This window comes from Pleurodeles waltl, chromosome 7 (genome assembly GCF_031143425.1).
Source record: "Pleurodeles waltl isolate 20211129_DDA chromosome 7, aPleWal1.hap1.20221129, whole genome shotgun sequence".
NCBI classification, from domain to species: domain Eukaryota; kingdom Metazoa; phylum Chordata; class Amphibia; order Caudata; family Salamandridae; genus Pleurodeles; species Pleurodeles waltl.
In genome coordinates this window covers 781338516-781626873 of record NC_090446.1, presented here as the reverse complement: position 1 = coordinate 781626873, position 288358 = coordinate 781338516, and positions in this window count along the sequence as shown.

Genomic DNA, 288358 nt, shown 5'->3' with positions numbered 1-288358 from the left:
TAAAAAAACACTGAATGGTGGGAGAGGTTATTATTTTGGGGTCCCCACTAACCTAGTGTGGAGACCCAAAGATGACAGAAAGAGCACGTTGTGCTGAACGATTTGGTGGTGGTCCCTTTGTCCTAGGACCACCACAGGCTGAGTTAGGCTAAAATGATGGGAAAAAGAATGCTTGCAAAGCATTATGAGTTTCCCGATTGCAGTGAATATTGTAGTATTGGTTCTCCTGCTGTGCTGGGAGAGCCACTTTTGCTTTGGGGATTTCTGTTTAATGTAGAGCATTCACCAATTTCATGTGTTTTAAGGGAAGAGGCACAAGAAATGACTGTTAACAATGTGACCAGCGCTTCAATACAGCTCATCAAGTTCACGGTGTTGTGCCTGTTCGTGCTGTGAGTTCCATGGCCATATGACTATGAAAAACCATTTGCACTACCATGCATCCTGATTAGGAAGGACAGGAAAAATAGAGTAAAAAATGTTTTTTCAGTGAGGTTTACAGAATTTGGCATTGGATCCCTAACTGTGGCAGAGATTAGCGCAGTGGAACTCTTTTAAGAAACAATGATCCTATTACATTGCATGGCGAAAATAGTGATATCACAAATTATAAAATATCAACACCACAGCACATCTAAGGAATTAAATTATTTTGTCATACGTGTATAATTGCTGTGAGCACTCAGTCTTATAAAAAGGAGTAATCTGGCAGAATAGTTAATTGGTCCAGGAGTGTAAGGTATTTATGCAATTCCTCCATAATGTTCAAGCCTTTCCTTAGTCACATTTATCAATCCATTTGCATTCCTGTTTCTGTATGTTCTGTAACATGTCTTCTCCTCTCGGTGATGGAGTGACTTTTTCAATTACTTGCCATCGGAGTTCCGCTGTTTTATAATGGTATTCCAGAAAGTGTTGGACCAAGGACACCATCTCTATCTTGCATCTAATGCGGCTCCTATGTTAACTAATTCTTGTGTGAACTTGCTGAGCTGTCAGGCCAACATAAATAAGATCACAAGGGACACCAAATACATTAGATAACAACGCTAGACGCACAATTGGTATGATGTTGTAAAGTGACATGGATATTCCCATGCACAAACAGTTTTGTGTTTTATGTATGTTTGCTGTTAGCACAGTTTCTACATTTGTAGTGACCTACAATTGGTTCTAGACCCATAAGAGAGGGAAGTGTGTGGTTTGAGCTAGGAATCCTGGTGTCTGCACATACTAAGTGATCTTTAATATTCTTTCCTTTCTTGGAGGAGGAAAGGGGAAACTCATGGAAGGATCCATATTCCTAAGGCTAGACCAATGTTTCTTAAGGATTTTAACAATTGTATTTGTTTGTGGACAAAATGTAGTTACACAAACAATTGTATCCAAAGGTTTTTTTTCTTTGGGTTGTAAGGTTATTTCTCTGGGATTGTGCCATGCCCTTTTAATTTAATTTCTAGTCAGCCATTCAGGGTAGCCCCTCTCTCGCAATTTGCACTAAGGATCGACCCTTCCCTAAAATAGTCAGTTTTCAAAGTGCAGTTCTGTTGGAGATGAAAGAATTGGCCAAAGGGCAACCCATCCTTGAGAGCCCAGGGATGGAGACTGTGGTACTGTAATAGTGTATTACATTTGGTGGCTTTTCAGAAGAGAGTGACAATAAGATGATTGTCGTCATTCTGGATTAGGAGATTGAGAAAGGGTATCCTCTGTTGATCAAAATTACACATAAATGTGAGATATAGCTGTTAAGATATTTAGTAAAAAAGCTTGATTGTATCGCCTATACCCTTCCAGACTAGGAAGATGTCATCAATGTAACGTTTCCAGCAACAAATGATGCTGAGAAAAGGATTCTGGTCAGTGTTTATAAACATCTTCTCCAAATGGCCGACATAAAGATTTGCCAGGTTTGGAGCAAAATTTACCCCCATAGAGGTCCCAGAACATTGTTCATAATAATCTTGTCCAAATCCAAAATAGTTTTTAAATAGGAGACGAGAAAGGTTGCTCTTATTCCGTCTAATCTTGAATCCTACCCGGAAATGACGCCTTATCCATGCGCGTTAGGTACTTAACCCCATCATATGTCATAGCCCTCTGAAATTTCAAGCCTGCAGCTGTAGCCACTAAGTTTAGGTACTATAGTATGCTCTCCTGTTCATACTGCCTCGTAAATCTTTTCATATACTAATATTGTATTTTCTTTTTATATCCCCATGTTGTGCTGCAAATAATCAAGGCCAGTTGGCCAATGGACATTTGATGGTTTCCCCATTAGGCCTAGGTTAGTTTTGGATGATTCATCATTTATCCTGGCCAGGTGGGCAGTCTGTAAACAATGTTATTGCCAAGGAGGATATTGATGTAGTAGAACATTTAGGCCCATATTTATACTTTTTGACGCTAAACTGCGCTAACGCAGTTTAGCGTCAAAAAATTTAGCGCCGTCTAACGCCATTCTGAAGCGCCATGCGGGCGCCGTATTTATGGAATGGCGTTAGCCGGCGCAAGCAGACCGGCGCTGCCTGGTGTGCGTGGAAAAAAACCACGTAGACCAGGCAGCGCCGGCGTTGGGAAAAAATGACGTTAGGGCGTCTTAAAATGGGGCAAGTCAGGTTGAGGCAAAAAAATCGCCTCAACCCGATTTGCGCCATTTTTTTACGACGCCCAGACGCCATTTCATGACTCCTGTCTTAGTAAAGACAGGAGTCATGCCCCCTTGCCCAATGGCCATGCCCAGGGGACTTATGTCCCCTGGGCATGGTCATTGGGCATTGTGGCATGTAGGGGGGCACAAATAAGGCCCCCCTATGCCACCCCAAAAAAATAAAAAAATATAAAAAATTATACTTACCGGAACTTACCTGAATGTCCCTGGGGTGGGTCCCTCCATCCTTGGGTGTCCTCCTGGGGTGGGCAGGGGTGGCAGGGGGGGGTCCCTGGGGGCAGGGGAGGGCACCTGTGGGCTCATTTTGAGCCCACTTGTCCCTTAACGCCATCCCTGACCCAGGCGTTAAAAAGCGGCGCAAATGCGCCGTTTTTGGCCACGCCCACTCCCGGGCGTCATTTTTGCCCGGGAGTATAAATACCACGTAAAGGCCTGGGAGTCATTTTTTAAGACGGGAACGCCTCCCTTGCATATCATTAACGCAAGGAAGGGGTTCACGCTAAAAAATGACGCACACTCCGGGCACTTTGGCGCCCGAAGCGTCTAACGCCATAGTATAAATATGGCGTTAGTTGGCGTTAGTTTAGCGTCGAATTTGCGTCGAAAAAAACGACGCAAATTCGGCGCAACCAGAGTATAAATACGGCCCTTAGTACTGTCCTTCATGTCATAGTGATCATAAATACATGACAGGTTATGCATTGTGTTAATCAAAGTGCTAATAGATTGATTGTAAAGTGATGCACTGAGAACCCATGTTAGTGTGCATTTACCTTAGATTTGTCACTGAAACCTAGATGATATCAAAATGGTGCAATTTGCATCAGTGCGTGCAGCCTTTGGTCTGATTAGGATTTGTGAACCTGATGCAAAATTGGTGTGACTTTAAATCAGCTTTTAGGTTGCTACCCACACACCCTTTGGATTATGAGCTGTTGGGTATTTAATTAGACGACCAATATTTAGGACAAAGTGTTGACTATGGGGTGTGCCATTGCCTTCAAACATCTTGAGTCCTTTAGCTATTTTTTGTAATACTGTTTCTCTTTTAAAACTGTACTATGCATTATTTGACTGATTTTATTTGTATCAGGCAACACCAGGCAGAGACATATGATAGCTTTGAGAGAGTTTGAGATGAGGACAAAAATTGTGGGTGAATTGTTGGCCTCCAAACAACAGAAGATCCAAGTTCCAGGTGTACATTCCAAGCCACTGGAGTTGACACTTTCACTGAGGAGGCATGCTTACCTGGCTGACAAGTTTGACAAAATCACAGCTTTTCTGGAAGAAGCAGTTTTGGTTAAGAAATTGGAATTGCGGAAGGTCAACAACTTTTAGGCCATCTTAATTTTGCATGCAGAGTTGTGAGAGCAGGTAGATGTGTACAAAAGTATACAAAACATGAACAAAAAATGATTGATGGAATGTCTTGACCCTGCTCCAATGGAAACAGTCCAGACGGAACTGCCAAGACAGGTCCTCTCTGAACCAGAACACAAGTAACCCAGGACTGGTTTCCCCCTTATTATGAGCTCATCAGCTAAGCATAGCTTGGTTCTAGTGACACAGTATGCACAGGACCCACATCTGGGCACACCTGTGACACTTAGGGTGACATACAAAAATATACAAAAAGTGATGGGTGGAATGCTTGAATTACTCTCAGCCACTGGCAATTACTCTGGGCCACATCTCAAACCACTGTTATTTTTTTGCACACCATGCCAACTGAGTTCAGCCCCAGCTGTATGCAAATCAGTCTTGATTCTGCTCCAGTGGCAACAGTCCAGATCAAACTGCCAAGCCAAGTCCTTCCTGAAGTAGAACACAAGCAATCCAGGTCCGGTTTCACCTTGTCATTGGTTCCTTTTAGCACCTATTTTTGGCATCCTTATTTAAGCCCTAGGCCCATAGCCTGTGCTCTTTTACCTACACATTTTATTAATTGTATTAAATTTTAGCACAGCTCGCTTTTCTGCAAGATTGTTTTAATATCCTCATCTGTAAAGCATTGCTGTTCATTTTATCAGTTCTTTGCATGGCAATTCTTTCTGTGCCCCGCTCAAGGCTGTCATGTATATTCATAATAGCTTACCCAGTATTGCAGCTGCAAGAGTTATGGAGTCAAACCTCAAGCCCTAGACATATCATGACATCAGGCCCCTTCTTGGAACACAACTCGTTTGTTATATAAACACTGCATAGGCCAAAGTAGAGTAGAGGGCATTCCAGCCATGGTCATTTGGGAATGTAGATCCATCTACTGACAGTTCTGTTGACCCTGGGCTTGTCTTTGCAGCCAACCGGGAGGATTGCAGCATACAACAGGCAGACCCTTGCCCACCTTCCAGGTATGCGGTTGGGACTCCTTCCATAGACTGGGATGGACAGAAGGGCTAACACTAGTATGCTCTCATGTTAGACATTAGGGTGTAGGAAGGTCTTAGAACTCATGATCATGTCAGGATGTTGGAACTGTTTATGTGTTTTACTCTAATGGTCTCAATCATTACTGTATTATGTTTCATCTTTCTAATAATTACAGCTCATGCTTTTTATCATACAATACAGCCGCTTCAATAAATACATTGAAACTTATCCTGCATTTCTTTGTCTGCCTTCGCATGTGTGAGACTTTGTGCAACTGAGAGAAAGGGGTATGATCTGTTCCACCACGACTTACCTGAGAAGTCAGTGTGTCATGTTTCTAGGCTGCCACAAATCACCTCTACTTTCTAGGTTTGGGTGAGGTGCTGCTAGCAAGCCGACTATGTCAGGTTGACAGCTTCCAGGTGGTGTAGAACTGACAGACACCCAGAGGCAGTGGTGCTGCAGCCCTAAGACTTAGCAGTCTTATTCCCATGGTAAGAGTCCTACCACAGCCTTTATTATAGGCTCATCAGCCAGGTATGGCTTGCTTCCAGTGACAGTGTGCCTGGGGCCCATGTCTGGGCAAACCTGTCCCACTTAGGGTGACATACAAAAGTATGCAAAAAGGGATTGATGAAATGCTTGAATTAATCTAAGTCACTGGTAAGTACTTGGACCGCATTCCAATCCATTGTTAGTGTGTGCTCTATGTCACCTCAGTTTGGACCCAACTATATGCTATCAGTCTTGACCCTCCTCCAGTAGGAATATTCCAGCCCGAACTGCCAAGCCAAGTCTTCCCTGAACCAGAACACAAGTAACTGAGGACTGGTTTCACCTTTGTTATTGGCTCATCGGCTAGTTATAACTTGGTTCCAGTGACACATTGTGCACAGGACCCACGTGCGGGCATACCAGTCCCACTTAGGGTGACATACAAAAGTATACAAAAAGTGATTAATGGAGTGCTTGAAAGAATTTCATCCCCTGGTAATTACTCGGGTTGCTTCCCAATCCATCGTGATTTTGCACACTGTGCCACATCAACAATGAATTGGAATGGAGCCCGAGCAATTGCCACTGGCTAAGATTAATTCAGACATTCCATCCATCACCTTGTTGTTTCTGCATTGGACACCCTAAGTGCTCCGGGTATGCCTGACGGAGGTCCCGGGCTCACTGTGCCACTGGAACCAAGCTATACGTGGGTTAAGAGCCGTAAATAGTGCAAAACCGGTCCTAGGTTGCTTGTGTTCTCTTTCTGGGAGGACTTGGCCTGGTACTTCAGGTTTTACTGTTATAGCGAGCAGAGGCAAAACTGATTTACATAAGGCTAGGCCAATCTGAGGATGAATGGTGGGTGAAAAATAATAGATTGGGATGCAGCCCCAAGTGATTGCCAGTGGCTAAGATTAATTCAATCATTCCATCCATCACTTTTTTATTTTTAGATCTTTCTGTAGGTGGCTAGGTTTTTCAATGTTAGATGACGGCCCCTCTACATCACAGAGTACCAATTTCTGCTTCCCTTAGAGGTGATTTGAACACGTGGCTGATTTTTCAACAGAATTTCAATGATGTGACTATGTGATCCTTAGAGGATAAATTTCTATGGCAGGTGTGAACATTTTGAAACTCTGCAGGTGCAGATGGTTTTAGAATTTTTTGGGATGACAGTGGTGTTCAGTGTGCTGGCCACAAACTTGGCGAGAACAGTGGTGCAGCATTGCTTTCCTATAATTTTTTCTATTATTGCTGGCATTATCCTTGTGGTGACAAGAACCTGCAAATAGGAAGGCTGTCTTCAATATGGATAATCAAACAGTTGTGTCAGGTGTAAATGCCAAGGGCATTTTCCTATTGCATTTATTACAGAGGTTCATGCTAGGCTGCTTGATGTTCAACATTGTGTTTAAGGCAAAGCATGTGCCAGATGTGAAAAAATAAAATTGTGGATGTTTTGTCCTATTAACAGTGGCAGAGACTCCACCGACTGGCACCAGAAGTGAATGCACAGAAGACGCTGATTCCCTTAGAGGTCTGGAGCCTAGAAGGCCAGGAGTCATAGAGCACAATGAAAATTCTTTAGTAGTCTTGACAAAAAGAGCCTAAAGCACTGATAGTCAAACTACTGCCGGCGGGCCACATGCAGCCCTCTTGACCTTTACATGTGTCCCCCAGGTCAACAGCAGCAAAGATGTTAAATACGTAGGTAAGCACTTATTTAAAGATTAATTGGTGTTAAAGAAGGGAAGTAACTAGGGAGCCACTGCTCACAAAACCATCCCTTTTCACATAAACAAATCCACATGGAGGGTATGCACACAATAGCCCCAAAGTTAATTATTTATGTATCTGTAGATTACGATTAATTTGGTGTTCTTTTCAAGATCCATTACAAGATCGGAGCCATAGTGTAATGTCCAAATTCCTTTATTGGAAATCTTCATAGAAAACAACTCAGCCCAGCCGGACTTCATCTGGGCTCAAAATGAACATATAACAATACACTTAAAAACATATATAAAAACATATTTTTGGCACGTAGACATAGCCACCTACTATTGCACTGATCATTATTATATTTAGCACAACATCTCCCACTACTACACTATTACACTGATCATTATTGCATTTAGCACCATAGCCTCCAATACCATGTCCCATTTTTTGAACATGAGAAATTTCCCAAATGGTATTCATTTTGCTCATTATCCGTAAGTCAACATAATAACATTCTTTCTCTTTATTACCGTTCCAAAAATATTGCTATGCCAATAAACTCATATTATAGGTATCAAAAGTTTGCACTCACTTTCTATTACTCTATGAATTCCTCTGTTCATTTTCCTACAAGCTCATTAAATTTCCCCAGGTAAGATTTGTCAATGCTTATAGGTAAGTGTCTCTACCAAGTGGGTCCTAAAAAGAGTAAAGCAACCCCATCACTAATCCATCCACATTATGTAAAAGTACTGATGAACCAACCCCATCACATCAAACATTTTCTGTCCATATAGCCACAGCTACACCATTGTCCCCAGAGCAAACAGTTACAATAAACCAAACATCACATCCTCATTAACCCAATGTCATCACAGTTCTAATCCCACAAGCATATTAAATCTTACAACATGAACCAACCAATCAAATTTTCCCCAAAGGCTCAACCATATCCTAATTCACATTTTCCAAACAAAAAACATAAACATAACCAAAACTTAATTTGTAGCACCAATGATGCCTCATATTGTATCAACACCAACTTGTAGCTGTGACTCCATGCTACCACGGCATACTGGCTCTGAACAGGTTTGTCCTAATCCCTTTCTAGGTGCAACCTCTCATTTAAGGAAACTATTGTCCAATCAAAATACTCCATAGCTCAAAACCACAAATCAGCTTCCCTTTCTACAACACACTGTGTTTTTCATATCCTGTGATGTGATAGTGCAATCCAACAACCAATTATATCTTTTCCACAGATAGCCTTGATTCACTCTTTTATTCCCCATTTGATAGGAGCAAGCCTTTAGACTATCTCAGCATCCATACTCAGGTATTATCCAATCAGACAAGTCAGATGCAATCTCATTCCAGGTGTGAGTCGTTATTGGAGGAAACCATTGTCCAATCAAAACACTCTACAGCTCAAAACCACCAATCAGCTTCACTTTCTACAACAGGCGCTGTTTTTCATAACCGGTGATGATATAGGGAAATCCAAACAACCAATTATTTAACTCCACATACCTTGATTCACTCTATTATTCCTCATTTGATTGGAGCAAACCTTTAGCCAATCCTGGTATTCATACTCCGGTATTATCCAATCCGACAAGTTAGTCACAATCACATCCCATGCGCAAGTCCTCATTGGAGGAAACCACTGTCCAATCAAAATACTCCGTATCTCAAAATCACCAATCATCTTCACTTTCTACAACAGGTAATGTTTTTCATAACTTGTGATGTGATAGAGCATTCCAAACAACCAATTATTTCATTCCACATATAGCCTTGATTCACTCTATTACTTCCCATTTGATAAGAGCAAACCTTTAGCCAACACTGGTGTCCATAATCAGGTATTATCCAATCCAACAAGTTTGTCACTATCTCATCCCAGGCGAGAGTCCTCATTGGAGGAGACCATTAGCCAACCATACTACTGTATGTCCCCAAACTACCAATCTAATTTTCTTTCTGTGATTGGCAGTAATACTGTAGCCTATGATTTAATAGGGCAAACAAAAGAACACCATTTATTGTCCTCCTCAATGAGAGAAGAAGACCGCCAATACGGGTGCTTAAAATAAAAAATAACCCAAGCCACACCAGACCACCATTAATCGCACTCAATGCATAATACTAATTCCCTCCATAGGTCTCCATGTAATTGGAGCAAACAGGCTGTCAATCCTGGTGTCCAAAATCAGAAAATACCCAATCAGGTGGGTGTATTCCATTCCCATCCCAGATACCAATTCAGGAGACCATTAACTGATCTGATTGCTGTATGTCTGAAAACTACCAATACCTATCTACATCGACAAAAAATCCCATTGTCTCTTGTCTGTTAATTGGCTTGCTGTTTGATTATTTCAATGAAACCTTCGTTTTTCTTTGCAAGATGTGTTGCTGGGCCTTGGAGATCATTATTCACTATTTAGATAATTGAGCATTCTTTTGTTCACTGGGTGGAAAATCAAAGAAAAAAAAGAGACTTTTGTAGTTGGTATGGATTTCGTACTGATTATTTTGAAGAGATGTTTTGGGGTAAGAGTTGGATGAGGTGGTTTGCTTTATAAACTGATGTAGTTTTGTAGCTGTCTGGATATTTTGCTGCTGCCTTTAGGGGTCAACTATTTGGTTCAAATTTCAGGTTCGGGCCTCTTGAAATTGATGGACCAAGACTTGGTGACCATTGTGAGGTTGTGGTTGGGAACACAAGTCATCTGAATACCGCTTGTTCCTAGGAGAGTGTGGAGAGGTGCAAGGAAATAGAACACGGTAGAGAAGGCTAGGGGGAAAGTCAATAAGGACCAGGCTTTTTTGCAAAGCTGAAGGTATTTTTGTGCTACAGCATGAGAATATCGTGGAGGATGATTTTTCATTGTTTTGGGAGGATGGTGTTCATTTTTCATTTCTAGGATATGAAAACTTCAAGAGAACTGCTAGCTAAAAAACTGACAGTTTGTTTGCGCAACTATAATATCTCTGGCTTGGTATGACTGCTAGGGTGACAGTCATGATTTTTTTGTGTTAGTATGATTTGGAAAGAGGGACCAGGAAAACATCCTGGTAAGGAGTTTCCAGGTTAGCATGAGGACTGAAGGCTTGGGAGCTACTGGGGGGGTGTTGTAGGATGGAGCACTTCAAGTCAACATTTGGGGCAGGTTAGAAAGATAGTGGTTGGGAGGGTGTTTGAGAGGTGTAGATGTTGGGGTTGTTTGGAGATGTTTTCTCATGTTTGGGGGAAGACTAAGATTAGAAGGGATAGGTTATTTTAATGCATTAGTCAAGTGGGTTGGCAGGAATATCCAGAAGATGGAACAATCCTAAAAACCCTACGGGAGGAAAGGAAACTTCTAAAAAGGGACATTTGGCTCTTTATAAAGTCAAAGCAGGAAATGCTTGGCCAAAACTACATTATGCATTGGCATCTGCAAATTCTAGACGCTTCTGGAAATTTGTCAACAACATTGAAAAAGGCCCCAGGGCCGCCAACAATGCAAATATATATGAGGAGTCATGGGTGGGATACTAGAAATCCCACTTCAAGAAATTATCTTATGCAGATGCTGGTCCAGCTCAATGGGAGAGGGAGGCCGGTGGGTCTGAGGTCCAGGAGTCCATTATGTTTACTGCACTCGAAATAACCAAAATAATAGAAAAATCATGAGTAGACTGCACACCTGGCCCTAATGGATTACCTCAGGCCCTGTTAAAGCAATTCACAACAAGATGGGCTTCTTTTTTTTTTACTGTAATGTTTAATTATATCTTGGCAACAGGTACTGTTCCGGGCAGCTGGAAGGGCTCAATAATCCATCCTATTTATAAGGGAGGGAAGCCCTCCCTACCATATAACTATCATCTAATCGCCCTTTTGGATGTGGACCTCAAATACTTTTCATAGGAATTTTGCAGCACTTAGAACGGTGGGCCTTGGACAATGGCAGGCCCCCTCATTAATCAAACAGGTTTTAGTAAGAAGCAGGGCACCTTAACCAACCTTATGCCATTGAGTTTGATAGTTAATAGAGCAAAGGCTACAGGGACACCTCTCTATATGTGTTTTGTAGACGTTAAAGCCGTATTTGTCTGTGTTCCTAAAGACAAAATGGGGGCAAAATTACAGCAGTGGGGGCTTTCTGGCAAACCTATTGAATGCCGTTATTATGCTCTATTCTAACACCTATCTCCAGTTTTAGATAATCAGTCAGCCCACCGCCCGACCCTTGGCGGCCACTAAATATCTAACCTACTTTATACAGATAATCTGTTGTTGTTTTGCAACTCTAGAGTAGGCTTACAGAAACTTCTGAATAGTTAAGGAGGATATGTGCTGGGCAATGAGCTGGAAATAAATCACGGTAAAACTAAAATAATCCCCCTCAACCGCAAACTCACTTTACATCGTAAATGGCATCTGAACGGGCAGTATATTGAAGAAGTGGCAACATACACATATCTGGGGGTCAGGATTGACTCAAAAGGTACATTTGCAGGCCTTAGAGAAGTAATCAGGGAGAAGGTACAAGCTCTAATTTGTGCTTTTGGAAATCTAGCAAAGTCAATCCTTGGGCGCCCTCTTAAGCCGATGACCATGGTTATGACAGCTAAATTACTCCTGACACTTTCTAATGGGACAGAAAAAATTAGGGGGCGGAGGAGGCCGTGGTAGATAAGTTACTAGTTAAATTGTATAAACTAGTCTTTTGGTTACCTAGATCGGCCTCTCCGGCCCAAGTTAGACTAGAATTTTCCTTAGGAAAGCAATCACTGGCCAGGCCGGCAGCATTTATCAAGGGTTGCTATAAATTACGTCTTGCCACTAAAGGGATCCTAGCCAATTTAGTCTGCCAGGAAATCAATCTTGAGAGGGGTAACAGTAGCTTCAAGGAGCACTGGTGGGTTGGTGAAAGTGTATGCAGCTGTTGAGGTATTTTGGTCCTGTGCTCTGTAGTGCTTCGTATGTGTACGTGGGAAGTTTGAATTGGCTGCACTTGTAAATGGGAAGCCAGTTAAGCTTCTTGAGATGCGGTGTGATGTGGGTGTGGTGTGGGAGGTCGAGTATGTATCTTGCGGCTGCATTCTGGATGGTCTAGAGTCTGTGTAGGAGTTGTTTGGAGATTCTGCCGTAATCCTGCCTGCTGGTGATGAGGGCTTGTGTGATGGTATGACTAGTGTTCTGAGGCAAACATTCAAAGATCTTTTGCAGCATGCCTAGGATGTAGAAGCAGGAGGTGCACACTGCGTTGACTTGAGCTGTCATGTGAGCTTGTCATCTAGGATGATCCCTAGATTTCTCGTGTGGTCTATGGGTGTGGGTATGGGTCGTAGCTCGGATGGTCACCAGGTGGAACCCCATGGAGGAGGTCTTGTTGCTGAAGACCAGTACTTTCATCTTTTCAGAGTTGAACTTCAGACTGTTTGTTTAAATCCAGTCTGCCAGCATAATCATGCAGTTTGAGAAGTTGGTACTGGTGGTGTTTGTCTTGTCCATCAGGGAGAGGATGAGTTGGGTGTAATCGGTGTAGCAGATGACACTGAAGTGTTGTGATTGGATGAAGTCGGTGTGTGGTGTCATGCATATGTTGAAAAGAGAGGGGCTGAGGGTTGTTCCCTGTGAGACACCACATCTCATTTTCTTGGTCTCTGAAGTGAAGGGTGGCAGCCTGACCCTTTGGGTTCTTCCCATGATGAAAAAACAGATCCATTTGCGAGCGGATCTTTGTATGCCAGTCTTGTGGAGCTTTCTGAGGGTGTTGTGGGAGACAGTGTTGAAGGCTGCAGAGAGGTTGCTCAGGATGAGGGCCACTTTTCTTCGCTGTCCAGGATGTTTCAAATGTTGTCGGTGGCTGCAATGAGTGCTGGTTTGGTGTTGTGGTTCTTTCTGAATCCTGTTTGTTGTCTACAAGATGGTGAAATTCGAGGTAGGGTCATGAGTTGCTCGTTAATGGCCTTCCACTCACTTTGGCTAGGTAGGGGAGCAGGCAGATGGTTTGGAAGTAGCTCAGTTGATTCAGGTCAGCTGTGAGCTTCTTGAGGAGGGCATTGATTTCTGCAATTTTCTATTCATCGGGGAAAGTGAAGGACGTGATGGAGGTGTTGATGATATTGCTCACAGTGGTGCTGATTGGTTATGTTCCCCGGTTGTAGGGGTGGGGGGGTCATGGGTCCATTGGGGCCCCTCAGTGGATGGTCCCCATGATTGCTTCATTTTCATTTCTGGTGAGGATTGTCCTTCAGTCAGGTGGCCTTCTTGGTTGGTGATGGATAGGTTAGCAATGACGTCTCTGGAGTTTGGTTGGTATGCGAAGTTGCTGTAGATGTTTGCAAATTTGCTGTGGAAGAAGTTGGATAGGTTTTCACAGAATTATTGGGAGGCAGCAATGTAGTTGACAGTGACTGTGGGCATGGTGAAATCCTTAATGATCCAGAAGATCTCCTTGCAGCTGTTGGAGCTTCCTTCAATGCGGTCCACAACATGTGTTTTCCTAGTGTCTGTAATTTGCTGGTGATAGCGTCTGAGTGCAGCATTGTAGGTAGTTCTGTCGGTGGTGTTGTGGCTGGCTTTCCATTACCTTTCTAGATGTAATGCAATCAGTAGTTTCTTTTGAGGCGGAGTGTGGAGGTGTTGGTTCTTCATTGTTACTCTCTTTGTCTTTGCTAGCCCATATATGTTTGATAGCCTCCTCGTAAGGCCTTAAGTGCATGTAACATTATAGCTACTGTAGACACAAAATGCAGACAATTGTGTGACAAAACCCCAGGTATAACAAAAGATTTAATATATCAATGTACCAACTTCCAATTACTATAATGTCTTCCCATTTTACAATGTTTTCTAAAGCAATAACATTCTCATTTTCACCTTATGTACAGCATGGGCATTCATTAAATTGTAGATCTTGAGATGCCTGAACATTCAGGACCTGTTTTTACCTTGTCTGTTAGCAGCATATCAGCTCAATTTAAAGTGGGATGCTCCTCCTACATTTGAAGTTTCATGGGTTGTAGTAGAGCAGTGGTGAGCTCCAGTGTGGCATTAGAATTACAATAATGCTCATGTCTTGTTCTACCATGAGCAACTTTAGGTGTGTATACTGCTCCATCAAGGCAAGGTTCACCTTTTGTACCTGGGTAATCACTGGGATTAACTCTCACATGCACATGCTACAGTGCAGGGGAAAGTAGTAGCGAATACCTGTTCCCTGTTGACATGGGTGAGCCCTTCATTGTCCTCCCATTTTTCAAATCTTTGCTGAACCCTGATAACCACAAATGTCCTTGGAATGTAAATGAAAAACAATCATGGGTTGATGGTTCAGGGGTTTCCCATGTCACCTTGGCATACAGTTACAGTAGATCGCTGGGCCCACTCACAGAGACTTCTTGCGGTTCATCCATAGCATGCTTGTAATAACATCACAGGTGAAAAGTCACACACTTGATTTTAGATACACACATGAATAGGTTCAGCAACAGTGTGTGCATGTCACGCTCAAACTCCTCCTTTGCCTCCATGAAGAAAGTGGTTGCATGATACTCTGTTCAAGATTAAATTGAGCTGCCAACCTAGGAACACCCTGCAGTTCAGATGCAAGTTCATCCAACATGAAGGATCTTCATATACAGTTTCAGTACCACCTCAGCTCTCAATTCTTCCGAATCCCTTGGCTGAAGTGGAGGCCACATAGAAGATCATCAGGGCCAAAAAAAAGAGAAGGCATCATGATCATGAGGCTCAAAAGATGACTAGTGTATTCCAGTAAAACCAAAGGCAGATCAAGTGTGGCAAATGATTCACTTCTAATGGTCTGTGCACCAAGAAGCTGCTGGGCAAACCTGAACACCAGGAAGAAAATAAAGTTCAGCAGGCCTACAGGCCTTTATAGCCACTCATCGACTCCTTGGTGAAGGTGATAAACCCTACATGAATCCATTCCTCAGGCATTCAAGAATGAGTGATGGTTTATAGGACACCAGGGAACAACTTTGAAAGGAACAACACTGGACAACTTGTGTCCAATGAGATAAGTAGCTACCTAAGGTAGAAGACTTCCCTGAGGACTACATACTAACTACTGCAGCCCTGCCCTTTAATATCCAACCTCTCAGGTGCAATCTGCTGCGCTATAACTGCAGGAGTAGGAGAATCTGAAAGGGAAAATGATCCAGTGGCTGGCATGCTTTCCCTCCTAAATATTCTTAAGGACCTACAGGAGCAGCAGTTTAATGTGGGAAATGCAGACAGGAGAGTCTACAGCAATTTGAATGATATAGCATCCACCTCCCTTGGTGTCCCTGTACTGGAAAGACAGCACTGGGAGGAAACAATCACCTTGAAGTCAAATAGAGCCATCCACAAAAGACCCTATTGTTGGCAGAGCAACTGAAAAATTTGAGTTGTTAGACAGAAAATCACCAAGGAGTGAAACACTGAATGCTCAACTCAGCCTTCTAGCTGAATGTTGATTTTCACAGCGATATAAAGCACCTTAAACATTAAGTTGGCTTCTCCCCCAGAATAAATTACATAGCCTGTTTTGCCAAGTGGTCAGCCCGTGGGTCCCTGATTGCCCGTCTGATGACTGATTGGCCCAACATCAGGGGAGCACATGAGAGAAGGGCCTCCCAACTGACCGTTAATCCTCTCTAGCTGAAGGATTGGCGAGTCTCAGAAGGAAGCCACTGATCCTGTGCCAATCTGTCCTTCAGGATAGGCCCACCTGAGAAACCTTGTATCCGTGTACCAGACCAGAGACAAATGGGCAGATGAACCAGCGAAAGAATTAATCATTGACTATCAAGCCATGACAGACACAACTACCACTCTGACTCAAATGAGTGGTAGGTTCTAAGACTAACCATGAAGGTTTTTTTAAGCCCTTGGAGTTTACACAATTTTGATAAATTATTCTTTCATTCTCAGTTGCTTCCAACATATTCTTCCGTTCTGATGATGACCCTGGTTTAAATAATTTTTCTGTGGGATCGAAACGTCGATAACTATTACAGTGGACTGTTTTTTTAATTGATTAAGGATACCAACACTCCTACACTGAGTGTTGTCCAAACATTTATTTATTTTTGTCAGTCACTTGTATATACTTGCATTTTGAATAGCACTTGCGCACTTTATATTCACCTTGTCACTTGCACTGCGCCATTACACTACTTGGAACACCCTAGTTGTTAATAAGTTGTTGAACTGAATGTAAGAATTTCTATAAAGTGATAATTTTGAAAAATGCTGAATACATTCTGTAAATCTCAGATAAAACCTATATATACATTGAAGGTTCTTTTACATATTGCTGCAGAAGTTAAGGGCTGCTCTTCCCCCATAGAGACCGTTAGTGTTTTACCCAATGGAACTTCAGCACTTTCTTTCCATATAGTGTAATACGTGACCCTACATCAGTGTTGCCATCAATTATGTCATAGGTGAGGCCACTTAACGTGTCCTGTGCTGTCATCAGTTCTACCTGTGATGGCATGCATGGGCTACTGAACAGTACCTTAGAGCAGTGGTTCCCAACCTGTGGTCCGGGGACCCCTGGGGGTCTGCAAAGCCTTCTCAGGGGTCCGCGAGAGCCTAGAAAATTAAAAAATATTAACAAATATTGACAAATTAGGTCCCCAGCTTCCAGTAATGACTCAGGTGGGGGTCCCCGGATTCCAATGATGATTCAGTGGGGGTCCCTGGGTTCCATTAATGTTAAAGTGGGGGTCCACAGAAATAAAAAGGTTGGGAACCATTGCCTTAGAGGTTACACGAGGGTGGCAAGAATATTCATAACAAGAAAAAATGAGTGTTACTGGTTTTGGTTTTTATTGTAACCATAATGCTCCTTCATATGAAGTTTGTTTTTTACGTATTTTTTTAGTTTGTTATAACACATATTACTGCGTGATCTCATTAAAGAACCATATTGTTCAGTGAATATTAAAAAAATTGAAATCCGCTTGTATTGATGAGCTATTCACCCAGAGCCTCCACTACATTATTCAAGCCCTCAACATTTATTCACAGACGATGTTGTTGACGGCATCACATAGCAAACACAAGGCCAATAACTTAATCAGGACTTCTTACAGGGCATCATGGACTCAGGGAATGAGTTTAAATATGGCCGAAATATGGCCTTCAGCCATAATCAGCGCCTGCAATAGAGAGTAATTTATGGCATACAAAACACGATCTGCAGAGCGGCCCTGTGGTAGCTTGACTGCCTGAAGGGCAGAGTATTGCCTTTGTCCGTTTTTAGTGTCTGCTGCCCAAACGAACATTGGGCCCACACGGCCCTAGGCTGTGGTTATATTTCGTGTGGTGTGAACATACGGATCAGTGCACATGCCCTGAGTACGGTGCTTAATTTGTAAATAAAAAGGTGCCGGTGCCCAAAGCCCTCCTCTTAAAGACGTGGCTGCTGAAATTAAATGTGTGAACAACGGATAGGGAGGCAACGTAATCCCGAAGCCATCTCGGACCTCTTCCATCCATTTAAAGCCACTCCCGCCCCTTCAGATCACACCTGCAACTTTCTGCTTTCTCTCATTGTGACGTTTTTTCGATTTTCTCTTCCTCCGTCTTTCCCAAACGTGTCTTTTGCTCGCAGCAAATGCTTGAGGCAGAAGACTAAGCGCCGGCCCTCAAGCATAAGTGCCGGTGCACAGCACCGGAAAAAAACAAGCACAAATTAAGCACTGCCTGAGTAGCTATAGCACATGGTGCTGCAGCAATGCTAATCGAGTATTTGGCGCAGGGCATTGCATTTGCCTATGCTTAGTTTCCGGTGACCATGTTTCCCAATAATTTATTTTGGTTCATGAACTTCAATAAACAGTTTGATCACCCTCAATGTGAAAGGAAGAACACAAATTGTGCTGATCACTGGTCCCGAATGGTGAAAAGGAAGAACAGTTTCAATTATTTTTTCCACCGAGACGTAATGAGACCTTGTCCTCCCTGTGAGTATGGTGTACCATCTACTTTCAATATACTCGACAAAATGTTTCACGACGTTGTCCACATTCACCTCAGAAGTAGCTGTTGCAGCAAAATATTTAGCTCTGGTCAGTAAATACTGTGGCCAGCTCAAATCTAAATGTCAGTATTCTAGCAGGTCCCGCAAATCTAAAGTTTTTTAACACGCCCTGTTTTATTTATTTGTTTTGAAAGGATTTTTAACAAATCCAAAATAATTGTGATCTGAAGCACTGATTCTCTAGCCCCCTGTCCAAGATTGTATTGATTTTTACATTTTGAAAGGATTTTTGAATCTGAATGTTATGTCTCATTTAATCCCCTAAACCCAGTATAGGATGTAATTCACGCACTTAGTAAGTACACTAGCAGTAGGGCTTTGGCATTCATCGGGTGCTGTACATTAAGCCTCCTATCAGGACACACTCGATGTACCCAGTGCTTAATTTGTTAATAAGAAGGTGCCGGTTCCTAAAGCCCTCCTCTTAAACACGCGGATGCTGCAATTAAATGTGCGAACACGGAATACTGAGGTAGGGTAACCCTGAAACCATCTCGGGCCTCTTCAATCCATTTAAAGCCATTCTCTGTCCCTTCAGCTCACTCTTGAAGCTTCCTGCATTCTCCCTTAGTGACGCTTTTTCGTTGTTCTCTTCCTCCGTCTTTCCCATATGTGTCTTTTAGTTGCAGCAAATGGAGGCAGAAGAATAAGCCCCGGCCCTGAAAAATAAGTGCCGGTGCTCAGCACCGGAAATAACAAGCACAAATTAAGCACTGGCTGTACCACAGGTGAAATGTGTAAGAGGCTGGTGGCAGGAAGACTGCCGTAGCTTTTGATGTCTAGAGACGGTCGCCGTGGAGATAAAGCTCAGAAGTAGGGGCTAATGGGACGCCTGCATTGCGGTTATGAGGGATATCAGTTCACGGTGGTGTCAATTTAGAATCTTCTATTAGTGTTAGAAACGTAACATTAAAAACAGGGACACAATTATCCCACTATAGGTTAACACTCAAAATCATTACACTCCTCGCTCAGAATACTCATAGTTTTTCGGAAATTAAGTTGGGAAATCGTTTTAATGTTCAAAACGCACGCAACGAAGACTGTCATTGATTCCTCGCCGCGAATTTTATTTTTAAATTTATTGAATCGAAGCAGCCTTGTTAGTTTCGTGGTGTTTTTTTTTTAGACTTATTTGCATCTACATGATGGACAGCTTGAACACATTTTATTGCAAAACTTAATACATATTTAATAGTTAGGCACAGTTTTAAGAAGATGTATTTCTAGCTATTTATTCATTTTTAGCTCCTAATAATTCCGCTATCCTCTCTAGAAGCCTGTAAAGTAAAAACATGTTTTTTGCATTCTCTTATTTGATTATGGTTTCCAAAGGCGAGCCATAGACTTTTACTCCATAACAGATTTTAATAAGCTGTAAGGGAAAAAAATATCATGTTGAAGGACAAATCTCATGTTGCTGAGCAACAGCACACCTTTATGTCAAGGATGCGAGGTTCTAGTTATTAACAAGTAGTGAGTGAAAGGAAGGGTTAGGAGGGAGGTGGTATTGGTGTATGTGTTACAGTCCTCATTAAAATGGCTGTACGTTGTGATCTGGAAAGCACACGGTTACAACAGTGCGGTAGAAACCCCTAGACAACAAACAGCAATTGTTTAGCATTGGAGGGGGAAGCATTCAGAGGAATGAACTGCAAAGAAATACAGACAACGGTCACACAACTCTAAGTGTTTCATGCTTTGACTACAGCAGAGTATTATTGGCAAGTTCCTGTTAAGCTCAGAAAAATACCATGATATTAAAGCTCTCCAAAGAATGATGTGAACAACTCTTTTGCAAGGATGATTTTATTCAGGGTATCACGGGTTACTGCTATCAAAGAATGCTATAATTGGCATTTCTCATTGAGAGGCTCAGTTACCATCTTTATTAGCGTTCTTTCTACACATTTGTGAATTCTATTCCTTTCTCATATGCAGCATGTTCAGGGTTTCCAATGCAAGCAGGGCCATCTCAAAGATTTGTATGGTGGCCTTCTCAAGGCTTATTATGGGGCCTCCTGTTTGGATCAACTTGAATTTGTTACTCATTTTCAGCTAATTCGAGTTCTCGTGATGCTAATCAATACTGAAATATGCATTAAACTTTCTTTAAGAAAAAAGGGGACAAGCCAAAAGATCAAGGCGCTCCCCATCTGCGAGCCCAATAGTACCACAGGAAAGCTTGTAAAGTATTTAGAAAGCCATTTCTTTGCCCTTCGATCTAGATTTTTTGTATTTCGCAAAAACAATAATAAACAATGAGTTCAGTGTTTAATCGGCTTTTTCCTCCTACTGTTGGAACGATTTGGCTGTTTAGTGAACTAGTGCAAAAAATTAATATAAGACACATGCACATAGCGCTTATTATTGTAGTTTTTTGGCCAAATATTCATAATCACAAATAAAACCTCTTTCCTAATTGCCATTCTTGCGCAACAGTGAAAATTAAGCCACCACTCAAGATTTTCACCGTTCCATCTGATGAAATGCGATTATTTTCTCCTCACTTCTCTTCCACTTCCGCGTCCCCCCATCGTCGTCCTTTGTGTACATCTCTTTGGGTAACCAGTGACCTCAAACCCTGCTGAGTAAGAGAAATGGGATGAGGGGCGGTCAGGAGAACATGAACAGTGCAGCGTGAGAGGTGAAGAAGAGAGGTAAGGGATGTGTGGATAGAACTATGGTAGAGAGCTACGCGAGATGGTGAGAGATGCAAGATAAAAAGAGAAAGGCGAGGTAGCCAGACAAATATACAATCATGGTAGAAAGGGGACAAAGAAGGTGGAGAAACAGAAGTAGAGAGATGGGTGAGGTGTAGAGTGAGTTAGAGAGAACTAGAAACATAGAGGAGGGAAAGGAGAGAGAGGGATAGTTAACAGTGAGAGGTGATATGAAATCATGGATAAGGCAGAACAACTAGGGAGGTAGAGAGAGGTAGGAAGGTGAGTTAGAGAGAGAAGCTAGATAGAGAGTGGTGAGGTAGGGAGAGATAAATGAACAGTAGTGTAGAAAGACTGGCACGGAAACTGCCCTTATCGCTTGCACAGACGACATCAGGAGCAGGCTCGACAAAGGTGAAACCGTTGCCCTGATCCTCCTTGACCTTTCCGCAGCCTTCAACACCATCTGTCACCACACCCTTCGCACATGCCTCTATGACGCGGGAATCTGCCACAGAGCCCTGGATTGGTTCACATCCTTCCTCTCTGGAAGAACCCAAAGAGTCCGCCTCCCCCGTTCCTGTCTAAAGCCACCAAGACCATCTGCAGAGTCCCCCAGGCATCCTCACGCAGCCCCACCCTCTTCAATGTCTACATGGCACCGCTTGCCAACATCGTCCGATCCCACGGCCTCAACATCGTCTCCTATGGAATGGATGGAAGCAAGCCGCCTCAAACTGAACTCGGCGAAGACCGAGATCATCATCTTCGGGTCCAACAGATCAGCATGGGATGACTCCTGGTGGCCTGCCACTCTGAGGTCTGCCCCAATACCAACCACCCACGCTCGCAACCTCGGCTTCATACTGGACTCATCGCTCTCTATGACCCAGCAAGTCAACGCCATCTCATCCTCATGCTTTAACACCCTTCGCATGCTCCGCAAGACCTTCAGATGGATCCCCGTTGAAACCAGAAGAACGGTCACCCAGGCCCTCGTCAGCAGCAGACTGGACTACGGCAACGCCCTCTATGCGGGAACAACGGCCAAGCTCCAGAAGAAACTCCAGCACATCCAGAACACCTCAGCACGACTCATCCTCAACCTCCCTCGCCACAAACACATCCCAGCCCACCTCAGAGACCTCCACTGGCTCCCCGTCAACAAAAGGATCGTCTTCAAAATCCTGATCCACACTCACAAAGCTCTCCACGACGCCGGATCTGCCTACCTCAACGAGCGTCTCAACTTCCACATCCCGACACGCCAGCTCCGCTCCTCCAACCTCGCCCTCGCTACCGTCCCCCGCATCCACTGGACCACAACTGGCAGCATATCCTTCTCCCACCTTGCTGCCAAAACCAGCAAACTCCCTCCCTGTCAACCTACGTCTGACCCAGGACCTCCTCACCTTCAGGAAGCACCTCAAGACCTGGCTCTTCGAGCAGTAACGTCCCCCTTCCCCCCCCAGTGCCTTGAGACCCTTCGGTTGAGTAGCGCGCTTAACAAATTACTGATTGATTGATAGTGAGGAAGAGACAAGAGGTGCGGTAAGGAGGCAGGGGTGAGTTAGAGAATGAGGGATGACAGAGAGAGGACAAAAGGGTGGTGTAGAGTGATGAAGAGAGAGAGATAACAAAGGAGAGGTTGAAATAAATTATAGAACAAGTTGCAGAGAGAAAAAGGAGGTCATGTCTTGATTCTATTTTCTGGCCACTAAGTATTCCTCAAAGGGGCCCTGTTCAATCTAGTCTGTACACCAGTGCATGTCAGCATTCTTTCTTGAACCGTGCATTAGTAGCTCCACCACACACTCCAGTCTAGGTTTCTACACCACAATCCTGATGCATCATGACCCTTCATGGGCCCTCTGTCACCATACCCTCCCTAGATCACTTCCTGGTGGTAGAACTTTATTCTGTATTTTTGCTTCTGAATTCTATGGTCATTCTGACTTTTTTTTATAAATGTATTATGGACTTTACTCTTTCTTGTCTCAAGAGGGCTTTCTGTTTTCTTCTTGTGCCTTCTGGTTTACTGGTGGTCCCCTTTCCAAGTCTCAGTTCAGTCCCTTCATTGGTGGTACCCTGATTCAAAGCACCTGGTTTATTCCTTGCACAGGGCTCTCTCCATGCCCTGTGCTCCTCCCTGAGCTTCAAGCTATTTCAGTCCTGTGTGCTGAGGGTGTAGCAGCTTTCAGCAGTCCTTACTGATGAGGTTGCTTGTGCTCGGACACATCCCTGCTGCTTTGCTTTCAGGCTTGCTCTTTGAGTTTTTGAGCTTAGGGTTCCCTTATTTCTTGTTCCCATTTTCCTGTTTTTGCTGCTAGTCTTATCTGTTCCTTGTATTCTGCCTCTCTGTTCCTGTGATTCCTTGTTTCTAGTTCAGTCTGCACAGTTCCTGATCTGTCTTTGTTATATGCAGCCTCCTTGCCTTGTGTTCCGAGTTCTCTCTGCGTACTTCCGTTCTACCCTTGTTAGTGTGCAGGTTTCCTAAAACTGGCACATATCCCAGTTTCATGCATGATGAACAGCTCCAGACCAGGTTTTTTGTCTTTGAATTCTAGTTCAAGTTCAAGTTCAAGTAGAATTCAAAGTTAAACCCTGGACTGGAACAGCTAGTCATGCATGAACCTGGGAAACCAGGCAGGGCTGATTTCCCAGACCTGTTCCAGTGTTCATACTTCCGAGTCCTTACTTCAAATCTAGTCATGTTCCTGCTCCATTATTCCAGTCCTACTTTTCCCTGAGACCAGTTCTGCATTCAGTGTTTCCTGCTCTATTCTCTTTAGTCATTCTTTATGTCAGTGTTGAAACCTTGATCAGTGTTACCCAGGGTGCCACTTAGATTCTGAGGTTAGGTCCCTCTAACACAGAAACTGACCCACCTTTCTTGTTCCATAAGAGCTGCTGAGTATCTCCCAAGCCTCTGTGAGATTAACTGACTCTTGCCTTATTGTAAGACCTTTACTTCACAGAGATGTTACTTTTCAAGAAGTATTCAAAACTATCATTTACCATACTTTGTTTACTGTTTTCCAGCTTTGTAGCATCATGTTGCTATTTTGAATTAGCATTATCTTCCTAGCTTTTCTTTTTACAGCCTCACCCAGATGATGTCCAGATTTCTGTTCAGCGTCTGTACGCACCTGTTGTCCTTCTCTTTCCCAACTTTAAGGTATTGTGAATACTAAACACCTCCTTTATAATCCCCTCGTCTCTGAAAAGAGCAAGCAACACCTTTTAGTTAACCTAGAACTGATCTCAGTAGAATCCCTAACAGGTAAAGACAGTGAAAGCAGGATAGATAAGGATCGTATTTGCACCACATAAACTTGATGCAAACTCAGAACTTTGCTCTATCCAGTAGGATGAACCTTTATCTTGAACTGAGGCTAAAAACACAAAGTCAGTAACATTTCAATGACAGTGGGGCAGATTTTGCCCCACAGTAATGACAAAGTTGGGTAAGTTGCAAACCATCAAGGTTTACTAGCAAATCAGCCAAGTTACAATCTCAAATCGAATTAACTAAGTATAGGCCAATAATCACCTGAATACAGCATGTATGAACATAATTTAGCAATTTCAATTTAGCAAAATGGCAATTTGGCTGTTATTAAAGACAGCATATGCAAAATAAGAAAAAATGAAGGGGCATATTTATACGTGGTTTGCGCCGTTTAAGCGTCAGTTATTTTGATGCTAAAATGGCGCAAACTTAACTCCATATTTATATTTTGAATCTAGACCCATCTAGTGTCAAAATATTGGAGCTTGCTTCATTTTCTGGATGCACGAACCCACCTTGGGTCAATGAGATGCAAGGTAGGCATGCCCGCCCAGAAAATGACACTAATGCCTTTAGCGCCATATTTATTCCCCCATGCAAAAATAACACACGGGTGGGAGGCAGACCCAAATAATGATGCTAAGCCTGCTTAACGTCATAATTTAACACCTGGGTCAGACCAGGTGTTAGGGTACCTGTGGACTCATTTCCATGGCCAAATTCCATGGAATGGGCCCACAGATGCCCACCCCAAGCCCCAGGAACACGCCCACCCACACCAGAGGGACGCCATTGGATGGGGGATCCCATCCTGGGTAAGTATTTTTTTTTTTTTTCCCTGTGTTACATTGGACGCCCTGTCTGGCACTGGGTGTTATGAAACAACAGGGGGGGGCATAAGTGGGAGATTCGGAGGAAAAACTCCTGGTCCTGTGTGTATGGCTCCCAATAGTTAATAAATCAAAATAATATACACACAGTTCCAAAACACAAGGGGGTTTCTTTCTGACTAATGGTTCTGTATTAGATGGAAATCAATTTATTCGAAGCAAAAAGCCCTCACTCACCTTCCGGTGACATGCTTCATCATAGGGCTATGCTCCTCGTCAGGCCGGCGCTGCAATGCCTGACGGGCCCCACAGGGGGGCTCTTTGACGGAGATCTTTTGATGATATTGAACAACCGGTCAAAAAGTATAAGAAGGATTGGTATAGGGGTAGTTAAAAATGCCTAGAGGTAAAAAAATACTATTTACTATGATACTAATACCTCTGACATGAATAAAAACGACATATGGGGATATAGTAAAGTAAGGCCTATACTCCCCAAATGACAAAAAATTAATGTAATCACTAAATCTCACAATGGAGAATAGTGTAGGTAAACACAGGATCCCCTGTGTTACTCTATCTAATAGGTCAACATGTTTCTCGCTGTTTAGTCAATAAGTGATCTAGTGCGATTCGTCAGGACTTTGACACGTACCTAATCCTTTAAGCAATTAGGGACCCATAATAGGGAAATCAGAAACCTAAAAAATATAGAAGAAAGAAACAATCGTCAAATAATTTCTTTGTCATCAAAAGTGATGTGTACACAATGTCCTAAGTTACTAACCCGTACACTCGTGAGAAGTCCCATAGGTGCCATGTGACAAAGGTACAACAGTGAAATCAAACGAAAAATAAGAAAAGGACCAACATGGCGATGGTACCACAATGCTTACCCTCCAAATATTAAAGGTAGGGCCTCATCGGGGAAAACATCAGGCTTGAGAAATCCACTATGGTCTAAATGCATACACAGAGAGAAAGCCTTCAATAACAACAACAAAATAATTTGGTTGATTGTTTCACTGTATAAAAAATGTTTGAAGACCTAAATGTAATATTACAGCTATGGTGCAGTATCAATACAAAAACTCATATCCATAATAGCAAGGTATTTTTTGGGGGAAAGTCCTCCTAGGATAACAAGGTGTAACATGGCTGATTGAAAAAGGTAAGTGAGACTGATAGTGGAGCTCACAGGGAAATACAGTACCAAACATTTGAGGTAGAACCCACAGGCCAGGATAGGGAATAAATAAATGGGAGGTAGATAAAGTCTGACCTGCTCATGGACACAACTGAGAGCAGTGTCAAAATAAATCATTAGTGTGCTGAAAGGCGCTGCACAAAATCACACGCGCTGCAAATGAAAATGAAGAAAAGGAAAACCAGGCCAGCACCGCAAAGCGAATAGTTGCCGGCATCGGTTCATGCTATAAAGTGAAACAGGCAACATGCGGCCGAAATGCTGTCAGATTTATAGACCTCGGAAGGGTGGGCTGCGCAGAGGTAATATGCGGCCGGACTGCTGACAGATTAATAAACCTCGGAGGGGTGGGCTGCGCAGAGGTAATGGCGCAGACTGTGGTTAATGGCGGCCGTAATAAAAAAAAAGCAGCCGAAATGAAGAAAAGGAAGTTGTGCTTTGGGAGAGGTGGGCGCGTGGAATTACCGATGCGTCTCACCTCTCGAAAGCGGTCCGACTTAATGGGCCGTAATAGCCCTGTTGACGACCGCGCGCGTATAGAAGAAAACTAACGCGCTACCCAAAAGAATATGTATATCGGTAACACTGAGAAAGCACACTTTGCTGTTGACGCGGGCGTGAGAACAATGACCCGTGCCAGCTATACGAATCAAAAGAAAAACAAAACAAAACAAGAGAGGTCCATAATACCCCTAATGTGGCACTTACTTCTGTGTAGAGTCGCCAAATCTGGTAAACCTACATGCACTGAGGGACCCCGGAACTATGGGAGATAGTCAGTAGGGGGAGTTTTAAAGCTAAAGGGAGAGGAAACAGAGATAGGACTATAATAAATATAGAAAAAGGACAAAAAGGCAAATTCAGCCATATATAAGGGAAATTCGAGCTACCACACAAGAGTTAATGCACTAAGGTAATTTAAACTGCAAAAAGGAGAAATTCCCATTAGATGTACTATGTATAAATAAATTCATAATGGGAGATTGGTGTCAGAACAAGGATAGTCTTAAGACTAGAGTATGACAGAAGGAATACCGGGAATATGCAAAAGGGCATGCTGACCAGGTCAGCGAGACCTAATTATTTGTGGAATCTCATCATTAAGTCCCGATATATGGGTCTTCAACCTGAAAACCCACCGTTGTTCCTTCTCAAAGAGTCTGGTTGTGCAATCTTTATTGTCTCTAATGGTTTCCAAAATAACCCATCTAATGTCACCGGGAGTGTGGTGTTTCTCAATGTAGTGATTAGTCAGTTTCGTAGAGGATCTCTTACATCTGATGGTACTGCGGTGCTCATTGATTCGTATTTTTACCATTCTGGTTGTCATACCTATGTATTTCAAGTCACACGGGCATGTAATCATGTATATGCAGTCCTTTGTGCGGCAATTGGTATGTGATCTCAATTGCCATTTCTTGGGTTCACCCAGGTCCAACTCTTGAGTGCTGCTAGTCATAGGGCAGACATTACACTGACCAGGTCTAGGGTGGTGTCCTGTAAATTTCAGCCATCGTTGTACACCTATGTTGTCAGGCTGACTAAGTCTTTAATGTTATGGGTTCTTTTAAAAGCAAATAGTGGGCGTTCTAATGTTTCACCTGCACTAGTAAGAATAGGCCAATACCTCTGAACAATACCTTTAATCTGGTTACTCAGAGGAGTGAATGTGGTCACGCATGTCAGTCTGGATTGGGGTGTGCGGATATTGTTGGTCAAAAGGGTCTCCCTGGGGATATTGCTAGCTCTCTTCTTCGCCCGTTTGATATTCACTGCTGGGTAATTGCGTTCACTTAATTTGCCACACAAGGTGTTAGCTTGGGTATAGAAGTCACTCGTGTCCGAGCAGTTACGTTGTATCCTAAGGAACTGTCCAAAAGGAAGATTATCTCGCAGTGTTCTAGGATGTTGGCTGTTGTAAAGTAAAAGGCTGTTCCTATCAGTAGGTTTATGGAACACAGAGGAATGGAGGTATCCATCTTTTAGTGTAATTCATAGGTCAAGAAAGGATGTCTCTCTGTCAGAGATGTTAGAACTGAAGCGGAGATGAGTATCTAAAGTATTGACCCACTGTGTAAATGCTCTCGCTCGTTCTGCATTACCCTTCCAGATCACTAGAATGTCGTCTATATAACGACGCCACAATCTGATGTTAGAAAAAAATGGTTGTTCAGGAGTAAGTATATGGCGCTGTTCAAAAGTAAACATATACAAGCAGGCAAGACTGGGCGCAAAGGTACTCCCCATGGAAGTACCCTGTATCTGGTTGAAGAGGCGTTCTTCAAATTGAAAGAAGTTCTCTTTGAGGGCTAAGCTTGCACATTGCATGATAAAACTGACAGGAGTATTATGGGCCCAAGTATCCGCCAGGTGTAGATCCTCTACTGCAGCAAGAGTTGCTTCCTGCGGTATATTAGTGTACAGGGACTCCACATCTAAACATATTAGTATGTCTGTGGTACCTGCATTGTTTATATCTTCCAGTAAAATCAGAGTGTCCTTAGTGTCTTTCAGGAATGTAGATGTTGTCTGGACAATAGGTTGTAGAAAAAAATCGCAAAATTTGGATAAGGGCTCCAAAAGAGACCCGATCCCGGACACTATTGGGCGGCCAGGGGGAGGCGTACCTCTGTAGATTTTAGGGAGACAGTAGAAGTAAGGGATCCTGGGGTTCTTTGCATCCAGGAACTCAGCTTCTTGCTGGGTAATCCAGCCAGCAGATTCCGCTTCCATTATCATCCCACGAATCATGCGTTGTAGACGTGGGGTAGGATTGGTCGATATATGTTTGTAATAAGCTTCATCGCTAAGCAATCTGAGACATTCCTGTTTGTAATCAGTTGTATCCATGACCACAATTGCACCTCCTTTGTCTGCAGGTTTTATGGTGATGTCCGGATTGCGTGATAAAGAATGGATAGCTGTACGTTCCAATTTAGAGATATTTTGAAAAGTCCGGGGAAGTTCCAGGAGTTGAATTTCATGACGGACCGCCTTCTCAAAAGTAAGTGCTTCTATTGGTACCGAGGTGGAGGGAGGCATAAAGGTAGATGGATTTCTTAAGTTGGTATCACCCCTTGAATCCAACAGTGGATGGTCTTTGAAGAAGAAATGTAATCTAATCTTCCGAAACAAGGCTGACATCTCGCAATTTAGTCTGAATTGATCCTCCTTAGGAGTGGGTACAAACCCTAAGCCTTTCTCTAGGACTGCCGTCTCTGGTGGGGTGAGAGTAATACTGGAAAGGTTGACGACTAGGGTTTCTTTTGTGTCGTTACACTGCGGCTTCTGGTGACCATCTGAGGTTCTTCCTGTGCCCAATGAACGTTTCTGCCTCTCCTTCGGTTTCTGCCTCTGCCCCGGCCTCTTCATAAAAAAGGATTGAAATTGTACTGTGGCTGTGGTTGAAAGAAAGGCATAGGCATCGGTTGCCAAGGTGGAACCTGCTGGTATGGGAATGGAGAGTTAAAATGGGTGGGTGGAACGTAGCGGTTCTGGTTCGTCCTCTGTCCCTCATCACTGCTCCAATCGTCTGAGCTAGAGCTGTAATGCGATGTGCGCGATCTTCGTTGTGGAACATCGGAATCATCTGAGGTCTCAGGAGCTCCCTCGTGTTGGTAATCATCTTTTGTATAGGGGTAAACATTCTCTCTGCTGAAGCGTTTAATGTCTTTCTGTAGTTTATTGATTTTTTGTCGTGTAAGATATTCCTTAGTCTCACTAAGTTCCAAATTAATCTTGGCCAAGCGAGATTTAAACTGGGAAAGTTGGACCGTGGCTTTCATTGCCGCCTCGGTGATGGAGATCTGAATGGTGATTGAATCAGCCAAACGTTTGGAAGTATTGATAATCAAGACCAGCCAGTCTCGAGTACATTTCCATGAAATGTGTGACCAATCTAATCGGAATTGTAAGTCTTGTAGAAAAATCCTCGGGACATTAGTAACAATCAGACCATTCGGTGAAATATTGGCCCTAAGGTATTCTGTCATGATTGTGCCGTGGAGAACGGTCTTAATGAGTTCCTTCTTTAAAGCAGACAACTTTGTCCAATCTTCCTTGGTGCCACTGGAAGGGCCACTATTCTCATCCCCTAGAATGGATGGGGTCTGTAGGATAGCCTGTACCATGTTTTCATCAAAGCTCAGACCTTGTAGGTCTGACATGTTCACCACCAGATATAATCTATCGGAGTGCACTAGAAACGCCCCGTAGCTCAAAGGCTACACTAAATCATCAAACAACAACAACAGGGAGGGGCATAAGTGGGAGATTCGGAGGAAAAACTCCTGGTCCTGTGTGTATTAACTGGGTGTTATGGCCTTGTCCACGGGACACTGGTCCCCTGGGCTGGCCATTGGGGTGGTGGGCAAGACTCCTGTCTTTACTAAGACAGAAGTAATTTTTGGGTGGTAGCGGTCAGAAAATGACGCTCGGCTGGTTAGCAGCATATTTATTGCTGCTAACCAGCCTAGCGTCATTTCTGACCCACTAACGCCTTTTCCCCTCTGCCCATCTCCCCCGCTAGCCTGTCCTATGCGCCACCGTGCACCATTTCATAAATATGGCGCTATGGATTTTGCCAATCCATAAATATGGGCCTGAGTCTTTCAGACACAGCAGGTATCATCAAATAAAAATCGAAAGAAGAGTCAAACAAAGGTTCTGACTAGAATGGGAAGGAATGTGGTTACTCTTGAGAATGACTCTACGAACGAAAAAATAAGGAACATTGGGTCTCAAGAGAGGAAAAGGGGCATCCACCAGTAAAAGTGCACAGTGCAGGTCTTCTAACTAACTAATTAGCTTCACACAATTAAAACATGAAGTTTCATCCAAGCAATACATTCTACAGGTTCTCACAGAGTGGGAACCAATCAAAAAACATTGTTTCAGTTTTAGTTGGAGTTGGCCCCCTTCTTAATAATAATACAGTTCTAGCTTCTTCCCTCATCTCGGCTTTCACTATATCACACAAACGAGAATTCGTCTCCTCTGTCTCCCATCCTGTGCAGGTGCTGTGAAACATTGTTAAATTAATCACTTCTGGTGCCTGAAACAAAAAAAGAAAATTATGCACAGCAAGCAGAAATACACCGTTTATTAGCCCTACTCCTGTCAATGTTAGGGTGCCTGTACCTTTTTTTTATAGTTAAACAAACCCTATAAATCACTTGTGCTAAACTAAGTGGAAGTAACATCTGAATATTTGTAAGTAATGAGTATGCATGTTACAAGTTACATTTCATTAAGTCCAAATATATATTGGTGACACTGCATCACCCAAAAAGATAAAGAGGTAGTCACAGGTAACAAAAAAGGAGTAAAGGCATGAGAAAGTGACGTAGAGGGAACACAGGTAGAAGGAGTAGGGATGTGGAGAGGTTAGGTGGCGAATACATGGTTGGGTAAATTGAAAGGTTTGATAGTGAAAGACAGGTGAAGTATTGATAGAGATGTAAAGTACGGAGAGAAATGACAGACACATGAAGTAGCGAGATAAGGTTGAGAAAGGACTGATAAAGGGAATCAGCGCAATGGAGTATAGAGATGGAGAGAAAGACAAATGAAGCAAAGAGAGGAATGAGATTGAAAGAAAGGTCAACTACATGCCAGAAAGATATGGGGAGGTGTCATAGAGAAAGACAGAGAAGAGCAAGAAAGGGGCAAGGCAGCGAGGACATTGAGGTAGTGAGATCTGGTCTAGATGTGGAGGGTGGCCATTTTACACAATTCTCTACAAGTGCACTAACCAAGTGAACTGCCTTACTAGTATCTTAATATGAGGCAGGCTGGATCTCTGCAGCAGATGCCGTACCCCAGTGAGTAATTTTTTCTGTAGCTAAAGGGGTAAAATAGCTGAGCAGGTTGATATTCCGAGTGCAGTAGTCTGCAAATATTCTAAATGTTACAGGTTCCAATCTGCTTTTGTCTAACTCGAGCTATTATCCTTCTAAGATCAATAAACATCTTGCTAAAATGGGTGATGATACCTGCATGTACTGTAGTACTGTTTGCAAGAATGGCAGGCAGAGAGCGAAGCAAATCAAATGTTATTATTATTGATCTAGACCTATATTGAGGTCAACAACAACATACAAAAGAGCAAACTAATATATTTTTTCATGACTAGTTATTTAAAAGCACAAAATTCAAAGACTTTTTAAAGTACATGTAAAAACCCCTTACAAAAACAAATATATGAGAAATCTGGGGAGAGAAAGTGTGAGAGATAAAGTGCAACAGGTCTTCATGTGTCAATACATAAAAATTGACTGTTAGAGGATATATGAAACGTTTCCTGATATCACTTAAAACTGGGCGGAGAAGCAGGAGATGCAATACCTGGAAGAGGTCCTGGTGACACAGATTACGTTAATTACATGTCTCAAATACCAGAACTACGACTTTTGATTTAACATTCAAGGTGTTAAGAAGGAGAGCCCCACGCCCTAGAAAGGGAATTATTTTCTGGAACATTTCATAGAATGGATATGGTTGTGAAGACCAAAAGCAATTCTCTGTAACATATTTTCTAATTAATGTCAAGTGGAGCAGTGCCTTATATCACGGTCCAAACATAGGGCCTGACTTAGAGTTCGGCAAACGGGTCACTCTGTCAGAAACATGACGGATATCCCATCTGCCATATTACGATGCCCATAGGATAAAGTGGAATCATAATACGGCGGACGGGATATCCGTCACCAGTTTTAATAGGTCCTTGCTACAATTAAGAATTTCTGGACCAATATCAAGAACCAGATTAAATGTCATTATCTTGGCTGAATCCTTATCAAAATAGGACACTAACAAAGCCCTCAGTGAGTCATCCAGTGCCTTTAATACTCTGTAGCCACACTAAATGACATTAGCTAGGGCACCCACAAATGTACTAGAGAGACCAAACTCTAATCTCAGAGACTGCACAAGAAATGCAGCACTCAAACTTAGTAAGTGTCATGCAATTTTACCTTCACATAGATTTAAAAAAGACCAGCAGTATGTTGGAATATATTTTAGTACATAAGGAGTTAAAGGAATCTTTGATTCATAGATGGTTAACCAGTGACTAATTCATGCAGAACCTGACAATGGGCTAGGGCCTTTGTCCCTAGACTAATACAGTGCAACGTATGAGAGACGTTGTCCGAAAAAGGTTCTACCTCGATAGACATAACAATCCACAGGCACTATTTTCTCCTGGCAGTATGCCAGCCAAATGAGTGACTTTTTTACCACTCCTAAAATGTACCACCTTTGTTTTGATTTCATTTTTAGGAAGTGATTATTTGCATATGACTACAATTCTTGTAGATTTCTTTGTAACCCCAATGGGATCAGGTCAAATAAAATAATGTAATCTGTATACGTAAAATTACTAACGGATAAGACCCTAGTCCAGGGGGAAAGCTGTTAACATGGGAGCATTTATGTAAAAAATCAGACATATAATTAGAAAATAGCAGTGTGGCTAGCAAACATCCTATTCAGAGTGTGGATCAATCGAGACAAACCTTTTTTACCCCACAGTAGGACTTTACACAATGTTAAAGACTGGAGGGCAATAGTTACCATAAGAAGGTTAAATGGAAACCCCAATGACAATGTTTGCGGTAGACTTGGTTTGTCTATACAATCAAATGGCAAAAGTTGGTAAAAGCAGCATAAGCTAACTGTTGTTTACTTCCCACATAAATATCAAGTGCAAAATTTAGTACAGCTGTATTTTCCAGCACCAATCGATTGTCTATAAAGCCTCACTAAACCACTGGGAAAATATTCACTTCCTCTGCCCAGGTTACCAGATGTTTTCAACACTCCATGAGCGAAGATCTTCTCTATGGCATCAACTAAGGCAATTTGCCTATCGTTCCTGAGCATGGATTTGTTGCCATTTTCAGGTCGAGCCTATGCAGCGCATATGCACGGTCTCTCGACATGCTGTAATCTTCTTCTCTGCCGTTCACCACGCCCATCACATGCTCATCACTTTCATTCATTCCTTGGCCTGCCTTTTACCATTTGGTTTGTTAGGTAATTGCTTTAGATGTGTCCCGCCTTCAGGCTGTTTTGTTCCCGCCCTGGGGACTGATCCTGTCACATGAATAATTGCATGATCGGCCATATACCTTAGTGTTGGTGCACTACTTTTTTCTTTTGCCTGTCTGCTTTGTGCTCATGGCAGTATTTTGTTTCTTCCTCTGGCATCTCGATGTTTCTTTGCGGTGTCTGCACCCAACAAAGACTGAAAGCTGGAGGGGGATTCTCTTTTCTCTTTTATTTATACATATAGTGCAAACTCGATTGGAAGATTGGAGCGCTTTACATGAGCACTGGTTAAATATGCAGCCCCATTCTTAAATTCTTCCTAAGTTTAGCAGTTAAAAAATATACAAACTGGCACCTTTTAAATAGAAAAAACACAAGGGAAACGCTCAACGCATCTCTCCCCAGCAGAGCGGGAGAGACAATGCTAAAAAATTCACTGCACTCGGGAAACGCACCCCATAATGCTTTGCGGGGCATTCCTTTTACAACACATTTTTGCCCATAACTCAGCCTGTTGTGATCCTAGGACAATGGGACCACCACGAAAACGTTCAGCACAACGTGCTCTTTCTGTCCAGCACATCTTCTGGGTCCTCACACTAGGTTAAGGGGACCCCTGAATCATAACCTCTCCCACCATTCAATGTATTTCTAAGCTCACTCATGGCTGAAGCTTTTGTTCACAGCTGAGAGTAGTCTGTGTTCTAAGGGCCTTGTTTGTAATAATATTCTAGCAGACCTGCTAGGTTTGAAAATGTGAAATGTACTATGTCCTCTAAGGGCTGAATGTATGGTTACACTGCAATGCTCTCAGCCCTTCTCTTTTTATGTGGTTATGCCCTCTAGGGACTGACTATATGGTTGCATGACCATATTTCTTCCAAATACAGTTTATAGTGTGGTGGCCTCTAGGGGATGTTCTTTCCATTACAATCTAATGCCAACTGTCTGAAGAAATGCACAAACACAGTTGATTTCTGATAAAGGTTTAATGTGCTGCATGGCTAAATACTTATAAGCAGTGCTTAATTTGTGCCAGTGGTTTCTGGTGTGAGGCACAGGCAGTTATTTTTGAGGGCCTGCATTTACTTAGAGCAAAAGACACATATGGGAAACATGGGGGAAGAGAAAAATGAAAAGCGCACAAAGGGAGAAAGCTGCAAGAATGAGCTGAAGGGGCAGAGAGTGGCTGTAAATAGATTAAAAAGGTCCGATTTGGCTTCAGGATTACGCTGCCTCGGTTTTCTGTGTTTGCACATTTAATTGCAGCTGCCACATGTTTCAAAGGAGAGCTTGGGCACCAGCATATTTTTATTTACAAATTAACCACTGCTTCTAAGGTCCCAAAAGCGAGACCTATTTGCTATGCCAATGCTTGTAGTGTAAGATTACAAATATAGTACATTTCCATGAGTTTGGTATCTGAACGAGGAGTAGCAAGAGCAAATAAAGGCCTCAAAAATCTTCCCCATTACTCTGGGTACTGTTTGAGAACAGTAATCAGTATCTCATCTGGGCCCATGGCAGCAGATGCCCTTGCTTGTTTCATATGGCCCACAACTTGCTTGTAACTGGAAGATTTATTCTAATAATTGCCAGTAGAGCTAACTTGAAAAGGGCAGACATGATTCTCCTTATAGAGATTTTGAGAAATGCAGAACCCAATCCTGAGCCGCGATTAGAATAGCCACAGGTTTCATTCTTAAGCCACAGTTTTTTGATCCAGTGTGCCAAAAGGATTGCACATTATTCTCTTGTGCAGCACTATGTAAGGCATACTATTTTGTATCCCACAACATATTCCTCCTGGCTGCCCTTAGCCAGTTACCTTTTTTCCTTAGTGATCTCACCTATTCTGGCAAAAATGAAACGGATCTAACCTATTCTGGCAAAAATGAAATGTATTTTTTCCATGTCAAGTTATTTATTTCCCTTGATAAAATGGCGACTTGTTCTTCCTGCCCAGGCTTCTTATGAGCAGGTTTTTACTCAAGATTATTTCTTCATATGCTGCATCAAAGTCAGACATAACTGATTCAAAAGAGGAAATAGTGTCTGTAACTTGTGAATCCTATGGGACTAAATTGAAACAGGTAATTAGGTTATTAAAAAGCAATATATTAGCAATATATTTCAAGGGTTCCAATCCAACTTTGCTTTAACTTGGAGAATATCTGTTATTCCCTCTCCACTTTTTAATGACCAGTCAATGGCGTACCTGATGGGAAGAGCTAAACCCATTTACAGGAGAACAAGATCACTGTGGGACAGCATTACTGTGGTTAAATCAAAAACGTGGTCAAATAACAAAAAGGATATTGTTAAATAGTCTATGGTGGAGGAACGCTTGGGTTCATGGAGGGTAGCTTCAGCTAGGATGTTGGGAGCCACCCTACCATTCAAAATTACAGCTCCTAGAGGTTTTAGTTCTCTCGATAAAACATTTCCTTGGTTGTCTGCTCTATGTGCCTTTGAAAACTGAACATAAATCAGAGAGAGCAGTGCGTTTGACAGAGAAGTAGAGTGTGGCAGGGCAAAGAAAATTGCGTTGAGAGAAACTTGAGGTAGACATAGGTGAGGTACAAGGAGATAACAGAGAGATGGTAGGTACAAAGAGGTTGGTAGAGAGAAAACTCAGGAAGCTTTTGTGTATTAATCAACAATGTGCATTATTAATAGTGTGCCAACCAAGTAATTTACATTTAAATTCACAGGTGCAGACTGATCTGATGCTATTGTCTTTGAAACTATGTTGATATGAGCTATTAAATAGTATTTTCCTTGCTTATTCTTGACGCTTATTTTCCTGGCTTATGCTAACTAGGCCTCAGCTAGGCATCAACGCCATCTTGTTCAGAATGAATATCTTATTCACTGTTTATTATTCATAGTAAAGCAAGTCATGTTTGTTTATTACTGAATAACACTGTTCTAAAAAAAGACTGTTCCACTTACACACAGCATTACATTTATTCACAATGGTTCACTGTTGTTTTTGTAATTAGTTTGTTCTGACACCTCCGGCTGACATTAGTTCAAAGGAGGCTTACTCATTATTCAAGTAGTTGGTTAGCGCTTAGGTGGTAGGGAAGTATGACAATTTTAAATTCAGTATTCCGATTTGTTAAAACTGAATTTCTTTCCTCACACCATATTTCTGCACTTTTCATACAATTCTGTAGGGACATTAGTTATATAAACCCTCAAATTTGGGAGTGAGAGAGTAATCTTTCCTATGCTACTGGGGATACTGTCTGATTTCTTACTGGTTTTGCTTCCAATTTAAAACTTTATCTATTTGTGAGTTTGCCTATTATCTGCATTGTCCTATTATTGATACCATTTATGGCAATTAATTTATGTGTATTTTATTGAGCTTTGCTGCATCAGCACTTTATCTCTGCATTGTATCTATTGAATTTTTGTAAAAAGTCTTCATACATTTTTCAGTTCTGCTCTTGAACTCACGTATTGAGTCAGCACCGCGTTATTTAACGGACATTTTGATATGCTTATTTTGTACCTTACCTTAAGGCACATTGACTCATGAAATTGCGGTTAACACTGTCCCCGATCCACCCAAACTGTGAGAATGTTTCGATGAATAAGATTTTAGGGGTACAGCGTGCCCACACATTTTTGGTAGCAGAGACTATTTTCACAAGATAAGGGGCGGCTTCAGTGATTGTGTGTAGAGCAGAATGATTCATGAGATTAAGTGAGTTCAGTGAGCTAGTGATGCACTGTGGAATGTGTAGTTGGGAGTGTGGTTTTGTGTTGAGTAATGGGCTGTTACGCTGCATGTGAGATTTTTTGTTATTCGCTATTGATTCTTGGTTCAAATGGTGGTTTGATTACTGTGATGTTGATGTATTATATTTATGATTTGTGTTGGAAAGGCTTTGCTTTTATTAGTAGTTATTTGTTGTTTGGGTAATTCAATTTGTTGTGAACTAAGATCTCGAGTAATTATTGTTGAAACTTGTCAGCTTCCTTACAGGTAGGGGTTTATTTGAGAGTAAGTTTTCTTTCAGGTTTTCTGTGTTTAATTTGTGTTAGTGTTCTTTGCTGTTTGGTGCACGGGAGTAAGTAGACTAATCAGAGATGGATTGCCGCTGGACGGGAGTCTGCTTTAGTGCAAATCTGTGTTTGACAAGTGCTGTGAGGGTACTAGTCTTGTTTTTATTGATTGTAAGATTCTCATAATCTAACTTGCTGGTTCTTTTCTGTTTAGGTTGACCATACAAGATTTTGGACCTGATTTAGTTCTTGGAGGTCTTACTGCCAAGCTGCATTGGCGGCGGGACTGAAAAGACCTTCACGTCAGTGGTCTCCTGCTCACTGTATTACGATGCATTGCTGCTAAACCAAAGACTGCCACGAAGGAGTGTACTCCGTCGTGCCAGCTGCATCCCGCAGCGGACGTGGCGAACTCCGATGCAGATGAGTAGCGCTCCTTCGCCATCTTGATGGCACCATCCTGCCAAACCCATTTAGATCACACAGGTCTGCTGGCGGTGTGTCGGCGGCCGGCCCATGATGGCGGGCGACGTTTGTATAGTACTGTGGCTGTGGCCATTGGCTGGATGTTAGTAGCCCACATGTATTGCAAATTGGACAGTTGTGAACACCTGCAAAACACACTATAAAATACACTTCATTTCAGACCATGATTCTTTGCCGTTCCACTGCAGAGGACCAGACAGACAGCCAAATCCGCAACATAGGAGACAGGTTTTTTGATTCTGTTTACCTCGCCCTCTGTGTCTTTTTTTTAAATCTAATTTTTTTACAGTACTCTTCATTTTTCTGAGCTCTAGATTTGTTTAGATATATTTCACAATGGCAGGGAGACGAAATCCCCATTTCGTAGAGGGAGAATTGTCTGTCATGGTGGATGAAATCATTAGAGTAGAGCCACTATTGTTTGGAGTACAAAATAATACCATTTTCTAGAAAAGGCAAATGTGAACCAGAATAGTTGATGGGGGGAATACAGTAGCTAACAACCTGTGCACACAAGATGAGATTAGGAAGTGGTGGAACGACCTACGGGAGAAGGTTCATTTACTGGCCTCCAAACGTCACCTGGAGGCCCAGAGGACTGGTGTTGGTTTTACTCTCCCCCTATTACAACTCTTTCACTGTGACGAGAAGGCCTTCGAAATCCTGAAGCTGAAGGCTTGACTGGAATCGTAGGCGGAATGCAGACTGTTAAGTCAGACCTATAAATGTCTCCATAATCACCAATTGAGTCCAGCCCATAACGTAGACTTTTAGAATGCTGCAACAACCTTAGCAACACAGATATAGCTAATTTTAACTAAACTAAATCTGTTGTGCCATACAAATTGCCAGCAGCATGGGTGTAGCTCTCCTTCTAACATAATGCAATATGGATAGTCAGATTGTGTGTAGTTTCTCGTGCATCATCCTTTGCACGGACTCTGATAATTACTGTCTATCAATGTATGTTGTTGTGCTTCCAAAACAGGTCCAAAATGACATCCATTTTCACAAGAGAGTATGGTGTTCCTAGGTTGTATTTTTTCCTAGTCACATCATATCGGTATGTGTGTACCAACTGCAAACATATTTTCATCTCTAAGATAGTCTTTAAACGTGATATGTGTTACTTATTTTTCAAACAAATTTTGTCCATGGTTTGAACAGATGGCTACAACGCAACTAGCATGATGCTCTGTTATTGGATCTGAAAAGCAATAGTGGAATGTAATGTTGTTACACCGTCCTTTACTTCCATATGTACACACATTTAAAAAACGAGTGCATTTGTCAGTCACCATGTCATGTTATGGAAGAAAATATCACTTTTTGTGTATCCCAACCATGTTCACACCTGCTTATAGCTACATTAAATTGATGAACATACTTACATTATTCATTGTCAGTTAAATCCACGATTTCCAAAAATGTGTTCTGGCAAGCTGAACAGAATTAGAAGCCACACACAAGTGAAATGTCACTGTCCATATGATAACCAATTACAGTATCATGTGCAATTTGAACCACTTTGTATCCAATGTTTTGAAGCCTGTTAAACCTTGGCATGTTCCAGTACTCCAGTCAACTCACCACTGTGTTGGGTTCAATGTCCTTAGCACAAGCACAGTTCACTACATAACCCAATGTAGGGAAACTCTGATCCATTAACATATTTGCTTTGAACTTTCCTGCACTGACCATTCTTAACAAATTACAATAGCAGACAGATATGTATCCTAGGGCACAAGTTGTACTGCCATTGGAGCTTAAAATTTGTAAAGGTAAACTTACGTTCAGGTGAAAAAGTGGGCAATAACATCTTGACGTGTGTAAATTCCTTCTTCTTTACCACTGTCATCTTCATAGGACATTTCAACATCCTCACCCGGGGGCTCATCACGTCTCCCTCCTCTGCAATTATAGGAATGTCTCTCCTCAGGGCGATGTAATGGAGAATGCAGCAGGCAACCATGATTTGGCACCTAGTCCTCAGGAGCCTGGAAGCCTGTTCCACTGGCCTCCATGTTCTTCCATGGGCCTCATTGAAGCAGAATTCCACTGGCATTGTTGGATTCCTTAGCAATGCCAATAATCACAGTTGTTTAGGATATGCTGCATCTCCTACACGGAAGCAACAGATCAACAGATTGCTCACATATCAAACCATTGTCCCTTCCTAAACTAGGATTCAGGCAAAAGATTAACAAGTTATGTTGTACTTAATAACAAGCCAGCCCCACTCTGGTTCAAATTGTGACATCTGCATGGGTATATTGATGTTCCGTAGTATGAATTAATCATGTGTTGACCTAGGGAAGAGGACACACACTCCTGAGATGTTTATGTCTGGTATGCAGACAACTTGCACATTGATGGAATGGAAGTTCTTCTGATTGCAATAGACCTGTTCTCTGTTGTGTGCATGCATCAAGGCAAAATGCATGCCATCTATTTCTCAAACCACATGTAGTATTCCACCCAAAGCATAAAATTCTGTGGATGTGGATACTGGACGTAGCTGTTGATGTTATTTTATCAGGCAAGCAAGGACTTCTTGTAGCACACCACTGAATATTGGCTGGGACATGTTTCCAGATACTGCCACAGTGTATTGAAAGGTGCCAGTGGCTACAAAATGCAGTACTTCCATGAGTTTTACTATTGGTGTTATGGCTGTTGGATTCCTATTGTGAGGCAGGAGATCAGGCTCCAACTGCTGACGCAAAACCAGGATAATTTTCCTGTTTAGATGATATTGCTTGATGACGTCTCTTTCCTCTATGGTGGCAAGGTCTGGAAAGGGTCGGTACACCTGAGGCTTTTGCATCCTTCCCATGCCTGGGTTCAGACATATGTATGTATGGAATAGAAGAGATCTGGTGAAATGGTCACTCCATACTTTTAATGTCAATACACATCTGACTTCTAGGTAACAGTAGAAATGTCATGAGTAATGCATGCACACACGACATCAAATATTTGGTCCAGTAAAATCTTTATAAAATCATATTTAGGATTTTTTGGTCATCATGTGCAAATAATGCATTTTAACTGTATTATTTGCACCTATTGTTTTAAACAATTTATACAAAGAAAAACGTCAACGGAGGAAGTACTTCCCCTGTTTCAGTATTGTTGTCAAACATAGTCCGGGTCAACATTTTATCGTGTCATATTGTGCCAAGGAAAGTGTTGTTTGTATTTGACTTTTAGAAATGCACTAGCGTCCATTTTGAGTGCTGGTGACACAAAAACAATTGTAAAATGTGCAGCTTCCCACCTTGCTGTTAGGACCTTGGCACGGATTGCGTCTGCTGTGTACTTGTACGCTGCATTATGAAAAACACACATTTGCTTCCTAACACTGCAGCCATCAAGCTCTCCTCGTTTTCTGCTGCTGTTACTGACCTCTGGGAGCCAGGATGCCAGGCAATGCATGTGACAGGGCCTCTGCCTTCTCCCTTGAGGAGCTTGAGCTCCTGGCCAGGGAGGTTCTGTCTTTTTACAGCCAACTCTATGGGACCCCAGAGGAACAGGTACGTCTGGTTGTGGAATGTCTGACTGAGTAACTTCTTCGTTTATGATTCACAGGCTTTTCGGTTCTTTTTTGGTAATGTTGGTGGGGCTGTGCTTGGAGTTGACAGAATGATGTAGCTGGGACAGATTTTTGTGACCAATGTCTGAAGTGTCAGTGTATGGCAGTAGAAGTTGGAATGTGTGTCCATGTAACACACAAATCCTATTTCATCACACAAACTGACAGCAGCTGATTACCAGTGTCCGGTAGACAGTGTACCTGTAGTAAGACGGACAACATACAGCCAATTTTGAAAATGACAGTGATGTTGAGTGAAAAATGTAGAGGGTCTGGAGATACTGTACTGTCACGTGGGAATCCAGCACATATTGTGTATCAGTTTGCTCTGTACTGTTTAAACCTCTCATTGAGCCACATATAGGTAGACTTATTTTAGGTGTAAAAAGTTCAAATGACACTGACTCACCATCATCCATCCCAGTCTGTCCGATTAGAAATCACACTTGTTCAAACAACCCAAAAATTCCTGCTCTCATTGACACATAGCAGCCCTCATATCTTTCCCTCAGCCACTGTATGTGATGCAGACCACAGGTTCAGACTTTTGGGAGTTTAGGCAGGAAGCCAATGTAGCTGTGAGCATGATTATGTGCAGGGAGTGTACAGATGGTTTGACCTTTAGTAGCTCACAATGACTGTGAGTGATCAGAGTGGCTCTCACAACAGGATGGTTGCATAGTTTTGGCCAAGATGATTTTGTAGGCCTGATTAGGTAACATAAGAAACTAGTAGGTATTGAGGGTGCACATGAGATCACTTAAATCAGTATTTCCACTCTATCTATGACAGTTGTATGGAAAAAAAATCTAGTAACTGTTCTGTAAATGTATGTATGAATTTATAAAATGAATATTGCAGCAGTACTGGCCAACAGTGACACTGAATTGTCTTTTCCTGTTCTCTTGTGTCATCTATACAGGTCAAAGCCCATCAGAAGAGGGAAATCTGGAAGGTCATCGCCATGAAGCTGAGGTCCAGAAGCGGCGTAACCTGCACTATGGGAAGAAGTGGAAGGACCTCAATTGGGCTACAAGAAAATCAGCTGAGAGCCAAGTCCAGCAGTCCTCCTAGCGATCCAGGTGGGTGCGCTGCACCCTGACTCCCCTAATGCCTCGCATTCTTGCGGTGGCTTACCCTGAGCTTGATGGGCAGTAGAGGGCCCAACAGCAGCAACAAAGGGGTAAGTCATTGTCTATAGAAATTGTTGTGATTTAACCTCTTTACTTTCCAGCTATGTAGTATGCCATTAACTTTGAGGAAGAAACACATCCTAAGCCTATAATGATTTCTGAAAATGTAAGCTGATCAGACTGTGTCTGATGCTGTGTGTGGTGTATTGCTTTGTGCTGTAGGATGCCACTAGATTCCTCCTCTTAGGGCAATTACTGTTGTGGGCAGACACATGGCTGCATTTAAACTAAGGGATTGCCAGCATTGTCACAATGACATGGTTTACAGTTTCACAAAACATGTCCCATGTCATGATTGGGTTAGGTGTGATGGCACGTCACAGATGTGTGTAGTGAATGTAGGGTTCATTACTGGTGACTGTGGCAAACTGCACAGTTATGAAGCAGCCTATATATCAGACTAGACATTGTGAAGTTGGTGATATGACAATGTGAAAATGTAAGTTTTAATATTCTTTGTACAGTAGCATCATTCCTTATCTGACACGTTTGAAAGCAGTTTCTCCAGCAAACTTATGATACTTCATGTGGGCAGTAACTGGTGGACCTGAGTCCTTAGTCCTCCACAAATGGGCATGTAAGCCAGTCGTGATTGCCAACGTGAATTTCTATGCCAAACTGTATTGTAGGGGGCGTGGCCAAGCAACATGGTCTGTGGGACGCGATCCTCGTAAGCTCCCGCTACCGGCGAAATACTTAAGGGATCCTGGGGTACCCAAGACAGCGGGGACCCTCCTCCTGCAGTGGGACGACGTGAGGAGAGTTCGGGTACAGCGCGGTCCCTCTTTTTGGCACCCACGGTACCGGTGCCAAGGCGGTGAATGCGCGCCTCTCTTAGCCAGCGTGGGAGATGGCGGCTGGGCCCGTGGAGCTCGATTCCGAGTTGCGAGCGGCCGCATTGGCGGCACAGCCTTTTCGGGGGGCTCACGGTGTCGTGGGCCCCCATTCTGTGAGGAGGGTCTTCTGGGCCGCGAGGCAGGCGGTGGCATTATTGAGGGCTCTGGTGGAGACGGCTGGGCCCTGGAGGGCTGCGTGAGGGCCTGAAGTGCGTGGAAGTTGTGAGTGGAGGCCTCCTCTGGACTGTGCGGGGACTGGCTGCTGGGCCTGTTGCCGGGTGCGGCCCTGGGGGTCAGGTGGCTCCCCCTGCACTGCTGACTCATGTGGGCCCGCTGGATACGCAGCCCCTGGCCCCTGGTGAAGGTCGCCGAGGTTTGGATATGGGTGGCGGTGTCCTGTGGGGGTGCAGAGGGTGCCAGCTGGAACCCAGGGAGTCGCACTAGGGCCTGCTGGATTGCAGTCGCTGGTTGGCGCACACTGGAGCGGGTGTGTGCGGTGATGGCCCCTCGACCGACATTTTTTTTTTTTACATTTTTGATCCTTTTGGCTCCTACCTGTGAATGCCTTGAGAGAGGTCCTCTACTAATGGGGATATCTGCGGCCTCTGCACTGGCCACTAGGTGAAATAGTGGCGGATAGTGGGGCCTTATGGTGTGGAGAGCAGCAGACACTGTTTTTGTGGCACTCTGTGTTCAAGACCTTATTGGCGTCTCCCTGCTAGGACTGGGTAATAGCCCGGGTGTAGGAAGTTGGCTCTGTATATACTATTTCAAAGTAAGAAATAGTGTGCACAGTGTCCAAGGGTTCCCCTTAGAGGTAAGATAGTGGCAAAATTAGATAATTCTAATGCTCTATTTTGTGGTAGTGTGGTCGAGCAGTAGGCTTATCAGAGGGTAGTGTTAAGCATTTGTTGTACACATACAGGCAATAAATGAGGAACACACACTCAAAGACTTAACTCCAGGCCAATAGTTTTTATATAGGAAAATATATTTTCTTAATTTATGTTTAGAACCACAAGTTCAAGATTTGAAGTAAATATATAAATGCAAGGTACTCCACACAGGTAAGTTAGGAACTTTGAATTAGAGCAATGACATATACAGTTTTTGTTAAAATGGCAATAAGCTATTTTAAAGGTGGACACAGTGCAAAAATCAACAGTTCCTGGGGGAGGTAAGTAATGGTTAGTTTGTGAGGTAAGTAAGAGACTTACAAGCCTCAGTTCCTGGGCATAGGCAGCCCACCATTGGGGGTTCAAGGCAACCCCAAAGTTACCACACCAGCAGCAGATGCATAGGTCAAAGAGGTGCCCAAAACACATAGGCACCTATAGAGAACTCCAGTTCAAGTCTGCTAGCAGGTAAGTACCTGTGTCCTCGGGGGCCAGACTAGGGGGGTTTTGGAGAGCGCTGGGGAGGACACAAGTAGGCACACAAAACACACCGTCAGTGGCACAGGGGCGGCCGGGTGCAGTGTGCAAAGCAGGCGTCAGGTTTGAGATAGGTTTCAATGGAGGTACCGGGGGGTCACTCTAGCGGTGCAGGCAGGCACAGGGGGGGCTTCTCGGGACAGCCACCACCAGGGCTAGGCAGACGGTCGCCTGGGGTCACTCCTGAACTGAGGTTTGGTTCCTTCAGGTCCTGGGGGCTGCGGATGCAGTGCTTGGTCCAGGCGTCGGGTCCCTTGTTACAGGCAGTCACTGTCAGGGGAAGTCTCTGGATTCTCTCTGCAGTCGCCGGGGAGTCCTCCCAGTGGTGTTGGTTCTCTGGATCTCGAGCCGGGGGCGTCGGGTGCAGAGTGTCAAGTCTCACGCTTCCGGCGGAAAGAGTGAGTTCTTTGAAAGTTGCTTCTTTGTTGCAAAGATGTAGCTGTTTTTGAGCAGAGCCGCTGCTCACGGGAGTTTCTTGGTCCTCGGGGTCAGGGCAGTCCTCTGAGGCTTCAGAGGTCGCTGGTCTCTGTTGGATGCGTCGCTGGTTGCAGGTTGTCGACTCTGGATACAGGCCGGTAGGGCTGGGGCCAAAGCAGTGTCGTCGTCCGTTGTCTCTGCAGGCTTGTAGGTCAGCAGTCCTTCTTTGGAGTTCAGGTTGCAGGAATCTGATTTCTTGGGTCCTGGGTGTGTTTAGGTCTGGGAGGGCAGTAGCCAATGGCTACTGTCCTGGAGGGTGGCTGCACCCTTTTTGTGCCTCCTCCCTGAGGGGAGGGGGGCACATCCCTAATCCTATCGGGGGAATCCTCCAAAACTAAGATGGAGGATTTCTAAAGGCAGGGGTCATCTCAGCTCAGGGCACCCTAGGGGCTGTCCTGACTGGTGGGTGACTCCTACTTGTTTTCCTAATTATCTCCTCCAGCCTTGCTGCCAAAAGTGGGGGCAGAGGCCGGAGGGGCGGGCAGCTCCACTAGCTGGGATGCCATGGGGCGCTGTAACAAAGGGGGTGAGCCTTTGAGGCTCACCACCAGGTGTTACAGTTTCTGCAGGGGGAGGTGGGAAGCACCTCCATCTAGTGCAGGCTTTGTTCCTGGCCACAGAGTGACAAAGGCACTCCCCCCATGTGGCCAGCAACTCATCTGGTTGTGGAAGGCTGGCAGAAACTGGTCAGCCCCACACTGGAAGTCGGATTGGTATTCAGGGGGCACCTCTAAGATGCCCTCTGGGTGCATGTTACAATAAATTGCACACTGGCATCAGTGTGCATTTATTGTGCTGAGAAGCTTGATACCAAACTTCCCAAATTTCAGTGTAGCCATTATGGAACTGTGGAGTTTGTGTTTGACAAACTCCCAGACCATATACTCTTATGGCTACCCTGCACTTACAATGTCTAAGGTTTTGCTTAGACACTATAGGGGCATAGTGCTCATGCACATATGCCCTCACCTGTGGTATAGTGCACCCTGCCTTAGGGCTGTAAGGCCTGCTAGAGGGGTGACTTACCTATGCCACAGGCAGTGTGCAGTTGGATAGCACTCTGAGGGGAGTGCCATATCGACTTAGTCATTTTCTCACCACCAGCACGCACAAGCTGTGAGGCAGTGTGCATGTGCTGAGTGAGGGGTCCCAGGGTGGCATAAGACATGCAGCAGCCCTTAGATACCTTCCCTGGCATCAGGGCCCTTGGTAGCAGGGGTACTAGTTACAAGGGACTTATCTGAGTGCCAGGGCTGTGCCAATTGTGGAAGCAAAGGTACAGTTTAGGGAAAGAACAGTGGTGCTGGGGCCTGGTTAGCAGGGTCCCAGCACACTTTCAATTAAAACTTAGCATCAGTAAAGGCAAAAAGTCAGGGGGTAACCATGCCAAGGAGGCATTTCCTTACACCTGGTCTGGGTGTGGGACGGGATAGGACAGCATAAGCGGACAGATACATCACAGGGTAACACCATGGAGCAGTATACTACCCTGGTGCCCCTTCCGCAGCAACCGGCCAGATCGGAGGTGAGTGGAGACGATATAAGGGTGCCAATGAATCCTGAGGAACCTTCACGCGCGGAGCTGCTTGCGGCCATACAGGGCTCTAGGTTGGCACTGGAGGGTAAGATAGAGACTGTGGCAGTGAAGGTCAATCTGCTTCGGGTGGACCTCCGGAAGGTGACGGACAAGGTCAAGGTGGTGGAGGGAACTATTGTGGAGCTACGAACAGAGGTGGGGGCCCTGCAGAAACAAATGGTGCAGGCCAACTCCACGGTTGGAAGGCTGGAGATGAGGATGAAGGACGCAGAGCGGAGGTCCCGGTAGAACAATGTCACTCTGCTGGCTTTCCGGAGCGTGCAGAGGGGCCGCTGCAGAATCTTTTGTTGAGAGCTGGATCAGAGATGTACTGCAGCCGAACTGGGCTATCCAAGGTTTTTGTAATGGAGCCCGTGCATAGGGCCCTTGTTGCACCCCCCCAGCCTGGCGCGCCGCCCGAGGCTATTATTGCCCATTTTCTGAACTATAAGGATCGCGACTGTGTGTTGCGGGCCGCACGTGAGTCTGATAAGATATCCATTTATCCTGATTACACAAACAAGGTGCAGAGTTCTCATAAGAGATTCATGGAGGTCAAGGCAAAACTTCGTGCTATAAACATTAGCTATATGCTTCTGTATCCGGCACGCTTAAAGGTTCTCTCAGGCGGGAGATCACACTTCTTCAATTGTCCGGAAGAGGTGTGGTGATGGCTAGAGATGTGGGACAAGGTGGCTCCGGGGAGCAAGGAGGGAACTGGAGGTGTCGCTCTTCGAGCCTCTGGAGCAGAGAGTCCGGATTGGAGGTCACGTGAAGCTGGTCATCTGGCGGATGCTGGGACTGGTGGGTCAGTTGTAGACTCTAATCACAAAGTTGAGATACAACAGGACGGAACAATGGCGGTGGTGTCTACTGGTCTGGCTGGGGGTCTGGACGTGGAGCGGGGGCGAGGAGCTGGAGGGGATCCTGCACAAGTCTGACTATGATCTTCATGATTCAGGGTGCCATTGTGCCTCTTTGTTGCAGGTTTGGTGATAACGAAGACAGTATTTCTCTGGTGGGGAGCAGCTGCGCTAATTTGGCTCAGGCCCTGACCTTGTCTCACTTAAGGATTAGACTGCATTGGCCCTTGGGGGGTGCCGCTGACACTTAGTGAATTAAGACTTGGGGGGCACTCGGTTAATCTGTGGATTGATGCTGGGGGGGTGGTCACTCCACATTTGTGGTAGGACTTTTGATATGGTAAGTTGGGGTTTAGGCTGTTGTCCTGGCAGCATTTATGGAATGGACTTACAGTATGGTCTGTTATGGTTGTTTTACTGTGTATCCGGGGTATGGGTGGGGGTTTGGGGGGTTTGATTGGCCAAGTTCGTCAATGTTTGAAGTTTATTCAACAGTGCAGGTATACAGGCGAGATGTGCCATATGTTTTTTCCTTGTCTTACCAAAGGGGGTGGAACACCGGGGGGAGATGTTCAGTTGAGAGGGAGGACAATAATGTATCACTATGGGTCGTCAAATTAACATGTTGACATGGAATGTCAGGGGGTTGACGAGCTACACCAAGGCCCTCATTACGACCTTGGCGGTCGGTGGTAAAGTGGCGGTAAGACCGCAAACAGGCCGGCGGAAAAAAAAATGGAATTATGACCGCGGCGGTCATCCGCCACTTCACCATTCCGACCGCCATGGCGGTGAGAACCGCTGGGCTGGAGAGTGCTGTCTCCAGCCCGGCGGTCGTCACTAGTCCCCCGACGGTGTCAGGACCCTGCATACCGCCATGGATCTCAGGTGGTTGGGAACCGCCATGAGATCCATGGCAGTAGGCACTATCAGTGCCAGGGAATTCCTTCCCTGGCACTGATAGGGGTCTCCCCCACCCCGCTACCCCCCACGAATCTTCCCCAACACCCCCCACCCCACTGCCACCCCCAAAGGTGGCACAACCCCCCCACCCCCACCCCGACCCCGAACATGCACATATACACACCCCTACACGCACACAACCCCAACATGTACATATACACACCCCTACACGCACACACCCCCAACATGCACATTTACAGACCCCTACATGCACACATACACCCCGCCAACACATACCCGCACACATACAAACAGACATGCACACCGTCCGACCCGCACACATTTCCCATACACACAGCACCCCCGCACGCATACACTCACTCACTCATCCCCTCTACACTCTCACACGCACACCCCCATGCACGCACACAACACCCCCCCACCCCCTTCCCTAACGGACGATCAACTTACCTTGTCCGTTGATCCTCCGGGAGGGGACGGGACCCATGGGGGCAGCTCCGCCACCAGAACACCGTCACCAGAACACTGCCACACCGAATCATGGGACATGATTCAGTGGGCAGTGTTCTGTTGACGTGTCGGTGGAGGTTGAGCAACCTCCACTTTCCCGCCGTCCGCCAGTATGGCTGCTGGCGGCTTTCCGTACAAAAAAGGACGGTGGCCTGCCAGCGGTCATAATACGCGGCGGTCTTCAGCACGGCGGTACCTCGCCGATCTTACGAAAAGACCGCTGAGGTCGTAATGACCCCCCAAATGTTATAGGGTACACTCATTTCTCAGGAGGCATAAGATTGATATTGCCTGTCTTCAGGAAACACATATGTGCACGAGGTGTGTCTGTGTGGGTGGCTCCGAGGGTTCCATTCACCCATGTACAGTGAAGTAGATGTCGAGGGCCGATATGTTCTGGTAGAGCACATGTTCGATGGCTCACCCATCGTTATCCTCAATACATATGCACCTAACACGGATGATCACTCACTTCTTCTACACCAGAATACCTGAGACAGTGTGGAATGGCCTTTGGTCTGGGCGGGGGATTACAATTGTGTGTTGCATGGGTATCTGGACCGCCTTCGCCAAAGCTGGGAACTAAGCCCCTGATGGTGAAATCTCTTACGGAAGTGATGACACATTTAGGGCTATGGTATAGTTGGAGGGAGCTGCACCCTGAGGGCAGGGAATACACTTGCCACTCCAAAACACTTAATACTCATAATCGATTGGACAGGTTTCTGCTGGATGGTCTCAGTGGCTGGCAAGTGCTGGATGTTACGCATATGGGCAGGTTCTTGTCCAATCATGCACCAGTGCGGTTACAGTTACAATGGGGTGCAGCGGCCACCTGTTCACCGCGTAGTTGGCGTATGCCTGCGGACTTATTTACTGATGCGGGGTGTCGTGAAAGGGTGGGTGAGGCCATAAAACAGTATATGGAATTGAATTGGAACACAACACTGTCTAGGGACCTGGAGTGGGAGGCTATGAAGGCAGCCATAAGGGGGGAGTGTTTAGGCATGGTGTGTGGGGTACGCAGACAATTGGAGCGGGATCTTACAGAACTGGAGGTGAAATTGGGGGATATGCAGCATGAGTTACCAGATGCGAGAATGGGAGGAGCTCAGGTTATACAAGGAGTTTAATAGTTGTTGGGATATGCTAAGCCGGATCACACTTAGAGGGTATAGGCCGCGACTGCATCAGGAGGGAGATAAATCTGGCAAGCTTCTGGCGTGGATTCTGAAAGAGGAGGTGGAGGCCCCTCCTATTTTGCATATTAGGAATGCTGATGGCGAGGCGCTCACGAGGCGCACAGACGTTCTACGTGAATTGGCTGCGCATCTCCAAAGGGTGTTGAGGAGGGTGTGGGGGGGGGTTTCTGCAGCAGATGCGGCTTCCACGCTTGGGTCCGGAGAGTAAGGATGCTCTTGAGACTGCAATTACTGTAGAGGAGGTGAGTGAAGCAGTGGCTGCAATGACTAAGCCCAAATCCCCTGGTAGTGATGGTTTTCATGTTGAGTTGTATCAAACGTTTTCCCTGTTGGTTCGGGAGAAGCTCCTGGAGGTCTTTGAGGAAGCTCGAGTGCGTGGTATGTTGCCAGACACCATGCGTCAGGGTATTGTATGTTTGATGCTTAAGCACAGGGAGTGGGACCTAGGTGACCTCCCCTCGTATCGCCCGCTCGCCATGTTAAACAGCGATGTCAAGATACTCTGTAAGATTTTAGCCACCCGGCTCCGTGGGGTGATCCATGGTTTAGTGCACGAGGACCAATGTGGGTTTATCCCTGGTCGTAGTACTTCCTATGATTTGCGTCGATTGGCACATATTCTGCACAAGACCAAAAATGTGGAGACTAAATTGGCGCTAGTGTCTCTCGACTTGGAAAAAGCCTTTGACACAGATGAGTGGGGTTACCTTTTAGAGGTCTTGCAGGGCATGGGGTTTGGCCCTGGTTTCTGTGCTTGGGTGCGGTTGCTGTATACTGCTCCTACTGCACAAGTGCGGTGGGGAGAGAGAGCTCTCGAACACCTGGGAGATAGGCAGGGGCACACAGCAGGGATGCCCGCACTCGCCTATTTTGTTTGCTCTGGCGGTGGAGCCTCTAGCGATATGGCTTCGAGAGGAGCTGGTACAGTGGGGGATTCAGGTGGGAAGGTCCACACATGTAACTTCCCTGTATGCCGATGATGCACTGGTTTAGGTACAGGATCCCCGTGTTGCAGAGGTTGGATGTTTTTGGGGCAGTCTCTGGTCTCAAGATCAACAGGAAGAAGTTGCTCCTGTTCCCATTGGGGTCGCTTAGTGGGGTTGCACAGGCTGAACTACCTAAAGCGAGACTTCGTTGGGAGGTTGAGTGTCTCCGGTACTTGGATATATGGGTCACTAACTCTATGGCTTCGCATGATAAGCACAATGTTGAGCGAGTAGTTGCGGGCCTGGAATGCTCGGTCCCCTTTTGGAACAGGTTACCTCTCACTGTGATGGGTAGGGCTGCGTGGCAAAGATGGTGTTCTTGCCACGGTGTTTATACCTGGTCCAGAACTCCTTGTATCCGTTGGCTGCCCGGCTCTTTCGTCGTTTGGACAGTCTGCTGATTTCTCTGGTGTGGGCTGGTCGACGAAGCAGGATGGCACTGCCAGTATTGCAGAGGGATCTTGAGGGAGATGGGTTGGCAATTCCTATAACTATTACACTTGCAATATGCTGCAGAGTGGATGACGGATACTGATAATTGGGAGAAGAGGTTGTATGCTGGAACGTGCGATGGGTGGTCATTGGTGCATATATTGTGGTCAGGGGGTAGATCTGAACCTGCTGCGCCCTACCTGATCAAGATCACTGCTGGGATTTGGGAGCAGGTAGTTAAACATGTACTCAGACGAGCCCCTTTTGATAGGGAGCTGAAGATATGGGACTTGGCCCCATTTCGGGATATGGAGAGGTTAATGTCTGTAAAGGCCTGGAGCCTGGGAGGATGTGTGGTGGCTGGGGATCTTTATCCCAATGGAAAGTTTCTATCATTTACTGACGCTCAGGATTTGTTTGATCTGGGCCTTGGTCAATTTTTGCAATATGCAAAAATCGAGAGTGTGGCAAGTGAGATCTGTAGTGGTTTTCCGGTCGCCCCTGGGGCATCCTTGGTGCTGAACGGTCTGATTAACTGGGGTGAGGGAACGCATTTGATTACTCGGTTTTATAAAGCCCTGCAGGAGGATCAACCAGGTGTGATAAGTGTGGGACGCAGGGCATGGGAGTCTGACCTGGGGAACCCATAGCGGATGCTGACTGGGATTTGGCTTTATCTTTGGTGCGTACGGTGTCGTGTAATCGCAGGTTTAAGTTGTTGCATTTCAACTTTGTACACAGAATGTATCTCACACCCCGTCGACTAAATAGGAACGACCCGAACCGTAGAGCATGCTTCCCTAGGTGTGGTGTGTTTGGTGCTTCCTTCCTACACCTGGCCTGGACTTGCAGGGCAGTATATGACTTATGGCAGGAAGTGGTAGCAGCGATTGAGGAGGCCACGGGATTGGGGTTAGAGGCAACACCGATGATCTGTATCTTGGGAGTAGTGTGGTAGCCTTGTGGTCGGGGCATTCCATATAAACTGGCACAGCTAGCGCTGGTACTAGCCAAGCGTAGAGTAGCAATTGGTTGGATGAGTGCCCGGAACCCGATAATCTCCAGCTGGCTATGGGATTTACTGGAGTGGGGGCCGGCCGAAGAGCAGCATATGCGCTTGACACAAAGAGATAAGAGGGCACTCGCTGCTGTATCGGCTTGGGGAACATTGTTGGAATGGTTTACTGGTAGGGAGGACATAAGCTCAATAAGCAGCGAGGAGGATGAGGGGGTGGTGACACTCATCGCGCCCTCTGAATACGTGGCGCCCAACTATGATTTCAATACGCTCCTATATTCATAAGTTGTTTAATGCATGGTCTAATAATGCTCTTGGTTAGGAAGGGGGGATAAAGGATAAGGTCTGTACAGTGGTTGTGACTCTCTCTTGACTTGAACTCTGGTGTACCTGGACCTCTGGTACTCTTATATAATGATGATGTCTTTTCTTGCTGTAACCTGCACTGTACTGGATGTTCTTGTTGGTTTCAACTTTTTAAAACTTAATAAAAACTGTTAAAAAAAAAACTGTATTGTAAGCAACACACAGGAATGTGTCCACATTGGTGAGAGAGTTGTGCTTCCCACAGACAACATTTTGGTGTCCTTATTCCTGCCCACAGGAGAAATTGATGATGGAGAGCAATGTGATACTGGAAGGCACATTTGCATGTGGAAGGTAACACCACATAGATGTTGTGGTATCCCATTTTGGGCACACAATTTCTATCCAGAACTCTAACCCTTTGGGAGAAGGGAAACAAGTTTAGCTCTGTACAGCAGTGGTTCAGAGATATAACCAGGCCTGTGTGTTTACCCATGCTGCTGGAACCCTTTGCTATGGAGTGAACTACAAGTGTATATGTGAAAAAGGCATACATGATACGGAAGCTAAGAAGAGGGATAACTGAACTTTTTGCAAATGTTGTGTAATTCACATTGATATCCAAATGTATTCTAACAAATACACTATACCTGTTGCATCTTTTTATTCAGCATCAATTGGCAAGGCAAAGGTGACAACGGCCACATCAGCGGGCATTAATTAAAAACATTTAAAGAACAATCTAAATATTTATGAATATATACTTAGCAATACATTTCTATTCAAACCATTCAAATAATATATCATGCATTTAAAATAAAACCTAAAATAGCCTTTAACATAGAAGGACATAACCATTACCTAAATTAACATTACCATTAACTACAAACATTTAACTACATTTACCTAGATTAACATCACCATTACCATTAAATACAAACATTTAAACAACAACCTAAATATTAATGAATACATATATGTGTATATATATATATATATATATATATATATATATATATATATATATATATAACCTAAATTAAATAATAAAACCTAATAATAAAATAATAATAAAATAAATATACATGACAATAAAATAAAATAATAATAAGAAAAAAAAAAAAATAGTATTTACCATCACTGCAAGCCAAGGAAACTCTGCCTGATTCTTAACAACTACCTAACCAAAAAAACAGAAACGTATTTTTGGTAATAAACCTAAAAATGAAAATACTAATATACTCTCAAACTTCTACCTCTTACATACATTTACTAAAAGTCAAAACTACGATTTGAAAAATTTGATAAACAGCCAGTAAAAATTATTACCACAAACCAACAAATCAATATAAGAATGTAAGTATAGGTAAAATAATCAAAAATTGTAGACTCGCACAAATAGTGAGTATAAATAAACCTAACAACCTCAGCCTCTACAAAGTACCACCAAAGTAACATTTAAAATCAAACTAACATTTCCAAAGGAAATGAAGGCACCTGCTCCAAATTAGAATACCCCCAACAGAAAAGCTGCAAAACAGTGTAAAACATATTAACACAACATGCATGCAAGTATACAAAATAGAAGCAATTGCATGATTTGACACGCAAATACCAAATGTACAAATTCTAAAATATTGTATATATTTATACTATTACACTACTTCGACATACAGTGACAGAGGCAGCAAAGCACATCACTTCTCAGAAAGGAAAGCAGTTGCTAAATCAAGAGGGCTACACTTACAGCCAAGAAAGTCATCTACAGAAACTAGAAACTGGAAATGTACCAAATATCATTCTAAGTCATGCCATGAGAGTGCAACTACAAAAGACGATGTTGTAATTCATGTATGAGAGCGCAACCACCTCGCAAATGTAACAGAATTAGAAGTAAGGAAGAGAGGCAAGCACAAGTTCCCAGGATCACACACCAAAATCCTTAATCATATACTGCCTAGAGTCCCCAGATACAGCACAGACCAACTACTACAAATTCCCAATTTTAAATGTTTAACTGAACAAACTAAAACGGCCACTAGCGATACTCCTCCTGCCCCTAGAAGATATCAAGGCATAAAAAAACCTGAACAATTAACAATAACATGTAATGAAGAACCTTTCGTTTTATATGATAACCTAAATAATGGGAAATTAATCCTAATATTATCCACAGTAAATAACATACTTAAACTTAACCAGTGTCAAACGTGGATGATAGTTGGGACCTTCAAAATGTATCCCAAATTATTCACTCAGATATGCACCATACATGGTGAATATCGAAATACAAATATCCCTTTTATGTATGCCCTACTATAAAACATGCAAAGCAGCACTTACTACAACCTCTTAAACCACATTAAACATACAACAAATAACTACAACCCCAAAAATAAAGTTAAAGACTTTTGAGTAAGGCATGATTCAGACCATTTTAAAAATATACCCCCAGACAACCATACAAGGCTGTTACTATAATTTCAACCAAAGTATATGGAAAAAATGATAGCATGAGCCTACATACCTGTCACAGAGGTAGCCAACCACTAAAACTTACTACCAACAAAATGAAAACAAACTAAGGACCGTTGAGGTGATGTCTGAATCCCTGACCGCTGACTAGGTGGTCTGCCAGCAGAATTACAATGTTGGCAGTCCTATTGATGAAAGACCGCCTATGTCGCACCATCACCACCAGTCTTTCACTCCAGCATCAATGGCGGTCATAGACTACAGCGGCTGACAGCTGGAGTCTAGCCCCTGTTCCTTCAAGCAGTATTATGATGTTGCCTACTGCCAAGCCAACTTTGGCGGGAAGACCTCAGTACTCGACCTGGCTGAAACACAAGATATAAGGTAAGACCTCATCTTATATCCAGTTTTAACACCTCTTTCCATCACAGAGCCCCTCGTCAATGTCCTCCCTTTGATGCAGACACTTTCCCACAAAGAAAATACACACCGTTGGTGTCAATTCCTGAGGTAGGCCACTCGTATATTTCTTCACTGTTACAATGGCTGTGGACCTGTGTTATTGGAAAAGGTATGTTTTCCATAAGTGTAATACATATGTGTGCATTTTCATGCTTGCTTTGTGTATATACACACATATTTATTAGCACTGTGGAACAAAAAGAACAAAACGTGAGGTTCCTAGCACGACGACCCATCTCTGTCATGACTGCCAGCACAACAGAAACATCGTAATACGGTGGGCAGAAGACCACAGGCTCAGCAGTCTTGTTGGGACCCCCACCGTGGTGGTACGGTGGTAAGACCGCCAAACTCGTAATCAGGCATTAAGGACCTGATTTAGATCTCGGCAGAAGAGTTACTCCATCGCAAGGGTAACGGATATCCCATCTGTTAAAATCTAAATATCACTGTTTTCTATGGTATTTAGATTTTGGTAGATGGAATATCCATCATTGTTGCAACGGAGTAACCCCTCTGCTGAGATCTAAAACGGGGCCTAAGTCCCCAAATGGATTATGTCAAAGACATTTGGGTTGGAAGACTGCATCGCTCCGGACACAGAAACCAATGCAATTTCCAAATACTATGGTAAAATGTCTATGGCAGCACTTTGGAACAGGAAGCTAAAACAAACAATGCAGTGGAAGGAATGAACAGTGCCTTCCAGGAATGAATACGCAGAATCCAAACTACACTCTAGAAATTTATAGAAGCATTACAAAAAGAGCAAAGCTACCAACAACTACAAGTTGAGCAATCTGTTAGCCAAATTGCCCCAAAACCTAGAAAACACACCAAAGAAATGTATGAAATGCTATCATGTAAAAATCTCCATTAATAACAAAAGAATAGATTACTTAAAAGTAACAACCAAAAGCATACTGTAAAGTAAATAACACCATACCAAACTCCTAAAACACTATCACAAAATGCACACCAACATAGCAAATAATTTTTATATAAACAATAAAAAAAATATTCTATTACATCAGTCAAAAAATATTTCAATATAATAAAATTAATAAAATTAATGAAGACTGAGATAATAAATTAGTATATAACTAACTTACAAAAAATGTCAACATCACCAAGAACCTAAAACAACAACACAGTCCATCACATGAAATAATTACAACACATAAAACACACAATTGTAAATAACAATCATATAATATTTTCACAACCAATATAATATATTTCCCACCCAAAATAAATGAAATAAATAAAACGTACTGTTCTGTAGGTGCAGATCTTCCTCTGTATCTACTTAATAAAGAATAATAATCCACCAAAGATGTGGAAAGTATTGGGCCTAATTACGATGATGTTAGTAAGGGAACTGCCGTGGCTTTTCAGCGGTCTTCCCTCCTGCTTCCTGTTGGTCCATCCGCTGCATTATGAAGTGAGCGGGAAGACTGCCTCAAGACCACCACCACTGCCAACATTTGTGCTCCCACTGCGGCAGCTTGAGAGGTATAGGATGGCCATGGAGGCAGTGCTGCCATTTTTCCCACCAGCCTGATTATGTACTCCCTTTTTGCTCACCTTTATTTGGCGGAGACACAAACAAGTGTGAGTTGGTGGAAAGGCAGTATATGTGACTCAAATTGTGTTCAGGGTGAGTGTGCCCTTGTGTACCGTCACTGGTGCATGAGTCAAGCCATCCCATACCTTATGTTCGTGTGTGCACTGTACCACACAGGCACTCTTAGACCCACAACACATATAGCCAACTGGCTGGAAGCATGCTGTGGGCATGTCCGACAGTCAACAGTGTGGCCAGCAATGAAATCTGGCTTCTTTCCTGCAGCACTCGTACTGCTGTCAGTACTCCGCCGCAGTGATCTGCCCCATGCGGAACTTGATATTGGGCAGGCAAAGAGGCCACCTGCTTAGCGGCAAACTCTTACCCGCATCCGAAGCAGTCTGACTGTTTCACTGCCAAACTGTCTGCACCTCCCTCGTGTCTTAGAGGCCCTGCGGTGACAGGGGCCATGGGTGAGCCTGCGGTCTGACTTAAATGCACATTCTGCACTCCCCCCTCGTCTCGGACCTGACTGCCATCCTTGCACTGCACCTTTACCACATGAAGAGACTGCAGTGACTTTTACAAGTGTGGATGGCGTGCTACGGCAGCACAACAACGTGGGGCCCACTGTCTAATACATAACCTAAACTGCCCGCTCCTGGCTACTTATGCCTGTGTATGCACATGCCTGGCAGGGGCCTAGTCTACCTGTAGTTACTGCGCTTGTGGCACCCTCTGCAATTTGACCAACCATTCCACATTTCAGTGCATGGGGACTTTCTTTGTTAGCGCCTACACAACAGATGCCCATGTACACCCTTCAGGCCGTGCCATATGGGTACAACACCTGTAGCTTGAATTGCTGAACGTTGAGGGCTCTTGACTTTCTGGATAGTGGTGATCTACCACTGAGCTGTACCCGCCTGATCTGCTTGATTGGTGAACTTTAATGCAGAGGGCCCCCCTGAGCTGCATTTATTACAATGCTGCCCTCATCCCGTGGACTGTCCCCCATTGGCAATGGTGCATGGTGATTCTAAGCAAAGGATATTGCCATTCAAAAAACACAAGCAGACATCTGCACAGGAACCTCCCTTGACAATGGAGGAGGGGGCCACTGGTGGCAATCAGAGAGACCAAATGGGGAATGCCTCCACCATCATGGCTGAACTCTGTGTGGGCTTTAGGGCCATAGATGCCCATTTCAATACCATTGCCAGTCCAGAATGCATGGGAGAATGCCTGGATTGACAGGACACTAGACTGGAGAATGCGGAGGAGCGAATTCCGAAGCTCAACGACCACACCGCCAAAATGAACAAAAGATTGGAAAGGTTAGAGGCCTGAATGCGGTCAGTTGCGATTAAGAATAAGGATGTTGAAGCAAGAGAACAGCGCAATAATATACATATAATGGGCATTGCTGAGACAACAGCCACTGGCCAAATTGACCCCTTAAAGATATTTGTTGGAGCAATGCTTGGGTCAAAGTCGCTTTGGCAGATCTAGACCGAGAGGACATTTCTTGCTCCATCAGGCTATGCTTCAGAGTTTCCGCACCTGGCGGCACACAAGGTACATTCCTTCAGCAAATGTGCAAGGGCATGCCGCTATGGAGAGAGTGATAGGCCGGGCCGAACTTTAGCACACCTGCTCTGTCCATCTAGTTCAACCTCATATATACCTGAAAGACAATAATCTGAAGGGTCTACTGCCATTACTACTGATGAGGTGCAGACGAGCTCCTTCAGTACTACACAAAGTTATATTCCACCCAAATGGATGGCTGCTTCCCTGACCTGGTGCAGTACCTCAATGAAGTTGCCATGTTTTGGCTCAGTGGTGCACCATAGCAGTTTCTTAGTGAGCCTTTCCCCATCGAAGTGACTATATTGGCTAGTGATTCTTTAGATGGCTCTAAGGTGCTCAGATTTGATGGCTTTACCAGGACATTTTACAAAACATAAAAGAATGTATTAGCACCCCTACTCTTAGACATGTACGCTGAAGCTCATGAGCACGGCAAGCTACCCCTATACTGCGAGATGTGGTACTCACTCTGCTACCAAAGATGGGTAAAGACCCCTGATTGTGTGGGTCATACCACCTGCTATCATTGGTGAATTTTGATAATAAAACCCTGGCCAGACTCCTGGCCAACCGCTTGTCTCTTTTAATTGACCAGATTATCTCTCCCACTCAGTCCGGCTCCGCCCCCCACTGTTCTACATCTCTAAACCTATGAACTGTGTACGCAGTCCTGGATAGGGTGGCACCCACCACCCCTGCTCCTGTGGCCCTCCTAGATGCTCAGAAGGCCTTCGATTCCCCAGAATGGCCCTTCTTAGAAGTGACCCTTAGAAGCAGCTTGCCATGAGGTTACACCTACCTCAGCATGCTTCTCTAATCCCATCCAGCTGTTCGGATTAAGATAATGGTACCTTAACTCCTGTGTTCTCCATTGCTAGGGGCACCCAACAGAGATACCTCCTGTCACCTGTACTTTTTAGTATTGCAATAGATCCCTTGTCTGACGTCTGCAGGAGAGACATTTACACAGGGGACTGCAGTTTAGATCTGTCCCATTGTTAATATTCTTCTACGCAGACAATATACTGCTCTTTCTGAGATATTCATCAGACAACTTGTTACCAGTCCTATGGGAGATAACTGTTTTTAGGTAACGTTTCTGGGTTGCATATGAATTGGGTTAAGTTGGAATTGTTTCCCCTTACTGAGGTGACAACTCCCATTTGTCCTTTGGTGTAGTGACTAGTTTAAGTGTCCACCGGAATAGGGAACATGTTATCAGATTAAATTAAGATCCCGCCATTGATAAATTGAACCCACAGATTGACCGTTGGGTATGTCTCCCCCTCTCTATAGCTGCCCGCATTACCATTATTAAGATGGTGGTCCTGCCACGCTTCTTGATCCTATTTATGAATATACCAATCCCATTGACCGACTAATTTTTCGTGACCCTCAGGAGTTCACTGATGCCGCTGGTATGGGCAGGAAGATGCCCCCACATACACTGGGATATCTTGACGCTCACATGCAAATGTGGTGAGTTCAGGGTTCCTCACGCTCATCTCTACTATCTGGCAGAACAGCGCCACTACCCATACCATTGGTACCATGTAGACATCCCACCTGAGAAAGACTTAGCTGCCCTCACCCCACTGCGTGAGTTGCTCCAGAATGGTCAGCCTGTGGATTCAAAAGACAAACAAACACTCTCTATGACTCATGGGCCTGGCACTAATTGGCTCATCCATTAGCATGCACCCTGCTGTATGCTCCTGCGATCACCTTGGTAGATTACCCATGGGTTCTGATTACCTGGGAGAAGTTAAGTACTTAAGTCTTCACACTTTTGGGGACCTTTTCCCTGATGGCCATGTGTTTTCTCAGACAGAGGACAAATGATTCCTCTGTACTATGTCGCCTGCAGAATGCGCTACGAGGCCCAGTACTGTCAGGAGATTACCCATTAAATCAAACTTCCACAGGAGCAGATGCCTTTTACCCAACTCCCTCCAACAGATGCATGCTCAGGCTTTACTGATTATCTGAACTCTGCATCTGCTAGGGGGAAAAGGGAATGGGAATAGAAAAAGAGAGACTGCCTCCAGATCCAGTTCCAATTCTATCGTTCTCGTAACCTGGATCTTTTGAGAGACTAACCTCTCTCTAAGAGAACAATGTTAACTTAATATCTTCTTTTCTCCAGGAGTCAGAGGTATCCAATGTTTTCTGGAGAACAGTTCAAAAGGTTCACAAATATACAATCTACTAATGTCTTTTGCAGGACCGAAAACTCCTTCTCAAGGTTCAGTTTTCTCAATCACAGTCTCTAGGAATTAGTCTGAGCACTGAGGTTTGTCTCTAAGACTGGCAAGTCTGCAAGGCGAAGAGTTTCTGAATATATATGTACATATATATATATTGGCAAGTCTGGAAATAATACAAAAGGATTCCTTACTGCAGTTGCTTGAAGTTCTGTTAAGCCAAAACAAATTCTCCTCAGAAAGCCAATAGCCAGTTTTTGGAAATAAGGAAGAAATTCAGCTTCTCCAGAAGGGAAAAAGTAGCTGGTGTGCACACCGTAACAAGAAAAATAATTAATTACTCAAAACCGGAAGAATACTCTATGAAACGAAGCGCCTCAGGAACACTGCTCATTCTCCTCAGGATGACAGTTGAAGTGCATAGCTCCCAGAGAGAAACAGATGGAGAGAAGCTTCAGCACGAGACTAAGGTAGAAACACTAGAGCTCTGACCTCACAAAGATTTGCGGCTACCATCTTGAGTGGCAGTTAAACCTGAAGAACTAGTTATAAGAACAGCCTCCGCAAGAGCCACTGAGAAGAAGGACGCCGCTGCAACCAACGTGGGTACAAGGAAAAGGGGAATGGTTTTTGCTGAGGGAAGAACTTAATAACACTGGCAATAGTTTTCCTGACAAGTCCCCTTGTATCTGTTGGCAACAAAGGAGTTCCTGCCATTTGCACTGATCATTACAAAAAACGAGGGAGCTGGGGTGATATCCAAACTATCACACATACCTTGTCCTCCTCCCGATTAACGATCAAAGGGTGCAAGGGGCGTGAGAGGTGGATGTGGGATACCTGCTATCCGATAAGGTGTGGCATGCCTGTTGCACTCAGACATGCTTAGTCTCCCTCAAGCACTGCCATAAATTAATACGTTAACAATTTCTGCATAGAACCTATGAGACACCTGCTGCCATTGCCAAGCTAGACCTCACACAATTCTCTAACTGCCCCAGATGTGGAGTAGTTACTGCAGATCTTGCTCATATGACCTGGGATGCTATATCGGCTTACTGGTGAGATCTTTTCCGCCATCTTACCTTGATACTAGACATCCCCTTCATGCCTTACCCTTTAATGGCATTGCTGGGCCATGTTGAAGACATCTCTAAACCCATGAGACGATTTGCAGCTATTGCTTTACAATTGGCCAAGCGGGAGATAGTTCCACACTGGAGCTCCAAATCAGTACCCACAACAAAAGCCGGGCTGAGCTGTCTTATATATTGTGATACTACTAGTGAACTGTATGCTTCTTTACAACCATCCACGTCCCGGCCGAAGGACATATGGCAACTGTTGAGAGACTATCTTCTGACCATAGATGATCCGAAACTCAACACATCTATTTGAATCGCTATTACTGTCCTATCCACACGAGAGACCCATATACTACTGTTTCCTGGTTTTTGATGTCTGATATCTCGAAAGATATGCAACTTCATGCATGTTTTAATCCTGATACATGTCTCTCCCGACGCGATAGTATGTTAATGTCTATGTATGGTTTGAATAAATGATATAAAAAGAATTTTAAAAAACAAATCATACATTTGAATTAAAAATATACACTGTTTTGAAATGTCCTCACCGTTGTCCCGGAAAAACCGAATATCCCACCACAAAGAAAAATTATAAAACCATTATCAATTTACTTTAACACAACTAAAATTAAAACTTTCAACAATTTTATAATCAATAGATTACCTTACTCAAACATTAACAAACATATACAATTAAACACACTACAATAAATGACATACAAATAAACTTTTATAAAAGATATTGCATACATTTTCTACATTTATATTTTTGCAACAATATTTTAGCTCAATATTCCTATTGACAATATTTCTGTAATCCTGATATTCTTGACACAAAATTTTTGTTCACAATATTTGTTTGACGTTTTGTCCAAATTCTGTTGGCAGATTAAAAGTATTGAGAAATGAGATGGTGCAGACTCAAGGTGGAGGTAGAGGGAAAGTGAATAGTTCTGGTGTGAATGTGAATATAAATGTTCTGAAGAAGAGCACTGATTGTCACATCTGCAATAAAAATGGACACTGGAAACACAAGTGTAGACAGAAACCACATCGAATCCAGAATGATGTTGTTCCCCAGATGCAGTGAAGTACGAATCCTTTACAATTAGTGAACTATGCCCCAGCCCATTTGACTCCTATGCAGAATGTGCAAAACCCTTACGAATACACCCTTGGCTCAGGTGATGCACAAAATATGTGTTAACAATATGCCATATAATCCAGGGAACCAACAGACATTGATTCTGAGCAACGATTTTCCTCAGCATTCACCAGAGACATATTCACAATGATAGTGCCTGAGAGGGGAGGAATGCACTCTTGGTGCAGCCCTAGAGGTAGACCAGTGTGGTCCATATGCAGATGATGAGCTGGATGCCATCTTGTATCATTTCTGATTGATACATGTGTTACCCTCTCTACAGTTCATTCTGTGGAGGTTGCAAACCCTTCTCTCTCGAGAAAAGAGATCCAAATTGTAGGCATTAGCAACAGACTATTAACCCCTTAGCTGCTGGGCCTTTCCCCCCCCAGTGCTGAGCCCTTTTTTGGCTATTTGGGGTAGTTCGCGCTTAGGGCTTCATAACTTTTTGTCCACATAAGCTAACCACGCCAAATATGCGTCCTTTTTTTCCAACATCCTAGGGATTCTAATGGTACCCAGAGTTGGTGGTTTCCCCTGGAGGAGACCAAGAAAATAGCCAAAATACAGTGAAAATTTAGTTTTTTCCAAAAAAATGGGAAAAAAGGGTTGCCGAAGAAGGCTTGTGGTTTTTTCCCTGAAAATGCCATCAACAAAGGGTTTCTGGTGCTGAAATCACTATCTTCCCACCTTTCAGGAACGGGCAGACTTGAATCAGAAAACCAAATTTTTCAACACAAATTTGGCATTTTACTGGGACATACCCCATTTCTACTATATTTGGTGCTTTCAGCCTCCTTCCAGTTAGTGACAGGAATGGGTGTGAAACCAATGCTGGATCCCGGAATGCTAAACATTTCTGAAAACTAGACAAAATTCTGAATTCAGCAAGGGGTCATTTGTGTAGATCCTACAAGGTTTTCCTACAGAAAATAACAGCTGAAATAAAAAAATATTGAAATTGAGCTGAAAACAACAGCCATTTTTCTTTATGTTTTACTCTGTAACTTTTTCCTGCGATGTCAGATTTCTGAAAGCAATATACCGTTTTGTCTGCTGGACTTTTCTGGTTGCGGGGATATAAAGGGCTTGTAGGTTCATCAAGAACCCTAGGTACCCAGAGCCAATAAATGAGCTGCACCCTGCAGTTGGTTTTCATTCTATACTGGGTATACAGCAATTCATTTGCTGAAATATGAAGAGTGAAAAAGAGGTATCAAGAAAACCTTTGCATTTCCAAAATGGGATCAAGATAAGGTTTTGAGGAGCAGTGGTTATTTGCACATCGCTGAATTCCGAGGTGCCCATACTAGCATGTGAATTGCAGGGCATTTCTCAAATAGACGTCTTTTTTACACACTCTCTTATATTTGGAAGGAAAAAATGTAGAGAAAGATAAGGGGCAATGACACTTGTTTTGCTATTCTGTGTTCCCCCAAGTCTCCCGATAAAAATGATACCTCACTTGTGTGGGTAGGCCTAGTGCCCGCGACAGGAAATGCCCCAAAACACAACATGGACACATCCTATTTTTTTTATAGAAAACACAGCTGTTTTTTCCAAAGTGCCTACCTGTAGATTTTGGCCTCTAGCTCAGCCGGCACATAGGGAAACCTACCAAACCTGTGCATTTCTGAAAACTAGAGACCTAGGGGAATCCAAGGAGGGGTGACTTGCGGGGCTCGGACCAGGTTCTGTTACCCAGAATCCTTTGCAAACCTCAAAAAGTGGCTAAAAAAACAAGTTTTCCTCACATTTCGGTGACAGAAAGTTCTGGAATCTGAGAGGAGCCACAAATTTCCTTCCACCTGGCGTTCCCCCAAGTCTCCCGATAAAAATGATACCTCACTTGTGTGGGTAGGCCTAGCGCCCGCGACAGGAAACGCCCCAAAGCGCAACGTGGACACATCCAAATTTTTGGAAGAAAACAGAGGTGTTTTTTGAGAAGTGCCTACCTGTAGATTTTGGCCTCTAGCTCAGCCGGCACCTAGGGAAACCTACCAAACCTGTGCATTTCTGAAAACTAGAGACCTAGGGCAATCCAAGGAGGGGTGACTCGCGGGGCTCGGACCAGGTTCTGTTACCCAGAATCCTTTGCAAACCTCAAAAAGTGGTTAAAAAAACAAGTTTTCCTCACATTTCGGTGACAGAAAGTTCTGGAATCTGAGAGGAGCCACAAATGTCCTTCCACCCGGCGTTCCCCCAAGTCTCCCGATAAAAATGATACCTCACTTGTGTGGGTAGGCCTAGCACCCGCGACAGGAAACGCCCCAAAACGCAACGTGGACACATCAAAATTTTTGGAAGAAAACAGAGGTGTTTTTTGAGAAGTGCCTACCTGTAGATTTTGGCCTCTAGCTCAGCCGGCACCTAGGGAAACCTACCAAACCTGTGCATTTCTGAAAACTAGAGACCTAGGGCAATCCAAGGAGGGGTGACTCGCCGGGCTCGGACCAGGTTCTGTTACCCAGAATCCTTTGCAAACCTCAAAAAGTGGCTAAAAAAACAAGTTTTCCTCACATTTCGGTGACAGAAAGTTCTGGAATCTGAGAGGAGCCACAAATTTCCTTCCACCCGGCGTTCCCCCAAGTCTCCCGATAAAAATGATACCTCACTTGTGTGGGTAGGCCTAGCGCCCGCGACAGGAAACGCCCCAAAGCGCAACGTGAACACATCAACATTTTTGGAAGAAAACAGAGGTGTTTTTTGAGAAGTGCCTACCTGTAGATTTTGGCCTCTAGCTCAGCCGGCACATAGGGAAACCTACCAAACCTGTGCATTTCTGAAAACTAGAGACCTAGGGGAATCCAAGGAGGGGTGACTTGCCGAGCTCGGACCAGGTTCTGTTACCCAGAATCCTTTGCAAACCTCAAAAAGTGGCCAAAAAAACAAGTTTTCCTCACATTTCGGTGACAGAAAGTTCTGGAATCTGAGAGGAGCGACAAATTTCCTTCCACCCGGCGTTCCCCTAAGTCTCCCGATAAAAATGATACCTCACTTGTGTGGGTAGGCCTAGCGCCCGCGACAGGAAATGCCCCAAAACAGAACGTGGACACATCAAATTTTTTCATAGAAAACAGTGCCTACCTGTGGATTTTGGCCTCTAGCTCAGCCGGCACCTGGGGAAACCTAGCAAACCAGCACATTTTTGAAAACTAGAAACCCAGGGGAATCCAAGATGAGGTGACTTGTGGGGCTCGGACCAGGTTCTGTTACCCAGAATCCTTTGCAAACCTCAAAATGTGGCTAAAATACCACGTTTTCCACACATTTCGGTGACAGAAAGTTCTGGAATCTGAGGGGAGCCACAAATTTCCTTCCACCCAGCGTTCCCCCAAGTCTCCCGATAAATATGATACCTCACTTGTGTGGTTAGGCCTGGTGCCTGCGACAGGAATAGATCACACAACGGTCAATGTTGGTCCTTACGTGAGGCAGCTGTTGACCCTGGGGTGATCCATTCCTGACACAGGCACTAGGTGTAGGCACTCACGTGGGGTAGTGTTTTTATCAGGACAGGTGAGGAGTCACTGGGTGGTAGGAATGTTGTGGATCCCAGCATATTCCTGTAGTTTGTGTGACAGAAATGCGAGAAAAATAGAGTTTTTTTTCAACATTTCAGCTTTGCAGGGTATTCTGGGTAAGAAAACTTTGGGGAATCCACACAAGTCACACCTCTGTGGACTCCCCCGAATGTCTAGTTTCCAGAAATGTTTGGGTTTAGTGTGTTTCTCTATATGGCCGCCAAATCCAGGACCAAAAACACAGGTGCCTGCCTTACAAAACCAGTTTGTTTTGCCATAGACAATTTTGATGTCTCCACAATATGATTTGGGTGGTGGAATTTGGGGCTGAACTAAATTGGTGAGCTCCCAAGAGAGCACTCTCTCTCTGCTTGCCGCCGCATTCACCTGCTCTCTGGGTTGGCCTAACCCACTATTACCCAGTTGCACGAACAGCTTGCGAAGGGACAGCAGGACTGTCCTCATCACCTCCCTCATAATGTACTGGAAGAGGAGTTTTCGAATGGGACTCCTCTGACTGAAAAATCACTCCCAGAGTCTGCGCCATTGTCCTATCCCTCAGATGCTGTCTCAGTATCTGATGTCTCAGTCTCTGATCCTATGTCAGAGCGGTCCTCTATAACCCGAGTGCAGGCAGCAGTCATCCATCAAGATGCCATCTCTGCTATTGGCTAAACTGTTGCTCTAAAACACTAGCCTACGTAGACAGTCACAAAATCGATGGTGTGTGTGAGATACGTGCAACAGTAGAGGCCACCTTACCTGCGCTTCTTCCCTCAATCAGCACGTACTTTCAAGACACTCAAAAAACACCTTGTCACATACCATTCGTCACAGTCTTTAGCACCTCCTGCGCCCAGTCCAACAATCATTATTGGTGCTCCCACTCCCTCCTCCTCGGATTTCCTCATTACCACCCAGCAAAAGTGCCCTTCATCTCTCCATAGACTTTACTAATGTACTCAGCTATTTACATAAAATACAGATGTGCTCTTTGCAGTAGGCATATAAACCTTCTGCGCTTCTTTATGGCACTAAAACTGCCACTAGACAAGTCGGACCCTTTTCCCCCCAGGGAAACCACACACATATTGACAAAAGTGATGTATATATGACAGCCAACCACCTGAAACTCATCTCAAGCAAAACCGAAATAATCCTCTATGGCCCTCACCAAAAAAACCTGGGACCCCCCATGGTGGCCCACCACGCTAGGCCCTGCACCCACCCCCGCCAACTACGCACGCAACCTCAGCATCATCCTAGACTCCTCCCTCTCTATGACCCAACAAATCAACGCTCTTACCTCCTCATGCTTCAACAAACTCCGTATACTGAAAAACATTCAAATGGATCCCCACAGAGACCAGAAAAACTGTCACTCACGCACTCATCAGCAGCAGGCTTGATTACAGAAACGCCCTCTACGCCGGCACCACTCTAAAACTCAAGTGCAAACTACACGCATCCAGAACTCAGCAGCACGACTCATCCTCGACCTCCACCGACACGAACACATCTCTCCACACCTCAAATCCCTCCACTGGCTCCCCATTGACAAAAGGATCACCTTCAAGATCCTCATCCTCACACACAAATCACTCCACAACACAGGCCCTGCCTACCTCAACGAGAGTCACCTTCCACACCCCCACACGAAACGTCCGTTCAGCTGACCTCTCTCTCGCCTCTGACCCCCGCATCAAACACACCACCACCGGGGGCAGATCCTTCTCCTACATTGCACCCAAAACATGGAACGCACTCACAACCCACATTCGCAAGACCCAAAACCTACTTCTTTTCAGGAAGGGCCTCAAAACCTGGCTTTTTGAACAGTGAACCTCCTAGCCCCTTTCCCTCCCCCCCGTCCCCCCCCCAGCGCCTTGAGACCCTCACAGGTGAGTAGCGCGCTTTATAAATCTCTTTGATACAGATCTACCTATATATATATATATATATAAATATATATCTACATAGATATATCTATAGATATATCCATGTACCTAGATATATCTATCTACATAGATATATATATATAGATATATACATATATTTTTTTTTAGTTGTTGTATGGTTTCCTTGGGGGCCAAAATGGCCCCCAGGGAAACCCTACAACATCTAAAAAAAAAATTGCCCCCACAGGGGGTCACCCTGCCCACGGGCGACCCCCTGTCATTTCATTTTTTTAAAAAAAAAATTTTTTTTGAAAAAAAAAAAAATCCCCTGGGGGGGGGTGCGATCGCACCCCCCCCCCAGGGGGCACCTACCTTTTTTTTTTTTAAAGAAAATTATGCCGGGGGGGGGGGCGGCCTGTTTTCCGGGAGGGGGCCGCCCCCCCAAAAGTGAAATCCCTGGTGTCTAGTGGGGTTTTCTGGCCCCCGATCGGGGGAGCCAGGAAACCTGAAAGTGTTTCCTGGCCCCCGATCGCAGCACAGCTGCGACCGGGGGCCAGGAAACACTTTCAGGAAGGCCTCGTAAGAAAGGGGAGTGTCTCCCCTTTCTTACGAGGCCTTCCCGAACGTGTAAAAGGCCGTTTTCCCCATGAAAGCAGGAAGCGGCCGCAAGGCTGCTTCCTGCTTTCATGGGGAAAACACCTTTGCAACGTCAGCGCGCCTCGCGGTGTGCTGACGTCACAAAGGGGCGGGTGGGGGGCGGGGGGAGACACGGTAGCTTCCGTGTCTCCCGGGGGGGAAAAAAAAATTAAAAAAAAATCCTCGGGTGCGACGCACCCGAGGATTTATTAATGCCCTTCCTGGTGTCGGCCACTGGTCGTGACCCGCACCAGGGAGGGTGTGTGGGCGTCGGCCAGTGGCCGACGCCCGCACTTAAGAGGTTAATCCAGATAATAATAGGGTCAATAGAAAGCAGTCACTGGTTTATTTTTGGTGATTAGAGTCCTGTTACCTTACTTGGCAGAGACTTGCTTTGCACATTGGGTGGTATCACAATTGAAACTCAGTTGAAGATTCAGTTTTTAATATTAAATCACAAGACTCGAAGGTTCAGCTGTTTCCAGCTCTTACAAAAGATGACTTACCTCTAGAAATATTTAAGACATACTATCAATGAAAAGGTATGATATTTCATAGGAAAAGAAATAGGACTGATAGAAAGTACAGAGCCAATTAGACCACAGGTTAAACCGAATCCCATTTACCCCAGATTTCAGCAATATAAACTTTCAAGAGAAAAAGAAGAAATGATAGAACAGCTACATTTACAGGAGGTGCTTGGTCGTCCTTGCAATTCCCCTGTAATGGGCATTAAAACTGAGTGGGAAATGGAGGATGGTGCAGGACATTAGGAAATGTATTCAAATTGTAGTGCATGTTTTCTGGTGGTACCATATCCTGCTGTAATATTGTTTCAGATTCCTTCAGATGCAGAATGGCATACAGTCACTGACTTATGCTAAGTGATCTTTTCCATTCCTCCGCATGAGGATAATCAATATCTTTTTGCTTTTTGGGTCCAAAATAAACACCTAGTTTGGTGTTGAATTCCATAAAGGGTATATTGAAAGACCCTCAATTTGTAGTCAGATCCTAAAGAATGATTTAGAAAGTTTGCACCTACCTTGTAACTCAGTCTTAGTCCAATATATTGATGACCTATTGGTGGCATCAAGGACAAAATAAGACTGCAAACTAGATACACTTGCACTCCTGAATCATTTTACTGACAATGGTCACAAGGACTCACCTACAAAGGTGCAAGGCTGTAAAAGAGAAGTGATTTGTCTTGGTCATTACATTAAGAAAGGGGCAAGCAAAGTCTCAAAGGAAAGCAGTTCTGCAATCCTAAAGATGATTCATTCAACCACCCAGAGGGAAGAAGTGAGGATGTCCTGGGAATAGTTGGGTACTGTCGTCAGTGAAGTCCAAATGTTTCCTTGACTGTGAAGACCTTAATAAGACTTAACCTTAGTGATATTAAGGGTCCGGTGCCATTTGATGACGAATGCATGATGGCCTTCTGAAAATTAAGGGAAAATCTTTGTAGTGCACCTCTGAATGCCCCTTTATGAGATGGAATTCTATCTTTTCTGCCATGAGAAGAGTGGAAGTGCATTTTGAATGCTATCTCAAAAACACGGAGGTATAACAAGATCTGTTGCTTAATTTTCTGCTACATTATATCCAGAAGCTATAGTTCTTCCTAGTAGGCAAAAGGTAGATAAAGCTGTTGAATGAATTGTTATGGATCATACACTTATAGGCCTTCATTACAACCCTGGTGGTAAATCCTGCATACCGCCGTGGAGAAGACCGCCAACATACCGCTGCGCCTGCGGAATTCCGCTACAGGTATTACGACCCACAGCTTGGAATCTGCCACAATACAGACATCCAAACAAGTCTTGATAAACTGGTGATACTAAAACCCACACCGTCACGCCAACAAGAATACGCCCACACTATCACAACCCACAAATCATCTCGGCGGTCTTTCAACCGCTGTAAACCATTGGCGGTACACACCGCCGCGCTCAAAATACACACACATATACAAAACACCACCACATTGGACAATTTGAAATACACACACCTGATACACATACACACACCACACCCACAGACCCAATCCAATATAAAACACACACCTACATCACCCACAAACCCTTGCTACCAGAAATTGAAAGCAGGCCAGAGAGATACACTACCTCAAACAACAGCAGCATCCACAGACACACAACACCACCACTTACACAACACCCACGCACCTCAAACAACACACACAAACACATCCCCTCCCACATCACAACAGACACCACCTCACACATCACCCACACCACATCATGGAACCTCAACGACACCCCAGGTTCTCTGACGAGGAGCTCAGGGTCATGGTTGAGGAAATCGTCCGGGTAGAGCCACAGCTATTCGGATCACAGGTGCAGCACACCTCCATTGCAAGGAAGATGTGCTATGGCGCAGAATTGTCAACAGTGTCAATGCAGTGGGACAGCATCCAAGAACACGGTATGACATCAGGAAGAGGTGGAACGACCTACGGGGGAAGGTGTGTTCCGTGGTCTCCAGACACCAGATTGCTGTACAGAGGACTGGCGGTGGACCCCCACCTCCTCCCCCACAACTAACAACATGGGAGGAACAGGTCTTGGCAATACTGCATCCTGAGGGCCTTGCAGGAGTAGAAAGAGGACAGGACTCTGGTAAGGCAAATCTTTACTACCTTATCCCCCCACCTGCATGCCATCACATACTCCCACTCTAACCCTCACACCCATCACCCCAACAACCCACAGATACCCCACCAACACAACCCACACATCCCAAAACCAAGCCCTGCATGTAACACTAATGCATGGACACTCATCACCAAAGCATGTCCACTACAGATACCCACACAGACCCCAAACCAACTATCACACAAGGACCAAACCAAGAATGCAAGCACTGGAGTAGAGGGTCACTCACCCATTGCACACAATGGCACACACAGATGCAATAATTATGCTTTTACACCCCTACAGGACCCCTCCCCAACGGCACCGGACAGGAGGTGCCAGATATATCCAGTCCCCCCACAGAAGAGACCCACAGTGATGACAGCAGCTCTGCTCAACTGGATCAAGATAACAAGCCCGGCCCATCTGGGACCTCGGGACAGTCGGTTCCCCTGACACTGTCACAAGCCACCACAGAGCCACCCCCCTCAGGAAACACAGCACAGCACCCACCCAGCAGGCCCATCCCTCTGTCCCCAGGACACGTCAATCAGCAGTGCGTCTATCACTACAGGGAACCCAGGCAACCCCACTAACACAGGACGATCAGGGACCTGGGGGCAGTGGCAGTGGGCACACGGTTCAGGGGACAGAGGCAAAGGACAACAGGGAAGCTGGGAGGACTACTGTGCGACATGGGGAGGACAGGCCCAGGGAACCCACTCTCCACGAGGCCCTCGCCAACATCATGGGAGCTTACTATCATTCCCAGGAGATGGTGGCAACGGTACTGACCAACTTTCAGGAGACCCAGCAGCTGCAGGAGGAACACTACATTGGGGTCAGGGAGGACTTGAAGTCCATTAACAACACCCTGGTCACCATTGCAGCGCCGGTCTGACGAGGAGCTGTACCAATGATGAAGCATGACATCCTTTGGATGTGTGAGGTTAATTGCTCCTACAATTGAGGACCCTCTTGTGTGTTTTCATTTCATTTTTTCCTCCTGGAACAGTGTATCACAATACTTTTTATGGGGTGCTGCAAGACCTTGTCAACACCAGGAGGGACACAGTGGCACAACAAGGGGCCCCTGACACTAGCCTGGACAATGAACAGCCCTCCACCTTCACCGGTGCTAGTGGACAGGAGGCACCGCCACAGGAACACGACACCAGCACCCCACCCCCTGCAGATGGAGAACCACCCCGCAAACGGTCCCAGAGATCCAGGAACAAGACAAAGAACATTGCCAAGACCCCCGCCAGGAAATGAGACCCCCCTGAATGTCACCCTTCTGTCCCACTATGTCACCCTGTCCATCCTTAAACTGCCATTGCTCCACTTCCTATGCCCCTTTGGACAATGCACCTGTGAAACAAATAGACTGGACTCTGCCATGGACATTCCTCCACCATCCCCCCAGCCCATTTTACAACACCCTCCACTTAGTAGCACAGAAATAAACACACTTCAATCACAAAACAATCTGGATTCAGTCTTTGCTTTCACAAATGTGTAATTGCAATAACCATGGAATATAGCAGTGTCAATTTACTTGTGCACATACCAATGTAACACAGCTGTAGGCCATGAGGAAACATAGCGGAGGGCACAAAGTGGGACCCACATCTGTGAAATGGAAAGGCAAAGTGACAAGTCAGGGTCTATACACTGAGTGAAAATGACAGACATATGCTAGCTCCAACAATAGCATGAGATGTGGGAGGCAGTGACATCTTCTTACCTGTGTCTCACTGGAAGTATTGCATGATTATGTTGTTTTGGTTGTCGATATCCTCTTCTTCTGCCTCCTCTTCTTCACTGTCCACAGGCTCCACAGCTGCCACAAGACCACCATCTGGCCCATCCTCATGCAGAAAAGGCACCTGCTGTCGCAAAGCCAGGTTGTGCAGCATACAGCAGGCCACGATGATCTGGCACACCTTCTTCGGTGAATAGTATAGGGAACCACCTGTCATATGGAGGCACCGGAATCCGGCCTTCAGGAGGCCGAAGGTGCGTTTGATCACCCTCCTAGTCCGCCCCTGTGCCTCATTGTAGCGTTCCTCTGCCCTTGTCCTGGGATTCCTCACTGGGGTCAGTAGCCATGACAGGTTGGGGTACCCAGAGTCACCTGCAAATATCGAGGGACAACTGTTAGACATCCTCCAACCCTTAGGGACAACCCCATACACAGACACCTATTCACACTGTATTGGGTCCTTGGCCTCACCTATTAGCCACACGTGGTGCCTCTGGAGTTGCCCCATCACATGAGGGATGGTGCTATTCCTCAAAATGTAATCATCATGCACTGAGCCAGGAAACTTTCACATGGGAGATGTACTGGTCTGCCAAACACACCATTTGCACATTCATCGAATGGTAGCTCTTCTGGTTTCTGTACACCTGTTCACTCCTGCGTGGGGGTACTAATGCCACATGTGTCCCATCAATGGCACCAATGATGTGGGGGATATGTCCCAGGGCATAGAAGTCAACTTTCACTGTGGGCAAATCCTCCACCTGAGGGAACACGATGTAGCTGCGCATATGTTTCAGCAGGGCAGACAACACTCTGGACAACTCGTTAGAGAACATTGGCTGGGACATCCCTGAGGAAATGGCCATTGTTGTTTGAAAGGAAACACTTGCCAGGAAATGGAGTACTGACAGGACCTGCACTAGAGGGGGTATCCCTGTGGCATGGCGGATAGCTGACATCAGGTCTGGCTCCAGCTGGGCACACAGTTCCTGGATTGTTGCACGAACAAGTCTGTATGTGACCAGGATGTGTCTCTCTTCCATTGTCGACAGGTCCACCAGAGGTCTGTACACCGGAGGATTCTGCCATCTCATCACCTGCCCCAGCAGACGTGCCCTATGGAGGAGAACAGCGAGCAGAGAGTCAGCCAACACTGAGGTATCACAAAATGTTATTTGCTGTAAATTTATTAATCCGCAATGTGCCTGTAACTGTGTGTATTCCAGGCCTAGATAGGTGTGACGCAGTTATTATTAATGCCATGTGGCTCCCTGAAATGGCGGCTGCCTGACCTGTAAGGTGGGACAAGGGTATATGAGGTAACTGCACTGGCGTTGTACACCGTCGCCGTGGGCGGTCGAAGACTGCGGCGCAATTTAGCATTGGTTAACATTGGGCCCTATGGGTCCGAGGAGCCAATGACGATGTACGCCGGCGGTGATGGTACGCACCGCCTCAGACGTGACTGCCATTTTCTGTCTGTTCCCTCACTTGATACCTGACCTTCAACAGGAGAGGACCTACACTGCAAGTGCTGCTGTGACCTGTGTCTGGAAGCGACGATGGCTACAGTGTCTGGGGAATGGGCCCCTGCCTTCACTTTGGAGGAGTTGGAGAAACTAGTGAATGGGGTCCTCCCCCAGTACACGCAACTGTACGGTCCTCCAGACAAACAGGTGAGTACACTGTGAGCAAGCTGAATGGGCAATGCCTGCTTTGAGTGGTGTGGCTGCAAGAAACAGGGGGCGGGGCTGAGGCCTACATGTGCGGATGGTGAGGGTATGTGCGTCATGGCATGGGTGGGAACTGGTGGGCAATGAGTATGACGGTCTGGACGGGTGAGTAATGTCCTTTCTCCCTGTACCATTCCTCTAGGTCAGCGCCCACCAGACGAAGGTTATTTGGCGTGCCATCGCCAAGGACGTCCGGACCCTGGGGGTCTACCACAGACGGAGCACCCACTGCCGTAAAAGATGGGAGGACCTTCGCCGCTGGAGCAAGAAGACGGCGGAGGCCCAGCTGGGGATGGCCTCCCAACGTGGAAGAGGTGCCCGTCGCACCCCTGATATTCCGGATCCTGGCGGTGGCCTATCCGGAGTTGGATGGGCGCTTGAGGGCATCACAGCAGCCACAAGGGGGTGAGTACACTCTCATTCAGCTGACTCTGCGCGCATTACGAGGTGTCTGGGTGGGGGAAGTGGGCAGTGGGTTCCCCTAGGCCAGGGCGATCTTGGTAGGCAAGGTCCCTTGTGAGGCAGGCTATGTGGCACCCCAACCCCACTAGTGGTAAGAACCATCTACACCTAGTCAGGCTCCTGTGACTTCCAGGTGTAAAGCAGTTGGTCTTAGACCTCGTACCCCATGGGCATGTGAAAAATCTAGGAACTGTTAGTGCATGGCGTAGTGCAGAGGGCTTCTCCCTGTGTGTTGTGACCGCCAACGGTAGTGGTGTTGCATGCACTGAACATATCTTTCTTCTGTCTCCCCCCCCTTTTTGTGGTCTCCCTGTTCTTGTGTGCAATAGCATCATCAGGCGGAGGAGCATTGGCACCGGAGCAGGAGGGAGCTGCAACCCACTCGGCCCTAGAGGGTGAAGCTACAGAGTCTGAAGCCACCAGTGAGACGAAGGGCAAGGGGAGCTCTACGGCGGGGACAGGAGCAGAGACCAGCGGCAGCGACCCCTCCTCTGATGGGAGCTCCCTTGCGGTGGCGGGCCCCTCTGTGCCCACCGCATCAAGAGGTACAGCCGCCACCACCCCTACCAGCACCGCCCTCCCAGCAGCCCCTCAGCGTCTGTCCTGTGCCCGCTCACCCAGGAGGGTGGGCATCTCCTTTGCCCCAGGCACCTCAGGCCCTGCCCCAGTCAGCCCTGCTGCCCTCAGTGAGGAGGCTATTGACCTCCTGAGACCCTTCACTGTTGGGCAGTCTACCATTCTGAATGCCATCCAGGGAGTTGAGAGGCATTTGCAACTAACAAATGCATACCTGGAGGGCATTCATTCTGGCCAGACAGCCCAACAGAGAGCATTTCAGGTTCTGGCTTCAGCACTGATGGCAGCCATTGTCCCTGTGTCTAGCCTCCCCCTCCAACCTCCTCCACCCAGACCCAATCCCCTGTACCTCAGCCTATCCCAAGCACACCATCAGACCAGCATGCGCACACATCAACACACAAGAGTGGCTCAGGCAAAAATAAGCACCTCACATCCCACAGGCACTCACACAAGTACCACACCCATGCAGACATACCAACATCCACTTCCTCTACTGTGTGCCCCTCCTCCACATCTCCCTCCTCCCTCCCAGTCTAGTCTCCACTCACACTTGCATGCACTACATCCTCAGCCAATACCTCCATCACCAGCACGCCCATCAACACACACCGCTCACGTGCAATCACCACCCCCACTACCATTCACACATCCCCAGTGTCCTCTCCCAGTGTGTCTGTGAGCATTCCTCCCAAAGTACACAAACGCAGGCACACACCCACCCAACCGCCATCCACCTCACAACAGGCTCCAGCCCATGCACCTTCACCCACATTCAGCAGACGTACACCTCCTACAACCACTACCTCTTCCTCCATTCCGAAACCCCCTCCATCTACCCGTCCCAGTGTGTCTAAAAAACTTTTCCTGGCTAACACTGACCTCTTCCCTACACCTCCCCCCCTGTCCTTCCCCTAGGGCCACGCTTTCCAGGTCCCAGCCCAGCACCTCAGCCACCACATCCCCAGGCACAGTGGTGCCAGCAACTGCAGGGTCATGGAGTACACCAACCATCAGGGCTGCCAGTGCGCCATGTAGCGAGGGCAAGGACATTCTGCCACCTGCCAAGGTGAAAAAGGTGCCCACATCCCGGAGAGAGAAGCCGAAACCACCAGCCACCAAAGGCTCAGCGAAAACGAAAGGGGATAGTGGCAAGACAACTGCACCACCATCAAAGGCGGGGAAGGGCCAAAAACAGAAGGGCAGGTCAGGAGAGGGCATGGTAGCACCGACTGAGGGACCAGTGTCACACCTTCTGTCCACATCCACGCCAACCTGTACGGCGGCGAACACCGCCACCTGCACCTCCTCTGGCACGTCTACAGCTGCTGCGACAGTCCCCAGCCTCTTCCCCGGTGGGCAGCCATCCGAGGCTGCACGAGACATCCTGATTTCTCCCTCAGCAGGTGCTGACACAGACCCCGCTGCGAGCACCGCCACTACAGACCCCGCCGCCAGCACCGCCACCACAGACACCGCCGCAAGCACCGCCAGCGGCCCCGCGACATCCTCGGACAGTGGCACCACCGCTGACATGCCTACCATCCCCAGTGGTCAGTCGTCCGAGGCTGGAGGAGAGTTCCAGGACCCTGGGCAGATTCCATGAAGCATTACTGTCATCACTGTTGGCACCTGCAGGTGGAAGGCGAAGCCGCGGCAGTGTGGGGTATGCTGCTGCCTCCATGGCGTATCATGCTACCTGTACCTCACCAATGTCGTGCCACGCACACCCAGGTGAGTGAATTGTACCGGCCACACTGCACGTGGAACACTCTGGGCACAAAGCCCCCTCCAGAACCAGTGGAGAAATACATCCACTACCTCTGTCCTTGGCAGGATGAAGCACTCTGGGCACAAAGCCCCCTCCAGAGCCAGTGGAGAAAAGCTTCCACTACCTCAGTCCTTGGCAGGATTAAGCACTCTGGGCACAAAGCCCCCTCCAGAACCTGTGGAGAAAAGCATCCACTACCCCAGTCCTTGGCAGGATGAAACACTCTGGGCACAAAGCCCCCTCCAGAACCAGTGGAGAAAAGCATCCACTACCCAGTCCTTGGCAGGATGAAGCACTCTGGCCACAAAGCCCCCTCCAGAACCAGTGGAGATTGACATCCACTTGAGAGACTGTGGCGTTGCACTCCCCAGGATAAAGCAGTGGGCAAACCACCCACTGGAGAGACTTGAGAGACTGTGGATTTGCACTCCCCAGGATAAAGCAGTGGGCAAACCACCCACTTGAGAGACTTGAGAGAGTGTGGCTTTGCACTCCCCAGGAGACCTCAATGGGCATGGAGCCCCCTCGTGCAGCAGTGGTGTTGTGCGTTCATCAGGCTGAGGTGCCCCCCCCTCCCTCTGAGGTGCCTGTATATTTTTGATCTGATGCCCCAACAGTGTTCTCTCCGTTTCCAGTCAGGTATCATGTGTGGGCCTTGCCCATGCATTTTGGGCCCAGTGGTCCATGGACAATGATTAGTACACTATTCGGACTTGTGTAGTTGGTGTACATATTTGTATATACTGGATTTTGAACTTTGATAATGAGATTTCACATGATTACATTTGTTCAAATCATTTCCTTTTGTCCTTGCGTTCTTCCAGGGGGTGGGAGGAGTGTATATGTAATGTTGCAGCATGTATTTGTGTGTATAGTGTTGTGGGTGAGGGTGGGGGTGGGGGTGTTGCGTGTGTGTGTCTCTCTCTTTCCCTCCCCCCTCCCCTGTGTTGTAGGTGCAGTACTCACAGTGGTCATCGCCGCCGTCTTTGGTGCTCCTGATAGAAGAGAAGGAAGACCATCATCGGCAGTATGTGCAATTCGGGCTTCATGGCGTCCTGGTTCCTCGTGGGGTGTGGAGAGGTCAGTGTTTTCCCTTCTGTGTACTGTTTCTGCCGTGCTTTTGATTGCGTTGGTTCCGCCCCGGAAAAGGTGGCGGATTGGTGTGTCATAATAGTGTGGGCGGTACATTGTCTTCCGCCTGTCTGTTGGCGGTTACCGCCGCAGTGTTTGTTTGTACCGCCGTGGCGGTCGGAGTGTTAAAGTGGCTGTCTGTGTTGGCGGTTTCCGCCATGGTCATGATTCCATTTTTTGTAATGAGGGCCATAGTGTTTGTCTCTCACTCAGTTTGACTTTTATTGACTTGCACCAGAACACTGCATTTAACAAACTGCTGTCTCACCAAAAATGGACAGATATTATTAGTGACTGAAAACTTAAAAGGTGTAATACCTTAAATCTGAAAGCACTGCTGCCAAGTTCAGACAATGAGGAAGATGGTGAGTACCCTGACCTCAACTGTTAATGTGACAGAACTCTGTACCATCAAAGATGTTCATTTTTCAATGGTTGATCTGACTTTGTTTACAGATGATTCTTGTCTTAAACACCATCAAGGAGCATTAAAAGCTGATTATGTAGTATGTTCCATCATACTTGTCTGACATAACTTCAGTACAAGTGGTATAGCTGATTGCTTTGACAAGGGCTTGCGGCCTATCAGAAGAATTAAGCATGGTAATTTATACAGCCAGGCAATATAAATTTGAAGTGGTACACGATTTTGGGCAGCTATGATTACAGAGGGGCTTTATGATATCCTTAGGCACTACCATCAGGACTGGTTCCCATATTCTTCAACTTTTGGAAGCAGTACAACAATCTAGAGAAATAGCAGTGGTCAATTTGTACACATCATAAAGCTGGAGATGACATAGACATGATGGACAACAATTATGCTAATAAAGTAACTGAATATTTTGCCCTTGAAAATACAACTATGAGATTAAATGAGCAAACCACAGAGCAAGAAACAGAACAATTATGAAACCAATGTGAGAACTGCTGAAAATGCAAAGTATGTCAATTGTTTTTTTATTGAATCCAGTACAAACCACATTAAGTGACGTGAGGGACCTCCAGGAGCATGTACCAGAGCACAATAGGAAGACATGGGAATATACTGATTGTAAGAGATTTTTTAATGATTTGTGGGTTACTTAAGATCATCAGTATGTACTCCCGGACTCCATGTTACATTCAATGGCACAGTATTCGCATAGCCTTACACACATCGGCCCTCATCATGACATTGGCGGTAAATCCCGCTTACCGCCGCAGTCACGGCTGCCAACATACCGCTGCAGAGGTGAACATTAGTTTGACAAATTATGACACTCACACAGCAATTCGACAGAATACTGCCACATACACAATTCCCCAGCCCAAAGGTCAGTGCTAAAGTGGTGATACAAATACCCATACTCGTTTGAGTCCGCCACCTTCCCAGAGAGCTGGAAACACGCCGAGATCAACGCCCTCCTCAAAAAACCCAAGGCGGCCCCAAAGGACCTCAAGAACTTCCAGCCTATCTCCCTGCTCCCCTTCCCGGCAAAAGTATTTGAGAAGGCTGTCAACAGGCAACTAACCTGCTTCCTCGAGGAGAACCGCACCCTGGACCCTTCCCAATCCGGATTCCACAGCAATCACAGCACCGACACCGCCCTCATTACCACCACTGACATCAGAACCATACTGGACAGCAGCAAAACCGCGGCCCTCATCCTCCTGAACCCCTCGGCCGTGTTCGACACCGTCTGCCACCACACCCTACACTCATGCCTCAGAAATGCTGGAATCCGCGACAGAGCCCTGGACTGGGTCACCTCTTTTCTCAACGGCAGAACCCAGAGAGTCCTCCTCTCCCCATTTCGCTCGAAGGCCACCAAAATCATCTGTGGCGTACCCCAGGGTTCGTCCTTCAGCCCGACCCTCTGCAACGTCTACTTGGCCCCGCTCGCTAACATCGCCTGATCCCACAACCTCAACATCATCTCATACGCCGACGACACCCAGCTGATCCTCTCCTTCACCAAGGACTCCGCCAAGACCTACCTCCATGAAGGAATGAAGGCCATCGCCGAATGAATGAAGGGCAGCTGCCTCAAACTTAATTCCGACAAGACGAAAGTCCTCATCTTCGGCTCCACCCCCTCCGCATGGGATGACTCCTGGTGGCCTGCCACTCTCTAAACCACTCTGACTCCCACTGACCACGCACGCAACCTAGAATTCATCTTGGACCCCTCAGTATCCATGACCCAGCAAGTCAACGCCATCTCCTCCTCCTGCTTCTACACCCTCTGCATGCTCCAAAAGATCTACAAATAGATACCCACTGAAACCAGAAGAACAGTCACCCAAGCCCTCGTAAACAGCAAGCAGGACTATGGCAATGCCCTCTATGAAGGAACCATGGCCAAACTCCAGAAGAGGCTGCAACGCATCCAGAACACCTCCGCACGCCTCATCCTGGACATCCCCGCCACTGCCACATCACAGCCCACCTGAAAAACCTGCACTGGCTCCTAGTCAACAAGAGAATCACCTTCAAACTCCTCACCCACGCTCACAAAGCACTGCACAACACCAGACCAGAATACCTCAACAGACGACTCTCCGTCTACACCCCGACCTGGCATCTCTGCTCCACCGATCTCGCCCTCTCAACCGTCCCACGCATCCGCAGAACTACAACTGGCGGTAGATCATTCTCACACCTCGCCGCCAATGTGAAACACTCTTCCCACGCACCTGCGCCAGACCGAAGACCTCCTTACCTTCGGGAATCTTCCCAAGTCCTGGCTGTTCGAGCAGTAGCAGCACCACCTCCCCATTTCTCCCCCCTCCCCTCCTCAGTGCCTTGAGACCCTCACGGGTGAGTAGTGCGCATCACAAATTCCTGATTGATTGAATGCCGTGGAACAGCATCCAGGAACAAGGGACGACATCAGGAAGAGGTGGAACGACCTACGGGGGAAGGTACGTTCCATGGCAGCAAGGCACTAGCTCACAATCCAGAGGACTGGTAGTGGACCCCACTTCCTCCCCCATAGCTGACAGCATGGGAGGAACAAATCTTGGCAATCCTGCATCCTGAGGGACTCACTGGAGTTGCCGGAGGACTGGACACTGGTGAGTCAACAATAACTACTTATCACCCTGCATACCAGCATGCAATCTCACCCCCTCACCCTAACTCCCATCACTCAACTCCATCCCACACACTGCACCTACACATATGAAAAAGCATGCACAGCATAGGGGAACTAATAATCCCACAATACATCACCATACACAAACAAAGGTGGCAGGGCAACAGCAACGAGGGGAAGCTAGGGATGTACAATATGTCACAGACATGAAGCATAATACATCACTTACATCCCCACAGGTGCCCCAGCCAATCTCAGCGGAGAGGAGGTGCCACAACAAACCAGTCCCCTAACAGAAGATGCCCCCAGAGATGACAGTATCTCTGGGCTTCTGGATCTGGATGAACTACCTGGCCATCAGGGACCACTGGTCAGTCGGTCACCCTAGCCCACTCCCAGTCAACCACAGAGCCTTCCCCATCATTATCCAACACAACAGCACCTACCCAGAGTCCCCACACCTCAGTCCCCAGGACACGTCAGTCAGCAGTGTGCCCACCTGTACAGGGACCCCAGTTCACACCTCGCCCCCAAGACAATCAGGGATCTGGGCCCAGTGGCAGTGGGCACACTGTTCAGGGAACACCGGCACAGGGCAACAGGGACACTGAGAGGAACGCTGTGCGCCAGGGGGAGGACAGGCCCAGGTAACCGACTCTCCAGGAGCCACTCACCAAGATCCTGGGGGCCTACCAACAATCCCAGAACACGATGGGCCAGATCCTTAACAACATGCAGGAGAACAAGTTGATGCAGGAGGCACACCATCAAGAGATCAGGGACGACTTGCAGGCTCTCAACAACACCATGATCTCCATAGCAGGGGTGCTGGCAGACATGGCCAACATCATGAGGGAATCAACAGCACATCAGCGGGCCCTTACCACTAGCCAGTCTATTGACCAGCCTTTCACTTCTGCTGCAGCTAGTGGGCAGGAGGCCCCGCCACAGGACCCACAGGCCACCAGCACCACTCCCCCTGCAGAAGGTGAATCACTCCACAAATGTTCCCTGCGACCCAGAAAGAAGCCAGTGACACTTGCCAAGACTAAGACCACTGCCATGAAATGAGACTCTCCTGATTGTCCCCATTGTTTCTCACCCTGTCACCTTGTTCACTTTGAACTGCCTTAGCTCCCCTTCCTACAGCCCCTTGGACACTGGACCTGTGCTACAAACAGACTGGAACAATACCCTGGACTTTCCTCTACCATCACCCCATTCCATTGCACTTTTCAGTCAATTATTTGCACTACAATAAACACCCTTGAACACAACTTGAGTGACACTGTTTTATGTTTTGAAATGTGAATTTATGGAAATAGTCACATTTAGTGCAAATGATCTGAACACTGTGATAGCATACAAATATTGGCCTGCAGCTGCCTCACTAAACAACCTGGACACTGTTGTCATATCACCAACATCTGTAAAATGACAAGCCATAGGTGACAGTAAGTTGAGATGAAAAGGAAGTGAATGCCTTCATGGTACAACCACACAGATACATCAATAGTCAGAGTCATGGCAGTTCCACTGTCTGACCTGTGTGTCATTGGAACTATTGACGTATAACTGATGTTCTGTTGTTCACATCCTCATCCTCTGCCTCCTCATCCTCACTGTCCTCAGGGTCCACTGCTGCCACAGAGTCATCTCCAGTCTCCTTCTCCTGCAGAAAAGGCACAGGTCATCTGAGGGCCAGGTTGTGCAACATGCACCATGCCACTACTATCTGGCAGACCTTCTCTGGTGAGTAGCAGAGGGATCCACCTGTCAGATGCAGGCATCTGAACCTGGCCTTCAGGAGGCCGAAGGTCCTTTTGATAATTCTCCTGGTTCGCCCATTCTAATGGTTCTCAGCCCCTGTCCTGGCATTCCTCACAGGGGTCAGCAGCCATGATAGGTTTGGGTGGCCAGAGTCACCTGAAAGTATTGAGGGACAAAAATTAGCCTTACACAATGCTTTGGGGAGAACGCTTGAAGGCATACACTGACATACAGTGGGTGGGGACTCTGGCTCACCTATTAGCCACACCCTGTGCCTCTGTAGTTGGGCCATCAAATTTGGGATGCTGCTATTCCTCAGAACGAAGGCATCATGCACCGACCCAGGATATTTGGCAGTAACATGGGAGATGTACTGGTCCGCCAGGCACACCATTTGCACATTGATTGAGTGGAAACTCTTCATATTCCTGATCACCAGTTCATTCTGGCGGGTGGGGGAGGACAAACACAATGGGGGTTATTACAACTTTGGAGGAGGTGTTAATCCATCCCAAAAGTGACGGTAAAGTGACGGATATACCACTTGCCGTATTACGAGTTCCATAGGATATAATGGACTCGTAATTCGGCTGGTGGTATATCCGTCACTTTACCGTCACTTTTGGGACGGATTAACACCACCTCCAAAGTTGTAATAACCCCCAATATGTGTACCGTCAATCGCCCCAATGCCATTGCATAGAATCCCGCTTGCACAGTTGCCAAATCTTTCACCTGGGGGAAAGAAATGTAGCTGCACATGTGTTTCACCAAGGCAGACAATACCTCTGCCAGCACGATTGAGAACAATGGCTATGACATTCCTGCTGCCAAGCCCACTGTCACTTGGAAACAACCAGTTGCCAGGAAATGGAGCACTGATAGAACCTGCACAAGAGGGGGGGATCCCAGTGGGATGATGGATAGCTGATATCAGGTCAGGCTCCATTTGGGCACACAGCTCTGTGATTGTGGCCCTGTCCAGTTTATAGGTGAGTATTATGTGCCTGTCATCCAGTGTAGCCAAGTCCACAAGGGATCTGTACACAGGGGTTTGTCTCCTCCTCCTATTCATTCTCAGTGGTAGGTATCTGAAGGGACACAAAAGTGAGTAGGCTGTCACAATTTGAACAATGGAACCACCACCTCAGTGTGCATACAGCATTAATGTGATGGGACATTCGGAAAGGCAATGTATGTGCAATTTTCAGCAATGTTGCAGATATGGAAGATCTGAATGTGGTCAACCACCATGAAATGACGACCGCCTGTCCTGTATCTAGCAACAGGTGGAAGTGAGGTAACTCCGCCGACGTTGGGCATCATGGCGAAAGGCGGTCTTGCACCGCCGTGCAATTCATTGGCTAATATGGGGGTCTATGGTGTACAGTGGCCAATGGGGATCAGCAGCAGCGGTGAAGGTGTACACCGTTGTGGACGTGACCACCATTTTCTGTCTATAACCTCACTTGATCCCTGACTTTCCACAGGACAAGACCTACACTGCGTGTGCTGCTGTGACCTGTGTCTGGAACCTACCATGGCCCGTGTGACAGGGGAAATGGCCCCTGCCTTCATTTCGATGGAGTTGTAGCGCTTGGTGGATGGGGTCCTGCCCCAGTATGGACAGCTGTATGGGCTTCCAGACCAACAGGTGAGTATAACTTGGGCACGATGCATGAGGGAGGGTTGCATGGAGATGTGTGTGTCAACACCAGGACAGTGCGCGCTCTACGGGCATCTAGAATGCAAAAACCCAACACTCGCAAGATAAAGTAATTTATGCATTGTGATGATATGTTATTGTTTAACCTTTTGCATTGCAGAATTCCATCCAAAAGATTCATTTTTAAGGTGCTTATAAATACTGTACATTTACAATGTATTGCTGCAGACATTCAGAGTGTGTTAGGGTGTGGTCCCTTTCCAGGGCCTTCTGGAGACTTTCCCTGCAACATGCCTGGGCGTGGTTCTAGGCTGGGCCAAGACTCTATAAAAGAGAGTCAGCCCAACTTCCAGCGCTCACTATTCAGAGGTCCCGGTGCAGAGCAGCAGCTTCTTCCTGAGCTCCTGTCCCGGCGGCCTATTTGGATTTTCCAGTCTTCTGCACTCATCTCTCATTGGTGATCACTGTTTCCAGGCGGTAAGAAGGTGTTTGGACATTTCCCAACACGGTAATCGAGAATCTTCATATTCTTGATTTTAATTCTTAAATGGATAACAGATTACTTGTGCGCTGCCATTTTTTGACATTTGTATGGTGGTTTGCAAATAGGGAGGACGCGCAATTTATTCCATAAAGATTTGACTTCGTTATTACATTATTGTTCATTGCGCGCTGATATTTCTTGACATTTACATGATGTTTTACGAGTTGGCAAGACGTGCAACTCGTTTCATGAGCATTTAACTTTGTTGTTCATTGCGCGCTACCTTTTCTTGACATTTACATGGTGGCATTCGAATTGGCGAAACGCGCGATTCACTTCTCGTGTGTAATTCATGCTGTTCATTGTGCGCTACCATTTTCTGGCATTTACATGGTGGCATTCAAATCGGCAACACGCGCGATTCTTTCCTTGAGTGTTTTTTCATGTTATTCATTGTGCGCTACCATTTCTTGGCTTTTGTATGGTGGCATTTGAATCGGCAAGACGCGCAATTCTTTCATTGTGTATAAATAATGTAAGTTACTGTGCGCTACCATTCTAAGACATTTTCTTGGTAGCATTTCAAGTTGACACGTCGCGTGATTTATTCCTTGAATCTACGTTGTGTGATTTCATGGTGCACAAACCTTTATGGTGTTTAATACTCATATAAAAATCTGCAATGTGCGCAATTTACTTCCCAATGTTTTTTCTGAGATGAACACAACAATACCAGAGTTCTAGATGTAATGCTGTGTGTTCCTGATATGTATTCCTAAAAGGAGATACATAGGGTTGTTTAGAAATTGCTCAGAGTGTTTCCTGATTCTCATGCTAAAGAAAGTACTTGAATCTGAAAGTCCTATTTAACTTTTCCTGTTTCCTCCTCAGGTATTCGGTCATCTAAAGCCTAGTCAGTTTTAGGATTATTCTAGGGTTGTTCATGTTTTTTCGGAAAAGACGAAGCTTAGAGTTGTAGCATGGTACTGATTTCATGAGATGTAATTTTGATGTTGTGTTTTAACCTTTTGCTTCCTACAGGTCTCCTTCCCAGTTGTTCACGTCCTAATCCCCTTTTCCCCACTTGGACTCTCTTAGGCTCTGTGATAAATCTAATCAGAGTATTGGAGCTGTCTTGTGGTGGAAGTGTTGGGAACGTGCACGGACCCCGAGGATCTGGTGACTCTGACAGAATAGTGAGCCCACGAATTATTATCCTCCTGGTTTGTGTATGTTCTCAGCATGGCCACACTGGATGAGCTAGTCAAGGCTATCACCCAGCTCCAGTCAGAGGTGGTATCATCAAAGGATTTGACAAATAGTCTAGCTGAGAGGGTGAGTCAGTTACAGAATAAGGTTGAGAAGAAAGAACAAAGTCCCGCAGGTGTGTCTTGGCCAGGTACTTCTTCTCAGACTTCTGGAGGTAGTCCGACTAACATTTCCCTCAATGTTCCTTCAGCCATTCCTTTAGCTCCCCCAGAACGCTTCTCAGGTGATCCCTTGAAAGCGCAATCTTTTCTGGTTCAAGTGGAACTTCACTTCACCTGCAGACCACATACTTTCCCCGATGCCCAGTCTAAAGTAGCTTTCTTGTTGTCATATCTGTCTGGAGATGCAGCTACCTGGGCTATTCCTCTTGTGCGTAAAAATAGTCCCCTGTTGTACAACTGGAAAAATTTTGTTCGTGAATTTGAGAGAGTTTTCGATCGTAGAACTGTAACACAGTCAGCAGATCGTGAATTATTAGACTTACGCCAAGGGAATCAGGACTTAGTGTCATATTTAGCCAACTTTAATCGGCTGGTCGCTGAGACATCCTGGCCTGAAGAAAAACAAGCGGCCTTGTTTTACAGTGGACTCAAAGAGGAGCTAAAAGACATCTTAGCGCAAATCGACCCACAACCTGCAAACTGTCAAGATTTTATAAACCTTGTCTTGAGGCTTGATCATCGTTTAAATGAACGAAAAGGAACGCGTAAAAAGACTGAAAAAAATTCTTGCCATGCTCATGATAACAAAGACTCAAGAACTCAGAGAGAAAGAACGCCGGAACCGATGGAAATTGGAACCATCAGGAGACCTTTGACCAAAGACGAAAAGGACCTACGCAGAAAAAATGGGCAATGTCTCTATTGTGGGCGGAAAGGTCATTTCGCCAAAGATTGTCCAATCAAAACAAAGAGCAAGCGAGGCCCAGTTCAGAAAGTTGCAACCAATGCATCAGTCGAGTCGGAAAATCTAAAGCACCCAAGTTGAAGAGAAGGGTTGCTCTTGGGTGTCACCGTGGATCCTTCAAAATCCAAACATCTAAAATTGGGAATAAGAGTTCAGGTCAAGAAAAAGACCCATTTTAAGAAGGCTCTAGTCGACTCTGAGGCTACTGGAAACTTTGTTGACGCCCAATTGGTTCGTGAATGGGGGATCTCATGTATTGAAAAGAAGACTCCAGAAACCATCCAGGCAGTTGATGGAAAACTCTTGACTGGAGGTCCGATAACTCTTCAGACTGTCCCCTTGACAATAATTTGTGAAGGTAAAAATCAAAGAAAGAAACATAAAGAGGAACTCATCCTTGACGTGATCCATGCTCCCCAGTATGGGATCATCCTTGGCTTGCCATGGTTAACTCATCACAATCCAGAGATTAATTGGGCTGAACGAAAGATCGTGTTCTCATCAGTGCTATGTAAAGAACATTGTCTCCAAAGGACTCAAGAATCGGAAGTTCGCCATTCTTACATAGCTACCGCCGCAGAGAAAGAAGTTCAGTTGCCCAAACAGTATTCGTCTTATGAAGATGTATTTGATGAGAAGGAAGCAGAGAACTTACCTCCTCATAGATCTTATGACTGTCAAATTGATCTAGTCCCAGGGGGAATACTTCCCAACTGTCGTGTGTATGCCCTGTCAGAACATGAAAATCAACATTTACGAAAATACTTGGATCAATTCTTAGAGAATGGTTTCATCCGCCCCTCTAAGTCTCCCACAGCTTTTCCTTTGTTTTTTGTTCCAAAAGCGAACGGAGAGCTTCGAACTTGTATCGACTATAGGGGCTTGAATAAAATCACCATCAAGAACAAATATCCTTTGCCTCTAATTCCGGTCTTACTGGAACAAGTAAAGAAAGCAAAAATCTACACGAAGCTTGATCTTCGAGGTGCTTACCATTTGGTCAGAATGAGAGAGGGTGACGAATGGAAAACGGCATTCAAAACAAGATATGGCTTTTTGAATACACCGTCATGCCTTTTGGTCCGTGCAATGCTCCAGCAGCATTTCAATTTTTCTTAAATTACGTTCTTAGAGAGTACCTCGATATCTTTGCCATAGTTTACATTGATGACATTTTGATCTACTCAGACAATGAGAATGAACATGTTCAACATGTCAAGAAAATTTTGGCAGCCCTTTGTAAACACCATTTATATTGCCAGCTAACCAAGTGTGATTTTCATGTTACCACAGTTGAGTTTTTACGGGTTATCCTTACCCCTCAAGGTATGGTGATGGCAGAAAGGAAAGTAAAAGCCGTATCTGAATGGCCCATCCCAAAGACTGTTCGTGATGTACAAAGTTTCCTGGGCTTTGCAAATTTTTACCGGAGGTTCATCAATCATTTCTCCCAGACAGTGGCTCCAATTACTAAGTTATTAAGAAAGAAAGAAAAATTTGTATGGTCCCCAGAAGCAGACCAAGCCTTTTCAACTTTGAAAGAAGCTTTCTCCACTGCCCCAGTCTTGACTCATCCAGATGCGGATCGACCTTTCATAGTGGAAGCTGATGCTTCAGATGTGGCGATAGGAGCAGTCTTGTCACAATGAAACAAAGACACTGGTCAGCTTCATCCTGTAGCTTACATGTCTCGGAAGTTGAATGAAGCCGAACAGAACTATGTCATTGCTGAAAAAGAGCTTCTGGCGATTTGTGACGCCTTTAAAGAATGGAGACATCATTTGTTGGGAGCTAAATATACTGTCACAGTATATACTGATCATCGCAATCTTCAATTCATGAGTTCTGCCAGACTTTTGACTCCTCGGCAATTACGCTTGATGCTGTTTTTTGCTGAGTTTGATTTTGTGGTAACCTTCCGGCCTGGTAAAGATAATCGCAAAGCTGACGCCTTGTCCCGCCAAGAGTCTACCACATTGCCTGCAGTTCAAACCTCCAGAGCTATCATTGCTCCTGACAAGGTCCTATGTATCATAAAAACAGAAGATTTATTTGAAGACATCCGCAATTCATTCACTGTTGAAAAATGGCAGGCGTGGGCCCAAGCAGATCCGAAAAGATCAATCAAGCAAGGATTACCCTTTTACGATGCTCGTTTGTTCGTGCCCACTACCAAACTTCGCAAGATAGTGTTTCATTGGTTGCATGTTATACCTACAGCAGGTCACCCTGGTACTCCTAAAACTATTGAATTAATCCAACGCTATTTTTGGTGGCCTACCTTAATAAAGGATGTAAAAACAATGGTAAACAACTGCGAAGTCTGTGCTCGCACTAAAACAAGTCATTCAAAACCGAAAGGGTTGTTACACCCACTCCCAACCCCAAGTCGTCCGTGGGAACACAGCTCTTTAGACTTTATTACAGGTCTGCCAGTGGTTCAACAGCATTCAGTAATTCTGGTGGTAGTAGATAGTCTCACGAAATATGGACATTTCATTGCCTGTAAGAAATTACCCACCTCTAGTGAACTGGCAACTATCTTACTGAATAGAGTGGTTCGTTATCATGGACTGCCAAAAGTGATCCTCTCCGATCGGGGATCCCAATTTGCCTCCAACTTCTGGAAGACATGGTGTAAAACACTCCAAGTGACATCTACCCTATCTACTAGCCACCATCCTCAAACAGATGGTCAAACGGAGAGACTAAATCAGACTTTGAAGCAATACCTACGTGCTTACGCTGAAAAAGCACTTAATTCATGGACATCAATGCTCTGGTTAGCTGAGTTAGCCTACAACAACTCCTTCCACACTTCTACTGGCGTTCCACCCTTCTTTGGTTTGTTTGGCTATCATCCTGACACCTTGCCCATCACACTTCCTCAAGAAAGCTCTCTCACTCCAGCTGTGTCAGAAATCATTCAACATTTGCATCAAACTCAGAAATCGATTCAACAACATTTAGAAAAAGCCAAACAAAAATACAAAAAGCATTATGACAAGAAACATTGTGAGGGACCGCAGTATCAACCTGGTGGCAAAGTGTGGCTTTCCACAAAACATATAGACTTCAAGACGAAGCACATGTTCAACCCCAAATTTATAGGTCCTTACACTGTTCTTCAGCAAATCAATCCTGTGACCTATAAACTACAATTGCCAAAATCATTACGGATTCATCCAGTGTTCCATACTTCCCTCTTAAAAAAGACAGTCCAAAAGGTCCTCCCTCATCCAGCTCCTGTTCTAGTACAGGGGGAAGAAGAATATGAAGTCAAGAAAGTGTTGGACTCTAAACTGAAAGGGCGTAACCTATGGTACTTAATCTCATGGAAAGGTTATGGCCCTGAAAGTAATTCATGGGTTTCCGCATCTGATGTTCATGCTCCAGTACTTGTGAGACGCTTTCATCGTCTCAATCCAGATAAACCAGGCCCTAGAGCGCGCCTGGGAGAGGGGAGTACTGTCAACACCAGGACAGTGCGAGCTCTACGGGCATCTAGAATGCAAAAACCCAACACTCGCAAGATAAAGTAATTTATGCATTGTGATGATATGTTATTGTTTAACCTTTTGCATTGCAGAATTCCATCCAAAAGATTCATTTTTAAGGTGCTTATAAATACTGTACATTTACAATGTATTGCTGCAGACATTCAGAGTGTGTTAGGGTGTGGTCCCTTTCCAGGGCCTTCTGGAGACTTTCCCTGCAACATGCCTGGGCGTGGTTCTAGGCTGGGCCAAGACTCTATAAAAGAGAGTCAGCCCAACTTCCAGCGCTCACTATTCAGAGATCCCGGTGCAGAGCAGCAGCTTCTTCCTGAGCTCCTATCCCGGCGGCCTATTTGGATTTTCCAGTCTTCTGCACTCATCTCTCATTGGTGATCACTGTTTCCAGGCGGTAAGACGGTGTTTGGACATTTCCCAACACCGTAATCGAGAATCTTCATATTCTTGATTTTAATTCTTAAATGAATAACAGATTACTTGTGCGCTGCCATTTTTTTACATTTGTATGGTGGTTTGCAAATAGGGAGGACGCGCAATTTATTCCATAAAGATTTGACTTCGTTATTACATTATTGTTCATTGCGCGCTGATATTTCTTGACATTTACATGATGTTTTACGAGTTGGCAAGACGTGCAACTCGTTTCATGAGCATTTAACTTTGTTGTTCATTGCGCGCTACCTTTTCTTGACATTTACATGGTGGCATTCGAATCGGCGAAACGCGCAATTCACTTCTTGTGTGTAATTCATGCTGTTCATTGTGCGCTACCATTTTCTGGCATTTACATGGTGGCATTCAAATCGGCAACACGCGCGTTTCTTTCCTTGAGTGTTTTTTCATGTTATTCATTGTGCGCTACCATTTCTTGGCTTTTGTATGGTGGCATTTGAATCGGCAAGACGCGCAATTCTTTCCTCGTGTATAAATAATGTAAGTTACTGTGCACTACCATTCTAAGTCATTTTCTTGGTAGCATTTCAAGTTGACACGTCGCGTGATTTATTCCTTGAATCTACGTTGTGTGATTTCATGGTGCACAAACCTTTATGGTGTTTAATGCTCATATAAAAATCTGCAATGTGCGCAATTTACTTCCCAATGTTTTTTTTTAGATGAACACAAGAATACCAGAGTTCTAGATGTAATGCTGTATGTTCCTGATATGTATTCCTAAAAGGAGATACATAGGGTTGTTTAGAAATTGCTCAGAGTGTTTCCTGATTCTCATGCTAAAGAAAGCACTTGAATCTGAAAGTCCTATTTAACTTTTCCTGTTTCCTCCTCAGGTATTCGGTCATCTAAAGCCTAGTCAGTTTTAGGATTATTCTAGGGTTGTTCATGTTTTTTCGGAAAAGACAAAGCTTAGAGTTGTAGCATGGTACTGATTTCATGAGATGTAATTTTGATGTTGTGTTTTAACCTTTTGCTTCCTACAGGTCTCCTTCCCAGCTGTTCCCATCCTAATCCCCTTTTCCCCACTTGGACTCTCTTAGACTCTGTGATAAATCTAATTAGAGTATTGGAGCTGTCTTGTGGTGGAAGTGTTGGGAACGTGCACGGACCCCTAGGATCTGGTGACTCTGACAGTGTGCAGGCATCGTGTCATTTTTGGGGGAATGTCTGGTGGTAGTGTACATGGTGTACGGCGGGTGATGTGTGTGCCAATGGATTTGGAAACAGGATTTGTGGGCCATATGTGTGACAGGCTGAATTGTATGTGTAATGCTGTCCTCCTGTCTGTATTACCTCTGCAGGTCAGCGCCCATCAAACGAAGGGATTGTGGCGTTCCATTGCCAAGGACGTGCAACCCTGAGGGTCTACAGTAGGCAGAGCACCCACTGCAGGAAACGGTGGGAGAACCTGAGACGCTGGGCATGGAAGACCGCGGGCCGAGTTGGGGATGGCCTCCCAAAGAGGAAGGGGTGCCCATTAGAACCGAACACCCTGATGGCCCGAATACTGGCAGTGGCCTACCCAGAGCTGGATTGGCGCTTGAGGGCATCACCGCAGCCACAAGGGGGTGGGCATTACTACAATAATTGGTAGGCGGCATGGTTACTGGGTGGTGAGTGTGAGTTAGTGGGTGCCCCTTAATGCCAGGACAGACATTGCAGTTTATCCAGCTCAAGGGTAATGGGTGTATGGCAAATGCAGGTAACCAAGTTTGTTTGCATTCCATGTCAGTCAGGGCTTTGTGGGTCCCAGGAGGGGTGCAGTTGGCGGTGTTTGTCCCTCATCTTGCTGTGGCATCTAGCCAATTCAATGCCAGTGCAATGCATAGTGCTCAAGCCTGATCCCCGTGTGTGACGGTGCTGTGGATGCCAACTGCGGTGTTGGTGCTGCAATTGACCTAGTGTTCCCTTTCTCTCCCTCCCGTACCTTTCTCCTTCTGTCATTGTGTCCATGTGTGCATTAGCATCATCTGGCGGAGGAGCAGGGGCACCGGCGACAGAGGGAGTTGCATCCCACAGGACCCAGGAGGCAGAGTCCACCGACACAAAGGGAACCAGTGGGACAGAGGGCGAGGGGAGCACCATGGCAGAGATAGAAGGTGACAACACAGACTCTGAATACCCCTCCGATGGGAGCTCCCTGGTGGTGGCGGACACCTCTGTGACCACCCCAGCTGCAGGTACAGCCACCACCCCCGCACCAGCATCGCCCTCCCAGTTGCCCCTCAGCGAGTTGCCCGTGTCCACTCACCCAGGAGGATGGGCACCTTCTTCATCCGAGGCACCTCAGGCCCTGCCCCAGTGAGCCCTGCTGCCCTGAGTGAGGAGGCTATTGACCTCCTGAGATCCATCTCTGTAGGACAGTGAACCATTGTGAATGCCATCCAGGGGCTGGCATCCCAGATGCCGCAATGTAATGTGTTCCTGGAGGGCATCCACATAGAACTGGCGGCCCAACAGAGATCGATTCAGGCCCTGGCCTGCTCTCTGATGGCAGCCATTGTCAATGTTCCTACGTCCCCCCTCCAACTACCACTTCCCAGTCCTAGTCTCCTCAACCCCAACCCATCCCATGCACACATACAGATGAGCATGCACACAGGACATCACACAAGAGTGGCACAGTCAAACACAGGCACCACACCTCAGTCCATAAGCATTCACACACACAACAGACAGTTGCACACACATCCACATCCACTGCCTCCACTGTCTCCCCCTCCTCCTCCTTCACCTCCCTCAGAGTCACGTCCACACTCACACCTGCATGCACTGCTTCAACAGCCACCACCAGCATCACCACACCAAGCAGCACACACACCTCACTAGCAGGCACCTCCACAACATCCATCCATGCGTCCCCTGTGTCCTCTCCCACCTTGTCTGCCCCCCTCCTAAAGGACACAAAGGCAGTCACTCAGACACCCAACCACCATCCACCTAACATCAGCAACCTGCCCATGCACCTGCACCCAAGTTCAGCAGACGTACTCCTCCAACAACCACTCCCTCAACCTCCACTCCCATCCCTCCTCCCTCATCCCGCCCGCCGTCCCTAGAAGCTTTTCCTTGCCCAACTTTACCTCTTCCCTCCCCCTCTCCCTTCCGTCCTTCCCGTAAGAGCAGGATCCCAACAACCCAGCCCAGCACCTCAGCCAAAAAGTCCACAGGAACAGTGGAGGCACCTCCTAGTCGTGGAGGCAAGACAGTGAAGGATCCCACTCCACCAGCCAGGAAAGGGAAGGATCCCACTCCACCAGCCAGGAGGGGAAAGCTTCCTACTCAACCACCAATGACAGCAGCAGGTCCCACTCAACCACCAATGACAGAAGAGGTTCCCACTCAACCACCAATGACAGAAAAGGTTCCCACTCAACCACCAATGACAGCAGCGGGTCCTACTCAACCACCATTGACAGTAGAGGTTCCCACTCAACCACCAATGACAGTACTCGTTCCCACTCAACCACCAATGACAGTAATGGTTCCCACTCAACCACCAATGAAAGACAAGAAGCCCTCACCTCCAGCTGAGACACAGGAGCACTCACCTCCAGCTGAGGCTGCCCAGGAGACACCTCCCCAAGCAGAGACAATGCAGCCCTCTCCTCTAGCAGAGGCTGCCCAGGAGACACATCCCCCAGCAGAGACAATGCAGCCCTCTCCTCCAGCAGAGGCTGCCCACGTGACACCTCCCCCAGCAGGGACAATGCAGCCCTCACCTACAGCAGAGGCTGCCCAGGAGGCACATCCCCCAGCAGAGACAATGCAGCCCTCACCTCCAGCAGAGGCTGCCCACAAGCCACCTCCACCAACAGAGACAATGCAGCCCTCACCTCCAGCAGAGGCTGCCCAGGAGACACATCCCCCAGCAGAGACAATGCAGCCCTCACCTCCACCAGAGGCTGCCCAGGTGACACATCCCCCAGCAGAGACAATGCAGCCCTCACCTCCAGCAGAGGGCATGTAGGCCACCCTCCAGGGACTGTTGTACTAGGAGCCCCCTCAAGAAGCAGTGGGCAAGTTCCCCACCTCAGAGACTGTGACCTTGCACTCCCCAACATTGGGAAATGGGCATGGAACCCCCTCCAGAAGCGGTAGGCAAGTTTCCCACCTCAGAGACTATCACCTTGCTCTCCCCAGCTTTGAGAAATGGGCATGGAGCCCCCTCCAGAAGCAGTGAGCAAGTTCTCCATCTCAGAGACTGTGACCTGGCACTCCCCAGCATTGGGAAATGGACAGGGAGCCCCATCCAGAAGCAGTGGGCAAGTTCCCAACTTCAGCTGAGGTGCCCCCCCACACCTCTTCCCAATGAGGTGCCTGTCCACTTCCTAGATGTTGCCCCTGCACAGTTTTGTGCACAGTTAATCAGGATCAAGTTGGGGCTTGGAATGTGCCCTGTGGCTATGTGGGCCTTATGTACTTTGGACTGGGCATTGGCCCTTTCTGGACAATTGTTCATGTATCTTTGTTCTAAAATTGGTTCATATGGTGGCTGTTGCCATGCAATAACAATTTCAGTACTGCTGACCTCTAGTCCTTGTATTATTATGCCGTATGTCCTGTGCCATTGGTTTACGTCTGTAGCTGGTTGTGTGTATGGTGTGTGTGTGTCTGGTGTGTGTCGTGCGTGTGTGTGTCACTCTCATTTTCCTCCCTCACTCCCTTGTGTGCTAGGCAGCTGTACTCACCGTTGTCTTCTTTGCCGTTGGTGTTCCAGGTAGAGCATGGCGTAGAAGAGCATCAGGAAGACTTGAAGTTCCAGTGCCATGGCGGCGTTGATCTTCTCTGTGTCTCTGTTGGTGAGTCTTTGGTCTTCTGTGATGTGTTTCCTCCAGGCTTTTGATGGCGTTGGTACCGCCCTGGAAACCGTGGTATTTTGCAGTATCATGATATGGTGGGCGGTACCTTGTCTTCCGCCTGGCTGTTGATGGCTACCGCCATGGTGCGTGGTGTTAATGCCCTTGCAGATAGTGTGGTACATTGGCTGTCGATTGCCAACTTGTTCTCTAAAAGGGTGAGTCCTATCCAACCGGGAGAAGTAACAGTATGACAGTGGCCAAACTCTTGGTGAGGGAGTTAATACCAGGATTTGGCCTGCCAACTTCTATTGAGAAAGATTAAGAAACTCATTTTAAAAATGATATCCTAACGTAATTATGTACTGCAATCCAAATTGAAAAAAAATTCCATTGTAGTTATCATCCACAATCATTAGGATTGGATGGCTGGTACCACCACAAGCCAGCTAAGGTGAATGCTTCCACAAATCTTAAGAGGTCTAATGCTTTTCTTCCTGTTCTTATGAGTATTTGAAGCAGTGCAAAAGAATGGTCTCTTGCCCACATGACGTTTTGATGGGAAGAGCACTGAGGGTAGTGTACATACCGTGAGCAACACTTGTATCAATAAGTGATGATATTGTAGTGGATTACTGCATGGGTATAGCTGATATGGTATAATCTGTCTCTCATCAGGTGAATTTTACAACAGCACCAACAAAAGAAACAGTGTCATCCACTACAACCAGGTGATTGAATTTTGATCAAGAAGATGTTCGGGCCCAGATGGAAGGGGCCACATCAAGTCATGCTAGTGACTAACACTGCTGGAAAGGGCGCTGGAATCCTGCAGTGGATCCAGGCAGCTCTCCTAAGAAAAGTGAAGACAGCAGATGAAGAAGTGGTGAAAAACAACTACTATTTCACAGACTCAAGCTCAAGTTTGCAGTGTGGATCCAGTGGAGGAAGATGGCAAAGTGAATCCTGAAACTGGTGAAGATGGTGATGTTGTTGATAGTGAAGATCCTGGAGAAGGTACCAGTAGACAATTTCAATTTGAGAATGAGAGTACAGATCTGTTGCAAAGTCAAGAACATCAGTCAGTCATTTGTAGACTGCATTGCTATCACCCCTGGGGGTATGTGAGCTCTCGGGGGCAATGTCTATGTTGAAGAGCCAGGTCTTGAGTCTCTTCCTGAAGTCTGCCAGTGAGAGTGAAGTTCGGAGGGAAGGAGTCATTCCAGGCATTGGCGGCAATGTAGGAAAAAGAGCGGCCGCTGCTGCATCTGCTTTGGCTTCTGGGTGTATGTGCGAGGGCCAGAGATGAAGAGCACAGGTGTCTGGTGGGTAGGTGGAAGTATAGACAGTGGTTGGCATAGTCAGGTCCTTGACCATGTAGGACTTTGTAGGTGTGAATGAGGAGCGTGAAATAACACCTATTCTGGACGAGAAGCCAGTGGATCTTTCTGAGTTGGTGGGTGATGTGGGGGAGCCTGGGAAGGTCCAGAATGAGTCTGGCAGTAGAGTTCTCTATTGTCTGGAGTCTCTTTGGGAGCTGGAAGGACATGCCGCAAAGAGAGTGTTACCATAGTCAACATGGATGGTGACGAGGGCCTGGGTGACAAATTTCCTGATGTTGGCTGGGATCCATCTGAAGATTATGTGGAGCATGCAGAGGGTGTGGAAGCAGGAGGAGGCAACTGCATTGATCTGCTGTTTCATGGTCAGCTCACTGTTGAGGAGAATGTCAGGGTTGCAAACGTTTCCCAAAGATCAGGACTTCCTTCTTGTCGGAGTTGAGCTTCAGGCAGTTAGTTTTCATCCAGTCGGCTACGGTGATCATGGTATTGCGGAAGTTGATCCTGGTGGTGGAGGGGTCTTCACTAAGCGAGAGGATCAGTTGAGTATCGTCTGCGGAGGAGATTATGTTGAGTTTGTAGGATCTAATGATGTAGGCCAGGGGGGTCATGTAGGTATTGAACAGAGTGGGACTTAGGAATGATGGGTTTTTTGGTAGCACGAGGGGATGTGGTGCAGCAGTTGTTGTTGTGGCACACAGGATTCATGATTCTGAACTCCTTGATAGAATAGTGGTGGGTGGCTGGAGGCCCAGGGTTCCTTGCACTGAGCGCAGTCCAGGGAAGAGGAGCACAGATATGCACAGAAGGGCTTGCCTTTGGTGCACTGGTGGTGCATCCACTGCATGTACCCACTGTGCGGCCACACTGTGGCCTCTGTTAAGTAGGTCCTGGGGTGAGGGCGGTCACCGGGTGACGGGAGGTGGGAAACGGCAGGAGGAGGGAAATGGGTAAGAGAGGAGAAGGAGCAGAAAAGGCAAGCAGGGCAAAAATTAGCAAAAATGGTGGTTGAGTGGGAACCGTTACTGTCATAGGTGGTTGACTGGGAACCATTGTTGTCATTAGTGGTTGAGTGGGAACCTCTTCTGTCATTGGGGGTTGAGTGGGACCCGCTGCAGACATTGGTGGTTGAGTTGGAACCTTTTCAGTCATTGGTGGTTGAGTGGGAACCTTACCCCTCCTGGCTGGTGGAGTGGGGTCCTTCCCTTTCCTGGCTGGTAGTGCAAATAATTGACTAAAAAGTGCAATGAAATGGGGTGATGGTAGAGGAAAGTCCAGGGTATTGTTCCAGTCCGTTTGTAGCACAGGTCCAGTGTCCAGGGGACGGTAGGAAGGGGTGCAAAGGCAGTTCAAAGTGAACAAGGCGTCAGGTTGGGACACAAGGGGGACATTCAGGAGAGTCTCATTTCCTGGCATTGGCCTTGGTCTTGGAAATTGTCTCTGGCTTCTGTCTGGGTTGCAGGGAACGTTTGTGGGGTGATTCACCTTCTGCAGTGGGAAGGGTGCTGATGGCCTGTGGGTCCTGTGGCGGGGCCTCCTGCCCACTAGCTGCAGGAGAAGTGGAGGGCTGGTCAATAGACTGGCTAGTGGTAGGGGCCAGCTGGTGTGCTGGCGATTCCCTCATGATATTGGCCATGTCTGCCAGCACCCCTGCTATGGAGCTCATGGTGGTGTTGAGAGCCTGCAAGTCATCCATTATCTGATGGTGTTCCTCCTGCAGCCGCTTGTTCTCTTGCATGTTGTTAAGGATCTGGCCCATCGTGTCCTGGGATTGTTGGTAAGCCCCAAGGATCTTGGTGAGTGCCTCTTGGAGAGTCGGTTCCCTGGGTCTGTCCTCCCCCTGGCGCACAACGGTCGTCCCAGTGTGCCTGTTGCCCTGTGCCGGTGTCCCCTGAACAGTGTGCCCACTGTCACTGGGCCCAGGTCCCTGATTGTCTTGGGGGTGAGGTGTGGACTGGGATCCTGTACAGGTGGGCACACTGCTGATTGACGTGTACTGGTGACAGAAGTGTGGGGATGCTGGATGGGTGCTGTGGTGTTAGATACTGATGGTGGAGGCTCTGTGGTTGACTGGGAGTGCGATGGGGTGACACAGTAACCAGTGGCCCCTGATGGGCCAGGTACTTCATCCAGATCCAGAAGTCCAGAGTTACTGTCATCACTGGGGGCATCTTCTGTTGGGGGACTGGTTTGTTGTGGCACCTCCTTTCCGCTGAGATTGGCTGGGGCACTTGTGGGGATATAAGCGATGTATTATACTTCATGTCTGTGACATATTGTACATTCCTAGCTTCCCCTCTATCGTTGCTGTTGCCCTGTCACCTTTGTTTGTGTATGGTGATGTATTGTGGGATTCTTAGTTCCCCTATGCTGTGCATGCTTTTGTGATAGGTGTCCATGCAGGGCAGGGAGAGCTGCCCATGCATTGGTATAGGATGCAGGGGCTGGCATTGAGGTTAATCAAATGTGTAGGTGCAGTGTGTGGGATGGAGTTGAGTGATGGGAGTGCGGGTGAGGGGGTGAGATGGATTGCAGGTATGGGGGGTGATAAGTAGTAGATGTTGACTCACCAGTGTCGAGTCCTCCGGCAACTCCAGTGGGTCCGTCAGGATGCAGGGTTGCCAAGACTTGCTCCTCCCATGCTGTGAGCTGTGGGGGAGGAGGTGGGGTCCACCGCTAGTCCTCTGGATGGCAAGCTAGTGCCTTGCTGCCATGGAACATATCTTCCCCCGTAGGTCGTTCCACGTCTTCCTGATGTCGTCCCTTGTTCTTGGATGCGGTCTCACGGCGTTCATCCTGTCCACGATTCTCTGGCATAACTCCATCTTCCTAGCAATGGATATTTGCTGTACCTGTGCTCCAAAAAGCTGTGGCTCTACCCTGACTATTTCCTCCACCATGACCCGCAACTCCTTATCTGTGAAATGGGGGTGCCTTTGTGGGGACATGGTTGCTGTGTGGTGTGTGCAAGTGTGTTGGTGTTGGGTACTGTGGTTGGGTGTATGAAGTGGTGTGCGCGAGAGATGTATGGGTGTGTGTGGTGTGTGTGTTTAGTTATTGCAGTGGTCTTGGTGTCAGTCTCGTGGCAATAATTTGTATTCATAAATGGTTGTGGTAATGTGGGTGTGTTTTGTGGTGGTGTGGGGTGTGTGTATTAGTGTCAGGTGTGTGTTTTTGGTATTGGCCAATGTTGTGTAGTTTAGCATTTGGATGTCCATTTTGAGCGCACCGGTGTGTACCGCCAATGGTTTACCGCTATTGAATGTCTGCTGTGGTGATTCGTGGGTCATGATGTGGTGGGCGTTGTTTTGTTGGTGTAACGGTATGGGTGTTCGTACCTTCACTCTAGCACTGACCTTTGAGCTGGCAGATTTGTGTATGTGGCAGTATTCTGTCGGATTGGTGTGTGTGTGTCATAATTTGGCGAATGGATGTTCACCTCCGTGGAGGTATGTTGGCGGCCATCACCAGGGCTGTAACAGGATTTACTGCCTATGTCATGATAAGGGCCATAGAGTCTTTAATCTGTGAACTGAATGAACTGAAAAAAAGAACTGAAGTTTAATGATTTTTGATTATTGTAAAAAAAAAGAAGAAAAAATTGTATTATTGGAAAAAACTTTAGACAACTGTTTTTAGGGACTTGAATTATTTTAATTTGGGCTTTTGATTGCAATAGAAATGGCATATACCAGATGCTGTAGAATTGTTAGCCGGATTTCACTAAGAGTGATATTAACAGCTTTAATTGGCCTAGTGCTGGACCTAGTTTCTCTGGCTGATATGATTCCTCACAAGGTGAGCTATGGAATTAATGAAGCTGAATATAACACACTGACACACAGGGGCTGAATAGTGAGTAACTGAAAATTATGTTTATGCAAATAAGTTGAAATAAAATGAAATAAAATTAAATAGAATCAGATTTGGGATTGCTTTCTTTATTCCTTTCTCACTTCATCTACTGGTGAAGAATTAACATATTTTCAACTACAAATATCTTAGAACTTGTCACGCAGTGTATCTGTTAGTATATTTGATAAACAAGATGTATTTTGTTGCTGTACTTATTGGATTTCAACACCTTGCTGTAAGACCTTTCTGTTTCTGGAGATCCTTTATATTCAGTAACCTATATCAAGTATTTGAATCCAGTTACACAAATCCAGCAGGCACAATCCATGTGATATTGTAGGAGGCTGGCCTGGCTTGAAGTGGGTACCAGAGGTACTTACACCTTGGGCCAGGTCCAGTTATCCCTTATTAGTGTAGAAGAGGTGTTTCTAGCAGCTGAGGCTCATAGAAGGTAGCTATGACAAAGCAGCATAGGCTGAACTAGGAGACATGTAAAGCTCCTACTATACCACTGGTGTCATATGCACAATATCATAAGAAAACAAAATACTCAGAAGTACTAAAAATAAAGGTACTTTATTTTTCTGACAATATGCCAAAAGTATCTCAGTGAGTACACTCAGTATGAGGATAAGTTATATACACAAGATATATGTACACAAAACAAAATTATGCAGGTAATAGCAAGAAAAGTAATGCAAGCAGTGTAAAATTACAGTAGATAGCAATAGGAGCACATAGGTATAGGGGCAACACAAACCATATACTCCAAAAGTGGAATGCGAACCACGAATGGACCCCAAACGTATGTGAGCTTGGAGAGGGTCGCTGGAACTGTAAGAAAACAGTGAGGGTTAGAAAAATAGCCCACCCCAAGACCCTGAAAGCTAGGTGTAAAGTGCACTTATTACCCCCAGAGAGCACAGAAGTCGTGATACGGGGATTCTGCAGGAAGAACAAACACCAGCAATGCAACAACAGTGGATTTCCGGACCTGAGTACCTGTAAGACAAGGGGACCAAGTCCAATAGTCGCGACAGTGTCGAGAGTGGGCAGGAGCCCAGGAAATGCCAGCTGAGGGTGCAAGGAAGCTGCCACCTGTTGGAAGAAGCTTGAAGTTCTGCAAGAAAGAAGAGGACTAGGAACTTCCCCTAAGGAGGATGGATGTCCCACGTCGCGATGAAGCTTGCAGAGGTATTCCCACACAGAAAGACCGCAAACAAGCCTTGCTAGCTGCAAGGGTTGCGGTATAGGTTTTTGGGTGCTGCTGTGGCCCAGGAGGCACCAGGATATCACCACTTGGAGGAGGAGACAGAGAGGGCGCCCAGCAACTCAAGGAGCCCTCACAGAAGCAGGCAGCACCCGCAGAAGTACCTGAACAGGCACTTGGAAGAAGAGTGAACTTGAGTCCACCCGAAGTAACAAAAGGGAGTCCCACGATGCCGGAGGACAACTCAGAAGGTTGTGCACTGCAGGAAGGAGTGTCGGGGACCCAGGCTTGGCTGTGCACGAAGGACTTTCTGGAAGAGTGCACAGGAGCCGGAGCAGCTGCAAATCACGCGGTATCCAGCAATGCAGTCTAGCGTGGGGAGGCAAGGACTTACCTCTACTAAACTTGGACTGAAGAGTCACTGGACTGTGGGAGTCACTTGGACAGAGTTGCTGAGTTCCAGGGACCACGCTCGTCATGCTGAGAGGGGACCCAGAGGACCAGTGATGCAGTCTTTTGGTGCCTGTGGTTGCGGGGGAAGATTCCGTCGACCCATGGGATATTTCTTCAGAGCTCCTGGAGCAGGGAGGAGGCAGGCTACCCCCAGAGCATGCACCACCTGGAAACAGTTGAGAAAGCCGGCAGGATGAGGCGATACAAGGTTGCTAGTAGTCGTCTTGCTTCTTTGTTGCGGTTTTGCAGGCGTCCTGAGCAGTCAGCGGTCGATCCTTTGGTAGAAGGAGAAGAGGGAGATGCAGAGGAACTCTGATGAGCTCTTGCATTCGTTATCTGGTGAGATCCCCAAAGCAAAGACCCTAAATAGCCAGAAAAGGTGGTTTGGCTACCTAGGAAGGAGGATTGGCTACCAAGAGAGGTAAGAGCCTATCAGAAGGAGCCTCTGATGTCACCTGCTGGCACTGGCCACTCAGAGCAGTCCAGTGTGCCACAGACACCTCTGTTTCCAAGATGGCAGAGGTCTGGGACACACTGGAGGAGCTCTGGGCACCTCCCCTGGGAGGTGCAGGTAAGGGGACTGGTCACTCCCCTTTCCTTTGTCTAGTTTCGCGCCAGAGCAGGGCTGGGGGATCCCTGAACCGGTGTAGACTGGCTTATGCAGAGATGGGCACCATCTGTGCCCATCAAAGCATTTCCAGAGGCTGGGGGAGGCTACTCCTTCCCAGCCCTCACACCTATTTCCAAAGGGAGAGGGTGTTACACCCTCTCTCAGAGGAAGTCCTTTGTTCTGCCTTCCTTGGCCAGGGCTGCCTGGACCCCAGGAGGGCAGAAACCTGTCTGAGGGGTTGGCAGCAGCTGCAGTGGAGACCCCGGAAAGGCAGTTTGGCAGTACCCGGGTACTATGCTAGAGACCCGGGGGATCATGGAATTGTCCCCCCAATGCCAGATATGCATTGGGGTGACAATTCCATGATCTTAGACATGTTACATGGCCATGTTCGGAGTTACCACTGTGACGCTGTACATAGATAGTGACCTATGTACAGTGCACGCATGTAATGGTGTCCCCGCACTCACAAAGTCTGGGGAATTTGCCCTGAATGATGTGGGGGCACCTTGGCTAGTGCCAGGGTGCCCACACTAAGTAACTTTGCACCCAACCTTCACCAGGTGAAGGTTAGACATATAGGTGACTTATAAGTTACTTAAGTGCAGTGGTAAATGGCTGTGAAATAAAGTGGACGTTATTTCACGCAGGCTGCAATGGCAGGCCTGTGTAAGAATTGTCAGAGCTCCCTATGGGTGGCAAAAGAAATGCTGCAGCCCATAGGGATCTCCTGGAACCCCAATACCCTGGGTACCTCAGTGCCATATACTAGGGAATTATATGGGTGTACCAGTATGCCAATGTGAATTGGTAAATTTAGTCACTTGCCTGTTAGTGACAAATTTGGAAAGCAGAGAGAGCATAACCACTGAGGTTCTGGTTAGCAGAGCCTCAGTGAGACAGTTAGGCATCACACAGGGAACACATACAGGGCACATACTTAGTAGCACTGGGGCCGTGCCTGGCAGGGTCCCAGTGACACATAGACTAAAACAACATATATACAGTGAAATATGGGGGTAACATGCCAGGCAAGATGATACTTTCCTACACAACCCCCCCCCCCAAACGAAGGACAATAAGACTAGCCATGACCTGATGAGTCTTCATTGTCTAGATGGAAATATCTGGAGAGTCCATCTGCATTGGAGTGGGTACTCCCAGGTCTATGTTCCACTGTATAGTCCATTCCCTGTAGAGATATGGACCACCTCAACAATTTAGGGTTTTCACCTTTCATTTGTTTTAGCCAAAGTAGAGGTTTGTGGTCTGTCTGAACAATAAAGTGAGTGCCAAACAGGTATGGCCTCTACTTCTTCAGTGCCCAGACCACAGCAAAGGCCTCCCTCTCTATCGCAGACCAACGCTTTTCTCTAGGGGTCAACCTTCTGCTGATAAAAGCAACTGGTTGATCCTGGCCCTCAGAATTCAGTTGTGATAAGACTGCCCCTACCCCTAATTCAGATGCATCAGTTTGAACAATGAATTTCTTGGAGTAACATGTGCTTTTTAGGACAGGTGCAGAGCACATGGCCTGTTTGAGCTCCTCAAAAGCTTACTGACAGCTAGCTGTCCATAATATCTTTTTAGGCATCTTATTACTTGTGAGATCATTATGAGGGGCTGCTATGGAGCCATAGTTTTTAATGAATCTTCTGTAATACCCAGTGAGGCCTAGAAAGGCTCTCACCTGGGTCTGAGTTGTAGGGGGAATCCAATCCATGATTGTCTGGAATTTCCCCTGAAGTGGTGCAATCTGTTCTCCACCTACCAGGTGTCCCAGATAAACCACTTTTCCCTGCCCTATCTGGCACTTTGAGGCCTTGATAGTGAGGCCTGCCTTTTGCAGGGCCTCCAAAACTTTCCAAAGGTGGACCAGGTGCTCATCCCAGGTGGGGCTAAAGCCAGCTATATCATCAAGATATGCTGCACTAAAAGCCTCCAACCCTTGCAGGATTGTGTTCACCAACCTCTGAAAAGTGTCAGGTGCATTCTTCAAACCAAAGGGCATCACTGTAAATTGGTAGTGCCCTCCTATAGTTGAAAATGCAGTTTTAGGTTTAGCATCCTCAGCCAATTTGATCTGCCAATACCCTGCAGTCAAATCAAAGGTGCTTAGATACTTGGCAGATGCCAGTGTATCTATGAGCTCATCTGCCCTGGGTATAGGGTGAGCATCAGTTTTTGTTACCTGATTGAGACCTCTGTAGTCTACACAAAACCTCATCTCCCTTTTTCCATCTTTTGAGTGAGGCTTTGGTACAAGCACCACAGGACTCACCCATGGGCTTTCAGAAGGTTCAACCACTCCTAGATCAAGCATTTTCTGAACCTCTTGTTTTATGCAGTCCCTGACATGGTCAGGCTGCCTATAGATTTTACTTTTGACAGGCAAGCTGTCTCCAGTATCAACTGTGTGTTCACACCAAGATGTGGTGCCTGGCACAGTTAAAAAGAGTTCAGAAAATTGTCCAAGGAGATTTATGCAGTTGTCTTTCTGTTCTGCAGTCAGACAATCTGCCAAAACTACTCCCTCCACTAAAGCATCATTTTCAGTGGTGGAAAAGAGATCAGGGAGAGGGTCACTCTCTTCTTCCTGTCCCTCATCTGTTGCCATGAGCAGGGTGAGATCAGCCCTGTCATAGTAGGGTTTTAGGCGGTTGAAATGAATCACCCTAAGGGGACTCCTGGCAGTGCCCAGGTCTACCAAATAGGTGACCTCGCCCTTTTTCTCAACAATTAGATGGGGTCCACTCCATTTGTCCTGGAGTGCTCTTGGGGCCACAGGCTCCAATACCCACACCTTCTGTCCTGGTTGGTACTGGATCAGAACAGCCTTCTGGTCATGCCATTGCTTCTGGAGCTCTTGGCTGGCCTGAAGGTTTTTACTGGCCTTTTTCATGTACTCTGGATCTTAGGCCAAGTACATAGTCCACTATGTCCTGTTTGGGAGCTTTTAAAGGTTGTTCCCAACCCTCCTTCACAAGTGTTAGTGGACCTCTTACAGGGTGTCCAAAGAGGAGTTCAAAGGGGCTGAAGCCCACTCCTTTCTGGGGTACCTCCCTGTAAGCAAAAAGGAGGGAAGGTAACAGGACATCCCATCTCCTCCTGAGTTTTTCAGGGAGTCCCATTATCATACCTTTGAGAGATTTATTAAACCTCTCTACCAGTCCATTAGTCTGTGGATGATAAAGAGTGATGAATTGGTAGGTTACACCACATTCTTCCACATAGCTTTCAAGTATGCAGACATAAAGTTGCTACCCCTGTCTGATACAACCTCTTTTGGGAAACCCACCCAGAAAAGATTCCCAGGAGGGCCTTTGCCACTGCAGGAGATGTAGTGGTCCTTAGAGGAATTGCTTCAGGATATCTTGTGGCATGGTCCACAACCACCAAGATAAACCTATTGCCTGAAGCAGTAGGAGGGTCAAGGGGGCCAACTATGTCAACCCCTACCCTTTCAAAGGGGACCCCAACCACAGGTAGTGGAATAAGGGGAGCCTTTTGTGTGCCACCAGTCTTGCCACTGGCTTGGCAGGTCACACAAGACTTACAAAATTCTTTGGTGTCCTCTGACATCCTAGGCCAGTGAAACAGGGGGACAAGCCTTTCCCATGTTTTGTTCTAGCCCAAATGCCCAGCCAAAGGAATGTCATGTGCAAGAGTTAGGAGGAACTCTCTGTACTGCAGGGGAATGACCAATCTCCTGGCTGCACCAGGTTTTGGGTCCCATGCCTATGTGTACAAGAGGTTGTCCTCCCAGTAAACTCTATGTGAGTCACTGACATCCCAATTTTGCTGTTTGACAGCTTGCTGTCTGAGACCCTCTAATGTGGGACAGGTTTGCTGTGCCACACTCAGCTCTTCCCTGGCAGGCCCCCCTCCACCCAAAAGCTCAGCAGTGTCTGCTGCCAGCTCATCTGGTGAAGGTTCTGCACAGGGAGGAAATTCTTCTTCCTCAGAAGGAGAATCATCTGTAGAGGGAGGGATAGTGGGTAGGGTTTACCCTTGCTACCCCTAGCTTTAGGGAGCACTTGGTCCATTGTTCCAGGATCCAAGTTACCCTGTCCTTTTTGCTTTTTGGCCCGAGCCCTTGTCAAAGCAAAAATATGCCCAGGAATGCCCAGCATTGCTGCATGAGCCTCCAACTCCACTTCTGCCCAAGCTGATGTGTCTAAATCGTTCCCTAGTAGACAGTCTACTGGTAAATCTGAGGCAACCACAACTTTCTTTGGACCAGTAACCCCCCCCCAGTTGAGATTCACAACAGCCATGGGGTGGCTAAGAGTGTTGTTATGAGCGCCTGTCACTTGGTACTGCTGACCAAGTAGGTGTTGTTCAGGGTGCACCAGTTTCTCTCTTACCATGGTAACACTGGCACCTGTGTCCCTGTAGGCCTGAACCTCAACACCATTTATTAGGGGAAGTTGCTTGTACATATCCACATTAAGGGGACAAGCAGCCAAGGTGGCCAAATCAATGGCACCTTCAGAGACTAACACAGCCTCTGTGGTCTCCCTAACAAGACCAACCCCAACTAAGTTACCAAAAGTGAGCTCAGCTACTCCCTTGGATTGGCTATTAGTAGGTTTGCTCCCACCACCACTGCTATTACTAGGGGCACTAGAATTTGCAGTAGAGGTTGCGGTTGTGGGAGGTTTGGTGTTTTTCTTTGGACAACTGGCATCAGTTGTCCAATGGCCTTTGACTTTACACAAATAACGCCAAGGCTTTTTAGGTTGATTATTGGAAGAGGATTTGGACCCACCACCCCCACCAGAGGATTTGTGTGGGCCTGATGAAGACTCAGTTTTACTTTGGTCCCCACCCTTGTCAGAAGACTTACCATCCTTCTTCTTGCCATCCTTGTCACCCCCTGTATGAACTTTTCTGTTCACTCTTGTTCTGACCCATTTGTCTGCCTTCTTTCCCAATTCTTGGGGAGAGGTCAGATCTGAGTCCACTAGATATTGGTGTAACAAGTCAGACACACAGTTATTCAGAATATGCTCTCTCAGAATAAGATTATGCAGGCTTTCATAGTCAGAAACGTTACTGCCATGTAACCACCCCTCCAAGGCCTTCACTGAACAGTCAACAAAGTCTATCCAGTCTTGTGAGGACTCTTTTCTGGTGTCTCTGAACTTAATCCTGTATTGTTCAGTGGTTAAGCCAAATCCATCCAAGAGTGCATCCTTCAAAACTGCAAAATTGTTAGCATCACTTTCTCTAACAGTAAGGAGCCTATCTCTACCTTTTCCATTGAAAGATAGCCACAATATAGCAGCCCACTGCTTTGAGGGACCCCCGTACCATACAGGCCCTCTCAAGTGCAGCAAACCACTTGTTGATGTCATCCCCCTCCTTGTAAGGGGGGACTATCTTGTGCAGATTCCTGGAATCATGCTCTCTAACAGGATTACTATCAGGAATACTGCTGCTGCCACCATGGGGTCCTAACCCCAACCTCTGTCTCTCCTTCTCCAGGTCTAGGGATTCCCTATCTAAGGCCAGCTGTTGCTGTTTAAGCTTCAGTCTGGTCTCTTCAACCCTCAACTTTTTGAGTTCCCTTTCTAACATGTTGTCTTCAGGGTGGGTGGGTTGGGAATGCTTGGACACAGAAGATAAATTGGAAACAACAGAGGGGGATCTGTCCCTAACTGTCTGACCTCTAACAACTTGGCCTCCAGGAATAAAGACTCCCCTACTATGATGGGAACCTCCATTACTACCAACATTACTAGGTGTTCTGCTAGGGGGCAGATCTGGTACAGAACCCTCCCCACCTCCCTCAAGGAGATCCCCTGAGTCAGAATGGGAACCTTCTATTAACCTCTCATTTGAAGTGCCTGCTTGGAACTCATCATTCACAATAAGCATGTTAAATAGAAACTCTTTTGTAGGGTTCTTTCCTATCACTAAACCTCTTTCTAAGCTGAGACTCCTTAGGCTCCTGTAATTCAAATTGTCATAAGTAGTATTGACCATTTTAAGAGTAGAGTCTTCTACAGAAATGATGGTAAAAGGTTTAGAATTAGTGAGAAGGAAGAAAAAGTTTCAGAACTTTTTTAAGAACAGAGAAAAAACTTTTTCTAACTTTTTAGAAAACTTTTTAGAAGTTTTAGAATACTTTTCAGCACTTTGTAAAAAGTTTGAGAGAAGAAAAGCAAAACTTTTTGGTTAGGTGTACATACACTGAACTGTTTTATATATTATTCTCTTATGAAAAGTACACAATGACAAAGTGGTAAGTAGTTACAAGTACTTATCCCACCGCTGCACAACCAATGTAGGAGGCTGGCCTGGCTTGTAGTGGGTACCAGAGGTACTTACACCTTGTGCCAGGTCCAGTTATCCCTTATTAGTATAGAAGAGGTGTTTCTAGCAGCTAAGGCTGATAGAAGTTAGCTATGGCAAAGCAGCTTAGGCTGAACTAGGAGACATGTAAAGCTCCTACTATACCACTGGTGCCATATGCACAATATCATAAGAAAACACAATACACAGAAGTACTAAAAATAAAGGTACTTTATTTTTATGACAATATGCCAAAAGTATCTCAGTGAGTACCCTCAGTATGAGGATAAGTTATATACACAAGATATATGTACACAAACCAAAATTATGCAGGTAATAGCAAGAAAAGTAATGCAGTGTAAAATTACAGTAGATTGCAATAGGAGCACATAGGTCTAGGGGCAACACAAACCATATACTCCAAAAGTGGAATGCGAACCACGAATGGACCCCAAACCTATGTGAGCGTGTAGAGAGTCACGGGAACTGTAAGAAAACAGTGAGGGTTAGAAAAATAGCCCACCCCAAGACCCTGAAACGTAGGTGTAAAGTGCACCTACTACCCCCAGAGAGCACAGAAGTCGTGATAGGGGGATTCTGCAGGAAGAACAAACACCAGCAATGCAACAACAGTGGATTTCCGGACCTGAGTACCTGTAAGACAAGGGGACCAAGTCCAATAGTCGCGACAGTGTCGAGAGTGGGCAGGAGCCCAGGAAATGCCAGCTGAGGGTGCAAGGAAGCTGCCACCTGTTGGAAGAAGCTTGAAGTTCTGCAAGAAAGAAGAGGACTAGGAACTTCCCCCTAAGGAGGATGGATGTCCCACGTCGCGATGAAGCTTGCAGAGGTATTCCCACACAGAAAGACCGCAAACAAGCCTTGCTAGCTGCAAGGGTCGCGGTAGAGGTTTTTGGGTGCTGCTGTGGCCCAGGAGGGACCACGATGTCACCACTTGGAGGAGGAGACAGAGGGGGCACCCAGCAACTCATAGAGCCCTCACAGAAGCAGGCAGCACCTGCAGAAGTACCTGAACAGGCACTTGGAAGAAGAGTCAACCGGAGTCCACCCGGAGTAACAAAAGGGAGTCCCACTACGCCGGAGGACAACTCAGAAGGTTGTGCACTGCAGGAAGGAGTGTCGGGGACCCAGGCTTGGCTGTGCATGAAGGAAATCCTGGAAGATTGCACAGGAGCCGGAGCAGCTGCAAATCACGCGGTACCCAGCAATGCAGTCTAGCGTGGGGAGGCAAGGACTTACCTCTACCAAACTTGGACTTAAGAGTCACTGGACTGTGGGAATCACTTGGACAGAGTTGCTAAGTTCCAGGGACCACACTCGTCATGCTGAGAGGGGACCCAGAGGACCAGTGATGCAGTCTTTTGGTGCCTGCGGTTGCAGGGGGAAGATTCCGTCGACCCACGGGAGATTTCTTCAGAGCTCCTGGTGCAGGGAGGAGGCAGGCTACCCCCAGAGCATGCACCACCTGGAAACAGTCGAGAAAGCCTGCAGGATGAGGCGATACAAGGTTGCTAGTAGTCGTCTTGTTACTTTGTTGCGGTTTTGCAGGTGTCCTGAGAAGTCAGCGGTCGATCCTTTGGTAGAAGGTGAAGAGGGAGATGCAGAGGAACTCTGATGAGCTCTTGCATTCGTTATCTGGTGAGATCCCCAAAGCAGAGACCCTAAATAGCCAGAAAAGGAGGTTTGGCTACCTAGGAAGGAGGATTGGCTACCAAGAGAGGTAAGAGCCTATCAGAAGGAGCCTCTGACGTCACCTGCTGGCACTGGCCACTCAGAACAGTCCAGTGTGCCACAGACACCTCTGTTTCCAAGATGGCAGAGGACTGGGACACACTGGAGGAGGTCTGGGCACCTCCCCTGGGAGGTGCAGGTCAGGGGAGTGGTCACTCCCCTTTCCTTTGTCCAGTTTCATGCCAGAGCAGGGCTGGGGGATCCCTGAACCGGTGTAGACTGGCTTATGCAGAGATGGGCACCATCTGTGCCCATCAAAGCATTTCCAGATGCTGGGGGAGGCTACTCCTCCCCAGCCCTCACACCTATTTCCACCTATTTCCAAAGGGAGATGGTGTTACACCCTCTCTCATCGGAAGTCCTTTGTTCTGCCTGCAGTTTGGCAGTACCCGCGTACTATGCTAGAGACCCGGGGGATCATGGAATTGTCCCCCCAATGCCAGAATTGCATTGGGGTGACAATTCCATGATCTTAGACATGTTACATGGCCATGTTTGGAGTTACCATTGTGACGCTGGACATAGGTAGTGACCTATGTACAGTGCACGTGTGTAATGGTGTCCCCGCACTCACAAAGTCCGGGGAATTTTCCCTGAACGATGTGGGGGCACCTTGGCTAGTGCCAGGATGCCCAAACACTAAGTAACTTTGCACCCAATCTTCACCAGGTCAAGGTTAGACATATAGGTGACTTATAAGTTACTTAAGTGCAGTGGTAAATGGCTGTGAAATAACGTGGACGTTAATTCACGCAGGCTGCAATGGCAGGCCTGTGTAAGAATTGTCAGAGCTCCCTATGGGTGGCAAAAGAAATGCTGCAGCCAATATGGATCTCGTGGAACCCCAATACATTGGGTACCTCAGTACCATATACTCGGGAATTATATGGGTGTACCAGTATGCCAATGTGAATTGGTAAATTTAGTCACTAGCCTGTTAGTGACAAATTTGGAAAGCAGAGAGAGCAAAACCACTGAGGTTCTGGTTAGCAGAGCCTCAGTGAGACAGTTAGGCTTCACACAGGGAACACATATTCAGGGTACATACTTATGAGCACTGGGGCCCTGCCTGGCAGGGTCCCAGTGACACATAGACTAAAACAACATATATACAGTGAAATATGGGGGTAACATGCCAGGCAAGATGGTACCTTCCTACAGATATCCCACAATCGTTATGAGCTTTATGCTTGAGACCTACTTCATTAATATTCATGAGGTAGGTCAGATTGCGACCTGCTACGATTTGGAATTTTAAGAATCAACCTAATACTTTATTATGATATTTATACCAATGTTAATTATTATTGTTTTTATTATTGGGAAGGAGGAAAGGGAGAATAGGGAATACTTACTCAAAATGAGAAGGCTATTGGGAAATTGAAGGAGGGGTTTAGTAAGGTACATACTAATCTAAACGCACATGCACCAAAAAGTAAGGAAGTTATTCAGAGTTTGGCTGACCCAACTACAAATGAACCCTGTCAGCCCAACTGAGATTCTCCCTTCTCTATTTTGGCAACCCCTCCCTCTGGATATGTGGCCTGAGTCTTTGACAATCTGCCCCATTCCCTCTGCTAAGACCTGCACTTTGGGAGCAATTTTTGTTCCTAAACACTCTTTTGAGGCTCATATTAACAATCTTACAGCTACTTTCAAATGAAATCCCTGAGTAAAATGTTGCATGCCCTACATAGTTCTGGCAGGAAAATTGGTACATTTCCTCATCACTAACAACTCTCTGTTTATTGACCTGTCTTCCCACTCCTTTGATTGCCTGCAGCTGATCTGAAAATGCAGCAGCTAGTAATATTTCAGGCCTTCACAAATAATCCAGCATTTTTCGCCTTCTTCTCTCCCTCCACTGGCTCCCAGTACCCAAATATTGATTTTTTGTAGGCTTTGTGCTTTTATAATGAAACTATTTATGGCTCACTGCCCAATAACTGCATGTCATCTTCTCTTTCAATTCTTCTCTAAGAATTCTCAGTAAGGCCCTCATTTTAATTTCGGTGGTAAAAACCACCTACCGCCTTGGCGACGGCCACCAAAAGAATGTCGATGCGGCTACCAGCTATCTGCCATATTATGACCACAGCCGGATTTCCACCACAAGAATGGTGGAAATCCGGTTGTGGCCATGCCTACAGATGGCGGTAAGGTGGCGCTGCTGTTTCCAGCAGCGCCACACCAGTAGACCGCCGCCAGCTGTATTATTACCAATAATACTGCCTGCCGGTGTTCTGCTGGTGGGCGCTGCTGGTGGTAGCAGCGCCCTGTCCCGTCTCCTGCCGGAAGACCCCCTGGACACAGATAAATTGGGTCTCCGACAGGGGTGTTGTGTGTGTGTGGGGGTGTGTGAATGTTTGTGTGTGTGTGGTTGCAGGTGTGTGTTGCATGTTGAATGTGTGTGTGCATGTATGGAGGTATGAGTGCGTGTATGTTGTGTTATGTGAATGCTTGCCTGCGTGTATTTTTGGAAGTGTGTGCAGATTTGTGTGTGAATGGATGTATGCATGCATGTAAGCATGTGGGAATGTGTGTATGGGTGTGTGTGAAGGGGGATGTGAATGTAGGGGGGTGGGGTGGTGGTTTTGAGAGGTAGGTGGGGGTGGGAGGGAGGGGTAACTGGAGAGGAAGGGGGGACCCCTATCAGTGACAGGGAAGGGATTCCCTGTCACTGATATGGCTTACCACCATGGTTTTCGTGGCGTTATGAACGCCACAGTAACCATGGCGGTAGGCGGGATCATAATCCCGCAGGCGGAACAATGGCAGCCGCTGGGCTGGAGATGGATATCTCCAGCCCGGCGGCTGTTACTGCCGTGGCCGTCGGGGTGGTACATTGGTGGGTTGACTTCAGCCAACCCACCAATGTCATAACATGGTGGTAAGTACCGCCAGTCTGTTGGTGGTACTACCGCCACATTAACACCGAACGTTGGGGTCGTAATGACCCCCTAAGTGTTTTAGAATGTGCTTAACCAGCTGGTCTTTTTTGGTCTTGACTGCTCAGGTCTTGAATACCTCCCACAAATCCATCTATTCATGTGGACCCCAATCTTTCTAGCTTTAGCAGAGCACCTAAAACTCACCAATTATAGGATAGCTATTTCTTGTGTCTAAGGCCATGCACAGTGGGAGGTGGCGACAGGCCCTGTCTCTCTGGGTGTGGGAATAGGTGTGAGAGGGTGTCCCTGGGTGTGAGAGTCGGTGTGAGAGTGTCTGATTGCACTCCAGTAGATGAAAGGTGCATTCACCACCAAAAAGGATTTCAGATAATTTTTCAATACGGAATCGCGAATTAAACACACTTGCTTTGCCAAACCCAGGAGTTAGGATAATTTGTCCTTTCCAGAAGTGGAGCTTCAACTGGGGCACCTGCTGCATTTATATTTGTAAGTGCTTCCTGGTAAGGTTTAATTTCTTTGAAATTATCATCATGGCCAGAACAGAAGCTCACCTACTCCTTAATCCAACAAGAGTCCACAGTTTACACAAAATGTCTGTCCAACTGGGACACTTTCTGCTCATTAGTTAGTAAGTGCTATCTTGTTGGGTAAATGTGCAATGTGGGGGAGAAGTACCTCCCTCCTCTGGCCGATTTTGGCCCCAGGGACCCCATCTCCCGAGGCCCACTGCAAATTCATTGGGGGGGGCCATGGCCCACCTCTCCAGTCCGATCTTGGGCCACCGGGGCCACCATCCCCTGGGGTCTGGCCTTCATAAATGGAGGATGGATGCTGCATTGGCCGCCCTCCCTGGCTAATTTGGCCCTGGGGACCCCATCCCTCAGAACCTGGCCTTATACATTTTTTATATATTTTTATTTTGTAAACTTTTTATATTTTGCGGCATTCCTCCCTGGCCAATCTTGGCCCTGGGAACCCCATCACTCAGGGCCCAGCAATCTTTCCTGGGTGCCCCGCAGGCAGGGAGCTGCTAAACATGCAGCTTCCTGTCTGTGAGAGCAATTGTTTCCTCTTTAATATTTCAAAAACTACTGAACGGATTTACTCCAAATAACAAAACCAAGAGAACCAAGAGCTAGCTTTCTGCCAAATTTGGTGTGAAATTCATCCTGTGGTTCGGCCTCTATTCCTGTTCAAATTCCCTATGCAAATTAATATGGAGAAAAGACGTTTTTGGACCACCCTCTTTTTCTCGGCCCCTGCTTGACGGATCACCTCAAAACCTTCCAGACAGCAGATGATGTAAGCGTTGTATTATTTTGGAAAAACTCGTAATTGGCCCCTAGGCCCTAACTATAACTACCTAGTGGTGACTGCCACAAGGTAATATACATAGCTTTTATATATATATATATATATATATATATATATATATATATATATATATATATATATATACATGTATATATATATATATATATAACACACAGTACAAACGCACAATCAGGACGTCAAAGTATCAAAAGAGTGGCAGGTTTAATTGCCAAACACAATGCGTTTTGGCCGTAGCCTTGATCATGTGCACCTGTCCTCCTTTTGCTACTTTGACGTCCTGAGTGTGCGTTTGTACTGTGTATTTTTTCGGATTGATTACCGGTCTGCTCTGCCATATATATCTAAATATTCATTCCCCAGTCTCCTGTCACTTGAGGCAGAAGGACTCGGACGGAGGGGTTGGGAAGCCCCTGTAAATATAGCAATCAATAAGGATCTCATTCCCATTTCATAGAAGAACCACCACATACTCTCCAAAATGCAGAAAATAGATGGGTTAATCCATGCTTCAGCACCAAGCCTTTGTCACAAGTCAGTTGCTTGAGCTGCCACATACAACTTAATTACCTTCATCCAGGAGTAAAAGTTCCAACATGAATGAAGGACTAGTGTGTCACAGTGAAACCTTTAATTAATACAGCGACCATCTTAGAATACAAAATGCATTTGTGCAGCAAGAACAATGCATATTAAATAAAATGATACAGTGAAAAGTCAAATATAGCCGTGGGACAAAATGAACATTAGTGTGTGTAATACTTGCCCCAGCAGTGATTATGCACTGTTGTGAAAAGATCTTGTGGCACCAGAAAATCAGTAATTTCAAATGATTTTCAGTATTGCATTATCAGTTTACATAGTTTGATTGCTATGTTTGACTTTTCACTGTATCATGTTATCTAACATGCATTTTAATTTTGTTGTAACAGCCATCAGCCAATCATTTACTACCTTGTGATCTGCATGTACTGCGGTATGTTGCAAAGTTACAGTGGCACAATATACATTTGTAATTTATTTTGAAGTATTATAACTCTCGCACATTCATACGCAGTGTAGTGAACTCGAAAGCCACACTACTTTAACTATGATTTTCACATTTTCCATGCACTGCTTATAGTCTTTCATATTACATCACTTATACCATCTGAAATTTTAGCATTCAAAACAACACTTGACATTGCAAATCACATAATTTGCCAGAATACAGTGGTACAGTGGCAAGTTATAGTTCATATAGTGTGGCTACTGAGTTCACTACATTTCAATGTAGATGGGGTCCAGGTGTTCCTCCAGGAAGAACATTAGCTAGTTGAAGCCCAGAGAATTTCTCTTTCACTCATAACCTTATTTTATTGTCTGCCTTCTCCCCAAGTGCATTGAGAGTGTTTTTCCCTACCTGCCACCAGGTTGCCTTCTGTGCACCACTGTTTTACTACATATTTCACTGCAAAAGATGTCTCTTTATCAGTAAACTTCATTTTTCTCTTCAGAGTTGTTGCCTGCCTCCTGGCAGCAGATTGGAGTATGGTGTGTGGTGACTGCACAGTCAAAAAGAGAAAAAGGCAATAGCTCAAGGTGTGTGTGTGGTTTTTTAGGGTCGAGCCTGCGTTGCATGCGCTCACGCATGCGTATCGCAGCAAGAAGTTTTAGTTATTAGAAAAGGGCTTGGAGCCCTGTCGATGTCACGTCAGTGTGTTTGATTGGTTCGTGGGCTTGCCGAGTAAAATCTGCTTGCTTTCATTAGTGGAAGGCATGCACACGTCATGCCTTTTCCGGTGGTTAGCCCTCCTCGAGCGCAGCGACCAAGTACAGAAAACATGCGAGGCTCGCTGTTTTCTGCCAGATCGTGGACTACTTTTTCTCTATTTTCCTAGCGCGATTTCGCTTGGCAGAAGTCGAGCGCTTTACACAGTTAATTTCACTTTTTCAGGTTACGTACATAAAAGCACTTTTGCCGATAGATGAAAACTCGGGTTAGGAGTTTACAACGCGATCACCTCTAACATGAGCAAACGCGAGACCCGTTGCATTGCAAATGCTTGTTTTATATGTTTTAAATGAATAGGTGGCAGGTTTGTATGATTCGGGTCACGTGTATAGTATTTCCTTATTTCCTTTCATTCAGAGGTCACCATCTCTGTGGCTGAGATTCTGCCTCACATGCTGAGATCTTCGCCCCAATGGGAGATATGCCCACCAAATAGGCGGAATATAGCATACAGTCATACAGTTACCAGTAGTAACCTTACAGTCATAATTTATATTGTAGGATGCTCCATTCCCTGAAGAGAGGGGGTGGAAACAGGTAAGTCTACACTTGGCAGTAGATCTACACTTGAAATTGGTGAGAAGCAAAATCTACACTCAGAAATGATCAATTGCAAAAAAGTGTAGATTTACACCTAGGAGTAGTAATAAATATACATATGAGTAAATCTGCACATTTTTATGAATCAGCCCTCCAAGTACCTCTTAAATTGCTCAGAGAAGGGCTGGTGATAGCAGAGCACCGCATCTCCTTTGCATAGGTTTTGAATGTTGTATTTTGATGCTGTTGTCCCTGCCTCCAACCGCAGCACAGGAATGCATGAGTAATAGGTAATAACAAGAAGTGTGTCTGATTTGAGGTCCCTCAACCATTTTTTTTCCTCACAGTCCCCTGCGCCCAGCCGCAATGCAAAGAGAAAGCATGTAGTTATGGCAGATCTTCCTTAATGTACTGTCCCATATGTACACTCATTTTTATCCAAACAGGGCACTTGAGGAGAAGCTTAACCTGTGCCCATAGTACAAAAATATTAATATAAGCAGCACTGTAGAAAAGCATCACATGAGGATTATGGTATAACTATGTTAGCTGCACAGTTTCTATACTTGTAAGTCAGTGGAGCATTCCTTTTTGTGTCGCAGTTCAGACTTAAAATAACATGCAGTTGTTAATTTGGTGCAAAACTGTGACAAGCAGAGAAAATGCTTTTACCACTGCAGACATGCTCGTGGGTCTGCTCTTGTGCTTTCCCACATCCGAGCAGCAATTAAAGACGGGCCTTCTGTGAGAAAGTTTGGATTACAACCCAGACCACCAGGATTTAGAGTTGAGAACGGCACTAAAACCACATTTAGAAGTGTAATCTTTCAGACTTGATGGCAAAAAAAGTTCTAAGCACATAACATGAACGTATGTCAGGAACAATCACTGTTCAAATAGCCAAAAATCTTCTTTGGTGGCTGCATATTGGTAGAGTGCTACCTGGCCTCTACTATTAAGTGTATCCACTTTTCACATTGAGGGTTGGGCGCGGTCCGAGGAAATAAATAAATGGACAGTTGGTCGCTCGGGCCAAGCTGACAAGTATATAGGGGGTGCTGTCTTATGTGTACTGCATGCAACCTTGATAGGCCTGATTTGTGCTGCCATGAAGTTACTGCAAGTGCTACATTTGTGACGAGAGTCAGCACAACCCTGCCCAACTGTCCTCACACTGCAAAGCGTATCAGTGACGCTGCTTGTGTGGGTACCTGGTATTTCCTGGGCTGCCCGCCTGCACTTCGTGGGGCCTTACAGAGGAGTGTGAGTGAGCCTGCCTGTTGCTCCGGCCAGGACCCTGACCCCATCCGGTCCAGTGCACTCATCTCCCATGTGGTGCCCCACCTTGCCTGCCACGTGTGCCTTGTCAGCACTCGCAGGGACTGCCGCATTCCCAGCATGCTGCACCTGCCTGACTGTGGCTGGAAGAGACCTGACTGTGGCTCTGTGGCCCGAAGCCGGACATGACTGTTCTTAGCACGTCGCTGCCTGCGATCTATGCTGTCTCACTCTGGCCCCTTCTTCACCTCAGTACTGCCTGACATCCTACACTACCCTGCCCTACGTCTGCCTCCTGCTAGGCCCAACGCAGTCCACTGCCCATCACGTGGCCCTCCTCAGCCTGCTCTGCCCTGTGGATATCGGAGGGACCATCGCAGCTCATCTCTTCAAGCTGCTGGCTAGTGGACAGTGACGAAGGGAACACATTTTGTGGTTTGAGTGGCACATGCTTGTATACATGACTGTCACCCGCAGCAGAGACTGAATACCTGTGTCTGGTATATGGAGAGAGACTCACAAACCCTTACAGTGAGTCAAAGCTGAACAAAAAAAAAGGGGAAAATGAGATAGTGAACTCAAACAAAGTCAATAATATTATGCGCTTGAGGAGAAATAAAAACATCATGAGTGCACAGCAGCAACCGAACCAATCCCACCATGCTCCTGCGCCATATGCACATGCTTCCCTCACACCACCGCCACCATTTAGCCAACTGTTGGACCCTGCCACGACGGCGCCAAGATGGTACTCATGAATTGGTCACTTGCAGCACAATTTCCGAGTCAAGTGGGAGACAGATGGCAGAGTAAAAAGATCATTGCTAATGCACTTTGGAGGTGATGAGCTGTATGAACTTTTCGAAACCCTACTGAACACAGGATGATGCTGATTATGACACAGCCATAGCAGCCTTTAACAGGCACTTTGATCCAGAGCTCAACCAGGACTACAAGCGTTTTAAGCTGCACCAGGCCAAACAGACACTGAATCAGTTGACATGTTTTATGCTAGGCTGAGGAAGCTAGCAAGCACATTTTCTGACATCAACAAACACAAAGAAATGTGAGCGCAAATTATTCAATTCTGCAAGTCGACGATGCTGCAACGGCTCATTTTCCAGCAACCATGCATATCGCTGGATGACATATTGATCCTTGCTTGTTCTCATGAACTACTGAATAGCTGCACAGAGGATATGGGGGTGGCTCTGTGCAAATCTGTGACAATACCTTGATCCCAAAAGGCATAAGGCATAAAGGAAAAATGAGTTGACATGGTGCAGAGAGGTCAAGGCTGACACAGTCGGCTGGGGGCCCCAGACAAATGAGTGGGAGTTGTGGAAACTGTCCTTGAGAACAAGACCCCAGGTGTATGCCGCACCATGGGATAGACATGTTCGTGGTGTGGGAAGGCCAACCAGTTCGTGAAGGTGTGTGGCAGTGGAAAGCAATGGGCGCGTACACACACCTATGGCAGTACGGAACCACTGCCTCTCAGAGGAATCATTGAGGTTGACATCAAATATGACGGTTGTTCAATGCAAGCGAAATTCCATGTCACAGAAGGGGGAAAGGGCATGCTGCTCAGCTGTCACTTATGGAGTTGGTCATTTTTTGCGAAACAAGTACACAACTCTCATGCTGATGCCATGCTTGCTTATTTCCCACAACTGTTCAGTGGCCTAGGAAAGTTAAAAGGCATGCAAGTCCAGCTGCATATTGATGACTCTGTTAACCCTACAGCGCTGAGACAAAGGCGAGTGCCTTTTCACCTGCGGCAACAAGTGGAGCATGAGCTACAGGTGCTGGAAAAACAGGGAGTCATTGAGAAGGTGACTGGTCCCAGGCTTTGGGCATCACAGCTTGTCATCGCACCAAAGCATCCCTGGGGCATACATTTGTATGTAGATTTGAGGCTCCTGAATCAAGCCATTCGACGGGAAAGACATATTACACCGACTATGCATGATATTGTAGTGGATCTCAAGGGGGCCAAGTGGTATTCTAAACTGTCCTTAACTGAGGCTACCACCAACTCAAGCTCACCGCGCAGAGTCGCTATATCATGACATTTTCAAAACATGTGGGCCTCCAACGCTACAGGTGTTCCAGAGAAATGGAGCCCTGAAGCAGAAAGGCCTTCGAGCAATCAAAGAAGTCCTCCTGGACAAAGCCACTGTGGCCTATTTCCACCCTCAATGGAAGACAGGGCTGGTGGTTGACGCCAGCCCCGTGGGGCTAAAGGTGGTGCTCCTACAGGAGAGAGCAGATCAAGAATGGATACCAGTGGCATACACCAGCCAAGCGCTCTCAGTAACCAAGACCCATTATGCCCAGATAGAACAGGAGGCACTTGTCATTAGGTATCATGACCTGAACTCTTCTTACCGCTGTAATCTCCCAGTCTCTAGGCACCACCAGGTTTCTTGCTTGTTCTGGATTGACCAAGGTAGAGGCAAACCTTTCCAGTAGCTACAGTGCTGCTGATAATAGAAAACCAAGCAGGCCGTAATCTCCAGAAGGAGTCCCAGAGGAAAAAATCCAAACTTGGGAAAAACCTCAGATCACAGAACTCCTGAAAAAGATAAAAAAAAAAGAAAAAGGAAGGCCCAAAAAGTCTGGAACAAAAACTGCAGACAGGGAAGAGCAGGTGAAGTCCAAAATCACAGATACAGGATCTAGGAGGACACCCGGAACGGAAGTGTTTGCAATGCAAGGAACAGAAGACCAACTGTGCTTATATACTGACAAACAGGAAGTGACATGCAGGAAGTAATGAAGACACTATCTTGGGTTGGGAAAAGCCCCATTAAAGTAAATGGAAAAATAGCTGTAATATAAACAGTAGGGAGCAAGGCATACAAGAAAGGAAACACAGACACCTGGGAAAGAGAAAATATGGCCAAGAAGAAACAAAAAAGAAAAAGAGAAAAAAAGAAGAAAAGATGAAAAACAGTAAAAAACAGGTAAGAAAAACTAGGGGTGTAAAAGGTGGGCGCAGCGTGAAACAGAGCCTAAAGGGAAAGTTTCAGGTTGCGCTGCAGCCCAAAAAACAGGTCGCGACCTGAAAAGCGGCCACTGGCAGAAACGTCCGTCCGAGACGCGGACCACCGATCTGACCGCAGCCCACAAGTGGGCCGCCGCCGGTCTTAGCAGCGTCACATTAGGTGGGCCTGTCAACATTTCCACCTCTACCTCTACGCTCATGAGTTCATGGTAGTGACTGATCACAAACCCCCCATCCCCCTTTTTGCTGGTACCACTTGCCTTGCTCCACTGAGGATGAGAGGTGGGACACACAGTTAAGCCCTATGCGTTTCACGTCATTTACCATCCAGGGGCCAACAACCTGGCTGACTATTTGTCAAGGCACCCATTTGAGAATGAGCACAAGTGCCTACTGGATGAGGAAGAGGGGACAGAAGGTTTTATACAGATGATTGTGCAAGATGCATGCTCTGACATCAGAGAAGCAATAAAAAATGATGGAAGTATAACCAAAGCAAAGGAGTTTTTAGCGCAACAACAATGGCAGCATTTCCCGATGGTTTGAGATCCCCGACACAGAAACAGGCAGCAAGACAGCTGATATGGCGGGTGAGGATCGAACTAAGTGTGAACTAAGTGTGAGCCTGGATAGTTTGCTGCTGAGAGGCCACCAAATTGTTATGCCATGGAGTTTGTGGGATAAAGTAATTGACCTTGCACACTAAGGGAACCAAAGGACTGTCAAGACAAAATCACAGTTGTGAAGCAAGGTATGGTTCCCTGGAATGGATGCAGTGATGGATGAGAAGGTGAGGAGGTGCCATCTGTGTGCCATAACCAGTGGGGATCCATTGCCTGCCCCAGTGCTGACAGAAAAACCGAGCCTTTAACCTTGATTCAAACTCAGCATAGAGCACTTCCAAGATGGACACCTCACTGTTGTAATAATCAGCTCCCATGTGAGGTTTCCAGTGGTAGAGCTTATACCATCCACTGCATTTTTCCATGTCAAACTTGTATTAAAGAATGCATTTTCCATGTTAAGCTTGCCCGAAGAGATCAGATTGGACATTGGGCCCCCATTCAAGGGCCAAGAATTAAAAAAATATTTAGCATTGATTGTCATCCATCATCGCAAATTCACTCCTCATTGGCCTCAAGCCAATGGAGACATCATAAGGTTCATGCGAACCTTGAATAGGGCTTTGAGGATTGGGGTGGACCAAGGAGAGGATGCATAGTGGTGTTTGCACAAATTCCTTGGGGCATACCAGCACACCCCGCATAGTACTATCAACTGATCACCTGCCACTTTACCATTCAGAAAGCCCCCGAGAGACTGTATCTCTACAGACCCAGATTGGCAGCCTACCACTTTGACATGTAAGCCACCCAGTGGAGGAGACAGGTCACCAATGACAAGGTGAGCTGAAGCCGGCAGTCACAGAGTCCTGATTTTCAGGTTGGAACCAGAGTCATCATGAAGGATCGGCAGCAAACTTGGAAGTTCTGGACCCCCTACGAGACGGAAGTGTGGGAAATTGTTAAGATCGATGGAACCATGGTCACGGTCCAGCGAGGAAGTCTCACGGCTGTAGGAAGCATATTATGGTTACAGAAGGTGGCAGGGACCGAAGGTCCATTCAGAATTGAACTGGAGGAAGACAGTGTGGCAGCAGGCGAATACCCTGCAACACCCTCACCTCAAGAACAAAGCAGTCCTGTGACATCTGAACAATACAGGAGGGATGCAGTTTGGACGGTTTCTCATCCCATACCAACAGAGAACAACCAGTCTCCATGGCTGGGGAGATCCAAGGAGGCAACCCGCGCGGCACAGGAGTGAAAACTTGTCCTGAAACACAAAATATTGCCTGTGACCCAATCCCACTCCCAGACAAAGGCTGGAAGACTTTGGGTCTCATTACGACCCTGGCAGACGGAGGTAATTTGGGGAAAGGTACTGCCAACAGGCTGGCGGTACCTTGTCCCAAATTATGACATTGGCGGTTTGGCTCAAGCCAAACCACGAATGTACCACTCCGTCTGCCAGAGTGGTAACAGCCTCCGGGCTGGAGACATCGGTCTCCAGCCAGGCGGCCGACACAATCCAACCCTCGGGATTATGACCCTGCCTACCACCATGGTTTTCGTGGCAAATCTATCACCACGAAAACCATGGCGGTAGGCACTGTCAGTGTCAGAGAATTCCTTTCCTGGCACTGATAGGGGTCTTCCCTGCCCCCTCCCCAGAGTCATCCCTCACCCCCACCCTCCCCCTCCCTCACCCAACCCCCCATCATCCATACACCCACACGCCCACACATATATACTCATACAGACACGCATACCCACATCCACCCATACATACACACATACATACCCACACCCCGCAACACACACTAACATACATTGTAGCACACACGCATTCACAACACACAACATACATGTACACTCACATTCATTCATGCATGCATTCCACGCGACTCACACCCGAATGCATGCATACAAAAACAGACACCCCCCATACACAACACCCCCACACACGCACACAACACCCCCCACCCCCTCTCCTGGTTGGAGAACCTGACTTACCTGTTTGCAGGGGGTCCTCCAACTTACCTGTTTGCAGGGGGTCCTCTGGCAGGAGATGGGATGCTACGCTGCTGTCAGCAGCAGCGTCTGCCAGAAAAACACCGCCAGGCCGTATCTTGGCTCATGATACGGTAGACGGTGTTTTGCTGGCATGGCACTGCTGCTGGCAGCAGCGCCACCTTACCACCGTCCGCCACCATGACCGTCGACGGAATACCGGCAGCCTTCTGGTGGTATTCTGTGTACGGTCATAATGCAGTTGGCGGCTGGTAGCCACGGCGACGGTGTGTTGGCGCCCGTCGCTGTGGCGGTAGGCGACATTTACCGCCAATGTCATAATGAGGCCCTTTATGTACTCTTAACAGAATATCTGGACTTATGTTTGCCGTTACTAAAAGAAAGGAGGGGTGCACAGAGACACCGTGCCTCTACTATTAAATGTATCCACTTTTCTTTCCGAGGGCCGGGGAGTTTGTGGCTCTGGGCCATTGCCGACAAGTATAGAGAAAGTGCTGTGTTACGTGTACTGCATGCAACATTGATAGGCCTGGTTTGTGCTGCCACGAAGTTACTGCAAGTGCTACAATATCGAATTATATGTTTCATTTTTGTATTTTCAGAAATAACCTACCGTTTGAGTTTGCTTTCGATTTGATATTTGCGTGAAACCAACCTTTATTGACTCGAGTTGTACGTAGCTCATTACCATTGTGCCAGAATGCATACCTACAGCAACAGGTTCCTCGTGCAATGATTAGAGGCTTGCCTTGGAAGTTAATGCGCTCTGGCCTTTAATGAGATTTATCCAAGCAGATTTTCATATTCTATGGGCTTACTGCACAAAGATTGCCATTTATCATAGTTTTCAAATTTAATTGGGCCTGTAGGGAATATTCCAGCATAGCATATGCCATCTGCAGCAAATACTACTTTTTGAGATTAATATTCCTTGACAGCTATTTGCAATATTTTATCCTTAAACGCAGAGATACTGCTCAGCAACGCAGTCTTCTCAGAGACAAACTGCAGCTTTTTGAAAAGGTGAATCTCATCAGGCAATCCCTCATGTTGTACTGCTGGCATTGTGCTTCAATCAGAGATTTAAGTCCCTGACCTAAGTGGCAAGGTCACGGTCGGAGTGCTGGTAATATCTGAGTCTAGAGGAGAGGGGACTTTTAGTGTACCAGTGAGGGAAAAGCAGGATGGCGCGGATTGTTTGTGCCTCCAACAAACGTGTCTAGTGGTCTTTTTAACTGCATGATGTTAAAAGGCCCAAAATAGCAAATGTTATTTTCCTTTATTTTGAATGTAATATATTTGTTTCGCATTTGTAATAGAAACATGCCGTTTAATGGTGGCACACCTAACTAAACAGAATATTTGTCCAAGAGTATCAGGAACCATCCAAAGAAGAGGCGGGATACAGCATGTGGGAGGTGTTTTGTTGTATAACTTTTCTATCATGCTGCATTTAGGCCACGGAGAAAAGGTCAACTCTGCGTGGTTGTTTCTCCTTGTTAAATCTGTAACCATGCTGCCCTATGGTGTGGCAGCGTGAGTGATGGTTGGTACTTCGCCAAGCTGCAATGAGTAGCAGAAGAGACATGACTCACCCTCGTTGACCCTTCATGACATCATCACAAGTTCGACCTCTTTTTCCAGTCTTCACTCCTAAAGAAGGCAAACAGGGCTATTAGACCCCCGTTTACTTTCTCCTTCTGCCACTGCCTTCCTGACCTGCAGTCACAGCTCTCGCCGTGGGGTAAAGTTAGATAAAAATTAAATAAAAATATATATTAAAAAAAAAACACTTACCATGCTCAGCGCTGCGCCACTCTCCCTCGTCGCTCTAGGCAGGCACAGGCTCCCACCCTGCCCTGCGCCAATCCTGACGCTGGTCAGAGCAGCGTCAGGATTGGCTGGGAGCGCCCTGGCTGGGCGCTCCCAGGCAGACTGGGAGCATGTGCAGGCTGGAGAGAGCCCTGTGTGCATGTGTGTTTGGCCTGCCCAACACAGCGGTCCAAAGACACATGCGCTGTGCACTCCCCCTCAGTGAATGTCACCTCCATGGCCAGCATCTTTCAAAGAAAAGAATAATAACGTAGTTTATTATCCTTTTCTTTGAAAGGTTTTGCAGCTGCCGCTGATGGCGGGGGCAACGCTGCTCTGCCCAAATGGAGGAGCCGCCCCTGCTGACCTATGAGACCAGTGGTAGCAAGAGCAGTGCCAGTGTCAACAGGAAGTTGTTCCAGGTGTTATCAAAGATTTCTTAACTTCCTCTTGACTTGTATGTAACGCGTTCCATGGGCATCCAATTGAACAGTTCTGAAATCCAATCTTCAATTTTTGCTCTTTTTGGTGCTTGCTAGTGCTGCACTACCATCCCTTTTTCTACTGACTGAGGCTTCTGGAGCCATAGGGTGTTTCCATAAACATTTTCTGCATCTGTTATTCAATTAAATATAATCAGCAGCTGATTCTGCTCTTTGTTGTTGAACGACAAAGTGTGATCTATACGGGTTCACTGTACATACATTTTGATTTGCAAAATTTGAAGTTATTCTTTTTGACTTAGGGCCCGATTACGAGTCTGGCGGTCCGAAGACGGCCAGACTCGCAGTGGAGGTTGGACTGCCGCGGCAGTGGCGGCCCGACTGCCATATTACAAGATTGGTGGCCCGTGCCACCAAACGACCGCCGTCTCCACCAGGTTCTCTGATCCCGATGGGATGACAGAGGTTGTAGTTGTAATCAGCCTTTTCATGGCGGTTCAACTGCTAAACTCGTAATCAGGCCCTTAGTAATTCATTAAATGTCCTTGGGAACATGAAAGAGAGAACAACGTGGTGATTATATAATGCTTGAATCACTAAGCTCTACTAGAACTTTTCAATCGTGTGAGCTGCTTTAAAGGGCCAATAATGGCTGGTATAAACATGCTTCAACATTCCAAAGCTTCTCTTTCTGTTTCTTCATGGTTAATCCAGAACATTACACACTCCTTGGGTGGAATGTTCCAATACCATTATAGCCCTCATGACAAGAGCTATACCCAATTGCTAAAGGCACTCTCCCTCATTATAGACCTTTTCCTGTGGCTCAGACATACACTGCCTCTAACAACTGGTGTAGCCCTCAGCTGCAGCTATAATGCTGTAATGGTACCTCTTGACAAGGTTCTCTGTTGCCCAAACATTCACTTAACTGAACACAATGTAATATAATAACGGAAGGCAAGCAGATGAGTTCTCTAAATGCACCTGACATTTGGGATAACTGGTATGTACTGGATAGATTGACATTTAAAAATGCAGGGCCTGATTTACAAACCGCACTTTTGAATAAGTTTACACTTTTGAGGGTTTACTACTTTTCAGTATTCAGAAACTGTGCCTTTCAATTAACTTACACTCTTGTAGTAAGTCCAGCTCTACAAATGGCCAACCACTGATTCTGCAGCACCATCCTATAGAAAATAATGGAGTTAGGGACTTAAAATAAAACCCATTGGAAATAATGTTACAATAAATGAAAATATTTACAATAGTTAAACATTTAAATGCATGTATGTGTTAAACCCATAAAAATAGTATATTTCTAAACATTTTTAAATAGTTAAAATATTATAACTATAAATAGATGTTAACAAAATATAAAAAATAGTATGTTTGATAACATTTATTTATTTATTTCCTATGAGGTTTTATTTTAAGTCCCTACCTACATTTATTTTGAAGAGAGGGTGTTGCAGTACTAGTTGTTGGCCATTTATAGTGCTGCACTTATACAATTTAAAGTTACTACAAAGGTGTAAGTTACTGCTGAAGTGTAGTTAGTGAATACTGAAAAGTAGTAAACTTACTGAAAAGTATAAACTTACTCAAAAGTGTAAGTTACTTTTGTGAATCAGTCTGTCAGTTTTGACAGAAATACTACAACAGTTATAACCCTAATGATTCTTGCTTGGCTATAATTTGAAATAGATAATGCAGCCAGTTCTTGATTACAAAAGTGGGATTTACTAAGAAATTTACATTTGCAATGTGCATTAAGCAATTACCCCACAAACACATTATGGACAAAGCATTAGTGAACACTAAAGGAATTACAAACAGGTACAATGTGAAGTTTGGTGTGAAGGAATAACATTGGCACATGGGGCAGTGGGTGGTTGTTAAGAAACCTTGGTCTTTCTTTATAAATTCAGTATTTTTTCCACAGCTATCAAGATAAATGAAGTAAAAAAGCATGTAGTTGTTCTAGAACATTGGCATATCTGAAATATGAACAGGTTGTCCAGATGCCCCAAAATCCATATGGAAAACAAGGAATCCTTCACTCCTACCAGCGCATACTTAGAAAGGTTTAACACAGATTTTAAGAATGCCAGGGCTCTGAAAATTGCTTTTTGGTACATAGACTATAGAGTTTACAGAAATGTATCTGTATCTTACAATGTAATAGCTTTTAATGATGTAATATACTTTCTCCTCAATGGATTTTTAACATTGCAACCCTGCTTATTCCTCCCATGTGTTCCGTGAGGGAGGGAGAAATGTTGTATTTTGACTTTACCATTTTCCTTTGTTCCTCCCTACCTTTCTTCTCCAGCTTTCCTTCTTTCATTTTGGGATGTTCTCTTGAAGGCTGTTTACAGTTTTAATGACAGAAGTTAATGTTTTCAGTTGACTCTGTCAGCTGTGAGGGAAACTCAGTGACACCTTAACAAACCCCGTCATTTACCTGCACGTCTTCGTTCTTCTTCAATTCCCCTGCCTAGTGGACCCTTCCAGCAGGAGCACAAGGTGAGAAAACTGCAGTGGTAAATGCAACCTCGAATAGACACAGAGTTCCTCTATTTCTTTTATCAATACCAATAGAGACAAGGAGCTTTATACCTTTCTGTGTAACACATGATCAAGCTACAGGGTGGAGAAGTGTGGCTCAATGGTTAGAGCGGCAGACCCTGAAGCAGAGATCTGGCTCAAGACCAGGGTTCAAGTCCCGCTTCGGCAGGTCTTGGGCTCAATTCCCCTTGACCAGATAATTCTCACCTCGGTGCCTAATCTAATTCATGGGTCCCACTCTGCAACTCTGGGCAATAGCTTGCTTAATCTCCACAACGGCCCCAACAGTGCTTGGATGCCTGGCTTCACCCTGGGGGTGCTCAGGAGTGGGCGCCTCACAGGGAAAAGCCAGGAGGGGTTCCATAGCGGTATGAGTACAGCGCCTTGAGACCCTAACGGGTGAGTAGTGCGCTATACAAGTGCTAATTTACATTTTTACAGGGAAGCCCATGGATATATAACAATGGAATAGATATAAAAACTGTAACCTGGCTGAACAATACCACCAAGGAAGGCACACAAAGTCCAGTCTTTGCCCTCTTACTCTGGCAGAAGCAGCAACAGCAGGATAGCTCCACAAAGCACAGTCACAGGCAGGGCAGCTCTTCTTCCTCAGCTCTTTAGCTCTTCTCCAGGTAGAGGTTCCTCTTGGTTTCCAGAAGTGTTCTAAAATCTGTGGTTTTGGGTGCCCTTCTTAAACCCATTTTCTCCTTTGAAGTAGGCCTACTTCAAAGCAAAGTCTCTCTTGAATGTGAAATCCTACCTTGCCCAGGCCAGGCCCCAGACACTCACCAGGGGGTTGGAGACTGCATTGTGTGAGGGCAGGCACAGCCCTTTCAGATGTGAGTGACCACTCCTCCCCTTCCTCCTAGCACAGATGGCTCATCAGGAAATGCAGGCTACACCCCAGCTCCCTTTGTGTCACTGTCTAGTGTGAGGTGCAACCAGCCCAACTGTCAAACTGGCCCAGACAGGGAATCCACAAACAGGCAGAGTCACAGAAATGGTATAAGCAAGAAAATGCTCACTTTCTAAAAGTGGCATTTTCAAACACACAATCTTAAAATCAACTTTACTAAAAGATGTATTTTTAAATTGTGAGCTCAGCGACCTCAAACTTCACATGTCTATCTGCTCCCAAAGGGAATCTACACTTTAATCAGATTTAAAGGTAGCCCCCATGTTAACCTATGAGCGGGACAGGCCTTGCAACATTGAAAAACGAATTTAGCAATATTTCACTGTCAGGACATATAAAACACATTACTATAAGCCCTACCTTAACTATACTCTGCACCCTGCCCTTGGGGCTTCCTAGGGCCTACCTTAGGGGTGCCTTACATGTAAGAAAAGGGAAGGTTTAGGCCTGGCAAGTGGGTACAGTTTAAAACTGCACACACAGACACTGCAGTGGCAGGTCTGAGACCTGATTAAAGAGCTACTTAGGTGGGTGGCACAACCAGTGCTGCAGGCCCACTAGTAGCATTTGATTTATAGGGACCTAGTAGCAAATCAAATATTCCAATCATGGATAAGCCAATTACATACACATTTTGTAAAGGAGCACTTGCACATTAGCACTGGTTGGCAGTGGTAAAGTGCCCAGAGTAACAAAAACAGCAAAATCAGGGCCCAGCACACATCAACAACCTGGGAAACAGAGGCAAAAAGTTAAGAGAGACCACGCCTAGGATGAAAAGCCTAATATGGAAAGAGCTCAGACAGACAGCCTCTTTTACACACCGGCCGCCATGGCGGAATCGATAGGCACCACGGCGGTAGCCACCTACAGCCAGGCGGAAGTCAATGTTCCGCCCACCGTATTTAGACAACCCATCTGCCACCTTTTCCGGGGCGGTACCAACGAAATGAAAAGCCTGGTGGAAAACCTGCACAGAAGGGAAACGACTCACCTTTGGAGACTCAGGGAAGAACCACGCCGCCATGGAGCCTGAACTGCATATATTCCCAATGCCGTTCTACGTCCTGCTCCACCACGAACACCACTGACGGCAAAGATGACCACGGTGAGTACAGCTGCCTAGCACACAGGGGAGGAGAAAAAAGAGAGTGACACACACACGCAACACACAACACCCCCACCCCCAACACCATACACACAAGCGGATGCAGTAACATAACATATACACCCCATACCCCTCAGGAATAATTCAAGGACAACACAAATAGATAAAAGTGAGTGTAATAAGATAAATAAAGTAGTAATACGTGCATCCAATCTAAAAGTATATACATATTTACAAATCAAGGGACAATGCCCAGTCCTCAATGTTCGTGGGCCACAGGGCCACATCACAAAGTCTAAAGCCACACTTGTCTCCTGCACCAACACGGAGAGAACACTGCAGGGATCTGGGGAGGCTGGGGTAGGTGGGTGTCTTACACACTGGTGCTGGAGGGGGAATCGTGTCTTGTGATCTACATCCTGGGGAGGCTGGGGTGAGTGGATGGCTTCTCCACTGGTTCTGGAGGGGGCATCGTGCCCTGTAATCTACATCCAAGGGAGGATGGGGTGAGTGGATGTCTTCTCCAATGGTTCTGGAGGGGGGATTGTACCCTGTGATGCAGGTCTTGGGGAGTGCAAGGTCACAGTCTCTCAGGTGGATGTCAATCCCACAGGATTTGCAGGGGCAGCCCGCACAACAGCCCACGGACGCAGGACTACACACTGTCTGCTAGCGGTGATGGCTGCTCAGTGGTGGTGATGTTGCCACTGGTTGTGGGGAAGCTCCTCCCCATCTCCTGCAGCCTCGGACGGCTTCACACTGGTGCTGCTGCTGCTGGTGGTCGTTGTGGGGGGAAGCTCCTGCCCATCTCCTGCAACCTTGGACGGCTGCCCACTGCAGGTGGCGGTGCTGGTGCTGCTGCTGGCGGTGGTTTTGGGGGGAAGCTCCAGCCCATCCCCTGCAGCCTTGGACGGCTGCCCAATGCGGGTGGTGGTGCTGCTGGTGGTTGTGGGGGGAAACTTCTGCCCATCCCCTGCAGCCTTGGATGGCTGCACCACCATGGTTGGTGGTGGGGGCTACAACTGAGTCCCAGCACCAGGCCCCTTGTCCTTTCTGCCTGTGGGTGTGAGCCCCTTGCCCTTCCTGGGAGCAGCTGGAGATTGCTCCTTGCTCCGCTTGGCAGCAGCTGGGGATGGTTCCTTGCTCCTCTTGGCATCAGCTAGAGATGGCTCCTTGCTTCTCTTGGCAGCAGCTGGGGGTGGCACCTTTACCTTCACGGTAGCAGCTGGGGGTTGCACCTTTACCTTCCTGGCAGCACTTGGAGCAGACACTCTTTCCGTGGGGCTGCCTGGTGCCCAGGATCCCTTGCCACCATGAGTTGCTGTGGACACAACTGGGCCCGTGGGCTGGGTGGCTGAGGTACTTGCCTGGGTTTTACACACCCTGACCAGACGTGAAGGACGGGGGGAATAAGGGTAGGGAAGAGGTCAATGGTGGAAAGGAAAAGCTTCTAAGAGACATTGGGGTGGGAAGAGGGAGATGGTCTGGGAGTGGAGGATAAGGGAGTGGTTGTAGGAGGTGTCTGTCTGCTGTGTTTGGATGCAGGTGCATGGGCTGGATGCTGTGGTGAGGTGGATGGCTGTTGGGTGTCTGAGTGCTTGCGTTTGTGTACTTTGGGAGGAGCGGGCACAGACACAGTGGGAGAGGACAGAGGGGATCTGTGCATGGAGGTTGGGGTGGTGACTGCTAGTGAGGCGTGTGTTCTGATAGGTATGCTGGTGATGGGGTAGTGGATGAGGATGTAGTGCATGCAGGTGTTAATGTAGATATAACTGGGAGGGAGGTGGAGGACGAGGAGGAGGGGGACACAGTGGAGACAGTGGATGATGGTATGTCTGCATCTGGATGGTGTTTGTGTGGTGCCTGTGGGATGAAGTGTGGTGCTTGTGTTTGCCTGTGCCACTCTTGTGTGTTGTCTTGTGTGCATGCTCGTCTGCCTGTGTGCTTGGGATAGGTTGGGGTTGAGGGGAATGGGATTGATTAGAGGAAGTTGGAGGGGGGAGGGTGGAAACAGGGACAATGGCTGCCATCTGACAGGAGGCCAGAGCCTGGATTGATCTCTGTTGGGCTGCCAAGTCTGTGTGAATGCCCTCCAGAAATGCATTGGACTGTTGCATTTGGGCTGCCAGCCCCTGGATGGCATTCACAATGGTTGACTGCCCAACAGAGATGGATCGCAGGAGGTCAATAGCCTCCTCACTCAGGGCAGCAGAGCTAACTGGGGCTGGGCCTGAGGTGCCTGGGGTGAAGGAGATGCCACCCTCATGGCTGAGCGGGCACGTGCTACTCGCTGAGGGGCTGCTGGGAGGGCGGTGCTGGTACGGGGGTGGCAGCTGTACCTGTAGACGGGGTGGGCACAGAGGTGTCCGCCACCACCAGGGAGCTTCCATCAGAGGAGGTATCCGTGTCCGAACTGTCCCCTCCAGTCTCCACCGTAGTGCTCCCCTTGCCCTCCATCCCACTGGTGCCCTCACCGTCAGTGGACTCTGCCTCTTGGGTCCTATGTATGGCACTACAAGTAACAATGCTAGTCACCAGGGCATGTAGAGGGACACATACTGCCCAATGCAGCATACCTGGGAACCACACACCCCTGCCCAGTAGTGGATGCCTACTAGCTAGGTTGGAGGAATATCACATCAGAACCCTGCCCAACATGGGGCCTACACTGCAATGTCAGCCCTGGCCTAGGGGCACCCACAGGCACACATCCCCCACCCGGATGCCACCCCACCAGATTTAAGTAGTACTGATGGTCACTGAACTCACCCACTTGTTGCTGCTGTGATGCCCACAAGTGCCCATCCAGCTCCAGATAGGCTGTCGCCAGCATCCGGGCCATCAGGGGGGTCAGGATTCAATGGGCACCCCTTCCTCGTTGGGAGGCCATCCCCAGCTGGGCCTCCGCCGTCTTCCTTGCCCAGCGTCTCAGGTCCTCCCACCGTTTCCGACAGTGGGTGCTCCGTCTGCCGTAGACCCCAGGTCCTGCATGTCCTTGGTGATGGCACGCCATATACCCTTCTTCTGATGGGTGCTTACCTGCAGAGGAAATATACACAGGGAAAGGTATTAGTGAGACCGTCCTGCCTGTTACACTCATGGCCCATCATAGTCCTCCCATCCCCTTATGCACAGACATGGCTCAGCATACATGCTGCACACTTGAAATGGCCCATCCACAACCCCTTTTACCCCATGCCCCACGCATCGTGCTCACAGTGTACTCACCTGTTGGTCTGGAGGCCCATACTGGGGTAGGACCCCGTCCGCCAGTCACTCCACCGAGGTGAAGGCAGGGGCCCTTTCCCCAGTCACACGGGCCATGGTAGATTCCAGACACAGGTCACAGCAGCACATGCAGTGTAGGTCCTCTCCTGTTGAAGGTCAGGTATCAAGTGAGTGAACAGATAGAAAATGGCGGTCACGACCGCAGCGATGCATACCATCATCGCCGGCGTACATCACCATTGGCCACCGTAACCCATAGGGCCCAACTATAACCAATGAGGAGTTGCACAGCAGTTCCAGACCGCCTCCCACAACGGCGCATAACGTCAGCGGAACTACCTCACTTACACATGTCCCTCCATACGGGACAGGTAGACGCCATTTCAAGGGGGGTAGACCATGGATCCAAACTGTGTCACAGATCACAATTATACATTCAAGACATATGCCACTAATACATTAATAAATCACATCATGCATTGAACTGTAGAGGATACAATGTACAGATTATGACCGACTCCTCACTCTTTTGCTCCATTTCTTGGCAACTGGTTCTTTCCAAGTGACAGTGTGCTTTTCAGCTTCCCAATTGTGATGGCCCAACTCCAGAGGCACATGGTGTGGCAAATAAGTGAGCCCTGGTTCCCACCCAGTGGCTGTTGGTGTATAGTTATGGTGTGGGCCATATGGCATAGTGTGTGGTTAACGGTTGTCCCTCGAAATTTGCAGGTGACTCTGGTTACCCCATCCTCTCATGGCTACTGACCCCTGTGAGGAATTCCAGGACAAGAGCAGAGGAACGTTATCATGAGGCACATGGGCGAACAAGAAGGATAATAGAATAAACCTTCTGCCTTCTGAAGGCCAAGTTTCAGTGCCTCCATCTAACAGGTGGATCCCTGTGCTACTCACCCAAGAAGGTCTGCCAGATAATCGTGGCATGCTGTATGTTGCACAACCTTGCCATATGCCTTTTCTGCAGGAGAAGAAGGCTGGAGATGGCTGTGTGGCAGCAGTGGATCCTGTGGACAGTGAAGATGAGGACAACAGAACTGCAGTGATACGTCAATACTTCCACTGACACACAGGTAAGACAGAGTAAGTTCACATTTCATTGACAGTTTATTGTTTGACATTGTCACTGGCAGGCTGTGAATTCCCACTTCTATGCCCAGTCACTCTACCCTTTGGCAACACTTTTTGCAGATATTGGTGCCCCACTATTGCTCCTGGTGTGTTCACTGCAGCCAACTACAGGTCTTTAATATGTAAACATTACGGTACAGTTGAATTGCAATGTTTAAACCTTGTTATTAAATGAATACATGCTTAAATCATTTGACATACTCCATACTTGTATTTTTTCAAATGGTGTTTATTTAAGTGCTACTAAGAAAAGGGGGTAGTGCAATGGGCTGAGGTGATGATGGAGGAAAGTCCGGGATAGAATCCAGTCTATTCGTAGCACAGGTGCATTGTCCAGGGGGGCATAGCAAGGGGAGCAATGGCATTTGAAGGTGGACAGGGAGACAAGGTGGGACACAAGGGTGACATTCAGGAGAGTCCTATTTCCTGGCAGGGGGCTTGGCAATAGTCTCTAGCTTCTGCCTGGATCGCAGGGAACATTTGTGGGGTGTTTCTCCTTCTGCAGGGGGAGGGGTGCTGGTGGCCTGTTGGTTCTGTGGTGGGGCCTCCTGTCCACTACCGGCAGCGGAGGTGGAGGGCTGTTCAGATGTTTGGCTAGTGGCAGGAGCCCGCTGGTGTGACACTGCCTCCCTCATAATGGTGGCCATGTCTGCCAGCACCCCTGCAATGGAGACCAGGGTGGTGTTAATGGCCTTCAAGTCCTCCCTGATCCCCTGGTACTGTCCCTCCAGCAGCCGCATGTTCTCCTGCAACTTGTCCATGATCTGGCCCAGCGTATCCTGGGAATGTTGGTATGCTTCCAGGATTGCGGTGAGTGTCTCCTGGAGAGTCGGTTCCCTGGGCCTGTCCTCCCCCTGGCGCACAGCAGTCCTCTCAGCTTCCGTGTTGTCCTGTGCCCCTGAACTGTGTGCCCACTGCCACTGACCCCAGGTCTTGGGTATGGGGGCTGCCCTGAGGTCCCTGTAGTGGTGGACACACTGCTGATTGATGTGTCCTGGGGACAGAGATATGGGCACGTTGAGTGGGTGCTGTGGTGGCGTTTCCTGAGGGGGAGGCTCTGTGGTGGTGTGGGACTGTGCCTGGGTAACCGACTGCCCGGAGGTCCCTGATGGGCCAGGTTGGTCATCCAGATCCAGGCAAGCCGAGTCACTGTCATCACTGTGGGCCTCTTCTGTGGGGGAACTGGATGTTGCTGGCACCTCTTCTTCGGTGACATTGGCTGGGATACCTGTGGGGATCTTTTTGCAGTGTTTTTTTTTCTGTGTGTGACATATTGTGCATGGGTGGGTTGCCCTCTACATTGTTATTGCCCTGGCAGCTTTTCCTTGTGTGAGTTGTTATGTGGTGGGCTAGGTGATTCTCCAGTGTGCATGCTTTAGTGATAGGTGTCCATGCAGGCCTGTGAGTGGTGTCCATGCATTGGTGGTGCATTCTGGGCTTGGCATTGGGATGAGAGGGTTATGATGGTGGGGTGTGTGGGAGGTGGTGGAGTGATGTGAGTGAGGGTGGGGGTATGTGATGGCATGCAGGTATGGGGGTAGTAGTAGTATAGAGTTGACTTACCAGAGTCCAGTCCTCCTCCTACTCCTGCCAGGCCCTCAGGATGCATGATTGCCAAGACTTGCTCCTCCCATGTTATTAGTTCCGGGGAGGAGGAAAGGGTCCACCGCCAGTCCTCTGTACTTGCAGCTGGTGTCTTGCAGCAATGAAACGTACCTTCCCCCATAGGTCGTTCCACCTCTTCCTGATGTCAACCCTGGTTCTTTGGTACTGTCCCACGGCGTTGATCCTGTCCACGTTCCTCCGCCATAGCTCCATCTTCCTAGCAATGGATATTTGCTGCACCCGTGCTCCAAATAGCTGTGGCTCTACCCGGATGATTTCCTCCACCATGACCCTTAGCTCCTCCTCAGAGAATCTGGGGTGTCGTGGTGCCATGGGTGTAGTGTTAGTGGTGTGTGTTAGGGTGTGTAGGGTGATGTGTTGGGGTGTGTGTTGTGAGGTGCGTGGGTGGTGTATAGGTGATGGTGGTATGTGGTTCTAGTTGTGTGTGTGCTCTTACTGTCTCTCTCAGTTGGCAATTAATTGTAGTCGTAAAGGGTTGTGGGTAATGTGGGTGTGTGTTTTATAGTGGTGTGGGTGTGTGGGTGTGGTGTATGTATGGGTGTCAGGTGTATGTAGTTTGAATTGTCCAATATGGTGCTGTTTTGTTTGAGTGTGTGTATTTTGAGCGCAGCAATATGTACCGCCAACGGTTTACCACCATTGAATATCCGCCATGGTGATTCGTGGGTCATAATGTGATGGGCGTTGTTCTGTTGGCGTAACGGTGTGGGTTTTGATACTGCCAGTTTATCACTGACCTTTGGTGTGGCGGAGTTGTGTCTGTGGCTGTATAGTGACGGATTGGTGTGTGTGTGTCATAATATGGTGAACGGATATCCGCGGCGGTGGCAGTATGTTGGCGGCAGTCAGCATGGCGGTATGTAGGATTTACTGCCAATGTCATAATGAGGGCCAGAGTCGTTTTCATCAACCCAGAGGCCCAGCATTCTGTTGAATATCCCTACTGTCCCCAGCGACAGATTATACCCTGTTTATGCATTTCAAATATATAAGAGGATATCCTTTGCTTACCGTTATATTGCATGGATGTCTCTAGCAAATTTGATACCATATAAACTTGACTGTCCCCTGACACAGGTTATAAGCACTTACATTACTAAGGTGGATAGTAAGGGTGACAAGGGGAAGTGCTGACTTATCCCCATTGCAGCCAGCCAAGGCTGTGATATGATTCATCCAATGTGGATGCACACCCTGGGGTTACTATACAGTATACCCAGTTTATTATCTCTTTTTCCATTCCCATCACTCTCAACATACTAAATAAGTACTTTCATCCAAGTGTATGAAAAGCTTTTCCAAAGTCCAGTGATACCTCTGTAGATAGTATCTCATAGCATAGTTACTTGTTAAGTTTACTGTTAGACTTGGCATCCTTGGCGTGGTCTCCCCTAACTTTTTGCCTCTGTTTCCCAAGTTGTTGATGTGTGCTGGACTCTGTTTTTGCTGTTTTTGTTACTTTGGGCACTTTACCACTGCTATCCAGTGCTAAAGTGCAAGTGCTCCTGTATAAAATGTGTATGTAATTGGCTTTCCATGATTGGCATATTTGCTTTACTGGTAAGTCCCTAGTACAGTGCACTAGAGGTGCCAAGGGCCTGTAAATCAAATGCTACTAGTGGGCCTGCAGCACTCATTGTGCCACCCATATTAGTAGCCCTGTAAACATGGCTCAGACCTGCCACTGCAGTGTCTGTGTGTGCAGATTTTAACTGCCAATTCGACTAGGCAAGTGTACCCACTCGCCAGGCCTAAACCTTTCATTTTCTTAGATGTAAGACACCCCTAAGGTAAGCCCTAGGTATCCCCATGGGCAGGGTGCAGTGTATGTTTAAGGTAGGACATATACTAATGTGTTTTATATGCCCTGACAGAGAAATACTGCCAAATTAGTTTTTCACTGTTGCAAGGCCTATCTCTCTCATAGGTTAAAATGGGGGCTACCTTTAAAAATGATTAAAGCGTAAACTCCCTTTGGGAGCAGATAGACATCTGGAGTTTGGGGTCTCTGAGCTCACAATTTAAAAATACATCTTTTAGTAAAGTTGGTTTTAAGATTGTGTGTTTGAAAATGCCACTTTTAGAAAGTGGGCATTTTCTTGCTTGAACCATTCTATGCCTGTTTGTGGATTCCCTGTTTGGGTCAGTTTGACAGTTGGGCTGTTTGCACCTCTCTCTAGACAGTGACACAAAGGCAGCTAGGGTACAGCCTGCATATCCTAATGAGCCACCTGTGCTAGGGGGGAGGGGAGCAGTGGTCACTTATACCTGAAAGGGCTGTGCCTGCCCTCACACAATGCAGTCTCTACCCCCTTGGTGTGTGTCTGAGGCCTGGCTTGGGCAAGGCAGGATTTCACAAACAAGACAGACTTTCCTTTGAAGTAGGCTTACTTCAAAGGCCAAAATGGATATAAGAAGGGCACCCAAAACTACAGACTTTAGATCACTTCTGGAAATCAAGAGGAACCTCTGCCTAGAGAAGAGCTGAAGAGCTGAGAATTGCTGCCCTGCCTGTGACTGTGCTTTGTGGAGCTATCCTGCAGTTGCTGCCTGTGCAAGGGGACAAAGACTGTACTTTGTTGTGCATTCAGGCTTGTGAAGAAATCTCCAAAGGCTTGTCCTGAGCTTGCCTCCTGTTGTTGAAGTCTCAGGGCCATCACAGACTTCTCCTGCCAGCACCTGGACTCTTGGCAGAGACTCCTGTCCTGCCAAGTGGTGCCCTATCCAGTTCCTGGGGCCTTGGAAGGTGAAGGTGGCAGACCAAGACTGAAAATCCAAGCACAGACCGCTGTGCGGGGAAAATATTGATGCACCTTCCGAGACACAGCTGAAAAATGATGCACTGCCAGCTTTGCAGCAGAAATCGGCGCTCCACGGGCAATGCGGCTGGAAGATTGACGCACGTAGCTGGAGAAAGGACGCGCAACACCCGCTGACGGAGGTTGATAACGTTGCAATGCATATTGCGCTGTTTTGCTGATACCGTGCGGCACAATTTTCGACTCAAACCTTGCTGGGCGTGGAAAAATTATGCAGTACCTGCCCGGACCCGAGTGCTTGCCCGGATCGACGCATCGTTCTTCTGCGGAGAGGAAAACAACACACGCCGACCCCACCGAAGGAGGAGGAACTCTCACGGTCTCGCTTGCTGGTGAGAAATCGATGCATCATTAACCTTTTCCAACGCACACTCGCCCGTGTGTGTTATTTTGATGCTACCCAGGTACTTTTCAACGCTAACAATGCTTTTACTGTTTACAAAAGGATTTAAGACTCTTTTGCTTTTAAAAGTAATAACTTGACTTCTGTATGTTGGATTTTTGTTGTTTTGGTCTTGTATTGTTTAGATAAATATTTTCTATTTTTCTAAACCAGTGTTGTGTCATTTTGTAGTGTTTTCACTGAGGTACTGTATGTGTTGGTACACATACTTTACACCTAGACTCTGAAGTTAAGCCTGCCTGCTTTTGCCAAGCTACCAAGAGGGTGAGCGGGGGTTAACTGAGGGTGATTCTCCTTTACCCTGACAAGAGTGGGGGTCCTTGCTTGGACAGGGCGAAACCTGACTGCCAACCAAAGACCCCATTTCTAACAATGGTGATCAGTGGTTGGGATTGGACTTGTATTTGTACTTGACATACAGTGATTAAGTGTACACTACTGTTTTCAGTGCAGACCCCCACGTGACCACATAATACTTGTCTTGTGATTTTTGCTTTTTCCCTTTTTTGGATTTTTCCTTACTTCCATTTTGAGGTAATCTTTGATTGACTTTTGAACTTCACTGAGAACTTGTTTTGTGCTTTTGGAACTTTGCACTTCTGTTGACTTTTTCACCATGTCTCAGTCTGGAGATGCATCAGCTGGAGCTGCTTTTGATTTAAGGAAACTGGAGTGTTACACAGTGGCCCAATTGAAACAGTTCTGTAAGGATCTTGCCTGCTCCATTAAGACTGCCACCAGGAAGAAGGAGCTGCAAAAGGTACTGAGGGCCTGGGTGGCAGCCAAGCAGGTTGAGGGGCACACAGAAGATGAGGATGAGGGTTAGGAGGAGGAGTAGGTGGAGGAGAAGGAGGTGCAGAGTACTCACAATGGTATTGTGGGTGGACCTGTTCTCTCTGGGGGGAGAATCTCGAGGGCAGGTCGCAGTGCCTCATCTAAGGGTCTGACTCCTGAAGAGTTACAGGACAGACAGGCAGGGAGGGCTCAACAGTTGGAGTTGGAGAAAATGAGGATGGCCATAGAGGAGAAAAAGTTATTGTTGGCTCATCAGCTCAGCTTGATGGAGCTGGATCAGAGGAGCCAGTCTAGTAGGGCTGGGGGCAGCAACATCACAGTGCAGCCTGAGAGGAGGGTGCATATTCCTAAGGACCTTGTGAAGGATTACAAGAGGGAGGATGACATACTGCTGTGGTTTAAGGGGTATTAGTCTGCTCTCCAAATGAATCTGGTCTTTGAAGCTCATTGGGGGCGGATCTGTGGAAGCACTTTGAGGTAGAGGGAAGAGATACTCTGACATCCTTAGGGGATCCCCATGGACTCACTTACCCTATCATGAAGGACGCCCTGGTCACTAGGTATGGTCTCACCCCTGATCAGTACAAGGACAGGTTTAGGTCCTATGACACAAGGAATCCCATAAATGGTTGGAATGTGTTGATTCATTCTGTAGGCCACTGGATGGCTGGGTGAAGGGCAGTAAGGTGACAACGTATGAGGGGCTTTACAATCTGATTGCTTGGGAGCAATTGTACAGTTTGTTTTCCAGAGCTGCGCCAGCACCTGATTGACAGCAAGCTGACATACCCCAGGAAGCTTGCGCAGGAAGTGGACCACTGGGAGAGCACCAGGGTCTAAATGAGGTATGGGGGAGACCACGCCAAGGGTGGGCAGGGTCCCTCTCAGAAGAAAGGGGGGGGGTTAAGGGTAAACAGGGGGAGTTATCTAAAGGGCCCCAATCTGATTCCCTGGGTAAGGTTTCCCAGCCCCCCAGTGAGAAAAGCCATGGTCCTCCAAAGAGAATCCTGTGGCAGGGGCCCCCACGTAAGTGCTATATATGTGACCAGGTGGGTCATGTGAGGGGGGACCCAAATGCCCCAAGAGTACACTGGCACCCACTGGTGCGCAGTCCCATGGTTTGGCCAGTGTAGCGCTTGGGGAGGAGTTGGTTCCAGGGGGTGGGAGCCAGCTAAGATGACCCTTGTATCACTATGGGGCAGTGAGATGGTCCAGAGAACCCTAGTGCCTGAGAACACTAAAATGTTCAGGCAGTGGGTGACCATTAATGGACAGAGGGTGGAGGCTCTGAGAGATACAGGAGCCAGTGTGACTACAGTGAGGAGTCACTTGGTGTCTGAAGAGCAGATAGATACCCGGGTACTTCACCAAGTAGTTGTGGTAGACAACACAGAGCGCCTGTGCAGAGTGGCGCAGGTTCCCTTTGAATGGGGGGGGGTCTCAGGTTCCTTGAAGGTAGCTGTGAGTACAACCATGCCTGTAGATTGTTTGCTTGGCAATGACCTGGAGGATTCCCCTTGGAAGGAGGTGGAACACAGGTCACACTTGGAGGTGCTGGGTCTGCCTGGGTGGGTATGCATATCCACCAGGTAGTCAATGGCAGCCCGTCAGGGTGATCAGGAGACCCTGGAGCCTGAAAGAGTGGCCCAGGTGTCTGCCAGAAGGAGGAAGGGCAAGGGGCGCGGGAAACCAGTCCTAGAAGTTTCCACGGTCCAGAAGGAGGCTGAACCTGAGGGGGAGGCCCTGGAGCCTACAGGGGAACAGGTGGCTGAACTGGGTGAGGTCCCTGAGTTGTCAAAGTGGCAGCAGGAAGGGGGGGCCACCAGGGAAGCATTCAACCTGGTCAGAAAGTGTGGGTGATGGCACCAGTGGAGCCTACGGTGCTCCAAGACAAGTGGACTGGGCCATCATTTGAGGTAGTGAAGAGCAAGAGTGAAGTCAACTACCTGGCAAACTTGCAGACTCCCAGGAACCTTTTGAGGGTCCTGCACGTTAACCGGCTCAAGCCACACTTTGAGCAGACAGAGTTGTCCATTCTCCTAGCGAGAGATGACGGGAAGGGGAGGAGAGTGAGCCTCTTCCTGACCTCCTGACTGCGGGAGAGAAAGATGGGCCTGTGGAGGGAGTTAACCTTCCCCCCCTCCGTTACTGCAGAGCTGCAGAGGGACTGTCGCCAGGTGTTGGGATAGTTCGCCTCAATGTTCTCCTTGATCCCAGGGGTCACACACTTGTGCACATATGATGTAGACACTGGGGACAGAACACCCATTAAACAAAAAGTTTACAGGGTGACTGACAAGGTCAGGGCTAGCATCGAGGATGAGGTATCCAAGATGTTAACCATAGTGGTTATTGAGCATTCCAGCAGTCCTTGGGGCAGCCCTGTGGTTTTGGTCACAAAGGCCGCTGCTCCTGGTGCCACCCCAAAACTCCAGTTCTGCGTGGACTACCAGGGTCTCAATCCGGTCACTAAAACTGACGCCCACCCCATTCCCTGAGCTAATGAGCTCATAGATCAGTTGGGAGCTGCCAAATACCTCAGCACGTTTGATTTAACGTCTGGGTATTGGCAGATTGCCTTGACTGAGGGTGCCAAGGAGAGGTCTGCATTTTCTACCTCAGATGGGCACTTTCGGTTTAAAGTGATGCCATTTGGGGTGAAAAATGCCCCTGCCACCTTCCAAAGGTTGGTCAACCAGGTGTTGGCTGGGCTGGATGAGTTCAGTGCCGCCTACCTGGATGACATTGCTGTCTTCAGTTCCCCATGGGAGGAACATTTGCAACACCTCTGCAAAGTGTTGGAGGCCCTGCAAAAGGCAGGCCTCACTATTAAGACAAGCAAGTGCCAAAAAGGGTAGGGTTCTGTGGTGTACTTGGGACACCAGTTGGGGAGTGGCCAGGTGGCACCCCTAAAGCCAAAGATTTACACTATTCTGGTTTGGGAGCCTCCCAAGACCCAGACTGAAGTGAGAGCCTTTTTAGGTCTCACAGGATACTATAGGAGGTTTGTCAAAGGTTATGGCACAATTGTTGCTCCCCTGACTCAGTTGACCTCCAAAAAGCAGCCCAGAAAGGTGATCTGGACTGAGTCTTGCCAGATGGCTTTTGATGCCCTGAAGGCTGCCATGTGCACAGTACCTGTGCTGAAGGCACCTGAATACTCCAAGGAGTTTGTTGTGCAAACAGACGCCTCAGAGCATGGTATTGGAGCAGTACTCTCACAGCTTAATGAAGAGGGCCAAGATCAACCTGTAGCCTTCATTAGCAGGAGGTTACTTCACAGGGAACATAGGTGGAGTGCCATAGAGCATGAAGCTTTTGCTGTGGTCTGGGTGCTGAAGAAGCTAAGACCCTACTTGTTTGGGACTCACTTCCGGGTTCAGACCGACCACAGGCCCCTCAGATGGTTAATGCAGATGAGGGGTGAGAATCCAAAACTGTTCAGGTGGTCCATTTCCCTACAGGGGATGGACTTTATGGTGGAACACCGCCCTGGCACAAAACATGCCAACGCTGATTGTCTATCCAGATTCTTCCGTCTTAGTGATGAGAACTCCCATGAGGTTGGGTAGTTGCTCCCCACTTTCAGCTGGAGTGGACACGTGTTAGACTTTTCATCCTTGGCGTGGTCTTCTATAACTTTTTGCCTCTGTTTCCCAGGTTGTTGATGTGTGCTTGGCTCTGTTTTTGTTACTCTGGGCACTTTACCACTGCTATCTAGTACTAAAGTGCAAGTGCTCCTGTATAAAATGTGTATGTAATTGGCTTTCCATGACTGGCATTTTGATTTACTGGTAAGTCCCTAGTACAGTGCGCTAGAGGTGCCCAGGGCCTGTAAAGCAAATGCTACTAGTGAGCCTGTTGCACTGATTGTGCCACCCACATTAGTAGCCCTGTAAACATGGCTCAGACCTCCCACTGTCTGTGTGTGCAGATTTTAACTGCCAATTCAACTTTGCAAGTGTGCCCACTTGCCAGGCCTAAACCTTCCCTTTTCTTACATGTGAGACACCCCTAAGGTAGGCCTGAGGTAGCTCCATGGGCAGGGTGCAGAGTATGTTTAAGGTAGGCTGTATACTAATGTGTTTTATATCTCCAGACAGTGAAATAATGCCAAATTCGGTTTTCACTGTTGCAAGGCTCTCTTATAGGTTAACATGGGGGCTACCTTTAAAAATGATGAAAGTGCAGATTCCCTTTGGGAGCAGATAGACAGAGCTCATAATTAAAAAATACATCTTTTAGTAAAGTTGGTTTTAAGGTTGTGTGTTTGAAAATGACACTTTTAGAAAGTGGGCATTTTCTTACCTAAACCATTCTGTGACTCTGCCTGTTTGTGGACTCCCTGTCTGGGTCAGTTTGACAGTTGGGCTGTTTGCACCCCTCTCTAGACAGCGACACAAAGGCAGCTGGGGTACAGCCTGCATATCCTGATGAGCCATCTGTGCTAGGTGGGAGGTGAGGAGTGGTCACTTACACCGGAAAGGGCTGTGCCTGCCCTCACACAATGCAGACTCCAACCCCCTGGTGTGTGACTGGGGCCTGGCCTGGGCAAGGCAGGATGTCACAAACAAGAGAGACTTTCCTTTGAAGTAGGCCTACTTCAAAGGCCAAAATGGGTATAAGAAGGGCACCCAAAACTACAGACTTTAGATCACTTCTGGAAATCAAGAGGAACCTCTGCCTGGAGAAGAGCTGAAGAGCTGAGGGGAAGTGCTGCCCTGCCTGGGACTGTGCTTTGTGGAACTATCCTGCAGTTGCTGCTTCTTCCTATGCAAGGGGACAAAGACTGGACTTTTTTGTGCGTTCCTGCTTGTGAAGAAATCTCCAAGGGCTTGTCCTGAGCTTGCCTCCTGTTGTTGAAGTCTCAGGGCCATCAAAGACTTCTCCTGCCAGTCCCTGGACTCTCTGCTGATACTCCTGCCCTGCCAAGTGGTGCCCTATCCAGTTCCTGAGGCTTCGGAAGGTGAAGCTGGCAGGCCAAGACTGAAAATCCATGCACAGACCGCAGTGCGGGAAACATATTGACGCCCCTTCCGAGATGCGGCTGAAAAACAACGTGCCACCTGCTTCGAAGCAGAAATCGATGCTCCACCGGCATTGCGGCTGGAAGATCGACGCATGTAGCTGGAGAAACAACATGCACCATCCTCTGACGGAGGCTGATAACATCACAACCCACATTACGCAGTTTTGCTGATACCGTGCAGCAGGATTTTAAATGCAAACCTTGCTGGGCGCATAAAAATCGATGCAACGCCTGCCCGGGCCCGAGTGCTTACCCAGATCGATGCATTGCTCTCCTGCAGAGAGGAAAAACGACCCGACCAGAGGAGGAGAAACGACACACGGTCTTGCTTGTGGGTGAGAAATCAACGCATTGCTAACCCTTTCCGACACACGTGCATGTTATTTGGATGCTACCCAGGTGGTTTTCAACGCTAACAGTGTTTATACTGTTTACAAAAGGATTTAAGACTCTTTAGCTTTCAAAATTAATGACTTGTGTATGTTGGATTTTTGTTGTTTTGGTCTTGTTTTCTTTAGATGAATATTTCCTATTTTTCTAAACCTGTGTTGTGTCATTTTGTAGTGTTTTCACTGAGTTACTGTGTGTGTTGGTACAAATACTTTACACCTAGACTCTGAAGTTTAGCCTGCCTGCTTGTGCCATGCTACCAAGGGGGTAAGCTGGGGTTAACTGAGGGTGATTCTCCTTTACCCTGACTAGAGTGAGGGTCCTTGCTTGGACAGGGGGAAACCTGACTGCCAACCAAAGACCCCATTTCTAACGTTTATAAAACAAACTATATAAATTATGTTAAGCATCTTATGTTTTGCACTGGAACAAAACCATTCTGGTCAGGATGTACTAAGTTTGGTAGAACTAGCAGGAATCTCTTCACTGAGATTTTACTCAATATTTTATAATGTAAATTTATTAATGAGAGAGAATATAATAGGTCTTATACGAATGGTCCCTGTTAGGCTTAGGAGGGACATCCAAATTGCCTCCTATAATGTCAGTACAAAGCTACTTTTCTGTTTAACTGGTCGGAATAGATTGTGGATGCCAAAAGTTCCTGGAAGGTAGCATAAAATTCAATGGACAACCCATCACTTTCTTGTGTTTTACACATGAAAGGCTGGTGTTTTATCATGTCTCTTCACTTCAATGGCCTTTTTGGTATGTATAATGAACCCTCTAATACCTCCTCTTGAGCATCTGCTAATCTATCTCACTAAGCTAATTCTATACATTATGTCGGCTTTTCGATGGGATTGTGAGATGTTCTTTCGTATAACACAGACTAATAATCGACAAAACCTTTTTAAATTCTGTTTGTGAATGAACTATAGTGCCCTCATTTTAACCAGTGCAGTTATAGAGGATCTAGAACTTTCATCCTGAAACATGTAAGCTAGCAAGTAACCCAACATGCCCCCTGTAGAGTGTTGCTTAGCAATATGTTCCTGATAATCATTCAGATGTGACTTTTCCAATTGTTTCATATAATCAGTCTCTGAGAGGACAGGTTGTAGTGGGATATTCCTTGTTACCTAATTGTTTAATTCTTTCAAGTTACCTTCTAGTCTTACCTCCTCTCTAGTCAATACTATTGTGACATCATATGTCAATTTGCTAGAAACATCCTTAATAACCACTTGAAAGGATTTCCATTCAAAATGCTTGTTGTCCTCTCATTATACTGAGAATAATTGACCAAAGCACCTATAATTGTGCCTATAAACACCCGCCCTTTCAGTAATAAGGGGTGTAGACACCATGTTGGAATACAAGAGGGGAGAAAAACTACAACATTACATCACAATAGGTTAATCAATCACACATCGAGTATGAACATATCTGTCTTGACTAAGAACAACATGCCCTTTTTCCTGAAGGAGTCCGTCAATCAGTCAATATTATAAGAGGAAAGCAAAATAATGCAGATAACAAATCTTTGAGGGTGTCCATAAAGAAAACAGATGGCAAAAGCAGTCTTGGCAGAGCCAAACAGAAAATCTGACAGGAGGAATCCAGCAGAGGAGATGAGCCATGAGAGTTAACTGGATGGCGCTGATCCGAATGAAGGCATAGGGCCTGCTGAAAAAAGAACAGGGTGGGTCATATACCTGTGGTAGGAGAATACTCATCTCCATGTCTTTAATACAATCTAGCTTTTCAGACACCAAGGCTGGTAAAATCTCAAAACTGGAGGCTCATATAATGCTTGTTGAAAGCAAGGATATCACAGATTCAGATGGATGATTTACTGCTTTACAATAAAAAGTTCTAAACGTGTTAACGTTTGACATATCTGCAGATCTGAGAATGTCATGTAAGTTAGAAACCGCCAAAAAAGCCCTAGAGGCCATAGCTCCCCTAACTGAATGGGCCCCAAAAGAAGAGGTAGAAATGCTAGCTAAGGACATGACCCATCGAATCCAACAGGCTAAAGTAGGAGCAGATACTGTTTCTGATAGGAGATAAGGAGTTGAGAAGAGGAGAGACTTCTGAGATCTGCAGTTCGAGAAATGTAAGATTTTAAGCAATTATGAATGCACAACTAAGGTTCTAAAGGGAAAAAGGGTAATGAACAGTTGATAAATTAGTTTTGGTGTGCCTGTTAACTTGAAAATAGACTCCTGAATAGGAATAATGGAAAGAAGAAACATTAAGTGCTCTTACATCAGAAACACGTTTAATAGAAACTAAACACAATAACATAGTCAATTTTGCGGATAAATGTTTAAGTGATAAATCAACTTTGTCCACCCATGAAATAAACAGATGTAGAACCAAGTTAACATCCCACGTGACATTTTATTTGGGCATTGGAGGTTTGGCAAAACGGACTCCCTTTAAAAGATGACACACCCTTGGGTGTTTTCCAAGAGGTCTTCCGTCCAGTCTAATGTTCTCCGAAGAAATTGCAGATCTGAGAAGGTCTGAGAAGCCTTACCTTGGGTTGCCAAGGAGGCAAGAAAAATTCACAATTAAAGTGACATTTTCTGAAAGGGGATATGAATCCCTATCCAAACACCAGCTACACCAAGCCAGTCAAGCCGGTTGGTAAATCTTTGCTGTTCCCTGGGCCCAAGATTGCAGGATAAATTTGACAGCATCCTCTGAAATTCCTGGGGTTCTCCAAGAAGCCCTGAAATCCTCCTTTCTATAAGGTACAGGGAGACCTCCAGAATGAGGTTGTGACGAAGGCCTTGAGAGTTCAGGAGCAAATGGGGAAAGGGGAAATTAGGACTGGGAAGTCTGAGGCTAGTTCCAACAACGTTGGGTACCAAGGTTGGGATTGCCAGAATGGAGTGATGAGAACTTGGGATGATCGCTGTCTGCACGCATGAGATAGAACTCGGGCAATGAAGAGGAACGGAGGGAAGGCATACAGAAGGTATTGAGGCTATTGCTGAATAAAAGGGTCAGTGGCAATGGCCAAAAGATCCGGTCTCAAACTGAAGAAGGAGGGGAGTTGAGTATTGACACAAGAAGCAAACAGGTTTATGGACATGCTCCCGAAGACCGAAAAAAGATGATTGAACACAGAAGGGCAAAGCTTCCAATCGCTTGAATCGTATAGATGTCTGGTAAACCAGTCGTCCACCACATTCAACTTGCCTGAGAGATACTCTGCTTCGACAGAGGAGGCACAATTTCCAAAGACTCCAGGCTAACGTTGCTAGAGGTTTGGACTTTGTACCTCCCAGACTGTTTATGTATCTGACTGCCAACAGATTGCTCATTCAAAGTAGAACTTTGTATTTTACTCTGTATTTTCTTTTATAAAGGAGTGGATGGCAAAGGAACCTGCAAAAATCTCTAGACAATTGATGAGCAGTGATGACTCCTGAAAGGACTATGAATCTCCAGTCGAGAGATGACCACATCTTGTGTCCAATCATGTCCGACTTGCATCTGATTCAAAGACAAGATCTGGGGAGACAGAGAAAATTGTTTTCCCATTTCAAGTGTCTAAGTGGCTCAGCCACCAAAGGAGCTCTTCTTTGGACTCTGGATCTAACACTACTGAGTCTGAAGTGGCCCCGGAAAGATGGCCTGAATGGAGGAAGAAAGAAGGCCTACTAGATAAGCTATTGATCTGAGGGAACAGAGAGAAAGGAACAAGGTGTCCCTAATTTCCTTCTTTATCAAATCTACTTTCTGTTGAGGTAACTGTAGTATAGTCTGAGATGTATCTACCATGAACCCAAGAAACTTGAGTCGTTGAAAAGGAAACAGGGACGATTTTTGAGTATTTATCAAAAACCCTAGCCTTGAAAAAAAGATCTTGACAAAGATTGAGATATGTTAGGAGACAAGATTTGCCCTGTGCCATTATCAGAAAATTGTCCGGATAAACTATGAGTCTCACTCCTTGACCTCTAAGGAAGGATACCACCGGTTTGAGAATCTTGGTGAAACACCAAGGGACAGAGGACAGACTGAGCAGAAGGGCTTTGAAATGGAAAAAAGAATCCCCCCACTGAAACTGTAGAAACTTCCTGTAGGAGTGATGTTCGGGAACCATCAGGTAAGCGTCTTGGAGATCCAGATGGGCAAGACAGTTGTTTTGAAGAAAGCAGGTGAAGGATGCTTACCATCTTGAAATGATGGTAAATCACAAAGTTGTTGAAAAGTCTGAGATTTATAACCGTGCGGTGTTTCTTGTTCTTTTTTAGAACTAAAAAGATGGTACTGAGGAAACCCAAAGGATCGAAGGTAGTTTGTTTTATGGCTTGTTTTGCAAGCAGATCACGTATTTCCTCATGAACCAGCCCTGTCAATTGTGGCAAAAGTGGAAACGTATTTGCTCATTTCTTTGGTAAAGGAATCACCAAAGAAAAATCAGCTTTGGGACCTTCTTCTTTCGCTGCCAAGCTGCTCAACTTTGGGTTGATTTTTTACAAAAGACTTTTATGTCGCTCTTGGGAGATGTATGAGTTAGCGTATTCTAACATGCAAATTGCCCATTGGGCCCAACTGGAAAGAATATCAGGATCAACTTGATCTCCTTCCATTCTGGCCTCCTCAGTGAAATCCAGAATTCTGGTCAATGGACTGACCATATCCAAAAGCCTGTCTTGGCAGTTCAACCAGGCTCCATCAACTCCCTTTTTGGCATCCTTCTTAAAGTTAGTAAAAAACAGCAACATATTGGGATTGATAGAGGGGGTATCAGCCACCATAAGGGTGAGGGAAGGGCAAGCACTCTCAGATTTGAGATTATTTCTAGCTGTTTTATCAAGGGGTTGCCTTAAATAAAAAGAAACATAATTTGAAACCTGATCAGAAGGGAACCATTCAGATGAGCTTGGAAGATGAATGGACATAGGGCCAAATATAGGTTCACCCTCATGATCCACAAGGTCATAGAACAATGCCTGGGATGAAGTATCTGAAGGAAAAATGTTACACCTTGTCTCCGAAGGCCCATTATCAAGAGTGTCATCCTTGAAAGTAAAAATTGACCTGATGTCATCTAAAATATCATCCCCATCACTGTCAGTGTCATGACGAGCACAATATTAAAGGGGGAAGAAAGCCAAATTTTACGGAAACGCCTTTGGAAGGCCAACTGAGAGGTGCTGCATGTTTCTTTCCTTTTTAAAACAAACATCTTTAGAGCCTTGTAACAAATTAGAGATAGAGGCTTCTACATTGTTTTAAATTCCCAGCATGGAGACAGACATGGTATGCTGAACAGGATCCTTAATAAAGGATTTTAAGCTATCCTTCATGGATTGGGCTTGCTAATCATCAGACCTTGTGTGGAAGATATTCAAATATTTTAAAAATATATTTTAAGAATAAACTTAAAAAATTAATTTGAATTAAATAACTTTAAAAAACAACTGTAAGGGCAATATTATCCAAGCTATATCTATAAATAGAATCAACTAGGAGAAAAAATGCTACCCAAAGCAAGAAATCCCAACCCTTAGGGGTTAACTGAAGGGAAAAACCTGAAGGGGAGTGTCAGGCCGGGCAGGGCCTACACTGGGTGTGTCTGAGGACGGGCCGGGGATCACGAGGCAGTCGGAGAAGAGGAAGCAAGCTGCGTAGACTGGAGCCATCTCGCTTAACAAGGAATGTGTCGATGAGGACAAGAGCCTGCAACTTATAAATACAAAAGAAGAAGGAGCCGGCTGACGGAAGCCTGAAGGGCAGAGCTGAGTTGCTGCCAATGAAAGGCTAAGAACCGTTGGAAGCACGCGAGCATTTGAAAACGTTCTAATGCGCGCCGTACAAGCGAGATGTCACACTAATTAAAAACAGTAAGCACTACAAAGGTACTAATAACACATTAGGAGAAATACAAATATTGAATAACATTGCATAAAACAAGCAAAGTACTTATCTTGACTGCGAGCAGCAAGAAAAGAGGGCTTGTTGCTATTAATCAAGATAGTTATGTACATACTCGATGTGTGATTGGTTAACCCATTGTGATGTAATTTTGTAGGTTTTCTCCCATGGGTTTCTGGGTGTTGATGTTTCTTGCCTGCTGTAATAAAGCAGGAAAAGAAAGCATACTATGAGCCTCTGGTCTTGTAATAAAATTTCCTTGCCACAGCTCAAACTGTCATTTGGGCAGTAGTAAGAATCATCTATATTTATCTACTTCTAGTACTCAGTTAACATCCCTCCCTATTACTTTTTGGGCACGGCAGTAATGTGTCAGGTGGTTTGATACAGTTTTCAAAAATTAACCTTGTGAGAGCTAGAGCTTGTCAGTCCTTGTTGACCCCTGTAAATGGGATCCTGGGACAAATTCAAATGAGGACCACTCCCACATATACAGAGTGTGCGGTAAAGTACAATTGTCCCCTATTTCTTCTGGAGTTTGACATATATACCCCCTGCCTTTCAAAGTATGTATGTTTTTGATGCTTGGTAGGGTTTACCCTAGTCTTTCTTCTACCTTAATCTTACAGAGGCCTGGCTAATTTTTATATTGATAATTACATTCAATCAATTTCATTGAATTAGAAAAATAGACTATACCGACAAATGCTTCATTGAGTCACTCATGTTGTAATGTTTGTAGACATTAACCCAGCATGTGACTCTCTGCTTTACCTTTTTTTAAACTTTCCATCTATTTTAGATTTTGTTACAACTTTGCATTTTTGAAAATATGATCACATAATAATATATGTTAACTCCATATAATGCCTGACAGCACATGATTTCAAATTTTCGTTTCTGATGTCAGAAATATATTTTATGATTATTATTTTAATTTGTCTTGACGTGTGTCCAACATATAGGTTTCTGCATGGACATTTCAGAGAATAAATCATATTGTGTGCATGTTGCATATTGTTGCAATTTAATTTGGTTCCCTGTGCGACATGGCCCCTATATAGACACTTAGCTACATTTCTACACAGAATACAGTATAGGCAAGGACGTAGGCCAACTTTTAAAAAAAAGTGAAATTGTATTTTTTCTGAATGTGCGTCCACCGTAATTGGTCTTTGTTTTAGGTTGTTATTCTTCGTGAATACAATTTTTTAAATTTGTTTTAATGTCTGTTAGTTTATCTCCGTGCTTTGCAATAACACAGAGCATTTTGATTATATGAATTAATTTGTTGTATGTACAGAGTATAATTAATGTAACCATTCACCTACTTCCTGGCCGGCAGTTGATTTTAAGCGTAATATTGCTTTATATATCATATTGACTATTTTGCTTTGTCTAAGATTATTTTTTGATATCCTCTTCTTGGAATTTGGTATAGGTTTCTTCTTCTGCCACTGCACCCATATCTGCAACCTGGGACATGGGCCCAGATATCTATCACGACTTTGCCTCTTCTAAGGCTGTCAGTCTGTCAAAAGCAGCCTGTCTTTTAGTTAGTATGTGATCACATTTTGGTCTTCTTCAAGTCCTTTTCCTGAGTTTTTAGGCGTTTAGAGCCCAAATACACAGTAACATTGTGCTCGGACACCATTGCTCAGTCAAATCTCAGGCCTCCTTTGGTTCAGTAAAGAAGTGGGATTTATCAGTCACCATAGTCTTCAGTTTGATTGTACATAGCAACATAACACTTAGACCTAGAGACTTAAGCTTATGCTTCACTTTAAGGAAAGAGTTGACCCTGCATTCTACAGGGGGAGTGTGCTTAAAATTATTGTTTACAGAGCAAATCCTGTCTTACCCTCTGCAGCAAAAAATCAAATTTTCTATAATTAAGTATCCTTTCAACTGCAGTTTTAGGAGGGGTCCATAGTGCTGCAGATGTAGTAGGAACTCTCTCTGTTCTTTTAACTGTGAAACATTTGGACAAGCCTTTATGACCTAAGTATCGAGGCAGCCACTCTTTCAGGAATAGCTCCATGTTGTGGCCTCCAGCTTAGGCCTGAGCGGAACTTGTGGAGTTTTACTCTATGCAGAGTTACAAATCAGCTCCACAAGATTCCGCCAAACTCTGTGAACAAGTGGAAAAAAGCACTTCTGACCTTTCGCATTGCTTTTTCAGGCCAGTAGTGCGTTCTACACTGAAAAATCAACACGAATGGCAAAACGGGGTGAGCACGGTCTGGGGCATTTAGTTTTGCCTGCTTCTGTTCCTCTTCTCTTGCTGGCTGCCTTTTTCCTCAGTCCAACCCAGTCCAACTCCATCTGCTCTTCCCTTTCCCCTTCCCAACTTTTTTTGCACTTATTTTGTTATTGTCTCATTTTCCCTGTGTTTATTTTTATGGTTATTTTACATTTTGGTGACTTTTTTGTACTTTGTTTTCCTTTCCTGGCCTGCCCTATGTCTGTCTTTCTCCTGTTTCTCTACTTTCCCTTCCGACTCCTGTCGTACCCGACCCGATGGCAGAAGCAGGCAGCACAGTCCTCACTCGCACACCATGCAGGCCTTGCAGAAGGGCAGGGGTGAAGCTCCGTTCAATCTTCAGCGAGGTGGAGGTGGCCACACTTATTTTTTAGGTGAAGTGCCTCCTCCCCCCCATGCTGGCAGCAGGCGGCAGGCCTGGCAAGAGCTATGCTCTGTGGGAGCATCATGAGCTCTGTGCGCGAGTGAAGCGGCATGTGTGCCACTGCTCTGGAATCACTCGCACCCAGTAGCAGCTGACGCACTGCTGGGCAGACATCATTGACCGGAAACAAGTCCTGCTCAATCTGATGGGCTTTGAGGTTGTGGGGCTTGGTGAGTAAATCATATTTTTGTTTCCTAAAAATGTGAATATTTTTTCTCAAGTAGCTTGATCACAGGTAAAGTAAGTTTACGTAATGGTTATTAAAAAAATATATATAGAGAGAGATATATATATTTATATATTTTAATAACCATCACGTAAACACACACACACACACACACATATATATATATATATATATATATTTTCACCAAGAAATACAGTATCCAAAAAACAAATGCACTCAGGGCGTCTCAGCAATTCTTCATCTGTATTCAGTGCAACACCAGTCCATGGGATGCGTTCAGCTAACAAGCCTAGCTCACACTTACCAATATATCTATTTTCAAAATACAAAACTATAATACATAAGTAGTCAACATGTATGATATAAATGTTATAAAAAATATATATATATTACACTTAATAATAGTGTGCATATTCAATATTCACAAATAATATAGTAAATATAATTAATATAATATAATGTCAGTGTTTATTTGTTATAAAATGTATAAAATGTATTACATGTGTGTATTAACTTGACTGTGTACACATATATAAACATAAATATATCAAAACGTACGAGTCCTGGAATACTGAGGCATAGTAACTGGCGGTCCGACCATGGAACCAAGAAGTCCTATTATAGTAATAGCATATCCATACTTGGTAGAAGGAAAGGTACAGACACCTTAGGAAAGTTGCAAAATTAAATTTACTGTCAAATTAACTTCTCACCCAACGCATTTCAGCTGCTGCCTTGATCACGGGTGGGGTGATCATGAAATTAGCATAATAAATATAAAATTTCACCAACATTCTAAACACACTTACATTACAACGCAAACAATTACAAGCTAAAAAGGCCACAATATTAGAATGACAAATCAGTGACCCTTTGTACTTCAAATGGTATAAATTTCTTATCCATCAACCTCCAGGAGCATATATGTAAATGACGATGAGAACATAAAATACAAAACAATTATGACATGGATGTATAAAAACATTTTTTTGAGACAAATATGAGATGGATGTATAAAATAGTTTAAAAAAAAAAGAAAAATATATATACATAATATGTGTAAGGAAATGCCTCCTTGGCATGGTTACCTCCTGACTTTTTGCCTTTTGCTGATGCCAAGTTATGATTGAAAGTGTGCTAGGACCCTGCTAACTAGGCCCAAGAACCAGTGTTCCTTCCCTAAACTGTACCTTTGCTTTCACAATTGGCACAGCCCTGGCACTCAGGTAAGTCCCTTGTAAATGGTACCCCTGGTTCCAAGTGCCCTGATGCCAGGGAAGGTCTCTAAAGGCTGAAGCATGCCTTATGCCACCCTGGGGACCCCTCACTCAGCACATGCACAGTGCCTCACAGCTTGTGTGTGCTGGTGGAGAGAAAATGATTAAGTCGACATGGCACTCCCCTCAGACTGCCATGCCAACCTCACACTGCCTGTGGCATAGGTAAGTCACCCCTTGTAAGGAAATGCCTCCTTGGCATGGTTACCCCTTGACGTTTTGCCTTTGCTGATGCCAAGTTATGATTTGAAGGTGTGCTGAGGCCTGCTAACCAGGCCCCAGCACCAGTGTTATTTCCCTAAACTGTAGCTTTGTCTCCACAATTGGCACAACCCTGGCACCCAGGTAAGGCCCTTGTAACTGGTACCCCTGGTACCAAGGGCCCTGATACCAGGGAAGGTCTCTAAGGGCTGCAGCATGTCTTATGCCATCCTAGGGACCCCTCACTCAGCACAGACAACACTGCTTGCCAGCTTGTGTGTGCTGGTGGGGAGAAAATGACTAGGTCAACATGGCACTCCCCTCTGGGTGCCATGCCAACCTCACACTGCCTGTGGCATAGGTAAGTCACCCCTCTAGCAGGCCTTACAGCCCTAAAGCAGGGTGTACTATACCACAGGTGAGGGCATAGGTGCATGAGCACTATGCCCCTACAGTGTATAAGCAAAACCTTAGACATTGTAAGTGCAGGGTAGCCATAAGAGTATATGGTCTGGGAGTCTGTCAAACACGAACTCCACAGCACCATAATGGCTACACTGAAAACTGTGAAGTTTGGTATCAAACTTCTCAGCACAATAAATGCACACTGATGCCAGTATGCACTTTATTGTAAAAATACACCCAGAGGGCATCTTAGAGATGCCCCCTGAAAACATACCCGACTTCCAGTGTGGGCTGACTAGTTTTGCCAGCGTGCCACACACTAGACATGTTGCTGGCCACATGGGGAGAGTGCCTTTGTCACTCTGTGGCCAGGAACAAAAGCCTGTACTGGGTGGAGGTGCTTCTCACCTCCCCCTGCAGGAACTGTAACTCCTGGCGGTGAGCCTCAAAGGCTCACCCCCTTTGTTACAGCGCCACAGGGCATCCCAGCTATTGGAGATGCCCGCCTCTCTGGCCACTGCCCCCACTTTTGGCGGCAAGGCTGGAGGAGATAATGAGAAAAACAAGGAGGAGTCACTCCCCAGTCAGGACAGCCCCTAAGGTGTCCTGAGCTGAGGTGACTCTGACTTTTAGAAATCCTCCATCTTGCAGATGGAGGATTCCCCCAATAGGATTAGGGATGTGCCCCCCTCCCCACAGGGAGGAGGCACAAAGAGGGTTTAGCCACCCTCAGGGCTAGTAGCCATTGGCTACTAACCTCCCAGACCTAAACACACCCCTAAATTGAGTATTTAGGGGCTCCCAGAACCAAGGAAGATAGATTCCTGCAACCTGAAGACGAAGAAGGACTGCTGACCTGAAGCCCTGCAGAGAAGACGGATACACCAACTGCTTAGGCCCCAGCCCTACCGGCCTGTCTCCCAACTTCGAGAAAAACAGCAACAGCGATGCATCCCACAGGGTCCCGCGACCTCTGAAGCCTCAGAGGACTACCTTGCATCTAAAAGGACCAAGAAGCTCCAGAGAACAGCGGCCCTGTTCAACAAACCTGCAACTTTGCAAAAAAGAAGCAACTTTATAGACCACATGTTTCCCGCTGGAAGCGTGAGACTTTCCACTCTGCATCCGATGCCCCCGGCTCGACCTGCGGAAAACGAACTCTACAGGGAGGACTCCCCGGCGACTGTGAGCCCGTGAGTAGCTAGAGTTGACCCCCCTGACCCCCCACAGCGACGCCTGCAGAGGAAATCCAGAGGCTCCCCCTGACCGCGACTGCCTGCTTCAAGGAACCCGACACCTGGAAACCGCTCTGCACCCGCAGCCCCCAGGACCTGAAGGAACCGAACCCCAGTGCAGGAGTGACCCCCAGGCGACCCTCTGCCTAGCCCAGGTGGTGGCTACCCCGAGGAGCCCCCCCTGTGCCTGCCTGCATCGTTGAAGAGACCCCCGGGTCTCCCCATTGATTTCTATTGAAAACCCAATGCCTGTTTGCACTCTGCACCCAGCCGTCCCAGTGCCGCTGAGGGTGTACTTTCTGTGCCTGCTTGTGTCCCCCCCGGTGCCCTACAAAACCTCCCTGGTCTGCCCTTCGAAGTCGCGGGTCCTTACCTGCTGGCAGACTGGAACCGGGGCACCCCTATTTCCATATGTGTTCTGGGCACCACTTTGACCGCTGCACCTGACCGGCCCTGAGCTGCTGGTGTGGTAACTTTGGGGTTGCCTTGAACCCCCAACGGTGGGCTACCTTGGACCCAACGTTGAACCCTGTAAGTGTTGTACTTACCTGTGAACTTTACATTTACTTACCTCCCCCAGGAACTGTTGATTTATGCAGTGTCCACTTTCAAAATAGCTTATTGCCATTTTATCCAAAACTGTACATGCTATTGTGATTATTCAAAGTTCCTAAGATACCTGAGTGAAATACCTTTCATTTGAAGTATTGTTTGTAAATCTTGAACCTGTGGTTCTTAAAACAAATTAAGAAAATATATTTTTCTATATAAAAACCTATTGGGCTGGAATTGTCTTTGAGTGTGTGTCCCTCATTTATTGCCTGTGTGTGTACAACAAATGCTTAACACTGCCCTCTGATAATCATACTGCTCGACCACACTACCACAAAATAGAGCATTAGAATTATCTCTTTTTGCCACTATCTTACCTCTAAGGGGAACCCTTGGACTCTGTGCATGCTATTTCTTACTTTGAAATAGTACATACAGAGCCAACATCCTACACCCCTCTAGCAGGCCTTACAGCCCTAAGGCAGGGTGCACTATACCACAGGTAATGGGCATATGTGCACGAGCACAATGCCCCTACAATGTCTTAGCAAAACCTTAGACATTGTAAGTGCAGGGTAGCCATGAAGAGTATATGATCCGAGAGTTTGTCAAACACGAACTCCACAGTTCCATAATGGCTACACTGAAAGCTGGGAAGTTTGGTATCAAACTTCTCAGCACAATAAATGCACACTGATGCCAGTGTGGGATTTATTGTAAAATGCACCCAGAGGGCATCTTAGAGATGCCCCCTGAATACCAGTCTGAATCCTAGTGCTAGGCTGACCAGTTTCTGCCAGCCTGCCACAACCAGACGAGTTTCTGATCACATGGTGAGAGTGCCTTTGCCACTCTGTGGCCAGGAACAAAGCCTGTTCTGGGTGGAGGTGCTTCTCACCTCCCCCTGCAGGAACTGTAACACCTGGTGGTGAGCCTCAAAGGCTCATGCCTTTTGTTACAGCACCCCATGGCATCCAAGCTAGTGGAGATGCCCGCCTCTCCGGCCACTACCCCCACTTTTGTCGGCAAGGCTGGAGGAGATAATGAGAAAAACAAGGAGGAGTCACCCACCAGCCCTAAAGTGTCCTGAGCTGAGGTGACCCCTGCCTTTAGAAATCCTCCATCTTGAGATTGGAGGATTTCCCCAATAAGAATAGGGATGTCCCCCCTCCCCACAGGAAGGAGGCACAAAGAGGGTGCAGCCACCCTCCAGGACAGTAGCCATTGGCTATTGCCCTCCTGACCTAAACACACCCTCAACTCTAGTATTTAGGGGTGACCCAGAACCTAGGAAATCAGATTCCTGCAACCTACACAAAGAAGAAGGACTGCTGACCTGAAAGCCCCAGAGAGACGACGGAGACAACAACTGACTTGGCCCCAGCCCTACCAGCCTGTCTCCAGATTCAAAGAACCTGCATAGCGACGCATCCGACAGGGACCAGTGACCTCTGAAGCCTCAGAGGACTGCCCTGAATCCGAAGGACCAAGAAACTGCTGAGAGCAGCAGCACTGTTCAAAAACAGCAACAACTTTGCAACTTTTTAGCAACTTTCAAAGAACTCACTCTTCCCGCTGGAAGCATGAGACTTCACACTCTGCACCCGATGCCCACGGGTCGAGCTCCAGAGAACTAACACAGCAGAGAGGACTCTAAGGCGACTGTAACTCCGTGAGTAACCTGAGACGACCCCCCTGCACCCACACAGCGACGAATGCAGAGAGGATCCGAGGCTACCCCTGACCACGACTGTCTAGAACCAAGATCCCGACGCCTGGACAAAGCACTGCACCCGCAGCCCCCAGGATCAAAAGGAACCGAACTCCATTGCAGGAGTGACCATCAGACGACCCTCTGCCTAGCCCATTCGGTGGCTGGCCTGAGAAGCCTCCCTGTGCCCTGCCTGCACCGCTAGAGTGACCCCCGGGTCCCTATATTGACTTCTATTGAAAACCCAACGCCTGCTAAGCACACTGCTCCCGGCCATCCCTGTGCCGCTGAGGGTGTGTTTTGTGTGCCTACTTGTCCCCCCCCCAGTGCTCTACAAAAACCCCTGGTCTGCCTGCCGAAGACGCAGGTACTTACCTGTAGGCAGACTGGAACCGGAGCACCCCTGTTCTCCATAGGCGCCTATGTGTTTTGGGCCCTTCTTTGACCTCTGTACCTGACCGGCCCTGTGTTGCTGGTGTGCTTTTTTCTATATAAAATCTATTGGCCTGGAGTTGTCTTTGAGTGCGTGTTCCTCATTTATTGCCTGTTTGTGGTCAACAAATGCTTAACACTACCCTCTGATAAGCCTACTGCTCGACCACACTACCACAAAATAGAGCATTGGTATTATCTAATTTTGTCACTATCTAACCTCAAAGGGGAACCCTTGGACTCTGTGCACACTATCTCCCACTTTGAGATAGTATATACAGAGCCAACTTCCTACAATATGTAAATGCATAACCTAGTGGTTCTGAATTCATCGTAATACATCCAATGATTAATTATTCCACATTGGACATCAACCGTAATACTATCCTCTCATAAAATTAAATACATCGTACTTGACATGATAATTCTCTAATGCTCACCAATAGATCATCATTTTTACATAAATAAATGCTCCCATCTATCATAACATATATATCTTGTGAAGTCCCATAATTTCATTGAAATAATACCATGGCAGATTCAGCCTTAAAGTCTATGTTTGATCTAATGTATATGCTAACCTACACCCCTAAACAAACAATACACACCTAACTCAAAAGAATCTTGAATATCATACATCAACTACCTGTTCTCGTATCCTAATCTTAAATACCCAGATGAATGCTCAATTCCTCACTTGAATTCAAGCCAAGGGGGGGTCAAAGTCATAAACTTGATGATATATTTTGATTCCAGTATACGTAACAATTTTTGTCTATCCCCCCACGTGAGTTCAACCTAACCTGATCACATACCGCAAAACTGAGCAGATTTTCTTTACCTTGATGTATTTCATGAAAATGCCTTGCTCTAGGGTAATTACGATCAAAATTCCGAATTGCTCTCATATGTTCCAACACTCGGTTCCTCGCTTTGTGAATAGTACTACCTATGTACTACCTTCACAGGTAAGGTAAGTTTACGTGATGGTTATAAAAAAAAAAAAATATATATATATATATATATATATATATATATATATATGTGTATATATATATATATATATATATATATTTATTTTAATAATAACCATCACATAAACACACATTTATATATATATATATATATGTGTATATATATATATATATATATATATATTTTAATAATAACCATCACATAAACACACATATATATATATATATATATATATATATATATATATATATATATATATATATATATATTTTGGTTTTTTTCACCAAGAAACACAGTATCCCCAAAAAAATGCACTCAGGGCGTCTTAGCAATTCTTCATCTGTATTTATTTAAAAAATACAAAACTATAATACATAAGTAGTCAACGTGTATGATATAAATGTTATAAAAAATATATATATTACACTTAATAATAGTGTGCATATATTGATAATTCACAAATAATAGAGTAAATATAATTAATATAATATAATGTCAGTGTTCATTTATTATAAAATGTATTAAATGTATTACATGTGTGTATTAAATTGACTGTGTACACATATATATATAGATATGTATATATATATTTATTTATATATATATATATATATATAGCTACAAATATAGATAATAATATATATGTATCTTTGCAGCTTAATTGTAGGCAGTGGTCACATCACATGCCACGTGTCCCCTCTGGTGCAGAGCCAAAAAGAACATTCCAGTTATGAGTGTGGACCCATGTTCATGCAAGAGTGTGTGCCACTCACTTAAATAAATGCACTTTTAGCATCTGAGAGTGTTTGCAGTTGCGTCAACTGTCTTTATTGCAAAATAAGTGTGGGTTTATTCAATACAGCGCTGAGTGACCAGTGACCAGGGCCCAGAGTTATCAAAATTTCATGCAGGAGGGCAAGACAGCTTGTTGCGCTGCCTCAAAAGGAGAGGGTAGGAATGTGTCAATTATTTATTACGATGTCTCATTCCTGCTCTCTCTAGGTGCTGCCACATCCAGTGATGCCTAGTGGGCCAATGCAGGCACCCTTGCACTATGAGGGTGCAAGGGTGTCATGTTACATAGCACACCACCCTGGACTGTTTTGTGCAGGGAGGGAGGCAAGGGCAGCACAAACCTTTGGTAGAGTACAGTAGTAGTGCATGGTGCCAGCATGAAGGTAAAGATGTAGGATGTTAGGAACATAGGAGGGGAGTGGAACTCAACTGCCAGGATTATGTTGGAGTGTAAGTTAGGCAGGTCAGTGCTCGGGCTGATTTAAGGCATGATTCTTTACTCATCATGTCACTCACTCTGACAGTGGTAGTATATCAGGGGTGTTGCATAACTTGTGTTCTTTGTGGTCTTATGTAGCTCATAGTCCCAGTCTTCTGGATGTGCAGTACACAAAGTGGGACCGACTTGACCCATCAAAAGGGGTCTGAGAAGCAAAGATCATTCTTTGGAATTCATTATGCATGAATAGTTTAAAATGTTATTGTTTGAGGTGTAGGATTATGAAAAAAGGAATAGGTTATTTGATTTTAAAATGCTATGTCTTTCAAAATGTTTCTTTGTGTGGAGTATCACCAATCATTGTTTTTTAATTTTCATTCTTAAGCACCTAATGGCAACAGGACATCTGGGCCAGCTCCCACCAGTGCCATGTCGGGTGTGAGTGGTACCACCACTACCACTCAGGGGCGGCTGGTGTTCAAGGGCTAAAGGGCTGCGCCCCTAGACTTTTCTGGCCTCTCTAGTGAAGCATATATTTAATTACATGATGAAAGTAAAACATTTTCTGCACAACATTTTCAGAGTGAAAGTTGTGCACTTTGAAAAGCCCCACTGCGCCTGCGTCAGTATGTGGCTAAAAGCTGCACAGTAGGGCTAACAGGGCTTGCCCACGCAAAGCCCTTACGTTTTCTCAAAACGCAGTGACGTCCCTGGCTTATCTCCTCCTCCACCAGAAGCCCTGATAGTAAACAGCCTGGAGCGTTTTTTGTTCAGCCCGGGTCTCTGAAAACTTCATGTCACTCCGATATTATTCTCCACCCTTTCCTATTTACTCAAATGGTGGGGTGTGATCAGAAGGGTCTACGTACCAGAGGTCACATTTTATTAAAAGAATGTGGCATTGCGCAAAGAAAATCCCCTTTTCCTGCATTACAAGCAGTCTGTGGTCTAGAAATGGAATAAATACAATAAATAACTCCATCCAGGGCTCTCTGGGAGACAGGAGTGTGACCTGAAGACCTCAAGTCATAAATATGCCAAAGACAACCCTGCACACAAGGAAGTTGGAGCTCTATCTTTTTTACAGACAATAAGAAAAAAATCTGTTCTCTCAGCTCTCCTCTCCTTTCACTGCCTCTGTAGGTGATTTTGTCTCTCAAAGGCAGTAATGGTTCCGGTAATTTATCATGGCTAGTTATTGTTTTATTTCTTCTGCAGACTAATGACGTGATATGTCATATTAAACATGTAATCTGCAGCTCAAATAAACGTGTACCTTTTATCAGTGAAACTGATGGATACTGGATGGATGAGGCAATGTGTGTTTGTTTGAATGTGTTTGCAGGGCTTGACTGAGTGGCTGAGAAAGTGTGGGTGTCTGTGTATAAGAGTTGTGTGAATGGCAGTGGATGACAATGTGAATGATTAAATGGGTAGGTGACCAAAGGCAGTGGGTGAGTAGGTGAATTGAAATACATGGGTAGTGAGGCTCTCTCACAAGGTGCAATTCCGTCTTGTATTTGTGCCCCACCACTGCTTTCAGTCACCAGCCACCACTGCTACCACTGGTGCTGTAGCAGTGGCCAATGATTCTGCTGCCCCCTGTAAGTCATTTTTATAACCTGTGATTAAAATTATGCCCTTGTGCATACTTAGTCGATTTTTTCATGTTGTTTGTTATCCCTGCATTTCCCTGTGTTTTTTTCTATATTTCCTGTTTACGCAGCTGACTTCCTCCTGTCTGTACTTTTCTTCTGCTCCCTTTTTCATATGCTTGCCCTTCTTTCATGTCTTGTTGTGTAGGTCTAAGAGGGGAAATGATTTTGGTAATCTAAAGCGGATCGCACAGCCAGGCCCAAGTAGTACTCTAGTCACCAAACATGTTGGTGGTTTTCTTGCTCAAACAGTCAAAAAGTACAGACAGAGTAGTCATCATGGTCATGGACCCCCAATGCTGTCTTATACTAGCTTTTTTCCATGACAGTGCAGCATGGCAGGAATGAGATACCACAACCAATGCATTTTGCTTTCCCTTCTAACCCTTGTCCCTGAATCCTAATACTGATTCCTTCCTATCCCACCATTAAGAGAAAAAGTTTTTGGTTGACTTAATGGCTATCTGTTTTTTTAATGTTGTCAACCAATAACGCAAACCTCCCAAAGTGATTACTTTAGATAGATGATAGGTAACCTAACTAGTGAGGTATTGCTATTGTACAATGTGCAAAAGAAATACTTAGGTGGCTGGCTGGTATCTAAAATGGGTGCCTTATGTTTTACACAAGGTGCACAGACCACCAGCAGTTCTGTTGCAGCAGGGACATCGGTAGAAGTCCAGGCAGTACAGGGAGAGGGAGAAGTCCCAGTGGTGGCAGGGACAAAGTGTAGGTCACCTTGTTTTCTTATTGACAGATCTGTATTAGTTCAACGAGGCAGATATCTGACCCAGCACCAAGAGTCCAGTCTACAATGCACTAACCACCTACTGAGACAAGGTGTGTTTCTCAGTGCCCACTCTATCACCGAGTAGTGCTTCGCATCACTATGCTATCTGTCCCAGCCTACCTAAAAAAAAAGTAAATTCTATCTTGGAATGTGGTGTCTATGCCACATTTCTCTGGCCAAGTAAAGTTAGATTTTATGTCTTCCATTACGGATTGACAATTCCAAGAGCGAAGGAATAGTTCATGATCAGTAACACCCAACCATTCCATAAATAAACCTCTGGCTACCCCAATCTCTAGAACTTACCTCCCTGTGGACTAATTTCCCCCGTGCTAAGTGTGGGTATTTATTGAGAATAATCTGTATTAGAGGCCTGTGTATAATGTGGGACTAAGGCCTGAGACCTACAAGTTGGCAGATGGGTTTCTCTATGGCCAATAAAATATCCTGTTCCCTGCACTACAGTTCATCTTATTCTTCTATGCATTGTCTATTGTAATACGGCAGGTGGGACATCCATTTTCCACCAAGTGTGTGCCATCTACCAGACTCTATCAGCCTAAACCTATAATCTAAGTTCGGATTTAGGGCTGTAGAAAGGAGGAGAGAGTTGAAAAAGAGCAGGGATATTCAATAACATGCTACAGCTGGGCTGCTCCAAAAACATGCTGGAGAGTAGGCAGATTCACCAGCATGGCTCTGTTGTTTTTTCAACACAAACTTTATTGGCATTTTGGTACAAATTCCATTTCTATTATATAGATATGTTGATGTACATAATAGTAGGTAGATAATACAGTTGGATTGTTTGTACTGTGAAGATATTCAGACCAACATCAGTACGATCCAACAATGCCATGATGTGTAAATCCAACCCATTCCCCCCACCCTCCCAAACTAACTTCTGTCAATTTAATTGGCAACTGAACTAAATGTGGGTTGCAATTCCAGTTAAGCCCACAGGTATGTAAGCAAAGTTGGGGCCAGTGCACACATTCAAGTGAAGGTCTATATTAGGCTATCTATGTAGTAACAGCTTGCTGGCGGGGGTGGTTCAAGGGTGAAACCAGAAATATAAAGGGCTGAGGGTCTAGACCAGCTCATTGGCAGCATGGCTCTGTTAATGTTGAATATTCAAGTATTAATTGTGTAGCATATGACCTATATCTCCCTATATACTCCCTACTCATTAATGGCAGTTAATTATTTTTTTACACATATAGGGTGTCATTACAACCCTGGCGGTCGGTGTTAAAGCGGTGGTAAAACCCCCAACAGGCCGGCAGTAAAAAAAATGGAATCACGACTGTGGTGGAAACCGGCAACATAGACAGCCACTTTAACACTCAGACTGCCACGGTGGTACAAACAAACACCGCAGCAGTAACCGCCAACAGACAGGCGGAAGACAAGGTTCCGCCCACTGTATTACAACAGGCCAATCCACCACCTTTTCCGGGGTGGATTCACTGCGAACAAAAACATGGCAGAAACAGGACTTGGAAGGGAAAACGCTCACCTCTACACACCCCACGAGGAACCAGGACGCCATGGAACCTGAGCTCCAGATACTCCCAGCCTTTATCTTCCTGCTCCTCTACCAGGAACAACAAAGACGGTGGCGAAGACCACGGTGAGTACTGCACCTACGACACAGGGGAGGGGGGAGGGAAAACAGAGTGACACACACATGCAACACGCAACACTCCCACCCCCACCCTCACCCACTACAACACACACACTACTACATGTAGATACATTACATTTACAACCCCCAACCCCCCCAGAAGAATGCAAGGACAAAAGGAAATTAGTCGAATGTTTGTAATCTATTCAAATACAGAGAGAACACTGCTGGGGCATCAGATAGAAATACAACAGGCACCTCAGGGGGAAGGGAAGGGGGGGCACCTCAGCTGGATGAGTGCACGACGCCAGATCCACGAGGGGGCTCCATGCCCACTGCTGTATCCTGGGGAGTGCAAAGCCACAGTCTCACAAGTCTTTACAGTGGGTGGGTTGCCCACTGCTTTATCCTGCGGAGTGCCAAGCCACAGTCTCTCAAGTGGATGCCTTACTCCACTGGTTCTGGAGGGGGCCTTGTGCCCAGAGTGCTTCATCCTGCCAAGGACAGAGGTAGTGGATGTGATACTCCACTGGTTCTGGAGGGGGCTTTGTGCCCAGAGTGATTCATCCTGCCAAGGACAGAGGTAGTGGATGCCTTACTCCACTGGTTCTGGAGGGGGCTTTGTGCCCAGAGTGCTTCATCCTGCCAAGGACTGAGGTAGTGGATGTGATACTCCACTGGTTCTGGAGGGGGCTTTGTACCCAGAGTGCTTCATCCTGTCAAGGACAGAGGTTGTGGATGTAAATCTCCACTGGTTCTGGAGGGGGCCTTGTGCCCAGAATGATTCATTCTGCTTGTGGCGCCCTCAGTAGCGTCAGAATCTTTGGCGTTCATTGGCCTGCGGTGCTGGTGGCGGCGGTGTCCTGTTCAGCGGTGCTGGTGGCGGCGGTGTCCTTGGCAGAGGTGTTGGTGGCGGCGGTGTCCTGCTCAGTGGTGCTGGTGGCGGCGGTGTCCTTGGCAGCGGTGCTTGTGGCGGCGGTGTCCTTGGCAGCGGTGCTAGTGGCGGCGGTGTCCTTGGCAGCGGTGTCCTTGGCAGCAGTGCTTGTGGCGGCGGTGTCCTTGGCAGCGGTTCTGGTGGCGGTCTTGTCCGCCGGGCAGGTTTTTGCCGACTTGCCTGTTTTTCTGTGCCCTTCCCCACCTTGGATGGTGGCGCAGCTGTCTTCCCACTCCCAACTGTACCCCTGGGAGAGGCTTCTTGGCACACTGGCTGCCCTGCTGTTTGGCGCACTCCAGAAGCCGGTTACTACTGGCACCACTGTTCCTGCAGATGTTGTGGCTGAGGTGCTGGGTTGGGACCTGGAAAGGCGGGCCCTAGGAGACTGAAGGGGTGGGGGAGGTGAGGGGAAGAGGTCATGGTTGGACAGGAAAAGTTTTTTGGACACACTGGGATGGGTAGATGGAGGGGGTTTGGGAATGGAGGAAGAGGTAGTGGTTGTAGGATGTGTACGTTTGGTGACTTTGAGTGAAGGTGCATGGGCTGGAGGCTGTCGTGAGGTGGATGGCTGTTGGGTGGGTGTGTGCTGCGTTTGTGTACCTTGGGAGGTGGGCTCACAGACACACTGGAAGAGGACACAGGGGATGTGTGAATGGTAGTGGGGGTGGTGACTGCACGTGAGCGGGGTGTGGTGGTGGGTGTGCTGGTGATGGAGGTAGTGGCTGAAGATGTAGTGCATGCAGGTGTGAGTGGAGACGAGACTGGGAGGGAGGAGGGAGACGAGGAGGAGGGGGACACAGTGGAGGCAGTGGATGTTGGTATGTCTGTATGTGTATGATGCTTGCGTGAGTGCCTGTCGGATGTTTGGTGCTTATGTTTGCCTGAGCTTCCCTTGTGTGTTGACGTGTGTGCATGCTGGTCTGATGGTGTGCTTGGGATAGGCTGAGGTACAGGGGTTTGGGTCTGGGTGGAGGAAGTTGGTGGGTGGAGGCTAGAGACAGGGACAATGGCTGCCATCAGTGCTGAGGCCAGAGTCTGAAAAGCTCGCTGTTGGGCTGCCTGACCAGAATGAATGCCCTCCAGGTATGCATTGGTCTGTTGCAACTGCCTCTCTACACCCTGGATGGCATTCAAAATGGTAGACTGCCCAACAGTGAGGGACCTGAGGAGGTCAATGACCTCCTCACTGAGGGCAGCAGGGCTGACTGGGGCAGGGCCTGAGGTGCCCACCCTCCTAGGTCAGCAGCCACAGGGCACACACTGAGGGGCTGCTGGGAGGGCGGTGCTGGTAGGTGGGGTGGCGGCTGTACCTGTAAATGTGGTGGGCACAGAGGGGCCCGCCACCGCAAGGGAGCTCCCATCAGAGGAGGAGTCCTTGTCGCTGGTCTCAGCTCCTGTCCCCGCCGTGGAGCTCCCTTCGCCCTCCGTCCCACTGGTGAATTCTGAGTCTGTTGTGTCGCCCTCAAGGGCCATGTGGGATGCAGCTCCCTCCTGCTCCGGTGGCACTGCTCCTCCGTCTGATGTTGCTAATGCACACAACAACAGGGAGACCACAAAAAGGGGGTGGGGGGGAAGACAGAAGAAAGACATGTTGAGTGCATCCAATACCGCTACCGTTGGCGGACACTACAGACACAGAAGCCCCCTGCACTACGCCGTGCACTTAGAGTTCCCTAAGTAATCACAGGGACATGGGTTACAAGGCCTATGCCCGATTGCTGCACACATGGAAGTCACAGGAGCCTAACTAGGTGTAGTTGGCTCTGAACACAGGTGGGGTGGGGTGCCACAGGGCCTGCCTTAAGAAGGGACCTTGCCTATTAAACTCGCCCTGGCCTAGGGAACCCACAGCCCACCTCCCCCACCCAGACACCTACAATGCGCGCTGAATCAGCAGAATGAGAGTGTACTCACACCCTTGTGGCTGCTGTGATGCCCTCAAGCGCCCATCCAACTCCGGATACGCCACCGCCAGGATCCGAAACATCTGGGGGGGGTCATGGTGCGACAGGCACCCCTCCCACATTGGGAGGCCATCCCCAGCTGGGCCTCCGCCATCTTCTTGCTCAAGCGGCGAATGTCCTCCCATCTTTTACGGCAGTGGGTGCTCCGTCTGTGGTGGACCCCTAGGGTCCTGACTTCCTTGGCGATGGCACGCCAAATATCCTTCTTCTGGTGGGCACTGACCTACAGGAATAGTACAGGGGAAAAGGAGAAGATATAACCGTCCGCACCGTCACAGTCATTGGCCCGCATCCTACCCTTGCCATGACGCACATGCACTCACCATCGTATCATGCACGCCTCATTCTCCCCCCCCTATCTTTCATCAACACCACTCCACACAGGCATTGCCCATTCGGCATGCTCACAGTGTACTTACCTGTTTGTCTGGAGGACCGTAGAGTAGCGTGTACTGGGGGAGGACCCCATCCACTAGTTTCTCCAACTCCTCCATGCTGAAGGCAGGGGCCCTTTCCCCAGACACATGAGCCATTGTCTCTTCCAGACTGAGGTCCCAGCAGCACTTGCAGTGTAGGTCCTCTCCTGTCGAAGATCAGGTATCAAGTGATTGAACAGAGAGAAAATGGCGGTGACGTCCGCAGCGGTGTGTACGGTCACCGCTGGTGTACATCGTCATTGGCTCCTGGGACCCATAGGGTCCAATGTTAACCAATGCAGGATTGTGCCGCGGTCTTCGATCGCCTACCGCAACGGTGTACAACGTCAGCGCAGTTACCTCATATCCCCTTGTCCCACATTACAGGTCAGGCAGCCGCCATTTCAGGGGGCGACATGGCATAAATTTTGACTGCGTCACACATATCTAGGCCTTGCTTAAGCACTAATACAGCCATATATCGATTTTCAAACATTTTGCTATAAAGTTGTGTTTACGTACCTCAGTGTTGGTTGACTGTCTGCTCGCTGTTCTCCTCCATAGAGCACGTCCGCTGGGGCAGGTGAGGAGATGGCGTCATCCTCCGGTGTACAGATCGCTGGTGGACCTGTCTACAATGGAGGAGCGACATGTAATTGTCACATACAGACTTGATCGTACCACAATCCTGGAACTGTGTGCCCAGTTGGAGCCAGACCTGATGTCAGCTATTCGCCATCCCACAGGAATCCCCCCAGTAGTGCAGGTACTGTCAGTACTCCATTTCCTAGCAAGTGGGTCTCTTCAAACAACAGTGGCCATTGCATCAGGGATGTCCCAGCCTTTGTTCTCCAACGTGTTGTCCAGAGTGTTGTCTGCCCTGCTGAAACACATGCACACCTACATCGTTTTCCCTCAGGTGGAGGATTTACCGACAGTGAAAGGTGACTTCTATGCCCTGGGACATATCCCCAACATCATAGGTGCCATTGATGGGGCACATGTGGCCTTGGTCCCCCCCGCAGGAGTGAACAGGTGGACAGAAACCGGAAGAGTTACCATTCTATGAATGTGCAGATGGTGTGTTGTCCGACCAGTACATCTCCCATGTAAATGCCAAGTTTCCTGGCTCAGTGCATGACGCTTACATTCTGCGGAATAGCAGCATCCCTTATGTGATGGGGCAACTCCAGAGGCACCGTGTGTGGCTATTAGGTGAGGACATGGACCCAATACAGTGTGACTAGGTGTCTGTTTCTGGGGATGTCCCTAAGAGTTAGTGTGTGTCTAACAGTTGTCCCTCGCCATTTGCAGGTGACTCTGGTTACCCCAACCTGTCATGGCTACTGACCCCAGTGAGGAATCCCAGGACAAGGGCAGAGGAACGCTACAATGAGGCCCATGGGCGAACTAGGAGGATTATAGAGAGGACCTTCGGCCTCCTGAAGGCCAGGTTCCGGTGCCTCCATATGACAGGTGTTTCCCTATTCTACCTACCAAAGAAGGTGTGCCAGATCATCGTGGCCTGCTGTATGCTTCACAACTTGGCTTTGCGACGACAGGTGCCTTTTCTGCAGGAGGATGGTCCAGATGGAGGTGTTGTGGCAGCTCTGGAGCCTGTGGACAGTGAAAATGAGGAAGCAGAAGAAGAGGACATAGACAACAGGAACACAGTGATCCAGCAATACTTCCAGTGAGACACAGGTAAGAAGACAACACTGCCTGCTACATCTGATTTAATTCTTCTACCTCTCATCTGTCTGTCATTTTCACCCAGTTTATGGACACTGAGTTGCCACTTTCCCTTTTGATTTCACAGATGTGGGTTCCACTGTGTGACCTCTGCTTTGTTTCCGCATGGACTAGAGCTGTGTGACATAGGTATGTTAACATTACATTGGATATAGCATTTTTCCACAGTTATTGCAAATACACATTTTCGAAAGCACATACTGACTCCAGATTGTTTTGTGATTTAAGGGTGTTTATTTAAGTGCTAAATAGTGGAGGGGGTTGTAAAATGGTCAGGGGTGATGGTGGAGGAATGCCCATGGCAGAGTCCAGTCTATTAGTCTCACAGGTGCATTGTCCAAAGGGGCATAGGAAGTGGAGCTGGGCAGTTTAAGTATGGACAGGGTGACAAAGTGGGACAGAAGGATGACAATCAGGGTGGTCTCCTTTCTTGGCGGGGGTCTTGGCATTGTTCTCTGTCTTTGTCCTGGATCTCAGGGACCGCTTGCGGGGTGGTTCTCCATCTGCAGGGGGTGGGGTGCTGGTGTCGTGGTCCTGTGGCGGTGTCTCCTGTCCACTAGCGCTGGCGTAGGTGGTGGGCAGTTCATCGTCCAGGCTAGTGTCAGGGGCCCTTTGTTGTGCCACAGTGTCCCTCCTGGTGTTGATGAGTTCCTTCAGCACCCCTACAATGGTGCCCAGGCTGGAAATGATGGATTTGAGTTCCTCCCTGAAGCCCAAATACTGTTCCTCCTGCAGCCGCTGGGTCTCCTGAAACTTGGCCAGTACCGTTGCCATTGTCTCCTGGGAATGGTGGTAGGCTCCCATGATGTTGGAGAGGGCCTTGTGGAGAGTGGGTTCCCTGGGCCTGTCCTCCCCCTGTCGCACAACAGTCCTCCCAGTTCCCCTGTGTTCCTGGGCCTCTGTTCCCTGAACCGTGTGCCCACTACCACTGCCCCCAGGTCCCTGATGTTGTTGGGGTGGTGGGATAGCCTGTGTTCCCTGTAGTGGTGGACACACTGCTGCTTGACGTGTCCTGGGGACAGAGGGATGGGCCCGCTGGGTGGGTGCTGTACTGGTTTTTCCAGAGGGGGGAAGCTCTGTAGTGGCCTGTGCCAGTGTGAGGGGAACCGACTGTCCCGAGGTCCCAGATGGGCCGGGCTGGTCATCTTGATCCAGTTTGACAGAGCTGCTGTCATCACTGTGGGCCTCTTCTGTGGGTGGAGTGGACATGTATAGACCCTCCTGTCCGGTGATGCTGGGTAGGGGTCCTGCAGGGGTGTAAAGGCATGATTATTGCATCTGTGTGAGCCATGGTGTGCAATGGGTGGGTCACCCTGTACCCCAGTGCTTCCATTCTTGTGTGGGACCTTCTGTGATAATGGTTTAGGGGGGTGTATGGGTATGTGCAGTGGACATGCTTTGGTGATGGGTGTCCATGCTTTGGTGTTGCATGCAGGGCTTGGGTTTGGGATGTGTGGTTTGTGATAGTGGGACATGTGTGAGGAGTTGGAGTGATGGGGGTGAGGGCGAGGGTGGGGGTATGTGATAGCATGCAGGTAGGGTGGGGGATATGGTAGTTAAAGGTTTGAATTACCAGGGTCCATTCCTCCAGCTACTCCTGCGAGGCTCTCAGGATTCAGTATAGCCAAGACCTGCTCCTCCCATGTTGTTAGTTCTGGGGGGGGGGTCCGCCGCCAGTCCTCTGAACTGCAATCTGGTGTCTTGAGACCACGGAACGCACCTTCCCCCGTAGGTCGTTCCACCTCTTTCTGATGTCATCCCAAGTTCTTGGGTGCTGTCCCACTGCGTTGACCCTGTCAACGATTCTGCGCCATAGCTCCATCTTCCTAGCTATGGTGGTGTGCTGCACCTCTGATCCGAATAGCTGTGGCTCTACCTGGATGATTTCCTCCACCATGACCCTGAGCGCCTCCTCAGAAAACCTGGGGTGTCTTTGCGGTGCCAAGGGGTGGTGTGGGTGATGTGTGGGGTGGTGTGTGTTGTGATGTGTGGGGTGATATTTAGAGGTGTGTTGTGTGAGGTGCGTGGATGTTGTGTGAGTGATGGTGTTGAGTGCCTGTGGATGCTAGTGTTGTTTCTGGTGGTGTCTCTCTCTGGCCTTCTGTCGCAATTGTTGTCGTAGGGGTTTGTGGGTGATGTGAGTGTGTGTTTTATATTGTATTGGGTGTGTGGGAGTGGTGTGTGTATTTCGATTTGTCCAATGTGGTAGTGTTTTGTAAATGTGTGTGCATTTTGAGAGTGGCGGTGTGTACCGCCAATGGAATACCGCGGTTGAAAGACCGCCGCGTGGATTCGTGGGTCGTGATAGTGTGGGCGTATTCCTGTTGGCGTGACGGTGGAGGTTTTGTTATCGCCAGTTTATCACTGACCTTTGGTGTGGCGGACTTGTGTGGGTGTCTAGATTTTGGCAGATTCTGAGCTGTGGGTCATAATAGCTGTGGCGGAATTCCGCTGCGGTGTGTTGGCGGTCTTCTGCATGGCGGTGTGTCTGTTCAGTTTCACCATTAATACTTTTTTAAACCAAAATCACTTTTTGACTTGATTATGTTGGTGTTCTGGCTTACGTATTCCTTTCAGTCAGGGCTAGGATTAGTTACCTAGCTTTGATGTGATGCATGGGTGGGAAAAACTTGGCCCAGGCTCTGTGACTACTATATCATCAACAATCACCTCCAAATTAAACTCCAATGGTCCTATAGGAACAGCAATGTTCGGCTACTGTACTCTGCCATGATTGACAGTCAAAAAACAAGTTTTTGAGCTGAGCATCACAATTCATGTTTTTCTATTCTGTTCTTCTTACATTCTTGATATAGCTACTCCTTCTGGCGACACCCAGCAACCAGTGCCAGCCCCAAAATGGCAGGAGATAGCCACCCAGCTAAAGAACCTGAAATTGGAGGCAGTGGCTGCGGAAAATCACTGGCTGGTGGCCCTGGAGGTTGAAGAGGAAGAGGCACAGGTCTCAAGTTCGGTGGGCTGCCAGCAAGACCCACCTTCAACTTGGCTACACCACTGCAACCACCAACTGCAGGCGGTGTCCACTGCCGCTCGTTCCACCACCAGCCTCCCCTCCTCCTCGGACTTAACACTACGCCTCCTCCACCGTGTCATATGAGAGCTGGAGTACCTTAGACGTGAGACGGCCCAGCTCAGGTGTGAGACAACACTGCTCTGGCATGGGCAGCAGAACTTGGCTCAAGAAAAAGATGCCCTCGAGGCCCTTTTTTATTGTTTTTTTTTATTTTGGTAAGAGGGCATGAGGCATGTTGTGGGTTGACAGAAAGTTGGGGAAAGGGTTTTGGATATTCAACTTTGAAGTTTTGGGGACATTTTTGGCTTGGGGTGGGCCTACTGTGGGTGGTGTTTGTGGTTATTGAAAAAAATGGGCTTTACTTTTTTTGTTTGTCATCATCATTATCTATCTTTCCTTTTCTGGTTGACACAGTATAGCAATGTTGAGTGTTAATGTTGACACAAGAGTATGACACAGAGCTGCCTTCTGAAATTGTCATACATTATCCATCAATTTTTTACCCTGGACTTTCCCTACCTGAAGTCCTTTAACATGTATGTTTTTTCAGTAGGTTACTTACCTCTCCCTGCTGTCCAGTAATTTCTACCCCACCACCAGAGTGGACTGTCTGGGAACAGAATAGTGATTAATGTAATTCTCTTTCACATGATGAGGTTTTGCAGCCCCCAGCACCCAATCAACTATACAGTATAGTAGATAGTATATTAATTGCCCTTGCCCTACCCTTTGTTACTATATGCCTGGTAAGAGGTCTGCTAACATAGACACAAATGAAGTATTTATTATCTCTCCATCCAATGGACAACTTCACTACTGAGGACCTCATTATGACTTTGGCGGTCTTTTTGCAAGACTGCCGAAGCCGCTGCCACCAACAGACAGCCATATTTGGAGTTGCTGAGGATTTCTGCCCGTTTCTGGCCAACAGAAGAAGAGAGGCGGTTCCACCACCATCACCGCCATGCCATCAGGATTGTTGTTACAATAAGTAATATGGTGTGGCGTTGTCCTGTACGGTGGTGCGGTGCTGGCGGTGGCAGACGCCAGGACCCATCCACTCCCAGGAAACAGGTAAGTGGACCATCCAAAAGGGGTGGGGTGTTGGGTGCATGTGTTTGGTGTGTGTGTGTATATGTAGTGGAATTGGTGTGTGTGAGTGCGTGTGTGTATGTATGTGTGCGTGGGGTGTGTGTGTGTATGCATGTATGCGAAGGGGAGGGGGCGAGTGAGTAGGTGTGTGTATTAGGATGCATGTGAGTGAGGGTGCATGTGTGCAAGCCTGAGAGTGAGTGGGGGTGTCTGTGGATGCGTGCGATCGGGCAGGGGTATCTGTATGGATATGTGTGGTGTCTGCGTGTGTATGAATGCGGGGAGGGGGTGTCTGTGTGTGCGTTTGTGAGTGCGTGAATGCCGAGGAGAGGAGGTGGGTGTTGTGTGTATGTGTGAGTGGGTGTATGTTTGTGTGAATACGGAGGGGGGTCTGTTTGAGTGTGTGTGTGCCAGTGTATGTGTCTGTTTGAATGCGTGTGTGTGAGTGAATGGGTGTATGAGTGCGTGTTTGGCTGTGAGTGTGTGGGGGTGTATGTAAGCGAATGCCGGGGTGATTGGGGGTGCATGAATGTATGTGGGTGGTTGTGTGGGGGTGTGTCTGCCTGCAACAGGAATGGAGATTCCTGTTCCCGGGTGCATGCCCGCCAGCATTTTTGTGGCAGTCTGCCGAGTCATAATACTGACGGTGGTATTACAGCTACCGCCGGGCTTTGGCCAAACTACCAAAGTCATAAAATGGCAGTCTTTACCACTGGCCCGGCGGCGGTAAGACTGCCACCGCGAGTCTGATAGTCTGAGGACCCCCAGACTCGTAATGAGGGCCTAAGTCATTAACTAGATCTTCAAGTTCACTTCGTACCTGAATAGATTAAGCAATGGTACCTCTCGCAATAGAGCCAAGCCTTATTGCAGGGTTTCCCAAAAGGCCCTTCTAAATAATGGTGGTGGTATTATTAGTGTTCTTGTGCTAACAGGAAAGACATCACAAGAAGAGGTCCACTCACACCACTCCCACTCACACCTACGCAAAATGAGGTTTACTCCAACTGTTGGATTATTCAGAAAGATTTATCACAGGCAACTTGACTGAAAGAAAACACCGAGTTAGTCTGTTATCAAAGACTGAGGCTAGATCACTGTGACAAAAAACTCTTACTAAAAAACTAGCAGTAGTAACTCCTAAGCAAGGAGGAAAAGGTGTGGTTACTCCATGTTGCATTGATTTTGTAACTAATATAGGGAGGGCCTGAGTCACAAAGGTAAAGTTACACTATTGGTGTTACTTTATTGACTCTTGCAGTGTAAGTTTATGACTACTGAGTTTTCCATAAGTAACTTCATGAGTAGAAACTTTGCGAGTACTAAGAAGTTTCCGTGGTGAGTTGGTGTTGCTTTCATCACATCCGCCCCATGAATTCTGTGATCCATTTATGGTATGCATTTGTAAGTCACAACTCAATATATATCACAGTCTGGGGAAGAGGGTAAGGGGTTTGATAACTTGATGGGAATGGTGAGTGGGGGAAAGGTGTGACAAAGACAAACACTGCACAACAGCAATAGTCATCAGCTCGATGAGCAGCATTTCTTCATCATCAAGCCCCAGAGACCCAAGTTATCATCTAATAGGTCTGTCTTCTAAATCTGAAAAATACAAATTAGGGAGGAGTGAATCTACAAAATTCTAAAAGTTATGACTGTTAAAAGAAAATGATACTGTATATAAATGCCAAATTGGGCAGTGAATCTGCATACATCCTTTTCATAATGTCCATCTTCGGTGCATGGCTGAACAGGACCAGAAAGATCAGGATTAGTGTTGGAGCTTTCAAGTAGAAGAAGAGAAGGTCTGTGGATTGTAAAACAGTAAATGGCGCTATTGTAGAGTCAAGGAGAAGGTAAGCTTCATGAAGAGTGGACTAAGATGCAGAGCAAGAGCATAGGCTGCGGGAGTGCAATTGCATCATGACTTATGTGTGATTAACTGAGAAGTGAACACTAATCCCAGACAAGTAGCTGCAAGTATGTGGCTGATCAGTCACACAACTGCCATAACATTTAGTGAGTGTGCCCATTATGTGATGTGTGTCTCCAGTAACTGCCCCCCCCAACCACAACAACATCATTAGAGGAATTTGAGATTTGAGCCAGCACACTACTCAGCATTTCTCAAATTAATGCACCCCGCTCCAGTCCACAGGAATGTGCAGGCCTCTTTGAGTCATGTTGGTTTCCCATTGAATGTGAAGTAAAAAACTTCCCTCTTCTGGCTGTTGAGGTAGTCCTGCCCTGAGTACTCCTGACTAAAATGAGATTGAGAGAGATAGACTTGTAGTGCCTTGCTGTAGATGAACAAGAAGAGCAAAAGAATTTGAACATTTCATGCACATTTTATTTGTGAACTAAACTGACTGGTCTCTGAAGAACAACACAGAAAAGTACAGGAATGTGTGGGCCATGCAAGTAAATCGAGATAAGTGTGAAAAGGCCAGTCAACTTCAGGCAGAATCACCCATCAGCCCACAAACATTGCATATCATTGAAATCAAGTTTACAAATATTAGTTGAGCAACACCCTCACTGTCTGCCACCACATCAATCATCACCACTCACACTTACACAATAGTATATTGCTCATTAGTACAATAGTTACCTGTTCTAATCCAAGCATGGTGGAACACATTTGCCTTTTGTATCTCTGCTTTTCTCATGGAAGCAACACAATGGCAGTCTTGTAAATTAAAGACCTTTACTGGGGCAGTGCAGCTAGGGGGTGAAAAAAAGGATAAGGACGGGGCAGAGGCAGGCATTGTCTTAATGTCCTTAAAGTGAATGGAGAGGTTTCTTATGTGCACACTGGTTCAAATCCAGGAAGCCATACATGTGAATAAATGGTAGGACTGTATAAGTGAGACAACAAATATATAAATGTTCTGCTAACTATATGCATTTTTGTTTGCCAAGTGGTCCGAGGATAATGTGAAAGTTCTATTGTAGCCTACTCAGTCAGAGAAGTAGAGTTTACCCTCAAACTCAGGGGCTTCATTCAGACGTTGGTCAACTAACACACCTGAGTCTGACCAATCACCCTTATCCTCCTCTTGTGCTGTTTCAGGAACAGTGTAATCTTGTGGTATGAATTGTTTGTTCATTTTAATCATAATTAATCTCTCCACATTATGAGGGGAGAGACTAGGCCTTCAGACTCTGACAACTACACTAGCTGCACTGAACACAAAATCAGCAGACACACTGGCTACTGGACAAGACAGATGCTTTATTACCAGCCTGCTGACTGACCATTGGTGGATCTTGCCCTGCCAATAGACCAATGGGTTTTGGTCCATGTAGACCACATTTTGGTCATCCAGATAGTCCTGGACCATCTTCTGAACGGTAATTGGTTCTGCCACTTGCTCGAACTCTGTTGCCTTTGCTTCTGTACTTGACTTAAGCCCTGCCACTTGAAACCAAACCATTGTAGAAGTTGGGTACGATTCTTCTGTTGCTGGTGTTGTTATTGTCGGTGTTGTTGCTGCTGGTGTTGCTGGTGTTGGCTGCTGCGAGACAACAGCGCTGCTCTCTCTTGAGGTTGAAGGCTACATGCCAGAACATCTGTCAGGGCCTCTAACTTCCAGCCACTCTCCTTAAAGGTCTCTCACTAGCGCAAGAATCCATGTCTTGCATTGCGAGACATCCCCTTTTGAAAAAGGAATAAAAGTGGCCAGCATTTATTTGGACCGTTGATCAAGTTTTGTGGCACAAATGTGCTCTTTGAAGGACATGATCTCTCTTTGAGCCTTTGATTAATGGCCAAGTAAAGGATTAAGCTCTCAACCAACTCATACGCTTCTCCATTCACAGATGCAAACTTTTGCAACACCGTTTTTCACTTGTCTTGTAGCAGATGCAACTACGGGATAGATTAGCTCATTGTACTGTGCTCCTTGCTGACTTCCCGTGTGAACATGTGAAAACCTTGAAAGGAAAGGAAATAGCGTTTGTGTCAGGTATTGACTAGACTCCATTTGTCCATCTCCATGGTCATGCTTTTCCCAGTTTCATCCCCTCCTCTTAGAAGTACATAGTCAGTGATCTGTCTGTACTGCCCAAACAAATGTTGCAACATGTAGTAGGTTGAGTTCCAATGTGTTGCACCTCCTGTATGAGGGCTTTAACAGATACCCTATTAGCATGCTGAATGATCTTCAACTGCTTCTGGGCTTTAAAAGAATGACTGAAATGAATGCAGATTTTCCTGCTGTTGGCCAGTATGCTGCTGACTATGTCTTCTTTTTTTAATAAAAGTCCTACACATTCGGGTTGATGCAATGCGCCAAACACAGGACCCTGAAATATTCACCATATGCCATGGCCTTGACTAGATTACTGCCATTATCTGTGGCAACAAATCCAACTCTGAGACCTCTGGGCTATAGACATTCAAACACCTTACTGTTAAAGTCTTCCAAGATGTTTGCAGCTGTATGGGATCTCACCATGGCAAACATTGCTACTGGTGTATGCCACAGAAAGCCCTTAAATTTTCTTTTGCACTGAAACGCGCAGATAGCTGTTGCCTATTCCCCACAAAAGGTATTTGCTGTGCAGTAATATCCCTGTCATCAGTTGCTTGTCAACTGGTCCACATGTCTGTCATCAGGTGGATAGTGTGAACAGCACTCTATTGAAAAGTTTGTCCAAACAATTGCAATCCCACTCCTTCCACAAAGGAAAAAGGGAGAAGGTATAGCGATAACATTTTAGCCAGCTTCCTGTTGTACAAATACGCCATTGGGTGGTTGCATTCATATGAACCCTCCTGCAAAAACATGCCCATAATAATAGCTTGGATTGTTTTCTGTTGTGGTGCCACTGACATACGCGACTTCCAGAGAGAACCAAGAAGTGGTAGACTCAACGTGCATCTTGGGGGAATCATTACTGTATGCAGTGGTGTCTGCATTTGAGTCCTGCACCATTTGGAGGTTGCTGATGCAGGTGATGCTGGCATACTGCTGGGGATAGGGCTGCTTGGTGTAAAGCTGTCATGCTTTTCTTCCTCATCATCTCCTATCACTGTGATCAGTGCTGATTTCCCTCTCTCATCATCATCACCAGCTATTTTTTAATGTGCTGTCTCACCAGATTGTGTGATATTTTTTCATATGGGTCATTTGTCCTCCAGTACTGCACTGCGAACCAGGCTTACCTAAACTAAACCTAGTGCGGCAAATGGAGCATATTGCAATTATGTCCTCCTGCCTGCTAATCTTAAAGAAGTCCCAAACTGGGGAGAAGAACTTTTTTAGTGTGCCACTGCCAATGCCTGAAAGAACTGGAGCTAGATGAAGGCTATTCCAAAGTATAGCCCCTTGATATGACAAAGATCTTCCTCTCCATCTTGCTTTCTTCACTGTTGGAACTGTGGCCAGCATAGCTGAGGAGGAGCTAAGCGGTCTGGTCGGAATGTAGACAGATGCCAGGGTTTTGAGCATTTCAGGGCCATAATCGAATATAGCTCTATGAATGTGGCATAAAGCCTTGAACTGAATCCTTTTATCCACTGGAAGCCAATGTAAGGATGAAATTCTGGCCCGTATGGAATGATGTTTAGGTGTGTTTAGAAGTAAACGTGCAGCTGCATTTTGCACCCTCTGCAGCCTTTGAATCACATATCTTGGTGCTCCTCCAAACAATGCATTGCCATCATCAAGACGGGAGCCTATCAGTGCCAGAATAACCAGTCTCCTGGCAAGTAAAGGCAGTATTGTTAAGACCTTCCTCAAAGTTCTAAGCAGAGCAAGGAGGTTCCAGCTATTCTGTTGGCGTGTTGTGACATTGAAAGTTGAGGATCCAACCACACCCCAAGACTTTTAATGAGACATTTAGGGGGCGGGAGAGTAGGAACTCCTATGGATTTGCTTGGATTGATAGGGGGGCTTTTGGTATCCCAAAAAACATAACCTCTGTTTTTTCATCATTGAGTTTCAATTTACTTCCTGACATCCATGTAGCAACTGCTTTCAGACAGGGACCCAGTGCTGTCCCCATGTCCGGGTGAGTGTTAGAAAGGGAGACAATCAGTTGAGTATCATCTGCATAGGACACCAAGTTCAGTCCAAATGGTTCAATAATCTCCGCTAAAGGTCGCATGTAGATATTAAAAAGTAGTGGGCTCAGAGAAGACCCCTGTGGAACTCCACAGTTGCTGAGAGTACGTCTAGAAGTACACGATCTATCTAGGACCTGGAAGGATCTTCCATGAATGAACGAGAGAATCCACTCCAGTGCGACTCCAGAGATGCCACATCCTTGTAATCTATCTTTAAGGATATTCAGATCAACCGTATCGAACGCCGCACTCAAATCTAGTAGGATGATAACGGTTTCCATTCCTTTATCAATCCTCTTTTTTGCTTCTTCTGTGATCGCAATCACAGCGGTTTCAGTCCCATGCAGTGGCCTAAAACCCATCTGGGTGGGATGTACACTTCAACTGAGGTAGTGGTGGATGCAGGTCTCAGCGGGGGCCTTAGAAATATGGAAGCTGGCGATGGTGGTGGTGGAACCACTGCCACATCCCTCTGAGCATATAGGAATAAGGACAGGTAGTCTCCGTGTCCTCTGGGCCAGCTTCCATATTGACAATCACTGGCTCATCCTTAACACTGTTCTTTTTCATAATTCTAAGGCTTTCAGGAACTTTTCTTCTCCCTTGTCTCCCATGGCATTTCTCGGACTCAACCAGTGCCCAGTCCACTTCCAGATTGTCAGAAGGGGGCATTGAGGAGATGGTGGAGTACCCTTTCTTTTTCTTGCTGAAGATCGAGAAGCCACAGCTTCATCAAGAGCTACATCTTGCTCAGCAGAACTGTTGCTGGTTGTGGCTCCTGCTGTCCGCCTTGCCTAGTTTCCTGTGACAACTAGGTACTTTGCGACTGAGACAAATCCAGTTCAGACTCACTGCTCATCACCATGATTACACTGGCTGCCTTGCTGAGGGACATGGCCTTGGGCTTAGGTTGGGGTGGTGCTGTTGATGCTGGAGTGCTGCTCCCAGCTTGCTCCCTAAAGGACTGTGCAGCAGGTACACCACATTTCCTGAGACAGGTGGAATGTGGCACTTCAGTGGGGGCAGTCTGCTTCTTCTCCTCTTCACTGGCCACTTTCTTGGCTGGAACATCCTTCTTTGGGGCCATCTTTAAGTTCTGTCAGTTGGCACTGAGCTGTGCAAGCACAAGCAGGCAGAGGAGGCCTAAAGTAGGGTGTTGTGTTGTCACTTTGTGCCTGCCTACTGTCTGGCAGTACTGTGAGTGATATCTCTTGTGCACCTAAAAGTGAACAAACAAGAAAAACATTCAATGAAATGTGGTATTTTTGCAGTTTGTATTATTCCTACAGACAGTATAATTTAGTTAGGTATCCCAAATAATTAACAAGAATAGTGTATCCATTGACCATTCCAATCCAAACCGTAATGTAATATTTCAATCAGAATAACAACATACAGATTTAAAAGTTAGCTTTTTGTGTCTTTAAGGTGAGAGACCCGTGCCAGGCAGGCAGGTGCAGAGTAAAATGGAATAATTGTTAAAAATGTGAATGCTGGTGTGCGCCTATGGCCTACAAGATCTATGGCAAGCAGGGGGTGCAGGCCAGTGAAAAAATGTAATAATACTTAAAAAGGTGGCACACCGGATGTATTCCTGCATATACATAATGCTGAATACTTGGCTTGCACTATCTCAGATCATAACCCTCTCTTGTTATTACTGAAGTGGGGCTTGCCCCTCCCCCGCATCCCCACATGGAAACTGAAACCAGAATCATTAGAGGACGTACAATATCAGGGAGAGATGAAACAGCACATTACTGAATTTTTTACGGATAATGAGGCCACAACCAGCAATCCTTTGATAGAATGGGATGAGAGGAAGGTGTATAACGGGAGAGGTGGGGGTACGAAGAACACTACTTAGAGACACCATGGAGGCGAAGCGTAAACTGAGAGAGGTGGAAAAGAGTAGGCTGGAACTTAAAGAAACAGTAGCGGAGTGTGTGGAACGTCTACGCTGCTTCGACTATAGGAATTATATCACTAGAGCCCATGGGGAGAGGGACAAAGCAGGCCGGATGCTTGCATGGGTGGTATCGCTGATCAGAGGCTCAACCATACTAGAAAGGAAAACAGACCGGGGGAATTGCATATATGGACAGGAACAAACAAACACATATTTCCTCACCTACTATGAGCGATTATATAAAAGTACCCTCCAATGTGAAAGGGAGTCCATAGAGGCCTACTTAGCCCAGATGCAGCTCACATCGCTGACACTTGACACAGCAGGGCAGTTGGGAGAGGCCATTACCCGGCAGGAAATCAAGGGGGCCATCAAGGAGTTAGCTCGGGGGAAGACACCCGGGACGGGTGGTTTCCCAGTGGAGTTTTATGCTGCATATGCAGAACTACTGGCTCCAAGGCTGGAGACCCCCTATAAGGCCGCTAAGGAGCGGGGGAATACTATCGGCATCGGCACGTGAGGTGATAGTGGTGCCGCTGCTAAAACCTGGTAAAAATCCTACGAAGTACGGTGCTTACAGACCTTTATCCATGTTATATTTGGACTACAAGATACTCAGTAAGATTCTGGCAACAAGGCTCCTCCTACATATGACAAAATTGATACATCCAGATCAGGCAGGCTTTATCCCAGGGTGAAATACAGCGAATAATATATGCCAGTTGTTAGCAGTATTGAGGGACCCCACTCAGGATGATAAGGCAGCTGGGTTACTGGCTATAGATATCGAGAATGTATTTGACAGACTAGAGTGGGAGTTCCTTTATGCAGTGATGGCCGCTGGGTCTGGGTCCTGAATATCTTGCGTTGGTGCAGTTAATATACATCAAACCTACAGCCAGAGTGCGCACCGGACGGATAATATCAGAGAACTATGCTGTGGAACGAGGTACCAGACAGGGCTGTTCTCTGTCTCTTTACATTGGCGATGGAGCCGCTGGCAGCTGCAGCGAGAGGTGGGGTAGGAGGCCAGGGTGTAAAAGCGGGAGGAAGAGACATCAAACTGCCTTATATGCCGACGACCTGCTGATTTTTGGGGGGGATATGCAAAGAGACCTGCCTCGGGTACAGCTAATGCTTTCTCAGTTCGGGACACATTCGGGACTGGGAGTAAACTGGGACAAAACCAGGTTGTTCCCGCTGAGGCCTGCGGAGGCGCCCCCTATTGGGCTGGGTATGGTCCAGTAGGAGCCACAATGCCTTTCTTATTTGGGTGTTAAGGTGTACCATGATCGGCAGGACATCCTGGAGGGGAATGTAGGGAGAACATTGCAATCAGTCAGGACTAATATGGCTTTTTGGCAAACATTGCCATTGTCTGCAGCAGGTAGGGTAGTGCTTATAAAAATGATAGTCCTGCCTAGGCTACTATATCACTTTACAGTCTTACCGGTGTGGATACCCAGGGCAACCTTAAGGGAATTGGAGGCAATGGTCATAGCATTCATGTGGGGTAGCGGACGAAGAAGAGGGGCATTGGCCAAACTCCAGAGGAAGGCCATGGATGGAGGGCTGGCGGTTCCCAACTTTGAAACCTATTACTTTGCAGCACAGCTCCAATGGCTTACACAGTGGATAGCAAGCAGAACGGACCCAGAGGCAATAGTGAAACCATTTACCCCTCCGTGGACAAGGTTAAGGGAGGTGTTGTTGGGGACCAGAGGCAGAAAGATGGGGGACTCCCCTGAATTTAAGGTTTTGATTCAATGCTGGACAAGCTGTTTACGTAAAATTAAGATAAAGACCCCTACTCCCCGGAGCTGCCTCTATTGTCCTTACTTGCATTGCCCAATCGGAGTGGCTGGGAGGGGCTATAAACCTGGGTTGCGGCAGGGATTCAGACAGTGGGAGCACTATTTATGGAGGGGACGATGACAACATTTGAAGACCTTAGAGTGGAGTTGGATTTACCGAGGGGTAATTTTCTATTCTACTGCTCACTAATTGCTAGCATTCGGTGGTACTGGCGGAAGGGATTGAGAGAACCCCCAACACAGACAACTTGTACTCACCTGGCGACTTCCGCCGGTCGGCCCAAAACGGTGACAAATTTATATGGCAGGATACGGGCAGATAAGACCCTTACATTGACCCAACTTAGGCTCAAATGGGAGAGAGATCTGGGCACCGATACTCCTGACAAGGCATGGGAGCACATATTGGAGGGCTTCCCCAAGATGACTAGAAACGCTAGATTTAAGCTCATTAACTTTTGTGTGCTGCATCAGGCTTATTTAACCCCAGGTCAGATCAACAAGTACTTTGGAACGGACGGAGCAAATTGCCCTAGGTGCGGGTTGCTGGGAGCAGAATTCAGACACATGTTTTGGGATTGCCCAATTTTAGGAACGTTCTGGGAGGTGGTGACCCAGTAAGTGGCAAGAGCGATAGACAAGGAGATCCCCTGCACAATAGGCCATTGCTTACTCGGGTGGTTTCCACATACACCCAAGAAGAAAGTTACTAGCAAATTTCAGGACTTGGCATATGTGTTAGCTAAGAGGGAAATATCAATGACCTGGAAAAATCAGACGGGACCACTGATATCACAATGGAAGAGGGAATTGAAAAAATGGGCTAGAAGCGAGGGAGACGTTCTTCTCAGAGAGGTCAAAAGAGGGATGCGCCCACCAGATATAGCACAGGGATGGGAGGTGGTAATGGAGGCCTGGGAAGAAGAGTTCCTGACTGATCTGGCCTCATGACCGAATGGCTGAATAACAGAAAGTAGGGACCTAATCGTGCCCCACCTGTTGGCAGACATTTTTACTGATAGGGAACCTGACACTACCACAAATAAGAAGATGACGTACAGATCTGACCTCAACGCACAATGCTCATTCCGCAACAAAATGTGACTCACTAAGGGGGGGAGGGAGAATTTGGGGTGGGTACGGGGTGGAAGTTGGGTGAGACCCTATAGCCCCAGTTTAGTAAGGGATCAGAATTGTATGGATTGAGTTGAACTATTGTATCGAAACAAAAATGGCTGATATATGTTGTATCATACCATGATAGCATGATAATTAAGCACCTGAAACTGCAATAAAAATATGTTTAAAAAATATATAATAATACTTAAAAAGGTGAATGCCTGTGTATGTCTATGGCCTAAGAAACCTATGGCAGGCAGTAGCAGCAGGGCAGGGCCAAATTGAATAATCTTTAAAAAGGTGAATGCTGGTGTGTGCCTATGGCCAAAGAGACCTATGGTAGGCAAGGGGTGTAGGCCAGGGAAAAATTGAATAATATAAACAAAAGTAACTGCTGGACTCACTAGGGACTATGAGAAATCCTTTGGGAGGAAAGAAATGCAGAGGGAAATTAAAAAAATGCAGAAAATATTATATAAACACTGCCCATACATACTACAATGATCCTCAAGTACATTGAACCGATAGAGAAAATGGCAAAAAAATAACAAAAAAACAAAAAGTCATAACCCTCTTCAATGCCCCTAGACAATTGCTTTGACAACTGGAGAAATAGGATTTAACACACTGGACACATATTCAAACACCAACAAGCAAAGAGGCAGGGATGACAAAGAAAACATGCAACCCTGTTTCAAAAGCACACTGACTGATTACACAAAATGGCCATATGGTCACACAAGCAAGGAGGCAGGGACAACAAAGAACACATGCAGGCTTATGGCAAAAGCACACTGGCTGACTACATAAAATGCTCCCTGGCCACATGGTCAAATAACAAGCAAGGAAACACGGACAACAAAGTACACATGCAGCCCCATAGCAAAAGCACACTGTTGACTACACAAAATGGCCACCAGCCACGCAGTCAAACAACATGCAAGAACGCATGGACAACAAAGAATACATGCAGGCGCATGGTAAAAGCACACTGGCTGACTACACAAAATGGCTGCCGGCCACATGGTCACACAAGAAGCAAGGAGAGATAGATAACAAAGAACACTTGCAGTCCTATTGCAAAAGTACACTGGCTGACTACTCAACATGGCTGCCAACCACATGCTCAAACAAATACAAGTAAGAAGGCAGGGACAACAAAAAATGGCATAGCAAACAATGAAGAAAACAGTACCATTAATTCAGCAATGACAAAAACAAAAAATGTCAGCTAAAAAACTTTTTACAACATACATCCTCTAAAGGCATCAAAATATTTGATACCACCAAAATAAAATACACATTCTTCAGAAAAAAAATTAAATACATAAAAAATACATTTTGCATGATTTAATCCAATGCCATTTCTGGCCTAAATCATAGATGTCTTAAAACAATATATACCACAGAAACAGTTGTTTCATATAACCAATGACTAGTGCTGGCTAGATGGCCCGTGGTCAGACTAGACTACATGATAAAATGAATGAAACCATGCAAATTTAACAAACATGAAGAAAATGTACTTAACTGTGCAACCTTTTTCCCTTATAAAAGCTAAAATATGCAATGCAAAAAAATACTAGGCCCCTACTGCAACTGCAGGCTATTCACCACTATCACAATAAAAAAAATTAAATAAATAAAAGTGCAAATATTTACTGGTGCATGCCCTCTATGTAACAACACCCTTATCCAAACATTTTTTTTAACTTAATTGTGATGTCACAACAATTATCCTTAATAAAATCCAATAGAATACATGCAGCAGGAATTGCAGACAGTCAGAGTGATGCTTTCACCTTGAAATCCATATTACAATCGACCAGGAGATGAGCAAAGCTGTGGGAGGAGCCTTCTGGACAGGAAGAGGAATCTGGAGTCTCTGAGTACTTTCTTCTTGTTGAAAAACAAATTAAAAAAAAATGTTTTTTGCACTAAAAACCCCCCTGAACTGTTCGTTTGAGTTTGATAGCGTCTTTAAAAAGGCATTTTTGAGTTGATTTAGCTGCTTCTCGAGTAGAAAATCTACTCGGGAAGCAGCTGCAGCCACTTGCGATTGCTGGTGTCAAAAAATTACGCCGGAAGGCTTGGTGGCAACTGGAAATCTTGCTAGCAGCCAACGAATCTCACTTGCAAGAGCATGTTACAGAAGTCTAGCATTGTTCTTGTGAACATCGTGAGGCGACAACAGGGGAATAATTACACCACAGGTAGATTGGTGGAATTTGGCTGGAACTTTGCATTACATGCGGAGTTACCAAATTCTGCCAATTCAACAAGTGGAGTTAGATTTTCAGCCAGAAATACTTCAGCTTTCTCTGGTATACCTTTGATGGGTACAGTGCTCCTTTGTGACCTGCCTTATACAACTTCAGGCCAGGACTCTTGAAAACCTACTTGCAGTTCATTGTTTTGGGTGTGGAACACAGAAACATCTGGTTGGAGTGAACACTGGGTAATTTTGTTGTGTTTGACCCTATCTGTCAGTGTCCCCTGAACTGCCCCTAGCAGCCCTAGGTTCAGGGCTTATTAATGATGTGTTTCTCAATATTCATAGAGCCCTTGTCTCTATAGTTAGATCTTTTAGTACTGAAATAGGGAAGATTCCCTTCTCTATGTATTGCTCTGTATCATTATTTAGTCTCCCTCTGTTCACTATCAATCATTATCTGTTTTGCTGTCAAAGATCCTACCCTAGCCACTACAGCAACTCACAAGCTCAGGACCACTCTTCAAGATCCAGGGCTATTTACAGCCACCATTGACTCAGTGGCAGCGTATAGTAGACTGCTGCAGTCATGTATCAATCAGGGTAGGGGTGGAAAGAATATCAGATTTACTCCCCTGTCCTTAACATATGCATCACTTGAGATTCATCTAACTCAGCTCTCACACTTGCTCTTTCTCCTGATGTTTTAAAATGGTAGAGTCCCACCTAGTCTTTGTTTTACTGCAACTTGACCGGCTGGGTACCAGCCACAGGTATCACCATCCTTAGAGCAGAATCTGTAATCAGAGAAGTTCACAACACATCTACCCACCTCTCTGGTAAACTGTGCAGTTCAACAGCGTCCTTCTTCACACCACATAGAAGGGGCAGTAGATTGCGGTGTTGTGAAGGAAGAGGGAGGAGAGCCTTTAGTCTGTCTGATTCACTCCCCTACTCTGTTTTGTTTTTGTCAGGTCCTGGATCCAATGACAGGAGTATATCTACAACCTGGACACACCATTCAGCAGGGAGGATGACCAAGGATTGTGTGCTGGAGCAGATTGAAGTTTGCTGCTGATGGCTATCTTCTAACTCTCAGTACCCTAAACCTTTATCCAGGGCTGTAATTAATTTTAGGGATCACTGACACTAAAACATTGTGTCAAAAACATTACTTTACCATAATATCACATAATGTCAGAAAACAAAGATCATTAACACTAAAATAATCACTTTTTTTAAACAAAATATCAATTTTATAAATATAGAGGTTAAAGTAGTAAATGTTAAATATTTTTATATATACATTTCATATAATGTAAAATAAATATGTTTCACTAATATTTAATACTATGTATAAATATAAACTTATTCAAACACACACATATATATTTGTGTGTATATATATACACACACATATATATTTGTGTGTTTCTATATATAAATATATTTATATATATACACACACACAAAAAAATATATATATACATATATATATATATATATATATATATATATATATATATATATATATATATATATATATGTGTGTATGTGTATATATATGTCTTATCCAGGTGACTGGTTTGGTATAAGTCAATAAGGACGCTCAATAAAGGACCACACGCCAATTATGAACACAATTTAGCTTTGCAAAAATTTCAGGTAAATGTATGCTTTTGGCACATCAACAATAGTAGAATAAGAATAGCAATGAAAAGCATCTATTTATATATGAGTACAATACAAAGAGCATCTATTCATATATATAAGCAAAGAGTTCATTGACAGATATAAGCTTTGATTAAGTGTATACCAAAATGCATCACACTACGATGTTCAGGAAGCAAAATATAAATGAGTTGAATACTTCAGATAAGCTTTGATTTACTGCACACCAAAATGCATGTTTCAATTACTGCAGCAGGCTCACACTACAATGTTCAGAAAGCAAAATATAAATGAGCTGAATACTTCAGATTAGCTTTGATTAACTGCATACCAAAATGCATGTTTCAATTACTGCAGCAGGCTCACACTAAGATGTTCAGAAAGCAAAATATAAACAAGCTGAATACTTCAGATTATAAACACAGTGCAAGCATAATAATCAATCATAATAATAGAGCAGAGAAACAAAGGCCTTTCATCCCTATGTGGAACTTAACTTAGTCCACGAAATGCTGGGAAGCCCTCTACCGCCCGCTTGGACCTCTCCCCCTCTCAAGCATCACGGTCTCTGAACAGCTAACAGGGAGGCAGCACTGGGTCTGGAGATGGCAGCTTTCACAACCCCATTTGCGAGCTTCAAATCCCTCACCCGCACTTCAGTGCTTACATAACTCGAAGCTTGGATTCTATCTCTTTCTGGCATTTTCTAGCTATGTTATCAGCACTTGTCTCTTGGCTGCTCTGCCCTTCCCCAGTCTTTGTTTTCATTCCATCTTCTCCCTATACTCTCGTTCTCAAGGTTGAGACGGAGTCTTCTACACAAACAAGCTTGAAAATAACATCATGAACTTTTCCACGTTGTTCGGGGGTTTCAGCAGGCATCACGCTCATCTACACTGCTCAAGCTAATTAACCCTTTGCATCACAATGTCTTCCGCAACCTTTCCCTATACTGATCAATATATATATATGTATTCACTGAAAAAAAACAAAGGTTACCGGGACGTTATAGTTAGGTTCACATTTCAGATGCTCAAAACCTTAGAAATTTTCCAGTTATAGTTATCTCAACTAACTATACCTCGTGCTCTAAGGTAACTATAACTCGTGCCCCAGCCATGCACAGTTTTTTCACCAAAAAGTTTACTACAAATATTACATTTATATTATCAATGATGTTATCAAAGATGTATAAAGTGCCATAATTTGTGGGTAATTACCAGTGCATGGCGAGGGTGCACGTTATAGTTATCTTAGGGCATGAGTTATAGTTAGTTGAGATAACTAACTATAACTGGCAAATTTCCAAGGTTTTGTACATTTAAAATGTGAGCCCAACTATAAGGTCCTAGTAACCTTTGTTTTTTTAGTTTATTTCTATGTTTTTTCAACATACAGTAATTTTCACTACTATATGTTTATACAACCACTGTCTGCGGCCAGGCCCTGTGGCCAACCCCCTATAAGCACCCAACTTTACACTGTGCACAGCTTTCACTCATGTGTACCGGAGGTTGCCCGCAAGAGCTGGCCTGCAGCCAGACCATGCGGCCAATCTCCCTAACCACCCAACCCCATGCAGCGCATTGCCCTTTGGCCGTGCGTGGCGCGAGTTGCCCACAGCCTCTCTGGGTGTGAGCAGAGGTGTGAGAGGGTGTATCTGGGGGTGAGAGTGCCTGTCATATTGTCTGTCTGGGTGTGAGAGAGCGTACATCAGTGTTTTAATGGGTGCATCAATGTGTGCACAGGTCTGTGAGTGGGTGCATGAGGGTGTCAGTGGGCCTATGAGTGGTTGTGTGATGGTCTGAGTGGGTGTGTGAGTGGGTGCGTTACTATCTGGGTGGATCTGAGTGTGTGCGTGAGGGTCTGACTGAGGCTCTGAGTGAGTGCATGAGGGTCTGATGGGGTTTGTGAGTAGGTGCGTGAGTGTCTGAGTGGGTGTGTGAGTTGGAGAATTGATTGAAAAAGAGACATTCCACAGCGCCAGCCGGGTGCATATTAATAGAATGACACCCAAAAAAATGCCTCTAACCAGACTTGCGACATTTCCTGGTGCACAACCACCAAAAACCTGACTCCTGTCTTAGGAAAGACAGGAGCCATACCCACCATCCCAGTGTCCTATGGGTATGGCTGTTACACCGTGTGCCATGCAGGGGGCCCCATGTTGGGGCCCGATGGCACTTTAAAAAACATTTAAAAATACTTACCAATTCTTACCCTACTTACATGGGATGGGGTGCCCCATCCTCTGATGTGGGTGTGTTCCTGGGGCTTGGGGAGGCATCTATTTCATCATGGAAATGGGTCCACAAGACCTCTAAAGGCTGGTCTGAATCACCTGAACCCCTCCTCCCACCTTAGTAGGGGGGGGATAAATATGGGACTATGGGGATGGCACAATTTTTTAGATTGGAGTGCCTACCTTGAATCTCATTGACGCAAGGTAGGTGCACGCATCTAAAAAGTGGTGCAAACTCCTATATTTTGACGTTAGACATGTCTAACATCAAAATATAAATAATGAGTTAGGTTTGTGTCGAATTAGCGTTAAAAAAAAGATGCAAATTCGGTGCAAACAGAGTATAAATATGCCCCTTAGTATCAAAACCTGCCACTTCAAAAGTGCACATTTAAAAAAAGATCCCATGCAAACAGTAAGTTGTTCAGTAATGAACATAGAAAATAAAAGGAAAGCATGGGCTTGATATAAGATTCATGCAAGAGGTGACAAAAATATTTAATTAACATAAAACAAAATATTACAGGTACGGTGAGTGATGCCTAGAATAATTGCAGTGAACTTTTAAAATCTTCAAAAAAGTTCAAGCCCACAAATATGTTGCACCATTCCATTCAATCCTGCAGTAATATAGTGATGGGGTAGCCTAGTCAATTCACGTTGATGCAGAAAAAAGACATAGTTGGTAGCCTGCCAGAATAGCAGTCCCTCATACATTAGATCAGAGGAACCCAGCACCTGCAAGCTCATATTGGACAGGATAGTTATTCTGTAATTGTCTTACAGGACCAAACACTGTTGACTCATGTCAGTTCTGGCATCTGCCTACAAAGGAAATCTCTGTGATACAATCACATAGTCCTAGTCCCTCTCATGCCAATTTCCCTAGGCACACCAGGGGCAGAAATAAAGTTATAAGTGGAATTTTCTTCCCATACATGGCATCAACATTACAACAATTATAAATATCCCTTTAATTCTGTCATAATGTGTTGTAGTCGACACCCTCAAGACACAATTATATCCCTGTTAAAACAACAAAAGACTGAATCCCATCTCAAAACTTTTCTGTCTGTCTAAAATGTCAGAAAACCTTGAAAACAAACAACTGTAAAGCTACTTCCATATAAGTATCTTCCTGGATACTTAGGGTCCACTCCGTTGAACAGAAACTTCAGTTGGGGATGCTAGAGAAGAGCTCCTAATGAACAATGATACAACTCCCCAGGCATGATGAGCACCTTTACTCTGTGAAAAAGCCTTGGAGTAGAAGACTTCTAGAGAAATGTGTCAACTTCTGGGACACTAGGCAAGACGGCACAGAACCTTTGATAAACGACTGAGACAAACATTTTACATCTTGGTGAGCATGATTTTCTGACTTGCTCTGAACCTTTGCAATGAAGTGTGAGGCTCAGCAGTACTGCAAAAACATGGTATCAAACCACATGGAGTTCTGGCTGACAGTAACAACCTTTGACCTCCTGAATGATTTTGACATCCTAAATCGTTTACAGGATAGTTGCAAAGTCCCATGGTAAAACATTAGAGTGGGAAAAGATATACCAAAGTGTGTCCAATGAAATTACAACCTTGGTTGTGTTTCCAGCATTATCCTGCTTAGACGTTTTTGCAATTGGAAGTATCAATGGGACTACAAAATATGAGAATCTGACACTGTGAAACCCGGTTTGAGTAGAGATCTTTCCTTACTGATCGAGTTTGAGCTCCAGGAAAGAGACGAAAGACCTAATTTAGCTTTGGGGAAGCCCTCTGTCCTCCAAGGGAGTGGAGGTAATAATCTTTGCTTCTCCGGCTGACTTCTGGCTACCATATTTAGAGATTTCTGCCTCCCTAAGGGAGATATCTGTGCTGTTATTTGAGACACTCCCATGGCTGTTAATTCAAAGACTTCTGAGTTTGCTATGCGGCTGTCATGTTTTTTAGGCATTAAGAATAATATGGTCAAAACAGGGGGAAGTATATGTCTTGACTTCCACGGCAAATCAAATTTGTCAGATAAAGGAACCACATATGTTCAGTCCGGTATCCTTAAATTTACTCATATTTTATTTCTTTGTTGAATCATCCATTTCAATTTCATAATTTCATCACAGATTCCTTATAATTATTATTAGTAAGTCATAGGGGCTCCTAACCATAAAAGCACAGTGAAAGTGAATATTGTGATGCAAAAAAAGTGCCAGTGTTATGTACAATATATACAGAGAATGTGGTTACAAATTGGGCGTGAACTTCCAATAGGCTCCTTCAATCCAGGAGCCCTGAAGTCACTGAATTATAAAACATTGATCCACACACAATTTATATAGATGTTTCGACCCTTTATGCAGATATCAATCAGCAGTGGGTCATCATCAGGACTGGAAATCTCTTTATAGTGGTAGCACCTAAAACCAAATAATATTTCTGTTGTAATTTTTAAGGAATTAATCCCTTAAAGGGCTTCATTTTAAGTACTTTTCTTAATATTCATATAGTAGGATAATGCTCACCTAGCAAGTCAGATGTATCTAATTTGCTTCTTGCAATTATTTCTTTAGTGAAAATTTCCAAAATATTTAATTGTCTTCCTATTAATGGAACAAATATTGAGGATGTTTTATTTTAAAAAACGAACTATGCTGCAATAATCATGACCATTAATAATAATTATTCTGTTTTACAAGTTACTCACAGTCATCAAAGACGTCAATCACCATGTCATATTGGATCTCATTTGAAAAGGAACCGCCATTGGAGTCTGCACCATATGTTATCAACTCCTCGTCATCCTTGTACTGTTTTATCAAACGTTTTGGCAGCAGTAATGAAAAGCCCTAAGGAGAATTTCATAGGGTAAGAGTCCCAAAATCTATTTGTAAGTTTGTATAATATAAGCCACATTTCAACTTATTATAGACTTACTTTGTAATACTTCTCTGGCCGCAACGGAAGACATGAAACTTCAACCTTCCGTATGCGGCCTTGCCGGCCATTTAAATAAAGGGTGCTCCCACGTCACGGAACACGTCGAGCAGGGCCCTCTCTGGTCCGCCCAATGAAACTGTCGTAATGTTTGCGTCAGACGTCCCGTGCATAGCGTCTTAAAATTGGGTGCCCTTCCTGGTCCGACTAATTTAGACCCGCTAGCCCGTTCATAGCATTTCTAACAAGTAACGTATCTCTCTCAACAGATGTCATTTAATAGATATTCTGCAGTATCCTTTTCAGTATGCATAAGACTTATTTAGTGTTCGCCCATAAACAAAAGGAGTGTTTTAATGTTAACATCTTTAATTTGTAAATGCGACCAAAGTAAAAGTGGTGTCCCTATAGCAAAAATCCGTAGTATTGAAACTAAATTTGCACGCCACACAGTGTCCACATTTATAGTGTCCCAGTACAGCTGGAAGACCCCACAGTGTATTATTAGGCATGATTGGTGTTTGTGGTAAGAGTGCTCTTGTGAACATGTCTATTAAATTCTTCCCCTTCTTAAAGGAAAACAGGGGAGGGTCTTGTGTGTGAAGATGTTCCCTGATCAATTCCCAATGATGCATGATAATCTTTTTAATGTCACTACTGACAGGGTTAAATGTTGTCACACAGGCTAATCTGTTATTGCTCTCTTTTGGTGATTTGGGCGCTAAAAGACATTCTCTATGATTATACCATGCCCGCTTTCGTGCTCTTTTTACAAGTCTTTTAGGATAACCCCTCTCTATAAGACTCGCCATAAGGGTATCAGACTCTTTGAAGTAATCCAATGTTTTTGAACAATTTCTCAGAATCCAGAGGAATTGCCCAAATGGAAGATTATCCCTCAGACTTCTGGGATGGTTGCTTTTATTATGTGATAACATATTTCTTTCTGTTGGTTTCCGATAAAGAGAGACAAATAACTTGTCTTCATCCTCTCCTATGTTCAAATCTAAAAAAGGGATGTTGTCTTTGTTGAAATCCATAGTGAACTGCATATCTGGTGACCTTTTGTTTAGCCACTGCTGAAACCCTTGTAATTCCATACTTGAACTTCGCCAGATCATTAGAACATCATCGATGTATCTGGACCATTTCTTTATATTTCTTAGAAAAGGATTAGTCTGAACAAAAATATTTCGAGTCTCATAGTCATCCATAAAGAGAATTGCTAAGTTTGGTGCAAAACCTGCCCCCTTAGCCACGCCTTTCACTTGGTAATAAAAACAATTATCAAAAAGGAAATAGTTCTTTCCCATAGCTATTTCCATGTTTTTTATGCAGCCGCTCAGCAAACTTTTTTGTGTTACAGAAGGAAACTTCCAAAGAGGAGGATTTTTTGAAAAATAAAAAAAAATGAGACTGGCCCTAACACCCTGGGTGTGGGGGACATTATTCTTTTTTTTCCTCCTTAGGACTGTCAGTCTTTTCTTGGTGGTCCTCAAGAGAAGAAAAAGTACATTAGCCTGCCTGCACTCAGTAGAGAGGACGGTCTGGTATACTTGCACAGATGCTCCAAGCTGGGTCAACATTGTAAGGTTTCAATTGACGGAGTCAGTGTGTGCACTGCTGGCAGAAACCTGACTGTCTGTCTGTCTCTAAATAAATTGGGTGGATTGTCAGTTTGGTGGACAGGGTAGTTGTCACAGGATCTCGAATAAGCAAGTCTGGATATTGGAGTGGTGCAAAAAGTAATACTTTATTTTTTGTTTTTCTAAAAGTTTTCTCTTTAATATATCTCCCATTGATTCTTTCACAGTCTCTTAATCATCTCCTTCCTCAGGACCACTTTGTCTCCAGGGATCCGGGACTGAAATTTTTTAGGTTCCTCTAGGGATCCAGGACGCCATTCTTTAAGTTCGCTCGGAGGAAGAAGATAGCTCAGGTAAGTGCTACCTACTATTTATTTACATATGATTTCACCACATGTTTTTTTTTAGGGCTGTATGTGTTACTGCCACCATTTCTTTGTTTTAGGGGGATTATTTACTTTATCTCCGGACTTCAAAGGAACGTTATTGGGTGAAATCCCATTTCTGTGAGGGTTAGTGGGTTTGAGTATTATGCTTAGAGGAACAACAATATAATTGGGGAAGGAGAAGGAAACAAGAGAAAAAAAAGAAAAACACATGGGCATAACCGTGAAGGAGGTTAGTATTAGGCCTGAATTCTTTTCACATGGATCCTTTCCCTCCCTTTTCATCTCACCTTCCCCAGACTCATATACGCACATTCTTCCTAGAATGTGGTGGGACAATTAGTACGAACAGCATCCTTCTTTACAGCCTGGCTTCTCCAGCGTCTCCTCCGTCATCGTCTCTGGCACAACATCTCCTCTCGGGTCTCTGGTGCTTCTTGCCTCGGGCCTTGCAGGTTTCTCCCCTCGTCCTCAAACTCCGTCTCCATCTCGTCTTTGGTGTCAGGAAAGTCCACTTCTGAATCCACCTCCTCTTTCAACCAAAAGGCTTCCTTCGTCTTCTCAGGACACAACCCCTCAAAGGGCCCTGAGTTTTCCTTCTTTCCCTGCTGTTGCCACTCCGTAAAAGTAAAGGGGATTCCAGGGGCTTCTTTCTGCCATGGGTGGCCGTCAGGGAATTCTTTTCTAACCGGAGCTGGTTCCAGGAAGTATCCGTCTGGAAGGAGAATGTGATACTGTTGCTAGCGCAGGTGTATACATAAAAATTATTAATGAGCATTCATGTATTCTGAACAAGTGATTTGTGTAGAAAATATAATAACATAGAAAATAATACATGCATTTGAAAATGTGATTACGAAGAGGGGCCGCCAATGTTCCCCAAGTGTATTTACTAGTGGGATTAACATTGTGAAATGTTGAATATATGTTTGACTAATGTAGTAATACGTCATGTTAAGGGTTATGCATTATGCTTTAGTTTTATTAATTGTAGGCCTCAACTTAGCGAGTGTCATGGCCTACTTGCCAGGCCTCATGTCAAAGGTGTTTTTCTTAACGTCTAATAAATGACTGTCCTAGAGAGTTAAACTGTGATTTGTATTGTATTGTTTCAATGTGCTCATAATGGAAGCTTTCTCATGAGAACCGACTGCTAGAAGATACTATTCTTGTTAATGTAACATTTTGGTGGTCATTACAACCTCGGCGGTCTTTTTGAAAGACCGCTGAGGGAACGCCGTGCTCAAGCCCGCCAGTGCAGGCGGTTTTCCGCTCGACGAATTATGACTGCTGGCAGCCCTCTGTCCTTTTTCGGACGGAGAGCCGCCAGAAGCCATACTGGTGGTCGGCGGGGAAGTGGAGGTTGCTCCACCTCTGCCGCCCCATCATCAGAACACCGCCCACCGAATCACGTTCCGTGATTCGGCGTGGCGGTGTTCTGGTGACGGGGTGCTGGCGACGGAGCAGCCCCCATGGATCCCATCCCCTCCCGGAGGATCAACGGACCAGGTAAGTTGATCGTCTGTTAGGAGAGGGGGTAGGGGGATGTTGTTTGCGTGCATGGAGGTGTGCGTGTGAGTATGTAGAGGGGGTGTGTGAGTGCGTGAATGCATGCAGGGGGTGTAGTGTGTTCGGAAATGTGTGCATGTCTGTCTGTATGTGTGTCTGTATGGATGTGTGCATGTATGTCTGTATGTCGGTGTGCGTGTATGACTGTGTGTGTGTCTGTAGGCATGTTTGTTGGTATGTGTGCGGGTATGTGTGTTGGTGGTGTATGCATGCGTGTATGGTGTGTGTCTGTGTAGCAATGTTGGGGGTAGGGGCGGGGAGGGGGGTCCTGCCACCTTTGGGTGTTCTCGGCGTTCTAGTGACAGTGTGAATGAACTAGGTTGCGCTTGCACAGCTTATGCAAATTGAAGGTGAATTGTGAGGTTTGTGAAGGTTTAGGGAGTTTGTGTACTCCAAATGAAGTTGTAGAAGGAGTGTGTGTACTCTGCAGTGTGAGAGTAGGGGAGTCGTCAAACTTCATGTGTGTGTGGCGCTTTGTGCTAAAAAATTGTCCACGTGGTTGTTGATGTACGGACCCTGCGTGGTCTAAGACTCCGGAGTATATTGAAATGTGTATGAGACACTTGGTTTTATGTCGTAATCTGTCTCGATTAGTAGGTCGATCGGGCGTGGACAACAAGTTAGAGTGTGAGTAAAATGAGTGATAGAAAATTTAGACTGAGATTTGGCGACTCCAATGTGCACCAGGACAGACCCATTGATCAGTTGAGAGTAAAATTTGTGGGTCAGATTTTGCTTGCGAATCTGGGAGACTGAGAAAGAAGGAATAGCTGTAACTGTGGGATGAGACCCATAAGTGAAAAATCTGTGAGGTTCGATTGTGGTACCTTTCCTGTAGTAAACCAGCAGATTCGGTTTTTGGTTTTTGATTAGTGCTCGCAATTTTCTGCACTAGTTTGTGTGAATCAGAGTTTGGGAGGGCAAGCCGCAAGACTCACTCAGTCACAGTACGTGTGAGTGTGATGTTATTGGAGCAGAGCTGGGATAGGTTGGATAATGAGAAGGGTCGTGCATGGATTGCCAGCCGTCCATGGGAGGCAATTGGTTGAGAAAGTGGGTGAAAGGAATCTTGGGATTAAAAGTCATTTCCTGATTTGATTTTGAATAGCAAAAATGTCAAAAAGATGACATTTTTCAAAGCTTTAAAGAGTGTCTTAAGGGGAGACACGTACATTACGAGTGTAGGCGAGGCTACACTGCCAGAAGGTACACCAGCTTACATTGTAATGGAAGAGAAAGGTGTCGTGCCATGTCTTTGGCTAAAGCAATGGTGCAAATTGACAGAGAAGGATGGGAATTTAGCAATTCCCACAAATGGGACGTTCAATTTGAGGGTTTTGGAGCATTAAATGATGGTGCTATATGAATCAAAGCCCCTTCCGAGACGAGCACAGTGTGAGGCATTAGCGATTTGGGAGCTAGTAGCCAGACAGCGACAGCAACAGAAATTCGAGAAAAACTATAGCAGAGGCTAGATGTGACAGTGAACGAAGGGTTTGGAGAATGGAGACTTTGCACGGAATTAAGTTGTTTCCGGCAATTACGCAGGAGAATGAGAAGGAAAGAAGGGAAAGCTACTAGGAAGACTAACAGAAGTTCGTCCAAATGTAGGGAGGCTAGAAAGTCTTCAACAGTGGAGGAAGAATCGGATGATGATGAGTTTATTACACAGATATTGAGAAATCACCCACCACCGTCTGTAGCACATGAAAGTGGTCCAAGTACTAGTGCTGATCCGACAGCCCCGGCACAGGTTAATGGGACAATGAGCCTGATGCAGGTTAATGCTAGGCTGACACAGAATGTGATGCAGAGTGGTCTTAATGTGCCTAGTACTCCTGCAATGCAAAATCAGGTGCAACCACCACAGGTTCAGGTAATTTATCCTGATATGCCCATTATGGAAATGACTTTGAAATTATTGGTGCCTACGGAACAGGTTTTTCTGAGACTGATGTTGGTTCAGACTGAACCAACTCCACTCTTACTGCCCCAAGTACAGCCGCAGGTAATGCCAAGATTTACTCCAGTAACAGGGACACGGTCAAATATGACTCGAATGATGAATCAGAATATGGGAGTGACTCTCCCACAGAGTGTAGGTGCCAGAACAGCCCCAGATGCTATATCGTTACCTATTACTGTTGGTTCAGCTGTACCCTTATTTGCACAGAAGAAAACGACTGTAGGTGAGTAGGGAGCAATGTCCAATAGTATAATGAGAGGAGGTCATAATGAAGATGCTCGAGTAGTCTCTCCTGTGGGACAGACTTTTGACGGATCAAGATCGATGCTAGACCTTAGTCCATTTGTAGTACTTCCAGATACTATGGCAGGATCAAACGTTAGCCAGAGTTTGAAATTATTTACACCGAAGACCCCGAATGTAGTTGCACAGCAGGTGCCACCAGTCCAAGCAAGTAACATTTTGTTGCAAGGATTGACAGCTTAGCAGTTATCTGAATGGTTAGACAAGCTGAATAACCCACATAGTACTCCTAAGGGAAAGGAGTATTTGAATTGTGCTAGACTAAGCATGGAAGCAGGTGAACTCATTTAGGGAACTATGGGGGTGAACAGATTAGAATCCTACACAGAGGCAGGATTGAGATATTTGTGCCCGAAAATTATGAGAGAAGTGAGCAATGTGCATCAGAAATTAGCAGAGTTGGCAAAGAAGTACGGCATAGAAATTGAGAAAACAAAGCATGTGAAATGGAGCTGCAGATTCGATTTTGAGGCTACAGATTGTGAACACATGAGATCTGCCGGAAAGAAAGCACACCTTAAGGAATTGCTTCAAAATGCTCAGACCTGGAGAGCATTAGACAAATGGGAAGTCAGATGGGTAAAGAAGAGAGACAAAAAAAAAAGGGATTCTTTGGAGCTGACTGCAAATGTGCAGCAGGATAAAGATCCAGTGAACATTTTACCAATGAGAGAAGCCAGTAGAGTGGTATCAGCAGACAGACAGGTCTGTGAAACTTGCTAAGTGCCTATGGGAAGATTTGAACATAATACTAGAGATAGTGGTTCCATCTGATCTGTGGATCAAGTGTAAGAGGAGTGTAGATTGGCCAACAAGCAAACTGGACAGAGACAAGAATAAAGGTGCACCGTCTCCTGAGGTAGCAAAATATTACTATAAGGTGATTGAATTTTTGAAATCGAAAATTTTGCCCTAGAATATTGATTGGCAGAGGATTGACAGGACAGCTCAGGAGGCAAAGGAGTTGATACATGCGTATTATGAGAGATTGTTTCAGGCGTTCAAGCATTACAGTGGTACAGAGGCAACTGAGGTGAAAGACATGTTCCATTTTGTGTTCAGATTTGTGGAAGGGTTGAGACCTGAAGTTAGCCAGATGATTAAGAGTCACTTGATTTGCTGTCAAGCAAAGCCGATTGATGAGGTGTTGCGGTATGCGAAATACTGTAGTGATGAGGTTTGAAGCAGAAAAAGTTGAAAGAGGAGGTGATGGTGATGCAGATTAAAGCAGCTCCAACAGGGGTGCAAGGGAATTTTCTGCAGCAGTTACCACAGCAGCAGCAGGGAAACATGATGTTTCAGCCCTAGATGAGAGGTAGAGGTCATGGAGGAAACATGACTCGTGGGCCAGACTTGAGTACTGTTGGGGTTCAGAATGATGTGCAGGGAATGAAGAAGTTATTGCCATGTCACGTTTGCGGAGCCATTGGACATTGGAAACGGGACTGTCCAATGATGGTGCAGGAAGGTATCGTTCAGCAGAGTAAAGACATCAACTCATTCCAGAACGTGAGAGGACCAAGAGTGAGAGGTCCTAATCCAAATTTTCAGAATAATGTGAATCCGATGCCGAATTTTCAGCCTATGCAGCAGGTGCAAATGCCACGTGTACAATTGACACAATTGCAGCCAATGCAACAGCAAGTTCCCATGGTACCTAGACAGCAAATATAAATATCTCAAGCCCCAATGGAACAGCAACTGACGATGCTTTCTCAACAGGTCACAGGTCAGAGGGTTACCCATAGTAGTAACACAGTGCATCAATTCCTGTTACACAGTGAGAATTGAATAAATGATGATTGGAGGAGTGACAGTTCAGATGAGGAGCTGTGTGTGCGTGCAACCTCCTTAGAAGTAGATCAAAGAGGACCCTATATGAAGGGAAAGGTTATGGGTCACAGAGTTCATTCTTGGTTGACACAGGAGCTACATGCTCTACGGTGAGAAGTACAGAAGTTCCAAATTTGCCCCTTTAAGGTAGAACAGTTCAGGTTGTGGGAGTAGCAAACCAGTATTTGACAAACCTGATTACAGATCCAGTTCAAGTTCAGATTGGCAACTTTCAGGGATTGCATGAATTCGTAGATTCAAGTCCAGTATCCCCACTGGGAAGAGACATGCTGTATAAATGAAATGTTCGATTACCTGTTTAACTGATGGAATTGAGATTCATATGAATAGTGATGATGAAGATGACCAAGCCCCAGAGATAGAAGGTGAAACTACAAAAGAGGAATACTCTCTGATTGATTTCTTCCTGATGTTCACAGTGAAAGAGCTTCATCTTGATTTGCAGGGAATGGTTAAGGAGAAAGTGTGGGATTTGACAGGAAAATAAGTAGGTTTGATAACAGGAGTTGACCCAGTTAAATTTACTGTGAAGCTGAATGCATTTTTCCCTCAGCTTCCACAGTACCACATGCTGCAAGATGTCCTTATGAAAGTTGCCCAGATAATTGCAGACTTTGTAAAGCAAGGGGTTCTGAAGGAAGTATTGTGCAGTCCATGTAAGTCTCTGATAATGGGTTTGCAAAAGCCCTGTGGGAAAGTTTGAATTGTTCAGTATTTGAGAAAAATAAATGAGATTGTGGTCAAATGTTGTCCCATGGTGCCAAATCCAGCTGTGATAATGTTTCAGATTCCATGTGATGGCGAGTGGTTCACTGTCATTGATTTGTCGCAAGCCTTCTTTTCTGTGCCTCTTCATGAGGATAGCCAATTTTTCTTTTGTTTCAGATTTCTGGATCAAGTTTATTGGTGGTGCAGAATTCCTCAAGGGTTTTCAGAGTCACGTTCCATATTTAATCAGATCTTGAAAAATAATTTGGAGTCGTTGAAATTGCCTTTCCAATCAACCTTGATGCAGTATACTGATGACCTGCTGATTGCGTCCAAAACAAGGGACGAGTGCAAGTATGCTAAAATTGCCCTGTTGAACCATTTGGGAAAGAATGGTCACAAAGTGTCTCCACTTAAATTGTAATACTGTCAGAAAGTAGTGAAATATTTGGGTCACCAGATTTACAAGGGATTAAGAGAAATATCCAGAGAAAGGACTACATCCATATTGCAGATAAATCTCCGGACCACACAGAGAGATGTCAGGATGTTTTTAGGGTTGGTAGGATATGGTCGCTAATGGATTCCAAAGTTTTCAGTCATTTTGACACCATTGCAGAAAGTGACTCATAAGGAAGTCACTGATCCTATAGTGTTAGACCAGGCTGGAATAAAAGCATTCACTAAATTGAGAGAGAGTCTGTGCAAGGCTCCAGCATTGGGTATGCCTGATTACACGAAACCTTTCACATTGTTTTGTCATGAGCGTGATGCATGTTCTTTGCCTGTCTTGACACAGGTCCATGGAGGTGTTTCAGCTACTTTGGACCCAGTTGCAGCAGCCTTACCAGCTTGTTCGTGCGCAGTTGCAGCAGTTGGTCAAAGCCTTACACAGTGTGAAGGCATTGTGATGGGACATCTCCTGACTGTAATGGTCCCGCATTCTATTGAGATTCTACTTACAAGGAAGAAAACCCAATATTTGACTGGTGCGAGGTTGACCAGATGTGAAACGAGTATTCTAGGTTCACCAAATGTGTTATTGAAAAGATGTTCAGTGATGAACCCGGCAACCTAATCTCCAAATAAAAATGTCGAGATCGAAAAGATGGAAGATGTTGAGCATGATTGTCTTGAAGTAACTGACTTGTGCACAAAACCGAGACCTGACATTAGAGACACCCAATTGGAAGAAAATAACCAAATTATCTTTGTTGATGGTTCTTGTTTGAGAGACAATGCAGGGACACTGACAGCAGGATATGCTGTTTGCACAATTACTGGTATTTTGGAAGCTTCTTGGCTTCGGGGAGTATATTCTGCCCAAGTAGCAGAACTGGTAGCCCTTACTAGAGGGTGCCATGTTTCTGCTCAGTTGAAAGTTACAACCTATACAGATAGCCAGTATGGATTTGAAAAAGTCTGTGATTTTGGCCAGTTGTGGTCACAGAGAGGTTTATGACCTCTTCTGGTTCACCAGTGAGAAATGGTGAAAGAATTAAAGAATTGTTACATGCTATTCAAATGCCTGAAAAGATTGCCGTGGTGAAATGCAGTGCACATCTGAAGTCGCAGGATTTTGTGTCATTGGGAAATGGATATGTGGATCAAGTTGCAAGGTTTTGCGCTTTAAACTGTATATCATTTAAAGACAAGTGGAAACTGTTACCTGAAGAAGAAGAAACTTGTACAAGGTATGCATTGAAAGTAAGAGACACTTTGGAAGAATTGAAAACGTTGCAGAATAATGTTGACAGGGAGGAAAAATGTTCATGGAGCAAAATGAAATGTGTGCAAAGACAAGATAAATTGTGGGTTTCAGAAGAGGGTCAATTGGTTTTGTCAAATAGCCTGTTGTCTCAAATGGTGAGGTACTATCATGGTCAAGCATATATTGGGAGGGATGCAATGATTTGGTTGTTCAAACATGATTGGTTCAACCCAAAGTTTAGACAAGTTGCTGAAGCAGTTTGCCATCGTTGTGTCATTTGCCAACAGTTGAACACAGGTAAGGGACAGTGGGTAATTTGAACCACATTGGAAGAGCGGGAGGTTTTGAGATATGTGTTTGTGATTGTTTGCATCTTTAGTCACTGGATTGAAGCTAACCCTACACGAAGAAATGGTAGTTTAACAGTAGCGAAACTGCTGCTTAGGGAACTGATACCGCGATTCGGGTTTCCGATCTCTTTAGAATCAGATAGGGGAGGTCACCTCAACAATGAAGTAATTAAGGGTCATATGTACGAACACATTTTCCCATAGACACAGAATGGATAAAACCCCTTGGTACATCTGGCCCTAAATTACTGTGTGCAGCATTGAACATTGAGCAGAAGTTGCATTGTAGTTACTACCCTGAAGCATCAGGACTAGTGGAACAGATGAATGGTACCTTGAAGTCAAGAGTTGCAAAGATGTGCGTTCACGAATTTGAAATGGCCTGACACATTGCCTTGAGTGTTGATATCAATGAGAAACACACCCGAAAGGAAGACAGGATTGTTGCAGCATGAAATCCTTGTGGGCCGAGACATGAGGTTACCAGCGGTGCCTGCAAATGCACTTGTCAACATTACAGATATGGTGTTGGAGTACTGCAAAGGTCTGGCTGATGTAGTTTGCTCTTTCTCTCAGCAGGTGGAAACCACCACACTGTCACTGATCCATGACCCAGGGCACAACCTGAGCGCTGGAGACTGGGTTGTGGTCCATAAACACATGAGGAAAACGTGTTTGGAGCCTCGTTGGAAGGGACCTTATCAGGTAGTTCTGACAACTACCACAGCTGCGAGTGTGCTGGAATTCCAAACTGGATTCATGCAAGTCATACGAAGAAAGTGGCATGTCCCCTGGATCATAAAGAAGAAGAGTTGTTGAGAGTACCAACAACAGCGAGACAAGTCTCAGGGCCGGAAAGAGAACAAAGGGGAACTGAGACCGGATCTGAACCCGTTGAGGACGATTCAGTCACTCCTGTGAGAGACGAAGGAGAACACCTCCAGGAGGGTAACGGCCAGCCTATCTCAATTAAGGCAGCAGGAGAGCCTAGTCTGAGGTAGGGTTTCCCAGAAGCAGATGATTTTGATAGACAAACAGAGCAATTGCCAGACCCAGACTGGAAAGGAGTTGAGGTGGATCAGGGCCATTTTGATCTGACTCCTACTGAACAGATTGCAGGTCTGTCAAGAGAAAATACCACAGAACAAGGAGAAGGTTCAAGTTCGACTCTGAAGAGAACCCCGACTAAAGGTCCTCTGAAAGGAGATAAGTGGCTGGAGTCGCAAGTAAAAAGAGAAAAAGGAATGGTTGTTGAGACAACAATCGAGGAGGAAATAGATACAACAAGGAGAGAAGATCTGAGTGAAGGAGAATTGAATGGTGATAGAAAACTGAAAAGAAAGAGAGTAGCAAGTTGAAGTTATGCAGGTCCTGAATGGGCACATGCAACTACAAGTGAATGGCAGCAATAGTTTTTGTCTTTTTGTTTTGATAGACACATTCCGGGTCAGTATTTTGCCACTTGAAGGAAGCTGATTAACTGAACTGGTGAAACAAGCTGGGAAGAAATTTTTGAGAAAAAGAGTCTGTTGAAAGTAACCGGAAGAGATATTGATAACCTGATTTGATTTTTGAAACCTGATTTTGACAAATCTGCTTAACGAATTTGACAAAGGATCCTGGAAGTGAGACTGAAAGCTGTAGATAATCGCTGAAAGAAGAGTTGTCTATTGTTTATTTTTGCAGCAGTTTTCCAAAATTTTCTTCTGCTTTCTGATTCTTCATAGATCATGAGTAACATCAGTCAACAGGGTAGGGATAATAGGCACTGTAAATATATGAGTATTGGTTTGGCGATTATGGTGGTCATTCCAACCCTGGCGGTCGGTGTTAAAGCGGCGGCAAAACCGCCAACAGGCTGGCGGTAAAAAAAATGGAATTCCGACCGATGCGGTAACAGCCAACAGAGACCGCCACATTAACACACCGCCCGCCACGGCGGTACAAACAAATAGTGCGGCGGTCCCCGCCAACAGACAGGCCGGAGTAAATGTACCGCCCACAGTATCACAACCTACCAATCCGCCACCTTTTCCGGGGCGGTAGCCCCGCCGATAAAAACACGGCGGAAACAGCCATTTCGAAGGGAAAACGCTCACCTCCATACACCCCACGAGGAATCAGGACAGCATGGAACCCGAACTCCACATACTCCCAGCGATAGTCTTCCTGCTCCTCTACCAGGAGCATGAACGCCGGCGCAGAAGACAACGGTGAGTACTGCACCTACGACACAGGGGAGGGGAGAGGAAAAAAATTACGGGGACACACATACGCGACACACCCACCCCCACCCTCACCCACTACAACACACACATCAATGCATAGCAATACATCACAGTTACACCCCTCAAACCCCCGGAAGAATGCAAAGACAAAAGGAAATGATTCTAAACATTGAAATATATTGCAATACTGCCAAAAAAATATATATACACATCAAAAACTCTTATATACAGAAATGTACAAGTCCGAGCATTGTAGCAGGCATTGTCCGTGGACCACTGGGCCCAAATCACATGGGCAAAGCCCACACAGGATACCTGACTCTAACGGAGAGAACACTGCAGGGGCATCAGATAGCAAAACTACAGGCACCTCAGGGGGAAGTGAAGGAGGGGCACCTCAGCCAGATGAGTGCACGACGCCAGATCGACGAGGGGCCTCCATGCCCACTGTTCAATCCTGGGGAGTGCAAAGCCATAGTCTCACAAGTCTGTTCAGTGGGTGGGCTGCCCACTGCTCAATCCTGGGGAGTGCAAAGCCACAGTCTCACAAGTCTATACAGTGGGTGGGCTGCCCACTGCTCAATCCTGGGGAGTGCAAAGCCACAGTCTCACAAGTGGATAACAGTCTCCACTGGTTCTGGAGGGGGCCTTGTGCCCAGAGTGCCTCGTGCATCCCTGCCCAACACAGATGCGGCCCAGCCCCTGCCGCTCATGGGCCAGCGGTGCCTGCGATGGAGTGGCCAGTGCAGCGGTGCTTGAGATGGCGGTGCCCTGTTCAGTGGTGCCTGAGACGGCGGTGCCCAGTGTAGTGGTGCTTGAGATGAAGGGCCCAGTGCAGCGGTGCTTGAGACGGCAGTGCCTTGTTCAGCGGTGCCTGAGACGGCGGTGCCCAGGGTAGCGGTGCTTGAGATGAAGGGCCCAGTGCAGCGGTGCTTGAGATGAAGGGCCCAGTTCAGCGGTGCTTGAGATGAAGGGCCCTGTTCAGCGGTGCCTGAGACGGCGGTGCCCAGTGTAGCGGTGCTTGAGATGAAGGGCCCAGTGCAGCGGTGCTTGAGATGAAGGGCCCAGTTCAGCGGTGCTTGAGACGGCGGTGCCCAGTGCAGCGGTGCTTGAGACGGCGGTGCCCAGTGTAGCAGTGCTTGAGATGATGGGCCCAGTTCAGCGGTGCTTGAGACGGCGGTGCCCAGTTCAGCGGTGCTTGAGACGGCGGTGCCCAGTCCAGCGGTGCTTGAGACGGCGGTGCCGAGTGTAGCGGTGCTTGAGATGAAGGGCCCAGTTCAGCGGTGCCTGAGACGCCGGTGCCCAGTGTAGCGGTGCTTGAGATGAAGGGCCCAGTGCAGCGGTGCTTGAGATGAAGGGCCTAGTTCAGCGGTGCCTGAGACGGCGGTGCCCAGTGTAGCGGTGCTTGAGATGAAGGGCCCAGTGCAGCGGTGCTTGAGACGGCGGTGCCCAGTGCAGCGGTGCTTGAGACGGCGGTGCCCAGTGTAGCGGTGCTTGAGATGAAGGGCCCAGTTCAGCGGTGCTTGAGACGGTGCTGCCCGGTGCAGCGGTGCTTGAGACGGCGGTGCCCAGTGTAGCGGTGCTTGAGATGAAGGGCCCAGTTCAGCGGTGCCTGAGACGGCGGTGCCCAGTGTAGCGGTGCTTGAGATGAAGGGCCCAGTGCAGCGGTGCTTGAGATGAAGGGCCCAGTTCAGCGGTGCCTGAGACGGCGGTGCCCAGTGTAGCGGTGCTTGAGATGAAGGGCCCAGTGCAGCGGTGCTTAAGACGGCGGTGCCCAGTGCAGCGGTGCTTGAGACGGCTGTGCCCAGTGTAGCGGTGCTTGAGATGAAGGGCCCAGTTCAGCGGTGCTTGAGACGGCGGTGCCCAGTGTAGCGGTGCTTGAGATGAAGGGCCCAGTGCAGCGGTGCTTGAGACGGCGGTGCCCAGTGTAGCGGTGTTTGAAATGAAGGGCCCAGTTCAGCGGTGCTTGAGATGGCGGTGCCCAGTTCAGCTGTGCTTGAGATGGCGGTGCCCAGTTCAGCGGTTCCGGCCATGGCGGGGAGGTCATTTGCCACCTGTCCTGTGGCTGGCGGGGCCCTCCTGCCCATCTGTCCTGTGGCTGGCGGGGCCCTCCTGGGCAGCTGTGCCGGGGCTGTTGGTGGCCTCCTGCCCACCTGGGATGGGGCTGGCGGGGCCCTCCTGGCCAGCTGGGCTGATGGCGGTGTTGTCGGGCGTGCTGCCCTTCCCAGCCTTCCCTGATCACCTGTGGCCCTTCCCCACCTTGGGCGGTGTGCCAGCTGTCTCCACACTCCCTGCCGGAGCCCTGGTAGGGGTTTTAGTCCCTGGTGTTTTCACCCTCTCCCGCCGGCCACTGCCTATCTTGGGATGTTTCTCTGGGGGTGGGCTGCCCGTGACTTGGCTTCGCACCAAACTGGCTGCCCTGGTGGGTGGGTGGGGCTCCACTGTCCATGGCAGACTGTGATGACAGGGGCCGGTTTTGTCGTGGCTGAGGTGCTGACTGTAGTCCTATGACATGGACGGGGTGGGGGAGTTGGTGGAAAGAGGTTGAGTTTAGACAGGAAAAACTTTTTGGGAGCAGTGGGACGGGTAGGTGTAGTGGGTATGGGAGTGGAGGAAGAGGTTGTGGTTGTAGGAGTTGTAAGTCTGGTGGCTTTGGGTGCAGGTGCTTGGGCTGGAGGCTGTCGTGAGGTGGATGGCTGTTGGGTGGGTGGCTGCCTGCGTTTGTGTATCTTGGAAGAGAGGGTCACAGACACACTGGGAGAGGACACAGGGAACGTGTAAATGGCAGTGGGGGTGGTGACTGCACGTGTGCGGGGGGTTCTGGTGTGTGTGCTGCTGAGGGACGTAGTGGCTGAAGATGTTGTGCATGCAGGTGTGAAGGGAGAGGTGACAGGGAGGGAGGAGGGAGACGTGGAGGAGGGGGACACAGTGGAGGCAGTGGGTGTTGGTATGTCTGTATGTGGATGTTGCTTGTGTGACTGCCTGTGGGATGTGTGGTGCTAATGTCTGGCTGAGCTTCCCTTGGGTGTTGAGGTGTGTGCAGGCTGGTCTGATGGTGTGTCTGGGATAGGCAGAGGTACAGGTGATAGGGTATGGGTGGAGGAAGTTGGAGGGGGGAGGCTAGAGACCGGGACAATGGCTGCCATCAGTGCCGAGGCCAGAGTCTGGAATGATCGCTGAAGGGCCGCCTGACCAGAATGAATGCCCTACAGGTATGCATTGCTCTGGTGCACCTCCCTTTCTACACCCTGGATGGCATTCAAAATGGTAGACTGCCCAACAGTGAGCGTCCTCAGGAGGTCAATGACCTCCTCACTGAGGGCAGCAGGGGTGACTGGGGCAGGGCCTGAGGTGCCTGGGGCGAAGGAGATGCCCACCTTCCTGGGTGAGCGGGCACGGGCCAAATGCTGAGGGGCTGCTGGGAGGGCGGTGCTGGTGCAGTGGGTGGCGGCTGTACCTGTTGTTGCGGGGGGCACAGATGTTGCCACCACCACAAGGGAGCTCCCTTCAGAGGACGAGTCGGTGTCATCGATGTCTGCCCGAGTCCCCGCTGTGGAGCTCCCCTCGCCCTACGTCCCACTGGTGAATTCGGAGTCCGTTGCGTGGCCCTCCATGGCCATGTGGGATGCAGCTCCCTCGTGCTCCGATGACACTTCTCCTCCGCCTGATGATGCTAATGCACACATGAACAGGAAGACCACAAAAAAGGGGGGGGGGAACAGAATATAGACATGTTGAGTGCATGCATTGGCGACACCGTTGGCGGACAGGACAGACACAGAAGCCCCCTGCACTACGCCACGCACTTGGGGTCGACTACTCAATCCCTGGGACATGGCCTACAAGCCTATGGACGACATCTGCACACATAGATGACACAGGGCCATGAATAGCTGTACTTGGCACCCTACAGAGGTGGGGGGCGGGGGCATAGGGCCATGCCTTACGGAGGGGCCTAGCCTACAGAAATCGCCCTGGCCTAGGGATACCCACAGCCCTCCTTCCCCACCCAGACATGTCCACTGCACGCAAAGTCAGCAGAATGAGAGTGTACTCACCCCCTTGTGTCTGCTGTGATGCCCTCACGCGCCCATCCACATCAGGGTAGGCCACCGCCAGGATCCGGGACATCAGGGTGTCAAAGTCCGACTGGCACCCCTCCCACGTTGGCAGGCCATCCCCAGCTGAGCCTCCGCCGTCTTCCTGCTCCAGCGGCGGATGTCCTCCCATCTCTTCCGGCAGTGGGTGCCCCTTCTGTGGTGGACCCCCAGGGTCCGGACGTCCTTGGCGATGGCACGCCAAATATCGATCTTCTGGTGGGCGCTGACCTATATGAAATGTACAGGGGTAAAAGAATAGTCATTACCTTCTGCAACCTCAATGTGAGTGCCCCCCCATCCCTACCCTTGCCATGTGGCACATGCTCTCACCGTCGTTTGATGCATGCCTCAATCGCTCCCCTCCCCCCCATCTTTCATCCACCCCACTCAACACAAGCATAGCCCATAAAGCATGCTCCCAGTGTATTTACCTGTTTGTCTGGAGGACCGTAGAGTAGCATGTACTGGTGGAGGACCCCATCCACAAGTTTATCCAACTCCTCCGCAGTGAAGGCACGGGCCCTTTCCCCAGTCGCATGAGCCATTATCTCTTCCAGACCGAGGTCACAGCAGCACTTGCAGTGTAGGTCCTCTCCTGTCGAAGATCAGGTATCGAGTGATTAAGCAGATAGAAAATGGCGGTCACGGCCGCGGCAGTGCGTACCACGACCGCCGGCGCACATCGTCATTGGCTCCTGAGACCCATAGGGTTCAATGTTAACCAATGCTGCATTGCGCCGCGGTCTTCGACCGCCTACCGCCACGCTGTGCAACGCCAGCGCAGTTACCTCACATCCCATTGTCGCACTTTACACATGGCTTACTTTTTACTGCGTCACACATACCTAGGCCTTGCATCAACACTCATACAAGCCATTCTATGGATTAAGAATCGTGTTCTGTGCAAGCTGTGGTTACGTACCTGTGGGTTGATTGACTCTGTGCTCGCTGTTGTCCTTCATAGGCACCGTCCGCTGGGACATGCGAGGAGATGGAGGCATCCTCCGGTGTACAGACCGCTGGTGGACCTGTCGACAATGGAGGAGAGACATGTCATACTGACATACAGGCTTGACCGTGCCACTATTCAGGAACTGTGTGCCCAGCTGGAGCCAGACCTGATGTCAGCTATCCGCCAACCCACAGGAATCCCCCCTCAAGTGCAGGTGCTATCAGTGCTCCATTTCCTAGCAAGTGGGTAATTTCAAACAACAGTGGCCATATCATCAGGGATGTCCCAGCCTATGTTTTCCAAGGTGTTGTCCAGAGTGTTGTCTGCCCTGCTGAAACACATGCAGAGCTACATCGTTTTCCCTGAGGTGGGGGATTTGCCTACAGTGAAGGGTGATTTCTATGCCCTTGGACATATCCCCAACATCATAGGTGCCATTGATGGGACCCATGTGGCTTTGGTCCCCCCCCACAGGAGTGAACAGGTGTACAGAAACAGGAAGAGTTATCATTCCATGAATGTCCAGATGGTATGTTTGGCAGACCAGTACATCTCCCATGTTAATGCCAAGTTCCCTGGCTCAGTGCATGACGCGTACATCATGCGGAATAGCAGCATCCCTTACGTGATGGGGCAACTCCAGAGGCACCGTGTGTGGCTAATTGGTGACTCTGGTTACCCCAACCTGTCATGGCTACTGACCCCAGTGAGGAATCCCAGGACAAGGGCAGAGGAACGCTACAATGAGGCCCATGGGCGAACTAGGAGGGTGATCGAGCGGACCTTCGGCCTCCTGAAGGCCAGGTTCTGCTGCCTCCATATGACAGGTGGATCCCTATTTTACTCACCAAAGAAGGTGTGCCAGATCATCGTGGCCTGCTGTATGCTGCACAACCTGGCTTTGCGACGACATGTGCCTTTTCTGCAGGAGGATGGTCCAGATGGTGGTGTTGTAGCAGCTGTGGAGCCTGTGGAGAGTGAAGACGAGGAAGCCGAAGAAGACGACATAGACAACAGGAACACAGTAATACAGCAATATTTCCAATGACACACAGGTAAGAATACACACCGGCATACTACATGTACTTAAACACTACTACCTCTCTACTGTCTGTCCTTTTCATCCAGTGTATGGTAACTGAGTTGTGACTTTCCCTTCCGATTTCAGAGATGTGGGCCCCACTGTGTGACATCTGCTTTGTTTCCCCATGGACTACAGCTGTGTGACATTGGTATGTTGGCATCACAATGTAAATAAGCATTTTGGCACGGTAATGTCTAATACATTTGTTCAAAATCACAGCCAGACTCCTGATTGTTTTGTGCAATAACTGTGTTTATTACAGTGCTCTATATTGGTGGGTGGTTGCAAATTGGTGAGGGGTGATGGTGGAGGAATATCCATGGCAGAGTCCAGACTATTAGTATCACAGATGCATTGTCCAAATGCCTGTGGAAAGTGGAGCTGGGGCAGTTTAAGGATGGACAGGGTGACAATGTGGGACAGTGGGATGACAATCAGGGAGGTATCCTTTCCTGGCGGGGGTCTTGGCATCTTACTCTGTCTTCTTCCTGAATCTCAGGGACGCTTGCGGGGTGGTTCTCCTTCTGCAGGGGGTGGGGTGCTGGTGGCCTGTTGGTCCTGTGGCGGGGCCTCCTGTCCACTAGCGCCGGCGGTGGTGGTAGGCAGTTCTTGGTCCATGCTAGTGTCAGGGGCCCTTTGTGGTGCCACAGTGTCCCGCAATGTGGTGACTACCAGATTCAGAACCCCTACGATGGTGCCCAGGGCGGAACTGATGGTTCGTAGTTCCTCCCTGAACCCCAAATACTGGTCCTCCTGCAGGAGCTGGGTCTCCTGAAACCTGGCCAGTACCGTCGCCATAGTCTCCTGGGAATGATGGTACTCTCCCATGATGTTGGAGAGGGCCTCATGGAGAGTGGGTTCCCTGCGCCTGTCCCCCCCCTGTTGCTCAGCAGCCCTCCCAGTTCCCCTGTTTCCCTGGGCCTCTGTCCCCTGGACCGTGTGCCCACTGCCACTGCCCCCAGGTCCCTGTTGTTGTTGGGGTGGTGGGTTAACCTGGGTGCCCTGTAGTGGTGGACACACCGCTGATTGACGTGTCCTGGGGACAGAGGTATGGGCCTGCTGGGTGGGTGCTGTGCTGGTGTTCCCAGAGGGGGGAAGGTCTGCTGTGGCCTGTGGCTGTCTGAGGGGAACCGACTGTCCCGAGGTACCCGATGGGCCGGGCTGGTCATCTAGATCCAGGTCGACAGAGCTGCTGTCATCACTGTGGGCCTCTTCTGGGGGTGGAGTGGACTTTTGTGGACCCTCCTGCGCGGTGACGTGGCATTCGGGTCCTGCAGGGGTATAAAACCATGATTATTGCATCTGTGTGTGCCATGGTGTGCAATGGGTGGGTGCCTGTGTACCCCAGTGCTTGCATTCCTGTGTGGGGGCTTTTGTGATGGTGGTTTGGGGGGGGATGGGTATGTGCAGTGGGCATGCTTTGGTGATGGGTGTCCATGCTTTGTGGTCGCATGCAGGGCTTGGTGTTGGGATGGGTGGGTTGGGATGGTGAGACATTTGCAAGGAGTAGGAGTGATGGGGGTGAGGGTGAGGGTGGGGGTATGAGTTGGCATGCTGGTGGGGTGGGGGTGATGAAGTAGTGAAGATGAGACTTACCAGAGTCCATTCCTCCAGATACCCCGCCGAGGCCCTCAGGATGCAGGATCGCCAAGACCTGCTCCTCCCATGTTGTAAATTCTGGGGGAGGAGGTGGGGGTCCGCCGCCAGTCCTCTGCACTGCAAGGCGGTGTCTGGATACCACGGAATGCACCTTCCCCCGTAGGTCATTCCAACGCTTCCTGATGTCATCCCTATTTCTTGGGTGCTGTCCCACAGCGTTGACCCTGTCGACTATTCTGCTCCATAGTTCCATCTTCCTTGCAATGGACGTCTGCTGCACCTGTGTTCCGAATAGCTGTGGCTCTACCCGTACGATTTCCTCCACCATGACCCTGAGTTCATCCTCAGAAAACCTGGGGTGTCTTTGCGGTGCCATGGGGTGGTGTAGGTGATGTGTGGGGTGGATTGTGTGGTGCTAAGTGTGGTGATGTGTATTGGTGTGTTGTGTGAAGTGCGTGGTAATATTGCTGGGTGATGGTAATATGCGCGTTTGGGTGCTTGGTTCTCTATTTCTCTGTGCGTGGTCCCGATTTTTTAGGAGTGGGGGTTTGTGGGTGATGTGGGTGTGTGTTTTATATTTAATTGGGTGTGTGGGAGTGGTGTGCGTATGTGTATCAGGTGTGTGTATTTGGAATTGTCAAATGTGGCTGTGTTTTGTAAGTGTGTGTGTATTTTGAGCGCGGCGGTGTGTACCGCCAATGGAATACCGCGTTTGAAAGACCGCCGCGTGGATTCGTGTGTCGTGATAGTGTGGGCGTATTTCTGTTGGCGTGACGGTGTCGGTTTGGTTATCGCCAGTTTCTCGCTGTCCTTTGGTGTGGCGGACTTTTGTGGGTGTCTGTATTTTGGCGGGTTGCGTGTTGTGGGTCAGAATGACCGTGGTGGTTTACCGCGGCCGCGGCGGTATGTTGGCGGTCTTCTGACAGCGGTATGCACCTTTTACCGCCAATGTTGGAATGACCCCCTATGTGTGGGATATTGTTTGTGGTGTTGATTGTGAGTATGTATGTTCTTGATAAGAGTGAAACCAACCATATTCCTGCTTTTGAGGTGACCACTGCACTAACGGCAATAGAAAGGTTTAGGTTAGATGAAAAATATTTGCTTGAGGATACTAATACGCAAGGAGAACTTTCTTCTAATGTCTTCTATCGTTTGTTGAGTGAGTATGTTGAGACAATCGATGTGAGGAATTGTTATGTGTGTATGCTGATTCCTTCATCAGTTGAGGAAGGAGTTACCTATCATAGCTTGCCATTAACTTACGGAATAAGTTGTAGTCTGCTACTAACAAGATTTTATAACCAGGAGTACGTACAGTACTTTTACTCGAATTATGATGTTGTGTTTTCGTTTGTTCCTATAATTAGGTATTAGAGTAGAGTAGCTAAGGATTATGACATAGTAATAGTTAGAGGATTCTTTGAATCTACATTGATGTTTGGCACAGCTTATACGCACAGAAATTATCTGACATGCTTGCTTACACCTTTAGAGAAAAGTTTCTTAGATCACACAGATGACAGGAGAAGGATTAAAGGAGCAGTTAGAAAAAGGCAGTGAGAAAAGGACTTACAGGAATGATTATGCTTACATTGCAATTAAAATGCAGGAGAAATTAACTTTAGATGTGCAACACATTGGGAAACTGTGTATATACAGGCCTAAATCACGCATTTACACCTTGTTTGTGGGAACAAGTGAATGCAAGCATTTATTTTTGTTTCAGTGTAAATGTACGTTTATGTTGAATGGACAGGACCCAGCGATTCCTAGAATTTATTATATCTGTGGTCTTAATGCTTATTACCGTCTTCCAAGAGGATGGTATGGGACATGCTATTTGGGGATAGTTTTCCCAAAGATTTATCAAATGGATGATTTGAAGAAGTTTCCGAAAGTGACTGAATTACATCACATAAGACAGAGGAAGGAGTCCTCTTCTGGCATAGTGGGAGATATATTTGGAGCAGTGATTCCTTCACTCTGAGTCATTTTGAATTCGATAAAGATTCAAAAGTTGTCTACTATTGTGGAGCCATACTCCTGATAGATACTGAGGTAGCTGCTGATATAGCTATGACTCTTCAAAATCGTCTTGCTTTAGGCATTCTTTTACAGAAGGGTGGCGGAGTCTGTAGAAAGATTAATTCTAGGCATTGTTGTTCGTATGTGCCTGATAATAGTAAAGAGATGAGAGACTTACTTACTAATCTGACTCATGAAAGTACTGGTTTGAAAGAATTGAAAGAAGCAGGTGTTTGGGAAAAGATTGGCAAAGGGTTTGCTTCAGTGGGAAATTGGCTCACCAACATTTAGAATGGGATACTACTGAAAATCTTACAGGGGATATTAATTATTGTGATTTGTCTATTTGAAATATAGGGATTGTGTAAATTATGCAAAAGGATTAAATTAAAAAGGTCAAAGAATAATCAGAGGAGGGAAAAAAGGGAAACATTGTTTAGGGAAAGTTCAAAAGGGAAACAAAAGGATGAAGGGTTTGAATTGACAGAATTTTAGCTGATGCAAAAATTTGTGGGTAGTAGTTAGTGTGATGACACATTTAGTCATCTGAGGTGGGATTGTTAGCACACGTGTATAAATAAAAATTATTGATGAGTATTCATGTATTCTGAACGAGTGATTTGTGTAGAAAATATATTAACATAGAAAATAATGCACACATTTGAAAATGTAATTACAAAGAGTGGCTGCCAATGTTCACCAAGTGTACTTACTAGTGGATTAACATTGTGAAATGTTGAATTTTTGATTGGCTAATGTAGTAATATGTCATATTAAGAGTTATGCAAATGCTTTAGTTTTATTAATTGTAGGCCTTAACTTAGCGAGTGGCATGGCCTACTTGCCAGGCCTCATGTTAAAGGTGTATTTCTTAACCTCTAATAAATGGCTGTCCTAGAGAGTTAATCTGTGATTTTTATTCTATTGTGTAAATGTGCTCATAACGGAATCTTTCTCATGAGAATCGACTGCTAGAAGATGCTGTTCTTGTTAATGTAACATTTTGTGTGTAACGTGTGTGAGACTGACTTTCTCAGGAGAAGAACAACGGAGATACTAACTAGAGTGGAAGTTGCAACAATATTGTTACCTGACAAGCCGGATGATGAGGACATTGCAGAACAACCAATCAATGACATGTGAACGGCGTAATGGTAGAATTCATAGATTTGGGATTTTAGTTTTATTGGACAAAGTGTTAACATGCGATTAATTGACCAATAGGGATTTGGGAACTAGTTTTACTAGTTTGATTTAACAACACTACACTGAGAAAAGACACTGTCATTGCCCTTTTTTTGCTGGTGGAAAGGTCAGTATTTCCTTATGCATCTTGACAAGACACATGCTTAACTTTAATGCTTAGAGACTTTGCGTTTTCTGAACTTTGATGCTGAATCCTGATGCCCTGCTGATCGACTGATGTCCTGAGGACGAAGACTGACTCTGCTTGCAGAACCATACAGAGGATAGGTATTATAAATTAGACTGTTGATTATTATGCATATTTGCTTTTCCTTTCTAGGTACCATCTGCACTGTTTTGATAGAGCCATAGTTAGATGTTTTTCCAAATTTGTATTGCTAAATTGTTTTACATGAAGCCCAACATGATGATGCTAATCTGATGTTAGTTAAGGATCCTCACAAATGAAATTGTGCAAAGAGGGAAAAATGCTTGATGAAGTTCTCTGCCGAATTTGAACGTATGTAATTACTTTGACGCAGTTGACTTTGTTATTAATTTGCACCATAACCTTAGAATGTGTTGTAGTTCAAGCTTTGATTAGATTACGTTTCTTCCGCTGCATTGGACAGCCAGTATTGTATCTGTATGTGTTGCATTTGATTTTGAGATTAATCTACATGACTTTAGCATTGGTAATATAGGGAAATAAATATACTAACTTTTACTAAAAGGTGAGGTTATTCATGACTAAAAGGTCATGTTGCGTGACAATTACTGACTCCATTGATTATTGATGTTATTGATTGTTGTTGATTATTGATATGGTGTATTGGTTATTGATTATGTACTGGAGCTATGGTAAGAACATCTTAATTGCGAGTCAAAAGGTTCATCGACCTATTCGCGTCCCCTTGTAAGTTTACTTATTAAGGTCAGACGCGCTAACACTGTTCCTCTTCCAGACGTCCTGCCTAACTTGGCTATGTGTATGCTTTAGGTCATGAGCCCCTGCTTTGTGACATTACTCCAACATATTTATAGCAGAGTATGCTATCTACTAAATCGTAAATCAGGCCCTAAGTCAGAAGGTGAAAATGTTGAAAGAGATGAACCTCCAATCATTGCTGCATCTTGCACCATCAAAGGATGCCTAAAATCCAGTCAACCAGACCCTATCGGATTACATTGTATCTCCAGTTTGCTAATAAGTCCTGAGAATGTTTTTTGATATTTTGTAACTCTGGATCTTTACATTGTATGTTATATGTTGTGGTGTAATTTAAAACAAAATAGATTTGGGAAATCTTTATGTAATATTGTTGTGAAATTACTGTTCTTATAGGACAAGCAATTTTCTCTGAGGAACGTCTCAGTACTTGCAGCAAGCTGCAGTAGTAAACTTCAGATTCTTTACAGAAACTTGTTTTCTTTTTAATAGTAATCGGATTCTTTTAACTTTGTGATTGCTCTGCCGCAACGCATATCAAAACTGAGGCATCTCTCTCCCATAGACTTGCAATCTAGTCATATTCTTTCTGGAGGAGTTGCAGTTCACATTGCACTAACATAGGGCAACAACTTATTTGATGCATGGGCATTTCCAGCATATGCATATCATGCCAATAAACATGTAATAATGTACTAGAGCATTTTGCATTCTTAGAAATACATTAATTTGAAATTACACTATGGGCCTTATTTAGATGTCACAAACGTGATGGATGTACCACCCACAGTATTACGATTCCACTATAGCCTATGGAGATCATGATACGTTTGTGATGGAGTAACCTGTCTGTCAAACTCTAAATTTGGCCTGTGTCTAATAAGACAATTAAGCATCCATAGAACATTTATCAAATATAGAGTATAAATTGGCAATGGTAATAATTGTAAGCCTTTCTTTCTGTCAGATACGTGTTCTGGAGGAAATCTTAAAGCGTGACATGTGGCTTACACATTGTTAAATGTTGTTAAATTCTTTTGAGAACTGAAAGATCATTGTTTTTATTGGAAATTCGAGAGCAGACATTCTGTATAAAATGCATTAGATAAACAGTATAAATAACTAATAACACTAGATTTAAGTCTCTCCTCATTGGTTATATCTTAAATATGTTCCAAAAGCCGACCTTAGAAGTGCCAAGTTCCCTGTACACGAGTCCTGTTCAATGCTGAGCCAAGCTTTTTTGACTATATTATCTCACAATGCCCTCTAAAGTTGATTGCTTTCTATGGGAAAATGCCGTTTCAAAAATATACTTCCAGCACTGCTGCAGAATATTTGTTGGAAATCAAACGCCCAAGTAACCTTTCTTGTAATGCTATCATTTTATCTCAATAGGGCTTTTAAATGATTCAGAGCATTTCAAATGATAAACGAGAACAGTTTCCAAACCTCCCCAAATTTGACTGCGATAATTTATTGACGACAGTTTAAAAATGCTTTGCAGAGCAATTGTGCAACAGAGTATGTCTGGCTTGCATTACTCCATAACTTTCACTGCAATGAAAGTTTAAAACGTGGTTGGTTTGACATATGCTAGCTGTCACAATTTTAGATCCATTGTATTTTCAGCTATGCTGTAAATTCAGCGCTAACAGGACTGTTTTATGTATGTAATGTGTGTATATTCAGACATACATATATATATTCACTGAAAAAAACCTAAGGTTAAAGGAATGTTGTAGACAGGTGAATTTCTCAGTGACAATGCTAACGTTTTGAACTAAAAAAACAAACAGCACAGAAATTCCCCAGGTATTGTTAGCAGCACTAACTATAACTTGCGAACCTGTCAGGCACTACTTATGACTTCACATATGACATCACTTATGACATGTTCTATGACGTCATTCATGACATCACTGCTGTCATCTCAAATGACATCACTGAGGACTTAAGTTCATAAACAGTGCATTCGTGAGGGCAAGTTATAGTTAGTACTGCCTACTATAACTAGTGAATTTCTGTATTTTTTTAGTTCAAAACGTTAACATTGTCACTAAGAAATTCACCTAACTATAAAGTTACTGTTAGAAATTTGGGGGCAGATTTACAAAACTATCACCTGGTACAGTGCAGCAATTATAAATACTGCACTGAGCTGGGTGACAGGGGGAGATTAGGAGAGCGCCATATTTACAAAGATATGGCACTCTCCTCCCCTCTCTCTAGTGCCAGCTCTGATTTCAGCTGCTGTGCGCCATACACACACCTTTGTGCCATAGAGCAAGGGAAGGGTGTGTGCGTGAGTCTAGCATAGGTTTTGTACTGGAAGGCTACTCTTCCAGTACAAAATACTATGCTTAGACACACATTCACACTTTTCCTACTTTGTATGTGTGCAGCAGAGTGCAGCACGCATGCAAAGTCGAATAAGAAATAAGAAATTAAAACATTTCTCGTTTTAACACCTGCGATCAAATGGCGTTAACTTTTGGTGCAAAACCCTTTCTACTATTGTTTGTGGATACAGTTTTGCATCAAAAGGCATGAGTGGTTGCATGGGAATGCCCATGTACCAGCCATGTAATGCCCCCTTAGTGCTAAGTAACATAAAGCAGTGCTTTGCGCTGCTTTGTCTTACTTTTAGGGTACTTTCCAGAGCAAAAAATGTTTTGCGCTGGAAAGTAAATTAGGGGAAAAACATTTTGTGCTGGTTAGCATCACTTTTGTGATGCTAACCAGCACAAAATGTTTGTAAATCTCATCCTGGGTCTCCAGTAGAGATAGGCACCCTGTCCAAGTAGGGACCACTATCCTAGTCAGGGTAAGTCAGACACACAGCCTAAAATAACCTGTGCTCACCCCCAGTAGCTTGACACAGAGCAGTCAGCTTAACTTAAGAGGTAATGTTTAAAGTATTTGTGCAACATTTAAATTATACTAACACAGTGAAAGTCATAACAAAAAGATTCCATACCAGGTTAGAAAAATAGATAATATTTCTCCAAGTAACACAAGACCTAAATAACAAAAATCCAAGAACTAAAAGTCAAGATATGATTTTTTCAAAGATTAAATGTGAAAACAGTGCTTAGAAGTCACTAGCGGTTAAAAAGTTACTTGAGGGTGCGAGGGATTGGTGCAAATCTAAACTTCAGGCTGACCACGATGCAGGGTAAACTCTATATAGAACACAATTGGTCCTGAGGGGGGAACTTTAACCCTGGACCTCCACTGTAAAAATTATACATTAACCCACATATGATAAGTTCAATTTTTGAACAAGTTTATTAACATAAAATATTTCTTTTGACACTAATACTCTAAGCAATATAGTAAAAATCATAGGTGCTCCAAAAAATTGTGTAGCAGCACAGGTGATTATGTCGAATTGTGCATCAGTTCCATACAATTACATACAACGAATAGCTAATCAAGCAACATCCAATGAAATGAATGTTGAAGTCTTTTAGATCATTCTTTTAGAAAACCAGTCTATTGTGAAAAATGTCGAAGTTTCAACCCCTATGGTTATTTTAGAACATGGTCATCATCAGGACAATAACCTTTTGGAGGAGACACACACGAAGGTAAGTGGGCCACACCTGCCAAAGGTCCACGTTGGCGGCAAAGTGGTGTTCCAGTAACCACCTAAAGGTGCTTCAATCACTTGCACCCTAGTTCCAAGTCATGGAGAAAACACAAACCATTCTCTAAGTGTTTCAAACTGCTCTAAATGTCAGAGTAAAGAATATCTCTGAACCATGTCGGGACAGAATGCGGTCCCTGGCTGATGTCAGGTGTTTTGGTTACGTTGGTTGGAGATGGCAATGGAGGGTAGGCCAGCTACAGGACTCAAACATGTCCTGTAGAAACAGTACCTTTAATGGAGCTTTTGTTGATGTCGAGAGTCCACTGCGTTGCCGCTGACCCACGCAAAGTCAGTCCTGCGTCGTCTTCGAACTCTGTTGAAGTGTATTGAAATTGTTCAACTTCGAGCCGTGCCGATTATTGTCGTTGAGCTCAGTAGATCGTTGAACTGAGGTACATTGGAGTTGAGCTGCACTGGGCATTAAGAAGAAGTTGTTGAGCAGCTGCTGTGTCGACATTTAAAGGGAGATCTGGCAGTTCCGGTCGGCGCAAAGTCTCTTATGCATTGACGTTGTGAGGGGAAATGCTGCTTAAACCCACATCTGTGGCCCAGGACTGGAGGGGTGCACCTCAGGCAAAGTTAGAACTCACAGGTGTCCAGCAGTACCAGGAGAGTTGTAGACAGTCTTCTTTCATCGATTAATCAATGAGACATAACAAGGTAAAAAATTGTTCTTTAGACACTGGAGAGGGTGATCCTGAATCACCATCACAGGCTCTTGTTTGGCTTAATCCCCATCTTGGTGATAATTAGTCACAAATAGTTCACCTATATTTGCATTTCATCTGTTTAAGGGTCAACCCTTTCTCTCTAAAAGGGCAAACAGAACTATCTCTGAATTACTGCCATGTTCCTCTCTTTCTCAGAAGTAGGGTTATCGTCCTAGAATGATGTATCAGTTTCTATCTCTTCTTAGGTTTCTTTCATGATCTTTCATGAACTGAAGAAGCACTATCAATCCAAAAGGCATGTTTTAAATAGATACCTGCCCTCAAGTGCATAAACACTGTAAGTTACTGTACACCATCACTAGACCCACCTGGTGATATGCACTGGTGAGATCCGTCATGGAACATACTGCCATGCCAGCCAGTTCAAGCGATGTGGGTCTAGTCATATTGCAGTATTGAATCTTCTTAAGTATATGCAGAGACACAGTTCTTGTGAACCCCTTAGTGAAATTACTTTTTGGGGCCACCCAAGGTTATTTAGCGCAATAATGTCCTTTGCTTATATAGCATACAATATTTACTCCAGTTTGTTTCTGTAGGGTGTAGGTACATTCCGCATTTTGTGTGCCCCACCCTCCTCTGATGTGATACGTTGTATACAATTTGCATGTTCTCCTAACTTGTTAGTGAAGACACAGGATAACTTTTTTTTAAACTCTTTATGTACACAGAATCCTCACAACACTTACCCTCATCAATGACATAAAAAGATAGGTTTGCGTAGCAATCTAATCGGATTCCCATCTCCTCTTGGTGAATTTAACTCAGAATAGGATTACTTTTATCTACATGTTAATTTCACTGTAAGTCCTCCTTACCTTCAAATGCATATGCCATTAAAGTTGTTCTAATATATTGGCTTGTGGCCAGTGGACCCTTTTTGTCGAATGGCAGTGCAAAGTGACTTTCCATCCTTCCACACACTTTTCACCAGATTCTCATTAAGAATGGTCAACCCAGCACCTGGTTCCAACATTACCTAGTTCTCTTTACCATCTATCTAAATTATGCACCTTGGCAGACCCTTGCATTTGTACTCTGTTCGTTCACTCAGTATGAAACTGGGCTTTAGATATGAATCATCCACCTCTTTTCTTTTCTTCAAAAACTACATTTACTGCTCCCTTCACACCATCTACTAAAACATTGCTTTTGTACATTTGTTGCAATACTTGTCAAAAACAGGACCAAGAGGCGCCAATGTGATTTAAACTGCCACATATGAAACACGTAGTGACATTTCTTCTTTCCAGAGTATCACATTTCTTCTTTTTTTCTCCACACCTTTTTTTAACACTATTACATTCACTACCACCTGTAATTAGCAAACAACACAACAGACGACTACAAATTACACAGAACTTGGCATCCAGAATTACTCTCAACCTCCCATGCTGCACACACAGCCCACCGCTCCCCAAGGAGCAGCACTGGCTCCTTATACACATACAAGCACAGTTCCTCACCCACATCTTCAAAGCACTGCACAACACTGGCCCAGCCTACCTCAATAGCTGCATCTGCTTCTACAAACCATCCAGACATCCCTGCTCGGCCAAACTCCTTCTTGTTCTCATTTCTTGCTCATATCCCTTGCATATCCAAAAGCAGATCTAGTAGTTGGGCCTTCTCCTACATAGCTTCTAAAGCAGAAAAAGACCTGCTGCGACACATCAGAGCCTCCTCCTCCCCCTTACTTTTTGACTTCTGGAAGAAGTAAAAGACCAGGCTCCTAGAATTGCCCCCCAGCACTGCCTTGGTGAGGCTAGATCCACATCGCTGAGTGACAGGATATCCTCCTGAGTAATAGTGCGCTCTTACAAATCCTCATAACAGCAGAAAATAACATTGACTGAGTAAGCAGCTTTCTAGTTTAGTGTCTCTAGTGTTTTCTGAATTCTGCTTCAATCAATCAATCAATCATGTGATTTATAAAGCGCGCTACTCACCCGTCAGGGTCTCAAAGCGCTGGGGGGGGGGGGCTACTGGTCGAATAGTCATGTCTTGAGGCGTTTCCTGAAAGACAGGAGGTCCTGGGTCTGGCGTAGGTGGAGTGGTAGGGAGTTCCAGGTCTTTGCGGCAAGGTGAGAGAAGGATCTTTCTCTGGCGGTGGTGCGGCGAATGCGGGGAACGGAGGCGAGGGCGAGGCAGGCGGAGCGGAGCTGGCAGACGGGGGTGTGGAATGTGAGTCTGTCGTTAAGGTAGGCCAGACCTGTGTTGTGGAGAGCTTTGTGTGAGTGGGTGAGTAGTTTGAAGGTAATCCTCTTCGATACGGGTAGCAAGTGTAGGTCTCTGAGGTGGGCAGAGATGTGGTTGTGGTGTGGGACGTTTAGGATGAGTCGGGCGGAGGTGTTTTGGATACGTTGCATTTTCTTTTGTAGTTTGGCCGTGGTTCCTGCATAGAGTGCGTTGCCGAAGTCCAGTCGCTGCTGACTAGGGCGTGGGTGACTGTCTTTCTGGTTTCGACTGGAATACACTTGAAGATCTTGCAGAGCATGCAGAGGGTGTTGTAACAGGAAGAGGAGACTGCGTTGACCTGCTGCGTCATGCTGAGTCCAGGATGATTCCCAAGTTCCGTACTTGGGTGGTGGGGGTGGGCGCGGCTCTAAGGGAGGTAGGCCACCAGGAGTCGTTCCAGGTGGACGGGTTGCTGCCGAGGATGAGGATCTCTGTTTTGTCTGTGTTTAGCTTGAGGCGGCTGATTCCATCCAGTTGGCGAAGGCGTGAAGTCCTTTGTGGACAGCAGGTGATGCTGAATGGTTATGTTTAGTATCATGTTATTTCTGTGGCTGATGATATTCCTTTACATTAAATGTCACAATAACAAGCAATGTGATCTATGATCTACACATTTCTTTTTACAGTAAATATAGCAGACATATGGTAGCAGTTGGTTTCTTTCTCTGGATTTGATGCATGCCATTTATATTTTTATGATGCGTTGAAATACAGTTCATATAGCAGAAAGTGTTTATGTTTTAAGAAAACGTAACTAACCTAATTATTAAATTACCTCACTATTGCAATCTTTTTTGCGTGGATTTTTGTTGAATTTTACTCTTTCTGCTCACTGCCTTCGGATGCTCTAGTTTTGTTTTTTTCTTTCTTCCTGTCTTACCTGATGTATTTTCAGTGCAGAAATACATTTATAAATAATTGTAATGGTGTTTATTCAGATGAGATGCAAATATGTTGCTTTTAAAATGTTCTACGTTTGTTCGTGAGGTACAGTTGTGTTCTCGCTGAGTTCTCACACTTAGCTTGTCTCCTCAAGAGTGGGCATTGTCGATTTCCTAGTGTGGTCGAGTTTATGAAATAGACAAGTATGCTGAAATTGTTTTTACTATACACCCTTTTCTAAAGAGATTCAGGTAAACTGTTTTTGAACAGCATTTAATGTTTAGGATATCCACGTCTGTGTCCCTCTCATTTTTATATGAGAGGGTCTTTTTAATATTAAGTTATTTGACAATTTCAAAAACATGGTCCACAAAAAGTTGAAGAATTTACTGAAACTTACTTTAAAATATATTGATCTAATTAGGAACGGTGTAGTGGTAAATGAGGAAGTTGCATCGATTGGTGTCACCAATGCGAATTTTTCCCATGAACAGAGACTCAAAGTTGAGACGAACTAATAATATTATTGTCAAAAGGATAAAGTTGTGCGCTAGAAAGGCAGATCTTATATGTATTGTGAGTAAAAATACCTGAACTGCGTGGCATTTCAGTTGCCTACAGGTGACAGACTGATTAGCTGTTTTCGCTTAGTGGTTTGATGTTGCCCTTAATGCATATGACAGGGACATAAAAGGTAATTCCTAGGACTAGGAGGTTATGTGGCTACTTAAAATGAAAACATTTACTGCTGCCATGCGCTTTTTCATTACCCATCTCTTCTTACTTGCATGTGAAAAATATATCTCCAAATCTCCGTGACTCTTAGAGGAGAAGATATTCCCTTTAGTAAATTCAGGGATAGTGTTAGACCTGACAGCCTTAGGGTGGTCACCCCTCAACTTTTGTGCCTGCCTCCCTCCACTTTTCAGACACTGTTTTTGCTGGTTTTAGGATTCTGCAGACTTTACCACTGCTAACCAGTGCTAACGTGCATATGATCTCTCCCTTAAACATGGTAACATTGGTTCATACCCAATTGGCATATTTAATTTACTTATACACCCTAGTAAAGTGCACTATATGTGCCCAGGGCCTGTAAATAAAAATGCTACTAGTGGGCCTGCAGCACTGATTGTGCCACCCACCTAACTAGCCCCTTAACCATGTCCCAGGCCTGCCATTGCAAATTTGAATTTCAAAATACTTGCCAAGCCTTAAGCACCCCTTTTTCTACATACAGGTCATCCCTAAGGTAGGCCCTAGGTAACCCATACGTCAAGGTGCTATGTAAATAAAAAGCAGGACATGTACATATGTGTTTTATATGTCCTGGTAGTGAAAAACTCCTAAATTCATTTTCTACTACTGTGAGGCCTGCTCCTTTCATATACTAGCATTAGGGCTGCCCTCATATACTTTTTCAGTGGTAGATTCTGATCAGAAAGTGGTAACCAGGTCATATTTAGTATGGCCAGAAAGCCTTTGGGGGTCATTCCGACCTTGGCGGGCGGCATCAGCCTCCCGCCAAGATCTGACCGCCGTGCGGCCGCCAATGCGGCCGCACCCCCGCCGCGGCCATTTGGAGATCCCTGCTGGTTTCCGCCCGCCGGCCCAGCGGGGATCACGGCCGCAACATAGGAGCCGGCGGTGTTGCGGCCGTGCGACGGGTGCAGTTGCACCCGTCGCGCTTTTCACTGTCTGCCATGCAGACAGTGAAAAGCTCCATGGGGCCCTGTCAGGGGGCCCCTGCACTGCCCATGCCAGTGGCATGGGCAGTGCAGGGGCCCCCAGGGGCCCCACGACTCCCCGTTCCGCCAGCCTTTTCCTGGCAGTGCAAACCACCAGAAAAAAAATGCTGGCGGTCGGGGACTCGTAATCCCCTGGGCAGGGCTGCAAGCAGCGCTGCCCAGGCGGATTATCACCGCCGGGGCTAAAGTGGCGGAATACCGCCGGCCCCGGCGGTGCGACCGCGTCGTTTCCGCCGTGGTCGTAATAGGCCAGGAAGCACCGCCAGCCTGTTGGCGGTGCTTCCGTCATTTTAGCCCTGGCGGTCTCGTACCACCAGTGTCAAAATGATCCCCTTTATCTCTTCAGGAAACTCCTTGTGCTTTGAAAATTGATGCACCGCCTGCTGGAATCGGCGCAAAGTCTGCATTGCAACAGAGAAATCGCTGCAAAGCCGTCCGGAATGATGCAGTCCGACTTCCCGAGTGGAAATTCGATGCAGCACCTGCTTTGCGATGGAAAATTAGACGCATCACCTACCAGATCGACGCAGCGCCTGTGTCTTCTTCCAACGCATCAAGAATTTTCCCCGCATTGTCCCTGGGCATCAAAATACCCTGCATCGCAGCGAGGAACCAAGACTGCCCACTGAAAAACGTGGAAAGAAACAACGCCTCGTGTGTGCCTCACTGGAAAATCCGGTGCACACCTTATTTTTCCATGCATCTTCTTCTCTGTGGTCTCCACGCATCTTTATTTTTGACGCAAACCACGTACTGTGTGTAACAAAAGACAGCTGTTTATTTTTAAGGATTAAGACTCTTTTAAACATTTTAAAAGTGATATTTCAACTTGTGCTTATTGGATCTTTGTTGGTTTTACTTTATTATATTCAGATACATATTATCTATTTTTCTAAACCTGTGTGGTGTATTTTTGTGGTATTTTCACTGTATTACTGCATGATTTATTGCACAAATACTGTACACCTTGCCTTCTAAGTTAAGCCTGACTGCGCAGTGCCAAGCTCCCAGAGGTTGGGCACAGAGTAATTTGGATTGTGTGTGACTTACCCTGACTAGGGTTGTGGTCCATACTTGGACAGACGTGTATACCTCTGCTAACTAGAGACCCCATTTCTAACAGAAAGTGATAAACATAACAAAATGAAAATGTTAATTTGTGCTCAGTGGCCAGGTGTAAGTATAGCACTTAATCATTGTAAGACATATAGTACAGAAATGTTGGTGTGCACTTTAGTGATGGTGCAAAATATATGACATGGTGTGACTACTGAACAAGATGCAAGAGTGTTGTTCCTTGATGTATATCTCAGATGACCGAGGAATTGTCCGTACATTATAAGTAGTGCCTATTGCACATAATCTATCAATGTATTTATAGACACACCTTTTCATCAATCCTCTTTTAACTAGCATTGGTATATTTGAAAGGAAAATGATAAATTATATAGCAAGTCTCGTATAAAGGTGGGATTGTGGTTTATGTTTTAAATGCTGAAATAAGGCCATTAAAAAAACTTTAGTGCTAGGACAGGGCTGTGTGTTGTGGCCAGTGTTCTGTGTGAGTTTTTCCTTCACTGATTTGTTTTAGCAACTATAGGGCTTAAGCAGTTTGTCAAGGGGCCAACCTATAAGGACGGTCACATGCTTGATATAATCTGTGCCCTCACCAATTTGGTATGTCTTGGGCCTATCAGTCCCCCGGTGTGGTCACACCACTATTAAACGTGCTTCTCCATTCAACTGCCGTACACACTGGTACAGATGGGTGATGGCAATGGGTCTCCGGTGCTTTGTCGACCCTGGTCGCAGCTGAACTGAGCAACATTTTCTGGCCATCTTTCACATACTATTTACTCGTCGGCTGGGCTGTCAGTGGGGGTCAAGTTTCAGCATATAATCATTGCGTAGGGATGACGCTTGACACTACCCCCTGAAAAAAAACAAATTAAACCCCAGCCCGTCCTTCTGCTCCTTAGTTTAATGACACACTACACAACGCTAAATGCAAATGCAAACAATTTGAAAAGTGTTGGTGTCAGGACTACGATCCTCTGTTCGGAATAGAATTTAAGTAGGCTAAAAAATATATCAAAAATTTATTTAGGCCTAGGTGGATTCTTACACAAAAGAAGTACTTAATGTGTCTATTACACACAGCGGGTCATTCCGACCCCGGCGGGCGGCGGGCGCCGCCCGCCGGGCGGAAACCGCCAAAAGACCGCCCCCGCGGTCAAATGACCGCGGCGGTCATTCTAACTTTCCCGCTGGGCCGGCGGGCGATCTCCAAAAGATCGCCCGCCGGCCCAGCGGGAAAGCCCCTGCAAAGAGGAAGCCGGCTCCGAATGGAGCTGGCGGATTTGCAGGGGTGCGACGGGTGCAGTGGCAACCGTCGCGATTTTCAGTGTCTGCAAAGCAGACACTGAAAATCTTTGTGGGGCCCTGTTAGGGGGCCCCTGCACTGCCCATGCCAGTGGCATGTGCAGTGCAGGGGCCCCCAGGGGCCCCACGACACCCGTTCCCGCCATCCTGTTCCTGGCGGTAAACACCGCCAGGAACAGGATGGCGGGAAGGGGATCGGAATCCCCATGGCGGCGCTGCAAGCAGCGCCGCCTTGGAGGATTCCCTGGCCCAGGGGTAAACTGGTGGGAAACCGCCGGTTCCCCTTTTCTGACCGCGGCTTTACCGCCGCGGTCAGAATGGCCCAGGAAGCACCGCCAGCCTGTTGGCGGTGCTTCCGTGGTCGTTGGCCCTGGCGGTCGGTGACCGCCAGGGTCGGAATGACCCCCACAATCTGCTAATTCCATTTGTGTTTCACAATCTTTCGCTCATTTCCGAGAACTCTGTGGTAATCTGCCACTAGGGCGGAGGAGCGTCGCCCTCACCCCCTTTCCCCCGCCAGCAGCAGGAGCTGCCAAACTTTTAGAGAAGCAACATAATAAACTCGGTTTATTATGTTGTTTCTGTAAAAGTGGGCAGGGCCACTAGCATGACGTGGATGTAGCGCTCTCCCTCAGTGTGCAAGTACGTTTGGCCGGCCGTCTGGGGCTGGCCAAACACACACACGCGCACAGGGCTCTCTCCAGCCCAGAGCGCCCTTTGAGCAGCATCAGGATTGGCTGCAGGGCAGGCTGGGAGCCTGTACCTGCCTGCAGACTGAGACAGCGGAATGGAGCAGCGCGGCATGGGAAAAAAAAAGGTAAGTTAATTTTTATTATTAATTGTTTTTGTGCCCTCCACCCTCCCCGCTGAGCGCCATGCCGCCCCCCCTTTGCTCTCCTGCGAGCCGCAACTGTAATATTCCTTCTTTTTTGAGGAAAAGATACACAAATCAGGAGTAATCTGGAAAAAGTGTAACCTATACATCTCCAGGATAGTACCAGTGTCCCAAACTCTTCGAGACAGGGTCCACATAACTGCATAATTTAGCAGCTAACAATGAGGTATTGCAAGTGCTGCTGAAATAATTTTCAGAGTGGGGTGCTGCCATCAGTGTTACATCAGTGAAGTAACAGGGATTGTGGAAAATCCAAACATTACACAAAGAACAATTGTAGCAAAGGGGGTGCATACATTCAGTAGGAGAGTGCCAAAGGGGTGGTATGTAGCCGGTGGTGCATTTTGGAGCACACTGCATCAAATATATTAATGTATAATTGCTTGGAAGTACACTGTTATACACTGGGTGTACATTTTCCATTGAAATGGCCATTACATTTTTATAAACATGCAGTTTACTGCTAAAACTATGTAGCACGCCAACCACAATGTGTGAACATCGTGGTTTGGTGACTAATTAGCAGTTGCACATCACTGTCTTGATTTGTTTTTCTCATGTTGAAAACTTTTGCTTCCATCACACTTCAGAATTACAAAACAGTGCTTCATTTGTGCTTTCTTAACTTCTGGTATATTTTGAAATATTTGTACGTGTTACATATATTTAAATTCTGTTGTGTTACAAAAAAACTACATCAAGATTGCGCATACTTCACTGTAAAAAAAATCCTGTCACTCTGCAGTCAGAAAATGAAAAGTGAGCAGCAATCTCCATGTTAATCGAATAAGCATCAATTTGTAAGAAGACATAGCCTGACAGTAGACCTATGGCTTCGAACGCTCAGCAAATGTAACATGATAAAGACAAAATTTCAAGGCATCTTTTTTGCTCATTGACCTTCTGAACTCCAACATGGTCATTTCTTGGGGCCTGCGGCATCCCCTGCACTCCTACTTCCAATGCCTATGGGTATTGACTTCTCTCACTAATTTAGGGCAGATAGATTCAGCTACTTTTCAGGAGCCCAGAATCTCGCAATAACTGGTAGTTATAAAGAAGCACTAGGCACTATTTTCAATCTCTCTCTCTCTCTCTTTAGCTCTTTCTTTATCTCTCTCTCTTCCTCTTTCTTTCTCTCTCTTTCTTTCCCTCTGTGTTGTTTCCCCTGATTGGAAAAACAATGATAGTTCCTCTGTCGAAGAAGCCCAGTGCCAACCTTTTAATCATGGGCAATTTTAGGCCAGTTTCTTTCTTACCCTTTGCTATTAAACGTTTGGAGAAACATGTGAACAGGGTACTTACAGAACATCTGAAACAAAATAACCTGCTTGATCCAGGCCAGATCCGACTTTCTGCCTTGCCATGGCACAGAAGCAGTCTTGGACTCATTCATGACCAATGTTTGGCAGCAGACAAAGGCAATTTTGTGTGTCTTGTTTCATTAGATCCCTCTCTTGCCTTTGACACTGCCAATCATGAGATCTTGAAAAGGAGACTGGCAGCGGTCGAAGCTGGAGGGTAGCACTGAAATGGTGTTGCTTCTACCTCAGTAACAGACTGTTCATTTATCATAGTTTCAATCAGAATGTAGGGTCATCGATCAGGGAGCACCACAGGGCTCCTCACTGAGTCATTCGTCATTCAATGACTACCTCAAACTGTTGGTAGAGTTCATTTGGAGGCATGATGTTCTGTTTATGAACTACACAGACCCGTCTGACTTATCATCTCAGTAGTTCCCTTGGTACCTAGCCCTTTTGAAGCCTTTCACAGGTACATGAGGGACATTTCCTCATGGCTGATATTGACCTCTCTAAAGTTAATTGGAGACAAAATGGGAGCTCTGCTATTCCAAGGCAAAGATACCTCAGCCCTTGCAGTCTGACTTCTGGCCTTGTCTGAAAGAAGCTTCTCCATCTTACTCCATGGGCATAAGAAATGTAGGATTCAATTTGACTGAGACCTACCATTAAGCCCACGGGTCAACAAACTCTCTTTGACATATTTTGGCTTGCTAGAAATGCTATGTAAGAGCCCACTATTACTTCCAATCAACCTGCGGCCAGCGGTGGTGCAGGCAACCATCCTGAGCAGATTAGATTTTGGTGACTCTCTTTTTTGGGTTTTCCGGACTATGGGGGTTATTACAACTTTGGAGGAGGTGTTAATCCAACCCAAAAGTGACGGTAAAGTGACGGATATACCACCAGCCGTATTACGAGTTCCATAGGATATAATGGACTCGTAATACGGCTGGTGGTATATCCGTCACTTTACCGTCACTTTTGGGACAGATTAACACCCCCTCCAAAGTTGTAATAACCCCCTATGTGCTCTAGTGGCTGTATATGGTCCAGACAGCTGCTGCTCAGTTAGCTCTTTTTTCCTCACTGCTCATTGGTTACTGAAGCATTTGAAAATTGCATTCGTTTTAAGGACCTAAAAGAATTATTTTTAAACCCCTGTGCTTGGTGCATTAAACAATCCATGAAGTTCGGCCGCTATATTGCCAGATGACATTTCTTCAGCATCATCCTGTGCACAGGCTGCGCTCTTCAGACGCTAATCTTCTTGTTACCCAAAGTTCATCTGCCCCTGACTGGATGGTAGAGCCTTTATAGTCCAGGCATCTCAACTTTGGAATAAGCTGTCTTCCTCTCTCTGCTCCATCGCTGAATTGCTGAAGTTTATGAAAGCTCTGAAAACTTGGCTTTACACACCATAAGCAAAGCATAGCACTGCACTACTAGATTCCAGTACTCATCAGTGCTGGGACACCTTCCTAGGTAACAGCACACTTTAAAAAGAAAAATGGAATTGACTTACCAACTCCAGATAGTTCAGCACGATCTTATGCATCTCCTCAGTACTGCCTAGATTTCATGCTTGCAAATCTACACAGACAGCTGAGAACTCTAACGAATGGCTAGGTTATTGGGCTTGCAAGAATTTGAGCTAAACCAAAAAAGGTAGTCTTTGGTCGCAAGAAAAATGAAAGGTGATCAGTAAAAGGCTACACGTTTGACATTATGCAAAGCTATTCGTTTCTGGGGAAAACTTTCTTTTGGTCCTTGTCTTGGTACAAACACACAGAGAAAACACATTAGAAGTAAGCTCTGGGTAGTTCTGCTCGGTCCAACATGGTTCATGATGCAAGCATGCCAGATGTGCTATCATTTAACTTTGAAAGGCATGCAACGCATGGTACCATAGGCTTTCTAGGGAGAACTCAACGGTGGGAAAGGATTTCTTGAATGTAATTGGGCGTTGTTCATGGAAGCAAGAACTTTCTGTCATAAAATCTGCAAGCATCGAAATAGTTTGCATCAAGATTCAGGCAGAAGCCACCTTTTTTGCTTGAGTTAGATGACCGTATTGTTCCAGCTCACATTGAAAGGATCTCCAAATCAGCCCCAACCCATTCCATCCCCTAAAAAACCTACATCCTCCAGTGCCTGTTGAAGACTTCACAATAGTGGTCTGCACCCAATAGTGGTCTGGACCCTAAAGTGACGAACACATTTTGACGTAAGAAATTCTGTTCCAATTGACCCATTCTAAAGGCGTTGTTTGCACCAATAAAAGTGATTCACCATCTGGCTGGTGCACAATAATCAAATCCAATTTTCCCACTACTCATCCATCTGTACTATTACCTTATGAGGCTTCTATCACCTTTAAAACCTGCTGTATTACTAATAAAACCTTGTACTTTGGTCAGTCATTCTACTTAAAGCATAAATTTATATCTCACATCCTTCTGGAAATCCCCTTGATAAAGACATGCACAACTGTCAAACAAACTTCCTCTAAGAACCTGGAACAAGAAATCATGTACCTTCCCTCCAGCCTCCTGTCCTTCTGCAAGTTCCTCAAGATCCATCTCTTTTTGTCCTAGCTCTTGCCTCCCAATCCATTTTTTCTCCTTTGTTACGTGCCTTTAATTAGACTTGCCTGAGCCCTGTAGGATATAGTGCTGTAAAGTTCTTTGTACCTTATTGTAAGTGCTGTCCTGCGGCGAGGTATGTACTATACCAATAGTGTTAATCAAATATGTAAAGATGAGGCTGTTGCAAAAACGTAGTAGAACAGGGAACAGATCAAATCAAATAGGCAATATCGATAAGAATGTTGACTGCAATGGCACAAACTGAACATGGTAGAACCTGGAGGTGGCACGGTGTTCTGTGATGGAGAGGGGAGGCATGACATCAAGGGGGAAGTGCAGAAACTCGGGCAGCTGCGCATGCCCAGTGAAGTCATTGACAGCAGCAGCATTCTTGCCAGTGATATAGGATTCTGTCATGAACCAGTGGCGGTCTTCGCTGAGAGCACGTGGCAGGGGTCTACCCAAAAGCCTCTTATCGTGCCTAGAAGATTGTTTGCGTAGTGAGACATTACCTTGCTCACGGTTGTAACCCTTTCTGCCTTGGCTGTATTATCTAATAATCTTTCAGAGCACGGTATGTGGCATCAACATGTAGGGGAACACCTGTTCCTAAGTCCTGGTTCTACCACTTGGTTGAAGAGGGTGAGTACTACACTAGAACTGTACACACCGCGACAGTAGATTGACTGCAACAGTGCAGCGGATGGTCTTCATATCACACCCACTTTCCCATTCACAGAGAAACCTGGATTCTGGGAATCCACCTGTCACTGCTGCTACGTTTTGTAGGCCCTCGTGGTTTGATAGCAGAATATGTGTAGGTAGACTCTGCAGGTGAGAGTTAGGGTTGCTGCATGTGTAGTGTTTGATAAAGATAAGTTAGAAAATACTTAGCACTAGAAAAGTTGTGCCTGAGTTTCCTTGGACCTGTTTTGCACGCAATATGTTTCTTCTCTATAGTGTTGTTTGCTTCTATGCTGTTTTCACTATTCGTATTTCTCTTTCCTTACTTTGCATTGCCTGAGTTTAGTTATCTCCCCCCTTGAGCTGTTCGTGGTTCTTTTCATCTCCCCTTCATCTTGGTTGGATTTTATACTGTTTGACTTTCTATTGCCCCTTTGTGGTTATGCATCAGGACCTTAGTCCGTGACTGCTTCCTGGCAGTATGGGAGATGCGCTAAAGGTACGCTCACATGTGCTAGTCCCGGCAGAGGGCGCCGGATGTGTTTGGGAGGTATGTAGCTAAGTCAGATGGCGGTAGAATGATCTACTCAGCAGAGGAACCACTAGCACCTAGAGCTGAGCCTACTATGATTATGAGTAACCAGATGAGGCCATAATGACCTCAATGAATTAAATTAGGAATAAGGGTACTCCCTCTTATGTTTTTACTTCGTGCATACTTTGTACTATGGACTCACTGCCCCTAATGATTATTGCTCTTCTTGGTCTTCTGACCTAGACCTATTTACCTTTCTCGCAAGAACTGCCCGTGCTATTCATGTTTCCAAAAAAGCAATCTCTGTTCATACTATGTTTATTAATGTCTGCTTCCTTCTCAAGCACAAAGAGGAACACTAACTCAGTGTCTCAAATTTGCTTGGGTCGCCTTGTCTGGGCCCTTTTCGCGGTACACCACAGGACACAACAAGGCTGCTTGCTGTCCCCCCTATTTTTTGGGCTTGCCATAGAACCGCTGGCCATACAGCTGCACAGGGAGGACCGGGATTGGGCATCCCTCTAGTAGGGAGGACGCATGGGGTGTACCTATACACATATAAGCAGATGATTTACTACTTCATGTCTCTGATATAGTGGCTGACTTAACACCCATTCGGGACACATTGGTAGAGTTCGCCTCGCCGTCTGGACAGAGTCACCTGGGCGTAATCGCTCATTTACCCACTCCATCCTAGGGAAATACCTCGAGAGGTGTACTTTGGTACAACCAGTCTTAACTGGCAAAGCCAAGCACCACCGTACTTAGGAGTTCGCCTCTAACACACCACCTCAGACCTCTATGAGGGGAACCTCTGTAGAGTCCTGGCGAGTGTTCCGTCCTAGATTCAGTTCTGGCGATCTCTCTCTATAGCCCCACTGGCAAGATCACCCTGACGAAAACGGTGCTTCTGCCACACCTCCTCTACCACTTTGCGAACCTCCCAGGTATATCACCCAGCTCCTTCTTCAAGGAGTTAGATATACTCCTCGGCACCCTGGTCTGGGGATCCGGCCACAGAAGCATTGCCCTATCTAAATTGCAGTTACCGACTGACCAGGGGGGCCTTGGGGTCCCTTCCTTTGAGGCATATTTCCTAGCAGCCCAGCTGCAATGGCTATCCTGCTGGACAGCTGGCCATTACCTGCACAAAACATCCACCAATGCTGGTCATGTGCTGGCCCCCGCACTACCTTGCTTCCTCTTCCCAGGACTGCACCTCATGCCTTTCTGGCCTTTCCAGGTGGCAGTGGCGAGGTCCTGTATGATCAGGATACACCCCCTCGCTCGGGCAGCTCCGTTTTACACCCCTAATTTACCCTTATTTGGTCTGCCCCGCGACTCAGACTACTTCACTGCACAGGAACTACAGATCTGGACCGATCATTCTTTCCTTGAAGAGGTTGACCACTTTACGGTAGGCCATCTCCTCTCCTTCGACCAGTTGGCTGAGAAGAGTAGGCTCCTGACAATACAGTTCCTTCTACATAGGCAGCTCACGCAGGTATATGGTGCCCTGTGGGATTTTTCAGGTGGAGAACCTGCGACCCACCCAGTGCTGCAGACCATATTTAATATGGGAATGTGCCTCCTTCTTATTACCTGGGTGTATAGAGCCATCTGGGAACTGACGATCGCCACACTGACACACTCCGCTACAAATGGGAAGATGAGTTCGGGAGGGTACTGCACGACGAAGAATGGGAATGAACACTTGAATTCCCACAGAAGGTATCGCACAATTTGCGATTCAGGAACATTCAGTTCATTATTCTTAACAGAGCCCACCTAACCCCTGCCCAGTTACATCATTACTTTTCAGACACGCAATTTGCATGGCCCCACTGCCAGACCCCAGATGCTGTACTCATGCACATGCTGTGGTCATGCCCAGCCCTTCAGGATTATTGATCCATCATTCAGGTAGCGCTGCACGAGATCACCAGACTTCCTGATCTAAACACCTGGGAGGCATGTTCCCTCGACATTCAAACGCAAACAGCAAAATAAGGTACAGGCACAGTTTGCAGCCCTGTCTCTGCTACTGGCCATGCACAAAATTATACTACACTGGCGCTCGTCAGCACCCCTGCCCCTAAATAGAAGCATGCTGTCCGATGAGGAGGTCCGCCGGATCTGAGGACTGAATATTTCGCCCCTATGGGCTGCTCTCCCTGCGCACTTCCGACAGCAGTGTGGCAACGACGACCTGCCCATGTGAAGCTCACACCTACAGCATGCACCAGGTTAACCCTCAACTCCCCTCCACCTAACCCCCCTCCACCCTCAGGCGACAGGCACCTCCTGGCACAAATCTTTCATATTCTCACCCCTCACTCCCTAGGGCGAACGCACCCCTACCACACATACTTGTTCACTCTGACCCGTCCTCAATGCCATCCAACCTACAATTGTCAGTGTATCTTGATAGGTCTGTGTTAGAAATGGGGTTTCTGGTTGGCTAGGGTATGCACCTCAGCCAGGCAGAACCTACCCAAGCTAGTTAGGGCTTGGGAGTTACACGTGCAAGATAACCCTGCTCACCCCCTTGGTAGCGTGGCACGAGCAGTCAGGCTTAACCAGGAGGCAATGTGTAAAGCGTTTGCACAACACACAACACACGTGATGCAAAATACACACCACAAAGTAAACACAACACTGAGCTATGTAAAAATAATCTGTATTGCACCAAACATAATTAGACCAACATTACACGTAAGTAATACCCTGCTACCTTAGCAGTTGTCAGAGGGTTACACAAGTTACTAATATTCTGCAAGAATATGCAGTTGTCACATTAGAACACGTAAGTACTCAGAATTCTGCAACATAAGCAGTAGTCAGGAAGTATAGTAAAAGGTATATGCACTTGTCATGAACAATTCCTAAATACCCTTGAAAGGAACATTAGAGAATATACCACAAGTCATAGACATACATATCAGCTAGACATGCCTAGAAAAAGGAACCTTAGCACATATATGCATAACCAGTAAACAGGTAGGAGATAGTAAACAGTTGTAAGTCTGTATTAGGCTCCTAGAGCCTAGTTTTCCTAAAGGGTACCTGGTTCCTGGTAGAAGTGGGCACTTCCAGTGCCTGAAGGGAAGTGTAGGGGGCCCCCGGCGCTCCGGCGCGCAAAACAGGGAGCCACACAATGTTTTGGGGTGAAGAGGGGCGGTTGGCACCCTCTCCTCATGAATGGGCCGCTCCAGGGGCCTCCGTTCGGGGTGGGGGCCAGCCTCGGCCTCCGCACACCCTGTCCGTGGGGTGGGGGCCGGGTGCTGCCCACTAAACAATGTTGGGGCCAAAAACGGGGAAGGGACCTCCGTCGAGGTCTCCCTCCTCGACTTGTGCTGAAACGAAATTCCCCCGTAAAAGAAAAGGAGCGTCCTGCTCCTGGTGCAGTGACCGGGGAAGGGGGCGCTCCCTGCGCCTTCCCCGAGTCCTGCTTTCCATAAGGGATGACTCCCGGATCCCTCCGGGGGCCCGAGGGACCACTCGCCCGCACCCGATGTGGTGCGCGAGTGAGGGAAGCATCTCCCGAGCCGCCGGGAGGCTTCCTCTAAAATGGAAGGTGGCTGGTGCCTCGGGGCGTCGCGAGGAGCACGCTTGCTCTGATTCCTTTGTTGCTGTGCCCTGGGGGCACAGAGAGGAGCCTGATCCCCGCGCTCCAAGGTAATCAGTGAACCTGGCTGCGGGGGTGATCCGGGAGACCAAATAAAGCGCGTTTCTCCCAGCGCTAGAGCCAGGCCTGCAGCCTGGGCGGCAGCAGTGATTTTCCTTTGGAAATAAAGAGAGCAACTTTGGAACAACACTGTGGCACAGTTGTAGAGAGGGTTTGCAGGGGTGAGGGGCCACAGCACCCTGTCCCTGGGAGCCAACCAAAACAAGAAGGTGCACAGGGCTGGTGGGCCCAGCTACAGGCCAGCACAGGGGGTGCAGATGGTGGCAGTTCCTCCTAGTGACCAGGCAGGTCACAGGTCAGCACAACAGCAGCAGTCCAAGGTGGTTTCCTGGTGAGTCCATTCATCAGCGTTCTGTGTAGTTTCAAGTTCCAAGAATGTTCAAATTGTGGGGGAAATTCCCCTGTACTTATAGTCAGTTTTTACAGTGTTTTTCAATGGTAGGGAGAGGAGGTTCCAGCCAGTTACAACTGGTTCTGGGAGTGCCCCCTCTCTCCTTTCAGCACAGGCTCCAAACATCAGTGGGGGGTTAACAACCCTATAGTGTGAGGCCAGGGCACAGTCTTTACAAATGCAGGTGTGCCCCGCCTCTCCCTTCTCTCAGCCCAGGAAGGCTTTACAATATGTAGATGCACCTCTGTGTCACGTCCACCCTCCCTGTGTTCAGGCTGTCTGAGAAGTATGCACAAAGCCCCAACTGTCAGTCTGCCCAGACGTTGAGTGGAGACAAGCTGAAAAACACCAAAGTCATAAGTAGAGATAAATGCGCACTTTCTAGAAGTGGCATTTCTGTGATAGTAATAAAAAATACACCTACACTAGTAAGCAGCATTTCTTACCACTGTCACAACCATACCAAACATGCCTACGCTACCCCTCATAAATCAGACAATACCTCTTACACCTAAGGCAGGGCATTTCCAATGCAATCCTATGAGAGGGCAGCACTCACAGCAGTGAGACACCAAGTTAGGCTTTTTGTCACTACCAGGACAGGCCACGCAACATGGCACATGTCCTGCCTTCAACATACATGCCACCCTGCCCAAAAGGCTAGCTAGGGCGTACCTTAGGGGTGACTTACATATAGTAAAAGGGGAGTTCTGGGCCTGCCAAGTAAATTTAGATGCCAGGTCCCTGTGGCAGAAAACTGCGCACACAGGCTCTGCGCTAGGAGGCCTTAGATAGGTTTGACAAGCTACTTCAGTGGGTGGCGCAAGCAGCGCTGCAGGCCCACTAGTAGCATTTAATTTACAGGCCCTGGGTATAGGGATACTACTTTACGGGGACTTATAGGTAAATGAAATATGCCAAGTAGGTATAATCCAATCATACCAAATTTGTTAGAGAGAGCACATGCACTTTAGCACTGGTTAGCAGTGAAAAAGTGCTCAGAGTCAAAACGTCAGCCAACAAAGGTCAGAAAAATAAGGAGGCAAAAGCAAAAAGTCTGGGGAGTGACCCTGTGAAAAGGCCAGGTCCAACATGACCCCCTACCAGCCCAAAGCCAGGGGAGACCAACAATACCTTGATGGACTTCCCTGATTAGGGCGATAGAACCAGGACCCTGGCCCGCAGCTGCAGGGACATGATCCAGTTCTACGCCAATCTGAACCCTGTTGAATTCCTCTGTCTATGCTCCCAAGACAATCTAAGCTAACCCATGGAGGCGTCCTAGTTGTCTTTGGCCAGAGCCAGGTCCCAGGAAAGCCCAGGGCCTCTGGCCCCTGGAACCTCTCAGAGTGGGGGGCGGGAGCCCCAGGTGCATAGCATCCTGTTTCCATTCTCCTTCCCACCAGTTCAGGAGTTACCCCCTACCACTGGTCTTCTAGCCTAGGGACTGGTCCCATAGCCTGAATAGGGCCCAGGGGAGAATCTCTCCTCCTGCTCCTCCTTCTAGGGTTCCGCCTCCTCCGAGAAGGAGTTGTACCCCCAGAATCCAGAACTGCCAGGGCGCTTGTTACAGTCGTCCTGGTCAGCTCACCCACCAGTTCAGAGGATCCCCTCTGTAACTGCTCTCCCAACCCAGGGTCCTTCCCCTCTGGCTGAGCTGGGGTCAGGAAAGAGCCTTTCCTCCTCCTGCCCCTCCTTCTAGAGTTCCGCACTCTCCCATAAGGAGTGATACCCCCAGAAGTAATGGTAGAGAGACTGGGGACAGCCTTCTCCACCTCCAGGTCAAGGGAGCTACCCTGGACCTGGTTTTCCAACCTAGGGACGGTACCCTTGGGCTGGGTCTTCAACCTAGGCACGGTACCCTTGGGCTGGTCATGAGTTAGGGGAGTGTCCTCCCTCAAACTCTCCCTTACAGGAACTAAATCCCTAGGCCATGAATCTTCCAACCTAGGGACGTTACCCTTTTGCTGGCCATGAGTCAGGGAAGTGTCTTCCCGTGAATCCCCTCTTGAAGGAACTGAATCCCTAGAGAATGCATCAGTAGAGATGCTGGTTATAGCAGTCTCTATTTTCAGATCTAGGGGGTTGCCGATGATCTGGTCTTCCAACCTAGGGACGATACCCTTTTGCTGGACAGGAGTCAGGGGAGTGTCCTCCCTCAAACCCTCAAAAGGAAGCACCAGCACCCCCCTCTGCGGGGTGGTGCTGCTGTTCTCCAGAGTTGGAGCAACCCTGTTCCCAGGTGTCCCCCCTTCTCCTTCAGACTTTAGGACATCATTTTTACAGGATTGGTCTTTGGTAACGACTACCCTCCCGCCTTGGAGTCCCTGTCGGGTACCTTCCAAGACCTGCGGAGGAGGACAGGTCCCTGTGGATCCTGCACCCTCCCTGCTCAGAACGTTGTCGGGTTGGTTAAATTCTCACCTCGGTGTACCGATAAGGAGCCCTCTAAGGCATACGTAAGAGGATAGATCCTTAACAATCCTACTTCCTCCAATCTGAAACTTTACCTGGAACAGTTAAATTCCAGCCTTGGGGCCCCTTCTGGGTGCCTTCCAAGACATGTGTAAGAAGACAGGTCCCTCTGGATCCTGCACCTTCCCCGCTCAGAATTTGGCCTGAATTACCCAGAACCTCCCCCACCCCTTCCAGGGGTGATCCTAAGACAGCCCTTGGTGTCTGACCAGCTCCGCTGGCACTGAGCCAGAGGTCAGCCTCCTTTGCAAGTTCCCTGGGGTCAGAGAACTTATAGTAAGACAAGTGTTGGCGTAGCTCTGAAAAACAGCAACGGAACATGTGTTCTCTTAGAAAGAGACTAAACAGCCGTTCATAAGTGGTTGCTCTGCTACCCTCCACCCATCCTGTTAGCGCTTTGCTACAAGTCCCCATAAAATCCTCCCAAGACTGGTGGGACCGCTTCCTGCTGCCTCTGAACCTCAACCTGTAGTCTTCAGGGGTGAGACCATACTCCTCTATCAGGGCCTTTCTGATGTGGGGATACCCCTGCCTGTCACTCCCTTCTGGGGCCAGTAGGACATCCCTTTCCACCTCAGGAATATAGCTTTCTAGGACAGTTACCCAATCTGTCTCAGGAATCCTGCGCGCAACTAGAGCTTCTTCATACCCCTTAAGCCACTGACGTATGTCATCTCCCTCCTTGAACCCAGGTACCAAATCTGTGGGTAGGTAAGGATTGTGCCTAACACTAAAAATGCTGCCACCACAGGACTCCACCTGCATTACTGGTGAGTCCAGATTTATAAGACTGCTCTCTAGAGCGAGCCTTTCTCTGATAAATGCTCTTTCAGCCTCTGCCATCCTCTCCTGGGCTAAGGTTTTTTCAACCTCAGCCTGTCTCTCTTCTACAGCCAGCCTAGTTAGCTGCAGCTTCAGGTCCCTCTCTTCCTGCCTATCTCTGAGCTCCTCAGGTGACAGGAAATGGGAGGTGGCGCTGCTGCCACGCAAGGACCCAGTAAGGGACTCCCTATCTATGGGGTCCTCTCTCTCTACTGGCGTCCCTGGCCAGTCATTTTCTTCCTCAGAACCCTCCCTCTCTTGGGCCTCTTTTTGTGCTATGAAGTCTGCCTCCTCAAAATTAAACAGGGCTCTCCTGAGAGTCCCTTCATGGGCTTCAGCCTCTATAAAAGCAATACATCTCTCCCTGCAGAATCCCCTTAACTCTCCTAGAGTGCAATACAACATATCATCCATGTCAAAGGCGGACTCCATTTTGTTAAGAGCACAACACTAGTGTAAACACAAGAGTCAAAAGTGCGAGTATACAACACAGGAGTTAAAATAAAATTACTAGTTTGAGAGAACAGGAGAATAGTTTAAGAAAAGAGAATTAAAACATGTAATGGTCTAAGTGCAATTTGTGGTGCAAAAATGAGCCACAAGGTACTGTGCAAGCGCAAGTCCTATCCTCACCGCTGACAACCAATGATAGAAATGGGGTTTCTGGTTGGCTAGGGTATGCACCTCAGCCAGGCAGAACCTCCCCACTCTAGTCAGGGCATGGGAGTTACACGTCCAAGATAACCCCTGCTCACCCCTTTGGTAGCTTGGTACGAGCAGTCAGGCTTAACCTCGAGGCAATTTGTAAAGCGTTTACACAACACACAACACACGTGATGCAAAATACACACCACAAAGTAAACACAACACTGAGCTATGTAAAAATAATCTGTATTGCACCAAACATAATTAGACCAACATTACACGTAAGGAATACCCTGCTACCTTAGCAGTTGTCAGAGGGTTACACAAGTTACTAATATTCTGCAAGAATATGCAGTTGTCACATTAGAACACATAAGTGCTCAGAATTCTGCAACATAAGCAGTAGTCAGGAAGTATAGTAAAAGGTATATGCACTTGTCATGAACAATTCCTAAATACCCGTGAAAGAACATTAGAGAATATACCACAAGTCATATACATACATATCAGCTAGACATGCCTAGAAAAAGGAACATTAGCACATGTATGCATAACCAGTAAACAGGTAGGAAACAGTAAACAGCTGTAAGTCTGTATTAGGCTCCTAGAGCCTAGTTTTCTTAAAGGGTACCTGGTTCCTGGTAGAAGTGGGCACTTCCAGTGCCTAAAGGGGAGTGTAGGGGGCCCCCGGCGATCCGGCCCGCAAAACATGGAGCCACACAATGTTTTGGGGTGCAGAGGGGATGTTGGCACCCTCTCCTCATGAACAGGCCCCTCTGGGGGCCTCCGTTCGGGATGGGGGCCGGCCTCGGCCTCCGCACACCCTGTCCGTGGGGTGGGGGCCGGGCGCTGCCCACTAAACAATGTTGGGGCCAAAAACGGGGAAGGGACCTCCGTCTAGGTCTTCCTCCTCGACTCGTGCTGAAACGAAATGCCCCCGTAAAAGAAAAGGAGCGTCCTGGTGCAGTGACCGGGGAAGGGGGCGCTCCCTGGGTCTTCCCCGAGTCCTGCTTTCCGTAAGGGATGACTCCCGGACCCCTCCGTGGGCCCGAGGGAACACTCGCCTGCACCCGATGTGGTGCGCGAGTGAGGGAAGCCTCTGCCGAGCCGCCGGGAGGCTTCCTCTAAAATGGAAGGTGGCTGGTGCCCCGGGGGCGCTCCCGGAAGCAGGAGGTGCCTCGGGGGCGCCAAGAGGAGCACGCTTGCTCCAATTCCTTTGTTGCTGTGCGCCGGGGGCACAGAGAGGAGCCCGATCCCCACACTCCAAGGTAATCAGTGAACCCGGCTGTGGCGGTGATCCGGGAGACCAAATAAAGCGCGTTTCTCCCAGCGCTAGAGCCAGGCCTAGAGCCTGGGTGGCGGCAGTGATTTTCCTTTGGAAATAAAGAGAGCATCTTTGGAACAATGCTGTGGGCAAAGTTGTAGAGAGGGTTGCAGGGGTGAGGGGCCACAGCATCGTGCCCCTGGGAGCAAACCAAAACAAGGATGTGCACAGGGCTGGTGGGCCCAGCTACAGGCCAGCACAAGGGGTGCAGATGGTGGCAGTTCCTCCTAGTGACCAGGCAGGTCACAGGTCAGCACAACAGCAGCAGTCCAAGGTGGTTTCCTGGTGAGTCCATTCATCAGCGTTCTGTGTAGTTTCAAGTTCCAAGAATGTTCAAATTGTGGGGAAAATTCCCCTGTACTTATAGTCAGTTACAGTGTTTTTCAATGGTAGGGAGAGGAGGTTCCAGCCAGTTACAACTGGTTCTGGGAGTGCCCCCTCTCTCCATTCAGCACAGGCTCCAAACATCAGTGGGGGGGTTAACGACCCTATAGTGTGAGGCCAGGGCACAGTCTTTACAAATGCAGGTGTGCCCTGCCTCTCCCTTCTCTCAGCCCAGGAAGGCTTTACTATATGTAGATGCACCTCTGTGTCACCTCCAACCTCCCTGTGTTCAGGCTGTCTGAGAAGTATGCACAAAGCCCCAACTGTCAGTCTGCCCAGACGTTGATTGGAGACAAGCTGAAAAAACCCAAAGTCATAAGCACAGATAAATATGCACTTTCTAGAAGTGGCATTTCTGTGATAGTAATAAAAAATACACCTACACTAGTAAGCAGCATTTCTTACCACTGTCACAACCATACCAAACATGTCTACGCTACCCCTCATAAATCAGACAATACCCCTTACACCTAAGGCAGGGCATTTCCAATGCAATCCTATGACAGGGCAGCACTCACAGCAGTGAGACACCAAGTTAGGCTGTTTGTCACTACCAGGACAGGCCACGCAACATGGCACATGTCCTGCCTTCTACATACATGGCACCCTGCCCAAAGGGCTAGCTAGGGCGTATCTTAGGGGTGACTTACATGTAGTAAAAGGCGAGTTCTGGGCCTTCCAAGTTAAATTAGATGCCAGGTCCCTGTGGCAGAAAACTGAGCACACAGGCTCTGCGCTAGCAGGCCTTAGATAGGTTTGACAGGCTACTTCAGTGGGTGGCGCAAGCAGCGCTGCAGGCCCACTAGTAGCATTTAATTTACAGGCCCTGGGTATAGGGATACTACTTTACAAGGGACTTATAGGTAAATGAAATATGCCAATTAGGTATAATCCAATCATACCAAATTTGTTAGAGAGAGCACATGCTCTTTAGCACTGGTTAGTAGTGAAAAGGTGCTCAGAGTCAAAACGTCAGCCAACAAAGGTCAGAAAAATAAGGAGGCAAAAGCAAAATGTTTGGGGAATGACCTTATAAAAAGAGCCAGGTCCAACAGTCCGTCCCTACACCCACCTGCTTCTCCACAGTTCACCCTCACCCTCCTACTTCAGAGCACCCTCATCACAGTTCATGGGCAGCAGTCATCCAGCAACAGGACAACCCTGACACAATGCAAAACGTTTAAAATATCATTTGTTACGACAACCACACGGTCCTGTATGCCAAACACACTTTTCTTATGTCTGTTTCTGTGCTGTAATATGCCGTGTGCTGTTGCTTTGTTCCATTTGTTTTGTTCTTTATCTTTAAAATGTCCAATACAGATGGTTTAAACAAAAAGTACAAAGAGGAACAAATGATCTTCCAGCAAATTCGATTTGTACTTTATTGGGGTGTGATGGAAATGTGGCTAGGCTAGCACACAGGGCCTGACCTTGCCTTGTGCATACCCCACTAATATGTGTTCAGGTAGTGGAAGAGAGATAAAGGAAGAGGAGTAGGTGTGGCGCACTTTCTACAAGGCCATTTAGTCCTAACAATTTTTGTAAGTATCATGAACAATTGTGGAACAATAACAAACGGTTTTCAGCCATTCGAAGCATCAAAAAATGACAATGTTCTGAAATCAGGTATGGCTATTTTCCTTTATGCCTCCCACACCCTCTCTCCATTTGCCTCCTACTTTATTTCAAACTCTGCCCTTTATCATTCTTGAAAATGTTTTCAATCAACATTCATTCTAGAGAATCTCTATGGTGGTACTTTAGCGCACTTGAGGTAGGGCAAAAGGACACTTTATCGAGAAAGTGATTGGAGGACGCCAGCATCCAACCCGCAAAATAATATGTCAGAGACCAAATGATCAAAATACCTTTCACCCACCAACAATTCATTAAGTGTCTCACCTTTGGTTGTACAGTACTATTCTCCTAAGTTTCATTTTGCTCCTCTACTCTGATAAAACTGCCCACTACTCCTCAAATCCACGTCGACATTCGTGTGATATATTACTTTCTCATAGGATCATCACTTATCATGTATCGCATTTGTGCCGTTTTGAAGACCGACCAATATGTCTCCACATGCGGAACCCTAACCCAACCCTCTCAGTTGCTGCATACAATTTAAACATGTTCAAATGAGGCTCCTTTCCCTTCCAAATAAACACCTTCAATAATTTTTCAATATCATTCATCGATGACAGGAGAATGGCAGCATTTCACAAATGCAATTAAAACGAGGAAAGGTGTTCATTTTAAGCACCTGTACCTTCCCCAGGTGGACAGATTCAGGGAGGACACTTTATTCAGTTAGTCAGTAGGTTTAGAATACCCATCACTATGTTGTCTCGTCCTCTATTTAGGGCAGTTCGCAGACACTCCAATCTAGAGTTTTTCCACTTATAAGAGTGGCCCCTGAGCATTGCTTTTGTTGAGTATCTACTTAGCGGACTGGGCTCAAACTTAGCTCTGTTAATGGGGTATCCCGAAAATACTAATAATCACCACATTAACCTAACAAGGCTGTCTATGTTGATAAAGTCTCTAAGATATGATCAGCACAAAATAAGGTTTTGTGCTGTCCCGTATACCCCCAGTACCCATATTTGAATGAATTCCTATTGCCAAATGCTCAAGTACCAAAAATTTATAGCAGAGGTCAGAGCGAGAAACCTTGCCTGGCTCCCCTTGTGATCTCAATGGGAGGTGAAGTATGACCACATTGCAGTGGGATTCCTGTAAAACCACTTTACTTCTGTTATGTAGTCAATTCTTAGGCCTATCAATTCCATTACTCTGAATAGTTAGATCCACTCCTCTCTAATAAAGGCTTTCTCTGCTTCAATTAGATCACCACTTTTTCATCTGCATCTATACATACTTTCCAAAGAACATGAGTGTCTGGGTGTCATAACGGCAGCAGCACTGTTTTCAATCTATTGGCCACGACCTTAGCCAAGATATTAGTAGCAACGTTTCCTAAAGAAATAGAGCTATATCCTTGCACCTATACTGTTTGCACTTTGTATTGCAGATTTAATCCCAATTCTTAATGAGGAAGATGGTGATCCACCTACATTTTGTTTCTGGAAATCTCACATTTAATATATGCTGACGACCTTGTCCTAATATCAAAGACCCAAAATGGCCTACAGTGACAGCAAAATGAAAATAGTGCTATTTATGCAAAGCCTAGCTTTAAGTGACTAGTAGACATATAAATAGAGCAAGTCATGTAATACTTATCTAGGGGTAATCTTTGATTTACTTGGTCATTACATATAAACCGGATTAAGAACAGATTGGCTTCAACAGCCAGAGCCATTGCATGTTCTGCATATCTATATGGGGGAAGAGCCATTGACCTCATACTAACAGTTCTAGCAATGAAAAAGTGTCCAGTTCTTTCTATGGGCCATAGTATTTAAGGAACAAAGGTTGGAATTGTTAAATTCCTTTTTTTATTAAAACGTTTCAGCAAACTTTTAGGTAAAAGTATTCCACACCACATGTATTGATAAGACTTGAATTTGGATTGACACAGCTAGCCGTTTTAGATTATATTAATATAGTTAACTGTTTGTGTGACTGTGAGAATGTACCTCAATCAAGTTTAAAGGGCCTCATTATAGAAGAGTTGGTCAAACATCCTAGAACATGTGTGGTGACCACTGAAACCGAGTTGGAGTTGATATTAACAAACTGTTTTTGCCTGCAATAAAATCTTTAGCTCCAATCACTTAGCTGAATGGAAAGATGATACTAAGAAGGAAAATGAGAACTGCAGCATACAAAATGAACTTAGCGGTGGCAGCAAAGTACAAGAATTCTCATTACATCCTTGTTACTTTCTCAATAAAAAGACAACCGTATCTTGACTCTAATTTAAATCGGTGGGTAAAAAAGGCTTTTCTATGCTTTATGATTTATATATCCCACTGTTGCAGTTTGAGAGCTCTTGGAATAAGATTGTGAATGAAACTAGATTATGTTGTTTTTGCAACCAATGCCTTGAAACCATAGAACATATCTGTAGTGTCTTGTAAGTTTATCATGGAAATTCTGGGACAGAAAATAATTGAAGTGGCTCAAAAAGGACCTCATGATATCGTCGCCATAAAAAGAACACTCCAAGACTGAGTTTGGTTTTCATATTTAGATAAAAGAGTTGAACAGAAACTCAGGGTCTGTCATTTATGCTATTGCCTTTCTACCAATGTTACTCAACATACCCTGAACAAGACAGAACTCCCTACGCATGCATGACAGAGGATAGCCATTGACTTCTTTGGTCAACTTGATAATGGACATCACCATCATGATGTAGATGAATACTCACGTTAGCTGAAGATCTCTCATCTATGACTCATGAACGAGTTATTGAAAATCTTGATGGCATCTTCATAACATGGATAATTCCAGCCATTGTGAAGTGTGACAGTGGCCCACCCTTTAGCAGTAAAGAATTCAAAGAATTCCTGGAACATCTGAATATAAAGCACCAAAAGAGTACACCTTTGTGGTTGCTGCCCAATCGACTTGTTGAGTTTTTTTTAGTACACTAAAGAAAGCAGTGCAGCATGCAACTCTTGAGAAGCTCAGTTTGAAAACTATTAAATTCTACTCTATTACCTTATCATCCAACACCATACTAAACCACAGGCGGAAGTCCTGCTACTTTGTTGTTCAGAAGAACAATGACCACCAAATGACCTCAATGGACCAACAAGAGGGACAAAAGTGAGAACATGATTCATACACAGGACTTGGTTGATAAGCATAAAATGAAAGCTTATACAGATAAGAGGCAACATGCAAAGGACATCTCGTTAGAAAAGGAAATTTGGTGATTGCCTGACAGATCCACAAAAGAAAATCTGATACTGCCTATGATGCTGAACCTTTCCAAGTGGTGTCTACCAAGAAACACATGGTGCCTGCCCAGCTTCCTGCTAAGTTTGTTACCAGAGACTCATCCCACTTTAGGCCTGTGATTCATTGGTCTTCAATTCAAAATAGTGAAAGAAAGACTGACCCTGAAACCTCAGTGACTGCTGCTTCCTCTTTATCATCTTTAGCAATTTATGACACTGAAGATGACCGCTTACTGCTTCCAGTAACCAGATCGGGTTAAATGATCAAATCGCCAAGAAGATTGATTGAAGTAATATACTTGTACATATATATATATATATATATATATATATAAATAAATATATATATATGTAAATAAATATATATATATATATATATATATATATGTATATCTAATGATTTAAAAAAAAAAAAAAAACATTTAACAGAGGGAGAGATGTAGGCCCATATTTATACTTTTTGACGCACAACTGCGCCAACGCAGTTGTGCGTCAAAAATTTTACCACCGGCTAACGCCATTCCAACACGCCATGCGGGCGCCTTATTAATGGAATGACGTTAGCCGGCGCTGTGGACTGGTGTGCGTCAAAAAAAATTACTCACACCAGGCAGCGCCGGCGTATGGGAAAATGGGGGTTGTGCGTCAAAAAACCGTGCAAGTCAGATCTGAGGCAAAATTCAGGCCTCAAACTGGATTAGCGCAATTTTTTTTCATGCCCAACCTCCATTGACATGACTCCTGTCTTAGCAAAGACAGGAGTCATGCCCCCTTGCCCAATGGCCATGCCCAGGGGACCTAAAAAATCGGAAAAAATACTTACCCGAACTTACCTTTCCTTCCCTGGGTTGGGTCCCTCCATCCTTGGGTGTCCTCCTGGGGTGGGCAAGGGTGGCAGGGGGTGTCCCTGGGGGCAGGGGAGGGCACCTCTGGGCTCCTTCCGAGCCCACAGGTCCCAAAACGCCTGCCCTGACCCAGGCGTTAAAAAACGGCGCCCATCAGGCTGTGCGCCGTTTTTTAAGGCCTGCCCCCTCCTGTGCGTCAAAATGACGTCAGAGTATAAATAAGGGGCACAGGCCTTAAAGTCATTTTTTGGAAGGGAACGCCTACCTTGCATATAATTAACGCAAGGCTGGTTCCCCCTTCCAAAAAATGACGCACATGGTAGAATTTTGACGCCCGCGGGGTCGGACGTCAAAGTATAAATATGGGGCAGGGTTTGCGCCGATTGAGCATAAAACTTTTTGACGCACATTCGGTGCAAACAGAGTATAAATATGCCCCGGAGTGTCTTGCAAGTTTGGGACAGAACCCTTTCAGCTCTGAACAGACTCCATAGCAGTGTGACATAATCTCTAGAATATAATGTAATGAAAGCTTGGTTTAGAGTGTTGGGAGTTCACAGGTACACGCAGATGAATAAAGACGTGTGATTTACAGCTCCATATGTGGCATAGTCATTTGCGGGGACCTAGGATGGGGAAGACATTACAATATCCTCTGTCTGTGTTCTCAATTACAGGATATAAGAAACAAGTATCTGAAACCACTTTTCAGAGAAGTGGGCATTAGAACAGTAAAAGAAGCAACACTAAAAGAAGCAACAGCATAATATTTTTCAGAAAGTACTAATAAGTTAATTGGATGTACAATTAAATTTATTTAGCTGATGGAGCTGCTTCTCAAGAATCAACTGTAATAATCTAGCTGGTTATGTCAGATCCCAATCATTTGAAGTCTTTACTGTAGCATTAAAGAATTGTAATCGGTGTATTTTAGACTGCCTTTATTTTTAGCAGTGTTGCCTCGGGGTATTTGTTTGATATTGTATTAGTTTTTAATGTAATTTATACAATAAATATTTACCTACCTACCTATTAAAGAAATAGGTCTGTAGCTAGCACAGTTGAGTGGATCTTTATCCAGCTTAAGAATTAGGGAGACCCTGGCCCTATTATTTTCTAACAGTGGTGCTTTCCTTTCTTTTATTTCTGCAAATACCTTACATAAAAGAGGTGCAGAGGTTTGCTTGTTGATTGTATAGTACTCTGAGGGACAATTGTGACACAGAGGCTTTGCTAGTTAGTAGTTCATTGATTACTCTGCTTATTTCACCTTCAGAGATATCCACCTCAAGGTGCGGTTCTGGAAAGCAGATTGTGTCTGGCTTGGTGTTCTGACAATCCTTGTACAATATTCCATAAAACCTCTGGAAAACTGAAATTATCTCCACAGTGTGTGGACCTAAAGAGCCCTGTCATCTTTTGAAAGGTGGGTCTCTTGTATCAATGCGATTACCGGTCGATAAGTAAGAAGATAGAAAAAGGATAAAACAGCACATTTTTTCAATTGATAAAATGGGTCAACTGCTTGACACTGAGTGAGATTACTGACAGGTATTGTGGGCTGTGCATTTTGGGGAGTAAGTCAGGTCAAGGCTACTTCTCCTTCACACTAGGCAGTGGGCCAGGAATAGTAGTTTTCTCTGTGTTTTCAAGGAATATCTGAACACAGCTAAATATCCGAAGACAGACGTTGAAGAGTGTAGGGCTAGGCAAGGTGCTCTAAGGGAAGCCACAGATCAAACTCGAGGCAGTGGAAAGATACAGGGCAAGGCTGACTGTTTGGATGCATTCTGTGAGGAAGGAGCTGATTCATCAGAGTGATGGTTCTAGTCTTGTGGAGTCTTTGTATGAGGATGGGGTGGGAGACCGTATTAAAGGTGGCCAAGAAAGGTAGGATGAGTGCTGTAATGTATCCCTTGTCCAATATTAGATGGATGTCGGTGGCGATTAGGGCGGTCTCATGCTCATGCTGTAGTAAAGTGTGAATCCAGATTGTGAAGGGTTCAGGAAGTGGTTGTCATCGAGGTGTCTGCCAGTCGCTTGTTGAGGAGTTTTTCAAAAACTTTGGCCTGGTAGAGGAGGACGGAGATGAGAATTTAGATCACCAGTGTCTTTTGGTGTGATCAAGGCTTTTTTCAGGAGTGGTACGATTGTACCGTGTTTGCAGATGTCTGGGAAGGTGACTATAGTAAGTGAGTTGTAGGGTGGCGTGAGGGCTGTGCAGATTGGTTGAGTCCTTGGTTAAGATGAAGGGGGGGCAGAGTTTCAAGGGGGCTCCTGTGTTGAATGAGCACATGGTGGTGGTGGTTTCCATAGGGATGATGATGGGCCAGCAGGTCATGGCAGGTTCCTCTCAATGGATCAGAGAATGGTGAGGGTGGAGAGGTCCAGTTCCGGTGTGAGGTTGTTGTAGATGGTTTTGATTTTGTTGCTGTAGCATTTGAAGAGCTGGTTGTAGAGTTACTAGGAAGGGTGGTGGTGGTGGAGGTGGGTGGTGTAAATTTCTTCACTGTGGTTGTTATAAATTGGGTCTCTAGTTGGCAGAGGTATTCACCCTGTCCAAATAGGGGCCACAATTCTAGTCAGAGTAAGTCAGATACACAACCTAAATTAACCTGTGCTCAAACTCTGGTAGCCTGGCACAGAGCAGTCAGGCTTAACTTAAGATGTGTTAAGTATTTGTGCACCACTTAAATTACAGTAACACTGTGAAAGACACCACAAGCAGACTCAACACCAGTTTAGAAAAATAGAGAATATTTATCCAATTAAAACAATACCAAAACAACAAAAACCAATAAGTAGAAGTCGAGATATGAATTTTCAAAGATTAAATGTGAAAATAGTGCTTTGAAGTCACTAGCTGTCAAAAGGTTACTTGAGGTCTCAAGAGACCAGTGCAAATCCAAAATCCAGGCTGACGCCAATGGAGGGTAGGCCGGCTACAGAATCCCTGCAGAGCCCGCTGAAACAGTACCTTTGATGGAGCAATGTGTCGATGGCGAGGGAACGATGCATAGATATTTCTACTGTAAGCGGGGCACTGCGTCGCTGCCGGGCACCGTGGAAGTGAATGCGATGGGTCATCATCGGGCCACACAGAGCATCATCGTCGGACCACGCAGTTTGTGAATCCGCTGTTGTCGGGCAGTCTCTGCGTCGCCGTCGGTGAGCAATTGCCCTGGTTTTCTACTGCATTTGGGGCGATGCATTGCTTTTTGCAGGTTTTAGCTGCAGAACCGGCTTCTGAGGCCCAGGACTTGAGAGCGGCACCTCAGGCAAGGGTGGGACCCTTAGATGGCATACTTCAGCAGCACCACAAGAGCTGCAAACAGGCTTTGATGTCCTTGAGACTGCAGAAAAACAGAGGGCAAGCCAGCAAGCCCTTGAGTTCAAGGATGTAGAGAGCAAGTCCAGTCCTTTTCACTGCAGACAAGAAGCAGCAGGCCAACAAAGCAAAGCAAGTAGCTAAGTGCCAGTCCCTCCTACAGCACAACAAGCAGTAGGCTAACACAGCAATGCAGTTGCAGTGTGGCAGTCCCTCCTGCCAGTACAGCAGTCCTTCCTTGCAGTGTCCTTGGTTCCAGTAGAGATCTGATTTGCTGGGGTTGGGGCCCATTACTTTTACCCAAATGTGCCTTTGATGTGGAGGAGACTTCAAAGGAGGCATCTGAAGATCACAAGGTCCCTGCCCTTCCCTTTTCTGGCTCAGGATTCTCTACATGGAGTTATGCTACCCTTTGTGTGAGGAGGGAGACACCCCTATTCAAGTGTGTCAGCTCCCTCCACCCATCTAGCCCAGGAAGGCCCATCATCTTGGTGATCAGCCATCAGGATGCAAATATTACATCCAAGCTCCCTTTGTGGGTGACTGTCTAGAGGGAATGCATAAAGCCCAGCTGTCAACAACCCTAGACGTGTATTCAGAGACAAGCAGAGGCACAGAAAGGTTAAAGTAAGAAAATGACAGCTATGTAAAAGTGACATTTTCAGACTTACAATTTTAAATCCAACTTCACCATAAGTTGTGATTTTAGATTGTGAGTCCAGAGACACCAGGCTCCATATTTATATTTTTCCCAATTGGAAATAAATTACACTTCAAAGGTGTGTTAAGGTAACCTCAAGGTTGTCCTTGCAATAGTGAAAAACAAATTTAAGTGTTTTTTACTATCTGGACATGTTGAACTTCACAGTACATATCCAACTTTTTAAATACATTGCACCCTGCCCTTGGGGCAAATTAGGGCCTACCTTAGGGGTGACTTGTATGTAATAAAAAGAAAGACCTGGGCTTGGCAAGTGAGTATACTTGCCAGGTCAAAATTGCAGTTTAAAACTACACACACAGGCTCTGCAGTGGCAGGCATGAGACATGTTAGAAAGGCGACTGTAGTGGGTAGCACAATCAGTACAGTAGTCCCTTTAGTAGCATTTAACTTACAGGCCCTGGGCACCTATAGTACACTTTATTAGGGAGTTACAAGTAAATTAAATATGCCAATTGTAGACAAGCCAATGTTACGAGGTTTCCAGTACAAAGCACCTGCACTTAAGCACTGGTCAGCAGGCAGCAGCAAAGTGTCCAGAACCCTAAAAAGGCAGCAAAAAGGAGGTCAGAGTGCACAAAGTTAGGGAAAACCACACCAAAGATGTCAATTCTAACAATGGTGAAGATTCTTTTAGAGGAGTTGGAGCTGATCTAATTTTGTTTGGTGAGCGCTGAGTACTTCGTGGTTCTGTGTTGTCTGTAAATCTGGAGGCTTATCTTTAAGTGTCTTTGTCGTTATTCCAGTGTGTGAGTTGTCTTCTGCATTCCTGCTGTTTGCAGTGGCTCTTGGAGAGGCAGAGGTATTCCATGCATCTCCTTGACAATGGCTTTACCAAAGATATAGGGATGGTTTTGAGCAGGGACAGGGTTTCTGTGCAGGATACACTCTAAATGTGGAAGTTCATGATGGAGCGAGTGAGGTCATCTTGCTGTGCCAGGTATTGAGTTTGGAACTCAGTGTTCCAGTTTTCATCTGAAATCTTGTTCCAATTGCGTGGAGAGGTTTTGGTGAATACAGTTAAGTGTTGATTGATCAGGTGGCGGTTGAATCGGTTGGGTGAGCAGTCAGTCCAGCTGAGCGGTGTGGGTTTGTCCACTGTAATGTCAGGGAAGTTGGGGAAGACAGGATCAAAGAGGTGTCTTTATGCGTGGATCGGGTCTTTCACTTGTTGGAGCAGTCCCATTTAGACTGGGTCTTCCTGGAGGTCCCTCATTAAGAGTCAACTGTTTACTTATGGTGTGCGCCATAACTCCTGTTACCCCATACAATGGAATTCTGAATTTTACTTTGAACACCTTAGTTGCACAAATTTCGTTAGGTAACTTTCTGCAGCTCAAACCTGCCCAAATTGTCCAGGGATAAAATGCCAAAATCTGTTGGTTGGTCTCCATTTTTGCAGACAGAACTTCTGCTAGTTGATAATTAATGCACCTGATACATTCGAAAAATCTTGTGTAAGACCAACTGCCTACTTGTAATAAGGGGCATGGTGGAAGATATTCAGAACAAATATGCAGAAGAGAGTTCCAGGAGCCATTACATCCTTATCTTCCCTTCCTTGCCCCATTCCGAACTATGTGGAGGGAAGTATATCATTGGTCCCTACTTACCTAGACTGGTGCTGCTGGGTTGTGGTGACTAGCTTCCTTCCTCAGGATTTCTCAGGGTGGTTACAGAGGCTCTGCCTGCCTCTCTTTTTTAAACTAACTCATGGTGGCTACAGGCTGCCCGAGAGTCCTTTTTCTTTATTTTCAGGCATTGTTGGGGTTGTTCTTTGGGTCCTTTTTTGCTTTATATGCTCTTCTTTTTCAATCTGTGCATATTCTCTGCCTGTTGAGCATTGGGAAGCATACTCAGAAGAGCTGCCATTTTACGCCTGACAGGCATCATCGGGGGGTTCATGATGGGGATATTAGACATCGTTCCCCTCCTGTTTCTGAAGCACATCTCCAAGATATGGTTAAAAAGCTGTCTAAAGCTTATAATAGGCATCAGGAGAAGAGGTCACTGCTCTCCCCTGCCCCTTCCTCAGGTTCTGCCTGGTCAGTTTCTTCTCTTTCTTCAGTTTTCTCCTGGCCTGCTCCAGATTATGCTGAGGAGGATCAATGTTTTCTTGCTGGTGCTTCTTTAGGAGGAAGTACATTCTAAAGGAGGACCTGGAATCTGTGGTGTTTTACATGTCTTCCAATCTTCAGCTTCCAGCAGATATGAAGCAGCCCAGTACTAGTGGGAAGTGTTTTTTTCGCTTTCGATGCCCTTCTGTTCCTAACCTTCCTGTCATTCCTCCTTTTCATTCATTATTGCAGTGCGAATGTAAAGATCCTGACAGAGTTTCAGTGCCTTGGTTTGTTGGACGGCTCTTTCCTTTATCTCCAGGAGAGACTAAAGGTCCTCTGGTCCTTGTCACAGATCCTTTGAATATTAATCTCACTGGGAAACCTTCTTTGTTTTCTGAGGATGTGATGTTGAGTGATCCAGTGGATAAGAAGGTGGAGGCTGCTTTGAAGAGGTCGCTCGCTGGCCTCAGTCTTTCTTTGTGGTCTGAGACTTACGAGATTTTAGCTTCCCAGTCCTTGGTCAAGGATTTCCAATCTCTTTCTACTGCTATTCACAAGAGAGAGGATTTTTCTGACTTGTTGGGCCCTATGGAGATACAGGCTAAATTTCTTTCTGACATAGCCTTTGATTCTCTTCAGGCTTCTGCTATGGCCATAGGCAGTTCGGTTTCTGCAAGGCATCATCTTCATTTTGGAGGTTGGAAGGCAGACTAATCTCAAAAGAACTGTTTATTGCGTATGCACTTTGGGGCTAGTAAAATTTTAGTGATGAACTGAGGAAGTTTTTTAAAAGGTAGAAGCATGTCCAGTCTTATAGTCCTAAACCAAAGTCCTGGGAGGGCAGTGGAAAGTGTCCTGATCTGTTCAGGAAATGAAGGACTGATTTTCAGCAGAATCGCTCAAGGTTCCAATGGAAGGGTTCCCAATCTCAGTCAAATGCTAAGGGTGGTCCTAAACAGCTTTCCTGACCAGTCTGACCCCCATTTCTATCCACTAGGGGGCTCCAGAGCCATTTCTTTGGATTTGGGAAGGCTTGAATTACCAGCAGTTGGGTTTTTCAGGTTGAATCTCAAGGTGTCTGTCTGGATGTTTCCACGGAGTTTCCAAAACCCCACCTTTCTGACCACCGGGCCTTGGGATCCTGGGAAGAAATTGACTCTGAAAGAAAGTATCACCTCTGTGGTACTGAACCAGGCCCTCATTGAAGTTCAATCTCTGGAGAGGGTTCACGGTTATTATTCTTGTGTGTTCCTGGTCAAGAAGGTCAGGGAGGATTATCAAATGATCATAGACCTGCGCTTCCTGAACAGCTATCTTCTGACACTACACTTCAAGATGAACACCTTGCAGCAAGTGAGTCCTCTGATTTCCCAGGGAGATTATCTGTCCAAAATCGATCTTCAGGATGCATATCTCCATGCTCCGGTGGCTCCTGCCTCCCAGCAGTTTCTGTAGTTTGCCGCGGGATCCCGGCACTGGCAGTTCTGGGTGTTTCCATTTGGATTTAAGTCCTCTCCCTGGATTTTCACCTAGGTCTTGGCTCCGGTGATGGGCCTTCTTCATTCCCAGGGTGTAATGGTCCATCAGTATTCTGACAATCTATTTATTCAGACCCCCTCTTTGCAGAAATCACTGGCAGACATGGCCAGAACTGTCTCCACCTTGGAAGAATTTGGTTTCCTGATCAACCCCTCAAAATCTCTCCTGGTCCCTTCTCCGAGGCAGGGGTATATTGGGACCTTTTTTGACATGATCCAGGGGTCAGTACCCCTTCCAGAATCCAGACGTGCCATACTGAGACAATCCATTCGGATCCTGTTAAGAGTCTGTGTGTCATCTGTGAGGATATGGTTGCAACTTCAGCGACAGATGGTAAGCAGGATTTTTTTGCTGTTGGCCCTTTCTTTCCTAGACCATTTTGCCTTTGTGTTTTTTCTGTTACTATTCTTGTCTCTCCTTTTAGATGCTGGAGGTCGTGCCTTGGCCCCGTCTTCACCTAGGTCCATTTGTGCACTATATTCTGCCCCACTGGATCCCAGCCCGGGCTGACAATGATGCTAAGATTCCATATCCACTCCTGTCCGGCAGGAACTCAGCTGGTGGTTACATTCTCCTCTGGAGCATGGCTGCCTGCTTTGTGATCCAGATCCTGTGATTTTGACTACTGATGCCAGTAACTTAGGGTGGGGCTGTGCCCGGGGTTACAGCTCAGGGTCTTTGGATTGTGATGGAGAGTGTGAGGTCACCCACCTGGCAAAAACTGAGCGGGAGTGTGGAATGCCCAGCTGTTCTTCTCAGAGAGGCTACAAGGTCACTTGGTGATAGTCCGTGTAGACGACTGGGTGGCAATGTCTTATCTCAATCACCAGTTCAGCCCCGGGTCCTCTTCCCTCAACGTCCTTGCTCACCTCATTGTGTCCTGGGTGGAGCCCAACCTTCTCAGATTGAAGGCCATCCACATTCAGGGGATTTTGAATTGTCAGGCGGGTCACTGAGTTGGGAATTCCCGACATCTCCGGAGTTCGTTTTGGCCCCTTCAGTGTTCGATCAGCTGTGCAGTCCTTGGGGGGCCCCGGTAGTGGATCTTTTTGCTGCTACTCTGAACACCTAGATTCCTCTCTTTTTCACCAGGTTCCTTTCTCAGGATGCCTTGGGGATTGATGCCCTCACCAGTCCTTGGCCTTTGGGTCTTCTCTACACTTTCATGTTGATTTCTCTAATTCAGCGTTTTCTGACTTGACTGCTTAAGGAGGTGGCGGCAGTCCTTACTTTGTGGGCTCGAAGTCCTTGGTTACCTCTTCTCAGGCTTCTAGCTCTGGAACCACAACAGATTTATTGTCTGGAGCTTCTCCTCTCTCCGTCCCAAATTTTCCTGTGCAGACTCTGGCCAAGTTACGTCTCTCGGTCTGGAGATTGAGATTGAGGGTCTCATGAATAAGGGTCTCACCCCACAGGCGTCCCTTCTTTTCAGTCTTCTAGGCACATCTTCATGAGCAGGACAAATGCACATCATTAGGGTTTCTTTGATAGATGGTGCAAGGAAAGGTACTTGTCTCCTGTGTCTGCTCCTACCCCTGAAATTTTTCAATTTCTTCAGCAGGAATTTGATAAGGGCCTCTTATTTGCTACCCTTAAACTTCAGTGGTGCTCTACTGAGACTTTTTGGCCCTGTTTGAAGTAAGTAATCTGAGTGTTATCTGATTTCTAGAAGTATGTAATGTAAAAAGAAATGTTACAATCCCACATGTTCCCAAGCCCCTCGAATTCTGGTTACTATAAACCGGTTTTAGCTGGAACCCATGCACAATATATAGTTCTAAGCAGAACTGCTCTTCTTGCAAAACACTTCTCTCTTTGCATTACTTCAATACTGTTTGAAGGTAGCTTCAGACTATGAAATACATAAAATAAATAATATCCTGCGTGCTTTAAAATAATGAAAGCATGATAACCGTGAAACACATGTGACCTAGTAATGTGTCTCAATAAATAATGATGTGCAAAGCAGCACGTCAGGCTATGCAAGTAAGCCAAAGCACCAGCGATAAAGATGCAACAATCAGGAACATTAATAAAATGTGAAAACTCCCTCTCAACGGATATTTGTATATTTGTTTAATCTGTGAATTATCACATAGGGCATGGCCTAATGGGTGGTGGATTCGCTAAGTATTGATTGTGTATATTTGTGTTCATGAAACAAAACTAGAACAAAAAAAAGGTACTGTTCTAACATATTCCTTCTCAGGACTATGCTTTGGACGAGGTTGATACATCTTTTCACCCAGCATAAGGGTGTGGAGACAAGGGCATCAGAACTTCAAAATAGTCAATTTAAAATAACAGCATGACTCATTAGCCACAAAAAGAATACTCCAACCTGAAATAAAATCCAAGGGTTATTATTAAAGGTTAAGGCTCAGAGTAATGTAAATAATAATCAAGACAAGAGTGTAAAGGTACAGAGTCATGATAGGCTGCCCAAACCTCATAAACATTGAGAAGACTAAGCATTCAATCAAGGCTAAACATAACAGCAATAAGAAAATTTGAAAAGGAGGAAACAAATGTTGGCTAATTCTGTTAATCATTTAGCAATTTTAAATTCTGCAATTTAGTAACCTGGGCAAGGGGTAACCCTATGAATTAACGAGTGCATGTTAACATGTGCTGGGTTAAACATGCGGGCAAAAAGGCAAAAAGCACAAAAAGAACAAAAAAGAATTTGGAATAAGGAAATCTGGGGAAACAGTGACTAACTACGGTTGGCAAAAAGTAAGTAAAAAGGGAAGGCGTCAGCATTTCAGAAGCTAGATCAAGAGTCTTCTTCTCTGGGTCAGGGGGAAAATCTCTAAGTCTCAGCAAAGCATTTTGAGGAGGGTGAGAGTAGAGGGGACTATACCCCTCCAAGACAGGATGGGGCCTCTGCATCTCCTCCTGTACGAGAATACTGCTGCCACTTTAACTGTGGATCAGTATATTAAGGTTCAGAATGCAAGATGATTCGCCCAACCATCACTCCATATGATACAAAAGATGTATTTGTCCAATGAAAGCCAATAATGCAACATAGAATTGCAACACCAACAAATGTTCTCATTACCGACATGTGAAAAGTGTCCATCTTTGCTCATCTGGGCAGGTTGAAACATTTGTTTACATAGTCCTTTTCAAAGTTCCTGAATGTTCTGGGCTCAAGGTTAGTTTCTCAGGCTCACTATGTGTAAAACAATAGAGTGTACATTTCCAAGCTACAATTTTCCTGGGAACAATTTGTGAAAGCAAAGTTCATGTTAGAAAGAATGACAAAACATTTCTGCACAGTCAGGAAACAGGGCCTTGCAGGCCTCACTTAGGCTAAGTAAAGTGAATTTAAACAGCACATTCATTCATGCAATTAATACACATATAACATTCAAAATTACGAAGTCAACATTAAGAAGCTTTATCAGTGTTCATTGTTACAATAAATTTCAAAACGAAATGACTATGTTCACCCATTCATGTAACTACGGCACAGAGCTACTTTTTCTACATTTGCATGTAACTTTTAAAATACTGCTTGCATGAAAAACATTATTGTTTTAGTGCAAACTGTTAACTGTATAAACTATAACATAGAAACAAATTAATTGATTAAACATGAAATTTAAATACTATACCACAACAGTTTAGTCTAGTGGCCTATATTCAATGTACATTAATATGGCTTTTTAGCGCACCACTTTACAACAAAACTATTAGTACATTTACTAATAAAATGCATAGATTGTCAGGTATAGATGATTACTGTGACGTCAGGGATGGTACTAAACTTTCTGCTACAACAGTACCAAACTGTAGAAGGGCACAGTGGAAGAAGTACCCCACTGCTACGGCCTCCATGTTGACAGGAACGAGGGTGCGATGTCGCACACAGTGCCACAAATGTGCCTGTCGTGTGAAACCACACACAAATCAGCTAAATATCACCAGTACATCCCGTCGCATTCTGAACGTGATGGCTGCAATGGCAGGTCACATGACAGTTGGAATGAGTTGGCTGCACATTCCTACTGCAGCGCGGTGGCAATCAGGTAGCCATGGCGATGAAACAGGCAGGAATAACATGGAGCAGGGCTGACATATCTACTGACGGCAGGTAAGACTAATTGACATGCCTAAGGAACACGTGGTCATGTTTTACCACCAGCTACCACTTCGAAACAGCCTTCACAATCAAGTTACTGGGCAGAGAAGAGCATCTGCCATTGTTTTCAGGACTGTTGGGCACCATCAGGGCGGCTTCTAGCTGCACAGCATTTCTCCAGAGCAGTCTCCTTTCAGAGCAAAGTGGCTGTTGCTTCTGGCATATCACAGCCTGCGATCTCACACATATCCCAGCAATTTTGACAGCAGTGCTGAGAATTATTAGCACAAATATCACCTTCTTCTGGTGATCTGCCAGTGTCAATAGCAAGTTCTCTGCTATTGCTGAACTACTCTTTTAATAGCATATGGAATCCCCCAGACGGCTAGGAAAGGCCCAAACAACAGGACACATAAGGCAAACATGCCAATACATCTAATTTTGCAAAGGTTTAAGGTGTTAATAAGAACACTCTACGTCATTTTTGTATCACTGGCTGCTCATTTTTTATGATCTAGGTCTATAGAAATCTTACTAATAGACAATTGAGAAACCAGGCATTTTTTTCCGCTATACTATTTGTACGTGATTATTAATTATACAAAATGATTGATTACATCCCAAAAAAATGATAAAAAGCAAGGAGCAATAGTTAATCAATTATTCGACGTTGATTACAGATCTTTTTTCCACCTTACAATGCTGAGATCACCAAAACAAGCGTAGTACATCCCTTTAAAATTCATACAGATGATGATTAAAAAGACGTACGTGGAACTAATAAACAGAAAGTTGTAAAAAAAAAGATCTCCCTTATTAAACTACTTCATTTTTACACATTCTGAATTATTTATATAAGTAGACCTACAAGTCAAAGAAGACATGGGCGCGTTGTCATGCGTTACAGCTGGGAAACGTTATTGATAACCAGCTCTTCCGATCATTATAGAGCTTGCAGGTGAAGATTTTTAACTAAACACATCCATGATGAAAATCATTAGTGCCACGACTTTAAAACTCACATTAAAGCACAACCCTATGAAGAAATAAGGATGGCATTTTATAGCATGAATAAGAAAAGGAGAGCGTCCAAAGCCCAACATCATATAAAGAGATCACTGAAGCGATTGGGATGTTTAAAGGCACCCACCGCTGGAGACCTAGAGTAGATTTTCCCTCTTTCAGCTTAAAAACAAGCAGCAAGCATTTGCAATGCAATGGGTCTCGCGTTTGCTTGAGTTAGAGCTGTTAGCGTTTAAATTTCTTACTACACTTTTCTTGCCACATAAATTGAAAAGGAAAATGAAAACAGTTGACATAAGCGAGCCGATTCAAGGCGCCATGGCGGTCGTGAGCGCGAAGGAGAGACACAAAAGGAAAAAGAAGATTGCTTGCAGTCAAACGTACTGGCTATCGTGCAATTCTCCATGTAACAGGGTCGATGGGCACAGGAGTAAGAAAATCGCCCCAAGGAGCGACAAATGTAAAGTATTTACCAATGATTATAAAGGATTTTTGAAAGGCAAGCCCATAAACTAGTGATAGTGATGGGTGTGCGGTGGGCATGGTTAAAAGCCCACAGATTACAACACGTCAGAGTGCTTGTACGCTCAACCTAAAAAGCATTCCTCTAATTGAAATTAGCATTCACTGGATGAGTAGTAAGTAATATTTGTGTTGGCGTTTGTGTTAGCAAGCTCCCCCTCCATCTAAATTGTGAAAGAAATTCAAGATTCTTCCTAGGAATGGGCACCCTGTACTTAAGACAAAAAAAATATTTCCCAACATCATGGGTCCCATAGATTGCACCAAGGTACAGCTTGCCCACACATTGGCACAGTAGATAATTAAAAGCAGAAGTTTCAGTACTTTATTAACATTCCAGCAGTCTCTGATTTAGGTGTCAGACATCAGGCCCAGATTTACTAAAGTCTTGCGCAACGCAGTGCAGAAGCCAAAAATGCTGCACTGTGTTGCGTGAGAAGGAGAGAGCAGGAGAGAACCATATTTATAGAGATCTGGCCTTCTTCTCCCCTCTCTCCAGTACTGGCACAGAATTTTGCTACCAAGTGCCACGCACACCCCTTTGAGACAGTGCAAGGGAGTTTGCTTGAGTATGGCATAGGTTTTGTACTGGAGGGATGCCCTTCCTTTACAAATTACAATGTTTAGAATAACTTTAATTTTTTTCCCATCTTGAATGTGTGTTGTACGATGCAGCACTCATTCAAAGTTGGAAAAGAAAGGAGAAATAAAAGCATTTCTCTGTGATTGCGTCTTTTTGAAATGGGCATTATTTCTGATGCAAAACTCTTTACCTTTTTTAGTAAATAGGGTTTTGCATCAAAAAGCACAGGTGGTTCCATAGGAACATACATGCATCACCCATGGAACACCCCTTTGGTGGTAACAAATGCAAAGCATAGCTATGAGCTGCTTTGTTACTTTCAGGTGGATTTAATGTGCATTTCCAGTGCAAAACAAGTTTTGAGCAGGAAAGTAAATTGTGAAAAAAAGGTTTTGCATGTATTTGTTTCACTTTTATGACACGAATCTTAGTAAATATACGCCCAAGTATCTGAGATCTACTTTCAACTCCATGACTATGTGTAACATTCTAGCACAATCTCACTAACACAGCTAATCCTCATCGGTGAGCAGGTGATAATGCCTCCAACTACAAGAGGGAAAATATGTGGTAGATGTCCCTCACTTCATAATAATAGTGGCACAGTGGTCCTACTTTTTGTAAGCGATGCTGATTACCATGTCAAGACATGACTGTAGACCACAATGCACAACATAAAGACCTAGGGGCATATTTAATAACATTCAATACAACGCAGTGCAAGTGAAATTCAGGTGCTGTTTTGCGTAAAAGGGACAAAGCAGAACACCACCATATTTTCACAGTTATGGAACAGTTCTGCTCTCTCCTAGCACTGGTACACTTGCAGCTGCCTAGCACTAAAGCTGGCACGCTTGCATCACTTCACAAGGGTGCCTGCTTTGTGGTCAGGATATTTTTGAGCAGGAAAAACCTTCCTGCACAAAAAACTATCCTTTGAGGCAATTTTCTCCTTGTATGTGTGCTGCAGAAGACCCGTACCTGATGGAAGATAAGGCAAGGCAGAGCTATGTGCTGCCTTGCTTTTTTTTACAGTCATGCAAATCGAAATTTCTGTGGCTTTGTAAATCCTAAAATATATTTTGTGTGAGCGCTGCACCAAGAAAATGATGCCCCCTATGGAAAATCTTAGAATGTCGGGGACATAATGTGAAGGAGTATTCGGTTCAGCAATACACCAAGACCTGTGCATCCTACCGAAGAATGATTCCAGGGGCTACACCCCATCGTGGTGTCGGACTGTGAGATATAACTCTGAAAGAGTGTTATGAATTGTAACCCTGTGCTTCATGCAGCATTAGGTTGCTAATAGGTTGACAGTGCCACAGGCTGGTTAGATGATTCTTACACTGATGACGGCTGTGATGATGAATTGCTTGGGTTGTTGCAAAACATTACCTCCAGCACTGCCAGGAGGAGGGCACAGAACTTACAGTGTTCTACAATATTCTGTCACGTGTTTCAAGCCTGATTGGGACTGAATAAGAGTGTTGTTCGTCAAAGGAAGAAGAACAGAGTTCCATTGTGTCGGGTGATAGGAAAAGCTACTATTCGAGCAACTAGGGACAAATTGGTTTGTGCTGTGTGCTTTGTAAAGGCCGTTATAAACCAGTGGAAATGGGCTATTAGCCTCCATTGATGACTACATTATTTTCTTATAGCAGGTGCGTTTTGACAGCGCAACACAATTACAGTAAGAAGATGAGGACTCCAGTTGCTTATAATACCTTCTTACAGGCTAGTAGTGACATGGCAATTGGTACAGTTTCTCTTTTGGTCTGGGGCAGTCACTCATTTGTGTTGAAACAAACCATTAGTTTCAGTGACAGCTAGTTTAGTGTGTCGAGTACAAAGTCACAGGTTCTCGATGGTTGCATTCTTCTTTCATTAATGGAGACCCAGTCAGGAACCCTCGACACGGAAGGACGCCCCTCTACACAGTGAATTAATGTCCGACTAATTACTGCACTATAGCAGGAGAGTTCCTAGTGCCCAAGAACCATGGAAGGCCAGCAACTAACTGCAGGAAAAAAGATAAAGTATCAGAACAGGGACAAAATAGAAAAGGTTTGAGAAGAGATAGTAAGGGGCTGGAGAACACTGACGCGAAGGATCAATAAAGAAGAAAATAACCAAGGAACAAGAGCGGGAAGGGTGGGAGTCAACTAGAAGCAGCTGAAGAAACATCTTTTCAACAAAGCATCACTTTACCAAGCGTAGAGCAAATGGCACCTGATAACGCATCCAATCTAGATAATTTATTCACTCTGGGACTCGTTTTAGGCAGATGAATCTTTTTACCCTGATTGAAGACACCTTGAGACGAGATAACTAATCAGCATATCAATTGCTAGGTCAATACCCTCATCAGTATTCACAATAGCAAATCAATCACATTAATCAATGGCATTAATAAGAAACGAAACACCCCATGACCTTTCAGCTATGAATAACCACACAAACTTTTGTAAGATTTATGATATTTATTCCCTATAGGTTACACTCTACTAGCAGGTTTATTAGTCTCAATACCAGAAAACACATCAACAATGTCACAATATGGCAACTTGAATAAGATTTCATCAACGCAAAGATCATAAACATTAGAACAAAGCACGACGTCAACATGGATTAACTTTAGCAGAGTATCATTAGCGCATTATTCAACAAAACATAGATTCCGTCATTTGTCTATTTGCGTCTGTCTCAGTGAACCCGTTAACTAACCTCGAATTGGCATTAGCATGTTGGGCTTCATGCAAAACAATTTGGCAACACAAATTTAGAAAACATCTAACTATGGTCTCTATCAAAAGAGCAGTTGGTACCTAGAAAGAAAAGGCAAACAGACAATTACAATTTCATCATTATATAGTTACCCTCCGTAATGGGTCAGCATTCAGAGTCAGTCTTCGTCCTCAGGACATCAGTTGATTCACCATCAGCCAGGAAAACGCAGCAAAGTTCAGCAAGAAAGGTAATAAAGAACACTTCCCTCATAAGGAGGAAAAGTATGAATCGGGCAAGGCAAGGGTAAGGATGATTTGAAGAGTCAAACAGCAAAGTCTTTAAGACAGAGTGACAAAGTGGCTAGGTAATAACGAAGAATGGCACGTAATGGCTAGAAAATGGCAGAGAATGGCCGATTTCTCCTTGTGACACTGGGTTATATCAATCTTGCTATACAGTCCCCTAATTTCCAATTGGGTAAATTTTGGTGCATCATTATCTCCAACCAATAATTAGCCCATCACCTCATTAGGATTGTCACTTTAGAACAGTTCTCATGTAGTTTATTGGCTCCTGTAATTGACGTCTCCAACGGGTAGAATGTCAGGTACAAACTTTTATTCTCGCGGTCCCAGTCAGTAGTCCCATTGTCTATACCAGTTCAGGCGACCTTGTACCTGTTGCAAGTTTACACTGTTGCATTTGCAAGAATGTCTCCTTGAGTAAGTCAAGTCTCATGAGAAAGAACTTACTATGGTTACACACATCTTCTAGCTTCTGGAAAAGTATGGCTACATGTCCTTCAGCAAGTCAGCACATTGCACGTTAGAAAAACACATTTAATATGAAACTGGGCAGCTAGGCCCCGACTCATGCTAACTAAGGCCTAGTGATTAATTTAGCAAAACCTTAACATATAACTCTTAATGCTAATACAGAATCATACATTAGTACATTAATAATTCATTATTAGTGAATTTCATTAATCATTGTATACATTGGTGGCCACTCCCCGTGGGCACATTTCACACACGTAGGTTAAAAGCACATTAATACATTTTCTATGCAGCATCATTATACATTAATTCACAAATATTTAATGTTAATTTTGATTATAAAACTACACTCCAACACACCGTGAGTTTTTTTTGCTCCTTCTATTAATGGTTTCAGGGAGGTGAATATCCACATCCTGAAAGCACACAAAAGTTTGACAGGAGGTAGTGCTCTTTACACAAAAGGTAACCTTCCGTTTTCCATAGCAACAAAACCTATTGTTGTACAGCTATTTTAGCCATATTTTAGACATGTTTTTTTAGGAAACTAGGCCTCTTTCTAGCAATAGCCACATTTGCGGTGTTGTTTTATTTCTGTCTAGTTGTTCTTTCGCCTAGGAGAGCAATATGTTCTCAGGTGGACATTCATTTCACTTTGTGCTTTCTTCCAGGCTACAGTCAGATAGAGTTGCTAGCAAAAGTGATACGCTGTGTCTCCAACTTTCACAGAAATATACACACTCATATGTACGGACTATTTCTTAGAATGTCAACTGTTTTATTATAAAACACTCCTTTGTCCCAAACATGTTAGAGGGAGATTCTAGCAAGATGACCATGACTGTATGCTGATTGCCTCGCTACAGCTGCTTGCTTAGACGGCTGAACCCCTGACCTACAAGGGGATGGTGTCTTTCTAGACTACAGGCTTCTTTACTAAGGTATGAGGGATGGTGTTTTCCCAAGGGGAACATGAAGGGCGGATTAGGCTTAATATGCTGTGCTCGAACATGGCGTAGGTAGGAGAACTATGTCTCACTCCTAGTGACAGTATGGTGGGGCTGTTTTTGTGTTTCACTCTCCTTGTCACCTTCTTGCTTTTATTGTGTTTTTATCATTCTAGTTATTGCAATTCATGCCATTTTACCTAAGATGCAGTTACTTCAATAAACCTTTATTAAACTATATTCTTCATCTGTTGTCTTTGTCTGTGTGAGACCAATGTAACTGAGGGAAAGGGATGAGATCTGATCCACCACGATTCCCCTGAGGAGTCTTTCCTGTCATATGCCCGGTCGCCACAATCATCACTGCTCTTGGGTGGAGATGAGGTGCTGCTAATTAGCCGGAAACCCGGATTAGGCTGACATGTTTCAGATGGTGTAGAATTGTACTTAGTATGTCACAGTCTATGAGATTCTGCCGCCCAAACCCTGTAGCCTCATTAGCATAATGAGAACCTACGCGACATTATAGACTCTCCTAGAGAAAAGCAGTGTTATGTTTAAAATGTTTCTGTGTAGTACACCAGATATTCATTGTATTTCTACAGAAAACTTATATATATATAAAGACCCACACATACACCACATTTGAAGGGAAAATTTGTGATATAACTGATCGCATCACCTGTGAAACTGAATATGTCGTATATGTCATTGAATGTGGCTGCCATAAAAAATATGTAGGCAGCACCATTCACAAATTGAAAGTCAGGTTTCTACAACATCTCAGAGCTATTAAAAATCATGATCCATCTTACCCTTTGGCTAAACACTTTTGGGATGTACATGAAGACAATTGCAGCTCTTGAACATTTTATGGCATTAAAACCATCGTTGCCCATCCCCGGGGGGGCAATAGAACTGCCCACTTAAGACAAATTGAATCGAAAATGATTCTACTCTTAGGTACAGAAAACCCCTGGGGTCATAATTTGGATGCTGAACTTCATGTACATCTGTGATATTTCAGATTTTTACATTCTCATATCCCTAGATTAGAAATTATGAAATTCCTTCTGCATTGAAGATTTTTTTGGGATCCTTTTATTAATTAATAATACTTCCGGATTAGGACACAGTCTATTTTGTTATTTTATACATTACATCCTCAATTTCCTTAATGGTTTTATACTCATTTTATTACTTTTGCACTTTATCATCAATTTTTGTGGGAAGTTTTAGTGGTTTGTATATATATGTCCCTGTTGTTGGATTTGATGGGGCTCTCTTTTATATTCTCATATTAATAGCAATTTTGCCTGTGTCATGGATATAATAATAATTTTTTTAATTTTTCCGGTTGATTCAATATTGATATTTGGAGGACTTTTTTACCACTTTTACGAACTGTGTAATTATTCATCTATAATTGAATTTAATACTGTCCTTAAGATTAATTGAGATATTTATATGTCAGCATAAATTGTATAGATTTTTGGTTATTTATATCTATTATCCATATATTTGTCTTTCTTATACATCTTTTATTGCTACTCTTCGATATATATTGGTTGGAATTATTCTGTTTATTTATAGCTTTTATATATATTGATTGTATTGAAAATAATTTATAGTACATATATTTATCAATCTATTTATATATTAAGCTTTTGGAATTGCCAAGCCAAAGGTGGACAGTAATTTGATACTAGAGAGAGAAAAAGAAAGAAACAAATATTTATATGTGGGTTGTCGTCCTCCTCTTATTTATTAATTATCAATTGAGAAAACACATTTATTTATGCATTCATAGGTGACTATATTACAAATGTGATGTTGTATTAAAATATAAAAGATATACATAATGTTATATTTAAAAGTTCATATCCCATCTAAGCACAGGGTCATTATTTTCTATCTTTGAATCCTAAAACTGCTATGTTATAAAATGGCCGCTCTGTTTGCACTTTCCTTTTCAGCTATGTAGTTAATAGCAAAGAAGGACTATAGGGTTTAAATAGTCGGGTGTAAAAATGTCTGCCAATGTCCAGTTGAAGGCGATTGCCGAAATGCGTCGACATTTGGTTGGGACAGCGTGTGTTTGTTCCTTGTGGGCACTTTAAAGAATTTTGGAATTTTTATATGTGCCTTTTATTTATTATACTTTTTCATGCGGTGTGAAATTAACCTGCATTTGAATTCTTTTCAATAAATTTGGAGCCGATGATATTACATACAAGTGTTTTTCGATTCTACATTTCACGAGCCTGTTTGGATATTGTGCAGCCCTTTGGTGTGTGATTGAATTGCACAGTTTTTAAAAATATTATTGTTCCGCGTCAAGTCTGGTTCCCGGTTGGGCTAGCACGCCGCTTGGAGTGCGCGTGATACAAACTTACCAGACTCCTTTCAAAGAAGAATGTCTACGCTGCACCGTGCCGCTTGGATACAATGTTTCTCTCCCGTATGACTGTCGCAGTTACCGAAGAGAGTTGGATAATCTCTTAGAGGTAAGGAGGATTGCCTACGGGGGTGGCTTTGAAATATCCATTGGAAGTATAACATCGCTCGTCTCAAATGGACCATTAGAGTCAAATATTTGAAATATCCTCTTTCATCTTTCATTTATCATCGTGTACGCTACGCTCGTGTGATCAACCTCTGTAGATTGCAATTCACAAATTTCTGTCGGCCTGTTTGGAATTTGATTTTTTCTACACACGCTGTCCCAGTGTCTCCGGTCCGGTGTTTAAGATTTTAGATCTACAGGATTTTGATTATTCATTTTTGGAACTTGATTTTTTATTTAGAATTTTTACGTTTTGATTTTTGCATTTGGATAATTTGTTTTTCAGTATGGGATTGACTTTAAATATATGACTGTTATTCTACAGGCTTGTAGACTGAAGATTTGGTTCAACAATTGTTCCATCTGGCGTACCTTTAATATTGTGTACTTAATTTATCCACTTTTGAACCATTTAACACAATATGGCCAATCGGAAAGCTCTGTGGGAACAGGCTGCCACCACTTTATTTGATAGTGCTCCTGGAACATCAGCTACTTTGAATTTATCAACACGCACTGCAGCCAATATTGTTTTTGAATTGGAAAAGGCAAGAATCCTAGAATTGAAAAAATGGTGGGAAATGACCTCATTGACCAAATATATAGAGAATGGTCGTGTACCACGCGGTCTAAGAATCTTAATATTACCCACCCTTGGAAATATAGATCCTGATCTTTTGGAACAATGGAGAGTACACACATTTGAGTGTTCAGTTAAATTGATGGACACCCTGATTATTCAATCTAAACGACGCATGGAAGAACAAACCCACAAGATTGAACTGTTAACCAAAGAATTAGAAAAAATGGGTAACTCTCCAGAGATACAACAATTATTGATGAAGATGGAAGAACGTATTGCCAAAAAAGAGGATGAAATTAAACTCCGTAAGGCCTCAAAATTCAATAGAGACAAAAAAGATTATGAAGTAGGTAGAATTTACACATTTGCTCGTAAATACAATACATTTAGAGCACAAGACAAAATTGTAACAACAGATAGTTCTAATGTGACAGCCAATTCGGTGGATGACAGTTCAGACTTAAGTTCATCAGCTGATGAAGCCTCTGCAAACAAATTGGATTTTCACGGGGAAATGAGACTATTGCAATCAGTTACGCCACAATCAAAGAGGAGCAGAGGACAAAGTCGAGGAGGTACAAGACGCGGAGGGGGAAGAGGCAGAAATTACAAATACCAAGACTAGAGGGGACTTTTCGATCTGATAATTCTAACATCATTGTAAATATTTCTAAAGCACAACTAACTTTGAATCAAGAACGCATTCTAAATTTAGGGCTAAGCTTTTGTCCTGACAATCAATGTGATTATGTTGACACCAGAATAGAATTGTATAAAAATACACGTAAGTTGCGGTTGTTGAAACATTTTTCCAAAAAAACACGGGCCATTACATCAGGGCCCAATACTAATGAAGATATGCTTTCTGGGTTTCATATTAATGATGTCCCTGACCTAGTAGAAATTGGGAATTTGAGTTGTGCAGATGATACAAGCAACGATACAGGTAAAGATAATTACATTTTGATAGCTATGGGATTTGTAACTAATCAGACTATTTCAAGTGCATTAAAACCTTCCAGTAGATTTAATCCTCAATTACCCACGGGTAATATGATTGATATGTTCTATGAATTGGTGGTCAATGATATTGATCATTTTCGTAACAATTGGAAAAGCATAAAAATGAAAAAATCTCAGAGAACTAATTTCTCAGCCTCAGATTGGAAAGATCTAAATGAGCTCAAATCTAACAGTACCATTGTCATTAAACCCTCCGATAAAGGAGGGAATATTGTCATCATGGACATAGATAGTTATGTGAAGGAGGCCAATCATCAACTTTCCATTAAACAGCACTATCAAAAACTAACTACCAATCCCACCAGTGAATATCAAACCATCTACTGGGAGATGCTTGATATTTGGCATACTAATGATTTTATAGATCAAAATGAATATCTTTATTTAAAAAGTTACATCTCCCAAAACTCCCTGTATCTACTTTCTACCAAAAATTCATAAAAATAAAAAACATCCCCCTGGTCGACCGATAGTCAGCATGAATTCGTCCCTCCTAGAAAATACCTCTCGTTACTTGGACCTCTTCTTATGTCCCTATGTAACTGAATTGCCCTCATACCTACGAGATACTAATGACTTTTTAGCCAAGATCCATAATGTCCCATGGCGATCCAATTATTTATTGGTAACCATGGATGTGACCGCACTTTATACCTCCATCATGCATGATTATGGTATTCAAGCTTGTAGTTCCCCTGGTCGACCGATAGTCAGCATGAATTCGTCCCTCCTAGAAAATACCTCTCGTAACTTGGACCTCTTCTTATGTCCCTATGTAACTGAATTTCCCTCATACCTACGAGATACTAATGACTTTTTAGCCAAGATCCATAACGTCCCATGGCGATCCAATTATTTATTGGTAACCATGGATGTGACCGCACTTTATACCTCCATCATGCATGATTATGGTATTCAAGCTTGTAGTTATTTTTTGGGCACTCGCAAAATTGAATTCCTTCAACACACCAATATGCTTGTAAGCATGTTAAGATTCTGTCTCACCCACAATGCCTTTTTATTTGACAACCAGTATTATTTGCAAAAACAAGGGACTGCAATGGGAGCTTCATTTGCTCCCACTTACGCGAACCTCTACATGGGCTGGTGGGAGAAGGAGATAGCTTGGTCTGACTCTAATAGTAAATACATGGAACAAGTGATACTATGGGTCAGATACATCGATGATCTCTTTCTTATTTGGGATGGTGATGAAGGTTCTCTTGTACAATATGTTAATATATTGAACAATAATGAGCTTAATATCCATTTGGATTTAAAATATAGTGCCCAAACTATAGAATTTCTTGATGTCCAGATCTCTGTACTAAAGGACAGTTTACAGACAACTATATTTCGTAAACCTACAGCTTGTAATTCAATTCTGCATTGCAATAGCGGTCACCCGAAAGCTTTGAAATGGAGCATTCCATATAGTCAATTTTTACGGGCTCGTAGAATTTGTTCCAATGATGAATGCTTTAATACTGAAATTGTCACCATGACACAGAATTTCTGGAGAGAGGTTATCGCTTAAAGATTCTTAAAGATGCACAATTGAGGGTGTTGAATATGTCCAGAGAAAAACTTCTTTTTAAATCTGGAGGCATTAACAATCAGGATCAAGATGATGGATCTTTGCCTAGACTCTTTCTTGAATTCAACTCTCAACATTCTCAACTAAATAACATCATACAAAAAAATTGGCATGTTCTTAGACATGATTCTGCCATAAAGGACAGTATAGGTCCGCATCCACATATAACATATCGCAAAACTCAATCATTGGGTGACCATCTCACCAGAAGTCTATTCAGCTCCAAAGCTAGTTCATCTTGGTTAGCTAAGAAAAACCTTGGCTTTTGGAAGTGTGGGCATTGTAAATCCTGTTTATATGCACAAAACACCCACACATACACAACATTTGAAGGGAAAATTTGTGATATAACTGATCGCATCACCTGTGAAACTGAATATGTCGTATATGTCATTGAATGTGGCTGCCATAAAAAATATGTAGGCAGCACCATTCACAAATTGAAAGTCAGGTTTCTACAACATCTCAGAGCTATTAAAAATCATGATCCATCTTACCCTTTGGCTAAACACTTTTGGGATGTACATGAAGACAATTGCAGCTCTTTAACATTTTATGGCATTAAAACCATTGTTGCCCATCCCCGGGGGGGTCAATAGAACTGCCCACTTAAGACAAATTGAATCGAAAATGATTCTACTCTTAGGTACAGAAAACCCCTGGGGTCATAATTTGGATGCTGAACTTCATGTACATCTGTGATATTTCAGATTTTTACATTCTCATATCCCTAGATTAGAAATTATGAAATTCCTTCTGCATTGAAGATTTTTTCGGGATCCTGTTATTAATTAATAATACTTCCGGATTAGGACACAGTCTATTTTGTTATTTTATACATTACATCATCAATTTCCTTAATGGTTTTATATTCATTTTATTGCTTTTGCACTTTATCATCAATTTTTTAGGGAAGTTTTAACGGTTTGTATATATATGTCCCTGTTGTTGGATTTTATGGGGCTCTCTTTTATATTCTCATATTAATAGCAATTTTGCCTGTGTCATGGATATAATAATCATTTTTTCAATTTTTCCTGTTGATTCAATATTGATATTTGGAGGACTTTTTTACCACTTTTACGAACTGTGTAATTATTCATCTATAATTGAACTTAATACTGTCCTTAAGATTAATTGAGATATTTATATGTCAACATAAATTTTTGGTTATTTATATCTATTATCCATATATTTGTCTTTTTTATATATCTTTTATTGCTACTCTTCGATATATATTGGTTGGAATTATTCTGTTTATTTATAGCTTTCATATATATTGATTGTATTGAAAATAATTTATAGTACATATATTTATCAATCTATTTATATATTAAGCTTTTGGAATTGCCAAGCCAAAGGTGGACAGTAATTTGATACTAGAGAGAGAAAAAGAAAGAAACAAATATTTATATGTGGGTTGTCGTCCTCCTCTTATTTATTAATTATCAATTGAGAAAACACATTTATTTATGCATTCATAGGTGACTATATTACAAATGTGATGTTGTATTATAATATAAAAGATATACATAATGTTATATTTAAGATTCATATCCCATCTAAGCACAGGGTCATTATTTTCTATCTTTGAATCCTAAAACTGCTATGTTATAAAATGGCCGCTCTGTTTGCACTTTCCTTTTCAGCTATGTAGTTAATAGCAAAGAAGGACTATAGGGTTTAAATAGTTGGGTGTAAAAATGTCTGCCAATGTCCAGTTGAAGGCGATTGACGAAAAGCGTCGACATTTGGTTGGGACAGCGTTTGTTTGTTCCTTGTGGGCACTTTAGAGAATTTTGGAATTTTTATATGTGCCTTTTATTTATTATACTTTTTCATGCGGTGTGAAATTAACCTGCATTTGAATTCTTTTCAATAAATTGGAGCCGATGATATTACATACAAGTGTTTTTCGATTCTACATTTCACAAGCCTGTTTGGATATTGTGCAGCCCTTTGGTGTGTGATTGAATTGCACCGTTTTTTTGAATATTATATATATGTATATATATATATATATCTGTTTAGGATTGTGTTTCCATATGCATTGTTTGTGTTGATAATAACTTTGGCAAGGTTTGACAAATCTCCCCGAAACGTTCCAAAAAAGTGCTACTTTTTGACTAGTTTTCCCATGGAAAGTTTTGGGGTGACCATCACGCGAGAACCAAGAAAAATGGGCCGTCCAAAACACATTTTCCCATTCATCCCTTTGAAACTCTATATACAGCTACAGTCTAAACCACTGAATGGATTAACACCAAATTTGACAGAAAACTAGATCCTGAAAGAGTGCTTTTTGAAATTTGGTGTAAATGTGTTCAGTAGCTTTTGAGCAAATTATGCTTAAAAGCTTTAGATGTCTACGGACTACAGCCTCTGTGGATTTAGACAGAGGAACCCCACCTGGGGCACGTAACATTTATTTTTTAAGTTTTGCTGTGAAATCGCAGTGGATCCAGTGCAACATTTGTTTTTTTAAACAAGCTTGGGCTCCTGTGCTTGTTTTTCAAGAAGCCCCCGGAGTGCGCCAGGGCCCCAGGTGGGGAAATATTTATTTTTCGGAGTAGGGGGTGTGCATGGCCCCCTTCCCCAGGAAGGCATGCGGCCCCCTTGGTCGAACTCAGGTCCAGGGAACCCAGCCTTCAGCACATATTTGAAGTGGAAGGGGTCAAACGGCACTCCTCCCTGGGCTGTTTTCAGCCCATGGGTCCCTAGGGCCCAGTGTGATTTTGAAGGGGAGGGGGGCACACTGTACCCTACCTGGGCAGTTTTTGGCCCCAGGGTCCCCATCCCCTGGGGCCCAGTGAGGGAGGAGAACACCCTCTAAAGGACAAGCCTCTAAAGACCCTGTGAAACTCACCCTCGGACCCCCGAAACAATACTTAAAGGGAGGGAGGCTGCAGGCCCCCTTCCCTCAGCCATTAATGGCCAGGGATCCCATCCCCGGGGCTGGCTCACAAGCTATGTCCCAGGGAGCTCACCCCCAGGATATAGCTGAAATCTGTACTTGCTCTCGCTTGGCGGGAGCATTTTCAAAACTCCCACCTAAGAGGAAAATCCAAATTTGTATATATAGGGAGGTGAAGGCTCTACAAACCCTCCAGATCTCGTGCTGAGATCTGTTTGGCTGCCATCACTTCAACAAGGAAGAGTTGGCAGCCATGTTGGGCCTTAAATAAAATGCGTGGGGGCCACATGGTCCCCTGGAGCCCCAGGGACTGCCACCTCCCAGGGGCTTTAAATAAATGTATTGAAGCCCCCCCCCGCAGCCCTGGGGACCACAACCTCCCCAGGGCATTAAACTTTATCAATGCGTGGGCCACCCTGTCCCCCTGCATCCCCGGGGACCACCACCTCCCTGGGGCTTTAAAGAAATGTAATGCCGGGGGCTGCTTGTCTTGCTTGCAGCCTCAGGGACTGCCACCTCCCTCGGCTTTAAATATATGTAATGCAGAGGCCGCATGGCCCCTGTAACCCCGAGGACCACCACACGCAACCGCGGGGACCACCACCACCTCCCCGGGGCTTCAAACTAAATTAATGTGGGGGGCCGCATGGCCCCCTGTAACCCCAGGGACCACCACCTCCCCTGGGCTTTAAACTAAGTAAAGGTGGGGGGGCACCTGACCGCCCCCTCCACGGCCCCAGGGACCGTTACCTCCCCAGGGCTGAATTAAAATAAGATAGAGGGTCTGTTGCTGACCCCTTGCTAGGGGACGATCACCTCCCCAGGGCTATTTGAAATTTTGGAGCAGGACACATGCCCCCCTCATGGAGCCACTGATGGCACTGGGGACCACAACCCCTCTGCTGGCTCCTGTTATGTCCCAGGATGCCACCCCCGGAACATAGTTGTTTGCCTTGACTTGGTGGGAGCTTGGACAGCTTGTACCAAGTCAGAGCAAACACTCCGCTCGGATGAAGTGAGAGCTGTCAAACAGCTCTCACTTCATGTGAGTGGAGATTTCTTCTGCTTCCCTACCCGTGAAGATGCAGACAGGGAAACAGAGGAAACTACTATCTGTGACAGCAATGCCGGCTCCCACAGGAGGTAGGAAACCATCTGGGGCTGGAAGGGCCTTCAGACTCCCTCTGCGGTCCCCAATATTGTGACTGTGTGCCTTGGGGGTCAGTCAGGTCACATGGCTGGGCTCTGGGAAGGGGGGGCACACCACCGTCCCACCCCCTCAAAAAATTAAATATGTAGGCTGGGCCCTGGGGGCTAGTGGAAAGGGGGCTCGTGATCAGGATGGCGGTGCTGAAGTCAGCACCACCATGGCTGACCACAACTATAACCGCATCAGCCCGCCGGGAGTCATGATCCTGGCGGTGGCGGTGGTCCCCTGGTGGTCCGACTGCCAGGATCGTAATCTGGAGGTCAGGCCACCAGGAGTGTGACGGTCCGACCACCACTACGGCTTTGGCGATCCACCAAAGTTGTAATGAGGGTCTTCGTTTTTCTGACTGCCTCTTTACCATGTGCATACTTGATTGTAACAATCCCTTCTTTGCCCGCTCACTCTCTTCCACTTTCTGTGTTTTTCTGGCTCTTTTTAATGGTGTATGTTATCTTTGTCTCCTCACTATCTCTCTGTGTTTGTGTTATAATCCAATTACACTGTAGGATTGCTTGCATGTCGTGTTAGAATTCTCTTATGATCTACTTAAGAAGACTACCAGAATGTTTCTGGATCATGAACCCATTGATTTTGGTCATCCCTTCACACAGGAACATTCACTGCACACCAGAATTGAGGACTATTTAAACCTCTACATGTCTGGGTATAATAATCCGGTGAGGTATCATTAGCATGGTGAGATGCTTTTAGCGCAAGATGAGGTGCCATTAGTGCGACAGGGAGGCCTCTTACATGTACAGCTTACAATCCTGTTTACTGTAGCGCGACCAACACGTGAGCTTTTTCTCTGCAAGAGTCTTTTGTTTATAGTTCGCAAAGATGCACTGAGCAGCCATCACCGCCGGCGGACTGTGTGTAGTCCTGCATCCATGGGCTGTTGTGCCTCCTTGCCCCTACACATCCTGTGGGTCTGACACCCAGGTGAGGGACTGTGACCTTGCACTCCCCAAGATCTGCATCACAGGGCACAATGCCCCCTCCAGAACCAGTGGAAGAAGCCATCCACTCACCCCATCGTTCCCAGCATGAAGCACACTGGGCACAATGCCCCCTCCGGAACCAGTGGAAGAAGCCTTCCACTCACCCCATCCTTCCCAGGATGAAGCACACTGGGCATAATGGCCCCTCCAGAACCAGTGGAAGAAGCCATCCACTCACCCCATCCTTCACAGGATGAAGCTCACTGGGCACAATGCCCCCTCCAGAACCAGTGGAAGAAGTCATCCACTCACCCCATTCTTCCCAGGATGAAGCACACTGTGAACAATGCCGCCTCCAGAACCAGTGGAAGAAGCCATCCACTCACCCCATCCTTCACAGGATGAAGCTCACTGGGCACAATGCCCCTTCCAGAACCAGTGGAAGAAGCCATCCACTCACCCCATCCTTCCCAGGATGAAGCACACTGGGCACAATGCCCCCTCCAGAACCAGTGGAAGAAGTCATCCACTAGAGAAACTGTGGCCTTGCACTCCCAGGACCAAGCAGTGGGCAAACCACCCACTTGAGAGACCTTGGCCTTGCACTCCCCAGGATCAAGCAGTGGGTAAACCACCCAGTTGAGAGACTGTGGCCTTGCACTTCCCAGGACCAAGCACAGGGCATGTTGCCACCCTCCAGAGGCAGTGGGCAAACCACCCACTTGAGAGACTGCAGCGTTGTACTCCCCAGGACCAAGCACATGGCATTGAGCCCCCTCCAGGACCAGTGGTGTTGTACCATGGTGCCCCCCCATTCCCTGTCCCCCTGAGGTGCCTGTGTATTTTCGACCTGAAGCCCCTGCAGTGTTCTCTCCATGTTGTTGCCGGAGTGAGGTGGGGCCTTGGCCTATGTGTTGTGGCACTGTGGCCCACGGACATTGAGGACTGGGCAGTGTCCCTCCATTTGTAAATATGTATATACGTTTGTATTTTGATGCACTTATTCCTAGTATTTTATCGTATTACACTCACTTTCTGCAAATCATTTTGTTCTTGCATTATTCCTGAGGGGTATAGGATAGGTATGTTGTAGGAAGTTGGCGCTGTATATACTATTTCAAAGTAAGAAATAGTGTGCACAGAGTCCAAGAGTTCTCCTTAGAGGTAAGATTCTGGCAAAAAGAGATAATTCTAATGCTTTATTTTGTGGTAGTGTGGTCGAGCAGTAGGCTTATCAGAGGATAGTGTTAAGTATTTGTTGTACACACACAGGCAATAAATGAGGAACACACACTCAAAGACTTACTCCAGGCCAATAGGTTTTCATATAGAAAAATATTTTTTCTTAGTTTATTTTAAGAACCACAGGTTCAAGATTTACAAGTAATACTTCAAATGAAAGGTATTT